This window comes from Triplophysa rosa, linkage group LG20 (genome assembly GCF_024868665.1).
Source record: "Triplophysa rosa linkage group LG20, Trosa_1v2, whole genome shotgun sequence".
In the NCBI taxonomy this organism is placed as follows: Eukaryota; Metazoa; Chordata; class Actinopteri; order Cypriniformes; family Nemacheilidae; genus Triplophysa; species Triplophysa rosa.
In genome coordinates, this window is record NC_079909.1 from 12,187,095 (window position 1) to 12,475,452 (window position 288,358).

Sequence of the window (288,358 nt, forward strand, 5' to 3'; positions counted from 1 at the left end):
TGGTACGGTGAACATCTCTCCTTTAAATTCATATCGCACAGTATCTTAAAGAAATATGGTGAAATAGATTTGCATTCCTAGGAGAGTTTTTTATCTGGGAGAAATTCTAAAGCCGAGTAGTGGAGCAGAAAACGAATTTAAAGTCTGTGTTTAAAAGGTTTTCACAAGCTTTTGTGGATTCATTATTTGTAAAAACGAGTGAGACGTGCTTTCTGCTTTGATTGCTCATATATTATACCTTACCTGAATGAAGCCGCATCGCATCATGTCAATTATTTATTTATTTTGCACTTTTCATTTTGGATTGATTTGACATTTAAGCCCTGTTAGCAGCTGATCAATCTGGGAACAATTCTTCTTCCTCTCAAATACTATGAATGCATATGTTAAATGCATCGAGTACCTCTGAGTGCTTGATTGATTAAATAATCTGAAGGGCTTTGAAAGGCATTTTAAACTTCCAATATGCACTCATATAACTTACTGCATTCCTCACAGCAGCTAGATAATGTGTAGTGTGTTCTAAAGCAAGTCCCAAAACGTGCTTTGCGATCTCAGCTGCTCTTTTTATTTCTAAAGGGGGCTTCATTCTATTCCATTTTAGATTAGGAGGACCTGCACATTTTGTTCCGCGGTTCCACTTCAAGGCACCGGTTAAGCCTGCGGGAGCCCGACACATGCTGGATTTCCCTGTCTCTGACTGCTGTAAATTTATAATGAGGATGGGATCACACCTCACATTCACCAAACTCAAGGGTTGTACGCACATTACATCCACACTTAACAATGCCAATCATTAAAATCCCTTTTTATTCAATATGCAATTATGTGCTTAAGCATTGCACGGTGAACTGCTAGTAATTAAAATGCTGACATGCATTGGGTCCACGTTCACAGAAAAATGAAGCAATTTACTTAATCTAACCTGCAGGCTCGAAGCTTTTATCACAGTATGAGGACAGAAATGTTTGTTACAGAGTTACTGTGGATTATCGAACATTGTCATTGTGTTTCTTTTCTATATAAAAGCTCAGTGGTAAGAGCATGGCGCTAACAACACCAAGGTTGTGGGTTCGATCCCAGGGGATTGCACATACTTAGAAACAAATGTATAGGATAATGCATAAATAATGCATAATGCATAAATGTAAATGTAATGTACACATTCACAGTCTGTACAGCTTGCCTCAGTGATATTCCAGATAAGATGACATGCAGCGGAGTTGTTGTAAACGCTTCAGAAAATATATTAGCTTGATCCGTAAGATTGTACAGTTTGTGAATATACTCACAAAACCATAGAGCAATCCAGAAAATGCCTTGTGGTGGGAATACAACTCATCAACCACTCAAAACGTACATTAAAAACCACGAAAACACCCTTAATGAGTCATTTATTCCACATTAGGCTTTGAGAGATAAGACACTCACAGGAGCGGTTTGGCAACAATTGCTCCAAACAACACAATGCGGTAATATGAACCTCTTTGATAAAAAAAAACCTTTTAAACTTGGAAAAAAACAATTTTAACTTTTTGAGGTAAAAGCTTCGCTGACCTCTGCTTAACACCTATCTAAGAGGGGGCACCGGCAGCAGTTTTAGGTCATTCCAGCCAAGACATAACATGACGAAAGGTTTCTTGTGCAATCAGACCCAGCTTCAAATCTTGACCTAATGTACATGTGTAATTTTAAAAAAATGGTAAGCATGACTCATCGTAAACTTGACAGCCAAGGCTCACCATGTACATTAATTATAATAAAAAGCAGTTTTGCTTATTATTCTTAAAGGTACACTTCACCAAAAACTGAAAAGTCATCATTTACTCACCCTCAAGTTGGTATAAATTTCTTTGTTCTGATGGAAGAATGCTTGTAACCAAAGAGTGATCTTGGCCACCATTGACTACCATAGGAAAAATTGCTTTATACATTTCTTTGCTCTGTTGAACACACAAAAATATATATTTTGAAGAATGTCGGAAAGCAAACCATTCTGGGGCACTTGTTTTGACTACCATTCTCATTTTCCCTACTATGGTAGTTAATGGTGGCCAAGAACTGTTTGATAACCAGCATTCCTCAAAATATTTTTCTTTGTGTTCATCAGAACAAAGAAATTTATACAGATTTAGAATAACTGAAGGGTGAGTAAATTATGACAGAATTTTTATTTTTGGGTGAACTGTCCCTTTAAAACCTCAAAATTCCAAAAAACTCAAATTTAAGGTGGCTAAGAAGGTGGTGGTGGTAAGTATTCATTGCCTTTCCTTAACCTATTACCAGCTAAAGAGCAAAGCACTCCCCGGCTTACCGTTCGACTCAATTACAGTATAAAAGGTGAAAGGTGAGCATGTGTGGTTTGTGCTGCTATATCACTCATTTATCATTCTCTATCTATTTTTTTCCTCTATACCAGTGGCAGCCCATTGGAAATCCATGTAGTATAGTTCTCTCCCTGGCATTCGCTCCATTGATTATGTGTCCAGATAGCTGGCGAGCAGGTCTGTGTGAAGTGGTGCAGAAGGAGAGAGAGGAGAGAGGAATGAGAATGAAAAGGAAGGAGCAGAGAGATGGAAGGAAGAGATGAAACAAGCTTTGACATGAGGATTCTGAAGGGATGGATAGAATCCTAAATGTGACCCTGGACAACAAAACCAGTCTTAAGTAGCACGGGAACATTTTTAGTAATCGGCAAAAATACATGGTATGGGTAAAAATTAACGATTTTTCTTTTTGCCAAAAATCATTAGGATATTAAGTAAAGATCATGTTCCATGAAGATATTTTATAAATTTCCTACTGTATATGTATAAAAACTTTATTTTTGTGAGTGGATGGCCTGCTACAGTGCCTCAGATTAACAACTTCAAAGGCGATTTTCTCAGTATTTTGATTTTTTTGCACCCTCAGATTCCAGCTTTGTAAATAGTTGTTGTTCCGCCAGATAGTGTCCTATCCTAACAAACCATATATCAATAGAAAGCTTATTTCTTCAGCTTTCAGATGATGTAAAAATCTCAATTTCTAAAAATTGACCCTTAAGACTGGTTTTGTCGTCCAGGGTCACAAATATGCTACTATTTTAACTTATGTACTGTTGCTGTCTGATCTAGTTTTCCTTGAAAAACCCTGTTCAGTCAATCAATCAGAGTTCATCATCACTAGTTCTTTGAAGTATAAGGATGCATTTATAATAATTTTTTTCCAGAAAGACAGCATTTTTACACTTCCACATTGCAACAAAATAAATAACGGATGCACATTTGGTGAGTAACTGATGTGCTGAAACATAGAATGATGGGAAATATAACTCACCCTAACCTGTTACCAAGTAAACACTTTAAAATATGTACAGTATACTAGTGTAAACTGTGTATCATCAACATCCACAAAAGAATCTCACTTGTTTTTGTCTTAAAGGGATAGTTCACCCAAAAACTACAAGTACAATTCTGTCATCATTTACATAATTTACATTTACCTTCAAGTTCTGTACAAATCTGCATAAATTTCTTTGTTCCAATGAACACAGAAAATATGTTTGGAAGAATGCTTGTATCCAAACAGTTCTTGGCCACCATTGAATACCATAGTAAGAAAATTTGCTTTATAATTTTTTTTGTTCTGTTGAACAGTTCTGGGGCACCTTTGACTGCCATTGTAATTTTTCCTACTAGTCCAAGAATTGTTTGGTTACAAGCATTCTTCCAAATATCTTTCTCTGTGTTCAACCAAACAAAAAAATATACAAGTTTGGAACAACTAGAGGGAGTGAACTATCTCTAACTCTATCTAACTTTTTGGGTGAACTATCCCTTTATTTATTAAATTAATACCCAGAAAGGTTAGTAATGTGTGATGTGACATGATCATTTTTAAAAAGTTTACACGTCAATGACATTTTTATCAATATGCATCATCCAGAGTTATTGTAATTTACTAAATAAAAATGATTAAAACATTTCTGCTCATTGAAATCCAACAAAATATCAGCCTAAATATTATTTGAAAACTTTAACTAAATGCAAATTAAAAATGACGCCTCAGCAATAAACTGAAATAAGTTGAGGCACTAAAATTATTAACTGCTAAAAAACTAAAACTGATTAAACTTACACTGAAAAAATAATTATGTGCCCTAGTAGATTTCATGAGAAGAAATTATTAAAATATACTTAATGGTGGTGCAATGGTGTGTCATTCTGACTTCTTTACAATGTTAAACGTGCTGTCTTCTCATGCTTAACATGGTCAACTTGTCAAAAAGTTGGGTTGGGCATATTACGTAGTATTTCTGTGCTCGATACACTCCCCCAGCGATCGTACAGGTTTCGGAACGTTTTTTTCGAACATATAAAACTGTTTCGTAACTATTTTTCTTAGTCCCTTATTGGACAATTCTCCCGGAAAAGCACGCGGCACGCCCACGCGGCAGCCAGGAGAGCAGGAGAAGGAGCATGCGCAGACGTCACTTTCCCTTGTGTGCAGGAGAGCGAGAGAGAGAGAGCATACGTTCGCAAAGTTCAGGTGTTTGTTTGTTCACGGCATTTGGGTGATGAATGTTATATAAATGGTGGATATAACGCTGGATTTGAAGATCGTTTGAAACTGATATATCACCGCATGCGGTGAGTGAAACTGATGTCTGTGTTTTGTTGGTGCACATGCTTTAGTTCAGCCTACCCCTCCCCCCCACACGCGTCGTATGGTTTCGGAAATAATCGTACAGCTGTATCTATCTTTTATAAATGTGATCAAACTAAATACTCTTCGAAGATACGAAGTATGCAATACTACTCTATAGGTACTTAAGATTAATATTAGATTGGCAGAAACCACGTGTGTTAGGTCCGCTTTAAAATAACGTAAAAATCTTGGGAATAAAATCTACTAATTTTGGTTGTTAAGATTTTAATTATTTTGTTTGAGTAATTTTAATTGAACAAATTATTTAGTAAATCCAACTCAATTTTATTATGTTAAACCCGTTTAAATTGGTCAAATTAAGTTTACTTATTTATTTTGTGTTGAGACTACATACAAATTTTTGTAGATTAATTACCTTGGCAGTTGATCTGTAGTTCCCAGCATGCTTTGTATCTGACTGCATTAGGAGATTAATTTTCAAGATTAATTTTAAGTGTTTTTCAGTAAAAAGAAAGACTTGTTCATATTTTTTGTTGATTTATCTTTGAGATTTAGGAGAGTTTTGGGATTATTTTTAAATTTAGGTTTTTTAAATTGTTACCGTTATTCAGAAGAGCGGTGCTTGCCTAGTTTGAGCGAGGTACGATATTATTCATGAAGTGTGTTTTTTCACTTATTGAGCAGTAACTGTGCTGATGCCAGTACAAAGACCATCAGTCTCTTCTTACTTGACCATCTATGTTTTAATAATATAGTATATTTCAATATGAAAGTAAGTGATCCGTGAAGTTTGATGTTTTTGTTCAGCATAATTTTTTTTGTTTATTTTAAGTAACATTTATTTGATATTTTAACAAAAACTAAATGTATTTAATAAGTAGACGTTACTTTATTCTGGTAAATTGTGAATTATAGCAGCAAATTGTACTTAAAAATATTTCTTGCAAATTGTTACGAGGATTTTATTAAGTAAATTATACAAGTTATTTTTTTCAGTGTATATTATTAAAACAAATTAAACTTATAGCAACATAATAAATAAATAATAAAATGATAAAAGAAAATTTAAACTAAATATATCATGAACACTTAACATTACATATTAATGGAAATATTTGAAAAATATTAATAAAAGGACAACTGAAAACAAATTACATCTGGCATGTTTCTAGGAATCAAACCCCCAAGCTGTGCCATCACAATGCACTTGAGCTACAGGAACACGTGTGCAACAGGAGGTCACCGAGTACTGTTGGCATGTGTGATTTAGTCCATGAGAGCAATAAAACAACATTTGCCTTCATTGATTACTGAGAAGAAAACATACTCTGAAGATGTGTTTATTGGTTTTAATATAATTAACAAGGAAAAGAATTGGGGGAAGAGGAAAGAACTAGAGGGAAAACAGTCAAGGAAAAAGCATAATATCAGTAATGACATTTGTGAAAATGCCAGAGCAGATGATGGATGAAGGTTCTCACCGGCAGGCGAAAAGATTTAGAAAGGCAGGTACAAAACAACACTAAAGAAGACAGTCAAAGAGAATCGGCAACCGTGTTGATTATCAGCGCAACTGAATATCATTAGACCTTCTGTAGGAATGTTTATCCATAATTAACTCACTACATATTAATAATGAATGTACTTTGATCAATTTTTAACTGCTACATACTCAACTCAACTTCATTTATATAGCGCTTTTTACAGTTTTCATTGTTACAAAGCAGCTGTAAGACATTATTGACTATAAGCAAACCAATTAAAGTTGTACCTGCAAAAACAAGAAAAAGGTGAAAACAAAGAAGACAGACATACCCACATACAAAACCCTCCACACACACAATATGCACACGTACTAACACACAGACACACACACACGGACGCGCACGCACACACACACACACACACATACACAGACAAGTACGCGCACACACAAAGACACGCACGCACGCACACACACGCACACACACATTTAAGATAAAGGAGAGAGAAGCACAGGTCAAATATAACAGACTATAAATTTCTATATGCAATATTAATTTAGTAAAACTTTAAAATTCTAAAGCAGCCCCCCTGGCCAGGCAGATGCAAAACAGTATGCACACGGTGGCGTGGAACCCAAAACTCTAATCAAGAAAAAAAACCTCAGGAGAACCCAGGCCCAACCAGGGGATTCCAGTTCCCCTCTGGCAAAAGCTGCTGCCTCTGCACAAGCTCCAAAGAGCTTGCACAAGGCTAAATTAAATAAATAAACTTACTAATAAGGTAAATTATAGTTTAAGATTATCATTAATAATCTAATAGCATTTGCAATTTTGTGGTGAGGACGTGTCAGGTGACCGCGTCCTTTCTTTATCCAGCTCTATCATCTCAGCTCTTGTCAGGTCGCCGCTTCCCATTCTCCGCTCTACCATCAGGTCAGGCCATGAAGACGTGTCAGGTGACCGCGTCCTTCTTTATCCAGCTCTATCATCTCAGCTCTTGTCAGGTCGCCGCTTCCCATTCTCCGCTCTACCATCAGGTCTGGCCATGAACTGCATCCTGCTCGCTGTGGTAACCTTGGAACAATGAGACAAGACTGGCTGAGAGTAGAGTACTGTTCATGCTGTACATACTGCTGGAACTTTGCCAGACAAATATATAGTGAGCCAGACAAAATGGTGGATCTCACGCGGTGAATGTAAATGGAACAGCCTGAATAGATACGAATTTAATTCATTCCATTTCTTAAATAATCTACCTTTTATGAAACCAAACGAAACTTGTTTCAAACACAATAGTACATTGTTCAAGATGCACTAAAATTTTGCTGAACAGATGAAACGGGCTCTTTCTTCATTAGGAGCAATGGTATGTGAAAAGGGAAGATGTAGAGAGAAGAGTCCATAATTCTGCTCCATCATTACTATTTCCTCCATTTTCTGCTTGATTGCTTAACATGCTTCTCTCCCTGACTCGCTTTCTCTCTCCTATCTAATCCTTAATTCGTTTTTTATGCACCTTAACCTCGTTTTATTTTTACCGCTTCTCTCTCAGGATGAATGCAGGGGTTCACATGGTTTGCAGATCTTCACAATCATTACTTTATTATTACTTTATATTGGATTTTGAAGGCAAAGCTCAAACCCAATGTGCAGATGGTAGTTTCTGTTGGGGGTAACACAAATTCTGCCCTATCAAATCATTAACACTAATGAAAAGTGTTTGTATTATTAATTACAGTTTGGAATTCTATATTTATCCTGTTGCGTTCAGAATTATGTCAGATTATGAAAACTTTCTTTCTTTTGCAGAACACAACAGAAGATATTTTGAAGAATGTTGTTAACCGGCACCCATTCACTTGCATTGTGTCCATACAATTGAAGTGAATGGGTGCCGACGCTGCTCGGTTACTAACTTTCTTCAAAATATCTTCTTTTGTGTTCTACAGAAGAGAGTAAGTCATACAGGTTTGAAATGACATCAACTATACCTTTAAATGAATGAATATAAATAACCATCTGTGATTTATTGCAGTGTTTTTGAGAAATGATTTACCAAGAAAGTTCTAGGATTCAGCTATTAAAGCAATGCAATGTCAAAATAACAAACAACAGTGTTGCACACCAAATTAAAGCAAAAGGAGCCGATAAGGGCAGAATAGAAACACGTAGAGACAATAGAGATGGGGTGATCAACCTTCCTTTTATATCTAAATTGGATCTATTCCACAGCTATCTAAAAGGCACCACACTGAGTCTTTAAAGAAAGCTTGTGGGGAGTTTGTTTACTGTGGAAAAGAACAGTGAGGTTCAGTATTTGATGTTGAATTTGATATTTTATAACCTCCCTCCACAACTCCACACATTCATAAAGTCAACAAATACCAGGCGGGAATGCTGCAAGTTTACAGTGGCACTATATTTGAACACTTTTAAGTACTGATATTCTTTAAAATGTATGGAATATTTCATTGCCTTAGAATGAATTTGATTAATAAATAAATTAATGATGAATTAATGATACTTGCTCAAACTGTCTGAATAGCGTCATGTAAACGAATTTTTCCTGTCCGTTAAACTTAAATCAAACCCCCAAACATCATCATTGCAAATTATATCCAATATACAATTTCATAATGATAGTAAATTCCGTGTGCCCTACACGTCGAAAAATTATGCCAAAGGGTACCCTGCGCGTTAAAAAGTGACGCAGAGGGGCGCTGACCGAGCGTGACGAGTCGGGAGTGAGAATGTGTTGCAACCAAAAACAGATATTTCTGTTTTAGTCCACAAGAGGAACTGCATATACATACAAGGATTGTCAAATTATGAAACAGCATTGCCAAACAGCAAGTATATGAAATGGGGTAATTTCTCAGCATTCCTGATAGAGGTCTGAGTTTAGGATGAAGGAAATCAAAAGTCCCCCCATAAGCTCCTTCAATACCACAGAAGATATAAATCCTCTTTGGATGAGATGCTTCTGCTGGCGAGGGGTTAAATCTGATAGACATCCAAGCCTGTTCTCATCGATGACATACCCAGATTAATGGCCCATGTGCTGCCATTACTTCAGGCTATAGGATCACTTAATGTTTCATCCTGTCAACCAACACACCCGCACATCAAAATATTTTTCCCTCATGAACCACAACATTAACATTGCTGATCTTAAACCGTATATCACCGACCTGCAGTAATATGAATAAACTTAGCTTGCATAATATCTTGTCCTGACCATGACCCCAACCTTACCACACCTTAATGTTGAATACAAAGAAATCTAGTGCAATTTAGTTAATACATAAGAAACTAAAATGAACAATTATAGGCCTATTGGCATTAACTAACATTAACAAAAATGCTGAAAAACAACATTGTTCGTTGTCAGCTAATGCATTTACTAATGTTAAAGGTCCAGTGTATGAGATTTAGCGGCATCTAGCGGTGAGGATGTGAATTGGAAACAACCACTCACTCCACACCTCCCTTTCCAAGCACTATAGTGGCTGACACAGAACTAAGATCACGTCACGTTTTTTTTCTGTCCCGAAAAAGATGTATTTACGAAACGCGCTCTGTGCAGTTTGACCGTTTAGGGCTACTGGAGAAACAACATGGCGAATTCCATGTAAGGAGACATATTAACATACCGCGGTGTATGTAGATAGAATAGCTCATTCTAAGGTAATAAAAACATAACGCTTCATTATGTAAGGTCTTTATACACCTCTGAAGACATAGTTTTGTATATTATATTGCATTTCTGTTAATAGATCTTCTAAAAAATGACACACAACAGCACCTTTCACAAATACAACCTTGTTGTAAAATGTGCTTTTAACACACATCTACTTTAACCAAAAAAAATAAAAATGGCAATGATGCTATTTGCAAACCCAATGGTGTCTTTCAGGTCTCCATCAGCGAGAGCTTAGTGAAAACCAGCCAAACCCTGACCAACATGGTTTAACAACATGAAGCCCATTTAAAACACAAAGTCCTGCGGTGTCAACAAAAGTTTGAAGTTGACGCCTGCAGTCCTCTGCAGATTTCACACAGTCATTGGTCTGACACCTGATTCTACCCTCAGAACAAACCGATAGGACCAAAACAATGAAAAGTGCTCATTCCGGCATTTTGTCCATTTTCTCTAGGATTCCCCCCGGCTTCTGTTTTGTTGCCTTTAGTCATCAGGCAACAGCACAAATGTGAAGTCCATTCCCATAATGTTCCTAAGATGAAGCACATATTTGCTCTGCTTGTTTTCAATTAAGTATTATTCACCTATTCCCTGACCCCACCCCCCGCCCATCACCATCAGGTTGTTGTTGAAAGAATGAATTATTATGCAATTCATTGGTGTAGTTTGTAATTTGTATGACTGAAATTATATCACATTTCTCACACAGACACAAGCCTGCACGCAAATCACATAAATAGAACGTCGGTGTGAAAGGGAGGGGTTGCGACCAAGACTGAGATACTGTATGTGCTAACAGTGACTACAGCAGCAATAGACAGGGAAAGACAGAAGGAGAGAGAGAGAGATAAAGGAGAGTGAGAACGATGTGAGATATACTGTAGGTTCTCTTTTAAACATGTGCAAGAGCTAAGGGAAAAATGTTTTGATTTAAAGGGATAGCTCACCCAAAAATGAATTGAATATCATGGCCTCACATTGACTTAGACATTTCTCAAAATATCTTCTTTTGGATTCCACAGGGGAAAGAGTGTTTAAGGTTTTGAACTTCATGAGCATGAGTAAACAATGACAACATTTTTATTTTTGGATGAACTATCCCTTTAAGCCGTCTTTCTGCTCGCAAGGCTAATGAGGACTGGTCTCACATAGGCTCCATAAGCATGTGTACGTTTTTCATCAGTTCTCCGTGGCACGGAGGTGCGCAGCAGGGACTAACACAATTATCCTATCTGACCTTTCAGCAACTCCCCCGGCACCGTGTGCCTATCCTGAGAGACTCCGTCCAGCCCTGAGAGAGTACGTATGCGTGTGCACACGCATTCATATGTGTGCATGCGGCTCCAGAAGGACAGCAGAACTGGCAAGGACATTTCGGTCCCGCCCTGTGATTATTTTGTGCTAGTGAGCACACCAGGCAAACCGGGAATCGCTCCAATCAATATGCAGCTTTTTGCACTTTGTAACAGGTGGAACGTCTGTGGGAATAAAAATGAAAAGTTGAACGCTTCACATATTCTTTGTTTTAATGTAACTGAGTCACTGCATCTGCGTTTGTTAAAGGTGCTGTGTGTAATTTTTTGGATGATCTATCAACAGAAATGCAGTATAATTTACATAACTATGTCTTCAGAGGTGTATAAAGACCTTACATTACTGAAGCATTATGTTTTTATTACCTTACAATGAGCTATTTCTATCTACGTACACCACGGGTCCCCTTACATGGAATTCACCATGTTGTTTCTACAGTAGCCCTAAATGGACAAACTGCTCTACAGAGCACGTACATACGCTATGTGCTTCGGTAAAGAAGTGAAAACGTGCCGACATCTCAGTTCTGTGTCAGTAGTGCTTCGAAAGGGAAGGGGGAGGGGTGGAGTGAGCCGTTGGTTGCAAATTTGCAACCTCACCGCTAGGTGCCGCTAAATTTCATACACTGGACCTTTAAAGAATGGAGAAAAAATTATTATATTTTACTATGACAGTTTCTGACTGTTATGTATTTTCTGACTATACAACTAATGTGTGTCAAAGAAAAAAAATTATAACGCTGCTTTTAAAAACTAAATGCAAAGTTACACCTTCCTTTTAATGATAATGTGTGTTAGGGGAGGGCTTCCATATTTTTTTTTTCTGATAATCACACATTTTTTTTAAGATTCATGTGAATCGTAAAAAATGTGTGATTATCAGAAACATTTTTTTTTAAATTAGCCACCTTGTAAAATAGTCATGAATTCCTGTGAGATCAGGTCGGTGCATTAGAGTGAGGTTGAAACTCCATAAGCAGGACTGCGCACCCCTGGTGTATAGGCTAATGCTTTGCATAATTACATTCTTGTGATTAAACTGGATAATTAACATTAATGACTCTGTTTGTATATGTACTCTTATTCTAATAGAAAGAGTGATTCATTCTGCAAGTTGCAGAGCAAATAACATATTAATGTACTTATGGTATCATAAATACTGAGTTTCTGGAGTTAAAACAAAAATCCTAAGAGACTTCCACCCCAACCATCCTCAATCCAGATGACATAAGACCCCCGCAGCAGCAGCATTACAAATTCAGCCAATGCAATTTCTATGTAAATGCACAACAGAGCCAAGCAAGTGACTAGAATAGAAACACTACGTATAGACAGACAGCAGCCACAAATCAGCCCGGGCTAAAGAAATCTACTGATCTACAGCCTGTTAGGCTACTCTTTGGCCTTCCGAGCAAAGCAGTGATTTAGTACGGATATTTGCCATTTACCCTGTTACAACGGTGACCTATTCAAACATAAAAATGTGCACGCACATAAGCAAACACATACATTGAAAACAGAGACGCATTGCTCCCGCATTCCATTGATGCTATTGAATGTAGTTCTGTAGAGCTGCTTTAGCAAACTGCAGACAGGCTGTAAATGTGTAATTGGTGGCTCATGAACAAGTTTTTTTCTCTTTTTTAAGAGTAGCTAGGAAAAATTAAAGCACATGAAAGGGCCTGTTTCAATTCATGGCAACGTGGATGTCCTTCTTACTCCGCATCTCTTTCAAAGTGGAGAACAAGGTCTCCATGGGAACCAAAGAGTCTTGCAGCTTCATGTTTTGTCCAGTAGATCTGTATGCCCTAATGATACCATACACTATAATGCTTGAATTAAGTAAAATAATAATATTACATAAAAATACAAAGTAACAGGGAAAATGGTGATTGCTTTTCTTTCAAGGGCTGGATGGCCGCCATATAGATATTGAAAAACTCTTATTGAGAAAGCTGAGGTCACATGACAGAAATTTGTTTTAGGATTTATTGTTATAAACATTTGTGTGATGTGCACTGAATGTTAAATGATCCTGGAGGACTAAAGAAATTGTTACTCAGTGTACTTTGATGTCCTTTATAAAACAGAGAATGACATTATTTGGAAAATGTAATCCCACCATTACTTCCACAAATGTTATAGTCTATAGTGAGCTGTAATTTCATTCCTCTAGATATCATTTTAAGGCAGGTTCTGCATGACAAACAGTGAAAAAATATATTTAATGGGCTTGCCCAGATGCTTACTTTAGATTGCAGAATCAATCCGTCAAACGTCCTAGTTCAGTTACCTCAAGGCAGTGCAAGGGCATAACAAAAAATTGTCCTTAAATTTGAATAGCCCAAACAGACACCCTAAATTTATACCGACAGAATCTTTGGACCCGCCACCCAGTTACCATTACAAGCTGTAACTCTTTGCATCATTTACTGCCTCTGTGTTACTGCCAAGCAGGTCAATTATACCTGCAGAAAGCTATCGGTTAGCATTTCCATTTATCTAAATGGCAGTTGCTCGGCTGGTGCTTGAAGCGATTGAAAAACACGATTTGAAATGTGCCATTTTTGCTCCACCAGCTCAACCAATGGGGTAATTTAAGAGCGTTACTGTATCTGTTTGTCTACGCAATGGCAGACGAGAGTGTGTTTAAGAAAACCCATTTAAAGTAGCCTAATTAACCATTATTTTTGTAAATCTCTTTGGTGACACTATATAGTGGGGCAAAAACTGCACACTTCACACAGAGACGAACCTTCTCAGTTTTTTTCAAAAGCTGAGAAACAAGAACACATGTCCGAGAAGAACCTGTCCATCCAACCTCCAATATGACCTTTACACAACCAGCACACGGAGCAGATCAATGCCTGAGAACTGACACTATAATGAGATCAAGAAGGAACCAAAGTACCAGAGAAGAGGCCTGAGTGGAGAAGACACTTATGATGTGCCTGAAATAAATAAGGGCTGTGAAACAGGAGGAGGGGGAAAATGTAGGTATCCAGTGGTTTTAATCAACACACCCAGAATGCATCATCACCACCACATATCACATGCTTTGTCGGGCATGGGCCCAGCGCCACACACATACAATATTAGCGCCATAGGGAACCATGGGCCTCATTTATAGAATGTTGCGTAGAAACCGTCCAAATTTTACAATCATTTCTCAAAGTGCGTACGTGTGATTCATAGAATGAACGTACGCACATAAAACGCGTGTGCGCCTCTCTATCTGATGTGAAGTCTATAAATAGCAAATGATCGTGATGTGGCGAACCACAAGTAATATGAGAGGAGACATTCACCAAGGTACTGTACCTTTAAGGGAGGGAGGAGTTAGTTGTGTTGTTCTTGTTTTGTGATGGGTGGGCTGTGGTTTTACTGGACTCGCTGTTCGGTGTGAGAGTTATATTAAAGTGGAGAATAAGCGGACCCGACACATCTTCGTTTTTGTCTCCTCGTTTATTGCACTCCACAAGTGGTGACCCTGACGCGAGTTGGATACGGCTGAATTATGTCACACCACGATGGCGATGAAAATGCTGCTGCTAGCGGCGCGGCTAATGTCGGTGCTACCTGCTCCGCCACCGTCAAATTACCGGACTTTTGGCAGCACAACCCACGGCCGTGGTTTCAACACATCGAGGCCCAGTTCCAGCTGAGAGGAATAACACAGGACTTGACAAAATATTTCCACGTGGTAGCGGCTTTAGATGCCTCGACGACAGCCAGGGCTATGGCGCTGTTAGAGGCTCCTCCGGTTGACGGCAAATACGACGCACTCAAAACATTCCTGTTGCAGCTCTTTGAACTTTCGGAGCTGGAGAAAGCAGACCGCCTTTTGTCTCTGAACGGCCTTTGCGACAGCAAGCCGTCCGAGTTAATGGAGAGGATGCTAGCTGTGCTGGGCGCAGCGGATCCCTCGTTCCTTTTCGCCCACATTTTTCTGCGGCAGCTTCCAGTACCCGTGCGCACCGCGCTGGCCAGTTCCCCCGTCCCTTCCTCCTTGCTTCGTACCCCTGCACGCTTGGAGGGGTGGGGGCGCTTTGTCTGTCGAATACGCTTGCCACCGGGGACCTGTATCAACGCCTGCTGGCTGAGTTCCCTGACATAACCACGCCCACGTTTTCATCGGCAGTGGCTCAGCATGGCGTGGAGCACTACATCACCACGGTTGGCCCCCCGGTCTATGCACGAGCCCGGCGCCTCGACTCTGCCAAGCTCGTGATCGCCAGGGAGGAGTTCGCTACCATGGAGCACCTCGGCATAGTGCGCCGCTCTAACAGCCCGTGGGCCTCCCCCCTACACATGGTGACCAAGGCTGATGGTGGTTGGCGGCCCTGTGGTGATTTCCGACGCCTGAACAACGCCACCACCCCCGACCGGTACCCGGTGCCGCACATACTGGATTTCTCCGCCCACCTAGCCGGCGCCACCATCTTTTCGAAGGTGGACCTGGTGCGCGGTTACCACCAGGTGCCTGTCCACCCGCAGGATGTCCCCAAGACAGCGGTCATCACACCCTTTGGCCTTTTTGAATTCCTGCGGATGCCTTTCGGCCTCAAGGGTGCAGCGCAGACATTTCAGCGCCTCATGGACTCTGTGCTGAGGGACATGCCTTTCCTATTTGTTTACTTGGATTACATTCTCGTGGCCAGCGCGTCCGCAGACGACCACCTGACGCATCTCTGGCAGCTATTCGGCCGGCTCAACGAGCATGGTCTCATCCTTAACCCGGCTAAGTGTGTGTTTGGCCGGTCGTCCATCACTTTCCTCGGCCACCACGTCACCCCACAGGGGGCCGTGCCCCTCCCGGCAAAGGTGGACACCATCGCCAGTTTCCCACGCCCACGCACTGTGAAGTCCCTGCAGGAGTTCTTGGGTATGGTGAACTTCTATAACCGTTTCCTCCCCCATGCGGCCCACCTCATGCGACCCTTATACGACGCCTTGCGGGGTGGGAGGCCGGCGGATGTGTTGGATTGGGCCCCAGCGATGACGGAGGCTTTTGATGCTGCCAAAACCGCGCTGGCCAACGCTGCTCTGCTGGCGCACCCGTCTCCGACCGCCCCAGTTGCTCTTACTTCGGACGCCTCTGATTACGCCGTGGGGGCGGTGTGTGAACAGTGGGTGGGCGGAGCCTGGCAGCCGCTGGCCTTTTTCTGCAGGAAGCTCCGTGACAACGAGAGGAAATACAGCGCCTTCGACAGGGAGCTCCTGGGTCTTTTCCTTGCCACCCGTCATTTCCGGTTCCTGTTGGAGGGCCGGCGTTTCACGGCTTTCGTGGACCACAAACCGCTGACGTTTGCTATGGCCAAGTCTTCGGAACCATGGTCTGGTTGACAGCAGCGTCAGCTCTCTGCCATCTCCGAGTTTACTACTGACATTCAGCATGTGGCCGGTAAAGACAATTTCGTAGCCGACTGCCTCTCCCGGGCTGTTGCTGGGTCCATCCACTTGGGCCTCGACTACGCTACTATGGCGGTGGATCAGAACGCGGACGCTGAGGTGCAAGCCTACAGGACAGCCCCCACGGCGTTGCTCATGGAGGATGTGATTTTTGACACGGCCAACGCTACGCTCCTCTGTGATGTCTCCACTGGCCAACCGCGCCCTATGGTACCTGCTGGCTGGAGGCGTAAGGTTTTTGACGCCATCCACGGCCTTTCCCACCCGGGGGTGAAGGCCTCTACCAAGCTGGTGGGGGCCAAGTTCGTCTGGCCAGGCCTGCGGAGGGACATCAGGGCCTGGGCTGCTGCCTGTGTGGCGTGCCAGCGCGCAAAGGTGACTCGTCATACCAAAGCCCCCTTGGCACCCTTCAAAGTGCCAGAGAGACGTTTTGATCATGTGAATGTGGACCTGGTGGGCCCCTTACCCCCCTCCCGTGGTTACACCTACCTCCTCACCATGGTGGACAGGACCACCAGGTGGCCAGAAGTGGTTACCCTGTCCTCCACTACATCAGCTGAAGTGGCCCGGGCGTTCATTATGGCTTGGGTGGCCCGTTTCGGTACACCGTCTGACCTCTCCTCGGACCGAGGTCCGCAGTTCACATCGGAGCTTTGGACTGCGGTCGCCGAGGTCTTGGGGGTGAAGGTCCACCGTACCACAGCCTATAACCCACAGAGCAATGGACTTTGCGAGCGGTTTCATCGTGACATGAAGGCCGCGCTACGAGCCAGCCTTACGAACTGCGACTGGGCTGACCGCCTCCCATGGGTCATGCTTGGCCTTCGCTCCGCCCCCAAAGAAGATCTGCAAGCCTCATCGGCCGAGTTGGTGTACGGCCAGCCTCTGCGCGTTCCGGGGGAGTTTCTTCCGGATGCCACGGCCCAGTGGTCTGTGGCCTCTCATCGGGCTGTGTCCCGGGACATTGCCGATGCTTTTGTTCCTATTCCCATGACTCACCATGGCCTCCCCCAATCCTACGTGCCCAAGGATTTACTGTCGGCCAAGTATGTTTTCATCCGCCACGATGGCCATCGTACCCCGCTGCGGCCCCCCTACGATGGACTCTTCCGTGTCCTGGTGGTAGGGTCTAAGAACTTTGTTGTGGATATGGGGGGCAGGCCTGAGCGGGTGGCGATAGACCGTCTCAAGTCTGCTCATGTGGATATTGGTAAGCCGTTTCAGCTGGCCCAGCCTCCTCGGCGAGGGCGCCCCCCTGCGGTGGCCTCGGCCCCTGCCCTGCCCCTGGCCCTTCGCCCCTCTCCTGCTAAGCGAAGCCTTTATGGCCGCTTGATCCGCCCCCCTCTCCGTTGACTTTTATATACACTGTAAACGCTGTTCTGTTTTGCAAGTATGCATGGAGACCTATGTTTTATTTGGGGTATATGTTTGGTCTGGCCTGTTTTTAGGGGTGAATTCTGGGGGGGCCTGTGTAAAAAATCTGCAGCAGAAGTGCGTACGTCTGCTCAGACCCTGACGTGCCGCTAAGCACGTTTCCACGTCAAAGACCGTTTTTATAAAAATGAACGTTGCTATGGATTTTTGCGTACGCACGCTTCATAAATGAGGCCACTGGTGTGGACACACTCCTCAAAAACAGCGATGTTGTTCATTTTTGTTCTACTCTCCTATTCACTTCTAGGGTTACCTCAGTCAGACAGAAGTGCTGTCGATGGCTCACACACACAGAGTGTGCATGATGGAGAGTATGAGACTGAGAAAAAAGATTGAAGTGTTATTTGGGTGAACTAGTTTCCCCCGAGAAGCTTAGGTGAATTTGTGTTGTTATAAACTGTGCTGTGGTCGCTCAGATGGGACACAAGAAATATTACCTAAACTCAAACATAGATCAAAAGAGGTGTCAAGGCCCCACAACACCCACTGAAGAGTCAAACAAAGAGGAAGAGACAATGACAGAGTGCTAAAATTTATTATCAAATTACAGCTGAAAATTGCACAGGAGATTTGTGACTAAAACAAACGCAGCACAGCCTACCACAATAAACAGCACCAACCATCTACTCCACCTCAACTCACTAACAGCACATCAGCCCAGCGGCTGACAAAGATTACAGGATCAATCTGATTGGTGTCTGAAATCCACCCCACACCCTTATTCACTTTTCTCTGCATTACTTCACTAATATAGTCCATTTGAAAGATTGAATGAAAGCAAGTGAGTGAATTCGGACACTGAGTGTGCCGCAGGGCCAGAGGCACCATCTTCTGCACTGCGAAAAATATTTTTTAAATAGGAAAATATAGCTATAATATATATAATAGTCAAAATGATCTGAGATATTAAAAACATATCTAAATTAAAGGAGCAATGTGGAGATTTTAGCGGCATCTAGTGGTGAGGTTGCGAATGACAAACAATGTCTAACTCCACCCCTCCCTTTCGAAGAACTACGGCAACTGACACAGGACAAACATGTTGTCAAGTTATCACTTCTTTGCCGAAGGAGATAACTTATTTACGAAACATGCTCTGTAGAGCACTTTGTCCATTTAGGGCTACTGTATGGGGAATTCCATGTAAGGAGACCCGCAGTGTATATACATAGAAATAGCTCATTCTAAGGCAATTAAAACATAATGCTTCATTATGTAAGGTCTTTACACACCTCTGAAGACATGTACATTAGGTATGTACATTATACTGCCTTTATGTCAATAGATCCTCCAAAAAATGACACACTGGACCTGAGTTGCTTTAAACAAGAGAAAGAAATCCCCCCCCACCCCCGATGGGGTAAGAAGAAGAAACTTGAATTGTTACCTTTTTTTAGTTTTAGTTTTCATTGAAGATTATTTTTCTTAAACTCACTGGCAGATATGTTTTTCTTATGGGGGAATTTCACTCTAAGTAAATGTATCCTGATTTAATCATTTTTAGAGATTTGTAATGGAAAACAAGATAAAAAAATTAAGTAAAATAGATTTTTGTTAACTTATCTTAAATTAATTTATCTTATCTTACAATGGATAAGTAGCGGCTAGAATATGAACATGCATACAGTACCTCTAAATTGTACATCAATAGCACCACCATATTGGGTCTACAAATAAACAGGGAAATAGAATAGAATTAGAATAGAATAGACAACAACGTTTAAATCTCTAATCTGATTTGAACAGTTTATGATCTATGTGGAGTACAAAAACATTTAGTCTCTAGGAATTTATAATCTCAATACTTGAAAAATTATTCATTGTCTGTCGAACTGGGAAAACTCACACCTTTCAAGCTTTGATTTGTTTTTTTAGATTTGTTTATTTATTTACTGATTAATAATTGTAAAGATGTCTCTAATGATTTGTGAGCACAAGAGAAGCTAAAATTGTGACAGGAAATTCAACACATGATTAATTTTGGTGTGCAAATTTTGTTTTATAAAGAAAATTTCCCTCAAAATGTAGGCATGTGGCTCTCAACCAGGGAGGCGCAAAGTTACTGCAGGTGGGGCGTGACGGTTCCCCGAAACCCCAACCTTTGAAACTCGATCGCGAATACACGGAGGAACGCGATTGCAAATTGACGGAGGGAAGTGTTCCGTCTGAAGCTGCAGTGCGATTTTAGGCTGCGCACAAGAGCTTAATATCTACAAAGTAGGCAAACGTCCACTCAGGAAGCAGTAGCAATTACTTCTACATCATCTTAAGAAACAGGTAGATCATATAGGCTAAGTATGTTTGTCTTTCAGACTGTAATTTCAGAATAAGCGCAAGTCTCTCTCTCTCTCCCGATGAGCTCCGACTGCGCGTGAAGGGAGTAGCGTATAAATAAAGTGCCTTTTCATATATTTCTGAACTTGGACGGCTGTTTAAAGCTGTTGACGGTTATTGAAGCTGTAAAGCGCTTTTTTCGACCGGCAAATGTATTATAAACTATATTATAAAAATTTATTTTTTCGACCGCGTTCTTCAGTTCTTTAAATGGGTTTACAGGGGCGCGTGACCATGAAAAGGTTGAGAACAACATTAGCTCAATAATTCATTATATGTAAATTTGTAAATATAAAGGTTTATTACTTCAGTGTAGTGTATGTCATGTGTGTTTTCATCAGATGTAACTGCTGTAGTATGACGAGAGCAGACTGCAGAACCTTACTTTGTATCTTATTGTCTCACTCAGCAGTCAAGAGTCACATCTGTAGGAAGGGCCTCATGTGTGACAGCTTTCCAGACACCATGTTACTTTAACTCCAGGGGGACGAGGCCAGACAGCCCTGACAGCCAGTCCTCTGCTCTCAGCGGGTTACTTATTTACAAAACACCCTAACTGAATGCTGATGAACACATTCCTCTACCACACTGCTGCTCTGCTGCTTGCTCATTACTGACCCCTGTTGATCAGTGCTGGATTGAACGTCAGTGGTGTGGGCTTTATGTACACTTGCAAAGATTTCATCCTTAAAACGTGCAGAAGCACAGTCAAGAGCATCCAGGGTGTGCACATATTTATTTTTATGCATGTCCATGGAAAACTGTGCATGTTCTTTTACATTATACTGTATGTCATGCCATTACCAGAGTACACAACTGCTTATAGCAAGACAGACATTGCATAAGATAGATGGCTGGACTCCCTAAAAGGAGCCAAGGCAATTTTTATCTCTTCCTAAGAACACAGGACCAGAGACTCTAAAATGACTAAATTTGGGGCAGGACAGCATGCACTTCCCCTGCATCCTATGACCTTATTCCATTTGAGTCATCTTAGCAGGATGTGTTTTGTTGTTTCCACACAACCATGCGCCTGCAAAACCAATGGAAGATAGAAGGAGTGTTCAGGAAGCCTATTTAGTTTTTGCGATTACTTTTGGTTATGCCAGTGGTGTGTAAATTACACACTTACCCTAATCCACAATTTCAAATAGGTGCATTTAAACATATTAACCAATTTATACAAGTGACTAAGCTACAAAAAAGTGTGCACTAAAATACACTTTATTTAAAGGTCCAGTCAGTGAAATCTAGCGGCACAACCGCTCACTCCACCCCTCCCGTTCGAAACACTACGACGGCTGACAGAACATGGCGAATTATATGGAAGGGGACCTGCGGTGTGTGTAGATAGAAATAGCTCATTCTAAGGTAATCAAAACATAACGCTTCATTGTGTAAGCTCTTTATTCACCTATGAAGACATGGTTATGTATATTATATTGCATTTCTGTCAATAGATCCTCCAAAAAATGACACACTGGACCTTTAATTACACTTAGTACATTTCCATAAGTGTACTTAAAGTACTCTATTTTCACACATTAAGTTTATATTTAATATCCTATAAAATTCATGTCTCAAAATGGAGACATGCAGTGCGTCCCAATTTGCATACGTTCCGTTCTAAACAGCACTCTAAATAGAATTAGTATGTCCCAAATCATAGCATGCTAAAATGAGAAATAGCACTCAAAATAGAATTAGTACAAAATCATAGTATTCTGAAATTAGTTTTCTCAAAGTACCCGGTTGGTCTACTGTTTCCTGTGAAAATTCGAAGTGGACACTCAAACTGCTGATATTACCCACAACGCACCGTGAGAGGGTTTAGTGAGCTTCACTGCATTAATCAAATTAAATAATTAATAAATGTAAGTAGACAGTAAACATTACATAAGAAATAATGAATGAATAAATACTTGCAAATGCAAAAGCTGAAAAAGAGCTGTAGTTTGATGTTCATGACTGTTTAACGATCCCAATGTTGTCTAGGCAACAATGACGGCTTCCGTTTCGTGTTATTATGTTCCAGCGTGTGTATACTGTTTTGGAACGAGCTAAAATGTATATACTTTTCCATAACAAAAAAGTATGTACTTTTAGTGCATAGTATAAGTAAGTGAATTGGGACGCAGCAATGGTGTCAAATAGCACAGAGTACACTTCTTAAGTTTGTCTTAAAAATACAAATTTTTGTATATTAAGTACAACATTAGTGTGTGAAAATAGAGCACTTAATGCATTTAAGTGTACTTTAGTGCACTTTTTTTCACCTGCGGGATATTTTGTGGGGGTCACTTTACACTAAAACCTGCCTTGCAACCGCCTCTATTCTTCTTGATTCAGCTTCACATCCTGATGTTTAACAGGAATCTTACATCATTTAACAATGACATTTCCATTAGCATCCTAGATATTTTTACTGTCCAGAAGCTCAATAGACCTCAAACTCACCCAATCCTTTAACATGACTTGGTGGACCATTAAGCAATTTCCTCTCGCCTGAAGCCCCAAGGTTGACAATAATTGGGTGGAGAATCTCATCCTCTCACGTGGCTAGCCCCAGGGGACTGCACACTGGAAGCAGGGGATGGAGAATGTAAGGGTCAGATATGTTAACAGGCTGAGCAATGATCTTGTCAGGTGCTTTGATTGTAATTATTGGATTACAGTGCATCCGCAGCCTTGCTAATAAATCAATGGCACCGTCCCAGTAATGATTGTGGTTTAAAAAGGCCATAAAATCTCTTCATCTTGTGAACTCTGATGACTGGATGAGACACTCACAGGGGACGTTTATTTTATTGCTTATGCAAAAAACAGCAGAAAGTGTAAAATGTACATTTTTATCGGATCTATTGAGAGAAATGCAATATAATATACATAACTCTTCAGAGGTACATAAAGACCTTACATAGTGAAATGTTATGTTTTTATTACCTTAGAATGAGCTATTTACATACACCATGGGTCCCCATGTAATTCGCCATGTTATTTTTACAGCAGCCCTAAATGGACAAACTCCTCTTCAGAGTGCGTTTCCTAAATACTTTATCTCCTTTGGCAAAGACGCGAAACCGTGATGACATCTTAGTTTTGTGCAGCCACCGTAATGCTTCAAAGGGGAGAGGGGAGGGGCGGAGCCACTAAATGACGCTACATTTCATACACCAGACCTGTCAAATGTGTGAAACCTATGGTGATTACCTACTTTTTATCTAGTTTTCTTTGTTGAAGGAAAATTATTGGTGGCTTCACTCAGCATTGCGCTTCATTCTCTCTGTGCACTGCAACATATCTCCTAGGCAGCAATCCAGAAGAATGGACTTTTCTGGCACCACAATGGCAAGCCGCTGCTAGCAGTCTGCAACCCTCCATCTGTAGTGTGACCAGCCCCTCATCTCCTCAGTGGCCATGCTGAAAGATAGATGAATTCAATTAAATGCATCTTAAAGTCTGTGGCTCAGTGTTAAAAAAAATCAAAGCCTGCAGCATGGGGACGACTCGTAATGAATTCCATAATATCCTGCAAAGAGAAAATTGTGATGCGTGTATTTAATGTTTGACTACTCCCGATGAAAGAAAGTGATTTAAGACTTTTTTCAGTCTTAACAGACTGTGCACTTCATGTTCGCACTAAAGAAAAAGTTAATAATTGAGCATTTTGCCTTTTTTACTGTTCAATGTAATTATTGCATTATCTCTATAAGGATTGGTGTCTCTACCCACATGTCTTGTTCGCTGTTGAGCAGCAGGTGAAAGTTCATGAGCAGCCGTTATAATAGATGCTAAAGATATCAGAGTCTCTTACCTGCTCAGTGATTCACCTGCTGAAAAGCATTCTTACAAAAGACAGTCAATGGTACTTTTCGCACAGACACTTTAAAGGGAAAAATGTGTATTTTCTGTGCCAGTTGTTTGACAAAATTGTTTAAAAAAAGAATGTTCTTTCTCTTTGCTCCTTTCTTCACACTTCATCTTTAGCTCTTCAGTAGCACTGCGACATCTGTAAGCTCCTGGCATTCACAAACCAGCTGGAAAGAGAAGGGTATATTCATTAGTGATGCAGAAAACATTCCTCTAATCTTGTAGCTTGTGAAGGCCTCATTTAAACACCCATGTTAGTCTGAATCAACCAGTTTGAATAAATTATCTCCCAAAGCCGAGTGATTGATGAATCACGCATCCCTGAGATTTATTAACGTGAGTGTGACCAAAGCTGAACATGTCTGATGTTCTTTTGATTTGAAAACTCATTAATAATGTCAGATTACAAAAATTCCTTTTGTTGTTCTTTAGAACTCATTAAGTTGAGAAAGAGAGGGAGGAAAAAGAGCTGCTTTTCAATAGCGTCTCATTGATCTTTTCCGTTTCAACCATGGACTGGATACCATCTCCGGCTGGAGTCGATGAGATGATAAACCTTTTCTTTCTGAAGGCAAGACAGTTTAAAGAGGATCATGTCATTCCCTGTGAAGCTCGCATTAAATGAGGAGAAAGAGAGGTGGTGTCAGACTTTTAGCAGCTTGCAGTGAAGCTTTCTATCATCATGGCGTCTGTTGGTGATACCGAGAGAAAAATAAAACACTGTGCTTTCAAAGAAATCTTGCACATTTATTTCCTGTTTGATTGGATATTGATTTTAGCCCATGTTTTTGTTGACTATATATGTCTCATATGAAACACAGAGCCACTACATTGTTTAACAAATATAATGGATGTGCATATCGTCCCACAGCCCATGGTTAAATTGTTGCTTTGTTTGTACCTCTGAAAACAATAAATGATATGAATTACTGTTTCTAAAAGTCATGCATGTTATATTTTGACTGTCAGAAAAAACGCTCAAAAAATGTACCGAAGCTGTCACCGGGGTGGTATCCTTTAAAGGTCCATATGTATAATTTACCTACAGATACGTTTGGTACCATGTACATCTGAGGTACTTATGAATGTTTTAGGAGAAAATGTGTACTTTTTGAAAGGGTACACCCCAGTGACAGCTTGGGTACCTTTTTTGAGCATTTCTTTATGACAGTATTTACATTTTGTACAAATGGCTACCTTATAATAGAAAGTACCAGAGGTGGACTGAAAGTATTTTACACTCAACTACATTTTCAAGTATCTGTACTTTATCAGAGTGTCTTTACTTTGGAAAACAAAATACTTCACTACATTATAAAGCATGGTATCATACTTTTATCTCCAATACATTTCATAAATACATGTATTTAAATATTATAAAGCACACTAAAAATCTAAATTTTTTATAATATTTTTTATAAATTTTATACTACTATATGTTACATTTACATTTTAAAACGTTTTATTTTTGGCCCTGTGTATGGAATTAGTGGCATCTAGTGGTGATGTTACGAATTGCAACCAACGGCTCAAAACATAACGATGTTTGAATTTTTATATGTAAATGTATGATGTATGCAAATGTATGCAAAATGAATTATGCTTTATAATGTAGTGAAGTACATTTTTTAGGTAAAACTAGATATGTGTATAGGTAAATACGTCACTACTGTTCACCTCTGTGAAGTAGGCTAATTTAATGTCAAGAAAATGACACACTTCACCTTTAAAAACTACTGAACATAATGAAGATGTAGCCCTTAACAGAATCCCTTCCACTATGAGTGCAATGAAGTCTAATTTAGTATTAAGGAATTTAATTAATAGAAAGTTATTTTCACCTTTCACACTGTTATGTTTTATGGTTTCAGTCAATGCGCCAGATTTTTGTTTCCCCATCATTGAAATATACATAGAATTACCAACAGTCATATTCATACGAAGTATAACCGATGAAAGCAATTACTCATTCATCATCCATCTAAGAAAAGTCATAACACCAAGGTGCTCTGCCCTCCAGCCATTTGCTGGATGAAACCTTCCCTTAAATGGCAAAGCAACATGCTTACTCCACAAAACTATCACCGTGCCTTTGAAAACAGATGTCTCCTTTGAGAGGGAGGAGAATGGCCAGATGCCATACTTGGCTATGATGGGGTGAGGGGGCAGCATGTTTTTGGATTCGGCTCACTCTTCCCCCCTCCGTTTCTCTAATCTTCTCATCCTGTAACTCTCAGGGGGAGTAAATATCTTCAAGGCTGACCTCCGTTCACTGCATACCTCTACCACAAAAGGAAGAACGAGTTTAGGTTCAAGCATTTGTTAATACATTTGCCTGGTTCTGAGATCTGCATTGTGTCCCCACGTGAATGGAGGAGGCCACTTGTCAGAGAAATTGTATTTTGAGTTTGAAGTACAGTAAGTGGGGGTGTGAATTTTTTACACAGTTTAAATTTATGCAAATAAGATCAGAAGCAGATTCAATCATAATGGATATATACCTGTAGCGGTCACAGGTACAAATGATGAGTGTTTTCATTTACTGCAGCCCTCTGATAAAATGCAGCAGGGTGTAAATAAAATGGCCTCGGAATGTATTTCCTCCTCCATTTTCTATACCACATGTACAGTAAGTGAACTCCATAGTATGATTTAATTCAGGGAATTATTTTTTATCTCTCTCTCGCTCTCTCACTTTGTCCACAGAACACTCATTTATTGATCGCATGCCCACACCAGCCCCCAGTGTTCCTGACTGCAGTACAGCCATCGCTCTGTTCAACATTCTCTCTCTCTATCTCTCTTCATAATTCTTACTTTTACTTTTAATCTGTTTCTCTCTCCCTCCCCCTTTCCCTGCCGAGGCACAATTGTCACTCTACCCTGCAGTAGAAACCACTGTGCTTTGAAGTTTAAATGGATTCTTCTTTCTTTTGTCTTTACGCTGATGAGAGCTTATAGAATAGACACAGTTATCTATTATTAAGACATTTTGACTTTGGGGTGACGTGAATTTATTTAAAGGGCTAGTTCAGCGAAAAAGAAATATTCTGTTTTTATTTTTGAATGTCTGAGCTGCTCTTTTACAATACCGTTGAAGTGAATATAGGCCTTCAAAAAAATCACCATGTAAGTAGTCCAAAATGACTCATTTACTGTCATTTTTACTGTACTATTTGTCCTCATGTCAGCAAGTCCAAGCATCAAACAACACCAGTTCCCACCTAACAATTTGATAACAATTGAGTCAGTTTCCATGTGGGAAGCTGAAGAGAACCTTTGTATGTCTGTTATTTGCTTTTTGATGGCTCGTTCAAAAGATGCGTTTAAAACATTTCGCTTTCCTTAGCCCCTCTCCTCACCTGCTACCTACACACACATGCACATAAACACAGCTGAAACACACCCACACAGCATATGCACCTATCTAAAGCCCCTCCCTCCCCTGAATCATGTGGGAGGGAAGCCCGTAGGTTCTTTCGGTGATGAGATCAATGGATGAGCTCAGGCAGAATGCAAGGTCACCTTCATGGACCCGGCAGAGAGAGCGAGGGAGAGAATACAGACGAGAACTGGAATCCGTGGCATTGAAGCAGGTGCACTCCTAACCCTCGTACCAGGCATCCTGCATGTTGGTTACAAAACCTTTTTATTTTGTTGCATCCTCATCGCAAACACGTCTCCTTTTCATGTACCAATTAACTGGCGGCTTCAAACAGCTCAGTAGTCGTAAAGGCTGTGTATCATTGCACCTCGCCACTGGGTTGTCTGTCGTCTTTATTCATCAAGTGAGTCACCGGCTCCCTGTAAAATGTTAAAAAAGGAGGCAGATGCGACAGAAAAGGGGCGGAGGATGATATGAGCCCTTGTGCAAATAACATTAGGCAAATGACGACGGGAGGAACGTTGGGTGAGGAGAATGGGGTCGGAATAAAAGGAAGGGGAGAGATTAGTAGTGCTTATATTTACCTTTCTCACTGTTTGTCTCAATAATGCACTGCGGACCTCAGCAATAAATGTTGTGATTTATTCGGACAGAAATCTGGGCTTTATGCAAAGCATCGGTGTGGGATGTCTGAAATGAAGAACCATGCAACACTTTGTCCAATCAGACTGAAAGCCTGTTCATTCTTTTGGGATTATACTTGTTGTGACTTTACAGGTGCTTAACTTCCAGTGCAAATCATCTAGGGGTATCACATCGCGCGCAAGGGTAAATGTCAAACTATAAATATTTGACAGTTGCTAAGTAACCTGAAGAAATTGATTTAAAAATAGATGTAACTGCATACTTCCTGACAAACTTCTGAATGAAAAACAGCGACTGAGAGAATCAAGCAAATGTTCGATTTCATTAATAAAGAGCTGGATGTTCTCAAAGAGTGAGAATCACTCTGAGATTAAATGACACCTGTAACAGATGTAGAAGGGCTTTAGAAATGCACAAATCATTGCCCCAAACAGCACAACGTGGAAAAGGGCGCCACTTTGTGGTGAAAAAGGGCACACGCGTTTCACTTTATATTCTTGCTCTGACTTCCTGTGTCATGGCTCATCGTGTCTAGTGAGATTTTTAGGCATGTACCAAAAATAATCCAAAATATTCTGTTCAAAGATGACAGGATAACACACACACACAAACTAGGAAAAATGATTTTCTGCTAAACTGGAGTGCCAACAGGTAGACGTGGTAAGCAAACAAAAGTTTGGGCGTAGAGATTGATGTCCACAGGGTTTCCATCTAGCCGGATATCTTCCAGGGATTTCCGTATGTAGCTCATATCATGACTGTTACAGAAAGTGTCTTGGTTTATGCTCTGGATATTGTTGTTCTGAAAGAAATCAATTAGATGGTATTTATTTTTTCAGTAGTGACATATGGAGAGTAGAAAGAGTTGTTTTCTACCTGCAGGTGAAGTACTCTTAGGGTTTCAGGCAGTGGTACAGGAACGTAGTCTAACTTGTTATTGGAGAGATACAGAAACTGCAGTTCCTTCATTTCCTGTTCAGCAGAGGAAGTTAAGATGAACAAGATAATGCCTGTTTTACATTATATGCTGTACATACTGTACAAATCAAATGTCGTGAGCAAGCAAATATACAGCACCTTAAAGGCCTCAGCATGCATGCCGGCACTCCTCAGCTGGTTATTCCGGACATCGATGTGTTTCAGGCTGGCTGGGAGTTCTGGCAGGGCCTGGATATTATTGTCAGCCCAAAAGAGATCCTGGAGTTGAGACAGTGAACGGAAAGCATCCTCATCCACTCTACTAATCTGGTTTCCACTCAGGTCAATCCTCTGCAGCTGATCTGAGAACAGAAGCCAAAGAATCTGAGTACAGGTGATCATCCTTTTCTCAAGTTATTCAAGGGTATTTGAAAAAAAATGCCTTTGGATAAAATGCTTAAGTCTTACAGATGATAGATCTTTTCAGTTTTGGCATCAATTTGTTGGATGACCCAGAAGGCTAATTCACCATGGGTTGCCTGAGAAATTTCTTATTGGATTTTAGAATGGCTGTTTTGTATTGATATAAGATCTGTGGTTATTGAAAAGACTCATGCTTTGTGTTTTCATCAGCAACATAATTTGCAAACAGGAAAACCCTTCCAATGTGAATTTTAAGAAAGTTGTCTTCTTCACAACTACGAAAGTCTGCCAAAAGAATGTGACTTAACAGGCCTGATGAATCTGACAACATTCGATCAATGTAACAACTTGTTATTAAAGTGATAGTTCAACCAAAAATAAAAATTCTGTCATCATTTACTCACCCTCTCGTCATTTCAAACCTGTATGACTTTCTTTGCTCCGCAGAACACAATAGAAGATATTTTGAAGAATGCTGTTAACTGGCCCCCATTCACTTGCATTGGTTTTGTGTTCATTCATACAATAGAAGTGAATAGAGGCCAGTGCTGTTCGGTTACCAACTTTCTTCAAAATATCTCTTTTTGTGTTCTGCAGAAGAAAGAAGGTCCTAAAGGTTTGAAATGACAAGAGAGTAAATGATGACAGAATTTTCATTTTTGGGTGAACTGTTACTTTAATGAATGTACATTCTTAAAGAAAGAGTGTAGAAATTTGACCTACTAACAGCTTACTTGTATTTGTCTCATTGTTATAAATTTAATCTTAACGTTATAGTTATGATTTTCTACATTTATATTTATTTATCTTACTGAGATTGATGAAATCTTTAGCCTTGACTTCAGTGATCTTGTTGAAGCGAGCATAGAAGTGTGTGGTGTCTTTAGGAAGAGGAGGAATCTGAGTCAGCTCTGAGTCATCGCAGTACACGCTGCCACTGACACACACACATAGCAGGCAAGTGGGCAGTCCTGTACACAAACAGATGACTGTGTTATGAACGTTTCAACCACTAGATGGCGCCAAACACACTGATCTGTTAAAACTCATCTCTTCATCTGTCAAACAGTTATGTATTTACCTAAGCCTGTGTCAGGACCAAACAGACCCGGTGCACGGAAGTGCAGAGTGGAAGGGGAAGGTGATTTTGTTGGGCGGGGTAGCAGAGTCACTTCCTCCACATAGTCCGGGGGAAGAACTATAGCAGGTGGTTGAGTGACAGGAGGAGGAGGAGCCAGCGTCCCAACCACAATCTGAGAGGTCAGACAAAATGATTTTTAGCGTGAATGATAAACAAGACCGTAATGACAAAATGTAAACATCTTATCAAATTAAAAAGGGATATTTGTGAAGTTTTTAGATTTGTTAGGTCATTCATGCTGGCATCTATTAAAAAAAAGAAAAAAAAGAAGCAAATAACAATAGTCCAATCAAATGATCTTTAGAATGACAAAAAGGGACAGGTGCTATATTTAGTGGTCTTTCCCTAATTCATCCGCCCACCTCCTCATCCAGATCATCATAATCATATGTCTCTCCATATGTATTCAGGTCCCACGTATCCGAGTCCACATCATAATTCTCCAGGTCATATGCTGCAGAATCCACCGGAAGGGCACTTACACTGAAGCCCACCAGGGTCAATACCAGAAATGTGTGAAACAGCGCCATCTATAGGAGAAAATGTAATTGCCATATAGATATTGTGAATTTAGATATTATGTAACAGGGACTTGGAGAGAGATTTCTAATTTAACTAGAGTGATAAGACTACTATTTTCAAAAATGTCTAGAGCTTGTATTTAGTAACAGTTTTCTATTTAACAAATATGTTTCATTTTGTGTCTGTTGGCAATGTGCTCCTTTATTCCCCATGGAATTGTCTACAGGGGTTCTTTATCTTAAATCCAGAGTGTCTGTCACATCAGACTTTATTTAACCTTTAAGAGCATTTCTTTCCAGCAGCTTAGACAAGTAAACATGTAAAACTAGTACACATAACAATGACAGTCTGAAGGTTCATAGACTTTACACAGAGACTTGAACCCACCATAAATGTTAAGACAAATAAAGTTATTATGTGTAGTAACAGTATTCTGTCATCTGGTTTAAGGTGGATATGGAGCATTTACAGATCTCAATAAGGAATGCACATAAACACTGTTCAATTTAATGGCTGACATTAGTGTGTGAGAACAGGCATGTTTTCCATACAGCACATACAGTATATATAATCCATCTAGAGTCATTCTGAAAACAAGAATATTCCCTAAATAACCGATTAACCAACCAAATATAACATACATTTGAAGCCTTTGACACAGAAATGACAAATTAACCACATATCTTTCTCAAAGCAGATGAGGTCAATAGTACACAACCTACATTCTAGCATGCTTCCCACAATTGTACTGTAAATCCATTACAGCAATCAGACAACTTGACCGAGGTTTCACACACCAGCCCTGTACGGAAGTCCTGACACCATCATCCTGACACGTCGGTATTCGGGGCTCTCTTGGGTCTATTCAATCGCATGCAATCCAGTTCCAAAAGCATTCAGAATAAGACTAATTACCAGGGATCCTTTGCACAGCAGTAGAAGAAAAGACATACCTTTGATGTTTGTGTGGACCGAGTGTAGATTCTTGGGCTTGGAAGGTGGAACTGTGGGCTCCAGAGGTTAAAGCAATGAATAACTGACCCGGGATCGAGGACACTACCAAGCTGGATTAGGGGGAGAGGTGGGAACTCAGCTGGGGGAACGGCCAGGACAGTTTGCTCAGCTGTCACTAATTGCATAGCCATGTCAATGCTGTAGTCGCAGACGTGGTCTGGTTTGGTAATTTACAGCCTCCTATCGGCCGCTTGTTATCTTTGTGTTTTTTTACACACGTATCCTAGCAAGATGCAAGTGTTTCTTCAAAACTTTCTATTTTGTTGCCGCATTTTATGATGTTTTGGTTCTCCCTGATTTTGTGTTAGAATTTCAGGTCAAATGAGAGGCATTTCGGCCGTGTGGATTTTAGGGAGTGGTATGTTCACCCTTACCAAGCAGAAGCTTGGTAATCCTTTGATCTCATAATATAATATAGTGAGAACAAAATTCACTTTGTTGACTTAATTTGCTGAAGCTTTAAGAAGTTACGTTCTCTGAACTCCTTTTAAAATCTGATTTTACTAATGAGCTAAATGTTATTTCATGGTATATTCAGCAGGCAGTAAACTAAGCCTGCTGTGATTTCACTCAGACTGACATCCAACAACAAACTTAGTGGATGACCTTTGACATCCTCAGATTTTTAACTGGCGTCTGCCTGACCAGACACAAACAGACACAGGCAAGGTCCAGCTTTATTCTTTTCTTTCATAGGTTGTGCGTCAGTCCCCAATTACTCTGTGTTTCAAATATCAAGCATTCCATTGCTAAACACTTTATGAAGATGACCAGTAGCTCGAGAGGCAGCACTAGGGGAACTTCTTTATGTCCTGTTTGAAATTGTTTGTTTGTGATAAAAAGTAAGTAAATACAAACTTCCTCTTTACTAACACTTTCCCATTACATCAGACTTTACACAAAAATTCAATTGAGCGACAGTCAGCTTTATGTTGATGTACTGGAATGTCAGTGGCTAGCATATTTCAACATCAAAGAAAATCCCTCTCCAAAACAAAACACACATTAAATACAGTTTCTGCCTAAGATTATAGATTCTAATGAAAAAGATCCTCTGTGTATTTGCCCTTAAAGGGACGTTTCACCCAAAAATAAAAATTTACTATGGTAGTCAATGGTGGCCAAAACTGTTTGGTTACAAGCATTCTTCAAAATAACTTTCTCTGTGTTCATCAGAACAAAGAAATGTATACAGATTGGAACAACTTGACGGTGAGTAAATGATGATAGAATTTTATCACTTACTTTTTATTAAGTGAACTGTTCCTTTAACAGCCATAATAGACTTGGTCGGCATAGCTGGGAACGCCCACAAATACTTCATATCCATTTGTGCTGTGGGGGAAATCAATGCATTACAATCAATGGGTGTAGACTTCATTAGGCGCTTGATCTTAGCTCTCTGTAATGATTACGACTGACTTTTACTTGGTGCAGTGTCGAAAACTTGCTATGTGGTGTTCTGAATCTCTAATAAGTAAAAAAAACCTGATCTGAAGTTTTATATAGGCCTACTGTGGAAAAACCAGACCGGTGTAGTCCCGTCTCTCTGCACCTCAACCCAGGGACTTTCTAAAACGTTTAACGTGAAAAACACTTATTCATTCAGTGATTCTGTTTTTTTATTGTACCCCGAGTTTGGGATAGTTTGTAAGACTGATTATTATCTTACACTCTTTCATAGAGTTAGTTTTGTAGTTATAACCACAAGAACGCTAAATCATAAATACTTTAAAGTGGCTAATGTTAAATATGAATGCTTATATGGCTCTTAATTGCAATACTGAACTGTTATTTGATTAAAATAACCATTATACACACTTTTGTCCTCCCTGTAGACGTCCATTATAAGGAAGCAGCTTTGTGGCTTATACCAAAACAACAATAGGTTACTCTCGTAACCCCGGTTCTTTAAATAATCGAATAGAGAGATCCACCTATGGGAAGGGCATCCGTACCTGACCTCTGCAGAAGCATCCAATTGCACCAAGTCTGGCTAGACAGACAGAAGCACGCAGCCAATGCCAGGTAAGGCCCCACCCCTTTACCTGAGAGCATATAAGGTCTGCCTGCACTGCTGTTCTCCAGTAAGTATATTCGCTTCTCGTGCAGCAAGCGGGGCAAAGCTGGTGGATCTCTACACTCTATGTTTCAGAGAACTGGGGTTACGAGAGAAACCTATTGTTCTCTTCATCATCTCGTGTTCGAGATTCACCTATGGGAGAGACATGGACAGCTCCCCGACTGCCCAATACACTCACAGTGAGGTTCTGAAAGCCAGAAAAGGACGGTCATCCCCAAGGGGGCGGTGCTTGACATGTCCCATAATCATGCACCTGGCAACCCTGACGCACACACAGCTGCCGTGCGCTCGCAGGACAGGAAATGTATGAGGCACACACATGTAATTAACCCAGCAACACATATACAGTATAACACCCAGGCAGGAATGTGAATGCATGCTTGGTGACATGAATGTGCATGGCCCGCCGGCCCATTCAACCTTTGTTACAATTACAATGTGTAAACGGAGGGAATATAACAAGGAGGGGCTATGAAGACCCCACTCCTAAAACAGAATGTGCTACTGAGGTTTTGGTGACATCCAATCAGAAGTAACACACAAAAGTATGGGGAGAAGCCCAGATGGCAGCAGAGCAGATGTCCTGCAGTGATACTCTCCTGAACAAAGCCCAAGAGGCAGCTAAGCCCCTCGTGGAATGGATCTGATGTTTCCTGGGGGCTGCACTTCCTTTGATTCATATGCCAAGGCTATAGTGTTCACAAGTCAATGTAGTGCTGCTTAGATATGGGACTCTGCTTGGGAGGGGCACCCAAAAATAAAGAGCTGGTCGCTCTTCCGGAAAACACTGGTCATTGTCACATATGTCTGTAATGCACAGACAAGAAACAGAGCATTCAGCCTCTGATCCTCCGCAGAGTAAAAAGGCGGAGGGTGAAAAGCGGACAGCTCCAACACCTCCGATGTGAACGCAGGGAAGCATAAAAGTCGGGTTAGGCTTAAGAAAAACCTTATCTCCACTCAGAGAGAATTTAGTGCACGAAGGATGTACTGAGAGTGCATGTAGCTCACTGACACGTTTATCTGATGCCAAGGACAACAGCTTCAAGGAAATACCTCCCAGTGGCTCAAAAGGATACTGAGACAGGGCCTCCAGCACCATGGAGAGGTCCCATTCAGGGACGGTTCTCCTGATGACTGGTAAGGAGCGACGGGCATCCTTCATAAATCTGTGGATTAAAGGATGCTGCCTGACTGTTGAGCCCTCAAAGCCCACATGGCAGGCAGAAATAGCTGCCAGGTAGACCTTAATTGTGAGACCTGTGATGGGGGATTAGGAAAATGCGCAGTGGGCAACTGGCACGGAGCCATTTTCCTGGGGAGGCACAACTTGAAAGCCTCTTTCTTTTTGTTGTCGCACCGTTGCTGCATCAAAGCCATGGTGGGACCGAAGAGAGCCTGGCTAGGGATGCGCTTCCTCTCACTGTCAGGGAGTCCCAACAGGTTCAGCCAGAGAGCACGCTCCCCCACTACAGAAAGCGCCATGGAGCGCCCGCAAGCTTGGACAGCCTGACGAGCATTTCGGAGGAAGAGGTCGTTTACCGTAAGGATCTCCTTCCAAAAGGTTTGTGAGGGGGATCCTTTGTCCAGCTGCTGCCCCAGGTTGTCCAAAATTTCCGCCTGGTAAGCAGAGAGCAAGGACGAAACATTAAGAGCCCTGACAGCCAAGGCCGAGGACTTGTAAGCGGCCTGATGAACGGAGGAAGATAAACGGTCCATTTTGCCTGGCAAGACCGGCTTCAGGGGAGCGAGCAGCCCGCCCTGGGTTAAGATGCCTTGCGATCGATGGTTCGACAGTGGGGGGATCACCCATGCTGAGAGCCGCCTTGTCTTTAACCTCAAGAACTGCGAGACCGTGCTTCAGATCGAGCGGGTTGCCCAGTTGTGCCTCATGTGCTTCACGCACGCTGGCAGAACGGGGAAGAGTTGTTTCCTCGGGGCCAGGAGGGGGTCCCAGCACTTTCCCATCATACACATCCCTCTCCTGGTCGGTGGCGCTCTGCGGAGCTGGCCACTCAATGTTGAGGCGAGCGGCTGCTCGTTCGCACACGTCCAGGAGGATGGACTGGGGTAAGGCAGTGGGGTATTTACCTTGGGGAACACCAGCGAGCGGGATGCACTCCTCGTCCTCTGAGAACCCAAGAAGGCCTGTGTCATCCTCATCGCCGGAACCGGCAGGTTCGTCGACAAACAGGAGGTTGCCCGCGAAGATACAGTATCCTCTTCCCACCCAATACAGCTCAGCTCTGCTGAACAGAAAAAGTGATTTTTTTGAAGACCATACTGGCTAACACCATGCATTTCCAATGAGAGGTCAAAGAATGTTTCCCCCCAGCTATGGCACGACACCGACCAAGTCTGTATTGGGAATTTCTGTATATATTTTTCATTTCCACCTGTTGGGGGAGCAAGAATGCTGATCGTCATATTGTAAAGCATTTCAAGTAATGGTTTCCATTAGCCACCTGAATAACATTAGTCAAGCCACGAATATGTATTACATTTCAGAAAGCTCGATAAGATTCTTCCTAAGACTGAAATGGCCATATAACATGGAATATTAGTGTTTCATCCCAATAACAAGTGCTTAATTATTACGTATTGGTTTAGCTACAATAAACAAACAAGACCAACCAAAAGGACTATTTATACTGACTAGGACTAAAGAGAAAATGACATTAATTAACCACACCTTGGAACAAAAAAAAACAGCAAAATAAGACTGCGAACAATATAATATCCACTAGTATGGTTTAGAATCTTCTGGGCACAGGTGTCACATAACTTTATAGGTCTAGACAGAGTAGAATTTTTTGGGGTTGCAGGTAACAGAATGCAAAGGAAACACCACAGTGCATGTGTGCGTGTCATTGTTTTTAGGTGTTCTCAGACTACTGAGAGCCACAGCAAGCTTGCTGACAACTGTGTTTGTTTTGAACTAACTCCAAAGCACACTGCTCCTGAGAGACGGCGCTATGGTGGATACAGTTACCTCAGCTTATCAAATATATATTATTGTTTTTTCTTATTCTATGAATTTGCAAAATGGTTTCTCTTCCCATCTAAGAAAATTTTAGTATGTGGTTAGACATCCATTGTGCATTGTTTTTTTCTTCATTTTTACCAAATAAGGGATGAATCAAACGTATTCTTTTGGATAACAGATAACAGACAACAGTAACAGACAATGTCTGTAATAAAAATCCCATATTACTGTACATTACTGTATCTATGAATTATTCGACTGATCGCCCACAGTCCGTTCATTAACCAGGCACATAACCAACCCATTCCACGACCAACCCCTGAGACTCTAAGATAAAACTGCTATTATGCTTAGCTGATGGTCTAAGCTTGTAGTCCCAACTAGTCGATATTTTAAAGCCACATATAATCAAACGCTCTCTTAAATTCTTGTACATTCAATTTAACCCAATCCATTTTTCTGTTTTGATTTTAAAAATGACAGGTGTTTAGAAGATCAGAGTAATCCTTTGAAAATGTGATTATAATACTTGTATGTAATCTCTGAGTGCAAAACTATGAACCTCATGAAAAACATTATTTTTATTTATCTCCCTACGTCTAGGTAAATCAACCATCAAAATTCCGATCCTGTAATCTCACACTGAGGGACGTTATAAAACAGACCATTCTCAGATGATTTTATTTCAGCGTTTCGTTCTCGCACAGTGGGAAGGAAACCTGGATCATCTGAAACCTAATGCTGTTTCAATGATATTCTGTTCACCACTACTGATGCACTGCAGTCAGTGCATAATCAGTTATGCAAGGACAGTCCTCTGCTTATTTCATCATTTCTACGTGACTTTGAACCTTTTTTACTGGCGCTTTTAATCATCCATTTTATAGCACACTTTCCTTTTATTCCATTCCAATAGTGAAAAATAAAATACATATTTATACAGCATGTCAGCCATGAGCGTTTACATCTGGGAAAAGTACCTCTACAGACTTTGTCGACAGGCAGATGGGAAGTCTGTGATCATATTTTTGTTTTGAAGGACACAAACTAGGATGTTCCACAGGGAAAGACAGGGAAAAGGGAAGACTGCCAGGTTGTGCAGGCCATGCCTTTAATTCACAGGGCCCAAGACAAGATATTGATGATGGGTGTGTAGCAGGGGCGTAGCCAGAACTTTTATTTAGAGGTGGCCAGGTAAGACCCAGTGATTTTATTAAGGTGACCAAAAAATCAGAAACAGAAATTCTTCATTACACATAGTTTTCTGGTCAAAAACATACACAACGAACGTAAAGTAAACAATTTATTTGCAATGCTTTCATGTGCTAACATTATTTTAAAATAATTTGCTAGCTATCTATTGCAGTAAGTTAGCATTTTTTTATAAAAAATAAACATTGCAGTACCCCAACTTAAACTTTCGGGAAATGTAATTAATGAATGAAATCCAGTTAAACAAGACTGATTTTACTGACCTGATCCTTCTGCTCGCGATGAACTTCCATGGTACACAGACAGTACACTGTCGAAGCGGTTAGCAGCTGTTCAGCTATAGCGCTCAGACTGTTTGCGTCAGTGCGTCAGCATACGACATCATATTAATGCGAGAGTAATGTTCTCACGTTACTTTCAGTGCATATGCTAAATGATCTGCGCAGAACTCTGTAAATTCCGACACACATCTTACAACAGAGGTGGCCAGATAGGTGGCCATCCATCCTTCAGGGGTAGCCGTGGCCACCCATGGCCACCATATAGCTACGCCCCTGGTGTTTAGGCCCTGACAGCAGACATTTGGGTGTGCGGAGCAGAGATGGGAATCAAAGAAAATGTAATAGGTTTGGTTCCTGTTCCAATTGCACGTAACATGGTTGCTTTACAATACCTTAGATACCTGTAACTCTTCAGTAACTTGATTGAATAATATCCAGAAAAAAGTTTTGTATTATACTGTCCTCAACAGCCTGCTGCTAAATAGTTAGATCATTTCAAAAATGATTGAAATCTGGCAGAACAGCATATTAACCTGTATTAACATATTAAACATGTTTCCATTTAGTATTCTATACACATCTCTGACATTTTTCTAATGAAAGAAGTTATGTTTTCACAGTTATTTTTTCACAATGATAATTTCTTTAGATCAAATTATTTTAAAGATCAAAAATACATTTCAGTAATGTGATCCTAAACTTTTGAACAGTATGTCCCGATTCTAAGCACTCTCAAATGAACGAAAAAGCACCATAAGAGTCAGACAAAAATATTTCACTTACATGTATAACTTAAGACATGTATAAAACAGTATAAATCTCTAAATTTATAGGGGCGGTTTCCCGGACAGGGATTAGGCTAAAACCCGTCCGGGAAACCAGCCCATAGTTGCACAAGGCAAAACAAAAAGACAAAATTAACAATTGCTTTTATTCACTAACACTACCGTTAATTTTCATAGCTTTATACTTTGTTATATCAGGTTTGCACCCTGTGTAATATTTTTTTAATGTTTTTGCATATTTTCTTCAAATTATTATTTTTGCTGAATATCAGGTGATACAGAATGTTTCTGCTGGTAAAAAATACATTTCCAGTTAGATGATACCATGTATGGTGGTACTATTTTAAGACGGGTGAAGATTATGAGGCATTGTTTATAAATGTAAACATATTTTTGAGCACCCTCACTAATATTCAGAAGCACCTTCAGAGATTTGGAACCGGGCCTGTATATGGTATTATTTATTTATTTATATTGATTATCAGAGGGGCACTTTTACATTCTGGGACAACATGTAACCTCTTTGCACAACAATGGCAAGGACTGGAACCTCCACAGACACTGAGCCCAAATTCTCCTAAGCTGCATGTGTTAAAATTTACGAGTAAACCAGAGTGCCTGGAGGAAATTCCACTTAACACGGGGAAGGTCAAAGGTTAGCCGGTTCTCAAACCAGCGACCTTTTTGATCAATGGTAAAATGGCTACCCACTCCCCAGGTCTTTTTTGCCTCAAATTTCTTAAACATGGTGAAAATGAACCTTCAAACTGGGACTAGCATGAAGATTTTTACTATTGCTTAAACCTTTTATCCGTGAATTTCTCTGGATTGCATTTCCTAATGAAAAAATGCTGGAAATTCATATTATAGCTGTCTCTCCATGGGCTCGACTTCATTAATATGCCTGCCAGACAGTATAGCTAACATGCAGTCTGTGCTACATACATTGTGGGGAAAATAGGGAGAACATCTTCTTGGATCAATAGTCCCAAAAGCCCAGTGCTGCTGTGCAGGGTTGTAAAAAACATCCAAACGTTAAACCGCTCTGTTACCGCAAGTGCCACACTATGAGCACATATTGGTTAACAGCCTAATAAGGTTGGGTAGATGTCCAAGAGCAATAGAGCACTTGTTAAAAAAATTATAAAGCTAAAACAAAATGTATTCTATTCCAAGGGGCATATTAGCCACAGTGTATTTTCAGAGGATCCGGATCCATGTGGTTCCACCAATATTGGGAAGTCATGTGACACAATGTGCCTCTGCTTTAGAAATTTAATAAACCAAAAGAATATCAGATGGCATTTAATGTTGGAGGGCCAAAGTGTGTATGCGAGAGAGCGAGACCAAGAAAACCCAAGAGAGAAAAATTCAAAAAAAAGTTTGTCAAGATGTTATTTTGCTTCATTCCACTTAACTTTTGGTAATATAACTTTTAGACTTTTAGATCATTCTAATTAACTGTTTTAGTTTCCAAGTAATTTTTTTTTTTAAGATTGATAAAAGTGAATGGCAGTGCCTGGAAGAATGACTTGCCAAATACATTCCATGACCATGTTCAAAGCAAGAGAGAGATTGAGGAATTTATAAGATTTAGATTCTAATTCCGTAAACAAATCAAATAAAATCTGCATTCTGTTTGGTTTAAACAGTACAAGGTTTTTATGCAACATGTAATGCAAAATCATAATTAAGATATTTGGCTTTTGATCCCTTGAACTGAACTGCAGAAGAAATATTGGTAAATATGTCCCTTATTTCATTGATGTACATTTTAAAGGCGTCTTTGTACACTTTGAATATTTACTCCTGAATAACAAGAACATAGCTGAATATTCACTCTCGGTTCCCCAAAGTGAAAGCAGAACAGTGATCTACAGTCAACACACATACTTTGGTCCTATAATGAATTCACCCTCTTTCTTAGAAAAGGTGGCCCATGTGTAAACCATGTGTTTACTGGGGTGTAAAGATGTTCGTGTGGAATATGTGCAACAAATTTGATTCCTTCACAGAATGCGATTCATCATTTGCCTTTAAAAGTTTTAAAGAATGTTTTGAATGAAATACCCTTTGAACTGGATAAAGTTGTCCTAAAAATAGGTGTTGATCTAAAATAAAATAAAGATTGTGTTGTCAAAGTAACATAACCCCTACCCCAATGGATGTAATCATTTCCAGAAAAAAATCAATGATACATTTACATCCACACAATTCCCTATGTGCCCCACAGACCTATGAATAAAGCTCAAGCACCCCATCATCAACATAACTGGACATGTGTTTCTTTTTCACAAATACTGGAAATCATTCAGCACACATATATGGGTGGAAAACAGAGTCACCAAGTAGCACATACAGTATAGTTTGTCACACATGTTAGTAATGCAAACATATAAAAGCTGACACATTGTTTCATAAGATTTAATTAGCTGTTGTTGGCTTACAAAAGGGTCCAGAATGTGTGCTCTAAATCTAGGTTTAGATTTTACATACTGTATATAATGTTTAGCATCACTCTTCCTATGAAGAGTTTCGTATAAAAACAAATTAAAATATATTGATGAGTTTTTTTGATTCCACTTAAAACGGTCAGTTCTGGTCCTTATTCTGATTGGTTGAGCCGGGTTCTAAGACCTTATAAAATACCCCCATTTATAAATAGCCAAAATATCACTTTATTTACTTTATTTTATGAAACCTTGCTTCGCATATGGAATAACCGTTTTATAAAAGCAATAAGCCCTGCGAAGCAATGGGTTACAAGTGCATTTCATAACAGCTAAGGGGGTTTTAGGCACTCCGCCCTAGGCTGTTATAAAATGCACTGTAACCCACTGCTTCTTGGGGCTTATTGCTTCATTAGGTCAATGGCAGACAGAGCAGGTATTTAAAAGGAAACATAAAAAAATACATTCAGCATCTTTGTGGACATCGTCTCCTTGCCTTCATTCATTCAAGAGTCCTTTAGACAATCAGTCTCCTCTAAACAAGGTGTCATTGATCATCTATTTAATATACTTTAATTGGCATGAATCAGCTGGTTTCAAGAGAATAATTACGCTAACTTCCAACAGACACAGAATTTATATTTACAAGCAGTTTAATTAAATAAGACCGAAAGTAAAGACGTCTGGAATCTGGAGGAAATCTGTCTAGATAATCATTGTTACGACCCCAGATGGAATCTTAGGGGTTGAGGTGGCAACATTTAAATTGAAAGAATTCTGAGGGTGTGTGTGTATGCGGTGGTGACACAAATGATACCACTGAATAACATTTAAACAATTTATTAAACAAAATGTGTAAATAGTAAAGTATAGTGAATATAATGTTAATAAGGAATAACAAAATGTCCTTAATAAAGAAGAAACAATATATATACAAGACCAAGGAGAGAAAACAGAACGAGAGTGGTGCCAAATCAAAGAAATCAACAAAACAGAAAAACTAACTAGTGAAAATGCCCTCTAACCTAAACTCATAATAAAGAAACATAAAAAAAACACAGCGGGTCTTCAGCGTATAAACGCCCTAAATAATCTGTTCTTACTAGCCCGTACAAAACATACAAAGGGGTGGCACTCACTCCTAACTAGTGCGACTAATACAAAAATTGGTATAAACCTACGTGTGCACAATGTATGTCGCGCGACGTCTCTCTCTCTTCAGTTTCTCTCTCTCTTCAGTTTCTCTCTCTCTTCAGTTTCTCTCCCCAAAGTTACATAACAGTAACGATAAATCGTAAGTCAAAAACAATAGCGGTTTCGTCTCCAGAAACCAGTCTGTTGTCTCCAAAAACCACCCTTCCAAGCGTTCATTCCGGCGTCCTTTTAAAACCGGAACTCGACCGACGATTGGCGGAGATCCATGACGTCATTATTACAGCCAGGAGATTGACTTGGAACAATAGGCGGGACCTGCGAATTGACAACAGAGATGGAGAGAAAAAGAAACAGAGACAAACAAACACCAATACTTCCACAGGGACGTAACAATCATCTTTAAACAATAGTCGTCCTGTCTCATTTAAATATGGCTATATTACTGACTTCAAGACTTTTTTGGTTGGTAATTCAATGTCTAAACATCAACTTAATGTTCTATATAACATTTTTTTAAATAAAATTTTAATAACTGGAACAATATGACAATGAGCAGTCATAACAGCTTTAACATTAGGTATATGGTAATAATTCTTGAACAACGTAGGTGTGGACATTTCAAGGGTAAGTTCACTAAAAGATCAAACATCTGTCAACATTTACTTACCCTCATGTCTCTCCAAACCCTTGTTTTTCTTTCTTCGCTGAAATACAATATAAAATAAGAGAATGTGTTTTATTGCCTTTCTACGTACAATGAAAGTGACAAATAACAAAAGTTTGAAAAAGAACAAAAAACTATTTAAAGAGAGCAACACAAAAGTTGTCAATAGAAGTTGTGAAGTACTTTGTATTCCAAGATCTGTCACAATAGGATAATTTATTAAAAGTATACACACACAAAACACATTTAGAGAATGCACAAATGTATGCCAAGTAAGCTTATAATTTATATGTGGACTATGTGTTTAGTTTATTCGGTTATTTTGTGGAGAAAATGAGTGGTTGTGGCTGGAACAGCATGAGGGTGAATAAATAATGAGAGAATTGGGTCCTATACATCTCTCAAGAAACTGTTTGGCTGTATCCTAAGATGTATTCTTCAGCCCATATTTCCACATATTTGAAAATCATAAATTCCTGCATAAATCACATCTTGTAGAAAGAATCAATGTTACTACAATTCACAAGTGTAACTTTTCTCTATTCTGTTGATCAGTTGGTTGAAGTGGGGAGGAAAGGTTGTTTTATTTAAACCAAGGAGAGGGCAGAGAAGGAGGTCTTTAACGCAACTCCCCCTATTGGTTCACTATAGACCCCAGGCACCTCAAGTCATGGTTTCACTCTTCAGTTCCCCAGTAAGTTACATTCAACAAGCAGATAGAAATACGTCTTAAGTTTAAAAATACGCCCTAACTTTTTCAGATGGGCTTACAGTATCTTTATCAGGATCAAAACGCAAAACAAAAAGGTTTCCAATGAGTCTTCATGAGGACTTCGTTCCTTTCTACGTGCTCAGGTCAGCCAGATGAACACACACATAACAGCCCACAAAGCCGAGGTAAGAGAGTTACTTTCATCTGCATCTATTGATTAAACTAAAAATGTATCATGTTATTTTTCCTGTGCAAACCATGTTTTACATCGGCATGATATATGGTCTGTGGTGGATATCATGTTTATGCCCGCTGCAAGTCGATTGCTTGTTGAAAGTGATTTGTACTGTAATAACTGTAAATCTTAATATTTGCACAAAATCACAGAATATTCTTTTTTAAGGACATTTGCGTGACTTTGGTCAAGAATTGAACGGACATCACAAAGAAGCGTTTACCTGTGAATCACTCCGCTTCAGGATAAAATTTCACAAGAACATTGATTAGATCTCTTGCGTAACCTCAGAATGTTTTTCTTACATCGAATACTATCGTTGAACTTTTTCCAAAGACTTTTACTTCTTGATTTATGGTCATCAAGTTATTTGACGCGAGAAAGCCAAACCATTAACCAACCGGGGGCACATTACTTGAGCCATGCATGGTATGTAAAAGAAACCTGTGGCCCGGGAAATTTCATTGCTTCAGTTGGCTGTACTTTTGAGGTTTGCCGAGTAAAAACGTGCTGCCAGTTTTTCGAGCTAGTGTAGATTATTGGTCATTAGGTTTGCTATGGGACAACTATATGCCTAGAATTTTATTTCTTTTCATTGGCTGTTTTTGTAGATACAGTACAGATACAGTAGCGGGGACATGCAATTTATGGTATTCATCTTTTTAGATCTGTTATCACCGCATGTTTTATTGTATAAATACCTCAGCTCTTCACAGAGCATAGCAGGGAACTCTGTCTGAGGAATTTAAATACAACTTTTATTACGGTTAAGTTATTGCTGAAGGAAAAACGTGTTTTTAAATGTTTAACCGCATGCTTAACTTTCATCATTATTATGAGACAAGAGGTTCTGCATATTCTGAGGACTTTTTTCTTTCAACCCCCTCAAGGATCTATACTATTTAGTTTAAATATATTTTAAATATTATTTCAATCTATTGTATGACTTTTGTGTTGCCTTTTTGTAAATCTCAAAGCAGCTCACCGGTAAATCCACCTCATAAGAGGTGTGTGTATGATAACGACAAAGGAAGCAGCAAAATGATCATGTCACTACAGGACATGTCAGCTTATTAATAGCATTTCAGCTACTTAGTGTACAAGCAGAGGACCTGGAGGTTTATAAATGTGTGTGAGCACTGGAGTTACTGAAGTAATGGCAGCGGTGACGCAGCTGGAACCTGCTTGTTCTTATCCTCTTTCTTATTTTTTATGTATATGTATGGCGTATGGTGCCAATTCCTAAGCACAACTTTGGTGTTTTGAAATAAAATGCTAAAAAGTCATTTTGATTCTAAAAAAATGTGTTGTCTTAACACAGATAAGGCATCAGTGGTTCTTCCTTATCCTGTGCTTTCATTTGGTCTATGCTGGTGTGCCAGGCCCATGTAAGCACTCTGTCACCCAAGGCCATCTCCTGAATTTGAGACGCCTGGTAAGACAATATATTTTTTTATTTTTGATCAGCTGTGAGATAAATATTACTGAACATTTTGAATCGTTACCAGCTGCTTAAGGGTGAAAAGCCACTGTACAATGATCTCAGTCAAATCTTTTCTTTCTAAACTGATTTTTCCCTCTACTTTTTAGATTAAAAACCAGCTGCAAAATGGTTGTTTAATCACATACAGTTTCACTGAACGTCAAAACCTGGTAAGTACAGTATGTTTTCAACTCTTGATATGGATGATGAGTTTTATATAATGGACGGATTAAGGATTACTGAGCTTTATATAAAAGCAGATATGAATTACTCAGTTTCCTGTTTTCAAAAGATATTTCTATGAACTTGATATCCAGGACACGCCTAATATGATCGGTGACATTCTGGTATCATCGATCTTCAAATTATGCTGCAAAGTCGGAGACGTTGATCTGAAACACATGTTCCATGAGATCATGTTTAAAGCTGAAAAACTGCTAAAACCAATGGACTAAAAACAATATTTGTGTTTTTCACTGTGAGCCTCTGCAAGAAAGCCAGGAATTGTAGTGTAATAAATTGTCTCAGACCTTGTAATTTAGCTTTATAAAGTGAACAAGAATTTGTTTAGGCTCGTCAGCACTTTGTTATAAAGGAGCTAGCAGACTTCAACCATATCAAATCATTTTGTCCTGGCTTTAAATCTCACGTTTCAACTCTCAGGAGGTTTGAAAAAACATGCAACACCATGACCTGTTCAGGTTTCGGTAGCTTAGCACGGACATTAAAACCGAATGTGTAGTTTAAATGATTGATATGGAATGTTTACAATTCACAGTGGGGTTAAATTGATTGACATAAAGATTGCTGAGCCATTCCTATCGGATCCAATATTGACGGCACAGCACTGTCTGTCACTGTCACAGCACTGTTTAATTCATGCCTCCATCAAGATTTACTCGAACAAAAATGTATAGTAAATTCATAATACCGGCACATTAACTATTGACAACCAATTGTTATAAAAGGTTTGCCTTTGGAACTTTCAAAATATGAAGTTCCCTCTAAATCACACACATTACATATTCCTGTCAATAATAATCTGTGTATTTGTGTATACTGCCAGTGCCTTCACATGATAAGTGATGATTTTTTTTACCACATGACATTAAATGTAATCAAATTACTCATTAAACTATTAAAGCGGCCAGTTGAGCTCAAAGAGATCTTGTTTTTAACCTTTCAAAAATCTCAGCATGTAGGCTACAGTATGAAGAAGAAACATTTACTGTAGTGAAAAGCTCTTGTTTAAACAAACTGCTGAACCCATCAGTCATGAGTTTAGAAGATCACAGCAATGCCCTTTTGAGATTCCTGCAATATCAATGGCTAGTTATATTTAAACCATGACAATTTAAATTAGGCATTTAGAAATACTTCTTAAATGACCAAAAGAAGGAACACTGGTATCCTAGTTGGGAGATATTCCAAACAGGGTGACCAAATTTTGTGCCTGAGCATTACACACCTGGGAACTTCCCCTGTAACAGAGTTACTTTCATTTTATTTGGATAAAAAGCTTCCACTAAAATACAAATAAATCTTGTGAAGATGACGACGACGTCAAGGGTACCCATACACAGAATAAAGTTATTACAGGTCTACACTGACACTGAATGAAGCGCCAAGGAAAACACTGTTCAGTAAATTACTAACAAACCAAGTATGATTTATTAATATGGTAAATTCACATAATAAAAATGAATTAATTAATTGAAATATCAGTTTGTTAAAGGTGCAATGTGTGAGATTAAGGAGGATCTATTGACAGAAATGCAATATAATATACATAACTATGTCTTCAGAGGTGTATAAATGTCATGGAGCGTTACGGACCACAGACGAGGTAATGCTGAACAATAATTACACTCTTTAATGTTGCACACGCGAGAGAAATTGGATTACAGATGGGTTACTGTCAGGATTTTGGCGGCAAGAACCCAAATGCAGGCAGGCAATGGCAATGAAGGGGTTAAACAAGATATTTATTAAACAACACAAAACAAGGACCCACGATGGGGTAAAACAGCAACAAGAAATAATAAACAAGCACAGAACGAAGACTGACTAAACACAAGACTGAATAAACACTTGACAAACTAAACAAACACTTACTACAACAAATGATAACAGGAACAAGAGACACGGGAGGAAACGAGGAACATCAGCAAACACAGTAGCACAGGAACAAGGACCGTAGGACACGAGAACAACCACATACATACAATGCACGAGCACAAGACAAAGAAACAAGAGGGTATTTATAGGAAACACAAACGAGGGATAACGACATGGGGCAGGTGTGAGACATTAAACACTCAGGGAAAGATTACGAGGAAACAAGAGGAATGGGGCCAATGACAAGACACTGGAGAGAACGTATATTATTGTCAAACGGACAATAATATGTTTCTCTCCACACATAACCAAAGACTTTGTCATGACTCTGCTACAGGACCAAGAAAAACATGACTAAGGAAGCAGAGCCATGACAGGTAACAAATGATGAGACAGGACAATGCACAAAGGAACTCAATGGGAATATATACAGTCCGGTGATGAGGCTGATGACAGTCAGGTGCAGGTGATGTGAAACATGGGACAGGTGAGGGAGCGTGGAGAATGCTGGGAGGTGTAGTCCGGGGGGAAAACTCGGAGGAACAGGCATGGGGACAGACGTGACTGTGACAATAAAGACCTTACATAATGAAGCGTTATGTTTTTATTACCTTAGAATGAGCTATTTCTTTCTACATACACCACCGGTCCCCTTACATGGAATTCACCATGAAAAAACATGGACAAACCGCTTGTAAATAAGTTATTTCCTTCGACAAAGAAGCTAAAATGTGATGACATCTTAATCCTGTGTCAGCCACCGTATAGCGCTACGAAAGGGAGGGGTGGAGTGAGCCGTTGGTTGCAATTTGCAACCTAACCGCTAGATTTCACACATTTGACCTTTAATATGTGTAAAATAATAATCATTTCATTTTTTTTCTCTGTTTCAGAGTGTTGTTTGTTACATTAAAGCAGCCTTCCCTCACATACTGGATCTACTCAACACACAGTTCATATATGACAAAGACTCTGACAATTATCGTTACACGAATTCACTGATGAACGTCATCTACAACATATACTCACAGGGATGCATACCTTCAATCAATGAAGAGATCGAGGTAACAAAGTCAATCTTCGCATTTTACTACAAATGTGTTGCCCGAGAAATCAGCAACGAGCAAGACTTTACAAACTAACCTACTAATACATTTCACAGAACAGCCCTGCAAAGTTTGTAAGAATCCACATGACCTTGGCCAGGGCAGCTTTGGTAAAAGCTGAGGAGGTGATTCGCATGTACATGGATCTGATGACTAAGAGTGATGATCCTGTAAACTGGAACTGTGAGGAGGAGTACACAGAAGATTACCCAGAATCCACTACTGAACCGCTTGACCAATCCCCAGGTGATAGAACACTACAATATCACTGTATGTGCGTGTGTGTGTTTTTTTTTGTTGTTGTTGTTGTTGTCATAATTGACATTAAATGTGTCTGTATTGGTCCTTCAGGGGTCTCAGAATGTCCGTGCACATGCCCAGCAGCGATCAGTTCACCATCTAAGATGCCCTTTTCCACAAGCCAATGGAACGTTAACCTAAAATCTACACCATTACCACAAAGATCGTCCGGGAGAACTAAACAGCTTCACAAGACTGAAGTAAAACACAGAGGAGCAAAATCAAATCCAGTTCCTACACTTTCTTCACGGACACCTGCTACATTAAAACCAACAGTGGGAGATTTACACAGCTTCCTCTTGGGCAGCGTTCCGATTTCAATGGATAAAACCTCAAATTCTGTTTCAAAGATGGAGCATACATTGTCATTGGGTGTTTCCCCTTCTTTCACAAAGTCAAAGGAATTACCTGATTTCTCTCCTGGAGGAACTGATTTTAGTCTTCAGTCAACCGTGCCTGGCCCCTATAGAAGAGACACGGGAGATAGCATTCAGAACAGTGTGGAGAGAAGCACTGCCATTTTACTTGCCAAGAGGTCTTTAGATTCCAAAAGCCAAAAAGGATCATTTTATTCCCATAACTTGCTCCAGACTTGGGTTACCACAACATCTCACCCAAAAGTTGATTTAAAAACTGCAGCGATAGGAATGGCTCCTGTTGCAAAAGAGAAACTTTTTCAAAATCTCCAAATGAGCAAACACATGGTACCAGTCACAAGCACAGTTTTGAAAACAGCTGTGCATTTATCAAAACATCTGACCACCACGGTTGAACAACTGAGTCATCTAAACAGTCCTCCTGAAAACTCCCAAACACACACCCAAACATTGGCGAGGGAGCCAAGACATTTGATAAAAACTCCAGAGACAAAATGTACGTTCACGAGCTGATATAAAACTCTCTCATGATTTAATAAAAAGTTTATTAACCCACATAATTAACAACAGATTATTTCTACAGACAGCAGATCTCAGGAGGACAAGCAGGAGATCCACACTCCAGAAGATCGTCAAGATAAAGGAACACAGAGGAACTCCACCATGACAGAAACCAGCAGTACAATCCTCTTTTTTGCCTCTGCACTCATAATAACATTAGCGTGTGGTGGAGTTTTGCTTATAACTGTGCTATTTTACAGACAGCAAAAAGTAAGTGACCAAATATGCCTCTTTGTACTAAACAAAACAACGTCCCAAGTGTTGTCAATCAAACAGCAAGTGCTAGAATAGAAACATAAGTTGTGAAGAAATGAGTTAAACTATTTATTCAAGACAGAATGTATGAAACTATACTGCATACAGGACCTCAATGCTCAAAATATGTCTAAAATCAAGATTAAGTACTTGAACACAGAGGATTAAAGATGTCATAAGTGGTCCTTTGCCATGATTTAATATGTATTAATATATGGACATATTTTAAGCATCCTTGCACAATTGTTTCATTTATATTCTCATAAAATCTTGGAGAATCTTGAAAACATCAAAGATTATATAAAAAAAGAGAAAGACAGGAGATATCTTAATTTTCTTCCATGAAAAATTGAGTGTTTTGTCTTAATATTCAAAAACAAATATATAGAGAGAATATATATAGATAAATACATATACTGTTCGTATTGAAAGCCATGTTATAAGCTCCGTCTTTACATCATAAGCAAATAATTTACGTAATGATTTGCTTGGCAAATATTAATTAAACGCCTCTAACAACACTACATTTTGCTCAGTCCCAAAACAACGAATTGTAAAAGGAACCAAAGTCTGTGTTTTTTAGAATGCTTAGCAAAGTCAACATTAACAATGTGTTTGTAATTAACACAATAAAATGATCTAATGTTTGTTTGTTTGTTCCTATCTCAGACTGCTTTCAAGAGTTACATATTGCTTATTCACATATGACTATAATAAAATAACATTGTCAGGCCAGAAATATGTGCAGTGGTCGTACCTTACAAAACTTTTTGGCATCAAGACAGACATTTCAAGGATGTGTCATCTGTTTGTGTCAGATGCTGGGAAAGAAAATTGAAAAGGAATGACACGTCTGCTCAGACCCTGACGTGGCGCTAAGCACTATTCCACATCAAAGACTTTTTTTTATGCTTATGAACGTTGCCGTGGATTTTTGCGTAGGCGCTACGATCAAATCTGTAAGTACACACGTTTTACAAATGAGGCCCCAAATGTTCAACGAAACCATAATACATTTCACATTTATTGTTTTTATTCATATAGGTTTGTATTGTTAAAAAGCAAATTAATTAAAAACATGTAAAAAAACAATAGTAATGAAAAAAACTGTAGCATACATAAATTTCAAACAATTGATGCGGCTTTATGAGTTAGTGTAAATGAATGACTTTTGTAAAATTACAACAAAACAGATGAATTTGTGGTAGTATTATTAGCTCATTGACAGACGTTAAATGCTCTTGCATTTTTAAGTCGCTTCTGATAAAAGCATCTGCTAAATAAACACATTTAAAAGTAAATGCAGATTAACTGCACTATATAAGTATATGGCATTGAATCCACAGGGTTAAATGCTTTTAGATGTCATTTTTGTGATTTTATGACTTTAATCTGTCACGGAAGGTCTGGATTAGTGTGGCAGGAAGACTGGAGAAGTTTATTGATGGAGTTTGTGGTATGTTGGTGGTCAAACTTTTAGTGCACAAAAGCAATCAAAACATTCCAGAAAGCTTTATTTAATTTGGTCACGAAGCCATTGACTTTAAACTTGAAAAAGTAATTAAAAAAGCATTAAATACATTGCCAATGACTGAAAATAACGTCATGTTTTTTTGTGTTTCCTAATGCACTATTGGTAATGTATGGACAACCACAATAACTTCACACAAATAAGCTTACATGTAGTGCGAAGAACTGTATTGTTTTGGTCACACCAAGTCAATAAGGATCTCAGCAAGGCTGTATTATCCAATTTTGACAGAGAATGTGATCTCGCATGTGCTGTGGAGATTTCTGAGCGTGCTGGTGTTTCACCAAACCACATTTCACACGCCAAACCTCTTTGACATGCCAAAACACTGATTCCTGGAATCCTTGTATAACTGTTGACTCATATTGTTTAAGAGTTAATCTCTTCTTACAGCCTGTGAAAAAATACTTTTGTATGTAATTAAATGTTTGATATAATGACAATATATATATTAATAAAAAGTTACATTTTATTACGAATTTATTAGGAACAATCTTTCATGCGCTGACTGTCATGCCTAAAGCAGAGGAAGGAGAGAGATCAAAGATATCCATTATTCCATTATTGGTTGAATGTGAGCAATACAAAGAAGTTCTTTTGTTGCTTTGCCACCAAATAAGTCTCACCCCCGTGAAAATTAACTTCAGCATCTGTTATGAACTGAACCTTATTTCAACTTCTAAACCAAACCACATGCAAGCAGTGTGTGTATAAATCATGTCGATAAATAGCATGTGTAAAGCTTTTATCACACAAAGGGTGAAGAAGAATACTTGAAGTGAATGAATGAATTATGTTTACCACACTTATACATTCCACAGTATCAGTATCGCAATATCCAAACAAATTCTGAAATTCATTACATTCACTTAAATTCACCGTGAACCGGAACTTGCGATCGTTTTTACTTCAGTATTCTGACACATTTCTGAGTGAAAAGGAATTCAAAGGAGAACATTAGTGGGTGTGGCTTGCGTTATTTACTGCGAATTGATTGGATGTGTAAAAACAGCTGTTGTATTGATTTTGAAATGAAACTGACAGCAGTTGAATGGGAGGAGTTAACAGATGCTCCGGCCCAGCCGTCTAATTTACGTCATTTGAGATGCATAGTCATTTCAGTGCAAGTGCATTTTCAGATTTTAACTGAAAATGATGAGGGTACATGAATTTTAAAAAGAAAATGACCCATATTGATAAGCCATTTACTATAAATGCTGCAATATTTCATGAAAAAATAATTAATTGTGATTTTTAACTTCACCGAGACTTTAAAGAAGCATTTCTTGGAACCTGGTTGTCTCTCCACTAACATCTGTGTTTAATGAGAATACAGAGGCAAAAAGTCCTGTTCGGTTATTTGGAGTAAATCTGATATTAAGTAACTCCATTCGTATGTGATTTGACCTGTTGTATAGCTTCAAGGCTTTGGTTAATTTCTGCTCGCTCAGATAACTTCAGCTAGCATTACAGAGCTGCTTTTATCTACCATTAGGGCTGCATAATTTATTTAAATATTGCAAATTTGCATATCGCAATGGTAAGTAACAATCTGCACGATTTAATACTTCAAAAGATACCTATAGCCTATTCAGTTGTATCTCGATGCAAATGTTAGTGCTTGCATGCGTGTGTGGATGAGACCATGCGCGTGCTCTCACGTGCGGATGATGATCAGAAACATGACGTAAAGATGTGAACAGTGTTGGGTAAGTTACTCTGAATAAGTAATTAATTACTAGTTACTAATTACATATTCAATAGTGTAATGAGATTACTGTACAAATTACTCTCTCCAAAAAGCATTTAATTACTTATTATTAATTACTTTCTATATCTTATATCAACCTTGATTAGAATTGATTTAAGGATAGACATGAAACGGCTTATTTAATTCATTCAAATGAATAATAAATAACTACATAAATTATTCTTATTAACTGACCAAAGTATACAAATGTGAGAAGAATACATTAAAGCATATACATTTTAAAGTTAGACTTATAATTTTGATGTCATTTCCACTATTGAATACACCGTGTTTAGTTCAATTACATCAGAAGTAACTGTAATTAAATTACATAAAAAAATAAGAGTAATCCCTTACTTTACTTTTTCAAGGGAAAGTAATTAAATTACAGTAACTAATTACTTAGTAACTAGTTACACCCAACACTGGATGTGAATCTATGTTGTTTATTTAATATTCATTTTTGAATGATATTTTAATTTTAAATTGATTTTACGTATCACATATTGCATTTTTCTTCCATGATGTGCAGCAAAAAATCCACTATGTATTGATTAATAGCTAAAATATAACAATATTAGCAAACATTTCCTCTTAAATAAATGCAGGAGTACAGTATATAAAATACCACGTGTTACTTCTGCTCGTACCCTGCGTTAGCTTTTTGTGTGTTTGTAGTACCGTATACGATATACAAACCCGATTCCAAAAAAGTTGGGACACTGTACAAATTGTGAATAAAAACAGAATGCAATGATGTGGAAGTTTCAAATTTCAATATTTTATTCAGAATACAACATAGATGACATATCAAATGTTTAAACTGAGAGAATGTATCATTTTAAGGGAAAAATAAGTTGATTTTAAATTTCATGGCATCAACACATCTCAAAAAAGTTGGGACAAGGCCATGTTTACCACTGTGTGGCATCCCCTCTTCTTTTTATAACAGTCTGCAAACGTCTGGGGACTGAGGAGACAAGTTGCTCAAGTTTAGGAATAGGAATGTTGTCCCATTCTTGTCTAATACAGGCTTCTAGTTGCTCGACTGTCTTAGGTCTTCTTTGTCGCATCTTCCTCTTTATGATGCGCCGAATGTTTTCTATGGGTGAAAGATCTGGACTGCAGGCTGGCCATTTCAGTACCCGGATCCTTCTTCTACGCAGCCATGATGTTGTAATTGATGCAGTATGTGGTCTGGCATTGTCATGTTGGAAAATGCAAGGTCTTCCCTGAAAGAGACGACGTCTGGATGGGAGCATATGTTGTTCTAGAACTTGGATATACCTTTCAGCATTGATGGTGCCTTTCCAGATGTGTAAGCTGCCCATTTGAGTTTTAGCCGGCAACGGCGAATGGCACGGTGGATTGTGTTCACCGACAATGTTTTCTGGAAGTATTCCTGAGCCCATGTTGTGATTTCCATTACAGTAGCATTCCTGTATGTGATGCAGTGCCGTCTAAGGGCCCGAAGTTCACGGGCATCCAGTATGGTTTTCCGGCCTTGACCCTTACGCACAGAGATTGTTCCAGATTCTCTGAATCTTTGGATGATATTATGCACTGTAGATGATGATAACTTCAAACTCTTTGCAATTTTTCTCTGAGAAACTCCTTTCTGATATTGCTCCACTATTTTTCGCCGCAGCATTGGGGGAATTGGTGATCCTCTGCCCATCTTGACTTCTGAGAGACACTGCCACTCTGAGAGGCTCTTTTTATACCCAATCATGTTGCCAATTGACCTAATAAGTTGCAAATTGGTCCTCCAGCTGTTCCTTATATGTACATTTAACTTTTCCGGCCTCTTATTGCTACCTGTCCCAACTTTTTTGGAATGTGTAGCTCTCATGAAATCCAAAATGAGCCAATATTTGGCATGACATTTCAAAATGTCTCACTTTCAACATTTGATATGTTATCTATATTCTATTGTGAATAAAATATAAGTTTATGAGATTCGTAAATTATTGCATTCCTTTTTTATTCACAATTTGTACAGTGTCCCAACTTTTTTGGAATCGGGTTTGTATATATTTTAGTCCACGTTTTACCGTGTTGTTTACCTTTAATGTAGGTAATGTTGAATTTTGTTCAGTGTTGCCTCATTTTAAACAGTAGCTACTGAAAAAACAACGTTTAATCTCTCAGGCTTTCACAGCACGCTTCTTAGTACACTACAAAGTCAAACGCATTTGTATGAAAGATCATGCAAGCAGAACTGCACCACCATGTGGCGGGACGTTGTCACTTCAAGGCATTGCGATCTATTTTGCAATCAACTCTTTATGTACAATATAAAACATAGAATCTAATTTATAGCGGTGCTTAAACATGGTATGGCGAAATATCAATATTCTAAATGTCATTATTTTAATGAATGATTCTTTCTTCACTCTTTGTTTATTGCACGATTGGTTTTCGGTGTCTCCCTCTAAATGACAAACGATGATGGGTAGCAGAAACATAATGTACACATATATGAAGAGGCAAGATGCATGTTTATTATTAGAGTGCAGTAAATGATAACTGCACATGTACAGTAAAGCTGTTATTTATTACTGTTGGCCTTTCACAGATGTATGTCTGGTTGTTCCTTCCTGACAGGATGTGGTGTTTTCTGAACATATTTTGAAATGTGCACCTGAAAAAGCACTGGAATAGATGCCCCCCATCCATTTTGTTAACATAACAAAGCAAAAACACAAAAAGCAAAGGGGTTTTGCTTAAAAAAATAAAGTCTTATTAATGTTTTCCCTCAAGCAACATTTTAAAACATTTTTTTATTGGTATAAGAAGAAAAATATTAGGGCCTATAAAATTCTACACATGCATGATTTTATAACAAATTGCTGAACAAAACCAAATGAGATGCTGTGGGACCATAATCTCCGCATGACTTCTGTACTTACATCCTTCATTTATCTGCTTTAGGAAAAACAACCTTGGTGTAATGGACTGCAGATTCAACGCTTGTGTCACTGCTATCGCTTGCATTGCCATCATCGCTGTTTTTCTGATCTTTCTCTGTGATCTTTTTCTGGGGTTCAGTGACATTCTCGTAGTCTATGTCGCATGATTTTTTATTGTTTAAGTCCAATGTTCCCTCTGAAATATTGATGTAATCCATATCCTTGCAACGGTAGTGGAGACTAGTATACCGTTGAGAGCTACTGGAAATGTCTGCCAGCTGACATCCAAACAAAACAAAATCCAGTTAACAATACACGTGAAGAAACATATAACACTTGTGAAATGATGTATGAAACACTTCGAGTATGTAATGGATGCTATTAGATAAGGGGGAAGTCAATGGTTTTTTAAATGACTTACAGAGCCTTCAGGACTTTCAGAACTGGTTGAGGATGAGTCATATGCACCTAATTGTTGGCAAGGCAAAAGTTTAGTGTGAAAGCCTCAACGGATTAATAGTAAGACAGGGCTATTATTTTAAAAATGGTCTGTACCGTTGACTGAAGGAGGGCGAACGTTTAATGCACAGTTTTGACTCAAAGGGGTTGATTCCCTGTTCTCAGTAACTCTCATGTCTGAATTTGAAACACAAATGCACAAAAAAGACCGTCATGACAAGCATTACAAAAAAGTATAATCACATTTAAAGTGATATTTAAATATAAACATTATGCACGTACCATGTCTTGCACTCAATTCTCTATACAGTAATATTAGGAGAAAGATAACCATGGCAGCCAGAAAAAAGATTATTCCAATCACCAAAGGATTAATAATATCACTACGAACAATAAAGCAAAGGTAGAACCATGATCATGAAATCAAATGATTAAGGTAGCCAGATGAAAATTCCATAATGCTATATGCTAGTTCTTCATTGTATTGTTAATCCTTTCAGGTTTTGCATCTTTCTATAGTCTTATGTTTCCATGCACATTATTCTATAATCAAAATGCAGTGTTCATGCATTGACAGTTTCAAAATTATTCATACCAAGAGGTATTTTGTCCACATGAAGCCTCTGTTGGGGAACCTGCAAAATTCAATACAATGATTTTGAATTAAAATAAATGAATATACAGACAATCCTCTAGTAAAAACGTTATTTTAACCCGTGCTGAGTCAAAAAGGCGCAAACCCAACCATTTGGTTAAATTATCTCAAAAAATGTATCTGACCCAATAATGGGTTAAACAACCCCACATTTCGGATTAAAACAATAAAGTATAGGATAATTTGGTTTGTCTCTGTTTAACTGTTATTTTGAAATCATGTTAAGATGATGCAATGTCACAGAAGGTTCTCATCATCAATCCTGTATCTGTCACATTACGGCAGAATGTATGAATAGTGTTACTATGTTTACACGTTTTGATGTAATAGTAATAGATCAATCGATGATGACATTTACACTGGCTTTCTAAGTTAGATCTCAGGCACTTTGATCTGAAGTTGTCTCCCCATTTTTATTGGATCTCCTTCATGTGTTATTATAGCTGTGGATGCCACTGGAAAATGTGACCCAGTCTGTGAAAGCCCAGTTAAAATCATTTTTTGTTGATTTACATAAAATCATTTAACATGAAGTAAAGAACATTCAGTGACAATATACATTTGATATCTGTAATACTTATTAAGGTTATGTCAAAAATCTAAATTATAGTGAGATTAAATCAAATATTAAATCAAACTTTGATGCTTGTTATCTCAGAGTTAGATTATGGGACTTTAGCCTGGTTTTCATAGGTCACAAATAGCAAAAACTGTTTTACAGAAATATTATTATTTTCCGAAGCAGATTTGTAAATATGGATTATTTACAGCAGATCAATGTCACATACAGTATGTCTTTATACTGTGCACTCTAAAAATTATGGGTTGTTTCAACATGTGCTTTGGTGTATAATAGACAAAACCAACCCTTGGGTTAAATTACAATAAATAATTTAGGAATTGGCCATATTTGACCAAACCATGGACTGAAATAAACCAGATTATATATATTTTTTGAGTTAAAAGAGTTCCTGCATTGTAAACAAGGTGCTTCATTTAAAAAAAACCAAATGTACCAAATATTTAATTAATGTGACCACATTACCAAGAAAAGTCATTTTAGAGGCAAAATAAAACAGAAGTAGATCTTTAAATTAACAGTTTTCATGTGTTTATTTGTAATATTATGATTAAATAAATAATCGTATTCATTTTGTATTTTAATTTTTTACTAGTTTATTTTAATTTTAATAATTTTATTTTAATGATTTAAGATTCCAGGAATAATCTTCACACAATTAATCATAATTTTGTTTTAACGCTGAAATTTTACAGCATATACCTAAAAATATTGATGTATCTGTATGATTTTTTTATAAATGTCTATGCAATGTGTGTAATGTGTCTTACCTTCCAGCATGTGTAAGACTGTAAGACTGAAGACAGGCTGTTTAATCCACATGATGATTTTAGAAGCACTCATCTTCTCAGGTTTTCAAATCTCTTATTAAAGTGATGTTAAATATATTTTACTTATCTTGTGCTAATTAAACCTCCCTTAAAGCACAACCACGGAAACGCTCAATGATTACCATCTAGAGTGAGTGGAAACTTGTGGTGTATCGTCAGTCATCCCTTTTAAACGCAGCAAGGCTACACATCTACAGCAGAGGATCCTACTGATTGGCAGGAATACTTATAAGGATGTTCAAATGTGTGACTAAACATCATTTTCTTTTATGAAATGCTTAAGCTATGTCATGGAAATTCTCCCGGATGTTTTTAGTCTTGTAGTCTATTAACCATTTTAGTGTAGTGTAGTGTATTAAGAGAACAACATGGGTACATTTTATGACCATTTAGAACAAACAGAGGAGATCATGTTTGTGTCATTTTAAAGCCACCATTTTAGGAATTATTATCAGTTTCACCTTTAGTGATAGTGACTTGCTATATTTGACTGGTTTAATGTGCAGCATTTAAAACAAAACAAAACACATATAAATCCGGAAAGAATCAGAGCATGTGCTTTGGCCTTAAAGTCACATACAAGATTGAAAAAAGTCTCTTTTTTTCAGATTTTGTTCACCATGCCAACAAGAAACATTTTCAATATATTCTGACAAGTCAAGTGATACTTTTCCTTAAATTATACTTCGTGTCATTATCATAGTAGGCAAACAGAAAGCAGATCTTTCTGAGATCAGCGTGGTTTATTCAGCATCAGCAAAATGTGTCCTCAACAGGATCATTACCAAAGAACTGTTTCATAGGTGTTCTGTCCACAGATCAATTCTACTTTAAAATACTTTATATCAGTCATTTAAATAGATTAAGTTATGTAAATCTCTAAGGAATCAACATAATATCGATATACATATTACTTTACAGGTATCTGCTTAAATTCTGCAAGCATGTTCTGTTCTCTCTTCCCATAGCGAAGGCCGAAGGAGTTGAGATTGTAGTACGCCAGATTCTGTCTCCTCTTCATGTAAGGACTTTCTGGAGACCACCACCATGTGCTCTTCTGAGGACCTGAACCTAAGATTGGATTGGTTACACCCATGGAAATGTGTGCTGAGGGTTTAGAAGACTGAACATCATTTCCTCTGAGAACTCGCAGAGCTGTTTCTGCTGGAGATTCATCTGGAGATACATAACAACGTGTCACTAATACAGTATATATTTAATAACTTAATGATCTTATGTCCAATAAAGAAGTTTGACATTCTGTATGTATTGTAATGTAGAGTATCACTATAGACATTGACATTTTAGTCACAACATTTTGGAATTATTTATAAAGAAATAATGTTATAATATAAACAAGTAATGTTAAATTAACAATACATGGTAAAACATGGTTCCTTAATCTGTTCAGGTAGACCCATTAAATCAGAAATTAGTCATTAAATGATTTTGTATGCACTGTGACACAACTAAAAATAACTTTAAAAGAATATACCTTCTGGGTAGTATTGAAAATGGCCTGAAGGGTACATATTTCCAATTCCGAACGACAACATCAAAATGATGGTAACTAGCATCATTTTTAATGTTTTTGAATTTCTGCAAGAAAGAGATACGCTACGTGTGATTATTTTCACACAGGATCCATTTAAAAGATGATGAGTTACAGACTTGATCGGTATCTGTGCAAGTGTTTCCTGTGCACAGGCTCACACACACACATGCAGTATCCTATCAAATGCAATATTTACACACAGACACACACCTTCACGCTTCAAAGGGACCATCAAAAGAATCAGATACTAGTCTTTCACCTAACACCCTTTAGTCTGTTCCAAGAAAAAGCATCACAAACTAATAAAATTAATCATTTAAAAAAGGCAGTTTATACTTGTTTAAGGCGAGAATTCTGCGATCACTGAATGTAAATTCAATCCAAAATGAAAAAAACAACAACTGTGTAATTCTATTAATTTTATTGGTTTCTCGCCTGATTTGGAGTTAAACGCAAAGAGCATGCCACAAAACAACAGAACTATGCAAGTAAAGTGCTTACCTGCACTTGCTGGTGTGGATGTTGTGTTTGGAGAAGGATACTGAGTGGTTAATCCAAACTTCAGGCACAGTTCATGTATTTTATACAATGATATTATCTGCGTCATAGGTCCCTCAGCGGGCCATGGACCTCCAACATTCCCTCTGATCTTCTCTTTTTAGTCCGGGGTGCATGCAGCACACATCCATTTCACAAGAACATTCCAGAAACACAAAGTCTTCATATATATTAACTGGAGTATATGTATTAATTTGAGTTTCTGTTTTTGGATACTTCATGAAGTTGTGAGGAAGCGGTCAAATGGAATTGAAATGAGATGATCAGAAAATAAAAATACGCATTCATTACTCAGCTGAGAGCTGGTCAACAATCTGTACACAGGATTTTTTACCTGCGTTGATCTTGAGAAGAAAATGCGCTAAAAACAGACAGGAAGTGCAGACTTACGTATGTCTCACACCCAGTGAAAACAATATACTGATTTTGTAGCGTATTTATTGTTTCATGTGGACCAAAAAAGCATTTTTAATAAATTAAATTGTAAACTATATAAAAATGCAAAACATATTGACTGAAACATTGGACCTTATTGTTTATTCAACAAGCACTCTTAAAAATAAAGGTTCGAAAAAGGGTTCTTCGCAGCGATGCCATGAAAGAATTATGTTCAGTTTCTCAATGAACTTTTTGTAAAAGATACATCTCTTACTTACATTTATATAGACCTTTTTTGGTTGTAAACAACCCTGGTCCAGAAGCACTTCCTTTTTTACACTACACGATAGAAATAAAAAATTTAACCAACGGAACATGTAAAACTGAATTGAAATGTTAAACAAACATCTTTAAAACTTAATTATACATGTACAATTGGAAAGATAAAAATAATTGAAACAGAAAGTGAGGCTGGACCAGTGTTGCTTATGTCTTGCAAAATGGTATTTTTTCCACTGTATAAAGAAGCTATTGTGCAATAAAAAGGTTCTGTGGATGTTAAAGAGGACACATGCAGTGTAATAACCAGGAACCGTTATCCTTGTGTAAGGTTTAAATATAAACACAAATATTAAAATAAACCTTATAAAACAATGTATAAAATACCACAGTTCATTCAAAATAACAGTGTTTAACAGTGCATTGCAATGGCACATGCAGTCGTTGTAAGACTTTTTTATTTTCCTCACTGACTGCTCCAGAATATCTTGATGGCCGCTTTTATACCATTGAGGACCTGCTTCCTGATAACTTGTTATACATCTAAGAGAAAGAACAGAAACTTGGTAATTGTTTGAAATAACCACTTCTCACCAGAATGTGGAAGACGGCCATTACGGTGTTTGCCATGTTTTGAAACGTGTTTCATTATAGAGTTGTAAAAAGAATTACTTTGGTTGTGGTTGTGTTAATAGCTAGATTTCAGAAAATCATTTCTTTATTTTAACGGTTTGTCTTCCATACCGTAGTTAAAAAGGGTATGTTCAAGGCTGTTCCAAAAAACCCAAAGGCCATTGGGAAGAATGATCTGCAATGACACAGAATTATGCAAAGAACTTTCAAAGCATTGCCACGTACTGTATGCACAGTATTTAGGCTAAAGTGGTTTTGTTGTAAATTAATCTGAGACTAGATGTATTCCAGTAAATTTGAGGCTGGATAATATTCATGACTATCTGTGGACACTTTTATTTGGATTAACTTGTGCTGATGTGATTCAAAGGTTTTACTCACTTAAATAGAAGCACAAAGCCATAGCTCTCTACCAGCATGCCAATACGAGGCCATTTTAGCAACACTAAAGCCACACCCCCTAGAAAAAAGGTGGTGCCTCTGAGCTTCTGTTTCTGGAAGAAAAAGTGGGCCGTCCTCCTCAAGCCAATGATAAAAGCCAGGCCTGACAGGAACAGAATCTGATTTAACAGTGAAATAAGAAAGAATGACCTTCTAGAATTTCTGTTCAAGATATGCACATTTTAAAACCATTCAGACCCATTTATTGGTTCATTCAGGTTCATTAACTGTTGCATAAAAGCCCTACATGCCCAAACATTGACAACGAATGAATGAAATGGTTAAAGCCAACTTCTCTTTATTCAAGGTGCTGTGTGTAATTTGTTGGAGGAATATATTGACAGAAATGCAATATAATATACATAATTATATCTTCAGAGGAGCATAAAGTCCATACATAATGAAGCGTTCGGTTTTCATTACCTTAGAATGAGCTATTACTATCTACATATACCGCGGGTCCCCTTACATGGAATTCGCCATGTTGTTTCTACAGTAGCCCTAAATGGACAAATTGCTCTACAGAGTAAATACGATTTCTCCTTCGGCAAAGAAGTGAAAACCCAACGACATCTTTGTCCTGTGAGTGCCACCATAGTGCTTAGAAAGGGAGGGGGAGTGAGTCATTGGTTGCAATTCACAATCTCACCACTAGATGCCACTAAATTTCATACATATTCTAATCTGGGTTTGCTTGAACATTTATATTCAGACTAGTAATTTTACAAGAAATATCTAAAGCAAATTAATGAAGGGATTGTGAAGAGAACAGCATGCAACTGAATTTCAAAATAAAACTGATTGCAAAGCAACGCATGAGTACAATAATACCAAAAGGTCCAAAAAACAAAAAAGGTTTATCTTTGACCTATTTTACAGTGTCAAAACACACTGGTATGAATGTAATGTATTGTATGTTACAGTGTTTTGCTTGCTTGTTAATGTAAGGTAGTACAGTTAAATTCTGGAACATTTTACTGTGTCCACTTCACTATACATTTCTAGAAGTTTACTTAATCTATTTTAGTTGGGACAACATGAATCTTTCTTGTTGGCATTAACTGAAACTGGGAAAGGAATTTATAGTTTCAAGCATCCATGGGACTGGATGAAGAGAGCAAATGTATGATGTTATTTTGTGTTTTTAAGCAAGATAAAAAAACAAAAGACTTGTTGTGTAAGTGTTTAACATTTCCTTGTGCTGTGTTTGTTACACATGAATAGAGACTGTATTCAGTTAAGGATACAAAGATCAAGGATATAAGGATCAGGTACATTTAAAAGTCAATTCAAAAGCAACTAATACTGTGTGTATGAATGTTATCATTTTTGGGGTCTCTTTTCATGTTAAATATGGTTCAAGTGAATTTCTTGTGTCATGTTTAGACAATTCAAAGGAAGTTAAGTTGCAACATAAGACTGTACTTACATTCCCAAATGCCAGCAAGACAGAGTCAAAGTACAGAAGCACTCCAAACAGCACAAAGAACACACCAAATCCAGACAAACCCACACCGATTTCTAGAACCCAGTCAGGACAGAGAAACCTGCATTATACTTTAATGAACTGTATTTTTATATTTTTTTCAAATCAAGTTAAGCCACAATAAGTGGAAAAGTTACTGTGGTAATTTTAAGGTGCCCTGTTTAGAGACCCAAAAGTTACTAGTTAATATTGAGCTGGATAAAGAAACTTACTCTGAAACTCAGTGATTGTGATCATGTTTCCTCGCTTGGCTTAAATCATCTGTAGCTCTTTGGTTCTTGCCGGTCTAGCTATTTCACATGAATACTTGACTTTTGAACCCAGCTGCATAGTGAACATTAACCAAGCAGAGAGAGGGAGAGAGAGAGTACTCTGTCTGCTTACATAATGCATCTTGCATCTTTATCTTAACCCCACTTCTCTTAGCCCACAATCCTGACTCCATTTTAAGTCTGACAGCCGATGTTGCTACATCCACCCCAAACACCATCCTTTCAAAACCAATGATCTTTAACCTCAATGGCATTGTTTTATTTGCACAAAAATAATTGTGCTTTACCATCTAAAAATGTATAGCATACCGTGCGTCTATAAGAAAACAAAACAACTTATACACAAATAAACAAACCAAACTTGTATTATCTGACCCACTTGGCAGATCAAGCAGTTTACTGCAATCAAGCTACATTTTTTGTAGTGCATTTCTAAACTTTAGTGAATACCCACGTTGTGTAGTCAGTCAAAAATCATTTCAACCACAACACGTCTCTCTCCTAATTTCTAAATGTGAAAAAATAAAATGTTTAATAATAAACACCAGGGAACAATTGTGGTCATTTTTGGGTGCTTAGGATTTCTGTAAAAATATTTTATAATGTTGAATTGACCAAATTTTGACTTAACAGTCTGTTTCATTATAGGGGATTTCTTTGCCAACTAGTGACTAAGACTTCAACTCCTTCAACAATAAAAAAATTGATTAATTCATGAAAAAAATATTTCAGTTATGAACTATTACTATAAGTGCAATACATTATAAAATATTATATATATATATATANNNNTTATATATATATATATATATAATTATCGTTCAGGTTGCTTTTATGATTTTTGTAATTTGCATAAGATTGTTTGTTGAAAATAAGGGTCCTTGACCTTGACCTGTGGATGTACAAACGATTCTGAAGAATGGACATATAAACAAATTCAGATGTTTTTTTTTTAAATACATTCACTTTATTGCATGAGGGTACTTCTAAAGCAAGCACATTAAGTATTGTTTATCTTGACTGATTTGCATAGCTCAAGCAGTTTGTTTCTTTTTTCTTTAAAAGAGCATTAGTTACTGTCAATATGAAGACATACAGTATTAGATTTTAAAAATATTTACACAGACCAATGTGCTTATTCTGTATTTGTTAATCCCACTTTATATGCTACATATTTTATAAAATATTAGACATTTCTGCTTCGACTATCCAACTGCAACTTTAACCCAATCCAATTACTGTATGTAAAAAATAACACTTACAAACAACTTTTAAACAAGGCCTGCAAAAAGATGCTTTGAAGTTCAGATCAATAAATTAAAAATATATCAGCCTCAATCAGTATTCCCCTATACCGTGAAAATTCAAAACACTCTTAATCATTTTACAAATGTAACCAACCGAACCTCATTTTATACATCAGATGTCCGGGCTAATAGAAAAATATGATTCGTTTTGACAATCAGATTCTCTTTCTCAAAAACAATAAAAATAAATCTTTGTCTGTCTCTTCAGGGCTGTTTTTGCTTGGCGATGATAAGTAACCTGTTCCTTTAGAAACTCTTTTACAGATAACGTACCGTGTTTTTACCTCGATTTAGGGTTTTGGATATAGGAATAACACAATCACAATATCAGTGATAGCGTTGATGAGAAAGAAAAAAGAGACACAGTTCTGTCAAACAAATTCTCAATTAAGAGTTAAACCAAAGACTTTTACATCTTTCAAAAAGACAAGCACAGTTTACGGGCTAACAACTTGCATGGCATTTCCGAGGTTTCAATACGAGGAAAGATGCGCTCTCCAATCAGGACCTCAAAGTACAAAACAGAAGATTTTTTTATTTGGCAAATCGTACTTTACGTTTCGTTACATTAGAATCAAGCTGCTTGATGGATAAAATGTTTTACCAGTGCTAGAAAAATAATCCAAAATATTGTTCCATTTAATATCATGTGAAGTCTATATTTACACGTAAAAGTGTGCCGTGGCAGAAACATAGCCAAATGAATCTCCAAATGGCACAATGATCCACAAATAAGGGCTTTGTATATTCTGTCGGGGCGACAGGTTTGATATAATTTAATGAAAGTATATACAGGCTGTAATGCAAGTTGCTGGCCCCACATCAACACGCATTGTGTATCAACAAGCAGACTTACACCTCTAAGGACACTTCCAAATGTTTAGCTTTCTCTATAATCTACTATTCAAGAGCGCTCACAAGTATTTACCGTTTTTTGGTAACTACTGTTCTTGCAGTAAAGCACTATGATGCGTCCACATGGCTTTGATGCAAAGATTAGAGTAATAGTCATATCAATATATAAGCTTTCTTTATAGACGTACACTGTAAGTAAAGACCTGACAATGGTTTAAAAGACTGCAATTCTGACAGGTTGTACTCGGCTGGCAAGGAAGAGGGTTTGTGAGCCCTATGTTCAGTATGGAAAAAGAGGCCAGGAAAAGTCACAGTGAGTCTGGCCTTGAACTCCTTTACTGGAGAAATGAAGGTGATGGAGGGAATTCGCTCCTTCGTCTAAAGCCCAACATTAACGGTCTGTCTATTTGGGCATCCCAACATGAATCCACAGTGTTCAATTGTGGCTAGTGTTCGGAACAAATCATTTTCATATCTCATCTGATGACTTCCAGATAAACTGAGCTCGACAACTTTGCCGTAGTCCTTACTTTACAGTGGCTATTCTCCTCCGGTCAAATCTCGGACTTCCCGTCTGTACTGGTCTCCGTCACACGATCCTTCCTGTCAACGTACTTGTGTCTGCAGAATCCACCCTGAGCGGCTAAACTGTACCCATGAATTTGCTGTAGGCCTATATGCTCCAGTCACTGTAATGCGACCAAGAGCAAATATGAACATGTAAACATATTTCACATCCTGGCTAGTTTTGTAGCTTTTGTAATGTGACTGTCGTCCTCCAAACAATTGTTGTTAATTGAATTATGTAGTTCTGTCATGGTTTCCACTGAGTTCTTAAACAAGAAGTGCATGGAGATAGAGGCAGTGGAACCTTGCAGTATGCACAGACCTCCGCAAACATCCAAACACTTTGAAATATGTCTCAGCGTGGTGTAGGTAATCAAAAGAAATTCAATGTTTGGCAGAGGCGAAACATATTTCGGTGGTTTTCATCTTGATCCGCTGGACACTCAGAAAGGTTCACCATCAAACTTGACAGCTGCAAGTGCTTGAGCTGGGAACATTCGAGAGGATGAGGGACAACAAGGAGAAGAACAAAAAGACATTGTCAGAGAGTGATGCATTTTCTTTTAAACAAGGAACGACAGCCTTTGTTTTTTTCAAAGCATGCACACAAAAAGGTCTGTCATACCATCACACTCTATGCATACGCATCTAGCTACTAAGCAAGACGTCATGTGCTATCTCCAGTGTGGTTTATATAGCAAGACACGGTTTCCATTAGCATTCCCTTTCATCTGACTGCCACTGGCAGTTGTTCAGCTGGGCATGCTGACCTGATGGTACGTGACCTGGATGCGGGGTGTGGACACACCCGACAAACATTAGTTTTGAGCCAGTTATTGCGATTAACCCCTCTATATATTGTATTTGAGGTTTTTGTAGCAGCAGCAGTTATGAAAAAAAATATTTTCTGTGCTCCTCAAAGCTTTTTCAAAAATGGATATTGGTTAAACATCTACTACATACAGTATTAAAGAAATATCTTGCTGTTGTCCTTCTGAAACCTCGTATCTCCATATTTTGTGATTTTTATTTTTTACCATAAATCATTAGTCACCCTTTTTGTTTGTCATTGGGTTTTGCAAATATCTAACCAATAAAAAGCATTAAAAAGTGCTTGTCAACTTAGACAACACAGTATTTAACCATTTTTAAAGTACAGTGTTCTTTCCATTTCAAGAAAAACAGTGAATTTGGACATTCAAGGTTTCGGAAGGACAGCAACGATACATACAGCAAAAATGAGTGAAAAAATACAAAAACATGTTTTAGTCCCTATAATGGTGTAGTTATATTATCTACCAGCAGGGGCAAACTGTCAAAGCTAATCCTGACTAAAATGGTTGTTTCCAAATGTTTCTTGACTACAATTTATAACATAACGAGAGGATGTTGCAAAGACACTATGGCCGACATGATCATATCATTTTTTGGCATAGTCAATGCATAATCAAATAATGAAACTATATTAAATCTGAGGAGGTTCATGAAAATTGACTGCATGATAATTTTGTCACGTTATTAAAAAAGTGTGCAATTAAAAACGTGTAAAAATCGTTTAAATTATTCCACACATCAAACACATCTTTTAAAAATACTTGTGTATGTTATAAGGTGCATGATTGTATTTTCGGACCTGAAAAGAAATATTTAATTTATACCTAATTTGAACCGTTTTAATGGTGTATCATATTGCTGCTGGCCTTCTGAAACCTTGTATCTCCATATTTTGTGATTTTTATTTTTTATAAATCATTATTATTAGTCACCCTTTATGTTTGTCACAGTGTTTTTCAAATATCTAACCAATAAAAAGCATTAAAAAGTGCAACTTTGACAACACAGTATGTAATCATTTAAAAAGTAAAGTGTTTTTTCTATTTTCTGATAAACAGTGAATTTGGACATACGAGGTTTCAGAAGGACACAAACGATATGAGAAACTGCTGAAACCATCGATTAAATTGACATTTTTGGCCAGTGATTATTACTTTTCTGAATAAATAAAAGCTTAATGATTTCAGATGTCTATGTTGGATTTAAGGTTGTTTAGTCTTTGAAACACTTTCACATTGAAAATATTCAAAACTAAATTCTGGACAGTAAAAGCCAGCTGCAGGAGCCTGTTTGTGTGAGAAACAGCTTGCGTAAGAGTTTGTGTGAGAAACTGCTAAAGTTATAGCATTATGCCAAAACACTGTGTAAAAACGCTTTAACTCTTGCCTAAACACAGAGTCAGGCTGCACCTAAAACAAGTTCACACTTAATTCCATTATAAAAGCCCTTGGGTATATAAAGTATTGCACCGGGTTTACAAAACACTGGCTTAATATAATATTGCATGCTGATGCAATAATAGAATTTAAAGATGTTCCCCTCAAAAGGAATTCAGCAATATGTTTACATCTGAAAAGCCAGCTTTACTAAAGGAAAACGAAAGCAAGGGCTATAATGAGCAGGACAGTTCAGGGTGGGTGGGTGGGGATTGTCGTGTGGTGGGCAGAACTCACCTTCACACCTTCATGATGTGGGAGGAGTCAGAGTAGTCAGCAGAAGGGGGAGGGGCCAGGCTGGTTGGGGAGGCAGGGGGACTGGGAATGCACTGGGCTGCAATGCAGTGGTGTCATGGGGAAACAAATATATGAAGCAAAGGAAAATGAGTTGTGGATCAGAGAGGTGATTAAACACTCTTCTCACAGAGCCACAAGCCAATGGGTAAAATGAAGAGGAAGGATCATGCTAACTGCATTTTTGACATACAAATTATGAAATGACATGAAAGAACACTTTGAAGGATCAATTCGCTATAATGCATAAAGATTTTTTGTTTTAATAAACAGGCTAGATCCTTTATGAAATGCTGATAGCCAAGGCATTTTAAATTAAATATCAGCTCCAAATTGCACATTAATTGAAAGATGTAACGTAAGGCAAAATGATGAAGATGGTTCTATTTATTCTCAGTTTTTATCAAGTCGTTCTTTACATGCCCTTGTATGCGTATCACTTTAAAACCTGAATAGATTCATAGTCATTCCTTCGTCTTAATGTATCTCACTCTTCCTCTGTGAATCTAGATGAAACTAGACAGCGTTCTTCATTGCAGAGGTTGCACATTAGAGACTATCTAAGAGCTTCTATGTTTTGAACGCTAAAACAGATTGCAGTAAACATCAGAAATATAAAAAATACATTGAGTAATAATTATAACCAAAGTGCAACCTCAGCACTGAAGTTTAGGACATTTGAGGAATATGTGACAGCATGTGACAGTGACAGCGGGGTTAAAGGTCAGACAGTGGGGGTCACAGCGCGCCCAGACTCCTCAGGGCGGCAGGTGTCCTCACCGGAGAGCAGCCGGCTGCGACGGGAGGCCTCGGCGGCCAACGCGCAGGAGATCTCGATCCGCTTCTCCTGCTCTTGAAGTTGATGCTCTGAATTACTGGGTCCCTCCACCGGCCCGTCCAACACCGGCACCACATTCTGCATGCTGGAGGACACAGATCGACCATTGACGACCGTTTACGTACGTGTATAGCAATTCATTTGACCAAGGTTGGTACTTAAGGTTACTCTGTGTGCAGTAGATGATATGATGTGCATTCATACCTAGATTTGGCAATGAGCGTTTTGATTCGCTCTACTTTCTTTTGCTTTTCTTGAAGCTCCTCAGGGCTAAGAGGTGTGCTGGGCTCCATTTCTAAGTATCGCTCAGGAATAAGGACCTTCTCTGGAGCAGACAGCTGTAGACAAGAGGAAAGATCAAAGTCACATGCACATAAGAACTCTGTATTGGAACTGATACTAACTGAAAGAATAACTAAAAATCATCACATCGCCAGCATTATTTACTCCAGTTTTTCTGTCCACCTCATATAGATGTTCATATGCGAGTGTTGTTCACTGTGCAGTATGACTTCTAACCTCTATGCCGATATCGAGGTCGTAGTGTTCAGGCTCCATCTGTCGTCGCAGACGTGCAATTTCCTGTCTGGGTGACTCCACACCTCCACCCCTCACAGCTGCCTCCAAACCCTTAATATCCACCTCATCTGAAGTCACTCTCCTCCGCACCTGTATGACAGGAAGACATATGATATATGTCACTGAACTAAAGAAATTTGAGTAATAAAAGACTAGGATGAATGTTTAAGAGTATTCTAACCACTCTGTAGTTGGTGGTGGGTTTGAATCCATCGACGTGCTGGCCGCTGGACAGGTTGAGGCTCCGTCTCTTGTCTCTGACAGAACTGCTCTGGTTTCTTCGTATTCTTTCGTTCTGCTCCTCCACGGTCATCTTCGACTTCACCTCGGCAGGAAACACTGCACTCTTTGGCCGTTCCTGTGACACACATGTACCCATTACCATTACAGCCTGCGTTTATACAACACATGCGACATGAACACAACATCTGGACTCTGGACAGCGTATTACAAACACTTCTGTATACAATCCACATCAGTAAGGCTTGGATACTCCTCAAACAAAACCAAATCAAAAATGTGTTCCTTTGTGTTCCTAAATATCATACTGGATATTATTTAGCATCAGCATTATTATTATTAGAAAGGCCATCATCCAATATGATTCACAAAAAAAATATCTTTGTTACACATGGAAGGTTGAGATAAATGTGCCTATACTTTTTTGAATTATTCAGTTTGTTCCCATGCATTTTCATCCAAAAACAGAGACATCTGAGCCTTTTAGAAGCCTTAACATCATGAGTATTAAGCAAACAAACAAATTGACAAAACTTAGAATAAACACATTATTCTGTTGTCTTGAACATTGCAAAGGAAGCACTTGTAAGGAACAAGTTCTTTAACAAACCTCTAATTCAGATCCTTTATACAGACAATATTAATGGGGCCGTATTTTATTACAGACGTACAGTTAATGTATTATTTCAGATTCATTACTACTGCAGTATTACTGATAGATTTACTAGTACATCTTTAACCTACCCTGGAAATGTGACCATTGGGCACCTTCCCATTTCTCCGTTGTACACCATTAGAAGTACCCTTGTGTTCTGAAGGTAACTTGGCCCTGGGTGGAACAACTCCAACTGTACAAGGGAAATCTTTATTAAAATGCATTTTTTGTAAAAGAATCCCTTCAAAGTGGCATCCTAAACACTGCGTGAGTGTGATACTGTAGGTGTATTAAAATAGGTACAAAAAGATACAAGATTTTTACTTTGTTTCTTCATTTATATTGGCTGATTAATGCAGCATGCATTGACATTATTGTAAAGCAATAAAAGCTGTAGACCGTTTCATCGGACGCACACGCCTGCCCCAAACTTAACTTCCAGTCTGTGTTTGGTTATCGGTCTGGCTAGTGGCTAGTAATATAACATATTCTTTTATATTTATTTATTATTAATATTCATTCATTTATATTCATATTATATTGTATATGAATTGTATTCAATTGTATGAAAACAGTTATTGATTTTTTGGGGAGGTCTGCCGGAAGTTAAGTTTGGGCCACATAACGTTTGTTTATGTTATTGCTGCTGAAACCGTCTGTATGACTCGTCCCAGAAAACAAGTGCTAAAGAGAAGTCTGAATCTCAAGCATCATGTGAAAAAACATACCTTTATTCACGTTGGACTGTCTGTCTTGCTCTGAATGGAAGTCGCTGGTCTTTTCTCCCTGTGAGTTGTAGTTGTGCTGAAACAGAGCATAAGAAACGTAAACACGAATACTCTCAACTGCTGTTCATAACTAGAATGCAGAACAATCTTTAAGAATCCTAATGGGGTCTAATAAGGATCTCCCAAGAATAAAAGGAGACCCAAACGGATGATCTGTTTATTTTACATTCATGTTTGACTGAATTTCATTGTATCCAGTAGAACTACATTTGATTTTTACTATTTGTTCCCATTTAAATTAGACAGAAATTTCAATATCAATCCTGCCCAAAGATTATCCACACTTTCTACGAACCCACATTCTAGGGTCAGTGGGTATTTGGTGTTTACTAAATGATGAAAAGTCACCTATAAGCGCATGAGGCTTCTAAGCCGAACGGGGTGATATGTCAAAGCAATAAAAGCAGTTTAATACAGCACTGACACAAACTGGTAACACTCAACACTAGCACAAACACAACAGGCACAAATAAAACAGTTGCTAAGCATGGAAATGACGTTCTACTGTAGTAGTGTCGACAAATCTGTGTATGAGGGATCTGTCTATACTACCACACACAAATGCTGAAGGCAAAAACAGGAGCTTTAATGGAAAGCGAGTTACTTTGATTTATTACAGTGCCAAAGAAGTTGTAAGTTTAATGCAACAGTGTTTGGTTTGTTTTTAGAAAAGCAAACAGAACAAGATATAGATTCTGATTAAAAGTGAAAAGTGAAGTGGAATGAAAATGAAATGAAAGACTGTGGCCATGATCTGTAATGATTATGGACACGGGTGTGAACATGGACACAGGACATGGTGGCGTTCTGATGGGAGTTAAAGGTTTGTCCACGTTCTGTGCAGTCCCGTCTTTGCGGTACCTTTCTGCTGTGGTATTCTTCCTCGTCCTTGTAGCTTTCCTGGTGGAGGCCGGCATGAGGGCCCTTGCTGTGCAGCCAGGCATTGCTGTTTAAGGGCAGGGGAGGTACGGAGGGGGGAAAGGTCTGGGAGGTCTCCAGGGGCTGGTAAGATTTAGGAAGCGGAGGTCGTGGAGGGCCAACCTCCTGTCGTGGGGAGGAGAAAAACAGAGGGAGAAGGAGAGAGAGGGATAGAATCACACAGAAGGGTAAGGAGAAAAAGGAGGGGAAGGAGAAGTGGAGAGAGAGCTGTGCATCAGGTGTGACTAAGCCAGGTGGAGGACGCAGAGAATTATGGGAAGCATATAGGCATGAGGCCCTCATCACATTCACTTTTAAACACTGACCTGCACACAGCTACAGTATGGCATATGGCATTGACTAGGTAAACAATTCACCGTAGCAATCTTTGTGATCTTAAATTAGAAAATGTGCAGTTCAGTTGGTGCAAATTTCTCTGAATAAACAAGTCAGAGAACTTAGGGTAACACTTTGGTAGTGTAGCACTGCAGGAATGGGTCACCTATGAGAACTATCAATTACAAACGGCCAAGCACTCAAGAGCATCTAAAGCTAAAGGATCACACAGCCATTGAGAAAAAGGTATTAGAGACAGAACGTTTATCATTCTCTATTCTAAAACCTAGTAAGATCCCTACATCCGCTTGTAAAGTCATGACGTAATGAACATCATTTCCGGGTCCTACTAGTTAAACAGCCGTTTATGAGCACTGTTTATTCATGTCACAATAAATCAAAACTATTATAAACTCATGGTATACACTACAGTACAGTCTCCAGGCTCACTATATTAGCATTTCTTGTCTTTGGCATCTAATAGAGCAGTGGTTCACAAACTGGGGGCTGTGCCCCCCCGGGGGACCCAAGATGAATCCAGGGGGGCCACAGTTTTTGTGGCATTTTATGAAATATAGAAATTTATTGTACATTTTGTGCAATCAAACATCAGAAAAATAAGACCACCAAACAAAGAATTGATGTTCCAGCATTGTATAATTGTATATGTTTCAATTTATTAATTTGATATAATTGTAAATATGATTAATTAAAATTTTAAGTTTAAGAATATAAGTCGGGGGGGCCACAAAGCGATGCACCCTACACCAAGGGGGCTTTACAATGAAAAAGTTAAGGAACTACTCTGATAGAACGTTTGGACCCGAAAGTGGTAGTGCATGACTTCAGACTTAAGAGGCAGATAGGAGCACTCCTTGTGGGCGCACTTAGCTTTGCAGCATATTAATGTCAAACCATATTAAAGTCAACTGCAACTCGAGTCTCTTGTGTGTTTTAGAGCTCCTGCCTATGTAGTGTCCAAAATTGGTTTCCATGACAGTTAGAATGCAGTAGGTTTTGAAATAGAGCTTGTCCCAGATTTATAAATAAAAACCCTAATTATGTTATTAGATCTATTTTCTTACATTTTCCGGTTAATGACATTGTTTAAACATAATTGTGAAATTATAATCAGAGCCACACGGCTGTGCTTTCTTTAAATATGCCTTGTGGATTATACATGGCATCATGAGGCAAGTCCTCCAAAACAATTACTAAACCTGAGATCAGCTGATTTAATTGAAACACAGCTTGCTATTACAGTTTTGTATTGCATTTCTTACACTGCAACGTGTAAAACTGACTGTGTGTGTTGAGTAGTGTTGTGTGTAACACTGTACCTCTGTGGCCAGCTGTTTAGGGGGTGAGGCGTGAGACCCAGGTACAGGTGAGAAGGGGCTGAGAGGACTGGTGAGACTCACTGAACTCAATGGACTCGCTGGACTGTTTGTGCTGAAGGAGCCTGATGCTCTACTGGCTACTGCAATAGACAATAAAAGAATGATCAGATATTTTAATTACGATGGATTGTCAAAAGCATTTTTTTTAAAATATTTCCTCATTTAAAAATGTTATATTCTAAAAAAAGAAATTAAGTCAAACCATAATGATACAATTAACAATACTATCCCTAATGCAGTATGAGGGGAGTAAATTCACTTCTCTGACCCCTGTGCTTGGCCGTGTCTGTGCCACGGGACGGGTTGTTTTTGTGCAGCACTTCCAAAACATCCTGAACCCTCCAAAACTCCTTCTGAATGTGCCTGTGAACCAGCTCGCCCTGAGGAGACGGGTGGATGGGAGAGGAAAGAGTTTTCTGTTAGACGAGCCATTTAATGAAACATAAAAGCCATGCATTATTGAAGAGAGCTTTCAGAATCATTAGAAAAATGAATATCGGTGCTTATAAATAATGAATGATTTGATTCAATTATTGATTGCATATTCCACTCATATTAATATGAGAAGTCCTCATAAAAATACTAACAAATGAATACATAATTGCTATAAGAATTTGTTTCCAATTAAAAAAAAAAAATTCTGCATCACAAAGGTCAGTAGTATGGGGGTCCTAAAACAAAGACCATCCTCCAAAATGTTGTTTTCTTGGATTTACATGAAGGCTTTTATGAAAGGTAAATCAATCATGTAAAGATATGTTGAATGCAATTCATTTTGGTGGAGGTCATAACTGCACATGCTCATGAATTAATGATCGGTCTGAATTCAAGAATAGCAGAAGGCACTAGAGGGGTTTTCTGGTAACTAATGATGATTATGATGATGACAGCATAAACACTCTGATGTATTTGACGTACATGCCCTCCAGCGTTCAGCTGCTCCCACAAATCACCATGGATAGCGTTCACTTCTTCCTCCAGAGCGTCAAACTCTACACGAGTGGTGGTCAGAGCCTGCGAAGATTCAGTAACATCTAAGATCACCTTTCCAACCAATTCCTTCACTTCACAATCTTCATTATTCCTTTGTATCACCATAACCCATGTATTGTATGATTAGTTGTCTTACGCTTGAAGCCTGAGAAAGTTCTCCTCTGATGTTAATCAGTTTGTTTTGTAGACTCTCTTTTTTCAGCTGAAGTTTCTCCATGGCCAGTGGCTGATTCCTGTACAGCTCCATCTCCTGATGTGTGGCCACCAGCACCCCCTCTAGGCTGTCCTGAAAATTGCAGACAACATATAGTGAGTGTGCAGAATACATTAGGTAGGCTTATCTATTATTAAATTAGACTGTTTTTGTGCACGTCAACATTCTCAATTGTAGAGTGCGAGGTGATGTGTTAGCATAGTGGCTAAACTTTCATATTTTGCAACTGTTTTATGATAGAGCACATCAAACATCCGATAGTAACATCCCGTGAGGCAAACATTTATGTGATTTATGTAAGTGTAATGCTTTATTGTTTCTGATGATGAGAAACAATAATATGGAGTTGTTTTAAGCACATCAGGCATAAGATTGTATGTGCGTGGTTAAGGCCTTGGTTGTAAGTACCTTTTCCATTCTCAACCGATGGACTACAGCCTCCTGCTCTTTTACTAGTCGATTCTGTTCACACAGACGGCCGAGCAATTTCTGTACACAGACAAAAATAAAGAGTAAAATCACTCATTTGACTAAAGACTATTTGCCCAATTTATAAATGATGCTTTTGAAATAAATTCAGATATAAATGACTTACACTGGTCTCAATTTCATTAAGCTTCAGTGTGGGATGTAGCTCACTGTACATATCATGGTATGGAGGCACCTACAATCCCAGAGGGAAAATACATAAACAAAGCATTTTTAAATAAGCATTTTGCTTTACAGACCACCTATGTATGTTTATTTTCCACATTGATTGTTGAACAATCCAACAAAAGGAAATAATAACAACAGAAATTCGAAATTTTCTGGAAGACCCAATGAAATCAGTTGACAGGGGCAGGTATTTTCTCTGTTAATGTACATTAGCAAGGTCGTCCTATTACTATTACTATTACTACTGACTATTACTTACCACCAGCTATGGCAGTGGTATTAGGTATTCTCGTTTTAAGAGCATTCTACTGGATAAAACATTTATGAATGGTGCAAGGGTGAGTCACCAATCATTTTGGTCTATGTTTCCAGAAGATGGAGACTAACGTTTAATGTGATTTTTGTATATACTAATGCAAAATCGAATGTTGATTTCATTGAGTCTGAAACATCATTGCATGAAAATGTGCTGTTTGCATTATTCAGCAAAAAAAAACATTCCCAAATTCGGAAAATGATTAGCTCCTTGCGTGAAGGGTATAGACTGAAAATGGCGTTCTTGCTCTACGGTATGAGATGAGTGAACAAGACACATACACAGACAACAACAGACGACTACACAATGATCACAATATGAAAGATGTGATACTGGGAAAACAAGCTCTCAGGGATGGAGAAATTTTGACACACACAACTTGAAAAACAATAAATAATTTCTTCAACCAACCAAAAACCGCACAGAAACTAAATTAAGATTGTGGTTGTAATATCTCAATTTAAAGGTTACGGGTTTTAAAACTAGAGTATAACTAAAGCACTACTAAAACATCCAACATGCCACATTCACTAAGAAGCACAGAGAGAGGCAGGCGCTGTTATAACCTCAGAAAGCCGTGTTTAAGCCAAGCCATGAGGCTGAACTGAGGTCAGTTGTTGAACAACAAAACAGCAGCCTGCCTTTCCAGAAGACTTGCGTCTTTCTTACTTGAGAATATATCTTTGATCGAGGAGAAGAACGTTCAACCATTCTGGTTACCATGCCGATAAGGTGACCACTCTCTGTCATCTGAGGCAGAACACACCATCATTCACCTGAATCTAAACATGGCTTTGACATAACATCATCTCCTAATGGCCTTATTTGACCTGTTTCAACATGCTTCATGAAATAACTTAACACAGAGAGGAGACAGCGAGGAGAGAGAGACAGTGAATGTAGGAGGAGTGAGTGCTTTATAAAATGTGTGAGAGGACCATGACTACATTTAGGATGTGGTTGTTTGTTATGTCTTGATGTGGCCTTCCAAACATCAGTCAGTTTGTTCTGCATTACGTCACGTTCTTTAGGGTTATCAAAAGCTCTGTTTAAAAACCTACAGTAATGAGCTACAGTGCTTTTACTTAAATGCATTTTGAAGATACTTTAATCCAAAGCATCTTATATTGCATGTAAGGTACATTTTTGTCCGTATGTGTTTGTGTTGTATGTGTATGTGTCATTTTGACGTACTGTACAAAGGTACTACTTTGTCAATTCATATTTTTTTGTACTATATAAACTCACCACAATTAATTTTAGGATTGTTTTATGTAGCAAAAAAAATGTTTTCGATTTTTGCCAAAATTAGGTGTTTTATAAACATTTATTATTCCAAAAGGCAATATATACAAGAGAGGTTTTTAATATTTTATCTAACATGGATTACATTTCAATAACATCTATCTTTTATAAACACGATGTTTGTAATAAAAATCTACATAATAAATCATAAATTAAGTTTAACATTATTATGCATTATTTTCTTCTGTTGTAATTAACTGATAAATGCAAAACTGAAGTAAAATTAAGTTAATAAAAAAATAAGTAAAATGTATTTAATAAATTTAATAATAAACAAATGTAATAAATTTAATAGATTAATCATTATGTTTTGTTATTTTAATCAGATTTTTTATTTTAATCTAACTCATTTATTTGCAACAGTCTTATTCATTAAGGCCATTAATCTCTTCTCTACACTTTTCAGTCGACCCCCTGTCACTCCTTTACTCTAAAAATATAACTGTGATTTTACATGAAACAATTTACACACCTTTTTTTGTAAATTTTAAAGCTGTGAAATTGTTTAAATTAGGTAATATGAATAGTAAAATTATATGATATTTCTGTAAGACAAATATTTCTAGTGTATATTAAAAATATGATTAGCTAATTAAATACTTATTTTTTCATTAAATCAACTTACATATGTAATATATGTACATTTTAGAGAAATTAACTTTTGGATTTTTATTTAAAAAAACGAAGATGTCCCACTAAAAAATCAGTTAAATTATTTCAAAAGATTTTATTAAGTTAATATAGCCGTTTATTTTTGTGACATTTACTAAGCCTATTTATTTTTTAGAGTGTTTGTGACCCCCTGGGTGTCCTCGGACCCCAGTTTGAAACTCCTAATTTAGAGTCTCTACATCTAGAGCGTAACCTGAAATATCACCTCACCAGGTTTTGAAACAGAGCTAACGTGCCGTCAGCATAGAAATGCATTAGTGCTTGTTAGATTAAGCCTCCTACCTGGTGATCTATGTACTCCAAGTTCCTCTGAAGTTGCATGTCTAAAATGTCCTCCTGATGTGTGCAGTCAAGCAACAGCAAAGCCCAGCAGGTCAAAATCGGCAGCATACAGCACAAACACACCCGCAAAGCACCAGACGGCGAGACAGAGAGCAAAACACATGAGAGGACGCACACACATGCTGATCATGACATCGATTATCACAGTGAAGTGTAGTGTGTTACGCTCATACACGTGTACAAGCATAGACAGACCAAATGCCATCATTCATTCAATGGCTACAAATTAGAAGTGTCACATGATTTGCTGATTCTCAGTTGACACGGCTGTTATTTAGCGGTTTATGCTAAACACATGCACAAAAGTTGAAAAGCTTTAATTTACCATTTTACCATGGAGAGAGGGGGATGCTGGGTAATTATAGTGGTGCGTTCCTTGACTGTATGAGCGACGATCTCCAGGAAATTCATACTGAAACAAGAAACCATTATCAATTAGTCACCGCCCACATTTTCTAAAATTGTAAATAATTATAAAATAAGTCCGTGCTTTACCCTGGGTGAGCTGAGTGACCTGCGCAAGCCGTAAACCGAGGGATCAGCGTATATACCATCATCTCTCATTCGGCTGGGCACTCGATCGAACCTGGTGCTGGGCGATCGGGCGGGTGAGGCAAAGCTGTGCGGAGAGTACGGTCCTCCAGAAGAAGTAGAAGGCGAGCGGGGAACGGACCGCGAACGTGGCTGAATGGAGAGGCGTCGCATGGAGTTCTGTGCTGAATCCACTTGGGAGTAATAGCCAGGATGGGGTCCCATCATCCACTGAGGGTCTCGAGGTTGTCCGTATAGGGGTCCGTCTCGTAAAGATCGCCTTCTCTCCTCCATATTCCAGTGAGGTGGCGGTCGATCGTACTCAGCCGACATGGAGCAGATGCTCTCAGGGCGGACACCGGGTGGGTAGAGGGGATATTCATCCACATACGGAGGTCCGCCATATACACTGTAGTAATCCGGTGACATACCGCGGTTTACTGTGTAATACCCTGATGGACTAAGTAAGAGGAAAAAAATACATTATGATGTGATGTCACTGCATACGTTCCGCAACCATATCTGCTTTTCTCACCTGTGCCCGTCATCCATAGGCCCCAAGGCCCTGCGCTGGTTCACCCACTGCTGCAGCTGAGTCATAGAGCTCTTTCTCTGAGCGAGTCTCTCCGGTGCCGTCCTAGGCACAAAGCCTCTCCGCATCACCACGTTCTCCTCGTGATGCTCTCGTATGTCCCTCATGTTCTCCTGGGACTGATATCTTGAACCGTTTGGAGGACCGTAGTTACCCCATCCGTTGGGTTGATGGGGCGGCAAGCCTCCTTTCTCCACTATCCTGCCCTCTGTATTAAGGGTAGCCGGGGTGGTGGGTGTGTTGTCTCTGGTCTCTAGTCCATTGAGCTCGTGATTGACAGGTTCACGGGGGTGTGGCCTTTGGCCGTTGTTCTCGGCATGAGAATTGGATTCCAGTTTTTTGGCTACCATGTCGCTTTGGTCTGCTGCAGGATTGGGCTCGGACTTATTTCTGCAGGACAGGAGGAAAGAGAAAGAAAGCTGAAATATCTGTGAGACGTTTTTACAGAACACAGCAATGCTTTTAGAGCAAATAAATAGATTTTGCACCTTGAGTGCATCTCTGTGTATTTCAGAGATTATCTGCCATTATCACCATTACCACACCAGTGTTAATTTCCCCATGAAATCAACATTGAAGCTTTTTGGCTTTTAGTATAAATATGTTACCCTTAAGAATATCTATAAACTAGAGTGATCCAAAACATTAATAAAATTGTAGGGCTGTCGCGATAAACCGATGATAAATATCACGTGATTTATGCACAGCTTTTGAGTGAATTACGGGAAAATGCTGCTGCATCCGAAAGCCAGAGGGCGCTCTCGTGCGGAAACTCCAAATACACACTGCAGAAGAAGACCATAACACGTTCTAGGAAATGCCTATGGACATCTTTTTATCACTGTTACTCAAGCCTCATCAGTTATTTTTATGATAATAAAGTATATTTATAATGATCATGTTTGACGGGTTTTGCTTTTTCAAATGCACATTATAAGCGACTCAAACTCGCACTGCTTTTAGATCGAGCAGCATTTCTTATTGATCCCAGAGACGTGCTTCACACGGAAGAGCTACGCATTAAAAAATATCGACACCTTGCATATCGCAGCCAGCTTGATTTCAATAGGATTTAGTGGTATCGCGATGAATTATCGTGCAGCCCTATTTCACTTCCACCAAAATGAATTTTTATGACATCATTCTGCACTTCAGCTTCTTTGTCCATTTTTTCTGACCAATCAAAAGCTCTTCCATTTTTTCTGACCAATCAAAAGCTCTCTAGAAACAGTTTGTTTCAATATGTCCCACCCTATTTTACCTCAATGCATCAAACAAAGTTGCACATTTTAGGGTACTTCAGTAGATCTTTAATGCATAACAGGGTGCAGAGTGTGTGTGTGTTCACCTGGTTGTGGTCTCGGCCCTGACTCTGGCAGCATCACTCATGGCTTGGATCCACTCCTCTTGCTCCTTATGGCTGTCTGCACTGAAGTAATACGTTCGCGTTCCTGCGTGCTCTACCTGCAAACAGAATGCAATACTGCCTTTTAAATCCTCAGTCTCCTCTTCCTCCTCTTCCTCTGTTTCACACCACACCTGCAACAGAAACAGAGAGAGAAATATCACTGAAGTGTTCTACAGTCACACGCATAAGGCAAGAACATACTGTAACTGTGAACCTGCAACCCCAGGAAAAACAAATCATGCAAAACAGGCCCAATACAGCACATGCAAAAATACATTCACGGTGCAGCTGTATAAAAAAATGAGAATTTGCAGTTAAATAACAATTTGTCTGTGGAAGACAAGCATGAATGCAAAAATGTAAACTGTGTGAGACATTTTAAGCTTTTCTGAGACATGAAGAGATGTGTGGGGTGCAAGCGTGAACATGCATTAACATGTGATGACATCATCTGTATCTAATATCATATTCATTATCGATTACAATCTTGGTCAGGTGTCTTCAGTTTCAGATGCTGTCTAGTAAGACTTGGTGTTTCATAAAATCTTTTAAGATTTATCATGCTGAACTGAAGAAAGTTTGGATAGGACATGCAAAACCAAGTTACCTTCTTCTAATGAAGAAACTAACAGGTAAGATCCTCTATATACTGTAGAAGACTATTATATCTAATATAAAACTTGACATTCAATTGAGACTAATATACAGATTTACTCATTCTTGGTCTTTTGATTCTGTTTTTTTAATGTTAGGGACAAAACCATGTGAGTCTGATCTATTTACCTGGATTCATGCAGTTATAGAAGGAAACAGAGGTGCTCTGAATTACCTACTAAAAGGGTTCGTCTGCACATTGGAGGTCAACTCACTCATGGATCCTCAGAGATGGGTGGGGGGCGGTGGGGTTATTGGGAACAGAGGAGAAAAGACTACATGAAGGTGACTGGGTCAGATATGATGGTCAGCTTTAGGATAACCTAACCAGTCAGATGTGAACTAGATGCAGTTAACATCAGATTTAGTGAGTGCTCAACATTGTGCATTGATATTCCGGAAAGACAGCAGTTAGTAGAAATGTGGCTTTGCTCTGTTATGGAGCATTTCAATTACAAAACATCAGACATTATATGATGCGCACAGATATCTAAGTATACCTGTGGGACACTAAAATGGATGGACTGTTTATACAAACTTGGACACTGCAGTTCCACATTAGTACACATGGGGGCGACACAGAATAATTTGGAGTTTACATCCACACAAAATAAACATATCAAAAAAGTATAAAAGCTTAAAATATCATAGACAATAAAAACATTGCTATGCCAGAATTTACTGTTTTAAGTTAAAAGTATCTGAAAAATCTCAGGTAAGCTTAATCACCCAGCAAGTCTTTACCTTAAAGGAGTAGTTCACTTCAAAATTGACCCCCATTGACTTTCCATATAGTAGGAATAAAAAATTCCCATGGAAAGTCAATGGGGGCGAATTTTGTAAACTACTCCTTTAATGTTACGTTAAAAGACTTGACCTCTGATTCTAAATCAGCCTAACAATGCAAAAAGCTCCCACACACACAAATTCACAAACAATGAGTTTCACAGGCAGGTGGGGAAACACGTCCCATGCACAGCAGGTTCTTCTGAATGGAGAGGGTGTGTTATTATGCATTATGACATCGGACGATCACTGAAACCTGTAGTAATGGTAAGTATAAAAACAACATTTGCTTATCTTCGCAAATGACCATGAATAATGATCTGAGGGTGTGCCAACATTAGTTTCATACAATCAAATATTTAATAGACAGACCTTCCTTACAGACCATCAAGAAACAAAATGATTCTGAATAAAGACAAAAATGCAACATATGCAACTTGAAAAACAGGATTTGTTTAAATCTGCACTCATATGCAGATATGAATCTGTTATGTAAAATGTCAAGTCCACTTGCTCAGTCCTCTGAGCTTCATTATGCAAACACATCTAATGAGACTTAATCAAAATGACTCCAATTTACCAGCATAACAAGACCGCATAGACTAAAATTACCTCATTAAAACCGTAAGTGTTCATATTCATTCCCAAATTGAATCGTCCTCAGTTCCTGGTCTTTCACTAAATAGAGCTTGCAATTCCAAACAAACCGAAACAGGCATTTGATGTCACAGGAAACAGAAGATCAAAACAAACCGGTCGTTCGCATTGCGGAGCTTTCTCGACTTACAGATGTCTGGCACAGAAAAACCTGCCATGCTATCACAAGTCTTACCTTTGTACCTGCCAAAAGAAATGCTTTCTTGCTTTAATAAAACCTCTGCCCTAGGAAACGGTCAAACACTCCCTTACTATTGATTCATTTGAGGGCTTGGCAAAATCTGTACTTTCTATCTGCACTTGATTTTACAGAGGACACTTTGTTTCTCTGTGGATTATTAAATAGATCTCAGCTGGCACTTGAAATGTTTGTTTAGCTTAAAAGTAGCATGCACATTATTGTGTAACCACCCCTCTAGCATATTTGTATGCAAGGAAATGGTGGTCAGGTGTAGCAGCATGTTAGTTTGGAAGTTTGGAGGTACGTGAGAAGTATCGCTGTGTATTGTGGCATGAGCATGACAAATGATACATTTCACACTGAAGCGAGATCAATTTGTCACTAGTTTAATGATTCGTCGTCTTAGTTATGCAATCTTACAAGAACTAAACAGTGTAGAGTCATTCTAGATGTAAAAACTAGACAATCTTACAGTGTAAGAAAACTTAATTTTACAGAATTTGACTGTTAATTTTTACAGGTTTTCACATATAATGTCCAAAAACCTGTAGTTTTACAAAATTTTACTGTTTTATTATCAGATTTTTCACATAGTTTTGAAATACGGTCAAAAAACGTCAAATTACTGCATATTTCAGGAAAAACCTAATTTTACGGTATATTTCTGTTTTTTGCAGGACTTTTTTACAGTCTATTATTATTTACAGTCAACAACTGTCAAATTGCAGAAAGAAGACCGCACATTTACAAGAAAAACCGAGAAAACCATGTAATTTACAGGAATATTTTACTGAATATTTGTGGCGCCCCAGCTGCCAACAAATGTCCGTTTTTTACTGGATTTTTTGACAGTGTAGAAACTACAACTGTGCCCAGAAGACTTTCCTTAAATCAACCAGGAGCACTAGTAAACACAACAGGTTTTTGTGAGATTTTAATGCTTTGTAAATCACCTTTACAAAAGTGGGCTGAAATAGTATCCTGAACTCAAGTGTATCTTGGAGACGCGGTCACGGTCTAGATCAGACATTTGAGTTTACAGTGGCGTCACATGTTAGAGTCTGATATCTTTAAAGCACCTCCTCTAACTACCTGTTTTATCCAAACAAACAAAGGCACATTCTTCTATTCTTTACAAACCAGAGCCGAAAATACCAAGAGCCACGGGGACGTCACAAGCTCCCATCACATAGTGTGTCAGTGCTATATTTAGACACGGCTTAATTATGACCTAATTGAAAACATCTGTTATCATCGGTCTGCGAAGAGGAATTTCATATAGTTCTCTCAGGACGGTGGAATTTCTCACATATAGCTCACTCATAGACTTTCAGAAGACCATTAACCCAAGAACATCACCACAGTGAAGCTACTGTAAATAGCCGAGATGAACTAGCCTAAGGGAACAATCTTAGGAGAAATAGAAGGATGCTTTGGTGCACCTGCTAACTGGCAACTCACCAGACTGGCATATGATCTGATAAGCCTGACGTTCAATTGGCCTTTTATTTTATTGCACATGAAAGAAGGTCAAGCTGCACAGAGCTCACTGTAATCTGAGTTTGTTGTGTTGTCTAACACGGTGCCAAGAGCTCTCCGTCTCCCATGGCACTGAAACAGAGGTGCGGCCCGGGTACCATTAGCTATAGTAAATGATCATATAGTGAGGGAAGATAGCAATGTTTATGCTATATTAATAATCAATAAGTCCTCCATTTGTTGTTGATGTGACTGCTTGATGGGTCTGTTTCAGTTACGGCAGCATTTATTCTAACAGGCCACAATTACTGTGCAGATAATTTCCTTTGAGTATACATTGAGTTACATTCCATTTACGCATTTGGCAGACGCTTTTATCCAAAGCGACTTACATTGTATTATACTACACATTTGTTTCTAAGTATGTAAAATCCCTGGGCTCGAACCCACGACCTTGGCGTTGCTAGTGCCATGCTCTAACCACTGAGCCACAGGAAAGTATAATATTCTATTATATACTGTCTCAGATCTACTCGCTGACCCATTTTTACACCAAAACGCAATTTGTTGCAACGTGTTAGATGGGATTTGTTTAGTATTTTGTTCTGGTAAATGGCCTTAGATACAAAACTTCAAATATACACTGCAAAAATGTCTTTTTATCCATGCAGTAAATGTAAATTCACAAAACAAATTTTCACATAAAGCTAAATTCTAAAAGGTTTTTTGGGTGAACTATCCCTTTAAGAAATACAAACCCAATAACAAGATCAATTCTCTGTTAAAAAGTCATATCTTTGCAAAGTCCTCTGCAAACAGTTTAAAGAGATAGTCCCCCTAAAAATAAAAATTCTGTCATGAATTACTCATCCTCAAGTTGTTCCAAACCTGGATAAATTTCTTTTTTTTGCTGTTGAACACAAAGAATTATATTTGGATGAATGTTAGCAACTGACATTTCTGGGGCACCATAGTAGAAAAATTGTATATTGTATAGATTATAGATTGTATATTTTTTGTTCTGTTAAAGACAAAAGAAGATTTTAAATAATTTAGGAAAACCATTTTTTGACTACCCCAGAAATCTTACTTGACAACATTTTTTCTAAATATCTTGCTTTGTATTCAACAGAATTTTCATTTTTAGGTAGAGTATCCCTTTAAAGGATGTTAGTGACATGAAATTTTCATTATAGTTAAACAGTTATGTGGACACAATAACTGTATCTTTTCCTTTATAATGCTCCAGTGTAAGGAAAAATAATCATTTTGAGTTTATCTGGATGAAAAAGCTCAAAGGGTGAGCAGTCCAGCTGTCTCCACCTGTTAAATCAAACAGTAGCCCATCTGAAAGACAGACATTGTGTGGGACATGTTAGGCTGGACAGCAGGTGCCAACGCCCACAGCAGTTCAATGTAAACAGAGAGAAACAAGGCAATTCCCTGCCTTTAGTCTGTGAGGAGGAAGTAGACAGTCAGGCTTCAGCAGGTATGGAAATGACACCCCTCTGCTATCCCGTCTCACTGCCTCTGTCATTCTGTCTGTCTCTCTCTTTTAGAGTACATGACACAGGTAGTTGTTCGGCCACGCACAGCCTATTTTTTAGATTTTCATGCTTCCTGATCATGTCAGGATGGTGTGGTTGTATATACAGTATAAACTTAGAGGCCTATACTAAGTATGCTTTTTGATACCAGATTGGGCCGTTACAGCATCTACTAGCTAGTGGACAACTCAACCGTGGTAACCAGCACATCCATGTCCTCGTGGCAAAGTATCACAAAGGTCACAATGTTCATTTCACCAACTTGAACTTTAGGTAAACTCACAAAACTCCCATCCCATGGCTACAGGCAAACAGCTGGGAGACATGCATGCGATATAACAGAGAGGTTGCGGCCGCAGCTGCAGTCTGATGTTCTCTTGACATGTTGACAAGCAGTTAACAGCACGAGCCAAACAACAGCAAAAATATGGTGGAGAACGGCCAAATGAATGATTGCAGCAACTTTTAATGACCAGGTGTCAGAAATCATCTGGTTCTACCCTTGTATTTTGCACACACGCCGTGCTCTCTTTCTGGATGGCGTCTATCTGTTCTGAGTTTCCACATGTCTATAATAGAGATGCCTCGCTCCCTCATGTGTGGATAAAGGAATCGGTACATAAAACTGCAGAATTCAATGGAAGCCGCTTGTCTAACAAGGTTTTGTTCAAAACAGACAACAATTTAGCAAGATACACAGAAATAAAAGCTATCCTTTTAAGATAGTGGAAATACTAGCTGGTTGTAAAAGTAAAATAGATAAATTGTTAATAAATAAATAACGTGCAAATTTAACACTTCAATTTAACAAAAAATAAATGTAAAAATAGATAAAGTATGAACGCATACATTCAAATAATAAAAATGAATCCTTGCTGAACGGAAAATCAATTGCCATACCCTACCAAGGACCAGGACTATTGAGGTGAAATAAGTTTTGGAGCGAACTCAGGACAGCCCGAAGGGACTAGAGACGGTTGAGACCAGGTGGTTTGAGGTTTGGTCCAAAAATCCATCAACAGCTCTTTCTTATTGGCTGCAAAGCCCCTTATTTCATATTTCATTCCATTCTACCACAAGGAAAAGTATCTTTGTGAATTAATTACAGACGGATCTGAAAGCCGCCTAACTTTATCTGAACATCCCAGAAGATTTAAAAACAGGCCTTGTTCAGCTGCTATTTCAGACACTCTATAATGGGACATATGAATAAGTGAGAGGGCGTGAAAGAAAAGATTTTGCATGTTCTTTATTCTACATTTGGGAGGGATTTAGATACCGTTACACATACAGGTACAGTATAAAGCCTAACAATGTAGAGCTAGAAAATATAAGACTCCCCTCTGTGAAACAGTAGAATTATCCTGCACCCTGAGGCCAAACACCAGTTCTGATCTTGGCACAACTGAGGAGGATTTCATAAAAGAAGTGGCAGTACATCAAGGTGAAGCACCTGAATACAGAGACCCTGGGCAAGATGCACTGCGTCACAGCAGTTTCTGTCTCTTTTGTGAAAGGAACATGATACATGTAACATTTCAGTGTCACAGAGCAGGTTAGAGAACGGCTGACTAAACACACCCCTCTCTCTCTCCCGCTCTCTTGTGCATGTGCACACACAACAAACATGCCTCAGTGTTTCCCGCTTAATTATTAACACCCAGTCATGTACTAAATGAGTTTATTTTTAGAGATATATTATATTAGAGACACACATGATGCTTTCACGACTTATCACACTTGTCATAAAAAACGCAGTGTTTCGACGAGACTTTGCACCGTAACTGTGGCACGGGGGCTGTGATATTTAAAGGATACACAGTACACCTTCTGCCTCTGGGTGAAGATTCAAGAGACTGCAGGTTTACAGTGACAGAGTTCTTTTTGTTGTGCAAGTATATCATGAGAGTATTTAATAGCCTTTCTTTTGTAGAAGAGACCATTGAACAAGTTTGGATATGTTTTCAAGAACACTTGGATGAGCGTTAAGGGGTTTTATTGATGGTATAAGTCTTTCTCTCTAGAAATGTCCAAGGGGAATGAAATTTAGAAGCAGACGTGTGAAACCAAAACCATTCTTTAGATTCAAAAGTCAGGTTTTAAAATAAACAGAGCAAAACACTTCTTTATTGAATAAAATTAACATATATGAATATAATAATTAATATAATAATAATAATAGAAATAATAATAATATTAAAAGAACTTAATTCAATGAATTTAATCATAAAATGTATTTATTTTTTATTTTAACTATATATAATTATAAACAAATACATAAAATAATTCTTATGTAACATGATATTTAAATATTTTAAATGATCAGATATCATTAAACGGCTCAAATGAAGGCAAAACTTAATCTACCTGATCGTTTTTAACTATAGTGTCAAAGTTCATCAACGTCTCCTATACTGCATACCTCTATTAAATTTGTAATTTTAAAAAGGCAGGTGTTAAAAAAGCCGTTTCGCTGGAAACCTAAGAAGGCCTGCATAGACACGACAGAGATTCTTGACTGTCTTCAGCCCAGCCCTCAGGACCTCCACGGGGCCAAAGGCAAAAGATGTAAACATATAACGGGTCTCACATTCCCACACATGGAGAAAGCACACCTACTGTATGTTATAGTTATAAACACACTTCAAAACACCTCTCCTGTGCGCAGTTTAAGTACTACCCAGAATACACCCTGTCTAATCTAATGCAGCCTCACAAGCAGGCCAAGCGAAAACGTAATCTTATTTTCTAAGTCATCACAACAACGACCTTTCAGAGTTCAACAGCAACGTGGTGCTCAGTGGGAACATCTTTCTAGGGATGTGGATTATTCAAAGTCATGTTGGAAAATAAACGTACAGTAGCACAGATACTTCATTTGCATACAATGCACTGTATAGTATGCTTTGAATGATGATCACTAGAGTGGGGTCTCTTAATCTTAGACCACGTTGAAAATATAGACTTTTTTAAAAGGTAACGATTTCGTACATTTTAAAACAAGAAAAGGTTATAATGTAAAATAAAAACACATTTGTGACATAATTTTACTTCTTTGTATAAAATCTTAGATTTCCATATTTCCAATTGGGAATGCATGCTGAAATAAACTGGATCATCGGGTTATGGAGATCATGCCAGTTCACGTGCATACTGTCAAAAGGGAAATAAACTAAATACAGAGAAACATTTTCTCAATGAAATATCCATTAAGCTCAGTTTGTTATCCTGATGTTATAATTTGTTATGCAACATTTGCTCTTAAATTAGAAAACGACATTTGAACCCTGACATTTGTATACCCACAGATTAAAGATCTGTGTGCTCGAACCCAGCCACCTGGAATCGCGATTCAAATATAATCTGGCATTTTGTTTACCCTTCTGGCACATAGTGTATAAACAAACATACTCGGGAACACATGCAAAGATGCAAAGTCCACTTTGTGTGCGTGCGTTTGTGCAATCGTTCGGTTTTGACTGAGAAACAGCTACTGTTATTTAATCTTTACCAATACAAACCTCAAACTGTCCTCACTTTACAGAATCACAAGACGGCCGAGAGCATATACCCAACCCAAACCCCTGTTTACCTGTTGTTACCCCTTCCCTCTACTGTCACAACAGCACGTACCCAAACAACTCTGAGATCACCAACCTTAAAGGCAAATTTGCGGTTGATGTTGTCCGATGACTGGAGGGGTCCAATCTTGAAGCTGAGCAGAGGGAGGCTGCCTAAGACCCCTTCTTCTTTCTCGTCTGGAACAAACAAACACAGAAACATTCTTGACAATGTCAAAAAATAAGCAGAGAACAACATTCAAAACGATAAGAAACACATCACTCCAACCTAGGTTTTACAAACGCGATCTTTGATGAGAAAAGTCCAACAGTGTTCTGCTATGCAGGTGATGATGGGCAGTGGTAGTGAAAAAGCAAACTCCAGCTAAACTGCAGGTAAATCACACAATAGAAATCCATTTTTTTCCAGCGTAAAGAACAGTCGTGTACTCTGAGATCAGCCGTGTGCGGTCGAGAGAGAAAGGCTCGGGCTGATTAAATAATAAAGCACGTCATTAAATTTTTAGCGCGAATAGAAGCAAGCAGATCCAGTGTTCTCATCTGTCAAACCGGGGAAATGCACTGAACTCGCCCGCGTACTGTATGCTGTATTTGCTCTGACAGCGTTGTGTGTGTGAATGAGAGAGAGCGAGAGAGAAATGGGAGGGGTAGTGCAGGTTATGTTTGTGCTGTATAGAAATGGGCAGAGCGGAGATAGAGAGACAGAGAGCGTGCGAGAGAGAGAGAGAGAGAGAGAGAGAGAGAGAGAGAGAGAGAGAGGGAGAGAGAGAGAGAGAGAGAGAGAGAGAAAGAGAGATAGCTATCAACCCTTCATGACTCAGTGCTGCAAGAATTCTGGCTCTCAGCCAGCTCTACCTGCAATGAACAACCAATCAGAATCTATTATTCTGTAAACATAAAAGGTTGCTGGTAGACAAAAAGAATCCTGAATAAGACACGTACAGTATTCCTGTCATTGCCACAGCTGACAAAATATACCACATATTTTCACAAACTAAATCTAAAGACTGCATAAACTCAATGATAAAAATACTATACACCAGCCTGAAGGTGTAAGCACTAATGGATTATGTTTCTTCCAAAATTCAGATGACCAATATTCAATTGACCACTTGTCAATGGCAATTTTATCATATTTGGTTTTCTCAATCTTAAATATGTGATTCGAGCTGTTGGTGTGTGTACAAAATCAACCATATTATGTCCATCTAACCTCTAAAACTATGCGTCAGTCAGTTTAAAGATCATATCACTTATCACAGAGAGCTCCGCCCAACATATTTTCCTTGATGGATCATTTTTCAAGTCACTGTTACATGCAGTAAAACTCACAACTGCGGTTACATGTCAATATAAAAGCAAAGGTAATATTTACATGTTACTGTATGTGCTGAGTAAGAAATGTTCCTTGGTCAACATGAGTTGGCATTTCTTTAGTAAAACCCCATCTCCTACCCGAACCCAACCATAGCTTATCCCTATCATCAGAGTGAAATAACAGGTGTGAATAACAATCCTATCAACAGAATCCGTCACATACTGTACCAGTAGACACATTAGTTTCCATTAAAAGAAAATACAATTCCCATTATAACCATTAGATTTTCTATTGTGTTTTGGGCATGGTTTTATTGGGGTTTTTCAGCAGGGCTGAATATGACTATTGTGAAGAATTTTCATTTTTGGATGTACTATCCCTTTAACTGTAAGTGTATCCCTCAAATCTGATTGGGTAATTGAAATGTTGTCACAGGAACATCTCTTAGCAAAATAAGGAAGGCCGGCATTTTAAACACATTTTAAAACATTTCCAACCATGAGGTTTAACCCTTTATTTGAGATGACATGTGTTACTAAGGAACAAGCAATACATTTAACTAAATGATGCAAACATACACTGCTAATCATTACCAAGAATCAAGATTTATAATCATTTCATCCAAGTTTCATGATCTGCCTCTTCCCCTCTCTTCCTCATTCTTGGCATATGGCTCCGATATCTGCAGGGACAACAACAGCGGGCCATTTTTCATCATCTCCCTGCGTTTAGAATATCAATTGAGGCATTAAATTGCTCTGTCACACATTTTCCAGCTCTTTTGCACGGCACAGCTGGGTAGATGGAAGCCGGGTGATAAGAGGACAAGGGGTGTTGTGCCACCAAACAAAATGCCGTAAGACATTAAGGGCAGCCGTGGAGACGTACGGGATACAGTCAGTCATAGAGTAACAAATGATCTCCTCAACCCAGTGAGCCATAGAGGGAAAAAAACTTCCCGGAGCAGGTTTGTTGCACGGCTGACTGGGACTCTTCAAGTCACTCGTCAATATTGTAAAGCATAACTTAAGATGTGTGCCATTGTCGAATTTTTAGTTATCGGTTATTTTAACAGACACTTAAGTGAACTGCCTAGTGAGCTGCCTTGCTACCTTCTAAAGAATCATCCTTAAAGTCACCATGCAATCAAACAGGAACATTCTATGTGTTTTACACAGTGTTGCAGGGATTATTGTAAATGATTTATCCATGCAGACCGTTATTTTTTTTATTCATTTGCACTTGTAATCTTTAATCAAAAACGTTATGCTCCTCTCCCCCTCTCAACAACAACTCTTCACCACATGACGTCGGCAACAAAAAAGAGGTAGGACAATACTGTCCAATGACCAGGCATTTTGAGCCCTCCCCTCCAGGCCCAATTTACAACAAACCAATCAAATGGAAGGGCAAAATAAAGCCCCGCCCTACATTTTTTTCTCATTTCAGAAGCCGTTTCACTCGGATACACGTCACGATATGGAAAAGAAGTCAATCGCAACTTCCGTTTCATGGTGACTTTAAAGGGACAATGCACCAAAAAATGATCCTTTTTATGTTCTGTTGAACATTAAGGAATATATTTGCAAGAATGCTTGTAACCAAACAGTTCTGGGGCACTATTGACTACCATAGTAGGAAAAGGAAAATTTTTAATGATGCCCCAACTGTTTGGTTTTCTACATTTTTCATAATATCTTCTTTTGTGTTTAACAGAACAAAAAAAATGTAGACAGGTTTGGAACAACTTGACGGTGAGTAAATAACGACAGCATTTTCATTTTTGGGTGAACTGTCCCCCTCTAGTTCACTAGTTTTTTTAAACAGAGGACATGTTCTTATGCTACCTGACATATACTGTATATGTGTGTGTAAAGTAATTAGAGAGAGAAATGTGGACAAATTCAACAGGGTTGAATCACGCGGCCCCACGGGCTTTGCTGCACCCACCGATGTAATTAAAACTACTTTGCTGCACGTAGAAAGCTTCTACAAAGCCAAAACACATTACCGTCTCCCGCTTCCTCAGGGTAGACATATGCACAGATGTTCCCAAAGTTTATGATTAAATGACAGGCCTGGTTGTGAAGCTTTATGATTTAATGTGATAGGCTAATAGAGTTCTAATGAGTCAGAAATCGACAGGTTATTCTGCATTACGAGTAAAACTTAAGGAAAAAGCTTTAAAATGACCAAGAAAGGTGTGGGTGATACTCACATGATACAGGTTATCTTAACAAGACCAAACCAATCGTAAACACTATAATGTAAACACACATCTCACGCATATACATACTAGCCACATGCAAAGCTCAGGGGTTTTTGCAAGCTGTCATGTTTACATCAAAGCATGCAACCAAAGGTTCACGGTTATGAAGGACAAATCTGTCTGTTCACTTTCTGAGAACAAATAACAAAAAACAGCCTACCCACACAAACCCCCTTGTCATGCATATCCAAGCAGGTCTGGGACGTCATCTCTTCTCCCTCATATCAGAAGCATACGATTTCTGCCTTAGGGAGAAGCACTCATAAACTCAAGCACGGTAGCAAGGTAAAAGTTCAAAGGAGGAAGTGCTTACAGTTATTAACTCAGATGGGAAACCTGAGAGGATGAGGAGGTCTTCAGGGGACAGACGTGATCTTAAGGCCATTTTTATTTTATTTTTCTACAACTGCAGTTTTATTTTTGTATCTTAGTCATGAGGTTCTTCAGCAGAACAAACACTTCATCTGACTAACACAAACACTAAGTGAACCTAACTGTTTTTACATGGAAGACTGGCAGCTACAGACTCACACAACACGTTTGTGTCTGATCGTATACTGTACAGAAACTGAAACCAGAAGCCAGTGTCTGAGACCACACTGAGAATATCTTTGACAGCAAATGATGTTACAGAAATTCATTCTTGGAGAGGCTGGGAGAGTTTGGTCACACTGTTTCTTATGTTCACATTACCTCACAAGGTATCGTTGAGTACACACACTTAATACACAGTCACTGAATCCGAAACCACAACTGTAAGCCCAAAGAAAACAGAGTTACATCATAAATGTTGTTTGCTTTTTTAACAACGCACAAAGAAAGTCTATAGCATAGGATTAAATAATACTAAGTGAACAGAGGCATTGTGATTATCGAATTTAAGAGACTGTGGCAAATTGTCACACTTTTTACTCCAATAATTTTTTGATTATTTAGTACAGACCGATTCAGTTTTTTTAAATAACATTGTATTTACATATATTCCACTAGAGAAAATTAATATTAAGGAAATTATACTGTTCAGAGTTGACATGCCCTTACGTGCCTGGCTACCCACTATTCCTAACACAAATCCCCCAGATACTCCACAGTGACTTTACAGGAAACTTTGACAAAAACAATCTAAATTCAGTCATTATTTATTCGCCCTCGTGTTGTCTTAAACATGTATATGACTTTTTCTTCAGTGGAAAACAAATGAAGATATTCTGAGAAATGTCTCAGCGGTCTGCTCCCAAAGTGAAACCCGATGACGTCAAGTTTTGTTTGGTTACCAACATTTTTTTATATATATATTTTGTGTTCTGCAGAGGAAAGAGTCATATTTTAAATTACATGATGTATATAAATAATAGAATCTTAAGTTTTAAAGTCCAAGTGAAATAAAACATTACAATGCCTATTTTTTCATGAAGTATTGCAGCGTTTATGGTCAATGTGGGTCATTCTCGTTTTAAAAATCTTGTGCCCTCATAATCTTTACTCAGTTAAAATCTTAAAATGCACTTCCTTTCTGTAATGACTATCCATCTTAAATGACCTATGTCAGACGGCTTGGGCGGAGCATCCGTTAACTCCTCCCCTTCAACAAAATATATAATTATCGCAACTTCCGGTTCACGGGGACTTCTGAAATCAGGCTTTCTACTAAAGACTTCATTTAACTCTGAGAATATTCTTGGCTTGGGGGATAAAGAAGTATTTCAGTATCTCTCTAAAGGAACAGTTCACTCAGAAATTAAATGTATGCCGTAATTTACCCACCGTCATGTTCCTGTTCAAAGTCTAACGTGTCCTATATTGGCTAAATAACCTCAAAATATCATTTTACCTCAAATAATCATTTACTATTACTCAAATTGTGTTCGGCTGAAGTCATGTACACCTAGGATGCCATGAGGGTGAGTAAATGATGTCATACATTTAATTTTTAGGTAAACTATTCTCTCTGAAGTTACTACTAGAGTGTTTTTTCCACAATAACTTTAAGAACCACATTCATTTTGTAATATGTTGCAAAGAGCATCTGTCCCACCACCAACACCGCCACATGCTGCCTCTATCCCACAATGCTGTTGATTCTGTGTGTGTAAGCTGTGACTGACCTTCACGGCTGATCTTAAGGAGACGCCAAGCGATCATACATTCTTGTCACATGGATCGAAGATGTCTCTATGAGTGTGATGGATGTGCAAGCACACAGTGTGAATGATTCACTTCACACATACAGCACCAAGCATAAAAATAATTATTTTCGTACACGTTTTCAAGACATTCCCTCTGTTTGACATGGGTTGGAAAATAGATCATCCTGAACATACTGGTTATAAAAATGAATCCACCTTTTACACCGACTTCTCTATTGAGCTCTACTCTCAAACATGCACATACACCAAATGTTTTCATGTTAACATTAAAAATCATTTAGGGCTTGTTATAATTTTGTTTCTGGGATCTCCAACATAATTTTTTAGGAATTCCTCTAAGCTTCATTAATTTCGTCTAAATATAGGCAACTAGCTGAATACATATGCAAATTGAAAAGTAATGCAATATTGTATAATTACCCTAAACCAAATCAAACATAATTTCTAATCTCTTATATATGCCTCAACTGGAAGGCAGACCGCAAACTGGATGCTTTGGGTTTATGTCAAACTCTGAAGGCTACCATGACAACCTGAGCTTGTGCGGCTGTCAAGACAACATCACAGAGATCATGAGAAATAACACACTAGACACAACAAATATATGTCTAAACATTACATTTTCTGGCAATGAATAAACAACTGCATTCTACTAGAACACTGCTGGTGGGCAATAAAACCACTGAATGCTGATGGGTAGTACCACAGTATTTATTTGTAAGGGTTTTGTTGTCAGATGACAATTCTGTGGTACTTTTATAATACCACAATACTCAATGATTACCATATTCATATACAATAGACTTTATATGGAACCAATTTGAAAATAGCTTATTTCCTTCAAACAAAGTGATAGTTCACCCAAAAATAATGATGTAATCATTTACTCACCTTCTTGTCATTTCTTCCATAGAACACAAAAGAAGATATTTTAAAGAAAGTTGGTAACCTAACAGTGGCGGTACGCATTCACTTCTACTGTATAGACACAAAACCAATACAAGTGAATGGGTGCCGTTATTGCTGTTCGGTTACCAACGTTCTTCAAAACATCTTCTTTTGTGTTCTGTAGAAGTTTTGATGTTTTTGAATGTAAAAACAACGCGAACGTCATAAGTTGACCTCATACAACAGTACAAAACAATAAAAAAAGCCAGTTCATGACACCTTCAAAAAGAAAATAACTGAAAAGTGCATTCCTAAGGTGGTGTTTACAGTAGCCCGTTGTCGTACGAAAACAGCGTTTTAAAATGAAAACGATTCTCTTTTATACTGCCGTTACCACGTGCGTTTTAGAAAAAAATTGCATTTACACTACACTACCGAAAACGCATGTCAAATAGTGATGGGAAGTTCGAGTCATTTTTGCGATTCGGATGTTTGAATCTCGTTCAGCAAAATGAACGAATCTTTTTTCGAGTCATTTCGTTCATCTGAGCAGAGTTAAATTAATGTTGCATGTTAATAGCCAAATTACCCCATAACGTTTATTTATTTATGCTAGTTTTGATCAGATATATAATAAGAAATAGCTTATATTGTAGTTAGGGACAAGTTATGAGAAACAGTTATTTAATTATTTCCTGACAGCATTTCTGTAAAGTTATGTATTTATAATTCATTAACAATTTTGGGTCACTCAGGTATGCAATAAGGTTTACAGGTTGTTGTTTTTTACTAAAAAGTCTCATGCAGTTTGCAAAGTATATAATAATAGGCTATTGAAATCATTTAAATGTGCAATTATTTAATAAGAGATCACTTGTGTAATATATGCATTAGACATAAGCACTGACTTTACTAGTGTTGCTTATGTTTATATTTTGCCAGCACAGTTCTTATGCAAAATAGTTAGTTATTAAGATAAATTAAAAACACATGCAGAAATCCACAAGAAACATTTATGAATATACTGACAGAAAAAAAGAACAGAACGGTACGTTTTAGAGAAGATGTTTATCGCACATATCTTTTGATCATTTTATAATATTTCTTCCTATAATACAACATATAACACGTACATCATGCATTTGACTGATGATCCGGGAAGTGGTCACGTAACGTTAAAGACTCGGACTCGAAGACTCCGGTACAGGCTGCAGGTTTGCCTGCGGAGCTACCATTTGACAAAAGAACAAAAGGGCTCGGACCCGATGACTCGAGAGACGAACTAATCATTTCTCTTTCCGGTATAAGGACTCGGACCCGATGACTCGAGAGACGAACTTCATTACTGTTTCTGGTACAATGTTGCACATGCGCGGTCAACACAAAATGAACGAATCACTCGCTGAGACACTCGTTACTCCCGAGTCATTTTAAAGATTCGTTCAAAAAGATCGAATCGTTCATGAACGAACCATCACTAATGTCAAATGATCATTCAGACACGCCGGGCATGCGCACACAAATGTAAGCCGTTGTATGGGCATACTTGGTTGTGGATGACAGTTGGTTACTAGTCACTGACCGACCAGTACAAAATGAACATGATGGCGAGGAGAAGCAACGACGTCTTCGTGTGGATAACGTTAGATGAGGTAATCCATGTTATTAGGCTTGTTTGATTTCATTCTGCGCAACGCAGACCGATGTCATCGCAGTACTGAGTGAGCTATTTAAAAGCATACGGCTCTCGATTCTCTCTCGCGCTGCTATAATGTCACCGTGTCGATTCGTGTACGCAGCGCCGCTTGAAGTTAAGCCGAGCTGACACTACGGGACTGTGAGACAACTTGAATTGCTATGGCGCTTACACTACACAACTAGGTTTCTTGTCATCCATCATCTTCTTGTTGTAGCAACACGCGCACTACACGACACAACGCAGACAAAGTGTGCTAACTACAAGACTTTGGTCAAGTCAAAAATATTTTTACCTGAATTGAGTGTTGAGTTGTGTTTAAAAAAAACGGGTTACCTTTTTCTTCTCTGACGCGCACATGACGCAGGTGACATAACCCACACTTTTAATAAACGAAAATCAATCCTATCCAATGATAAAGTGGTTTCCGTGTTAACTTCTTTCTTTTGCGATGTCTGTCATAAACACACAGACACAACGTGTACTTAACGTCTGCTAATGTTCGATTCATGACATAATGACTCATTTGAACTGATTCGTTTAAATGAACGGATATGTCAAACAATGAACTCAGAAGACTCACTATCCGAATCCATCAAATCTGCAGAGGTGGGTAGAGTAGCCAAAATCTTTACTCAAGTAAAAGTACAAGTAACTAGAGAAATTGTTACTCAAGTAAAAGTAAAAGTCACTATTTTAAAATTTACTTGAGTAAAAGTAAAAAAGTATGCAATGAAAAAACTACTCAAGTAGCTAGTTACTTAGTTACTTTGTATCTGATTATATAGGCCTACTACATAAAATTAATATCAACGCCAATATTTTAATATTACATTTTAATCAATATTTTTAATTATCGTAAGCAGATATCTTTGCAATATACTAGAGAGACTAGACAAACACAGAAGAGACAAGCATTTCTGTAAACTTCATCTAGTCCTGATGTCAATGTAGTTTACACAACTTATTTAGAATAATAGACCATGTCAAACTAAAGCATGAACTAAACTCAGAGCATTTCCTAAGATGATCTAGAACATCTGCAGTGCTCTCTTAAATGAAATACACATTTTTGAACAAAGCTCTGTTTTCTCGTGTTGTGTCACGTGTGTATTGTGAAACGCTCTTACTTGTAAACAAACAGTAAACAGTGAACCACACGCCCATCAACAAGTTTTCTTCCTTCTGTTCTTCAAATGTATATTTCTGAAAGCCCACGTCTCTGTGTCTGACAGGTAACGCGCATGTTGCTGTGTCTGACGAACAGGTCGCGCGGGTGCGCGCATATGGCGGGCATTTATCATTTGCTGGCAAACAATATGACACATTTGCAGTTTTGATTGTATAGATATATATTAATATCCACTTCATCCAACGCTCTTTGTGTTCTGCGTGTTCTTAAGTTTCGCATTACGAGGAGTGAGTAATCCTGCTTCAGATGATTCAGATCGTGCTGCGAACTGAACAAATCATTTGAACTGATTCATTAGCCTATTCAAATGGTTTTGCCCATTGTTCAATTAATGCTTTCAAAAGAATCGACTCAAAAGAATCGATCACTCGGGAATGCCCGTAAAAAGAGACGACAACCTTGAAATAAACAACGCGTTTTAAAAAGCATATTTTAAAATGAAGGAACGAAGGAACGTCACGCAATGTAAGTTATGTAAGGAAGTAAAAGTACAGATTTTCTATTAGAAATTTACTCAAGTAAGAGTAAAAGTACACACTTTTAATTTTACTTAAAAAGTACATATTTTCCAAAATGTTACTCAAGTAAATGTAACGAAGTAAATGTAGCGCGTTACTACCCACCTCTGCAAATCTGTCTTTAAATTATTCTCTCTGCAAATTATTTATATGACAATGTGTAGTAAATTACCTATAAAATCATTAGACAGAAGAGAGTTGCTGTTAGTAATTTAATTTAAGTATGGTCAAAATAAGAACTGCAATATTTAAAAAGGGATGGTTTTAAAAGGGGAAGTTTACTTTTAATTGCCCTTATATGATTTTATTAAAATATTTATCAAATTACATCTTATTTTGCAAACAGTGACTAGAAAGCTTATATCAGTTATATAAAGCTTAAAGCATCGAAATCGGGATCGGTATAGGCCGATCATGATGACAGAAAATCGGTACTCGGTATCGGCTGCAAAAATCCTGATCGGAGCATCCCAGCTTGTCTATATTGGCTGGTTGGTTCTTGTCACATGACCTGCGGTGCGCTTGCGGCTCTCTGAAAAGTTGAGATTTTTTCATCTCGATGCGGCGCCGACGCACCTGAAAAAAAGAGCGCATCGTACCGCGTCGCCCCCTATTTCCGCGCGCCTGCTGCGCGTCTACATTTAAAATAACGAATATGCGCGTGGAAAAATCGCGAAATGTGAATCGGGTCTAAAACACGAGGCGCGGCAGAAACGCAGCGCGCCCGGCACACATAAGCAGCGCGCAAAATGCTCTCTGCCAACTGAAAACAATTCAAAAGTGGCTCACAGCAAAAGACGCGTTCTGTCTGATCAGGCCCTTATGCGTTTTTAAAGGAAAACGCACTTGTATACATGCCTTCTAAATAAACTCACTGTCATTTGGTCTCTTTTTTCTTCATCATTGGCAACACACAGCTTGTGTGTCTACCGCAGTATTTTTGGTGAAACAATGCCAAGGGTTAAATTCAAATGCCGTTTTATGCTGGTTTTTAAAAAATACATTCAAATCTTACAACATATGAGTCCTGGATAACTCAAGGGAGTGTTTAAGCAAATCCCCAAGTGCTGCACTTAAAGTCTGCATAACCGTCAATCTTACCTTTATAGTAGAAGAGACATCTATCGGTTAGCACAAACCAGCGCTTGTTCCACTGTTTCACTCCACTGCTCGCCTGCATCACAAAAGAGGCGTTGCAACTACATTAATATGCCCAGACGTTATTAAACCAGTCAAACAAATGATATAAGTGCAGATTACAGAGTTATGTCTTCAGGCTGTGTGAAGGTGTGAGTTTGTTTGTGTGTGGTGATGATGGCTATATAGTTTACATGTGAGTAACAGTACCTGTTTGTGCAGCCAGCCCTGCCGGGTCACCTCAGCGTTGGGGTTGCGGCGCATGGAATTGGAGCGCTTCCCAAATGTGGCGGCTCTTTTGGGTGTACGCGTGCCCTGCTGGGGAGAGAAGTGTTAGCATGATAACATCAAAAGTGTGCACATACTCTGTATAACCGAACATGAAAGTGGAATTGAAACACAGAAAGCTAAAAAAAATAGAGGATGCCAGTATTGCAACAAAATGATTTATCTCAAGATAAAAGTGTTTACTGTCTCTTATTCGTTCTTGGTGGATCTATTACTAGCACATTCTATATACTGACCCGTGTGTGGCTCTGGGAGTCCGAGGTCATCTCAGAAACCATGCTGACGTTGTTGGCATTACTGTTGGTTTCGCTGGCTTTGTTCGAGGGCCCCCTTCCACCCGCCTTGCCGTTCATTTCCGAATCTGAGTTCCTGCGAGCACACAGACAAAGCCAATAAGCCATAGCTGCTTCTGACATCACCTTACGGAGGATACACAACGCACGTTTCTCATCATCTGCCCTTTCAATGCGTGGACGCATGAAAATCACTGTCAAACAAATATATTGAGCAACAGCACTGGGGAAAAAACTGAGGGTTTATGGGATGGAAGCACACAGACACAGAGGGACCAGCTATTTTTATTCCCAACTGGCACAAGCGCAAGGCCGCACCCCTGAGGTTGCAGTTTAAAAACAGTCGACGGTCCGCAAAGAATGCGATTGGAGGCCGAGCGGAGAATGAGAAAAAGAGAGACAGCTGTGTTGTGGATGAGGGCTGCAGACGTGGGCCAATCATATTGATCTCCTTAGTGGGCAGCCAAGGCCTCTCCAACAGCCTTCGATCCACGAGAAGACAGAAAATTTACAACTAATTCCCTAAAGTCTCCATCTTTGCATGCATGCTACCCTCACGCGGTCATGGTTTATAGCCATACGCAAGCCATTACCAGTGTCTGAAAAAAATCACGCATATGGGAACACATGGAATACTGTATGCGCACACAGATCGGACAGAGACACCAAAAACAAACATTGAGTCATTAGTGGGAACACACACATGGCAGTAACAATTGCTACATTAGGGCATGATACCCATGCAAGAAACATATTTGCGGTAATTATCTAAGCTTTGTTTAACCCAGACTACAAACAACAGCCTTGTTCCAGTAGCTTGTAGCAGGAAATTAATAACATTAACAATGTTATTAACAATTAACAATAACATTAAGCACTGCGAGAGTTTTTGCTATAATGCAACGGCCCTTTATTAATGCGCTATGGACTGTCTACTCAACACGGCATTGACCCTGCAGAAAGCTGAATCCTGAGAGAGGAACAGTAAGTGCATTCACTTTGTCTGGGGGGAACGTCTCATTAAAATGTATAGAGGAAATCAAGGAAAAGCTGACATGTTTATCTTCTACCTTAGATATGTGATTCAATCCAAGTCTGTTTAATGAAACACTCGTATTGTAATTTGCCCTGACAGTTTGTGTATGCACGTTTTAGCAAGTGTACAATAATAATGGCTATTAGACGAAAAGGCTCATAAATCAAGGTTTGTCTGAGACATAACTAATTATTTTATTCAGTGCCAGTGGATTCTTAAAGGGATAGTTCACCCAAAAATGACAATTCTGTTATTATTTACTCACCCTCTTGTCATTTCAAACCTGTACAACACAAAGAAGATATTTTGAAGAAATTGTGTAACCGAACAGCACCGGCACCCATTCACTTCTATTGTATGGACACAAGACCAATGCAAGTGAATGGGTGCCGGTCAGCAACATTTTCAAAATATCTTCTTTTGTGTTCTGCGGAAAAAAAGAAAGTCAAGAGGGTGAGTAAATGATAACAGAATAACAGAACTTTCATTTTTGGGTGAACTGTCACTTTAAGCACAGGGTATGTAAAATAACATACTGGTTACTTTATGGTATCCAGTATTTCTAGACTGACAGTGACAGTGTATGCAAAATTGAACAATTCAAGGATTTATTCATTGCTCACTGTTCACCCATTTGAAGTAGTTAAAAAATGTTAATGGCGTCAATTTTGCGTCTCTGAGTAGCACGGATCACATTTTGTCTTATGAACTAAAACAATTAAACTTAAAACAGTCAACCCCATCCACCCAAAAAAATCGCATACTCAGACAAATACTGTTGCAGTATATGAACTCATTCTGAATTACAGACATAATTGCGGTATCTTTTGAAAAAAGACACCAAAAAACAACTAAACAGGTTCAGGGCTTTTGGAATGCGTGTCATAATAGTTTAACCAGCTCTTATTCAACATGTTACAGATTCAGCACTGGCTTTTAAAACACCAGTATATTTACATATTAATAAACCAAAAAAACACTCACAGCAAGAGTTTCTGGATCTGTCCGTTTTCTTCCAGATGGGTCTGGATCACTTGCTGGTGTCCAGCCGGTCCATTTGGGTCATTTTGACTGAAAAGACAAAGAAAGTACTTGAGTTTTCAGGCTCATTAACAAACACATTTCGAACCAGCCATAACAATCGTTGAATCCTTCAAAAACTATGTCTGGTAGAAAATAAGATCAAAAGCAGCTGAGCGACTGTCCTGAGCAGCTTCAAACCACCAGCACAGCAGGCACAGCCCTCCTTTATTAATAATTCAGCATTACAACATCATGTCCGATCAATACATGACCACTTTCTTTGTAAGCCCATGTGAGACAACTACTGTGTAAATGAATGGCTGTCAACACTTGTGGAAGATTGTATATTAAGTGTGACAGAGTTTGGGCTCACATCACAATATCTAAAATAAACAAGACCGATTAAAGGCGAATATTGTGCCAGAGGTTATATCAATACTTTATAATCACTCCGTGTTGAGGAAAGACAGTCTTTTGTTGATCTGAAAAGCAGTGTATATGACAGAGGCCTGAGGTGAACTTCCTGTTATCTGCTCTTAGCATGTATGTGCTCTCTGTGGATGGCTTTTGTGTCAAATCTTACAAGTGGTTTCATGTGTACCTGTGTCAGTTTTTAGGCTACTGATTTTTTTAACTGCTGAAGATGGAGGAAGCAAGTATACTTCCTAGCTTTCTGCATGGATTTGGTTAACCCAGCCTTGATTTTTCAGTACAGAGAATAAAACATGCTCTTCAACTTCAATTGCCATCAGTTTTGAAAACAACAACACAGCCGTTGAAAATAACCGGAGATGATCATTAAATGTTTTCATTATGAATACGGTTATTATTAAACACTGTAAATTGTCAACACTGCAAGATTTTCTGTCTGTGGTGACAATTTAATAGATCTACATGAATAATCAATTTGAAACCATCCTCCAGCTTCAATTCATTGGATTTTTCAATATGTTTAATATGACTTTGACCCAAACTTAAAGAAAAAAGAATGTTTTAATGGAGGCATGAGATTGCACCCACAACATAGGTGAGTACTGTACCTCTCTACACACAGATTCATCCTAATATAAAACCTTCATACAAACATTTGTTTTAGCTTTGTAGTCCGTTGTGTCCTAGTATTCCAGGAGAATCAAATACAATTTTGATTAGGATGACATCCATAAGATGCCATTTTCGTGATGGTACAGTTTCTATGTAATATTAAAATACTTTATTAATTAATATGCAGAAACAAGTACTCTACTTAAGTTATTCAAATGGGTTACCAATTATTATCAAAATATATTCTTTTGTGTTCTGCAGAAGAAAGAAAGTTTTGAAATGATGAGAGGATCCCTATAATAGGTTGATTTCCCTGAAAACGGTGCCTTCGTATGGCTTTCAAATACAACAGTCCATTCATACAGAATATATTTTATACAGACAGTATCGCTAATGTGCTGTTATACATTGTTTTTCCTGTACAGCTACTTTCAACAATGCAAAAAGCACTAGTGAAATAAACTTGAATAGAAAACTGATTTGAAGTCATCTCTCTGTTTGAGAATCCCGACAAGCCCGACACAACAACATTGGCTCAAACAATGACACAATTTTGGGGGAAACATCTGTTTGACAGATGAGGGGAAACATTCTTAAACATAAATACTTTACCAACTATAAACATAATATTGCTTGCCTTATTAAATATGTATGTGTTTTTACAGCCACAAAAACTTGATGCACTTTTACAAAATAAATTCCACAGGTGTCACATGCTGTACTTCAATATCGAATATTATTAATTTAAAAAAGTTTACAAAAAAAAAAACATGTTAAATGTGAAGTATTAACCAATGCTAAAGTGTAAACAGTGTTAAACAACTGCATGGAACAAGATTAACCAGAATCACAATAACCCAGGGCTAGAAAACATTTCAAATGAAAAAAGTCTATTTCTTAGGTTTGCCTTAAAACACTCCATTTGATTATGGGTAACTCCAGCGTTATGGATGTGACATTTTGCGGCATGGATGTGACAAAAAAACACAGAGAATGTATTATTTCCAATATACTGAACCATCTGTTTATATTTTACTAAACCCTTGTTGATAGAGTTTAAACATCAGAAAAATATCAGTCAATGCACAAGTTTTCTATTTTAAAAAAGAGAAATGAACATGCGTTATGGATGTGACAAAATAAGGACACGGTTTTAGGGAAACAACAAACTTTTTTCTGTGAATTAAAATGCACAAACCTGAAGCAATTAAACCCAACAAAGGGAGAAGGGATGCCTCTTCATAGAACATAAAATAATTGTTTTATTTTAATTTCCATATATGTACCGTTATTGATGTGACAATCCTGAAAATGGCACTTATCTGACTATGAAAAATCATGCACTAAAAATAAAACAAATGCTTTAAAAACTTGAAGAGAGACCTCACATGGATATTTAAACCACCAAATGTTAATATCTGTGCTGTTAGTATAGTAAAAACCTCTGATAAAAACTTTTTTCATGGTAAGGTTGACATTTTCGCGGAATTGCCCATATAATAAATAAGATGTCCTCTTATTGTTTTGTGTGGATGTAGATAGTCATTATCAGCTGAATACATAGAGCTCTTCAACACAATCACAAAAGTTCAGCCAAGCAACATGCCACATTCTTGGCATCACCCACTTAACCATAACACAAGCAAAACTTCTGCTCAGAAGAGTCTGTGTGGATATACACAGACCCACAACACACAGAGAGTCTGATAGGCTGAGGACAAGCAACCTGGGCCAAGAACACACTCATGCTGAAGGCATCTACCTCTTGACACCGAAGGTACAAACACCAGACGTCAGTGCTCTACTAAGCACCAGAAGACAAACGTTAAGACAAAACTAGAACAACAAGCCACAGAAATCAGGTTGAAATACGTGTGCCCACATCGAACGTGGTCTCAAAGAGTCCTGCGACTGAGTGCGCACTCGCTCGTCCGTAACCTATAAACCTATATAGAGGCAGAAGACGTCTCATAAACGCAGCTATGACTGTTAATCAATGGGTGAGTCATTAGCACACATACAAATGATTTCTAAACAGCCACACAACACAGATATTTAGCAGTGTCAGAACACGTGGGATTCCAACTAGATCTCTCCACCACTAACATCAGGAATGACATTCAAAGCACAACAGAGGTGCCGACGTACGCACAAGCAGCAAGACGCGCGAACGGCACCTAAGAGAGACATTCTCTCGTAAAACTGGTCTGTGATGGTAGCACTGCATTGCAGTCCTGCCTGACCTCCAGCGCCCAATTTCTTTTCACTGCAGCTTCTCTCCCTGGCTGATGCCGTAAACTTCCCTCACTCCCATCATCGCACCTCACGTACCTCACTCGCCGGTCCGCGCGGAACTTCAGCATTTTCTCCCGGATCAACCATATACGTGTGTGAGATGAGGCCAGGTAAAGAAAAGAGAGGTGGACAACAGCAGGTTTGTGATGCCAGAGACCGGAGAGCCTCTATGGCAGGAGCTTTAGGGTGTTGGATACAATAATTGCTGTCCTCCTTTTTCTCCTTGAGCATGTGTGCCGTTGCCAGCCAGCTTTACACTCTCTCTCTCTCTCTCTCTCTCTCTCGCTCATTCGCTCTCTCTCTGTTTTACCGTCCCTTGCTCAACCTCTATATCTCATTCTGGCTCTCCTGCCTTCCAGATCTGCTCGGCTCAGCTTATTTGGTTATCGTCCGAACCTCTCTCTCTTTCTCCTCACACACGTGAGGTCTCCTATCAGAGATCAGATTGAGATGTAGATGCTACCCCCTCGCCTAACCGAGGAGGAGTCATGACCGAAAGCCCCCGGGACGGCCGTGAGACACTTGGCTATGGTGATGGAAAAGGAGGAGTGGCCGAATGGAGGCAAAAACAAAAGACATTACTCAGGTGGACGGCTTCATCTGTGCTACCAGCTTTTCAAACCTTACCCAGGGCACACACGCATCACTCACACACACACTGATATAATTGGATCCGTATCTCATATTGAGACCAGCTCAGCATTAAAACAACTAAGCCAGGCATCCGCCATAGACAAGCGTATTAAAATGTCACACAGCCTCATGTCATATCGACTTTAATCGTGTCGGCAGATATATAATCATCAGCCATTTCTCGCACTCTAATAGCTATTATCTATTTTTTGTGCGTGTAAATCTGTATTTTCGACCGTTTCAGGTGGAAATAACAGAATGTAGCTGATAAAAAGAGATTTAAAGGGACTCATTTACTCACACTCTTGTCATTTCAAATCTGTATAACTTTCTTCTGCAGAACTTAAAGATATTATGAAGAATGTTGGTAACAAAGATATTATGAATGTTGGTAACCAAACAACGGCGGTACCCATTGACTTTTTTGTGTTGGTTTTGTGTCCATACAATACAAGTCAATGGTTACCGCCATTGTTCAGTTACCAACATTCTTCAAAACATCTTCTTCTGTGTTCTGCAGAAGAAATTAAGTCATACAGGTTTGAAATGACGAGAGTGTGAGTAAATGAGTCCCTTTAAATCTCTTTTTATTAGCTACATTCTGTAATCTTAAATTAGCAAGATGCTCCCAGTGGGATTCGAATTTAAAACAGACAAAGAGTTCTGATTGGGAAGCAGGCGCTTTAACCACAAGGCCACAATCTAACAGAAGTAATATGGACACTTCTTGAACTGGCCGAGTGAAGTTTACCCTGCAAAGACCACACTAGCTGGTCTCCGTTACGCATGCATAATTAATGCATTAAGATTATCATAGTTAATAGTTAATCATAGTCGCGTCATGATGCAAGAAGCTGTTCACATGTCGCGTTTTTGCGCTCTCGTCTGGCGCCCCTCTGGTCATTTTGCACCCTTGGCAACTGCCTATGTCGCCTATGCCACGGGCCGGCCCTGCAACCACCCACAACACTTTAACCACGATGATGAAGACCTTAGAGCTCACATTTTCCTTGGAAAGCACAAGAATCTATTATCTAGTTTTCAAGGTAACTACATATGTTCTGAGGATGTTTAACTGACACCTCTAGACTATTACTCACCCCACAGTGGAGATGAAATGTAAAGTGGTTCTCAATAACTAATAAACTGCATTCACACAGGCCTGTGGCATCTACTGAGGTCAGTTCATACTTTGCATCTCAGAGGGGTGTCAGAGCTGTTAAATCCACTAAAACACACAGCGGTCATCCTTCTATTCCTGGACTTCCAATATTGAACTGGTCCCACCAGATGGTCTCACTCCTGCCGTCCCCACTGTGGCCGGAAATGACAGGTACACACATAAACAACACACAATCTTAACATGCCCCTCTAAGAAGATTATCTCCACCCCACACCCCACGCATGCCACTGTATTTCAAACCCACATATCCATCTAGTAGCCATTACAAATATTAAATCATATTATATTTACATTTTCCTTCAAGTGGCAGTATGTGACGCTAGCGACACCAAGGTAAGAGGTTCGATTTCCTGGGAAAACTCACAGATAAAATAAATGACTGTGTCTTGAATGCACTGGAAGTTGGTTTGCATAAAAGCATCTGCCAAATGCATCAATCTAAAAACATAAACACGTCAGTGTTTGCATTTGTACAGATTGTGCTAATCCATGTGGTGTTGAAAGAGCGATTTATTTATTAGCCCTGATCCCTCCTTAAACCTTGGAAATCAAAAGTAAGCATTCATTTAATGCTAATATACAGAGCTCGCGTGGAATGTACCACCGTAATGTGTCTGGTTTTTGCTCTACAAGTCAACACGTGGCATGCTGTTAGCTGGCGAGTCTTAACAGCATATCCATTTGCAAACAATTTACCTGCTGTGTTTGTGCTGTTAATACCGTCCTTCAGCGATACGCTTGGTACTGAGGGCGCACACTCAAATTAAAATCGTCCTTGTGGTGATAGGTCAGCCAGAGAGTCGCTTTGTCATATGCGTTTGCAGGATCGAAGCGATTCGTATAATGTATGTATTGTCTCCGACAACTGCGCCCACTCAAAGATCATCTGGGAACATCATAAACTATTTTTTTGGTGATTTATGTAATTGTGTGGAGGTGGAATTATTATCGTGGATATGAATAATGATCTTCTCATAGATTGAACATAGAAATCGGTGTTGTTTTGAAAATAGTGAGTCACGATATAATCTTCACTGTCGATTTCGGAATGCAAAACAGAAAAATGTTGAATGTCTAATTTCAAACGCATAAAACCAAATCCAATGCACGAAAACAAAAATCACTGGCAACCTTTCTGACTCAAATGCATCTGACTAGGAAACTGTATGTCAGCTTTGAGTTTTTTTATATTTCTTCATACTTTTGAGACACGTACCACCCACTCGACAAGGCTTGCCAAGTGAACCCTGAACATCACAGTTGATGTTTCATGATGTCATGATGTGCTTCTGCAACAGGAACCGTCATGTTCTAGCTGCTAGTGTTCAGCACCTGGCAGGCGTTCAGGTTTCAGCTGCGAGCAAATCCAACATCATAACTGACAGCCTCTCACAGCTGTCACACACGGAGGAATGAGATGTTTGGCACGTCTTTCTTAAGCTTCTCATCTCTGTCATAGCATCAAATAATAGATATCCACATCCAACAGGAATGATGGGAATTTCCTTTACTAATCTGCTGGCTCCTCATTCAATATTCAGGAGGAGGAGCCATTACGCTGACAAACTCTCTGCGATGTCATTCTCCAGCGCTCTATTAAAACAATGCTGGTAGGACTATGATGAATGGACCATGTGTACGCGCCTTGTGCGTATGCATGCACGTTTTCATTCCTCCTCTCCTGGCTGAGATGATGTCATCACAAGCCCCTCCTCTGACCTTGGCATCACCAAGATGGTGGCGGTGTGTTGCCACATCACAACGGCCACATCCTCACTGCCATCAGCCAGGCTGCCAAAGGATGAGTGGGATGAGAGAGGAAAGAGGGGGTGGAGAGAGATGAAAAGAGGGAGAGGGTGGGGGATGTATAATTAGACAGGAGCGCTGCTGCCAATGAGCTTGCAGCAGCAGTATCTCGCAGAAAACCACAAAAGCGATCCGCTGAAACTTGATCATTCACTGTTTTCAAAAGCTCAAACAGCAAGATTTCCGCTGAGACTATTTCAACTGGAGAGATGGAGCGGGTGGCTACCTGACATTTGTCAATACCAATAAAACGCACGCACACACACACACACACACGCACACACACACACACACACACACACACGCACACACGCACACACACACACACACACACACACACACACACACACTATTGTAATGCATGCAATATGGCTTCATAAACACTGTACACAAGAAAATAAATGTCAACACTGTCGATCATTTCTCGTGGTCAATTTGAACTGTATTTGTTTTTGGTACATAGAAAAGAAAGAACGGTGTTTAGCTGTGCAACTGCAATTCTGAGAATGCAAACGCATGTTCACCTGCACATGCAATGACTCATTCCACACTGAGGACATCAGAGAGCCATTAATGGTGGTACCACATACACCACACAGACACACACATTGTCCATTTGTGTTCTGTAATGTTGTCACCTGTAATATTGTCCTCTGTAATGTTTCCTTCTTCCTATATTTCCTTTTAATGTGGTATTTTTGTTGTGTTTTCCAAAGAAAAGTATCTAACATCCTTGCTTAACAGTGTCCACACCAGACGTGCTACATTAAAAAACAACCGTTACTAACATAGAAACCATTGTAGCTCACGGCGTATCGACGTTGCAAGGGGTGTGGACAAAAATACAAAATAACATGGTAAAGAATGTGTTGTGATGTCATGTCTGGTGTGGACATGTTGTTAGATGTAAAGGCATGTGTTCAGAGAACATATCGTGAAGTTCTTTTCATACCGTACTATCATTTTTTTGGGGGGGAGGGGGGCTTCAGGGGTAATTGTAAATGTATCTGGGTTCATGTTTAAAACATGAAAAGTTGCAAATGACAAAAATGGTCAGCTTCGTTCAAAGTATTCTGCACTTGTCTTGAAACAATGAGATTAAAGGAAATCATGATAAAAAGCCATCCAAATAATGTTGTGTTGAAGGGACAGTTCACCCCAAAATAAAAATTCTGTCATCATTTACTCACCCTCGAGTTCCAAATCTGTATAAATTTCTTTGTTTGGATGAACACAGAAAGATATTTGGAAGAATGCCTGTAACCAAACAGTTCTTGATCACCATTGACTACCATCGTAGGAGAAACTACAGTGACCCAGAATTGTTGGCTTTCCTACATTCTTCAAAATATCTTCTTTTGTGTTCAATAGAACAAAGAAATTGACAAAGAAATAGTCAATGGTGGCCACGAATTGTTTGGTTACAAGCATTCTTTCAAATATCTTTCTCTGTGTTCATCAGAACAAAGAAATGTATACTGATGTGGAACAACTCGAGGGTGAGTAAATAAGGACAGAATTTTTATTTTTGGGTGAACTGTTCATTTATGAATGTTAAAGTATATTTAACATAGATATGTACTGTAATGGATATTTTTACCGGAAAGCAAAACAAATCTGAAAATTCAGTAACAGAAGTGTGGGGGATCCCAGAGCGACTTATAAATTTGCTTTTGGCTGGCTGTCCACTGGAGGAGGCATCATGGGAACCGACACAAGGAGTTTCCACAACTTCCCCCTCATGTTCTTCAAAGCTATAGTTACAATATGAACTGCCAAGAGCTGCCCAGGGCTCCCTGCCTTCAAACCACTGCTATCTCATAGCAGAGAGAGAGAGATCAAGAGAGATAGAGAGAGAGAGGCTGCAGCAATAAAATAAAAGAGCAGAGGTGGGATTTTACCTGTGTCTGTTTAATGATGGGAGTTGTGGTTTGTATTGATTGTCAAGGCTCACCCAAATGGATCAATGCACTCTGGTGGAAGAGGGATGCTGACACGGCTTCTCTCAAGGCTATCCCATTAAGTATTGTGCTCAGTTTGGCACGACGTCCATTTAACTGCTTTCATTTAACTCAGCAGCATTTAATACACAACTTTAAAGGAACAGTTCACACACAAATTAAAAACGCATTCGTCATTTACCCACCCCGCATGGCATTGCTAACCAGTTTGCCATTTATTTTTCCAAGGAACAAAAAATGATTAAGAATCTAAACCATTCAACTACAATTTATAGTGACCACATATATCAAACTCAAAAAAGGACTTGTGATATGGTTTGTAAATCACATGAGCTACTTATGATTTATTATTACCTGTCAGATGTGGTCACTATGCATTGTTTCTATATATCCATTTGAAGGATTTCCACTTTGGGGTTCTATGAAAAAAAAACATACCGGTTCGAAATGAGATGCGGGTAAATACATATTTACATTTTTAGGTTCCTTTTAAGATCAGATAACCCAGTTCCAATGAACAGCCTAAATGTTATAGGACTGTAGGGAACCTACACACTTCACTACCGACTCAACGAATCATGAAATATTAAACACGTACCCACAAAACAGATAAAGCTCCAAGCTTTTTTGTAAAATTATTCAAAGACACCCAAGATTTCAAATACAATAGTCGAGCAGGACGGCATAAAACTCTCCCACCAGATTGCAGACTAAATCTGTCAGACACGCCCTGATGACATCACGACTGTGGAGAGTGATTAGTGCCCACTGTCAAATAGTGCTGGTCAAAGCTCGAATTCATCTCACCCCCCTTCCTTTGCTCTCTCTCTTTCTGTCCTTATTAGAGATATCTACACAGATGGGCTCTGTGCGTTCCCTGCCCAAGTCAAACAATACACCGTCCAGAACATTGCTGACCGATGCTTTCTTTCCTAACTCCAGGATTCATTACTCAACAGCGCTCACGGTATTTGCACAATTTAAGGTGGAACTGTGCATGTTTATCTAAGGAAAGACTTGTCAAATGTCCAGATTTCCTCAAATTACGTGTGCTGATAAATGTGCATTTATGATTCCAATCAAACATCTGATGGTAATAAAACACACAGCCTTTTGATATCACTCATCCTTGAGTCATTTATGATTTTAGCCAAATAATGACATCATATCCGGGTGCATTAATAAAACAAACAAGCGCAACCTGAACAAAAGGTGTCAGATACACTTGCAGGCTTAAATACACACACGGGCCTGTGATTACAGTTACACTTGTCAAAATGAATAAAACTGACCTTAGACGCCCTTAGACGTGTTGATGTAGGTGCAGGTGCTACATTTAACTCAGATCAGGTTAGATATCGGTAATCTAATCCCACAGTTGGCAATAATTCAATTCTACTTTGGCAAGCAAAAGTGTTGTGAGATCACATAAGCCTTTATAACTGCACTATAAGAGCATGGGCACACTTTCATCTTCTCTACACACTTTTATCATCTCCACAAATCTTCATGTCCATTGACAGGAAAAATCTCTCAGACCGCCCGTCATTCTTCTTAACAGCAGAATGAGAGATAATGAATGGACAGGCTGTTAGTTATGCAACAAGACGACAGCCCCAACACAACAGTGAGTTCTGTAATATTTGGACATTTTAAAGCATGCTATAATGACATACTGAGAATCTAAAGTATATCAAATATACTGTAGATGTACAGAAATATCAAGTGAGATCAAGTGTTTGTCTGCTCACATATGCAAAGTATGGTATATGCAAAGTTTGACATGGTTGAATATGCGATCATTTTAACAATAGAAACAGGTAGTCGTAAACTTTTTTTTTCTGAAGAAACCGCAGGTTTAAGCATTTAAAGTGACATATGCATTGGAATAACAAAATTACATTTAACGTTTGGAAGGTGCATTTATTCACAGCAATTTGCAGTGCATTTAATCTATAGGCTACTTTATTTATTTGTGTGTTTCCTGGAAGAGATACAATAATTAAGTGTGTTATCATACCTATGTGTAATACACTAGTGGAACATAATAGATTAAAAATTCCAGACATGAAAGATTTCGCAAAAACAAACACAGGTTTAGAGGAAATGATTAATGAGGGCCATAAAGGATCAGGTTAATGCAATAGATTTGTTTTGGTAGACTGTCGTAGGTCTCTTTGTAACCTCTCGTGGCTGTATTTCTGGTTCCATCAACTTAACCAGGGTCCATCAAGGACGTTTATACTCTTGAGACAAGAGATTAAGTGTGAGGCAAGATCCTTTTAGGAACACAAGGGAGTGAACAAATCCCCATCCACAAGACATGGCTTAAGACTGGCGTTAAAGCAAAAGAATGTAAGTACACATCTTATGAAGAATGTGGCCTACGACCTGCCTTTTCGCTCGACAGACACCATGACGGCTTCGGACGAATACTGATTTCTTAATCACACGTCTTCTAACTGCTGCAGACTGTTAAAACGGTGGCACATTTTGTGAGCTCAACAGGTTAGTTAATACTGGGATTAAAGGGATAGTTCACCCAAAAATGAAAATTCGGTCATGAATTACTCACTTTAGTTGTTCCAAACCTGTAGAAAGATCTTTGTTTGGTTGAACACAGAGAAAGATATTTGGACGAATGCTTGTAACCAAACAGTTCCTAGACCTCACTGACTATCATAGTAGGAAAAATAACAACAGTAGTCAAAGGTGACCCAGAACTGCTTGCTGTCCTACATTCTTCAAAATATCTTCTTTTGTGTTCAACAGAACAAAAAAATACATAAAGTCATTTTTCCTACCATTGTAGACAATGGGGTCCAAGAACTGTTTGGTTATAAGCATTCTTCCAAATAGATTTCTCTCTGTTCATCAGAACAAAGAAATTTATACAGATTTAGAACAACTCAAAGGTGAGTAAATGATTGTCATGAATAGGCAGGTGAGAAGAACCCAATTGCAGGCAGCAGTGAAGGGGTTAACAAAAACAAGACTTTATTACATAAAGCACAAAACAAAACCCACGATGGGGAAAAACTGATAAACAGGAACACAGGATAACCGGGACGAAGACTAACTGAGACTAAACTGAACTAAAACAACACTTGACATAAACTAAACTCAAACACTTACTGAGAATAGACAGGACAATCCACACAGGAAATCGAACTTGGGAAAGACAGCCAGGGTACATCAACACAGAACGCAGCAAGACACACCAAACACAATGACCGAACACAGGACAAAGAAACATGAGGGTTTAAATAGGGAAGACAAACGAGGGATAACGAGCAAGGGCAGGTGTAGAACATAAGACACAAGAGGGAGACAATACAGGAAACGAGAGGGGCGGGGCCAATGACAGGACACTGGAGAGAACGCATATTATTGTCAAAAGGACAATAATATGTTTCTCTCCACACATAACCAAAGACTTTGCCATGGCTCTGCTACAGGACCAAGAAAAACATGACTAAGGAAGCAGAGCCATGACAGAAGCCCCCCCCTTTAATGAGCACCTCCAGGTGCTCATCAAGGGGTAGACGGACAAGACAAGGAAGACTGAGACAAAGACAAGACCAGACAAAACATGGAGAACAGAATAAGAGGCAGACAAGACAAAATTACAAAGGGACTAGGGTGAGACAATAAAAACAACAAACATGGGAGGGGGGGAGGGGCCAAACCAGAGCCCATAGGGGGCAGTCCATGGGGGTGGGGAGAAGTCGCCAGTCCCCGGCTGCACCTGAGGATGCGTAGTCCAAAGGGACTTGGGGAGGAAGTCCTTGCCCTGGGGGTCTCCCGGGGCCGGCTGGAGCCGGCTGGCCGGCTGGAAGGCCGGCTGGACAGGGCTTGACGCCGGCTGGAAGGCCGGCTGGACAGGGCTTGACGCCGGCTGGATCACGGGCTGGTGAACGCCGGCTGGAACACCGGACTGGACGCCGGCTGGACACCGGACTGGACGCCGGCTGGATCACCGGACTGGACGCCGGCTGGATCACCGGACTGGACGCCGGCTGGATCACCGGACTGGACACGGACTGACACGACTAGACCGGACTGGACACCGGACTGGACGCCGGCTGCACCGGACTGGACCGGACGACCGGCAGCACCCCGGACTGGACGCCGGCTGCACAGGACTGGACGCCGGCTGCACCGGACTGGACGCCGGCTGGACCACCGGACTGGAGCCGGCTGGACCACCGGACTGGACGCCGGCTGCACCGGACTGGAGCCGGCTGCACCGGACTGGACAGCCGCTGCACCGGACTGGACGCCGGCTGCACCGGACTGGACGCCGGCTGCACCGGACTGGAGCCGGCTGCACCGGACTGGACGCCGGCTGGACACCGGACTGGACGCCGGCTGGACACCGGACTGGAGCCGGCTGACACCGGACTGGACTGCCGGCTGCACCGGACTGGACGCCGGCTGGACCACCGGACTGGACGCCGGCTGAACCACCGGACTGGACGCCGGCTGAACCACCGGACTGGACGCCGGCTGAACCACCGGACTGGACGCCGGCTGCACCGGACTGGATGCCGGCTGCACCGGACTGGACACCGGACTGGATGCCGGCTGAACCGCCGGACTGGACACATGACTGGACACACGACTGAACGCCGGCTGCACCGGACTGGACGCCGGCTTCACCGGACTGGATGCCGGCTGCACCGGACTGGACACTGGACAGGACATCGGCAGCACCACCGGACTGGACGCCGGCAGCACCGCCGGCTGCACCGGCGTGGACGCTCCTCCGCTGCGCCTCTCCCTCCTTCTCCGCACCACCGGATCCATAGCCGACCTTGGCGAATCCGTGGGGACCGGAGGGAGTTCCGCAGTGGAGGAATCAGCCGACGTCATCCCCGGATCCCCTCCCTCCCGCTCGCTACCGGCGCCACCAGAGTGAACGGGGACCGTGGAGCTCAAGCCGGAGGGTACCGAGTCCCCCCGGGCAGCGGCAGTCAGGTCGAGGCCCTCCGGCGTGATCGACCGCGAAGTGGAAGTCCCACGTGGAACCCCATCCCCGGGATCGTCCCGGTTGGCCACGAACCTGACCATTGCCGCGAACCCTAGGGGACCCAGCAGCCTCTTCTCAGACGGGGTGAGGCGCTGAGTGAGGCAGCAGTTGAAGATCGTCTTCAACTCTGCCTCGTTGAACTCAGCCCTCTCAGCCACCGCCGAGAATGCCCCGGCGAACTCCCGATTCCCATAGTTCCCCTGGAGGAAACCTAGCAGCAAGCGGGCTTGAGCGGACCGTGAGGACGACGCCGTGCCGTCCATCTTGCTGCCCGCTGGGTTCTGAATGGGTTCGGTCATTCTGTCATGAATAGGCAGGTGAGAAGAACCCAATTGCAGGCAGCAGTGAAGGGGTTAACAAAAACAAGACTTTATTACATAAAGCACAAAACAAAACCCACGATGGGGAAAAACTGATAAACAGGAACACAGGATAACCGGGACGAAGACTAACTGAGACTAAACTGAACTAAAACAACACTTGACATAAACTAAACTCAAACACTTACTGAGAATAGACAGGACAATCCACACAGGAAATCGAACTTGGGAAAGACAGCCAGGGTACATCAACATAGAACGCAGCAAGACACACCAAACACAATGACCGAACACAGGACAATGAAACATGAGGGTTTAAATAGGGAAGACAAACGAGGGATAACGAGCAAGGGCAGGTGTAGAACATAAGACACAAGAGGGAGACAATACAGGAAACGAGAGGGGCTGGGCCAATGTCAGGACACTGGAGATAACGCATATTATTGTCAAAAGGACAATAATATGTTTCTCTCCACACATAACCAAAGACTTTGCCATGGCTCTGCTACAGGACCAAGAAAAACATGACTAAGGAAGCAGAGCCATGACAATGATGACTTTTTATTTTTGGGTGAACTATCCGCTTAAATTAGGTTTGTAGACCTGAAACGTTTTGGCACAAAAGGTAACAAATCAATAAAAACAATTCCGTTTGATCAAACTTTGCTTTATGCATCCATGGTTTATGTTTGTTGACAGGTGTGTGCAGTTTTTAAAATGCTTTTGGGGACAGAATGCAGTAAAACAGTTTATTGGGTTTATAATTCACCTTTTCCTTCAAACCCTGACAAACCCTACAAAGCACTGTGAGGAGGGAAAGTAAAGGCAAATTTCTGTCCAATAAACTGCAATTTTGTGAAAATATAAACAGGGTGAAAATATTTGCCTATTTACTTGCAGTATATGTTTATTTTATTTGTTTATTTGGGGTCCAAACAAGTATAAAATACAAAACTACATCAAACAACAACAATAAACATCAAGTCAATAAAAGAAACAAAACAAAATTAAATTAAAACTAACCATTTGCTACATTGTGCCATTAAATATTCCTTTAAAGATTTTTTAAACCTCATTTTTTTAGTGTAGTTAGTCTGTTTATTGTATTTTGTCAAGCTCCCTGTTATTTAACCTCCTTGGGGGTTTTGTTTTCCCCTGTTTTGTGTCAATAAAATTTGTCAACTCGCTTTTAACTCGCGGGTTCTGTCTACCTTCAGATTTTACCATACTGAGTTCTTTAAGCTACAGTGGCTTTAATGTAAACACATCTATAATAACTCGCAGATAAGGGTAGCAAATGTGGCATGGGCTTCAGTATAAAGGGATTGAAATCCACCCACAGCTTCTATAATTAGTTCATGTAATTTCCTCCTTGAGCTAACACAAACTATTCTCACTGTAGAGTCAAGGCCAAATCTGCTGATAACATATGGAAAATAAATCTAATTGTAAGAAACCGAAATAAGGTGGATTAAACATGTTTTGGAAAAGCCAACAGAACTCAATTAATCATGTGAAAACAACAAGACATCCTTTAAAATTAGTTATGAATCCATCATGTCTGCAAAAAATCTAATGGAAACTACAATTACTTGTACAACCCTGCAGAAAAACCTGCTTCTACCATGTTTTTACCTGGTCCATCTATAAAAATAAATAAAGCTCATACAGCAAACAAGTGCAAATCTAAATATACACTCCCCAGAGTACAACTAAATTAACACATAAAGATCTATTTTGAGAGCCCTTCTCATTCAATTACTTGCAGTAATGAGATTAAACACATTTTGGACACAGTGTTATGCTCCCAGTGCGCAGCACATATAAAATGTTGACAAAACACGAATCAGCTATCAATAGAAGTCTGACGTGCCTTTAGTGTGAAATAAAAGATGACTTGTTATGAGAGCTTCTCAAAGGACAATGCATTAAGAACCTGATGTGGGATTTTGCATTTATTGTAGATTTGAGATCAGTGTCATTTACTAAACAGTAGAAAGAGTCTGAATGAGAAAGGCTGAAAAAGGACAAACTACTTTTGGAGAGCACACAGCTATGTGACATGGCAGCCCTGATCTCTCGCAGGCCAATCAGATTGGTCTCGGGCAATACAGCAGCCCAATTTTGTCCTATTTGTACATCTGTTCCTGCGTCAGGTCAGAGAAGAACTAGGCCAAGCTAAAGCAGAGACAACAGATGCCACTTCTTAAAAACCCGTTACTGTAAGATTTCAAAGGGAATGTGAGAGATGATGCCAACAGACTTCTGGAGGACTTTCTCAAGATGATTTAAAAAAAACCTTAACCTTCCAAACGAGTGCCTGCTTTTTGCACATTGAAATCCTTATTGAAGGATGATTGGTAGTCAACCCACCAGCACGCTCCCAACAGCTGGCGAGGGAACATTCCAACAATACCATCTCCAATGGGCAACGCATGTTTCTTTTCTCACATGCCTATTCTTTGGTGAGAACTGAAGACGGAATAAGGCCTGGCAGCCATCGTTCATCACATGGGAAGTTAGTTACTCACAGCGGAGAACTTTAAATCAAGACAAAATCTTGACAACAGATTTCACCTCAGAGCTCATGATAGTTGGCACCACGCAGTGAGTCTCAAGGAACGGCAGTGTTGCCAACCTCTGTACTTTTGCAGGCATTGTCAGCGCACTTTTATTTAGGTGTACGACAGCTGTAGTCACCAGCACAGGTGTGAAAGGATTGGTTCCTCTCATGGCATGATAGGACAAAAAAATACAGGTGCCTCAGGTTAGCTTGGCCAATAACCGTACTGAAAAGATGAGTTGAGTCTAAGCTAGTCTTTGTGATCTCAGTCTAGTCAGGGCTTGGTCTGGTTTTCAAAGGGTTTTGAGCAATAAGCCAACTGAACACCAGCCGATTTCAGCGATAAAATTTTGAATAAAATAAAATCTTTTAATCATTTACTCACCCTTATGTCATTTCAAACCTGTATAACTTTCTTGCTTTTGCAGAACACAAAAGAAGATATATTGAAGAACGTTGGTAACCAAACAACACCGGGCCCCATAAACTTCCATTGTATGGACACATCTTCTTTTGTGTTCAACAGAGGAAAGAGACAGGTTTTAAACCACATGATGCTGAATAAAAGAGGACAGAATCTTCATTTTTGAGTAAACTACAGTTTAGACTGATGCTTAAAGGGACAGTTCACCCTAAAATAAAAATTCTGTTCTCATTTACTCACCTTTGAGTTGTTCCAATTCCAAATCTGTATTTCTTTGTCCTGATGAACACAGAGAAAGATATTTGGAAGAATGCTTGTAACCAAACAGTTCTTGTGCACCATTGACTGCCATAGTAGGAAAAAATACAATGGTATAGTGCCAAAGAACGGTTTGCTTCCCTATATTCTTCAAAATATCTTCTTTTGTGTTCAGCAGAACAAAGAAATTTATCAACCAATTTTTCCTACTATGGTAGTCAATGGTGTCCAAGAACTGTTTGGTTACAAGCATTCTTCTAAATAACTTTCTCTGTGTTCATCAGAACAAAGACATTTATACAGATTTGGAACAATTTGAGGGTGAGTAAATGAAGACAGAATTTTCATTTTGGGGTGAACTGGCAGTGCTGTCAGGAGATGGTAATTCTTTACACTCGGCTTTATTTACAGACTGCTAGCATTACTTTACTACACCGCACACTGTTGTTCTTGCCTGACAGCGATTTCAAGCTTTGAACTTTACTGCCAGTGAACTGTGTTTAAGGGTTACGTTTAAATTCTTTCAGTCAGAATTCTCTTGCCTGCCATATTTCCCAAAAGCAATCAAGACTTGCACCTCTCCTGCACCTCCGCAAGTAAACTCCACCTTTATTGCCTTTATTCTGCAGAAAATAATGAACATTAACCTTTCAAACCTATCAACATTTTTTATTCACATCATGACATTTGTAAACAAACTAAACAAGGTCATTCTAATTGATCAAGTTTAACAAGCAGGTAAAGGGTTAGGGGTCTTAAATCTGATACCCTTTTCTTGTTGTGCCACACAAGTAACTCATTGTCAGTGTGATGTGGCAACTGGAAACTCGAAATTGCTGAAGGCGGTGCGCTTGCAACCAAAATGATCTCAGGTGGTCTTCACTTCAAAGACAAACAAGTGGACATGTCTGTTTTACCTTTTTTTAAACCCGCACAGAAAGGCAATACAAGGCCTAGGAAAGCACACAAATGCACAATATGCAAACAAACAATGATGATAAGAGGCACATTTAGAATTCAAATGGTTACCCATTAACATCAAAAGTAAGCAATGCAATGAAAGGTCTCCGAAGCAAAGCAAACACATTCCAAACCTCTCATGAGTCAATGGTGAAAGCATTTAACTCAGGAAATGCCACGTACCCTCACCAGATATTGCTGTAATATCTCAAATTGACTATATTCCAAACTGCTGGATTCTGCAGAAGACCCACGCCCCCGTCCATTTGTCTTGCACACACCGACACACACACACACACACACGCACACACGCCGTCTCCTCTAGCTTCCTATCCAGACATAATCCAAACATCTCAGCACAAAAGTTCCACCTCAGCATCCAAGCCGGCATAAACTATAAAACAAAGATGACCCACCTCAGTACGCCTTCCTCTGTTTTGTCTTCTGTCTCTACCATTCTTCAATCTGATTTTTATCCGTTATACTGTTGTCCACAGTTCCTTTAGACTTTGCCTACGATCTCCAACTTTCACTTTGTCTTTCTTCTTCACCTCTCTTTCTGCATCGGCCGTTGAAACGGGGCCAGAGGCCAGTATGAGTGGAATTTGAACAAGAAAAGCAGAAACAATCGCTTCTTTGCGGGTAATATCTTTTCTTTCTCCTGCAGCTGAACCCGCCCGCACATATGGATTACATTCCCGGCGAGGCAGCCAGCTGGATTTAAGCACAGTGGCTTTTCTCTCTCTCTCTCTCTCTCTCTCCCTCACTCTCTCTCCCCCACGCACACCCACAGCGCAGCCCCTGCCCGCCGCCTAACTTCTGCAGTTCTGTTTCTTCTCTAATCATTAACTCCGATTGGCTCAGAAGACCATCCTTTAATTCTTTCCGTGGCCTTTCGCCTCTCGTACCTCACGGGTTAACAAAACAAAGCGTTGCTTGCATTTGTTCGTACCATGGAGAGGGGTGGTGAACGTGGGGGCCACTGATTCAGTGCTAATGGGCTGCAGAACATTACATAACATGGTGAAGTAGGGCAATTCATATGAGGTTTGGATGAACGTTGAGCTACGGCTTCCCAGCCATCCGTCGTCGAGATAAAAAAATGCCCTGTCAAAACTTTTCATGCTCGGATTTTCCGTTGCAGGGACTTGTGATTACACATGTTTTTGTCAGTTTTGATTTTGGAGTTAAAACATTGAGGGTACATTTACTGAATATCTAAGATAGGTTTGCATGAGGTATTTCACAGTATGCTGTAAATTATGACATCATTTTGAATGCAAGCCCTCTTCCTTCTTATGCAAATTTGGCTTTTTATAGAAGGCCTTAATAAACACCTCTCTAGAAAGATACCCAAGGGTTTAATACATATGTTAGGCCAGACACTTACAGGGATAGTTCACCCAAAAATAAAAATGAAACACAAAAGAAGATATTTTGAGGAATGTCTCAGTGGTTTTGCATCCCTATAATGCAAGTAAATGCAGTGTTGTTTGGTTACCAACGTTCTTCAAAATATCTTTTGTGTTCTGCAGAAGAAAGAAAGCCATCCAGGTTTGAAATGACATGAGGGTGAGTAAATGATGACAGAATTTTCATTTTTTGGTGAACTATCTCTTTAATAATAATGCTAGTTACTTGTATTCTGTTTTTAATATGCAAACCAAAGCATTGCATAGGCCACTATTTGTTAATAATTACATCAGAATGTGGATGACCTGTAAGAGGACATAATGTTTCTGACTACTGCTCCTTAACTACAACAACTCATTGCCAGAAACGGTTCATCACAACCACAAACAAGCTAATGAGTCTGTGTAGACTTTGCCAACAAGTGTACTGCACTTTAGTTCAAGATTTCCAAGGTCAGCTGTTTGTTCACAAACACGCAGAGTGCTACATGATGTCGCCATTGTACAAATCCTCCACAGATTTATCAGCTCGGTACAAAACATTTAGAACCATTATGATTTTTATAAATGGATACAGTTTACACATACAATGTCCCAGCTCTTCATTCCCAAAACAAACTTCTAATAAACAATGTCCACATAACTCATCCTGGCATCTGATGGCCACGCATGTCCCATTATGGTTTGAATTGCAGCCACTTGTTTTCCAAAATGCTCAGATACCCGGACAAGAGCCCTCACAGGGCCTCTTATATCACTGCACATTCCTCATGACTCTCTGTCCGTCTTATCAGTCACTCTGGCTGCTTTCTTACAAACATTAGAAGTTCAAGACGAACAAGGAAGGCAAAACATATCTGGACATCCCAAAACTCGGGCAAAGATGAGGATGAGAATAAATATGGAATTTGTCTTCAAGTGGATTCTTGTTGTAATGTCACAAAGTTTACTGTACATTGACAAACAAACAAAGAATTGTTGTACAAGTTAACATTTGTTTGTCTTTCAGTATTTGATCATTTGTCAGCATTTATTTATCATTTATATGCAGTCTAACAAGTTATTTAAACACATACATTATAGTTTATGTGTCAAATTTAAAATAAAATCATATAATTCTTAAGGCTGTTCCTAGGCTTGATCTACATGCCCGTGGGGTCTGTGTGACAGCTTCTCAGTGAGATCATTCAATCCAATCCGCTTTGAAATCTCAGTAATATGTCAAGTGGTGACATGTGGCATTACCAAGAAAGGTCATCCATTTCCTATTCAATTACCACCTTGTTCACACCTCATCATACACCAGATCCGTGATACACAAATGGGTAAAAAGGGCATCTGGCACAAACATGCACAATGTATAACGGTGAGGCATTAAGCTTACATTGTGCCAAAAACATTAATGCCCAAACGGGACCACAGTGACACACACAGGCCGAAAATAACCTCATTTTGTACAACTGTGAGACCTAATGAGAACCTAATGAGAACAGACGCTGAAAATGTGTACATGTGAGAGGCCATACAGACTGGCCTTAAAGCTTGTGCTCTGGGCTTTTAGACAGGTGGCTCATTTATGCTTCTCTGGTCACCATGGAGTTAGTGCCAGCTCTCTAGTCTTGCATAAACACACATATATATTTGAAACGGTATGGTGTGTGTGTACCAGCAGAGGGACACTGCAACTGTGTGAGGACACTGTGTGTGTGTGTGGGGGGGGGGCATTTGCATGTGGTTATTCTTATGTAACCAGAACAAACACACACTCACACGGAGTCAACATGCAATCTGTTCATTAGGGACGAAACTAGCTGGACAGGAACAAAAACAAAAGACGTGACATGAAATGTTCCCTAGAGGACATTTTTTACATTTATGCATTTTGGCAGACGCTTTTATAAAAAGTGACTTACATTGCATTGTACTATACATTTTGTTTCTAAGTATGTGCAATCCCTGGGATCGTACCCATGACCTTGGCGTTGTTAGCGACTACCACTGAGCTACAGGAAAGAAGTGAACAAATAATATACATTACTGTTAATTTTCTGTATTTTGTAAATAAATGACATGTATAACAAGACGGAAAAATGTAAATGCTGTGAATAGCCAACTGTATTCTTCTTTAGACAGGGAATGTGAGCAACTTTTTTGATGTACATTTTTTTTCTGGTGCACAAATACATCCCAGTGGAACATCCTATCTACAGTACAATATTTGAGTACAGCAGAACACTGGCGATGAGGTTATCAGAAGTGATGTGGTCTGGTAATGTCTCTCAACATAAGGAATTTGTTTCACCTCTAATTCTGCCCTGAGCTCTAACCAAGGTCAGACATCAACCTGTCATGGCTCTAAAATTCAGTGACTTTATCAAGAATGAGTCAACACAGATGGCCAGTCGCTCTGGATCCACTCACACACAAACAGTCACACATACGTTGACTCCTTTCAACACAGCAAGATAATCTGAGGCACACGCATGCTCGGGCGAGGCACGCTGGGGAATGTTATTTAGCTCCGTTTGTTCGACCACACAGCAGCTTGATTCATTGCCTGGGGTCCAACGTCTCGTAAGAGCTACAAATCTCCTCCTTCTCGGGCCAATTAAAACATTCCAGCACCACAATCCTTTGTTTTTATTCAAGACCATTAACTTGTAATTTAGCACACTAATCTGTAAACCAACATGACCACAAGTGTCTCTTCTCAAAACTATGAGGGGCACCTGCTCATTCCCAGTTACTGGTTTCAGGTCTACAGCAAACTAGAACACTCGACTAGCTTTCATGGAGGGTTGAAAGATCATCTTAAAGGGATTGTTCACCCAAAAATGAAATTTCTTTTATTATTTATTTCTTCTGTGGAACACAAAAGAAGATATTTGGAAGAACATTGGTATTCAAACAACATTGGACATCAATTGTCTTCCACTGTATGGACACCAAACCACATTTGTCAAAATATCCTTCATGTTCCACAGAAGAAAGAGTCATATACTGATTTTGAACTACATGAGAGTGAATAATGAGAAAATTATTTTTGGGAGAACTATCCTTTTAAGTAAGACTAAAACAGAACAGGTACTGGCAGGTTCTGCGAACAAGAGGAATTTAGGCTATTTGCGGCTGTATGCCACTTACTCTGAGTGGACTAACCCACTGGGCAGAGAGCACTAAACCTTTTCTCTTATCCACGGTTGCGCTAATTCTGGAATCTCTAGAGAGGTGCGAGTTTGCACCGATAACAGCTAGCGACCAAATGCACTGCACTGGACCAGCACCAAAACTTTACCACAGAAATGATCAAACAAGCAATAGTTTGTCTTATTTTATTTATGCAACCAATCACACTTTTCTTTTATGTTTCTTTCACTTTTCTTTGATGTTTCTCATATCTTGTAATTCACTACAAAATAAGGATTGATTTCAAAGGAGCAATGTAGCGGCATCTAGCGGCGAGATTTCGAATTGCAACCATTTGCTCACTCCACCCCTCCCTTTCGAAGCACTACGGTGACTGACGCAGGACATGTCGGAACGTTTTCGCTTCTTTACCGAAGGGGATAACGTTTTTACGAAACGCGCTCTGTAGAGCAGCTTGTGTATTTATACATTACAATAAAAGTATATGAAATGTATACATTACAGTTAAGTTCCTATTTCATGAAATAAATAGTTGAACTGTCATTGCATAAACTGTTGAAAATTTTGTTGAAAATAATGGATTGTGTAAATATTTACATTACAGAATGATGGCAGATAGACTGTATACGATTTATATTTCTTGAAACTAATTGAGAAAACAGTGTGATACACACTTCCTCAAAATGCATAACATTGACACCATGTGGCCATATTGCAAGTATAATCCAGCTGTCTCTCTTGACAAATAAAAACCACATTAATCACACTATGTGTTCATGAGGAAATCTATTTCTTGGCAACTATTCAGAAACAACATGCACAGCACATTCATAGAGCTCATTATTTTGTTTTATCCAGAACTCCTTATAGTGACCGGCTCAGGTTAGTAGCAGTTCATAGAAAATGATGAAAAGCTTTTCTCCATGGACTGAAAAATGTTTACAAACAGTTACATCCAGATGGATTGGGCTCTGTAGGAGCATCGCCGGGCAGAGATTTGTTTTGGAGAGCGTACTGTACAGTACGTCTGTGTGTAAATGCAGCATGCGCTAGTCCCGTACACAATTTAAAACATGTCAACACCCCTTCCGATGACACCCGGCCATGTTTATACAAAGGTGCATTCTATCTCACTGACGTCTCATCGGACAGGTATTCAACTCCGGTTCTGTTCCTCCTCTTTACCTGAGGCAATATACTGGAGGTGTTATTAGCAGGTTTCTACAAGCATAAAAGTATATACCTCCAGACGGATGTTATTTTTCTGATTTAGGGCCAAGCTGCTCCTCTCAACCGTACTGTACCCTTTTTAAAATGAATAAACAAGTTGATTTTGGATCCAGCGGATTGTTTGAAACCATAAAGACGTACTTAGAGAACCTGACTTCCAGTCATGAGTTTAGCCATGATTTTCTAAAGAAAAAGAGGCTAGTGTACTAGTAGATAAGGTCAACTACAGCTATACTAAATTATACAAACAGATGATATTTAAAAGGATAGTTCACCAAAAAAAAAATCTGACATAATTTACTCACCCTCTTGTCATTTTAAACCTGTATGATTTTCTTTTGTCTGTAGAACACAGAAGATATTTTGAAAAATGTTGTGAAACCAAAAAGCGACTGTACCCATTGACTTGCACTGGTTTTGAGTCCATACAATAGAAGTGAATGGGTACCACCGTTATGCGGTTAGCAACATTCTTCGAAATATCTTCTTTTGTGTTCTGCAGACAAAAGATAGTCATACAGGTTTGAAATTACAAGACGGTGAATAAATGATGACAACATTTTTTGGGGGGTGAACTATCCCTTTAATTCTACTATCAAAACACTATTTAGTTACTGCTACGTTATTAAAAATGTAAAGTTTTGTTACTTCTAGTAAGTTATTCCTTAATACTGCAGTATTTAAATACCACGAAGCGTTCTTTTACAGCAAAGTTTCAGTCATAACAGCAGCCCAGCTGGACATCTTCCAAAAACATCTCCATGCCAAGAGAGCAGCCCAGCAGAACGAGTGAGGATCGCTCAAAGAGCAATTAAAATGGCCAAAGCATTTCACTGAACAAAAGAAGCATGTCACTAAACTGCCATAAGTCAAACTGCTCTCCTGATCCCCGTCTGATATGACTTCCTGTGCACCACCTCATTTATTCTGCTCTCTCATATATTAGGCATCCAAATGATGCTCCGGGGACTGAGATGTGGGAGTCAGTGACTTGTGCAGACAGTGTACAGACAAACTGAAGGCTCTAATTTTCACTGTGTGTATGTGTGTGTGGAGGGACACGCCTGTGGAAACTGTCTATAGTTAATAACACTGGTGCTAATTAGGACCCCAGATGGCCCTGCAGAGTAAATCAAGAACAAACAATACAAGGTGCAGTTTCATCTCACTGCTTCAGCTCTTTGAGGTTGTATCCTCTTCTAAACAACAGTCTTTTGACTTTTTATTGAGCTCTGGCTTCATTTTAAGGATCTCTGTCTAGAATCCTAATGATTTTAGAGCTTACAAGCCTTAGAAAAAAGTATAGTAGCGCTACCATGGTACAGTCACGATATGTTATGTAATGCCATTGTACTTTGACATTAGGGTACTACTTGTCCAAACATTTTTAAAAAGGTAATCTGCGCACTTAAAACTAAAATCCTTGTCCCCTAAGTATGAGAATTGTTAAACGATTGAATTTTTCAATAATAATATTTATTCATGTAATATTTCACCCCATTAAAAAACTCTAATCTTTAGTAATAGAAATCATTCTGTCTGTAATTTATTAACATTTTAGTAAAAATGTCCTTTTCCTTTGCCCATTGTCATGAATTAATTGTGTTTTTGACTTGTTTTCCAGTACATATGTCTACAAATTAAATCAAGATACATTTACTTGATAAGCAAAATGACAAAAGATATTAAGGAATAAGATAATATTTACTTAAAGAAAAAACTCAAAATTAAGTGAATTTATGCCAAAAACAAGCAAAATGCCATGGGGTAAAAAAAATGATTAAAATTGAAACTAGAATTATGTTGATTTGTCTTACCCCATGGCAGATATTTTGGCTAGTTTTAAGCATAAACTGACTTAATTTTGATATTTGTTTGAGAAAACAAGACTAAACATCAAGTCATTTTGCTTCTATGTATCTTGATTGAAACATTTTCAGACATTTTTAGTGAAAACAAGAAAAAAACCCTAATAAATCATTTTTTAAGCTGGTTAAAACTATCATTGGAAACCGTCTTCAAAGAGGCTTGCTATATTGCGGTCTCTTGCAAGAGTATTTTAGAAAGAGGTGTGTTTAAACCAGCCTTTATCTACACAAATTCCAGATAAACATCAAACTCCCACCCTGAGATGCTAAAAAGCTCCTCAGACATAGGACACAAGCGGGGCATTGTGGGTATTCTTCTCCTCTCCTGTCTGTCATCCTCAAGCTTTTTGTTCACCTCTCTCGATCCGTCAGGCAGTGCCGAGTCTGACCATCCAGACACCGAGGCGACTATTCACCCTGTGCTAGTCACGTCAAGGGACGGCAGCCCACTCCAGAGAGCAGCCATGTGACGACTGCCAAACCGGCTTAACGCCAACTGACTTTACCCTTTCATGCCATAGTAACAGTGACAAAAGGATCATATATAAACTTGCTATGTTGTACACATGTTTGAAAAGTTGGTCATTACAACCAAACGTATGCTAGCAATGCATTGTGGGTAGGTGGTTTGAATGTGATGTCATATAAAGTTTGCCTGAATGATGGCATCTTTCCCATCACAAATTAGCATCTCTGCCTTTCCCCCTAAAATCCAAATACACAGTAGAATAAAAATGAGCACGTCTTAAATTCGCAGCAGAACCACAACTCCACCACTAAGCTCCTCCGTCAGCTCACTAAAATTAAGCTAGGGAGTTTATGGCCTCCCATTTAAATGCTTTAGCTGCCTCGTGGCTTATGCTAATCAAAGGTTTAAACCCAGAATGGAAGGATGTATATCGACAGCCTACAACAACACAACACAAAATGTATATTTTCAAGATTTTGACAGATACCAGACTCACAAACCAGGTGCTCTGTCATCATTAGAAAAACGTAAATTATACGTAGAAGACGACTGTGAAGCAACGACCAGAAATGCCACGCAACCTCGGCTCCATGTGTATAATTATTGTTTTTTCTCAGTTTAAGGATGTAAAGACACATTCCTGTTAAACACTGACTGTACACCTGGCCATCGCTATGACGTAGCACAACATCTGTCCCAGCCTGTTCTAAAGTGAGCCTATATTTTTCCTACACATGATCTGTTTTTGCTGCCTTTAAGCTCACCTGAAGATGAATCACCATTTATGAGTCAGTAAATCTAGCTTTCTATGTTCTTTTAGATCAGTCGTAGAACCAGCATCAAAGTGATAGTTCACCCAAAAATTCAAATTCGGTCACCGTTTACTCACCCTCTTGTCATTTCATACCTGTATGATTTTCTTTCTTCTGCAGAACACAAAAGAAGATATTTCTTTTTATTATTTCTTCTCAAAAGAGTGTGACTAAACAATGACAGAATTTTCATTTTTGGGTGCACTATCGCTTTAATGCCAGAAGACGTCTTTGCCTTTGATCAGCAAGATCAAGAATTGTTGCCTAATAACTCCATTCCTTTCATATTTACCCTAGATTTGTAAACTATATCTTTAAAATAGCTTCTGATCTCCAAACAATGCATCAAAACAACCCCAAGCATGCACCTCTGTCTAGACGCCTTGTATTGCATATCCTCTTTATATCAAACACGCACAGGCACACTCGCAAGCACGCTTGCATCCATTGATTACCTCACATCTGTGTCGTAGCTAACAACCGAGGAACACCACAACAGACATCAATGGCTTAGATGTACATCAGATGCAAAAAATAACACTTTCCATTCTCTCTTTTCCCAACTGGAGTTCCCCGACAAGAAAGAGGATCTCCTACCTTCAGGGAGTTTTGGTTTCTGTGAATCTCCTCTTCTCGGTCGTCGCGATGCGTTTCCTTCTCTGCTTCCCTCTCCTCTTCTCCTAACTGAGCTCCTGAAGCGTGGTGTGGTTGGAAGGGGGGTGGCTGGCAGAGGGGGAGAGAAAGGAAGCAAGAGAGAGAGAGTGAGTGAGTGAGTGAGCGAAGCTCAAAAGCTCCTGGGTAAAAGAAGGTGAAACTTGAAACCACCGGTGGCCCTTAGACGATCATTTCCCCCTCGTTCCTCCACTCATGAACCTCCGGGTAAATCCCTTCCTGGTTCTGAAGGAGGGTGGAACGTAATAAAAGCATTTTCCCACTCCAATCCAGATTCAATAGAGAAAATAAATAGGAGAGTACATCCACAGGGATGTGGATCGGTAAAATCGGTAATCTTCCTTTTTTAAACATCAAGATGCTGTTCATTTTCTTCATGGCAAAACCATGGCTCCTTTAAAGAAAGGAAGCCATGGAAACATATTTTTAATAAAAGGAAAGGACTGAGGTCAGGTGCACCGTGGCCAGCCATAAGAGAGAGCTTGACTGAGCATTTGGGCAGGGCTAATAGTCGTAGTAAAGACAGTGGTCCCCAGAGAGCCATGAAAGATGTGAGATATGAGTAGCGATAAATCTGTCCTCCTTTCTTTGTTTGGTCATCGTCTCTCACGTGCATGCCCGTGCAGGCACACAAAGATGTGCTGGGTATACAAACATATTTTGATGACATTAATGCACCATACCAGACAATCCAAATCTCTATATGCAAAACTAAAAATGGGAAGCTATTTAAAATAGAAAAGGCTTAGCATTTAAAATTGTTATTCTTATAACCAATAATATTATACCTTACCGGTCCAGTGTATGAAATTTAGCGGTATCTAGTGGTGAGGTTGTAAATTGCAACCAACGGCACCCGCTCACCCCTCCCATTCGAAGCACAACGGTGTCTGACACAGGACTGAGATGTCACATCCAAGGAGATAACGTATTTACGAAACACGCTCTGCAGAGCAGTTTGTCCGTTTTGGGCTACTGTAGAACAACATGGTGAATTCCATGCAAGGGGACCCGCGGTGTATGTAAATATAGAATAGCTCATGCTAATGTAATAAAAACATAACGTTTCATTATGTAAGGTCTTTATACACCTCTGAAGACAAAGTTATGTATATTACATTGCATTTATGTCAATAGATCCTCCAAAAAATTAGCACATACATCTGTGAGTAATTATGGGAGCACTCCAAAGCCTCCGAGCTGTTATATTTCCTTCTAAATACACACACCCACAGGCTAAACCAAGACTTCCAGGACGTTTCCACACTTACACTTGTGTTTAGAGCTACGCTTTTTCTCAAGGTTAGAGGTTAAGTGTTTTCAGACCCACTACCGTAGAATCGTGTTTGCAGTAGGATGACAGCCGTTCTAATGGTCGGACATCCATGCAGAGCCACAGCAGGCCTGTTGGGACTGTGAAAACACTTTTAATATGTAATCCCGTCTCTTCCAGTAAAAGTGTAAAAAATGGTCCGACTATCGGTTAAAACAAACCAGGTTTTCACCTATGCAGCACAACCGCGTAGGGTATAATCTGCTTTGTAACTAAACCGGTGTGTTCTGCTCCAGAGAGAATGAGGGGAAAATACCATGACAACTTCTTTGTTCATGTGAACCAAGTCTATTGTTACTGGATCTTCACAGATCTGCGGAGGTTGTGTGTTTCCCCAGTTGCTTATCCTAGCTCTTTCTTTCTCCTTCTCAGTTTCTTTCAAACTGGTCTTACCTGGTTTTAGCAGACCACAAAAAGACCATTTTCTCTAAAATCATGTGACCAGGTCAACCATACCACAGAGTGTTGACGTATAGCACCTTTTCAACGGTGCAGAACATAAACAAAACCACTTCTTTTTTAGAGGGAGAGAGCGAGAGTCTTATGTTTGACAGTATATAAAGTGGGCAGACAGGCACTGATCCAGAGACGTGTTGAGCAAACTGACCCTTTGGATTGCCCACACAAATCATTAACAAGGTCATGCAGGGGACATGCTGTACATGTCTATGATCAACATTGCAACATGGCAATATTCTAAAGTTATCGATCAAGCTTTCCGTCTTGACCTGAGAAAGACACATAGTCGACAAACCTCACACTATGACAGAAAACAAAGAATTCTAAGATCTGTCTCCTTCTCAAAGATTCTAAAGATTCCAGTAAATCTACTAAGACAGAGATCTACTATTTACTCAACTCAAAATCAACATGTCACAGTGTGACATCTCCATGATAACAAAACCATTGCATCAGGAAACAGGGCTCCACTGTAACACTCGACAAGAAACAAAGAAACAACTCTAAATTCTGTTGAAGTAAACACTATTACTTTTGTCTGCAAAAAAGAGAAATCTTTCTCCTTTAACCATTAAATGTCAGAGATGGTGGTTTTGTCAGAAAAATATGGAAGCGGTGCCATTATACTGGAAATATGTCCATATAAGGAATCCATTGACTCTAATGGCTCTGAGTACATGCTCTGTTCCCATGGCCTTAGAGTAAAGCTGTGGTAAATCAGGACAGATGAGCAGAGACCATTCAGGGCCTGACAAACATGATTTTATATGGGAGAAGGACATGGGCTGCACGTTGTGTGCTAACTGCATGCTAATAATGTTGACCATCAGTAGCCCAGTTACAGACTGCAGTGACATGCCTTCTGCTGGGAGCTAAAACAAGGGCCAAGTCAAGGACAAGTGAGTGGAAAATACTGACATTAAAAGGATTGAAAGAATACATGTTTTGGGCAACATGACCAGTAGTCAGTACAGATATATCACTGCTGACTTTCAGCTTATAGTGGAAGACATTTGGGTGGCAGATATTTTAGAATTGAAATCCTTGATAGTTCATTGTGCATTAAAGGGATAGTTTACCCAAAAATAGATCTCATCCCCCATTGACTCCCATAGTGTTTATTTCCCCTACTATGGCAGTAAATGGGGGATGAAATCTATTTGGTTACTGACATTCTTTCAAATATCTTCCTTTGTGTTCTGCAGAACAAAGAAATTTATACAGGTTTGGAACAACATGAGGGTGAGTAAATGATGACAGGATTTTCATTCTTTGGTGAACCTTTAACTAATGTTAAAAGATACAACTTGAGGTTTTAAAATACGCTAGTAAATGATCAAATTAGCACAAAACATAGAATAATAAATACAGTATTGTTCATTGTTAATTTATGTTAGCCAATGCTTTAATGTAACAAATGCAAACTTATTGTAAAGTGTGCTCTTAAATCAAATATATAGCCTACAGCCCAAAAAAACGAGACCATTTCAAAATTATATTCGGTTTTTCTGAATTTACTTCATTCTGTATAATACTAACAATATTTCTCCCAAATTTCAAATAAAAATATTTTTCTATTTGCATTATTTGCAGAAAATGAAAACTGGATACAGACCTCAAATTAGGGCTGCTCGATTATGACAAAAAACATAATCACGATTATTTTGGCCAATATTGAGATCCCGATTATTTAACATACTCATTAACTTTTAAAACAACATAGAAAATAAATAACTTTGCTTGTAAACTGTGAATTCAATTGAAAAATAAATGTAAAGAAATAGCACAGCTGAACCATTGTAAAAGAAGGGGGTGCGCTGTGGATTTATACCACGAGAAAAGAGAGGATCCTTGCAAAATGGAATGTGGCACAATAATCGTTTTACCTCGATTATTTTGTTTTTGTAATTGTTGAAGCCAAAATTGACGATTACAATTAATTTTCGATTAATTGCACAGCCCTACCTCAAATGCTGCAAAGAAAACGGGTGCATATTCACTTTTATGCAATACAACAGTAATATTTGTGTACGTGTTTTTAGGAAAAGTTCAAAATATTTTTTTATGTGATAACCTTGATTTTTAACAGTTTTCTGTCTTGCTGTTGGATGACCTTTTGTCACTCCTGAGGTTTGATTTTGTTGAAATTCAACAGACACTGGACTGGAATGGCCACAATACATCTAGAAATGCTGATTAAATGAAAATTTTGAAATGGTCTTTTAATTTTTTTTTTTTTTGCCATGCCAAGAGCTACGTATTTTCACTGAGTCATACATACCATGGATGAAGTAAACATTTGTCCAAATGAGGGCAGTAACATCTAGAGGGCAGACCAAAGAACAAGATCTAGTGATTCGTGTATTAAGCAAATTAGCTCTTGAAACAGTTCTGCTGTTTACATCCAACTTGCATATTCACATAGTCGAGCTTAAATCGAGTTATAGAGATTTGACTGAGCCCATGACCCGTTCTGTCCCCACAGGCCACTTGCACCCAATGGGATGAAGCTCCAGCGGTTCCCGTTCTATACTTAGCAAACACTTGCCGTTTCCCTCTCAGCCGAGAGCGGAAGAAGAAAGGATGACTCGTGTTTTGCATCCTCTCCCACACTGTGTGCTGGCATTCCTCCCTGAGGAGTGAACGTGCCCTCATTCCCCAAGAACTCCATTGTCCAGAATCCTCTCAATATAAATACTGTACACCTCCCATGCAACGCAACATATAGATACACGTACCCGTGAAACTAGGCTTGAACAGCTGAATGGCACTTGACTGTGAGGGCAGATTTTTCTGAAGCGATTAAAGAGCTAAAACACACATCAAATTAGGACAGCAGTAATGCAAAAATACACATCACAGTTTAAGTTTATCTAACATTTTAGTAATTCCTCATTAGTCTGCGGACTGCTGAAAGTTGCTGATTGAAAAAGACTTAATCTCTAAGCCTGACTCATAATAAAGGAAAGTCAAAGAAACATCACGTCACGTGTCACTTCGTTTAGATTTGCTTTAATCCAAAGCCATTTACAAATGCTATGTTTTATGAAACCCGTGACGACTTCAGTGGTTTTAGTTGAGCTGCAGGAATCAAGTTTGTGGCAGAATTCCCATTTTTAGCTTTTGGTAATTTTCCACTAAACAGTTTCATTGGCCTGGCCCAAAGTTAACTTCTGGTCTGTGTTTGGTTATAATATAACAATTTATTTATATTGAACTAATATTCATTTATATTAATATTTTATTGAATATTAACTGTATTGCATTTAATAAAAACTACTCAACCCTACTCAACCCTGATTCTTTGCAGAGGTCTACCGGAAGTAAAGTTTGGGCCACATAACGTTGTTTTTATTTTGTTGCCACTGAAACAGTCTATATACTAAAAAGATATTTGAAAAATATTTTGCACTAAAAAGGGAAGGTCAGATCAAGCATAAGATACATTCCATCATAGGATACATCTGCATGTAGGGTTGCACGGTGTACTGGTGCTACGGCAGCATCGCGATGCTAATGCTTCAAAATTCCCGCGATGCCTCTCTGTTTTTTAAACGATAGTATCTTAGTGCCGTAAAAATGTACGCCACCCACTGGCCGTTTTAGTCACATTTAAAGTAAGCCTTACATTTTCCTTTGTAAGCATTGCTATAAATGCAATTTGTCGCACATTTATTGAATTATTTCCAATGCTAAAAAATTTTTCTTTAGTATTACTACAGTAAACGTTGCAAAAATTACTAGACACTAGTGTTTTTAAATCTTATCACAGTAAATATTATAGTATAGTATATACTACAGAATTGGCTAAAACGTATCCAATTACTACAGTTTATACTACAAATATTGTGGTGTGCAGTATAATACAGTTCACTAAATACAACATGTTTCATTTAGATCTGTGTTTTAAGGAATTTTGGTCTGTTTTTTAATTATGAACATGACACAGCATCGCAATACTACTTGGTACCGTGATATTTGATAAGGTATATTATCGTTATATTATCTCTTTCTTGTCGGGGAACTCCAGTTGGGAAAAGAGAGAATGGAAAGTGTTATATTTTGCATCTGATGTACATCTAAGCCATTGATGTCTGTTGTGGTGTTCCTCGGTTGTTAGCTACGACACAGATGTGAGGTAATCAATGGATGCAAGCGTGCTTGCGAGTGTGCCTGTGCGTGTTTGATATAAAGAGGATATGCAATACAAGGCGTCTAGACAGAGGTGCATGCCTGGGGTTGTTTTGATGCATTGTTTGGAGATCATATCGTAAGACATGTTTATGGTATCGAGACAACCCTTGTAGTGGGTCATACAGACCACTTTTCAAGATGCAAACACTGTTCCAGAAGCACTCCAGTTTTCAGTTTTAATTCATTTTTTTTAATCTTACATATTTAAATAACTATTAAAGATATTTGTTTAACATTTAAATTGCTATAAATATTCAGTTCCTTGCATTTTGTTCAAACTTTTTGGGGTATTTTTGGTGTAGTGATAAAGAACTAAAACAGGAAGTTCTTCTTGACCACCGTTGAAGCAGCGTTGGTTACATCATCCAAAGAAGTCTGTAGATAAATTGTGAATACAGAACACTGTGTCCAGTACACACATACTGCAGAAACAGTACAAGCAATATTGCAGTATATGCTTTAGAAACCAATCCTTAGTCTATGCTTTGGATATCAACTAGCAAAAACCCTCTGGGAAAGATAACCAGAGGGCGACCTGCAAAACAGCAACAAACTCAAAGAGCAAAAAACATGTGCAGCGCTAGAAATCACATTCACAACAACCATTGGTTCGGCAGCCACTGTTATATAACAGTCCCACTGTGAGGATGAACAGAGAAGGACGGTGTCAAACAGCACAGATAGGAGGCTGGGAACAAGAACACAGTTTTGCAACCCTAAGCACACAAATCTGATACCAACCAATGGGTCATCCTTCTCTATGACCGCAATTCAGCGTTAACCCAGCAGGTCTTTCAGCGTGCACCAGAAAACCTCTCTTAAAACCGCAAGGTGGGAAGTACAAGATCATCCGAGCCTTTTCTTGCCTTCATTCACAGTTTCATCAGTTTGGACGGACAACTTTTGTGCAGAGGATGAAGAAAGCTCGCACATTTTAAGTTGGGATTTCATCTGATCTAATTAGTTAGTGTGTTGTTTGGGCTCTTTGAAGATTAAACCCCACACTGACCCTTATCAAAAAGTGTTTCTAAATCAATTAGTACGGACCGTAGCGAACACACATTGACTGTGTCGTTGCTGCGAGCGCCAAAAGATCCGTTTGAAGATTTGTCCTCTGCCTGTCCCTTTTTAATTAACCTAACTTTTTCATTCACGTCATTAGCTCAATCAATAGTCTTTATTTTCTAATTAAATTAAGCAAATACATCGTCTGCTATTACTGGCGTGTGCGTTCTTCATCCAGACCTCATTGAAACCAGGTTTCATGCATGCTTTATGCTAGTCACGACAAGGAAGCACAGTGGAGATTAGAGCAGATTGTGTCAGACATCTGCCATGACGAAAACACTTGGCACGTGGCAAGGAGGACGCCACGAGAGGAGAAAGCTTAACAAAAGGAGGCGATCTCAGCGTGGGGCTTTGTGTGTGGAGTGGAGGAAGGGCGGGAGCTCCAATTCAAGACAATTATGTATCTGCTGTCATGCTGCCCACTAATGATGGCCCCTCCCTCTGCCCCACCCATTTTTATCATCTGTGCACGTGAGGGGACAAAGAAAGAATGCTTTGTTTGCATTACATCTCAAATCATTTCCACAACACATTTCCTCTTCTACCAATGACTCATTGATGACTCCATATTGTGCCTATCAATAAGACATTACTGCAACCTAATCAAATTAAATATAATAATCGTGACAGGAAGTCACAAACCACAGCATCTGTGCCATCTACAGTAACCAGATTGTACAGTAAACCTGCTGTGATGTGCCGCGTTCTGACACTCACAAACTCTTACTTTTCAGTCAACATTATGAAAGTTCATCCAGTTACATCAAAGCCTGTCTCTTCATTTATTGTGGAAGGTGGATTAACGGCTCCAGCTCGACTAGTAGGACATCATAAACCCACATCATTCTCACAGACTGCCTGTCATATTTCACACCCCTAAAATACTACACAGGCTGTTAAGTTAGCAGTGCTGTTTTTCAAATGAGACTGCTTGGGGACATGACTATAATTTGCAAAGGATGTAAATGAGACACGTGGCAGGATAAACCAATGTTACAGCTTTCAGATTAAAACTGCTTTGGAAGAAACAATGTTGCTTGTATTTTCATGGTGAATAATCTGATTATCAAATCCCCATGTATTGATGATTAATACTGAAGTACTAAATAAAGCTGGTTAAGCCTACAGTGCTGTATCGAGATGCTAAAATAAACAGAGCAATATTTGGTAGCACCACAGAAGCTTAAAGGTGTCATGAATTAAAACCACAATTTTAACCCGAGCTTTGTTATATAAGAGGTAATCGTATTCAAGCAAACCTACTGTAAGTGTCAGAACTGAAAACGCCCTTGTTACTGAAATTACACCTGTTATTGACACCAGGCCCAGTGAAGGCCAGGCCTATCTATGTCATAGATAGGTTGAACACCGCCTCTACAGAATAATAACAACGACTACTTCTCTAGTCCCGCCCACTGATAGAGCGAGCAAGCAATAAATATGCTGTTAAAGATCGCAAAATATTGTGCAGTGCCTGGTTGTGGAATAACACAGTCTCTGCATAACCTTCCTTCGGATTCCGACAGCAGGAATGCGTGGTTGAAGTTTATTTTTAAAGACGTTCCAGCTCACGTGGGTTAAACATTGAGCGTTTGTTCGCTTCCTTTCACCGTGGATTCCTTTGTGAACAAGGCCCAGGTCGACGCTGGATTTGCGGAGAGACTAAAATTAATAAGCAGTGCTGTGATCCGACAGGAATGGCGCAGCAATCTTATGTGAGTAAAACATATTTGTACTATGCGTCACTATTGCTTTTTTAGAGATCGCTTGATATGTCCTGATAATGTGTAACCTAACGTTACGTGTCTAACCAAATTCACAGAAGGCTCCAACTAAGTTTACTACGCAAACTGCTATCCAATCATAGCAGTGGGCGTTTACTTTATGCCCATTAAAACCGAGCGTTTGTCTAGCCGGCCTCAAAACCCAGGTAGAAAATAGCCTATTGCTTATTGATTTTGATGTTTTTGAATGTAAAACCACGCAAACGTCATAAGTAGACCTCATACAACAGTATAAAACAATAAAAAAGGCCAGTTCATGACACCTTTAAAGTCACCATGAAACGGAAGTTGCGATTGACTTCTTTTCCGTTTCGTGACGTATATCCGAGTGAAACAGCTTCTGAAATTAGAAAAATGTAGGGCGGGGCTTTATTTTGCCCTTCCTTTTTGATTGGTTTGTTGTAAATTGGGCATGGAGGGGAGGGCTAAAAATGCCCGGCCATTGGACAGTCAGTACAGTCCTACCTCTTTTTTGTTGCTTACCTCATGTGGTGAAGAGTTGTTGTTGAGAGGGAGAGAGGAGCTTACTGTTTTTGATTAAAGATTACAAGTGCAAATTAATTTGAAAACAAAATGGTGAGCACAGATAAATATTATAATCACTGCAACACCGTGTAAAACACACGTTTTTTTTCAATTTTCCTGTTTGATTTCATGATGACTTTAAGGAAATGTGTAAACAAATTTACTACAGCAGTATATTACATTGCACTATGTATAATAAAAGTACTTTTGTAACATTAAACTGGCACACCCCAACTGTACGAATGAATATTACTTTTACTAAAAATGACATAATTAAATGAAACCCCACCCCAGTAACAGGACGTTACATACCTTGCCTTCATAAAGTCCATTATTAAAAGGTATTGTTGTTACGAGTCAGAATATCCAGTATGAGGAAGCCAGTGGTTAAATATCCTACAGTTTAAAGAATCAGTGGGCCATACTTAAGACACGATGCTTGTTATCAGCAGAGCCAGTGTGATGAGTCAATACATTATCAGTTAACTGATGTCCTGTCAGATTAAAGATCCTCAAAGCACGGAAAGTTATGGTGCAGATATGTCATCTCTTATTTCCTATTTCGTCCATGTTCTCAGAATTGTTTTTTTCTGTTCTACATGCTAAACACTCAAACACCAGTAATGCCTTGCTTGCGAATGGAAAAAGGAGCTCTGTGGAGCAAAACATTTGCTTCTGAATATTATCGCTCGATTGTGTTTGAGTCTTGAGGCATGGCTTAAGTTTTTGAAAAGGAGAAGGCCACACCTTTACATGTTAAAAATGTTGTGGTAGAATTTACAAAACATAGTTGACAAAAAGCAAATAATAGCAAGTAACAATTAAAGCAAAATGCATATACCAGCATAAAATATTTCTTCCAACTACATTGGGATTTGGCTCATACATTTTCACATAATGCACTCTTGTGTGGATGAATTTCTCAATAAACTGAACCTTCAGTGAGATCCGACTATTATAAGCAGAGCCTTATGACTCTCTTCTTATTCAATAGAAATCCCTCCGTCCATGAGAGTGTGGGCTGACTGGAATGAATGAAAAAATAACACCACCACTTACTCAAGGGTAAAAGACAATGAAAATTTTGAAGAAAAATGAGATTTACTACAGCCTAAATTTGAGTGTTAGTGAAAAATGGGTGTTGACACAACAGGTGTAATGTTCACGCAATCCACAAAACCAGCTGGTCAGGTTTTATAGCCTAGAGACGTTATCTTAGTGAACTCTGGGGGCGCTATAGAAGCTTTGAGCTGCAAGTCTTTTCTTGGTGTCCTAATTTTTTTCAGACTTTATGTCTGTGTAGATTTTAGGGATTAGGATTAAATGATGTGAAAAAGCATTGGGAGGTTTTGTGTTCTATGGTTGCAGGGCTTCGCAAATACGTTTGGGGAAAGATCCTGCTGTGCAGTTTCATCCGCAAAAAGATTTCATTTTTATAGTGTGAGCTAAAGTGCACACCTGTGACCAGTTGAGTGTTCAAACACTCGTCTACATGCTTTTGCTATTGAAGACACTATAAAATTAAAGCATTTCTGCATTTCCTATACAAACTTTGTTTAAAGATGGGATAACACACGCGGTTTCTGCCAATCTCATATTATCTTGAGTACCTATACAGTAGTATTGCACACGTCGTATCTTCGAAGAGTATTTAGTTTGATCACATTTATAAAAGAGAGATACAGCTGTGCGATTATTTCTGGAAAAAGACGAACTGCTGGAGGCAGGCAGGGGGGACGGAACTACAGCACGAGCACAAAATACATGATCCCTTCGTGTTGTTTACATTATGCACGTACGCACCGATTGCCAACAAAACACAGACATATGATTTATGATTTACAGCGTGCAGTTCATGTTTTAGCACTGGGACCGCGGCATCTAGCAGTTTCAATCTCCAAAAACAAAAACTCTAAACTCTACGTTTGATTTCATGGCGTATTTAAATCATTTGAACATCGCTGTTCACTTAATCTTCACTACAGACCAAAGCTGAATTAAGGGGGAAATTTCCAAGGAAAGATTAAACTGTGAGAATAGACTCCCTCTACACACATTTCAATGGTAGAAGCTTACTTCTATAAATCAGAACACTAAAATATGACCTGACAAAAGAGGTGGAACAATAAAAGAACAGTGCTTTTGTTCTGCATTGTGATATGATGATATGACTGAAGATAAAGCAAACCACACAGGCTTGCTTCAATCTCTGAATCAGAGATAATCTAGTCTCAAACAGTTACACCAGGTCAGTACATATCTCGCTAGGCACCCCCGGTCTGGATTTTGGGATATCCTGGATCTCAGATTAGAACATTCAGAACATTAGCCAATAGTAAGCCTCAGCAACAATAGGTGGTGGGATAACATATGACAGAGACTGATGTAGATCAAACCACAAATGAACAATGCAGTAAATAACAATGCTTGCACGACGCTGTATATCTGAGAAGCATGAAAACACAGACAAGATCAGCATTTCATCTTCATTCAGTCATTCTGAAAGCACCAGAGGTTTCTAAGACTCTTCAAGGGTGACCCGATTTTCCCTAAACACATCACTGTACTTGCAAATGTCAGTCTGTCCAATTAAGTTTGCGTTAATGCTTCGAGGTCACTACACAAGGAAGTACTGCATCACTTCCATCAAGAACTCAAGAGATTTCAAAATGGATAAGAGATTTTACGTTTACATTTAGTCATCTAGCAGACGCTTTTATCCAATGCGACGTACAAAGTAGGGGAAAATAATAGAAGCAATTTGTGCAACAAAAGAACAACAATGCATAGGTGCAGTAAAATCCGGTCACAGTATACGAAGCTAAGATTTTTTATTTTTATTATTATTGTTATTTTTTTTGGAGGCGGGTAGGAAAGTAGAAAAGAAGTAGAAGACTGTACTAATGGGTGAGATGTTGACGGAAGAGATGTGTTTTTAGCCGATTCTTAAAGACAGTTACAGAATCCGCTGGTCTTATGGCAAGATGGGGGATCGTTCTAGAGTCGTGGAACACATCCAGAGAAAGTGCGTATAAAGCTACAACATGTTGTGGATGTGCAGCGAACTAAATTGTGGGTAAATAATGTATTGTGTCACTCATCATCTAGGACGGAATCAAGAGTTAAAAAGCTTTTTAATCGGTCCTTGGAGAGAATGGGGGAGGGCATCTTAGAGTCTGGTTTAGTCCTACGCTGCTCATTGGAATAAGGATTTGTAAAGCCATTCAAATCCTAATGGGTCTATTTCCTGTGTGGCTCTTTTGCTCTGTATTACAACTCTGGAGGAGATAATACTGTCTGCAGGGCTTGGATTCACATCCAATAGATACTGCAGCTTGGCGAGAGGCTGAAAATGACCACGGGTCCTATAAAGATTGGCATTACATTACCGTCAATTTATGATAATAGGCCTTATTATATCTGAGCTTTTCTTTACCACCTGCTTATTTAACTCTTTTACAGTTACAGTATATCTATGTTAATTTAATACCCTTTGGTCCAATTTATCATATAAAAGCTGAGATTTGAGGAAACCTTACTTAAATATCACAACTGCACGTAAACACCATGATTGTAAGAATAGATGTGGCTGCTAAGACTTCTTATTCTTACTCTAAAGTTCTATGAACTTTATGTACACATTTCCTGCATTGTACAATATCTTAAAGTGACAGTTTCCCCAAAAAGGACAATTCTGTCATCATTTACTCACCATCTTGTTACTTTCTTTCTTTTTTTTTATATTATTTTTTTTTTTTTTATGTTTTTTTTTTTCTGGCACCCATTCTCTTGTGTGCACAAAGTAGAAGTGAATGTGTGCCGGTTACCAAGTTTCTTCAAAATATCTTCTTTTGTGTTCTGCGGAAGAAATAAAGTCATACAGGTCATTAAAACAAAGATGGTGGTGGCATAAGACTAAGAATTAAAAGAATTCAGACAACACTATGTTATATACAGAATATTTTGTACAGACAGAGTACAATGGCATGGTAAGATCTCCCAGGCTGTTGGTAGACTGACGTACTCTTTATCTGCTTGTCCCAAACCATTTGTGCTGAACAGTTTAATTCCAGTTGAACAATTCAATCATTCCAGCAGAATAGCTTGTCACAGCAGGTGAACATCAGGACATTTGTGTCAATGTGCTATCATTGTCAGGCAACTATACACAGAACCACTGTGAACCTCACTGCTACCATTGGAGGTCATTTAGAGAAGATGAATACGCTGAAACTGACCGATTGGTTGAGGTTAGTCAGATGATTAACCAAACAATCCAGGACACCAAAACAGACAAGGCAAGGCAAGTGAAAAAACCACCCCATGATCCAAACAGGGATTAACACCCACCGATGGGGCAGTACCGTCCTATTGGTGTGGAGTAGACAGCGACGGGAGTTAAAAGGGTTAAGATCCAGTCGAGCACGACGTGTGGCGAGTTTGGCACGTCTTTTGGCAGGCCACCTGCTCCCTCCCCCCCACCTGCTAAACGGGCAAAATACAGAGGCAATCTGTCTCTCTGTGTGCAGCGGCTCTCGGATATCCATTTTATTTATAAAATATGTATAAGTGCCTATTTCTATGCAAGGCAGCCATAAACAAGTAAATAGGCCGGTGTCGAGTAAACAGGTTCCGGGGTACTGAAAGAACATCATGGAGCCCCAGTGGAAAACAATGCACCTGAAACCTAACAATCTCCACCTGTCATCTCTCAATCTTCCACTTCATACCTCGTTTAAACCCCCCCGCCCCGACTCTGTTCCTTTGTCCTTCCTATCTCTGACAGTGGCCACGGCTTTCTATCAGACATAATGCCGGCCCCAAAAATAAACATAAATAGATTTTTTTTGCATTGATGATAAAATTTTAAACATGTAAATTGTCATCTGCACAGTAAAACAAATTACATAAATCCTTTCTTAATATAATAAAACTAATATAATATAATATTAAAAAATCCTACAAATATTTGTATTTTCTTACATTGGCGAAGCAATATGACAAAAGATATTAACATTTGATTCAGTAAAATCTTTAGCAAGCTTAAAAGCAATCATTTTTTATTATTAAAAATGATCATTTAAAAAATGAAAATATTTTTTTTAAATTGTAATTTTATTAATCAGAGATCTTAAAAATAAAATATTATTAAATAATGATGTGTTGTTTTCTATTATTAAAAAAACCTTTTTGGGCTAAAAACCATCTTACGCTTCCTTTTCTTTTCTATAAATGTGACTTGGTGTCATTTTTTAAGCGTCCAAATTTTGCACTGACTGTATATTTAGTGGGTTACCTATACCAAACCCTTTGGGAGAGGATAACCCACAAAAAAAGGTGATGAGCGAGCAGATTAACTCTTTAATCTCTGTCTTTTTTCAGCACACGGGCCAACCTCCTACACCCCCTCTTTCTCTGTCTGGCTCACATTAATCCACACTGAAGTACACTGATAGAGGATGTCTAGCTGAGCGCTGTGCATTTTTCCACGCTTAATTACATTCTCTTAAGCATGTGCTGAAAGGTAACACCTCTATAAAGATTGAATCAACATAAATGCATTCAAGTCTGCAGGGAGGGACATGGTACTAGTTGGTCTTGTTACAATACTTGTGATATGTTTGTATATTGTAGGTCAGTGTTTTGCACGTGACAAGCCTGCGATTTGTCACAGTGATGCAACTGTAAAACAACATAGCTAACAATCTCTTTTCTGTAAGATCCATCTGACGCACCCATTGTTGTTCTTAAGTTGAAAAAGTAGTAGCCGTGGACCAATTTAGAGAGTGAGCTGAATATGTGCCATGACCACTCCTCCAACAGTCTAGCTTTTGCAATTCACAAGATTAATTCTGATCATTACAATGACTCATGGACAGGCCCACACAGAATCTGTGCCCGCAGAACTCAACAGACTTCTGCGGAAATTGAAAGTCTATCATCCGCGATTCTACACATTCACCGCCCCCTTGTTTTCATTTATTAAACATTTTGACTGATTTGAGAGTATTTTCAGCTACAGATCAGAGGAAAGTACACGCAGTTCTGTTTAACACATTTACCTAAATTTGAATTTTTACCCCCAAACTAGCTCAGATAAGGTAAAAAGCAGGGTGTGCATCACTATTTTGTGGGATGTAATAGAGCAGTTAAAGGGACAGTTCACCCAAAAAAAGAAAATTCTGTCATCATTTACTCATCCTCGAGTTGTTCCAAATCCGTATAAATTTCTTTGTTCTGATGAACACAGAGAAAGATATTTGGAAGAATGCTTGTAACCAAACAGTTCTTGGCCCCCATTGACTACATAATAAAATGTATTAGTAAATGCTAAAACCAACATGAACTAAGATTAATAAATACTGTAGAACTATATGTTAGCTAATGCATTGACTAATGTTAACAAACACAACCCTACTGTAAAGTGTTACCAACATCTTATTTTCTGCATTCGTCATTTTGGAATGGAATGAGATGAGGGTACATAAATGATTTTCGTTTTTGGCTGAACTATTCCTTTAAAATGACTGTTTTATAATTAATATGCAGTACTTGGATGTACAGAGGAATCCTCAGCCTGCTATAGAAGCACTGCATTCCATCACTACTCAGTATTCGCCTTGGGTGCTCACAGTATCAGCGCTTCATCAGAGAGCAAGGCCGTTGCAAGAAATTGAGATTGTGAAGTGAGAGAGAGAAGCAAATGTGCCAAGGCAACCACTTTCTCACAATTTGTCATTTTGTCTCTGAATCCAGAAACTGTCTTCCCTGATAAACATGCAAACTTGCCATTAACTTTCCACTTTTTTTACCTTTCAAGCTTTGCAAACTACAAACTACATCCAGTGTTATTATTTAACAGCCATCGAATGAATTCTGCACGCTCGGGCCAATGAGAAACAAAGAACGAAATTGCATTTCCTTTGCACAAACCAATCACGTGGCAGATAAACAGAAGAGAGGGAGAGAGAGTGGCAACACAAACATATCTCTGCAGCATGTGGTGTCAGGGACAGAGAGTTAGTGTGCTTCCAAAACAGATGCGTCTCTTTTTTTGGGGGGGAAAGCACTGCATTCATGGCTTTTGCACACATCATAACCCAACTAACCCAACAACTTATTCTGACTAAACCAGAATGAACATCCCCAACATAACATTGCATTAAGTGACACAGCTTTATATTTTAATACCTCACAAGACATCTGAAGTCAAGATCACACACCTGCATCAGGATAATCTTTTACACAACCAAAGCTAATCAGGATGCCTGCTGATGTCAACTGCATCTTTTAAATCTAAGTGTGGTCCATCCAAATAGTTCTGGCTTGGCAAAGCTGACATGTTCAGATTTGCTCAATGCTGCCTTGGGTTACTCTGCATGCTGGACAGCACAACACAGCTCTGCTCGATTCAAACAAACCCAGCATTCAGAGAAGAGTAGAGACACACACACACACACACACACACACACACACACACACACACACACACACACACACACACACACACACACACACACACAGAGATGTACAGACAGAGGATAAAAGATAGACAGGTGGCAGCACTCTGGGGGGACAGAGAGAAACGAAGCCCATCTGCTGAGACCCCAGCATCTGTAACCACGGGCAACACCCAAGAAATGATGCAGGTCCAATGGGGACCAACCAGATCAAAACATTCAGCACGCTGGACAGGATGTACTATCTAAGCCTGTGTGCCCAAAATAAATGGTTCTGCTACAGTTATAATATACTAACTTAAAACTTACCCAGCTTCTATGAATTAAACATAAATGTGCGAACATGCGAAACGTGTGACGTTTGGTAAACAAGCATTACACCGACAGCCAAATAACACAAAAACGACCATATAAACAAAAAATAATCAACACTTACCTGCTACAAGCTCCTTGCTTCTTGAGAGCTGACGATTTGGATATGCTTGATATGTCCACAAAACAATAACATTGATAAAATAATAATATCACCTATACAAAATAATAATAATATCACCTATACAAAATAATGACCCAACTGATGGTTGCAAAACAAAGAAAAGTAATAGATTTCCTTTTAGAGACAACCCTACTGATAACAGCAACAACACTAGCTGGTGCAGACAACCACAGTAAGATGCTGTACAATAACAGCATCCCCTTTTCTGTAAAGGATGGATAAAGGAGGGAGTGACAACGATCTGGAGAAACAGAGACGGGAGGGGAGGAGGGACACTACTGAGCATGCTCGCTGAAAATCCCTGGGCATTTCAATGTCACATGACCCGCTCTGCGCTGTCAATCATTACGGGTTAGAAAATGAAAGCAGGGAGAGAGAAGGATGTAGAGATGGATGGGGGTCGATTATGCTGATGGGTACAGCAGAACTGCGGGTGGCTGCATCACAGCTGTCGTTTTTTACGATTAATTAAAGAACGAGGGAGAAACAAACCTGTAATCTCTCATAGCCCACCCCCAGGCAGACAGCCCACCAATGGCACTCATTTTCCCAGTTTAGATCGACAACACCAAGCAATACCTGATAAAAAAAGCACAATATATTATAAAGTTAAATGTTTTATTTATGTTATAATAACGTTGAATTATTTTAAAGTGATTCAGGTTGTGATTAAAGAAGTTATACGGTGTACAATACATGTAAAAAATCCATTTTAAGAAACATTTTAAAAAGGTCAAAACGCAGGTAGTCAACGACAGAAAGTGCACAAGTTTAGGTGCTGTAACTAGTTACAATTTGTCATGAAGTGTTAAGCGTAAATAAATAAAAAATATTTTTATTGTTTAAAAAAATATTGACCTAAGAAATAGAGAGAAAGATTGCCCCCAGTACAGTAAGCGTGGAGTCAGTGGCTCGTGATCATGCTCATATTTCAGCTGCTGAATGTACAGCTGGATTTCATCTGCTCTAATACCTCACATTCCACACGCTTACAACTGTAGCACACTCGGCCAGAGCCGAGGCCCCTGATAAACACACATCACTTCACGCTCACAATGTTGACATGCCTGAGATTTAACTATGAATACAAAAGATTACTGCAATGACATTGTGTTTTGTTTCTAGAGGGGCCACTGATTCTAAAACAGTTAAACACAGAGGGATTCTGGAGCTGTCATCATTTGTCTTATTCAATAAAGAATTCAGGCCCAAAAACATATTTTTCTCTCTCATGTGAAAGCAGGTCATTTACAGAACAGTCTACCGAAATACAAAAGCATTTATTCTTTTTGAAGACGTTTTCATCATCAGATGGTATACAGCTCCCTCTAGTGCCTGAACAGAATTAATGGAACGTAAGCACACGTCTTTAAACCTGTTTTACATACAGGCTTTTAAAATATCTAATTCTTTCTAAAATAATAATATAATACAATACTAAATGTACCTAAAGATGATCTGAGTGCCTGTAGAATACATTTTCACAATACAACTTAAGTTTGTAGATTTTTGTGTATTGTTGGAAGCATAAAACGCCGGAAAACTTGTAATTCCCACTTCAACCCGGAAATCATTTATGGAACGGTGCTCTTTTAATGTCAGCAGATGCTTGTAATGTTTTAATGCTACTAAATGTTTTAATGTTATTAAATACTTTTAATAAATCCAGACGTTACTTTCGGGTTAAAGTGAGAGAGGGTATGCACGTGTCGTCACTTTCCCACGTGAACACGCCGGAACGGTCCTGCTTGAGTGGTAAAACTCAAAATGAACGGTTACAATGTAAGGAAACGCAATTCCCCGCAACATTTGAGTGTCTAAGAACACCTGATTCCTTTGTAAGTCCTAAGGTAGTCGTATGGATCACCGTCGAGTAAAGCTGCTTGTAGTTTCAGCAAATAATTGCGTGTTTTAGTCCCGGTTTTTGTTCCTCCTATTGAATGCAGCCATTTTGCGTTAGTTTTACCATTACCACTCAAGGAGAGGGGGCCCCGGCGTGTTCACGTGGGAAAGTGACGTCAATGCATACCCTCTAATATCGAATTTTTGAGAGCACGTGAAGGCAGCATTACATGAGCAGTTCATTTAAACAATGTGCGACCAAATTACACATCCCATCATCCAAAGTGGCAGTACGACAGTTATAAAAACACAAATAAAGCGCAAACTCCACACCTAAATGTACGTCCTTATTTCATTTGATCTCCATTTTTGTCGAGTCGCTGGCTCAGCTGGCACTGTGCTCGGCCTCTCAGACGGCACGCCCAATGACAGCCCACACACGGTCAAATTTGAAGGTCTGCTTGCGGGAAGTCTGTTATGCGTTTCATAGAAGATAGATAGGAAAATTGATAAAAGCAGGAACTTATTATGAAGGATTAAGTGCTACATTGTGCGCTTAAAATATTTATATCAGGGTTTTTGCCCCATCTTGCAAAAAGAAAGCTGTGTGCTACATTGCCACAGCGATTCGGTGTATGACCTCAACGCACTTCCTGGGCTAATCCATTGACCAATGAGAATGTTCGAGAGGCGGGATCATTTGTGCTGTTGGAAATCATGTTCGCTGGATACTTCCTACAACTCACAGATATTAAACAGCGCGTTCGACGTTAAACGCAATACGAACATCTATATAATACAGAACCTTAGCTCCGTCTTGTGTCTAAAAATCGTTATTCTTCTTTAAACTTCTACATATGATTTATATGTACATAAACTAACAGACTATTTTTAACATGATAAGATGGTTTGTTCATCTTATATTGTATAAAGTCTGTTAGGCCTGTAGACCTTCGTGTATAATGTATAAGTGTACATGGAGTGTTGTAGTTTATAGTTATTGTGAATTTATAATGCAGGGGTGGAAATAAGTATGGAATTGGTGATTCAAATATGGGACACTACAAATATTTGATACTTTTCACTTGCCACTGTTTTTTTTTTGTAGAATAATAAAATAAAAATGATCTTCAAATAAATAACTGTTGCTCTGAACAAAGCTACTGAGCCACGTGCTAAGCTTTAACAAACAGTTTGGGGCGTATGATCGGATGCAGTTTAGTGTACAATTGCAATATAAATATGACAAGAGTAAACAACAGTCAAATTTCTTGCATTACTTTTTAATTTACGTTAATTAGGACTAATATTTCTGTCACAAACCCAAGATGCTTAACTGTTAAAATGTATTACAAAAATAAAATGCCTTTGTTGATTATAGTGATTAACAAATTACCTTTATGCTTCAACATCAAGCATGTTATGTAGTTCAGATCAAAAACATGCATTTTGTCCCTGCATTTCACCCTTAGAGTCAAGATTTTACTGTATGTCACAGCTGCCACAGTTCAAAGCACAGAGAAAATACCCCGTTACACAACAGTGATTCCCACATATTAAGTAAAATGGTTGTCCGATATCTAGTCATAGAGAAAAGACAGTCTTTCCATTTAGGATCATGCAAATATATTGCACTAAGGCCCACATCCATATATCTTCACTCTAACACAGGAACAGTTACTGAAGCATTGCTCAGCTCTGGCAAAATACCACTAGATTCAGTGTGGGTAATGAGTGTCACTCTGGGGGATCGACACGCCCCTGTAGCGTCAAATACTGAGGCCTGGCTTAATCATCTTCTTCAGAGCAGACATATGTTATCTTTGGCTTTGAGGTTACAACACAAGGGGTTTGTAAAGAGACCTGCTAGATGAAAACAACAGAAAATGCAAGTTAACACTTAACATGGGTTATTTTAGCTTTTCTTTTCCCCAAAAAATATTCTTCCACTAACACAATTCTAAAATTAAATTAACATAAATGTAGCTTCCCACATACAGGTGAGGTTGTGTGCATTTCTGTAAAATATCTGTACACCATCAAATAATTATCTAATAAGTCAAACAGTTATTTAAAACTTGGTTTTCTTTTGCACTTAATGGGAATCCTTCAGTTTCTTTTTTTCCTTAAAATGAAATTACTGTAGTTAGGGGTTGAAAGGACAGTGTGACTTGTGAGAAAGTAAAAAAATAAAACAAAATGCATAATTCCAAAATCCACTCAACAGTTCAGCACAAAACACGTGGACCTTTAGCTAAGTAAGGAACCTCAGAGTTTCTTGTATTTGTGACGTGTGAGCCCTTGAAACATTTAAGGGCTTTCCTGACGCCCTGAATTAAATTATTAATATATTCTTCCTTATTCATTGTTTACATTTATTGTCAAACAACAAACAAGGCTTTTAATTAACTAGCATTGAATAGTCTCTGAAAAACGACCAAGCGAAATGTTGGAGAAAGGCAATAGCTGATAGTCTCTTCAACTTCCTGCACACGGCGCTGAAAACGACACCGGTCCCGGGCAATTTCCTCCCAGGGGCCATGGCGGTCCTCATCACTGCTGGCATAGAATTCCTCCACCTCTTCAACAAATTGAACCTGTGAAAGAACAAAAATTCTTTATATTGCTGACCGAGAAAGAGTTTTAAAGACATTGCAAAGAACTGCAACTCATTTAGCATACTGTTCCTTTGCACAAAGTTATTAGAGTTATATAACACTGCATACTGTGTCATTAAAACTTTGCGACCCATATGCTGCCATTTTCTCCTTAAAAAGCTATCTTTGTGCCACCACTTTATGACAGTGACAGATAAACCACAGGCTATGGAAATCATTAAACCTGCCAACATATGGGAATCAAAATATACATGAAAGCTCATCTCTTCTTTGCTTTACAGTGGATTCTCTTGGGAGAACATGGGTAAAGGTTAGAGAAAAACAGACAGCTGCACATTTTATTTTTTTATGCTCTTTCCAGACTCACAGTCTCACTGTTGCTAAGTAACTTGTAATTGCACACTTAATTGTTAAAATAATGAGCAAGTACATGATGGATAACTCCCTCAATCTAAGTGGTTGGGAGTGCTATCCCCAGACCAAAGCTAATGACTGTGACTAGTGTGATGCCAGAGTCATGAAATCCACCACACCATCAAGTGATAATGAGTAATGGGCAGAGTACTAACTCCTGTCTCCTTGGAGATGGCAAAATGGAACCATTGCATCATATTAGAACAGGCAGAGGGAAAAAATAAAAATGATATTGCATGGCTTTACATCATTTTCACAGACTAGCTTTTACAGCCATGTTGCCAACGAATATAGCAAAGATATAAAGCCAAATACAATGAAAACAATGTGTTGCAAGCATTCATTTTACAGAAGAGAGGATTAAAGGAGTTTATAAATACTCTACTTGTTATAAAGACAAAGGCTGGATTTAAGATGAGGACAATATAGTCTTATAACTGTTATTCACCATTTTCAAGGCTCACTTTATTCTTTATTCTGTTTTACATTGTTTTGTATCTTGCTCAGTTGATCCTTTTTGCTTTTTTTCTAATCTACATCTCTTAGGCCACTGTCCCTGTGTTTAATGCCTCAATTTCCTCCAGAGGGGCAATTAAGTCTTCATAGCTTATCCATCTTTAATAATATCGAACAGATTGTGCCTGTTGACAATTTAAATTGAACTTGCCTCAGAAAATTACTTTCTCAACTCTAACACTGACTTTATTACCAGAGTTTTACAGTACACATCATAATATTAAACCTTTTGGTAATTTGAAATGACAAAGTGGAGGCACTTTGTTATCTCTGTAGCAACTAAACACTACAACATGTATATGAGTCAAAGTCAAGAAAGGAGTAATTTTATCCATCTGATTCATTCGTCCATTCCAAACACATTAGTAAAGTGCTCTTAAGCTCCAACACCACCCTTTAATACTTTACACCTTTTAAGCAAACACAACATTACATGACTACATTACACAAGCAGTTTCAGTTCAGAACATGCATGTAATAAGTGTAAACTGATCAAAAGTACAAACCTTTTTCAGCTGAACACCCATGACACCACTCGAGCATGGCCCAGAGGAAATCTCGGAAAATCCACTGTCCAACCTCTCTTCAGCCTCCTCTCTTTTGTAGTTTGGCGTTCCAGGCGGTGTCTTCTTTTGACAAGATTTACGACGCTTCCGAGTCTTTATTGGGGCCTGAAAGTTGAGGAGACTGTAGGGGTCTGCTGGGCAACTAAAGGAGTTCCACAGTTTTAGATTCTCTTCCTCATCCACCTCACAAGCCTCTTCGCTCGACTCATTCTCAGAAAGCGAGGGTGACAAAGGAGAAGGTGAAAGATGGGAGGACATATGCGCCGGTGGGGACTTGGAGACCGGGGATTCTGTAGCAGGGTTTGGCTTGGAGGCTGTCCTCATCGAAGCTGTAAAATTTCTAGGGTTGTAAGGGTCCTCATTTTGGCACAGAGAATTCCACAGTCTCTCCGTCTCAGAGTCTGCATCCTCTTCATCCGTATCCGATTCATCGTCACTATTGACTTCAGACTCTGAAAGGTGGGATGAACCTTCACTGTCAAACCCATCATCATCATCATCATCATTACTGTCCCAATCGCTATCATCCTCAGATTCGTCACTGCAAGGGCTGCCCATGATATAGGCGATGCTCTTGTTTTGACACTGAGGATTGGGCAAAACGGGCAGGTCTTCAGGTGCTGGAGATATAGGAGGTGGCCCCTCGGACAAGGTCTTGTCAGTCTCAGACTCTGAATCTTTCTCCTGTTGCTGAATTTCATCCTGGCAGTCGCCAGACTCAGTATGAGATTGTTCCACAGATTCATTCCCTGTAGTGTTACTGTGTGAAGAGCTGTCCCCGGAGGCAACATGTCCATCTGCTTCTGACACCTCCTGCTCCTCAGAAAGCAGCCTCATACTACGAAGCTTACTATTTGAGTGTTCTTCTTCCAAGCTAGAATAGCCATTATCCTGATCTGGGGTCAGAACTGCCACCTCACTGTAGGTTCTATTACAAACTAGAGGTTGAAAAACATTTCGCTGCTCATCATCTACTAAGGTAAGCTGGTATGAGTTTGTAAGGGATTCCGTGTGTAGGCCTGCATTGTGGACCAGCTCTTTGGAGCACGAGGGTCCAGCGCTGTCGTTGTGCATTGATGCTCCATCATCCCTACATACACAAAGTTCAGTCGTCATGGCGATGGCAGCCTGCGAGTGACTCTGACAATAGGCAACACTGTGGTGTTCTCCACAATGCTGCCTGTTTGTACCAGTCTCGTTTGTATTTTGCGGTACATTTAGCAGCCCGTTCTGAGGGCTGTCCTCAGCTCCCAAAGGTCCATCCCACCACCAGCTGTTGGCAGAGCGAGCGGTCGCAGTATCGGCGCAACAAACGACTTCCGGTTTGCATCGCTCGGCCCCCTTCAGTCTTTTTTCTTGCGTGGTGGACGCGTTCATCAACACCTGGCTGAGAAAATTTCTCGCCGTTCCAAGGTATCCGACTGATACCTTCCTTTGCATGTTGAAATCCTTCTGTACCGTGTCCTGGATTCCCAGTTGGCTCAGTGAATCATGAGTCAACCAGGCTGGAGTCTCCGGGTCTCCGGGAGACGCGCACACCGCGTTTTCATGTTGGCAGTGGAGGTATGCAACTTTCAGTGAGGGGTCGCCCAGACCCCCAACTAGCGAGTTTCTCATATCCAAATTTGACTTCATATCAAATGCAGCCTGGGTTCTTCCTGGTAAGTATTTCTGCAGGAGAGACCATGCGGGCCTGGAGACCAGAGAAAACACGCTGATCCACGAGCTGTCATGGCTCCTGTCACGCACGGACCGCGTGTCCTCTTTAGAAAAGTGTCCATGTGTGCTCATACTTCCGAACATGCGTTTTCCTTAGAATGACTACGACTAGACTAACATTAACAAGCTGACTACTCCTTTTAGCAACTGCTCATTTGCATAAAAGTGCTGGGATTTACAGAGAACTCTTTCATTGTTAATATGAACGTTTACTAAAGAGCAGTCTGTCAAACACAAATTAGATATGGACTGAGATATAAGACTGAGCTGGCTAACGCAGCTAGTCGCAAACTAGGCTTAAATATTAAAACACAAATTTGCGTTTGGCTAAATGTTAGCTACGAGAAAAGTAAAACGGTTCATTTTTCATTGCTTTCAGCCCTTGGCAGCCTCCATGAGTAATTGGTTAATACTCTTCTGGATACATGAAACGGTAAATGCCGTTTATTGCGCGTTGAGTCCGACCCGGCGCCAGCGAGTAACATTACCATCAGCGTCCATATTGACCGCAGTATTAACGGCAACTGTGTTGTCCTGAGGAAAATAACACAACTTATTTCGGCTTGAGGGAATTGTAGAGACGACAGAAGGTCAGGAAAGGTGTTTTGAAGCTGTATGAGAGCAATGTAGACCAGTATATTCCAGGGTAAAGCTCGAAACAAAAGCCATTTTGTCGTCCGAGAGAAGAAAGTGTATGTTCCTCAACTGCCAGTCTTGTCACCGCATTCGGCTTTTTTTCAAAAAATACTATAAAAACGTCTATAACACCAAAAACGAGCCTAGGCGATCCCCATACGATGGGAAAAAAGGTTTCACCTTAAATTAGCTTTAAATAGAAATACTTTTGCGTTCAGGCTCGTTGGTATTCCCGTTTCGTTCGCTCTTCGGAGCTAGCCGCGGAGCTAAAGCGGAGAGATTTCATCAGAAAAGGTTGTAAGGGAGCGTCTGTAAAGTACAGGAAGTCCAGAACGGTTAGGGACCGTGTTAAAATATTAATCTCCCGTAGCGCTTGACGTGTTATACAAGATATTTAGTGCATGATTTGCAATGAATACAGAAAGTACATTTTTAATGCGACACTGTTTGTCCAGTCACATCTTATTACTTTACATTCTGTGAGAACAGAAAACATTTTTACTAATGCAGTCAAGCGTGACTTTGAGCATGCGTCTGACAGATCTATTTGTGGATTGATTCGGAAAAGACATTTTTAGAGAACGTAACTGCATACAATCTCTGGAACTGGGTTAATGTTTCCCTCCTAACTGTGCATAGTAACAGCATAATGTCCTCTTTCTGTTATGCAGAACAGACAGACATCAGGACCCGTATTCACAAAATGTTTAAAGGTACCGTGACAACCCTAGTGCATACTAAAAACAGCATAATGTCCTCTTTCTGTTATGCAGAACAGACAGACATCAGGGCCCGTATTCACAAAACATCTTAAGGCTAAAAGTAGCTCCTAACTTGCTGATTTAGGAGAAACTCTTAAAAATAATGGTCGTGTCTGTCCTAATTTAGGACTCCTAATTTTTTGTGCTAAGAGTATTTCACAAAGCTTTTTAGCACTAAAACTAGCTCCTAAAACTGTGAGACGTTAGGAGTAGTGAAGAGGACTCCTAAGTCACTAAGACCAACTCACAACAATCCTAAAATGGCTGTAACACCGGCAGTCTACCTTGAAACTTAAACATTTTAGAAAGATTTCATGACAATGAGTTCAACCATAAAGACTACTAATATCTGCTAACTGTTAATGAGACAGGCAAAATGCTTACAATTAGCTGAACATTTACTTTATATGAACATATAGTTTATTTGCACAAGATAACTCTTTTTTTAAAATAATTCAAAAATCATGTTGTTTATTGTGTTTTGTTGTATTTGTTAGCTGTATTTTTTAAAGTTATTGTTACTTAATAAAAAACAATAAAAAAACAAACAATTTGATTCATATTAATTGGAATGCACAATTAAAACTTGAATTTTGAAAAAAATCGAGTTATCAGTTCTTGTAAATGAACTCTTCACTTGTTGAATTAGTAATTTAGTGTATATTTTATAATCTTAATTTGAATACGGCAATAAATATTAAAACATTTTATTTGAATATGACTACATTTTTGTTTTAAGATCTTAATTTAAATATGTCAGCATGAGACCCCTATACTATAATATTTCTATGATTAAATGACTGACAGAGACCCATCCTCTATCAGCCAATCACTGTGGTCATAGTCAGTAAACTTGCTGACATCATCCATAGCAATGAGGTCAACCCCGCCCTTTTACTTAGCTTAACATTTATTTCTGTTCCTTAGTAAAAGTTGCTCTCAGCAGCATTGTGAATAGCTTTTAAGTGGAAAGCTCTTAGTATTAAGATAAAATGTTTTGTGAGAATACGGGCCCAGATACACAGTTATGAACCAAAGTCTGCATTAAAGCGCTTTAAACATTTCAGTGCATTTTATGTGAGTGTATAAAGTGTCAGCTTTTTATTTACATGCTATACAGATGAAAGCTTTAAGTTTAATTTTATTCCCAGGTTGTCTTAATTTACTGTACTCTCAGTGGGATGTATTAATATATATTAACACTGATGGATGAGTCATGATTCTCTAGAGATTTGTCTGAACAATAATGAGTAATGTGGAAGAACAAGGTCTACGTTCAGACAAGCAATTAAGTCTTGATGAACTCAAGCCTGATGTAATTCTTACCTCAGGGTGAACCAAAACAGCATATGGGATAAAGCAGATTGTTGTGGTCAATGGCACATGTTTGAAAGAGGGGAACTGGTGTGAATACACCAGACAAACAGACATTTCGTGTTACTTTCATCATTCAACTGTGTTAATTGCACCACATTTGTAGAAATTTAATAAGCAGTGGTTGAAAAATAAAGGCAAAATGGTAGCCAAAGCCAAAACATTCAAATGTAGTCAAATAAGTTTTCCTGTGCATTTATTAAGTGCAAATAAAGTAAAAAAAAAAAAACATTTTAAAATTAGACAGAACGCTTTACATTTTTTCTTAAAATGAAAGTGGGATAAACGCTCATTTATATCCATAACTCACATCAAAATTATATTCTTGGCATACTGGGTTTACTCTTACATTCTCTTTCAATATTTAAATTAGGGTCACAGATGTTATAAAAGTTCCCACACTCTTCTGCACATTGACAAAGATACTATTTCCAAAAATAATTTTCTATTATTGGACTGCATGGAATGGTACATGCATGAAAATGAGGAAACTGTCATATAACAAGTCATTTGAAAGTGTATTTTAGCATGCCTAACTGGAGCTGGTTTGTCTTGTTAGAAAAAGGTATAGAACACTCCTTTGACCTGGATGATACTACACCTTGCTTAAGGCTAATGGATTGTTAGAGCACCTTGACAAAGGGTTTCACCTTCAATTTGTAGGTTACTTAAAGAATTTAATAGGTTCCTGCCATGATGTACTTTTCAAAGGCAAAAGCTACACAAAACAATGCCACTTGGTTAAACTGGACAATTTTCTAATCTCTCTATTATTCCATTCAATATACCTTTAGCTATTTCTTTCTTCTCCAAATTAAACTAAGTGCAAAGTAAAGCAAATCAGAATTTAAAATCTTTACATTGGGTTCCCAGGGAAAGAGAAACTACTGCTGTATATTTAGCATTAAATTTACATGCCATTTGACATTAAAAGGAGGAATGGAAATACTGACAGACTATAGTCGAAGCTTTCATTTTACTCCCTTTTAATGCAACCAAGAAAAAAGTTAAATTAACCAATAAAACTTGGAAAAACGTGAAGTCAATGTACTTGACAAACAAATGCAAAAAAGCAATATTTATCCAGTAGTATTTCACAGCATGCAAATCAACCATTTTCAAAAAGAAAGTTTCTTGTCGATTATGCTTATATACCAGTAAGACAAAATCAATGACCCTAAGGTCAAGTCCTTCAACACCTTTTGTGACATAATCAAGAAATTAAAGACCTATGAAAAGAAAATAACAATCCTCATTCCTCAGGGTTTGTGTCTTTTGTTCAATACAGTGTACATGCACTTCATCATTGGGTTTGTTTTTATGTTATCTTATCACCCATTTTACACCAAGCCAAAAATCTGCATTCACTCAGTTTTGTTTTGAAATTTCCACTGCAACAGGTTAAAGCAAGTTGCCCAAATTAGACATTTGTTTTTCAAACCACCAACTAAGTGTTTTTTCCTTTTCATTTTATCAGGTAAGCGTCACAAGCAATGTCATTTAACAATATGAAAGCAGTCCCTCATTATTAATTACAATGTAAATCTGATACAAAAAGACATAACCAATGTCACAAGACACAGAATAGCTCAAAATTGAGCTGCAATAAAGAAACATCTTAAAAAGAAAATAACTTAAATTTTAACGTTTCCGGACAGCAAAGGATATGGACAGCAGACCTCAAACAGATCCCCACCCCTTGGTTTTTGTCTCATCGTGTTAGCAAGAACCTCTTTCTGTAATCTAAGGTCTGATTAACATGGTGCACAAAATCCCACTAGAACAGTATCAAGTGATGACGCTTCATCACAGAGTCTACACATCTCCTGGGTAGGAGAATCAAAAACCACACAAACACCCCCACTGGGGGAAACAGCCTTCTGAGCAACTGGGCATCTTCAACTTCCCGACCCATAAGCAAAGATGGACGCAAACACATGAACGCGATGGACATCAGTGAAACTCTTCACTTCCAATAGTTGTCCACACAAGTGCATGTCAGTTTTGAGTATTCTCTGTTAGCGGTTTATGTCAGAGCCCCTAGAGCTCAGCTGGTGCCAATCCACCCAGCGATGGCCTTGTATGATGTCTTTTAAGGGAATGATGGTTTCGCCCAGCAGGGTATTTTCCCAGAATGCTCCCTCACTCAGTACTCGCAGGTGAATGGTTCTCTGCTGCAAGTCCCCATGTGGTATCTTATCGTACACCAGCTACCAAAAAAGGACAGAGGAGATTATGTCAGAATCAGAATCAGAATCAGAAGAGCTTTATTGCCAAGTGTGCTTGCACACACAAGGAATTTTCTTTGGTGTTGGAAGCTTCTAGTACAGACATTTAACACAATGACAATACAATATAATACGATTTACAGTCTAAAAGATTCTAAATTGTGCATATATAAATGTCATTGCTAATCTGAAGATTCATGAAGGCAGATCAATCTCATGTGTTGATTTACCATCTCATTATAAGTGGGGTTGCATGTACGTCGGGCTGCCTTGGTCTTCCTCTTGCTAGTTTTCTGAGGGTCAGGGAGGAGGTACAATTTGACGTACGGATCTGGATCCGTTCCGTCCTGTAGAGTTTGCTGAAGAAAGGTGCATAACCCATTAGTTAGATTATAATACAGCAGGGGTTCTCAGTTTTGCATGGCTAAGATTTTACATGAAGGGGGCAGCCCCACACAGTACCAAAACCTTTGTTTTATAAAAAGTAAACCAAGGTATACTGTTTTGAGGATGAGGTCATGTTATGCAACCTGTCCTAATTTAAATATGAAAACTTCACCCATCTAATACTCACCAAGCCTCTAATGTGCATCACCATAATAAAAAGCTTTTCGCTCTTGTACAAAATCGAGAGCTTCACTTCACCTGCCACTTTGCCAGGTACAGTAGCCCAAGACACATCTGGAAAACAGAAACCGTTTTTAGTGTTGAACAGTTGCATGCATGTGTCTACAAGGCATAGTTAAAGTGGATTAAGTAAATAAAGTGATTGGATTTTCTGAGAACAGTTTTACAGCCCAGACTAACAAGACACTAATCTGAACATTAACCTTTACCACAGATCAGATTTTGCCAAGACAGGTACTGACATTGATCCTTAAATCACTTAAAATCGTATTATCTTTCCCAGAACAAGGATGTTGATCTAGGACCACGTCCTACTACATTGATATCAAATAAGCTTATAAGAAAGCATCAATATTTTAAAGTTATTCCAAGGTATCGACAGCAGGTTTTTACACACGAAGACTGTCAATTTTTAACTAGGTGTGATAAATTCCTAGGGAGTGAAGTACAGAAGCACTTACTCGAGTCGGGTTGACCCTGCATTCAGAGTACATGCTGTGTGATTGCAGGCATATTGCACTAGCGGTTAAAGATAAAACTCTGGCCAGTAACAGGGTGCGACACTTACTCATTGTCACAGTCATTTTAATCCAATCAGATGCACCGAAACGCTATTCCATGACTATTACACTAACTCATAACAATTTGACGTGATTGTGGACTAAAACGCATGAACTTTGAATTCATCATATGTGAAAGCATCCACAGTTAATATTCACATGGGTGTGTGCGAGAGTGTGGTAAAGAGACAAATAAGGAAATGAACCTGCTGGCTTATTGTGGAGAGCATTGACAATAGTTCCCGCGCTTCCCGCCCGCTCATCTCTTGGAAGAGGGTGGAAGAATGTGTAGATCAGATCACACTGAAGGTAAGAGGAGAGGGTTTACGTTACTGATGGACAACCACAACTAACTCCTAAGCAGGTACCAAAATAAACAAGCAAACAAATACCAAGACAGGGAGCAGCCTTAGATTTACAAGCGCTGCAATATGGACGCTATGCGAACTGGTTGCACAGGGTACAGGAATAAGAAAACTGAAAGTGTACAGAGTTTGGCAGCTGGTAATGACAGACGTGGCTCATGATACTGATAAGAGACCTGTGGGCAGGCTGTTTACAGACAACACGTTTATGTTTTCACAGAACGTGTGGCTGAATTCCAAGAAACATGCCAGTCAAACTGAAACCAATTCCTGACGGGTAGTATCTTCCTATTGACCAATACCGTCTGACTATTAAAAAAACAATAGTCAAAGTTGGTGTGGTTAATAATGATATTAAGATTATAATTCACATATCTTACATATGTTTACCTGAATAACATGAATAATGACAAAGGGTCCAGTGCTAAAAACCCAGTGTTGAAAGCAAGGTCAAAGCTTACCTGTGCCACCTCTTGAGCAGCATGGATCAGATGCCAAACATATCCATTGAGCGCCTCCTTCCTCCTGTCTGCCAGGGCCTCCCCTCGAGATCGACCAATCCCAAAGCGGCTGGGAAAGCTAAGGGGGTATTACAATACATATTATAGCTACTACGCTTCACGTATTTTTTATACATTATACTCTTTTGTGCTTGACTGCGAGAAGTTTGGCAATGCTGACAGCACTGTGAAGTTGTTTAAATATGGCAGCTTTCATTTAGTTTGAGAACTTATCTCTTCCAGACTAAATAGATCCATTGACAGCAGAATCCTGCATTATTTTCCACTACGGTAGAGTTTTTCTGAAGCTCAAGGCACTAAGGTCTTGTGATATAATTCACATTACCAAAAGGCGTATTATAATACCTGGGTAGTTTTGAGGATGGGAAGATGAGCTGAAGTTTACTGTGAAGCTCATGGAACTCTTCAAAGGTCCTCTGGACTAAAGTTGATCCCTGTTGACCTTCCCGTTCCACTTTCACAACATAAGACTGCAAAGAGAGGAAAAATGTCATGAATGGCATATCGATTATGATATAAAAACGAAATGCATTTGGGATACAATGCAGCGTAAATGCAGTCGACTTACATAACCCTTGCTTGGGGTACAGATTTTAATGTGTCTGCAAACAAACAGACTGCGGATCATGCCATCCGTTTTCACGGTGTAGACGCGTGGAGCAAATGAGAGAACAGGGCGTTCCTCGGAGGATGCAAACTTCATCTGTGCCAGGTTATGGATGAAGAAGTTCAGCTTTGTGGCTACACTGCCAAGACTGGACTCGATCAGCCTAGGACAGGAGAGATGATTGAGATAAGCCAGTAGATAAACGGACAACAGGGCAATCTTTTACAGAAACCGAACTCTAGAATCTCTTCCCACACGCCTCTGAGAACAAACTAATGATAAACTATAAATATATACACATTACATCGATGTAAGTCTCATTTTTCATTCAAATGTTTAAGGTGCTGGAAGATGTCCTCACCTGGTGAAGTGCATGGTAGCATCCGCTTCTGACTCATGCGGTCGCAGGGCATCATACACATATTTCAAATCATCCACATCAGATAACTCGGGTATCCCGCTGGACAACATCTGCAGTCAAACGAGAGGTTACTTGTAGTATTTTTATTTAAGGCACTTAACATGCAATGCAATTCTAGAAAAACTCACCACCACGAAAACACTGATAAAACCCTCATTTAAGCAATAACTGTTGTGGACTCACCAGGCCGAGAAGGTTAAGAAAGAGATGTGCATGTTTCCTGATGAGATTATAGGCCTCGCAACACAAATCCACAAATTCATGGAAACGGCTGGATGGCTTGTCGCCTCCATTGATGACATAGGCCATATCAGAGGTAAACACGAAAGGTGCCCGGTCCCTGCAGAGAACAATAATGATGTATTTACTATCAACACTCAGATCTGCTTTAGTTGAAAAACATTCCAGGTGTTGCAATGCAGAGCCGGTCTTGTAACTCTTAAATGTTCTACATTGTTCTGCCACAACAAATCCAAATCTGGGTCAAAGAGAACTCTTTCATCTTCCTTTTGTGTTCCTACCGTTTGATGCTGCCAAACATCTGCGCGTGCCCCAGGAACTTGCCAAAGTCAATGTGGAACATGTGTCCGCTAGTTTTCAGCATGATGTTGTCGTTGTGGCGGTCACAGATGCCCAGAATGTATGTAGCCACGCAACAACCAGCACAAGAGTAGATAAAGTTTTCAACAGCCTGTGAAGACACACAACAAATGACCGATGGGCGTTCATGAAACAATCAATACTTATTCAATTCTACTTTGTGATAGTGGTGGTGCAGAAATGACACTTTGGCTTCACCCAAATCTCGGAGCACATTAAATGTTTTTAGCACATGAGATATAATAACATGATGCAACTGAAGCAGCGGTGGAGCTTTTGAAATGTTTCACAAAACTGTTGCGTGCTAGTACGCATCAAGTTAGTCAAACAAGGCTTTGTAGTGTGAAGATACCACAAAGAACACAGTTCTACCTTATCATACTCCTCCTCAGTGGGGTTGTGTTTCTGTAACCAATCTGCCAACGGACGGTCTTTAAAGGAGCCAGTTACTCCGTGCTCAACCTGGATCTTTCTGAGGGTTTCTGCACTGGGAATCATCTCTACAATGCCTAAAAAGAAAAAGTACAGAAAAATGAAAATGGAACCTAAAACAATTCACATCATTAAATCGCAGATCAGCAATTGTCTGTCAAATAGGAACAACTGGTGCAACCGTTCAGATAGCATATTTTCATGTTCTGTTTATTATTTACTTTGTACTTACTATTAAGGATGTGCTTTATTGAAAATCGAGGCCTATACTTCCAACATGTCTTAAAGGATTATAAACCAAAGTCGGCACTTTTGAGTCCTTACCTCTGCCCCTTCCAGTAGAGAAGCAACGGAAGATGACCATCCTCATGTCCAGCCCCTCCTGTATCCAGATCTTATTCATGATCCGTATGATCTGCAGGGTCAGCATGTCCTGCCGCAGGTCATCGCCCGACTGAGAGAGAGAGCGAGATCGAGAGCGCTCGAGAGAGAGCGAGAGAACACGACCACAGGTGACAAAGAGGAACATCTAAAAGCATCAGAAAAACCGAGTTGTAACGAACACAGCAGGTACCTTAAAGATGACATTGATGTTGTCCCCCAGAGAATCCTGGTTCTGAAATGAGAGCTTCAGGGGAACCGCATTCGAGTTGAAGTAGGAGCAAGACTACAGAGAGAGGAAGTGTGAGAGACCTGTTGTGACCCTGAAAAGCTTCACAGAGATGTCTACGTGATAGGAAGATGTTGTATGTACCTGTATGTTGATGCCCTTGACAAGCAGGCCCGGGCTGAGGGGAAGTCGGCAGTTGCTGTTCACAGTGAAGAAGTGTTTGACCTCTTCAAGACCTTCACGGAGAATAGCCTGAACATCAGAGGAAAGACGAATGAAAATAAATGTGGTGACCAGATGGTGTCAAGAATACAATCCCCTTTAGGTTTTGGCACAGACTTTGTTCTTTTAAACTAAAAATAGCAAGAGCTTTGAAACAAAATTAGAAGAATGTTGTATTTGACAAATTACTTTTGAGTTACAAATCGATCACAGATATGAAAACGTATGGAGACTTGTTTACACCTGGTACATAAATGTGTGTGACGGGATATTAAAAAGAGAGGGAAGCATAGTGCAAAAAAGGTGTTTTCACGTTTCTATAAAATGTAAATATATCACTAATACAAGAATAATCATTGCTTGAGTTGTCAAGCATGATTGATGGGGAGGAGCAGATTTTGGAGTAGTTGGAGACACAATATAGAAAACATGTGGTTTGATCATCGGTGCTAAATTTGTTAGTGCTAGGTGTAAAAGAGTCTAACTGACATTAGGTAAAGTGAGGAAGGTTAAGGCTGACCTGTCTGGATGAAGGCGATGCATCTCTGACCCGCTGGGCCACTTTAGCCAGTATATTAACCAGCCAGCCTTGCCGATCAAAGTCCTCCCTTAATCCACGACCGGAGCAGCACAGCAACGCCGCCAGCAGATACTGATACCTCACACTGAACTGAGAGTCCTGTAGAGTATCTTTCAGTAGCCTAGACACACGGAGACACAATGAATAGATACCGTTTTTATTTTAAATGATAAAAAATATAATTACATCAACATCCCCTAGTTTACCAGTAAATGACAATAAACATCCTCTAGTTTTTGAGGAAAAGACAATAAACAAAGATTTTACTATGAGGTGTACTGACTGACCCAGGAGAAAATTACTCCAGCTGTACAGCAGATGGCGCTGTGAACCAATGTCACACTCATCTGAAACACTCTTTCATACATGCATAGAGGCTTTTGCATCTGAAGTCTTTATATATTTTAAGTGTCTGACGTTTTTCATCTTAACATAAGGATCAGAGTCTGATCAAAAAGTTATTTCACTTTATTGGCATATGGAACATATCCATTAAAGTGAAATCACTGAACCTAAAAATTGGACTAATTTTAGAAGAGCATTTCTAACTGCACTGTGAGGGCTTTTGCATCTCAAGTCTTCATATACTCGTTGTAATGAAGGTAAATCACATCAGCTATGGTCAAAATTCAATCACATCAATGTAGGTAGCAGTTTAACACTCACAAGTCAGAACAAATCTGTTTTTCTGATGAACACAGAAGGAGATATTTGGAAAAATGCTTGTAATCAAACAGTTCTTTGTTATTTTTCCTACTATGGTAGGCAATGGTAGTCCAAAGTGCCCCAGAACTGTTTGCTTTCGTAAATTCTTCAAAATATATTTTGTGTTCAACAGAACAAAGAAACGAATCTTTTCCTACTATGGTAGTCAATGGTGGCCAAGAACTGTTATATCTTTCTCTGTGTTCATCAGATTTGGAACAGCTTGAGGGTGAATAAATGACAGAATTTATAGTTTTGGGTGAACGGTTCCTTTAAGAGCGTGAGCCAGCATAACCTGGTTCTTAGGTTTCTCATATGCCTAATATATGTGAACTGTTTTTCTGTCCAGTGTAAATCAGAGAGAGATGACACACCAGAAGAGGTAGTGAGCCACTCGCATATCCCCTATGGCCCTCCTCAGCAGAAACCGTACCAGGTGACTGTCCAAATAACACTCATACTTCAGAGCCTGTTTAACACAAAAAGACAGAAAGAAGAGAAAGCGAAAGCATTTAAGAGCTGGTTATTAAATGGGTGGTGGGAACAAAGAAAAGGGGAGCAAAAGGTAAGGAATGTAAAACACAGACAGATAGATAAAACAGCTTAAAGTAAATGAAAGTACAATATGCATGGATAAAAGCAATACAGGAACAGGAAGAGAGCAAGAAAAAGGCCTGTTACCTGTACTAACTGAGGTAGAAAGTCTAAAAGCTCAGGATCAGAGATGGAACCCATCCACTGCACAGCCGTGTGCCGACACTCCTGATCTGGAAACCTGGTTTAAAAACATTGACATAACTCAAAAGGCTGATTCACAATGCAACAACACACAGCAACGTAAATGTTGGTTGTATCATTTATTTACATGGACCCAAAACAAGTCTATAGTTAAAAATCACAGCTCTTGAGCTGTGCTGAGGGTATATGTTAGATGCCGAAATAAAAACCAGCTGCTGACAGTAGACAGTTTTACATGATTTCAAGTCAGTCCAAGTTAGTTTATATCATTGATGATGAGCTGGACCACTTGGGCCACTTTAGTAAACACGATGATGAGCAGGACCACTTCAGTAAACATGGTTACAGCTAAAGGACCCATTTGGCTAAGCCCGTATGACCTGGTTAACCTTTTTTTAAACGATTTTAAGCTGGTATGACCTGTTTTTCTACCATGTAATTCTGCTTGCGTTAATATTTGTAATACCATTAAAGCTTATAAAATCATGTCAGTAATTACAGTGTTGGATGCGATTATCTATCCTGGCTTCTGCACATGTGTTCTGTTGGACAAAAGCAAAGGTCAATTCTTCATGGTCTACTCAAATCAACCCTGTCGCCAACTCGACGGTCAAGCTCCACTTAGCCTCCAGCTCAACAACAGAGTGGTTGACATGGTTACCGTAACACTCACGTGGCATTCAGCAGGCCCAGGGCATCCAGGTGGTTCATGCACCCCCACTGTCGAAGCAGGGCGTAGATGTCGGGGAGACACGCCCATTCCCAGCTGGGTGCGCTGGCCAGAACCAACGGCAGCCGGCTGGCTTCCGCGTGGCAGAAATAACGCTTTTCCCACAGCAGACGCCGGTCCTCTGGAGACAACCTGGATAAAGTAAGTCAGTAGATAAATTGTGATGAAGACATCAAAATGGATGTTCTTTAGGTCTTCATTTCCAACAGTCCCACATGACTAAACAGGACATGGAAAATAACCAAACTGTATCTCTGGCTGATTTATTCTGCAGTGTTTACCTCCCGAGTCAGACCTCAGGGTCTTGTACACCGATGGAGAAGAAAACAAAGACTCCAATAATAAAAAAAAAATGTCATGAAGGACTAACCAAAACGAACTAACCTGCACCTGAGGCTATAACCTGAACTCTGACTCTATCCCATGCTTAAAATGATGCAAAAACATTTTTTTGGGTATTGCCACATATGGTCATATTCTCATCAGTGGACACCAGTTCATTTGAATGACACGTCACGTCTTTAGCCAGGTCACCCGAACCAAACATATACGCTCTTCTACTTCGTGTTTCTCTGACAGCTTAAGCACTCATATTTGGGGCGTGGCTTCTCCTTCCAAGGAGGACAGCCGTAGGGCAGGACCCTCAGATCACATTACCGCCGAGCCTGCTGGGCCACAACCATACAGAGTCATTAGACCGCACCATATACTGGGGGAAGGGTTCAGAAAGCTTTATATGGTCACACCCATGTTCTTCACGGCAACAAGCATGACTGTCATTGGGGGACTACATATCCCACAATTCACAGGGGACTGGAGTATTATTGATTCCAGACTGCAGTTGCCCGAGGCAACCCTGCGATCCATCTGTTAATCAATGTATAAAATGAAAGTGCAATTTAATGGGCTTGAATATCTTTGTTCTTGCTGGAACAAAAGCAATGTATTATTACAATGAATATGAAGTGTACAACACAAAGACCAATTAGACACTAAATGGAGTTTCATTTGATCGCCTGGTGGCTGTTAAAAAAGCATGCACGTCTGCTTTGAAAAGTAGTAAACGTACCAGCAATAAGCTGCACAGTTTGAGGTGTCATTTATATCTGTAGCGTGCCTAAATGCTAAATGTGGCGTTTTTTTCTAAACCAGTCACAAGCAAGTATAATACAAGCATATGTTTTTTAACCTAAAGCAAATATGTCAACACCCACCGTGGTTCATATATTCACAACAAAGAAGCGATGAAACATTAACTTTCTTCTGACACAACCCTGATTCTAGAGTTCACACGTGTCATTCACTCAACCTTTGATCCGAGAGCTGGAGACAATTTATGACTGAATATTTCCAGGCTGGTGTGGCTCCAGATTTTACACTGCAGCAAATGTTTAAGAGCCCTGCTGAGTCTGAGCACTAGCAGCAGAGAGATGAAAAAAATGAGAGGCGGAACGGAGCAGCTGGAGATATCCACATCAGCTGCCTACAGTAACAAAGTGATTATTGTAAAGCACCAAGCCCTGCTGAACACCAACAACATATTTATATTGCAAACACGTGGAATTAAAGTGAGTTTTTGAAAGGGACTTGTAATAGTCCAAATTATGCAAAACAGAGATGCACTGATACACAATTATTCAGAGTGATATCGCCAGATACAGATTCTGAAGATTAAATGAATACTTCCTAACTTTCAAAGTGTTATTAATTAAAATAATGACTATTAATATGAAACTGGTGACGTTTCTTAACATTTTCCCATATACAGAGCACAAATTCATTGCCTATATATATCCTGTCAGTCAAAAGAAGACAGGAAAATGCAGTGACAATCGGCTGTTTTTAAACTATCGGCATTATCGACTGATGCCAATTATTGGCCGATATATCAGTGCATCTCTATATACAACATGTGTTCATTTACAAATGTTTGATTCCTTTAAGAATATCTCCATGTTCGTTCATTTACAGATTGAACATGTCAATGTTTGTAGATCACTATAGAGTCTTTATCGAGTCCGAGCTTCATATTCTTACGCACATCTGAGATCAGCTTCTCAACATCACCGTAAGTCCATCCTCTCCTCCCACACGGACACGCTCGTGTGAAAGCGGAATTTTATGCCGAGCAATGCCAAAATCTGAATGAGTAAAAACAGCTGACATTGTAGATCTGGAGTTCTGCAGCTCATGTCTTCATTGACCACCCTGTAGTTTAACCAGAGTTGAAAATGAAATTGTACTTTTGAATCGCTGATAAACATGACCACCAGACTAAACTCCGTAATGGAGAAACTGTCATCAGCTGTAGATAAACCTTACATATCCTTTATCAGCGTTAACCACCCAAACCTGTTCACAGCGAGACAATATCTACCTCTTATACCCTTGTTCATGGCCGAGCTAGAAAGATCGAATGACATGTAAATAATTGCTTTCAAAAGGTACAAAAGCTTAGCAAATACCCAATGAACCTCATCTAGGATACATTTAGAAGACAGGATTGCACAAGGAAGCAAAGTGCTCTCAGTCAGACAGCTGACTCACCAGAAAAGGGACTTCTTGTGCAAGACGTCGTGTAGGTGCCGCTGGCTGACTTGGTCTAGACGGGAGATGTCGTATTGTGGACTGAACTCGGCAGGAGGGGGGGTGCTGAAGTGCACTTCGAATGAAGAAGTGGGAAAGTCCACCTGAAAACACAAGAGTTTTGTTAAAAAAAAAATTGACCTCTAACAAGAACATTAAACATCCTTTGAATGGGTAAGAAGATAAAAGAAAACCAACAGCTATCACAGGTACATCGTCTCATCCTCACAGGTTTTAAATTTGAAGATTTATGACACGAAGCAATTGAAGTTCACCGTTACGGCTGGCAGCGGTTACCATATGTGCTATATTATGTCAGCTGAGAAGTACAGCGGAGGCTTTCGTTTTAAACATACCAAATGAAACACCACTAAACACTAATGCCAGAGATCACGCACGCACGCACGCACACACACACACACAGCTGAAACTGCAGCCACATGGACCCAAGAAACCATATTAGTGCAATGAAAAAGGTTTTCAATGATCAGACATCTGGGTGCGTTTTCACACTTGGGCATCTGTCAGTCCAGTTTGAAATCCATCCAATCTCTATTGCCAAAGGCCTCTCAGCATCACACTTCAGCTATTACCAGAGCAGAACACACCACAGCTGATCAACACTAAAGTCCCTCATCAGTTTCATGAGCTTCATACCAAATGTACCATCTGGAACTTATTACGCACTGCGCTGAATACAAGACCCATTGTGGAAAGTTCGTTCACGTGGCCATCTTCTTTATGGTCCAAGCAGCTTCATCTTTGTACAGACAATAGGCGAAGAGGTACAGCTCCTTTCTACTTAAATGAGAACTCAAATCAGGATGTTTTTAATACATTTTAAAGCAACAAAGTTTCATTTAAATATTTTTATAGGGCTTTTCGCATTTTTGCATTTTTGCGAAAAGTAGACAAAAAAGTGACAAAAGTAGAAAAAACAAATCTACAAAATGTCTAATACATCGTATTAGTTCCTAAGGTCTACACAAAATTGTATGACTTTTTTATGTATACGCAATAAAACGACAAGATAATGTCTGCAAGATTATAACAATTTTCTAAATAAAAAAGGTAACCAAATTGATTGAAACTTAAACCACATGAAGCAAAACGACAATGGAAACTGCAGCATAAATTTCTTCAACTGAAATCACACAAAAGTTTGCATTTTCAGCCTGATTCTGTGCATGACCAAACAAACAGGAAATGCATTTTTTTTAATAGACAATTTAAAAAAATGTGTATTTTTGCATGCAAAACCCGTAAGCGAGTTAGCATTTTACAACTCTATGGGGTTTTTGGTAAATCGACTGAAATAAGATCTGTGGTTTTTAATCTATGACATAAAACACACCCGCTCATGATTTTTAAAAGCTTTATTGTGTCTTAAAAACACGGGTTGCTAACAAGTTGCTAAAAGCATCTACATCCTTTGGCTGTGACATTAGACGTCACCTCACAAATAATGCAACATAGGTATGGATGGGGATACATTCACGGATTAGTTACTTACCAGCGAACACGTTTTTAATGAAGTTTGAAAAAGTTGTCGGAGGCTTAGTGGTGGTGCCGTTGATGTCGAGCAACCGTAGTGTAGTCTGTTTATAGCCTCATGTTTGCTTTCGCCGATTGTATTTAGGCTTCAAAAGTAACAAATGTTGTGTTACTTTGTAAAGATTATCTTGATAGACAAAACATGTAAACATCATAAACCTTTGTTAATCACAGATTTTTTTGCGATTTTCCAAAAGTCTATAGTATGGGAAAAATACGTCATGTCTGCACCACACCACTGGCTCTGTTACCTGAAAGCTGGGACTTCCTACAGTTGCCAATACGCGTTTACCGTTACATTCATTAATTTAGACACTTTTACCTGAAGCAACTCAAAAACTTGTGTGCTAATGTAAAAATTTGAATACTCCCGTTTTACCAGTTTCAGTATTTATTGGAATTGGTGTTTTAAACTCCATCAGCGGGAGGTAATGAACTACTTTATTACTCTCTAGTGATTTTGCTTCTTGGCTAGGTGTGAATTGTGAAAATCTTAAACAATCCCAAAGAACTGAATGAAAACTGAAGAGCAAAAACGAATGTGAATTAGGTCAGAGAAACAGAGCCAGAGGAACGCCGTAACGGTCAGGACAGGAAGAGAAGCTAAAGAGAGCGAGTAGTTACTCAGAAGTCTTAATGAGCCCCAGATGTGCCATTAGACCCAGATGCATCTTGGCAGTGGGGCAGCTGAACGGGCAGATTGCAGGTCGTGACTGAAGGGAAATCCACACACACACACACACACACACTCTCACAGAATAACCTGAATAACCCCAGCACCTTAATAAGCGCCAGAGCCTACTGAATAGGAACAGGACCAGGCTGAGCTCCCAGTTTATACTGCACAGCCCACTGCCCTCAGACAAAGCCGTGCCATTCGGGTACAAAAGAGGCCTGTTGGCACTGCTATGGGCTGGCTTGGCACACAGAGATAGCAGAAAGAGGGTCTGTATGGGGGGAGGCCAGAGCAGGGGGGTGGGAATTGTACGGAGGCCAGACCGGTTTTAAAGAAAACTATGTGTTTTACCGTGCAGATTCGGAACAATAGTTGTGGGGTGCTGTTTACGATGAAGAACTGGTTAAATGTCACGACTGAACGTATGAAGACACAGATGCGTGTAGAGGAAGTGGTGACTCGTGGTGCACATGTAGGTCTGCAGGGATAGAGCTCAGGTGCTTGCGGAGCGTGAGACTCATGCACGGTTTCTTGCACTGCTTCTGCAACTACAGTGATTTAGTCATAGTCTGATTGGAAATAAACTGAGAACTGTGATATTTCTCTGCGATGCTTAAAATTGTTGTGTTGTAAAGCTAAGGTTTAACAAACCTAAATTACCTACTGGTTGCTGACATGACAGTGCATCATAAAACTGGTCTAGCGGTTTCTGGCGTGTATTCTTTGCACTTTGTTTTGCCCAAGGCTATTTAGATGGGTTTGAAGTTGTGAGATTTTCGCTCTCTCTCTCACGCTCTCTGCAGATCTATCTGACCTACTTTTAAGACCTTTTGCAGGCAGAGGGACAATCCCTTCCTACATTTCCACTAACACACCAGCCCAACCTTATTACCATCAAAGTTATGAGTTAACCGTACAATATACCTTCGATATAGTCAGACACATCAGCCGAGACAATAGCACACATCTAGACATATACATGTACACAGGATTAACCTATAAAAACAAACTGCATAGTTAAATTAATCAAGAATACACACAGATTCTTGAGTTGTTTATACCAAGTTTTTTGCACAAAATCCATCTGGTTTGCATGTGCATATGAACAAATCGGAGTGGGACTATGAAATTTGGTATTTTAAACAGGAAGGCTTATCTGATAATGGTTTATTTGGCATGGCGCAGCCTCCTTGATAAAACACTAATCTGGCTAAATAAAAGCAGACAATGAAACAAATGACTGTGTGGGGAAAAAGGGTGTGTGTGTTTAAGTGCACCGTGGGTGAGTCAGAGCTAACTGTAATGGATTAAGCAGAAGACAGTTTACTGTATGATGTGCAAGAGAAAAAGGCCAACCTGGAGGATGACGCTATCTGGTTGGCTGAAGTTGGGCGTGCTGGATCGAGCGTTTCCACTGCCTGGGGTTGAAGGCCAAAGACCGAGCAGCTTCCTCCCACACGTCAGGACACTGAGAAAGAAGGACAACAGCCTTGCTTAAACACCTAACATCCGCTCATGGATGCGTGAAAACAAGCTGCAACAGGATACGGACAAGGCTGAAGTATAAATACATACTTGGCTCACAGAGTTCATTTTTAACATTTATCTTACAAGCAAAGATAAATATTTGCGAAACGTGATATGGATCCCACAGACAAACGGTTGAGCTAAAATGTCAACCGTACGAAGAACTGGAAAAATGATGTCGTGTCGAGTGCAAATCCTTGTCATTCTTAAAGGAGATAGCCTGTGTCCTAACCAGAACATTAAAAACCACTCGTATGTGATGTTCAGAATTTCTCAATATACTTTGTGTTCTGAGGAACTAACACATTATAAAAGATGTGCTGTTTTTAGTGTTTGTGGTGGTTGTAGGCCAATGAACGATTTGCAGAAGTTGGCCTGTTCTGACGACCACAACATGTTTACTGTAGGAGGTGAGTATCAACTTTTTGAACTTAAAATAATGTCTCTAAAATTAGTGGTAGGTCAAAAAGTAAAAAAGTGGTAGGTCAACTTTTAACTGGACGAATTTTACGGCCGTTGCTCCCTAAGCAGCCTCCTATCGGCTGAAACTGCACTTGTAACTTTAGTGTTCGGGTTGGTACAAGCCCCGCCTATCCCCTGCTTTACGGCATACGTCACGTTTCACTCGTAGCCTGGGAGAAGTTAGTGAACAGCAGAGCTAACACTAAGACGAAAAACCAAAACATCACCATGGCAGAGCCAGCCAAAAAAACCCAAAGAGGGTTTTGTCAGAGGAAGCAAAGAAAAGAAAGCGAGAGAGCGATGGGACACGAGGCAATATCGGACGGGCTTACACTCGGTGGCGCGAGCAGCAAGAGGCAACAGGTTGCAAAACGGATGGAGACCTAGCGGTCCTGCTACTGGATTTGTAAGTGTTATTTGTACCTTTTTTGTTACTGTCCTGTACTTTTGAACGTATTTGTTATTAGTCTGTGTCATTGGCGCAACACCGGTTCACACTAGCTGAGAGATAATATAGAGATAATAGCAGGGCAATGTCGGCTTGCTCACCGGGAGATTGCATTTATTCATTTAATTATTTATTACAATGATCTTGCTTGGTCTAAACACCATGCACTGTGCTGTGTTTTACCGTGTTTTTCTTATTTTCTCCTGTAAAGCTGCTTTGGAACAATACACATTGTGAAAAGCGCTATATAAATAAAATTGAATTGAAATGAAATATATGGTTGCCGGTGTCGATAGCTAGCATGTTGTTGTGTCTCGTCATGAATGTGTGTAGTGCTTGTAAATGAAGACTAAAAAAAAAACACAAACGTGTTGTGGTAAAAAGTAGCAGATTCTTTAGTTCAGACCAGTAAACCGCGTAAATGTTGAACAGTTCAGTCGTTGAGTAGGCTAATGTTGTCGTTATATATATATATATACACATTCTATGCGCGGTTTTCATAGCGTATCTGGGTCCGCCGGGTCCGTCGGCTGCCAGAGGGAATTCTTTGCGCCAGTTTTTACGACACTGTAAACAGACAATTCCGCTTATCAACCACGTGGGGCAACAGTGAGCAGAAGTTGTTCGCTGTCGCTTCTGTTTTCATGCCCTCCAGGAAGTGATACACTTTCCTTACACGCATTACAGAGAAAACAAGTTTTAGTATAATGAAAAAGACAGATCCGTGCTTACTGTCTAAAGTTAAATAAGGGCATAGTGACCCATCCCAGAGCTTCCATATTGCGTTTCTGCTTGCTCTTGTCCTCCGCCCCTCCAGGGGGCGGTAGAGGGGTGGCGTATAGAGTCACTGTCAGCAGCGACTCTCTGGGCAACTGGTTGATTTGGACAGGGAAGCAAACTCTGTATTTTAAAGGAAAAATATAAATAACAATTAGATATTACGCAATTCCAGTCCGAACAACGTCTGATATGCAAACACAAATTACTTTTTAAAACCCTTTATGTACAGAATAAATATATGCAATACAAACAGCAAGTCATGGTTTTATTTAAGACACCTACACATAGAGTTATAAAAGTACATATACACCTACATACCTGAACTTAAATACATTTACAAGGATGTAGAAAATAACCTTCAATTGTCTACCAAAATACTACGACAATACCAGAACTCTACAATAAGGCGTCTGACTATAAAAAAATAGCAACAGGAATCTGAATTGGATGAGCCATTTTAAAATTGTCGCCTGAAGTAATGGGTAAACAAACCAAGATCCAACATGAATTCAAACGTAAGCAATTGACCCGGTAATTATCAAGTACAACGCATTTATTTTAACAAACAACAAAGAGATTGTGCTCAGTTGGCGTAAGCTCACCTCTGGTCCCACACCACCAGGTGGAAAAGATATTTGCTGACTGACTGTTTACTGGTGTGCTGGGGGGCACAGAGCTCCACACTACCATGGGTGAGCGAACACGACAGGAAGAAATTTTCATAGCTGTTGATGTGTTTGGAAGAGGAAGAGAGAGAGACAGACAGACAGAGGGAGAGATCAGTAAATACATCTGAAAGATGACTTAAAGGAACAGTTCACCCCAAAATTCCATAATTGACCTTTTCTCCAGACATACTACAAAAAAATGTGCTGTTTTTAGTGTGTGTGTAGTGGTTGTAGGCCACAAACGTTTTTAAGAAGTTGGCCTGTTCTGACCACCACAACATGTTTACTGTAGGAGGTGAGTATCAACAGAACTCTAGTGCTTAAAGAGTCCGTTTTCATGCCCTCCACTTAAAATGTTCACTTTTATCATCTCTTAGGGTGTTTTTGTGTCCATTTTGAAACTAAGGCTCCAGTCATTCATTGTATTTGCACTTATGAGGAACCAGTACTGCACATTCTTCACATTTTCCACAGAAACAAGTTTGTTGTACAAGTTTAGAATGGTCTGAAGATGAGGATATGTCATTTTTATTTTGGTGAACTGTTCCGTTAAATTATAAATGAAAGTGCTGACTTTCCTATAAAATATGAGGTAACACAAGAGAAGGGTATAAAAATGATGTGCTCATTACTTCCAAAATAAATCGTACATTATGACTCCCAAGAAAACCCCTCACTATTATTACTTTGATCATGAGAAAACCCACAAAACCCACAATCCCTTTGTGATCTGCATGCCTGTTTGCCTTTGAGTTTAGTTAGGGCTTGATATAGCTAATCTTAACACGTTGTATTAGGGTTAGTTCATAGTTGTGGCCACCTTTGTACTCCTAATCCCAAAATGATCCAACATTATATCATTCATCCTCAAACTAAACTCTAAGAGACTCCAAAATGGGATCAACTCTCTAGAGACTGACGCAAATGGAACAAAACAAAAAACATTCCCAAAATAAATAAAATCCCAGATAGGAAAGAACAACAAGCCAGTGAATTGCTAACGTTACTAGTTTGGAATACAAATGCGAGGAAAACACAAGCAGCGAAACGCTCACGGCTCTTTAAGACCCTTTTAGGTTATGCTCAGTGGTCATCTGATGGACTCTAATTGCTTGAACCAGATGGAACGCAAGAGTCTCAGCCCTCCATTACCATCACACAGGTGCCTGGTACCCAGCCTGCCCTCTGCCTGGACCCCATGGGTCAAAGGTCGCACCAAGTTCCCATACACACGCCTTTGTAATGGCTCGTTTCCCAGTCAGCATCAGTTTCAGAGCGAGACAAAGAGCACCAGCCCAGGTCACTGGGTGGGAGAGACCATTCCCATGTTGTGCGGGGGAGGGAAGGGATGTATTTTATTACTGAACGGCCGGGTGAGGTGTGGTGAAATGTAGGGTTTGGTCTGCATCTGTCGCCAAGCTGGTGAGAGCAGTCGCCACAGTTTGGTTATTTTGCGCTGTTTTGGGTTAATAAAGGGGGTTGGAAAGGGAAAAGAGAAGGTATGGCATTCTCAAGAGATCTCATGCTATCCGCAATATAATGCTGAATAATCCCACTGGATTACTGAAGGGGATCAGCAGTGAACAGCTGTGTTTTTTTCACATTCCTTTACTTCAGTCTCCACTAGGGTCAACTTTTTCCTACAGTCTAATAATTTCCACAGCCTCCACAATTTAAACGAAGAATGCAACATTAGCGTGGCACCTTAAAGGAGCTGTTTGAACATTGACACCTAGCGGTTGAGCTTGCTCTCGCAGTCCAAATTCAAAGTATTGGCGAGGGTTTTTCCCCGCCCTCCTCATCAGACTCGACGCTCCCAGGAGTTGTCAGACACTTACAGGAGTGTAATGGAAAGCATAAACTCTTACACGAAGTCTGTCTGATAATTAATACGTTTGCAGTGGTTTTGTTGTTTTCAAATATAACTCAATCAGCAGCTCGTTTCAGAGGTTGCACCTCCGGTGGCATTTACGGGCCATATTGCGGTCTCGTTTAAATAACCGTACAAAAATTGTATATTACTCCTCGTAAATTGTAAAATAATATAGTAATTCTTTCCAAGTTTGCAACGTAATAGTACTGGGCAGGGTAGAATCTGCTATCTCTGACCCAGATCGTTTGTTTGCTGCAATATGCTGTTATTGTCGACAACTGACAAGCTGTCGAAATACACTAGTGGGTAAATCGTCAGTGGGCAGGACCAAAACAAAAACAGACATTACGGCACGGAACGCACATTTCAGAGTGGAATAACTGGCTAGAGCATTGTTTTTTGGACAAACCAATATATGAACTTAATATGTTCGTAGACATTTAGGAAACATGCTGAGGTAATGTTTTGATTTAATACAGTAAAATTATTACATACAGCTCCTTTAACATTTTAGTACTTGGCTTGCCAGTCCAGTACACAAAAAAAATAAGAGAAAATAAGGCAAGCAAGAAAGATATGACGAAAAGCCTTCTCAAAAAAACCTGTAATTCCAGATCTCTGTTTGCATTTGCAAAACAAACAAGACAACGTTTCTCCAACGTGAACTCACATGACCCTAACAATCAACTCTCATATTCATAGTCTACAATGACATAATATCACAATGTTTAAAGCGTTACATACGACACAAAAATCTTTATTTCCCAGAATGATGGAACCAGAGGAAGGAAGCGTTACCTGGCAGCCCATGTGATGGGAACGCGATGAGCCGCGTACACACTGAAGGACAGGACGTTGGTGACCATGCCAGCTTCCTGTATGGGGGCCGTTGCTCTGCTGCTCTGTGGCATGGTGTGGAAATTTGCATTGAAAGTGCTACAGTACAGCTCCACAAGATCCAAGATAGCTGCCGTCAATTTCTCTACTATTTTTGCTGTAATTGGAAAAAAAAACATATTAGGGGTCACAATACTTATTTGACCACAGAGCACCAATCAATCTTTACATTTGGCCGTTGTGACATCCATTGTGCTAGCGGTTGACTCTTGCAACACTATACAGCCCATTTCGTATCACATAATTCCAAACTGAATCAATATTTCAGGTCCAATTATTTGGCAAATAGCCATGTAATAAGCAGGGTAGTATACAGTTGGCTAGTCATTATCGCAAAATCACCCCCCTCAGGATGAAACAAGATCCCTCACTTACATTATTATTACTAAAAGGTATTAAATAATTGGTTCTTTGGGCATGTAAAGCTATAACGCCACCACCATCCATGTTTCCACTTATGAATACAAATATAGATTGTAAAACTCCTCAAATTCTGTTGCTATGCCTACAAAGCCCTGAATGCAGATTTAATATTCAACCATTACGGGGGCATTAAAACTTGCACACATCCAAAGCTGCAACATCCTTCCTGTTTATTCCCATCGGTGATCCCAGACTTCCTCATTGCTACATATGCACACACATTTCTCCCACCAACATGAGACAATAGCATCAATACATCCTCAACTCTGTGTGTGCAGAACTCTAATCTATGCAAGAAAATTCAATTCAACTCCACTATTGTTGGAATTTCTTCCAAAATTTGTCTCTCGTCCCACATCGCTTGCTACCTTACAATAAATGAATGTCCATACATTTATACACATCCACAACACCATAACATTGACAATACCCATAGACCCCCCATACATTTGCCATTCATTTAGAATCCCAAGATCTACTTTGATCCCCAACTCTTAAATTATTAATTTTATCGACTGATACACAAAGGATTTTCGTAGTCTATTCAGCCTAACGTATGGTACTCTCAATCTTCTAGTTGAAGAATTTGGGAAGGATCAGCCATGATTTTATCTGTCAGAGACAACATTTTTTTCTCATACAGCTTAGTAAAACTTGTCTCCAACATTTGACCCACAATTTTAGAACACACAGATATCAATCTGACCAGTCTAGTTTTAGTTTGAACAGAAAGACATCTATATCATGCACATATTCTATACTTTATGACACTTTGCATCACCGATTGAAAAAAACAAAAGTAGGATCCGTTTGCTTGCACCAAAGGATCTTAACCTCCCAAGACATTGTATATACGTTGTTGTAATTTACAGCATATATAGATGATTGTAAAACTGAAAGTGTGGAGTAAAAATAAAGCATAAGATTGAACCTTTACATTGTTTGTGTGTGTGGTGGTTGTAGGCCACAAAAACTTCTGTTCTGTTCTGACCTGTTCTGACTACCACAACATGTTTACTGTAGGAGGTGAGTATCAACAGAACTCTAGTGCTTAAAGAGTCCGTTTTCATGCCCTCCGGGAAGTGATGCACTTTTGTGGTCATTACATAATATATAGTTTAAATATTATCCAAGCTATTCCCTGAGAGTGACAAAGGACAAAAAGAACCGTATAACAAGCCGTACCTCTGTTTTCTTTCTTCGCCAAGACACTAACATCCTATGAAGGCAAACAGACACACACATAAGCAGGCATACTAGAAAGTGCTACACACAAACTGTCATTTCTCTAATAGAAACAAAACCTCTACAGACCAAAAAAGCATGCATGGGTGAAACATTTTTAGCAACATTACAAGTTTTAAGTGGTAACGGTTTAAGAAAAGCCGAAAATTGTCTATCCGGTCATTTGAGGAACTGGAAGAGGCAACAGCGACACATCGAGAAACAGCAGTTCTGAGGAACAGCCTGTTAATAAGTGCTTATCGGATGTCTGAAACTCTTCTCATGTTGCGTGTGACTGTAGGAGAAAGTATTCTAAGGCACCACCTTCTGCACTTTAGGTTGTAGTCTACAGGGGCAAGCCGGCAGCTGGTTTAGGGCAGCAGTGATGTCAGGTGTCTCGACAGCTGCTAGAGAGCTGCACAGGGCCTTTACTGACTGAACTAACCGCTCCACATGCAATGGCAACTCTGACTGTGAGAGACAGAAAAGCATAAGGAGGATGAGTCCAAATACAAAACTTGAAATGAATAACCCTTTTTTAGCTTTATATACAGAGCATTTAAAAATTAACAACAACAACCACTAACAATAACAAGGACAACAATATTGGCTTAACCAATCACGTAAGTTTAGGGGTGTGGCTATCTGCTTGTCCAATCAATTGAATATGAGGGAGTTTGAAAAACGTTTTTGAAAAGCGTGATATTTGCAATTGCATTTGGTAGGACAAAAACTACCCACTTTACCCTTATTATGAACAGTATCAGTTTGATTTAGTGTACCTCTGATAAAACGAAAGACTCTGCTTCATTATAAAAGGTATCCAGAAGTAACACCAGGGCCTCCCTGTGTCACACAAACAAAGAAGTATTATTGTGCATTAAATAGTAGATGTTAAAACTCAAAGATACAACACTCTCACCCTTACGTAATCTCCTCTCACCTGGTCACAGTCTGTTTCACTGGCCTTTCTTGCAGCAGGATGTTATGGTTCATTGTGGATGGAGTCTCATCATCTTCTGTCTTTTAGAGAAAATGCCATTGACACAACACAAATTAAAACATGCAAACATTCATCACACAACGTTAACATCTAGGTGCAACACTTTTACATTCCATCGGTCACAGAATCATTCCAGACATACTACATTTATTGCACTCTTAGAAACCTCTAATGACCTCAGCCAAGAAAAAAATTCTTTAGAGTGAAGACTATTAAAGTGAACTACATTTCTTCAATGTTAAAAGTTTTAGGCAGAAAACTCGATTCTGGAAGGACTTAAGTCACAAGTACACAACATGAAGATTTGTTGGGTTTAGAGGTCTAAAATGTTTCCTACAGGTGTTTCCTGTGGTTCCAACTGTTTGAACAGAAGAAAAACACGTTTTTGGGTCACTAATATACAGTATCTGCTGTCAACTCGGATCCTTACCGTTCGAGCGAGCTCCATGTTGATGGAACTTCTTTTGGTCAGAATAAGTCGAATGTCCCAGTCGAACTTCAGACACTGTTGGATGTACTCGAAGCTCACCAGAGTCTCATTGCTAAACAGAAAGAAAAAGGACAAAAGACCTTTAGACTGCAGCCTTGAGTCAATTTCTTGGTTATAAGTGAACTGAAAGCAAATCAGGACTTGTAACTGAAGAAAATGTATTGTCATTTGAGAATTCAAACAAAAAGCTTACCAAACATAGACATATATACATATACATTAATAGGTTAATCTTAACAACTCATATATATATATATATCATCTTGAGAGCCAAATACCCTTAACTACATTTAAATGCGAGTACCAGTTAGAGAAGTCAGCTCAAGTCATACCCGTCAACATTTGTGTACCAAAATCCGGGAGACCCACCGAGGGGGGGATTGGGGGTGGTATTTGGAGTTGGGGGGCTGGTTGGTTGTGAAGGGCAAATAGGGCACCCCTCTGTTATAAATAGTTTTAAATCTTTTAGTTACTTTATATCTAACATAACAATTTTCATGTCAAATTCTTAAATGTAAATCTAAGAGACTGTTTAATGCAGCTCACAGGGCCATGAATGGTATATCTGCAAGGTATCATCTTAATTTAACATTTAGATTTTGCCAGAGATCTCCACGTCAGACATGAAATAACTTGCATCTAAACGCGGTTTGAAAAAGCACAAGCAGTTTGCCCCTTCACACGTCCCGTAGTTCGGTTGTTTTAACTTTGTTAAATCCATCCATGTAAATAAAAAATAAAAACATTCTGCTAACTAATTAACAGTGTTTGCATATTATTTACACTAACCGCTTATGGTCACAGAACCTTAAATATTAGAAATAAACTATATTACTGGTTTTAATTCAGGGTTGTCTGCAGAACACAACACTTTTCATAACACGTTTTTTGTAAAAGCAAAGAAAGTGTAACAACAACAACAGCTAATAGACTCTACCGCATCTACGGTCGATGAAACGATCTGTCGTCTTCAGTGAGCGGACTGTGAGGAGCGAGCGTTAAATGGAAAACACGGAGTGGATTATGCTGACCTTCAGCGGTGTAATAAGAGAAAGTTTTTCGCAGGGATGTGAATCCTCTCTACGCCACTTCGGCTACCGTTCTATTTTGCCTACCAAAGGGCGCCTGCCTGTGATGGCAAATGGGCAGTGGCTCAAGCCACAGAGCCACCCCGTGAACTCGTTCCTGTTCCCGTCGGTCCGGGAGTTTCAAAGGAGAAATAACAAATATGGGAGTTTCACGGGAGAAACAACAAAACGGGAGGGTGGCAGAGATGGGCGTGAAAAACGGGAGACTCCCGTGAAAAATGGGAGTGTTGACAGGTATGGCTTAAGTTAAGATTTCTGGGTTAAGACAATACAAGTCTTGAATTTTATTCATACAAGTTTAATATTTAGTGCATCAATATGCTTTTCACACCACACCTAACCTTTTACATTTGGGAAAATTAAGACAATACGGTCTGAAAGAAAGCAATGCTAAAATATTACAATAAGTTTTTCAGCAACACAACCAATCCTAAAATCAACAATGCTTATCCATTACATATTCATGCATTCATAAAATTTTGAAAATACTTTGATCCTAGCTGTGTTGAGAATTAGTTACAGATTTATAAATTTAACATCCAACAATGAAGGCAAATATAATATAACATTTGTAAGGCAGTAGTTCATATGCCTCATATTTGCCTTTATTAATACTCAATATCAACCAATGGGTTAACTAATGAATAATGTGAAATATGAAAATATGACAACCAAGGTTTTTATTACACATCCAGCCAGGACATTCAATGAAAAGATACTCCAATATAACACTGTACAGAAACTAAATGAATGAACTAGTTTAGTACTGCTAAATTATTTCTGCTGCAACATTGCGTATTGTTTTTATTGTCAGACCCAGAAAAGTCCTTTATGACAAACAGTATGGTGTTCTGAAACTGAAGCACATTTTACTTTCAAAGTACAATCATACACCATGTACCTCCTTTTTCACAACCCGGTTATCAGGAAGGGACACACTTCCTACCACACAGCTGCAAAACCAACCAACTAAAACGCACACATACACACACCCAACTGAATAACACCTGCTTTCAGCAGAAAACACTGTTTTGTCCTTTAACATAAATCCTACAAATCATATCCTCAAAAAAGACAAGTGGCCTTTGAATAAGAACAGAAAAAGGATTTGTAGCTAAGGACGCCTCAGAATGGTGGTCGTGTAATGGGGAAACCCAATATGGTTAAAGCAGACCACAGACATAAGCACAGCTTGTTTTAATGCAACCACAATTGACGGTTCGCAGTTATATGACAAGGAAGTATTTAGACCACAAACTGCAAATCTTCAGCTCACCCCTTTTTCTGGATTCAGCCTATTTCCACGCGAACAGCCTAACAATGGAAGGGTTTGTATAAATGTAGTTCATTATGCTATTGGCTGGGAACTTTTCAGCAACACATTGCACATTGGCAGGCTGTAGTGGACAGTTTTTTGTCTGTGTTGCTTTGAGAGATCTTCCATCCGCTTGCTCATACTTGAGCCAATGCGAGGTGGGCATAAAGCCCCTAGGAAACAGACATCCAAAAACCAATCCACTGTCAACAAGCATTTATGAGAAGAAGCCTAGATTATGAACTACTGTGGCCAGCCCACAGAAAGCACCAGCATATGTTGCATAACAGTCACCAGCATTGGATAAGAGTAGACTGAGGCTTATTCCTCCTTATTCAACAAGCTTTATTAGAAAGACCATGCTGGACTCGCATAGCTATGCTGGTTCACCAGCCAGTGTGGCATCAAACCAGCATTGAAATTAATCCACATTAAAACATATTGAAAGATGGATTGCCGAGTTCTTACTTTTTGAAGAACTCAGCCTGGCCGCAGATTTTCATCAGGTAGTCGTCGACATCAATCAGATCCAGATCCTCGTGGGTATAGCAGAGAGTCTGATAGATCAGCAGGTCGATGGTTGAGGATCCTAAGGAACGAGAGAAACGTTTAATTTGGCTAAACCCACTGCTGAAACAAACCTATGTGCATGACAGATTCTTCCCGACACGGTTTGAATTTACTAGGCAAGAACAAAAAAGTGGTACTGAGTTCTAGCTTCAAAGCAGTGTTAATTTTACAGTTTTTACAACCAATAGCAATGATGTATAACACCACACTGCATTTAAGTCACTCACATATGCAGCGTTGGTAATCTGATTTATTTAAAGTGATCGTCCACCAAAAAATAAAAATGCTGTCATTTACTCACCCTCGTCATTTCAAACATGTATGACTTTCCTCCGCAGAACACAAAAGAAGATATTTTGAAAAGTGTTGTTATCCAGCACCCATTCACTTGCATTGGTTTTGTGTCCATACAATAGAAGTGAATGGGTGCCAGCTGTTCAGTTACCAACTTTCTTCAAAATATCTTTTGTGTTCTGCGGAAGAAAGAAAGTCATATAGGTTTGAAATGACAAGAGAGCGAGTATAAATGACAGAATTTTCATTTTTGGGTGAACTATCACTTTAAGAGTATTGGTCTGTAAATTAACTGATCCAAAATTACTTTTTGTAATCACAGACATCCTTTTTACATTTAAACATCTATATAAATTCTACTTTGTCATTTCACTTCCCAAAACAAGACTTTTTAATCACATGGTGACAAAAAGCAACAGATTTAAGCAGGGCAAACAAAGAAAAAAGGGAGTGCAGTGTCTCTAAAGTATCGGTTTATCTACAGTTAGATCAATAAGAGGTCATGAATTAGTGACATCACTGTGCTGACCTCCCTAGAAACACACACATCAACATATGACCCAGATACAGCTCATTAGCACCTACTGATTTGAATACAAACGGTGAATAACAGAGAAAACAGGTGGGAGTTTTAGTTTTACAGAAATGTTCGTCACTACACACAGCAGAGGTAGGTGTGAACCAGAAAAAAGTTAATCCACCCTTCCTTTTACACCCCAACAGGGCAAATGCACTGCAGTGCGGTCACAGTAGGAGGCTGAGTCTGAGCAAACGCCCCTCTCTCTCTCACCTCATGTCTCATCTACTCTCCTAGTAATGAATTGAGCATCTCTCTCAGAACACGTGGAAGGACTTATTTCTTTTTTTTTAGGTTAGGTCTGATGTGATAATAGTCACATAATATGATGGCCAAAATCTGAGACAGAGAGGGTAAAATGGAGTGTGCAGGAAAGAGAAATGTCAATTATGACTAAATGCCTAAATGTGTATCACTGACAAAATTAGCCATTTTTGGCTACATTTTGTTAAAATACCTCCAGCTATACCAGTGTAAAGTAAATATACAGCTAAAGCAAGCCCTTTGTAGACTGATTTTGATATTGCCTGACTGAAACGTTACCAAAGGTCTGAGTCGGAGGCGATGCACTCCACTTCTGATCCAGTAATCAAACATTTCGGAGAGATTCCCATTAGTGTATATACAAAGCTATTATACACATTTGATGATTGAGCAGTTAAAGTTAAAATGGCTCATCATATAGTGGCACGCTGCCACAATATGAGAGGGAAATCATTCCAAATGACAAAACAAAAAGAAAATCAAGTGCAGTGAATAAGTGATTGTGAAAACATGTTCAGTACTCTCGAATCTCTCCACATGAGGCCATATCTGTCCATGCGTGTTTGAGGGGGGACTGTGAGTGTTCCTCCAAGCAAGTGAATGAAAAGCTGCCTCTTTTAATAGAGTACACAAAACAGATGGCTGGCAGAACACCCATTCAGTGTAATGCTATTAAGAGAATTCAGGGGCCAAAGCCTCTCCAGTCTTTCAGATGAGATTCTCTGGTGCCTTCAACAAAGATTTAGGATGCGGCGAAAAAAAATCCACAGCGTCGACACAGCGGATATGGAATTTTTTTATATTTGAATATCTGAATCTACTAGTTTTGTATTGGACTAACTGAATTGTTAGGCTATAACAAATTTAACAGTTTAGTTCTTACCATCACAAGAGAAGGTGAGTGGTTCTCTGAAGTGATCACTGTTAACCGTGACCTTAATGCTGACCCCCAGTCCCTGCTGTAGTTCGTCCTGCGTGACGCACGGGCTCCAAACAAAGCCTGCATTTTTAGAGCTGTCGCTACACAGGTATGCCGATCGCAGCCTGTCAAAACAGTAAACAATGCTTTCAGCTATAACACAGGGTTTCACGGCTTTCTCACTGTACACATTTGTGACCCTGGACCACAAAAAAGTAGCATGGGTATATTTGTAGCAATAGCCAACAATACATTGTATGGTCAAAATTATTTTTCTTTTGTCAAAAATCATTAGGATATTAAGATCATGTTCAATTTATATATTTCGTAAATTTCCTACCTTAAATATATAAAAACGTTATTTCTGTGATAATAAAATGGCCTGAAACACGCCAACAAACTTTACTCGCTGTCGTCTGCTCTTTGAGAATTAACCACTCAAGTTTGGCATCTATGTAAAGCTTAGAATTCCTCATCATCATCATCTTCATCATCATCATCAACTCTCCACAACATCAGCCGTAAGCCAATAGAGGGAGTTAAAATAAACATGTTTTTTCTTTGCAACGACCTGCTACAGTGCCTCTGATGGACAACTTTAAAGGCGATTTTATTCAATATTTAGATTTTTTTGCACCCTCGGATTCCAGATTTTCAAAATGTTGTATATAATCTTGTCCAAATATAGTCTTATCCTAACAAACCAAACATCAATGAGAAGTTTATTTATTCAGCTTTGAGGTGGTGTATAACTCTAAATTTAAGACTGGTTTTGTGGTCCAGGGTCACAGTTTATACTCATTTATTGACACATTGATAGCACATTACTAAAAATATTGGTGAGAAAGAAACACTTAAGAGCAGTAACTCACAAGTCAAGTACGTGACAGAAAGCAGCCACTTCCTCATCTCTTTCTTCAGACACCTGAAAGAGCTCATAGCCAAAACAACTCGACCTGGTCCCCAAAGATACCTACAGGACATGCATTTGAATGTAAATTAAACATTTAAACCTTGTCTTTGTAAAGAACAATTGAGTTGACAGAAGCTTGGCCCTGAGAACGCTCACCGGATCAACGGATACTCTGCGCTGGCTTCTAGTGCTCTTCTGCCCTGGAACATAAGTGCGAGGGGGAACCTGAGGAGGAAGGGTGTTGCTTCGAGCCACCGCCTTTCCCAATTTCTCCCCATTTGCTCTTCTTCCTCGAGGTGACGGCCAATCCCCATTCAGCTTGCTTAGAGAGTCATTTAAATTATCATAATTCAGAGCATCTCCGAAAGAAAGCTTGGGCTTGTCCACCTCAGGAGTATACAAGTTCACATCCCGTGGAGCTGGGCTTCGACGGACAATGAATGAATCATTCTGCGGGATGGGATTTCTGGGTGGGACCGGTGGAGGCTCATCGGTTGGTGGAAGCCCTTTCGACAGCAACTGTGACGTTCCCTCAAAATCGTTCTCCCATTCATCCAAGATGTATCGAGGTTCCTTACTAAACTCTTCTCCCGATGTCGATAAGTTTGACACCTCGGGTTGAACGTGGTTGAGCGCAGGATCCGATCCGGACACGCCCTGCTGACAGTTATTCCAGGGAGGGCTGGGAAAACGTCTGGGCAAAGAGGGCTCGCTCCTCGATGGAGATGCCTTGCTGGTGTCAGGGGGTAGTGAACTCTCCGGGCCCTTGTCCTGTCGGTGGAGGGCGAGGGCATCATACTCCATCTGCAGTGCTTCTGCTAGGACCAGCTCCCTCTGGCTGAGACCCAGAGACTCCAGACAGCCCCATCGCTGCTCCTGATCGTTTTGCGTCTGTGCTGAGGACATATTCCTGTAGGGGACGCCGCGGTGCACTAGAGGAACGCAGAAAGGAGCCGGACCACACTAGGGGTTCCACAACCGGCTCATTAGGCTCTGTTAGGAGATAAGACAAAGAGACGAAGAACAGGAACAAGAAACACATGTTATTGCCATTTACCACTAATAGAGATTGTATCATCTGGACTATGTATAAAAATCATTTTTTTGGTTTACAGCTAATTCTGCAGTCACACTAGACTTTCAGAATGTGAATTATGATATTATCTATGCAGATCCCTGCGTGTATGGGCAGCAACCAAAAACGTTGATAAAAACCTTTGGGTCTATTTATATAATGGATTTGATGCATTTGCACCATCATTCTTGATATGATGTTTTAAAGCTGTATTGCACTGAAGAGGATTGTTCTATACGGTTATTTTTCTGAAAAGGTAACACTGCAATGTATCGCTCTCCAATTGGTCACAATCTTCACGTGACAAGTAATTGCAGGTCAGAGTTCACCAAACTTGACCTCTGGAATTCGAGTTTCAAGTTTGTAGCATTGAAGGGAAGTCAATGGAACAAAAGGTTACCACAGCATAACAGTATAAGTGCATTGGAAACAGTATAGGTGTTGCCATACAGGAATAAATGCATAATATTTAAATACACGTTCCGTCTAAAAAATGTATTAACTTCCAAGTGTACAACTAAGGGTTTAACTTCGTAACCCCAATATGAGCAACAATAATGATGCTTGACTTGACAAGAACTACTAACTACATTTGATTGGATGAAAAGTCCTGTTATGTAATTTCTCATTAACTAAAGACTTCTAAAAATCACATATGGATCAGACATTTAGTAACAGACTGCAGATCTGCATTTAGAGAAACCCACACGTGTAGCTCAGAATTTGATAGTCTTTGGCTCAGATCATCTGGTTCTTATTGTCTTTGCTTACTCCGCAAAACACAGAGCCAGGCTGATCTTCCCCATCGCTCTTTTAGCAGACTCATCAGTAAAGCATCAGTTCTCATACAGCAGAAGGCGATAAAGCCTGTTCCTGAGTAGCCACAGCTGGACTGAGGTTTAGCTTAAAATCCAAAATCGACCTGGCAACCTGCTGAGAAATGCGGCTCAACTGAGTTTCAAACCAGCATTTGATCAAACTAACGCCACATGTGGTGTGACGGCAGCCTCCCAAAACAGGCAAACAATCTATGGACTTGGTGGTCATCTAGTCTTACATAATGGAAAACGGCTACAGGTGAGGAGGTCTAAAGCCAAGCGGTTGTTTTTGTAATGTGAATACTGTACAGTGATCCTACACACCAGTGTGGTCAATGTTAGACCACTTTACCCCGTGTATAAAACTCTATGGGCTATGGCTCAGGCTCACCTAATATGCTTCAATTTAAACAAATAAAATGTGACCGAAGTTTAACAGTGGTTTTACACTACGGTTTGACTCCTTGTGACCTCTTTCCTTTGTAATCCGGCAAAAGTAGCGGGGGTCTTGAAACTCCGCCCACAAACACAACTGTAGGAAACTCTCACACCCTCCGCCAAAAGAATGGCACTAGAACAAAAGAGAGCGGGGACACGTGGGGAGAAGCATCTGTTTAATAGACATTCCCTTACGTTCCACATTTTGACTTCTTTCAAGTATCCCAAAAAACTGAATGCCTCTGGATATCACTGAAGAGTTTCATATAAAAAATGTTAAAGACATTGTTTATCAGGTCACTTTCAATTTCTGCATATTGTTTTTTAATATGCAGTTAAGTAGCGTAAAATGGATTCCATTGCAGGCCAAGCTCCCCTGGTGCCCAATTTTAGCCTTTGATTTTACCATCAGGTAAGTTAAGGTCTTCAACCATCTTAAGACTTGGTCAAAAACAAACCAGATGTTTGTTACCACCTTTCTCAGAGGGCAACATCATCTAGACAGCCTTTTGAGGTTCTCCTACATTCCCAAGAACACCGGCCTCCCATGGGCTTCATATGCAGAGTCTGATGATAGAGTTTGGCCGGAGGGGAGCAGTAAGACATAAGGGGTGGCAAGGAGGGTGGATCTGCATTGTTCCACAGGGACCCCGGGCCAGCCAGATACAGGCCCCCGGAATCAATCCCCTGTTGGGATATAATCCCATTCAACCAGGGGTGGCTCCCAGATTGGCCGAACAAAGGACAGGGAGGAGTGAGGGCAGCCACGTCACGCGAGGCAGGGCCGACTCAGACACGTTCACACGGGTCTGAGAGTCCAAGACAAAGAGGCCGCTGTCATCCATGTCCCTTAGTTACACCCCTCCCCCAACATAACCACCCACCCACCCACCAACAAATATCACACGGCTCCTTGCATGACCAAGGTTTTTGCTTATGCTACTGCCAGTTTATCAGGGCTTGCGTTGCGGCTTTTACCGTGTGGTGAGGTCTTCAATCATCATACATCTCTTCTTATGTGGGTTTCCCACCCTTACCATTGGTGCAAAGACCACAAGATCAACTGACACTAATCGGACAGGCAGATGGTTGGCCACATTCCGTCTAAAATTCTGCAAAAGTTTGACTGTGGCTTCTGAAGCAAATCAATGTTGATAGTCAAATTTGTGGGTCTTGGATTATTAAGTATGCAAAACAGACCAAGTAACTGTAAAACCCAGACCTCGTGCTAACATCCCAAAATAGGGAGTTGTGTACAGCAGACCACACAAACCACAAATCCCACAGGAAGGTGACTCAACCAAACGCGTGGCACCTCTGACCTGTTGCAAGTAACCAAGAAGCCGGGACAAGAATGTCTTTGAAGACACCAGAGCCCTATTGGGTTCTGCACAGTTGAAATGGTTTTTCCAGTTCCTGTTTCAATAGTGATGTTGGAGTCGATAAAAACATTAATTGTTGCTTTTGTTACTCCTGCCTGGCAGGTCTTGTCTTCCCCACATACTGCTTCAAGCGTACATGTGTGGGTGGTTTCAGAGATACAACGTGTGGTATTTTTCACAGGAGAAGACTTGAAACAGGTCAATGTCTTGAAGTAAAACCAAATAGTCCTGTTGAAATGAAGCATGCACACACACAAATGGAAAACATTTAATATCTAAGGTCATGTTATGTTGTTGTTGGATAGCACTAAGCTGTGGTATACATAAACACTGCATGGTAGTGTAATTTGTTACGCATTTAAGATGCATAAACCTCCAGTCATCTCAATTAGTAAACAAAAACGTCGTTTAGTAATTTGGTGAATAATTATAAACCCAAGTCATGCAATTCTTGAGCTGTGAAAGCTGTTAGTGAATACTGCGAGACATGTTTTGAGTTGACGCGTGCCTAGTGTACGCCACGAGTTTAACATACGCAATACATCAAATCATTGCGTAGCAACAGACGCAATCACGAACCTTTATGTTTACATCATCTCCATCCTTGACTTCACACAAATTTTATATGACGATAAGAAAAATAAGCTCTAGATAACGTTTCCTCTTGAAACCGTATTTTGATACATCCAAGATTCATCAAAGACAGTCAGACTAAACAATTCTCTCTGAATACAGCTTTACTAGAAGTCTGAAGCTCAAACGTGTCAAGTTGATATACAAAAGCACGTTGTTTTGGAAACGATGCACTCGACAATGTTAGCAAAATCGCGGCGGTACAGGTCTTAAAACGATTAAAGCTGCTATTAATGTCACATTCAGAGCAATGCCACAATGTTCCATTTCATGTTAGGAAAGCGAGATCCAGGTGAAAGATTTAAAACGGACAGTAAATGCAGTCAACACAGCGAATTGTATTAAATATGCCCTTGTAAACGCGTTCCGAGTGATAGTAAATGGGAGCGCTCATCACATACCGTGTGCACGGCCTCTCCAGCGTCTGTATCATAGTCCTCGTCTATTATCGGGGTGATCTGTGCGCTGAATTACTCTTATCAATTCCAATCAGGTGACGGTTTCCGGTGGCAAATTATCGTGTAAAGATCACAGGCGCGTCCCTGTTAATCCGTACGAGAGCCACGCTCCTTCACTCTCACTCTCGCGGTCGATTGACCGGGTTGTGTGATCGGCGCCTCGCTTGCTGTGGTTTTCTCTTTTTCGCAGTCAAAGCTCACGACACGTCGCTCTCATTGGAGAACGTGTAGAGAGAAGATATGAGGTTATAGAGAAACAATGGCGGTCTCTGTTGGACCATTCAGGTAACAGCATCCCATAACGCCTGACAGACACTGCAGTGGTGTGGTATAATGATGTTTCGTGTCTGCTAAATACATCTGAAAAAAAGATTAGCCAGTTAACTTGGTTTTGTTTATCGCTGCTGGTCGAGGTGAACTAGTCTCCGACCCAGTGGCCAGCTAAAAAGCGTTCTAAAACCAGCCACGAGATCAGAAACTAACATACATTTAGTAAAACACTTAAAATTATAATTAGAAAATTAGTTGTTAGGTAAAGCTAGACATACGCAATCAAATATTCCTGGAAAAATCTGAAGCCAAACAGTATGGACCAAACAGAATTCACCAGAGGTTAAACGAGTAAATATTTTTAGTCAGCGCCTTTCGCTCAAATTCCTACACGCAAGTGGGTTCATATTTGGGAAAAGTCAAAGAATCTCCACATTCTGGAGTAAAAGTTTGGTCAACTGGCACAGGCCATAAAGAATTTTACCTGTTAACGTTACTGTCCGAGTGAAAACACTCTTCACGTGTGGCGCTCCCATATTTATACACGGTACTGTCTCGTAAGAATTGCTCAGCAAATTCCAATGTGTTTCATTATCACACCTGGTTTAAAATAACTTTAATTTTATACGTTGAGCGACGCAAACATTGGTAATAATGTTCCCTTGTCTTTTAAATGAGACAACAGCGCCATCTCTCGGTAACAGCCATCTGTCAATCTCATACATCGCTGAAACCATTTATCAGGCTGATTAAAAGGTTTGCTAATTATAAAGCACACATCTAATTATCTAGATGGACAAATGAGTTATTGCGCATATTAACTTGTTAAATTGCCTGATGCTACAGTATATCTGAAATTATACTCCAGTTTTAATCCTCCTAGTAGCATGGTCTTGTAAACTAACGGTACTGTTTGGCGTGATGACAAAATGGCTCTCGTAAGTCGCTTTGGATAAAAAGAAGCGTCTGCCAAATGAATAAATGTAAATGTACTCGATATAATTGTCTCACACATATGAAGGTACAGAAATGTGGTGGGAACATCTTCCATTGGTAAAGTACTGCACTGTGTACAACCGTTTGTGTAGTTTTTATACTGGCATAGTAATGCTATTGTCATTTTTAGTGCATTTTTGTTTATTTAAGTAAAAAATAACGGTACTATAACTACTGTAATGCCCTTTATGGCCACATGAGGCATCATATCCCCACACAGTTTGACACCAAAGTGCACTTGTGTCGTGCACTCAACAGCAAACTCAAGTTTGTTTGACCAAGATAGTGTATGATCTTTGTACAAAAGACGTGCAAATATTGACAGCAAAGTACTGAGCAGTTACTTTGTATTCAATCCATCACAGCAAAGTTTGTCACTGTCTGGCATTTTTGTGTGTAATGTTGAAAGAGTAGTGCAGTCCTTTGTCTTCAAGGTTTAGTATGCAGGATTGACTTCTGCAAGGCTGAGGAGCCTGAAACCAAAACTGCACGCTGTCGCTGAATACAAGATTAGATTTCCCAGTCCCCAGTAGACTGTCATTAAGTGAACATGAAACTTCTGTATGCACATTTTTTCGATTCATATTTGTCTATACTTGTAATATACATGTACAGTGTATGTGGTACCAGGATAATTGCCCATATAAAATAACACTGTGAAATCAGTGTTTCTTTTATTTCTGTGTTCCTTTCTATCCTATTCTTTCTATTGTATTCTGTATTCTAAGTGAAAGACACGGTAGCCAAATGTTTCCCAAGGTTAATGGTTACTTTAAAGTATTTAGTAAATATTCTAAATCTAATCTGCTCATATTGATATAGGAAGCAAAGCACATCCAACCACTGCTCACACTTGAGATCTTAATTGAGTTTTACTAAAGAAAACTACAGGTCCCTTAAATTATCCTCTGAATAGATTTGGATATTGTTTTCCCAATTTATAAACTTCCAAAAATAATAATACTTCAACACTATTAACATGTTACAAATCATATTGTAGATTTAATTACTTTTAATGTCTTAATATTAAGATTAAGTATGAATTGTCAAGCAGATCGATGATTAAGGCCCTGTCCCATCAAAGTGTTTGTGTGCACTTAACGTCTACACAAAACTAGTTGTATAGGCTACGTTATCTGTTTGTCTATGCCTTTACACTATGTAAATGTAATGTTTATATAATCCCAAATATACACTAAGATTATGCTCTTGTTCTTATTGTGTTTTTCTTGTTCATAAATGCATTAATCGCGTGATTTACAACGACCGCTTCATTTCTGTGACGTTGTTCAAGTGCAGCATAAATGCAGATGATCGCGCGCTTCCAGAACACCTGTCCAGCTGTATTCGGAGGCGCTCCCTATCCCGAATCACACTTTCCTACAGACAGGAGCGAGCGTGGGAAACGTGTGCGCGCTCTGCTGAAACGGACTCACGGACAGCGCGAAGCAAGGGGAGGATATTACCAACCTTCTACCGCATTACCCGAGAGCCCCTGAATGCACTGCGCGTGTGGGAGAACCGGACCGCATCATATGTGGTTGAACCAGTAGCAACACAGGTAAGCGAGAAAACGCTATCACAACTCTGTCGGGTTTGATGCGATTCAGAAGCACAGGAGATAATAGCAGACCTGTGGCCGATAGAAAAGACTAGATTTGAGCTGTCTTTAATACTGCTGCTGCCTCAGTAAACACGAGTCGTGTAATCCTCGTGTGTTTCAGCCTCTCTGCGCATCTCCGAGTGATGCGGTCTTGTTTCTCCTGCTCTGCGCAAATGACGACAGCCTTTTTAAAAGAAAGATACTGACAGCATCTGACAAAATGGCAGATATATATATATATAAACCCATATTCACTCAGAGGCACTAGCTGTTAAATGTTGATATCTTATTAACTACGGCGATTAGGTTCAGTTATTTGGTTTCGAGGCCGACGCAGCTGCATGTTGGTCAAAGATGCTGTAAGGACTGAAACTATCATCGCCCCACCAATTTAGGTCTGTTTTTCAATGCACATCGTTTAAGATCGAGGATATAGTTTGAAGAGAATACTTATTTGGTGCCGTGTTTTGTTTTAACGGTAATATTCTTGTCACTTTTGGTCGGTAAATTTTGCGTTTTAGTGCATGATGAGGATGTGTGGGTTTGGCCTGTGTAAACTGACAAGTTTTATGATGATGGTGTTTAATATGATAATTTTGGCGTTCTATTATTCACAAATAAACAGTATGCATTATTATTTTATTGTATTTTATATTGGACATGATGTAACAGACAGGATGAAATGTTGTAGGCCTTAATCTCATCCAGTCAGAACTCTGCCCATCCTTATGTCCATCCGTCTATCTTTACCCATATGTCCTTGTGGATAAAGGGAAGTACAGCTCCGTTTAATAGTCTTAACTGATGAGTATTATTCTGACACTCTTATTTGGCTTAAAGAAATTTCCTTTTGACTTTAACTCTACATGTATGTGGGCCTGCAAAGGTTAGGTTTCCATTTATAATTCTCAAAGCAGCTGAATTAACCTACCTACCAAACTCATTTCTTTCCATCATGAATTAAAGATGCAAAGCTGCCCACATCAGATAATATCTGTGGCCATGTGACCTGGCCTGTGCCCATGTTCCCACCGAGCTGAACCATGATCGGAATGACCCAGAGATGTACATGTCATTCCTCTATTCAGCAGGCTTTGTCTTATTGTGTTCCAATCATTCATGCAAGTATTCCATAGAGCACTAACTCAGCAGTTTGTGAAATGTGATCTGCGTTGTCCAGTCTTTTGGCATCCAGGCAACCATAATTGATGGAATGCAGAGAGCACATTAATGAATTTTAAACGGAATGAAATTAAATGTTAGATTTCTCACTGTTATAAATAGCTTTCCTTTGCATTTTAACTGAGTGAAAGAAGTATGGTACTTCACAAAGTGAAGAAGAGATTGAATCAAAATATGATGTAATATCAGTGCATGTATTATGGCATCTCTGATGTAATTTTAATAAGGTAGGTTGTACCTTTTGGATCCAACCAAAGCACTTCTGCAGTAGTTCAAGATCTTTCCTAAATTGCAGTTACTTAAATTCACCACTAGATGCTGATATTCCACTTACTTTCCATTTCCCACTTTCTCGCTTTCCATTGCTTGCTAGGCTGGATAAGATTATATTCTTGTTATATTGTTGTAAGGTAATGATGCCAAATATTGGTAGCCAAGCAAGTTATATTATGACAATTAATAAGCAAGTGTTTTTAGAGAAACTAAACAAGAGGTTTGGCCATAAACACTCCACCCCCTTTACCTACAGAGGTATTTCTGCCATATGGCAAATTTTGAAGAAATCCTTTTATTTGGCAACATGTTGATGAAGCAACCCTGTGGATGCTCACACTGAGCGTGCAATTAAAATCGCATTAGAGAAACCTGCTATTCTCTTCTGGACCCTTCTGCCACTAAAGGAAACTTTAAATGAGAACAAACCCTCATTTTAGTCAAATGAATGTAAATACCTCCTCTTGGCTTGCATACCTGGAAGATTCATCTGGTTTATTTAGTTATTTAGAAAGACAGATTCACTTTCTACATAATAGGTGTCTCTAATGACTTTTTTTGCATTGAAATAAGGCCAAGACGTGACACAGATCAGTCTCGCATGTATCATTCCGTTCTTACAATAACATTCCCACTTTTCCCCACCTCCATAGCTCAAATTCACCATCTCTCAGGTTTCCCACACTACAGCGATAGGTTCACCTTTTAGTTCTCTGGCTATTGTTTCCAGATCGCTATTTATAGCTATTAAACAGCAGCTTTCTGTAAGGGGGGGGGGGGGTGAGGCAGTGAGAGAGCTGAGTCTGGAAGAGCGGACCATAAGAGTCTGGCCCAGTGCCCATTTGTGCTGTTGCATAGTGGTAGGACAAACTCTGATATGTGACTAACCATAGATGATGCAGGGAGGCAGGGCTTTATCAGGCACTGCCATATTTGTGTCTTTCATGTTTGAGGTTGGGTTTATTTGGGAGCCGTGTGTTTTGGGAGACAGCTCCAGGGCTGTATGTCTGTGCTTCGATGGATCTCTAATAGAAGATTGTTATAGCCCCTGAAGTGCTCTTCGTCTGGGTTCAGCTGAGTCAAGCCAATTGATAGTTACAGATTTCAGGCAGGAGTAGAACAGGAAGGGCAGATGACTAGCTGCATCTCAATTGATTTTTTCGCAGTACAAAAACAACTTGCTGGATACATTGGAGCCCTTATAAATGTGGACTTTGATAGTTAGATTAGGAAGTGCACAGAATTGCAACTGATAGATGTTCATGGTCTGCGTTATGTCACTGTCATGAGCCAGCAGAAATTGTTGATTAATTTCATTAGATCATGAAGTAACCCATGCATCTCGATTCCTGGCTCAATGTTGAATCCTTATTAAGCTCTTCCAGTCTGATGCACATACAGTATATTTAATTATAGCTCAGTAGTTAAATATCCGAAGACATCCTTAAATGTACAACATTGTCTATAATTATTTGCAAGCGTCACAGCCTCACCCAACGTGCTATATCAGAAATCCTATCATGTTCTGTTTGATCTGTGGTAGTGCTCGCCTCTGCCTTTCCAACAATGACTTTTTATGACTCTGTTTTTTGATGTATAACATCAAAGCTTTGCAGGTTGTAGTGCATCAAGTATTTTACTCCTCATTTTTAGCATGGTGGCCTATAATCTGTTGTTAGGATGGTCATCAGTATGATGTGTTTTGAGTTACACACGTGCATAAAATGTAATAATATGCATTCGAGGTCAGTTTTGGGTGCGTTCATAATCTATTAGTCATTGGCTTCCTTATATAGCTGCGCTGTCTCTGACGGTGACTTTGAGGAGGATGCACATGGTGCCTGTGAACCCATGTGTCTCATCTGCACCTGCAGAGGCTTCTGAAGCGCTGGGTCATTCGTATGCATCAGGGGCACAGTTCCCCCTAAGGAACTGCTGTAATAGATTAATTGCATAAATGAAGCATGGATAGCACTACAAATATTGTCTGTGACATGAATTGTGAGCACAGTGATGAGACTAATCAACTTATGTGACATAATCAGAATCGTGTGCGAGTTACATTTTTCATTCAATTTATGCATTTAATCTGAAAGCAATTGATGCTTTTATGATATACAGTGCCTTTAAACTGTTCAATGCTTTAAGCACTCCCTGGTTATCCTTTGATTGTCAATTTTTTTAGGCAGATAGATTTTTAGGCAGATAGAAGTCCCCCCGTAGTCTGCAACATCATTGTTTGCTGACCAACAAAAGATCATTCAGAGAAGTTCTTTAATCACACATGTTGACACAAGAGTAACATTGTACATAGCAAACATGATTCGAAAAAGGTTAGAAGATCTCTTTGATCTTGTTTTAGTGTTTCATTTACTGTATTGTTAATGGCTGAAAGCAGGAAATCTTTATATAAAGATTTCTTTTCTTTAAAGCTACAGTTCAGACCCCATGGCTCTATTGAAGTCTTGTTGGGAGCTGCTCTGTAGGCTGAAAACCATTAAAAGTCATTGAATGACAGATGTTTGAGGTCCCAACCTCACAAAAAGCTGGAGAATGCATGGTGCACACTAGATGAGATTGGTAACCATTAACTAGAATTTGTGAACCTTTGTTGCAGTTCACAGATTCCAAATGTATCCGATTTGGTGGGACATATTACATACTGTTAGGTTTGAATGAGAATTAGTGAGAAAAATGACAGAATTAAAATATTTGTTCTGCATCAAATAGCTATATTCAAAACCATCTGGTAAAATCGTTCTTTAACAGATTAAAGATGACATAAGTTAGCCTAATAGAAAATCAATAACCCTCTGTTCAAATTTAGTAATGGAGTCATCTTCTTATATGACACATTTTCACATCACAGCTTGTTCAAGGGTGGTGGTGGTGGTGGGGTCATCATTAGATACTTGTATCCCATGGGATCACAGACAGCCAGCAAGCCCTGGAATCTCCCTTCAAAAACTGGCTAGTTGAAAACACCTGTCGTCCCAAACAATGAAGAAAATGACAAACAAGCTAAGATTTTGCCACAGGGATGGATATCTTGAGCTATGTCATTTCCCCTGTGTGTTAGTTAGGTGTGGTCATGTGAAACTACGTCGGATTACGCAAGGAATGGGAAACAATCTGGCATAGTTTAATAGGACTGTCACATTCATCGCTGGGTTTTGAAACTATGGCACAATCTATAAAAAGCACAGAAAAAGTGTATTCAGGTTGTTGAGTGAGTAGCAAATAGTAGTTTTTTTAAATTGAAAAATTTTATTTTAAAAATTATGTATAGAATTAACCTCCAATAATAAGATATTTTTTTGTTGAACTTAATTATAAATAACAAGCCATCTTATAGACAGCGATTGGGGTCAGGGTATGAGAAGAGGTTTTGTCATAACTTACTTCCAGGTGCGCGTGATATGGTTAGGAACAAAAAACACTCATTTAACCTGCTTTAGAACTGTCTGACAGCTGAAATTGGCCACTGTGTTCTTATTAGTGTGGTTTCAGATGGAATGACGTTAAGTCGCTTGGGACATACAGCTCAAGGATATTAGACATATTATTCTTTATTTATGTCAACGGTATTGTACAGCCACCCTGCAATTACCAAGAGATTGTGCGTTCTGTATCTGTGTCGTTCAGTCAGCCACAGAACAAAATGATGTGAAAAAATGAAGACTCATTCCTTTTGGGAAACCCGAGCCTGAGGGCTTCAGGGGAGGGAGGTGTCGGAAAAAAAGAAAATACTTTGTCCTCATGTGTCGTGTGTTTGTATGTGTATCTGGGGAGGGAGGGATGGTGGTGTTTTGGGGGGTTGGAGTCACGCTGGACGAGTATCATTTGACAGCTGACGGCGAGGAGCACGACTGAGCTGTTTAAAACAATGAGAAATAGGCAGGAAAGGGACAAGAGACGAAAGTCTGCCTCTGCGTTGATGCAAACATGTCATTTCTCTCTCGCGCTCTCTCCATCTCCCCTAATTTCTCCCGTTACAAGCAGATGGACAGTGGGGGACAGGGGTGAGCAGCTTCTTGGATTCCATTGTGGGCTTTTGATATTTAAACTCAGCCTCCTGGGCCCTCAGGGGACGCCCGATTGTGTCTATTGTTAAGAAAAAAGTGGGCCAAGAAAGAGAGAAATAAAGAGTGGGGGATCAGATTGACATAAAAGGGAGGGAATGATTGGTAAGATAAAAAATGAAGAAAACGATCTGATGTTTCTTTTTGGTTTGGCCAGATTGGTACAGTAAAGTGTTTTGGGTAATGTGCTAAATATTGTGATGTGGTAGGCATGATGATTACATAGAGGTCATGGTTAGAGATGCATTTATTATTGTAGATGTTTTTTTTATGTCAGCAAGTAATACTATAAGAAAGATAAAAATAGAGAGTGCGTGTGTGCGTGCGTGCGTGTGTGCGTGCGTGTGTGCGTGCGTGCGTGTGTGCGTGCGTGCGTGCGTGCGTGCGTGTGCGCGTGCGTGCGTGTGTGTGTGTGGTCATGTGCTGACAATCTAAGGACCAAATCTACCCACAAAAATATTGTGAATACAGAACCTAAAAATCTGACTTACACTGCATACCAGGCAACAATCACCGCGAGCAAATCAGCTTAGTATTCATAATAAAGTAAACCAAAAGTATCATTACGTCAGTTTAATAGCCGTTGAACTTAATGGAAAGTCACATAGTATAACAGATAGTGTAACAAATGTGTATGTGTGTGGGTTATCAGGAGAGGTTTTGAAATAATAATCGACTAGACGATCTTCAACTGCTAGACAATAAGTAAATAAACTTTTTTTGCATTAGCCACAGCATTAAGACTGATTTGTTGTGGAATATTGTCTGCTGCTTTTACCGTCTCTAGGTTCCATATAGTCCGTTTATGTGCAAATCATTTCAAGTCTCAATTCACCTCAGTGATTACTGCTCAATGATCAGACAGCACAGCTTTCATGTGCCAGATGTATGCTGTGAGTTTTTTGGGGAAAACCAGCCAAATTGCACAAGGTCCCATCTCTACATCACGCTGCACAGAAAGTGGTTAGAGAGCGAGAACACAGGCAACACAAAGCACACTCAGTAGTGTGAACTGGAAAGTTTCCAGCCTCTGAGACGACAGCTCTCACTAATTTGGTTAAAGAAACCATCAAGTAACGGTTTTTATAAATCAATACAATTTATGATAAATGGTAAATCTTATAGTTATAATGAATCATCAGTTGGGAAATGTTTTTAGAATTCATGTATGGAAAAGGTTAAGGATGATTTCACGATGAATTTCAATTATTTATATGAGTAGCTTATGGCAAAAGTTTTAGTGGATTCCATGTTGTTTAATTTTTAATTAGCCTGATAAACCATAAGCATTTGTCTTTCCTTGACTCATTAGTCTACAAAGAGCAGCTCACTGACTTTGTTGTCATATTTATGCTATAATACCATACGTTACCCAGAGGCCACATAATGTGCTATACTTCATAAAGACACCACAATTTATTGTAAATATCTCATGTCTGTAAAAACGCCATGCTAAGATGTTTTACTTGCATATAGCAAATAAGCAACAATAAAAAACTAAATCATCCTCTTGTGGTAGCTTGTTTCATTGTTTGCTTGTCTGTGTCCAAGCTAATATTGACCTTAGGCCAAAAAAGGCCAGTTCAATCACGTCGGTTACATTGTTTAGCGGTGCAGCTCCGCTTTTATGATGTTTTAATTGGGTCACCATGGGCTAGCGGCTAATGTGTTTAGACAGTCCTATATCCTGAGCATTGCTAAATGGCTAATCTTTGCAAAGGTCAAGAAAGGAGGCTTTGATAATGTCGGGGTGTCCATCAAACCATCTCGGTTTCTTATTCATTTTATTTCTCATATCCCTTGTCCTGGCATTGCTTTTAATTAGTCTAGCGTCTCCTTTCAAGGCATGTCAGTAGATCCGTTTGTCACTGTGATTGCCGGTAGATGACAAAGATGGCTCTTTCTGTTTGCTAGGTTACGACACACACAGTTTATTTGTTTTTCTCCGGGGCCGTAACCTAAAGGTCAGTGTCACCACAGCTGTTCCGAAGGTCATAACAGCCAGTGCCTTTCAGTTTTTATGTGGGTGACTGTAGTTCCGGTGCTTATAACCTAATGCACCATTGGTTCAGATTGGAGGAGTGCATGGAACATTAAGTGAAAAATGGCTCAGCACGTTGCTCGCCGGGATGTAAGATGCACAAGATGAAGGGGTAGAGCTTACCTGGGGGAGGGGAACCCATAAAAGATTTATGTCACCACCAATACATGATATATATGGCACTGTATGTTTCTATGCGTTTCGAATGGAGCGTGATTACTCTATTGATGGGGCTTTTACAGCGCTGTATTCAATATCTGTTTCCTGAATGTCACCCTCCATCATGCTCAAGTTTAATGTGGCTCTGTAAGAGAAAATGGAAAAGTCTCCACCAGAGGAAAAGCACATTTAACACCAACGTTGAATGTATTAATCTAAGAGTAAACTTAAAGGGATACTCCACCCAAAAATGAAAATTCTGTCATCATTACACCCACCCTCGAGTTGTTCCAAATTTGTATCATTTTGTTGTTCCAAACAGTTCTTGTCCACCATTTACTACCATAGTAGGACAAATGACAATGGTAGTCAAAAGTGCCACAGAACTGTTTGCTTTTTATTCTTCAAAATAAACATTTTTTGGTGTGTGTTCAACAGAACAAAGACATTTTTCCTACTATGATAGTCAATGGTGGCCAAGAACTCTTTGGTTACAAGCATTCTTCCAAATATCTTTCTCTGTTTTTTCAGGACAAATACATTTTTACAGATTTGGAACAACTTGAGAAAAACACAAGTATAACACACAAGTAAATGATGACAGAATTACAATTTTGGGCTGAACTGTTCCTTTAAGTTTAAAATGACATGACAGAATGGATTAATGTCTAGGAATACTCCTCACACCCAAGTTTCTCTCTGCATGTTACATGTAGGTCAGATTCAGTGTCTGACCTCAAATCCACAGAAACACAGTAACCTGTATATTACAGTAGAGATGGAGTAACCCTTTCCTGTAATCACATTTAATCTAATAATTAACAAGTTAGCCGCTTCTTTAAATGAGCATTGAATGTACGTTTGAAGGTGTTGTATTGTATTTTGAGAATTTATGGGTATCTCAGCCTGTATTCGTTCCATCTAATTAGCAGAGATGTGATAACCTTGGTTTGGCACAAGTGTTTTGTTCCTAGAAATAATAACCATGCCTGCAGGTGTTTCACAGACGGGGGTGTCTGTAATTTGACGCATCTAATAACCTTATTGCAAACAGTGGCATCTCTAACCCTGTGTTTTCCCATGGCTCTGACGGGAATGACACTGCAACTGTGAAGACGTTGTTGTCTGTTGTTTGTCTTGTGCTTGAAATTTGTTTTGTTTATTTTCTATTGTTTAAGCTGCTAAAAGTGCGAGGTATCTGTTTTCACAAAGGTTTTTTTTGATGAGATTTGAGTTTTCAGTATTAATGTATGTATGTATTCAGTTAGTGTACTCCAAATTATTTATGCTGTGTCTGTTGTGTTTTTCCGTCCCAGAACGGTAATACGTTCATTTATCCTAATTAGTGTACGGAGAGAGACAACACTGTCCAGAGACATACAGTACAAATTGTAATGCGAAATCTTTCCATGCTTCATTGATGTCGACTGAGATAGTTCATTTATTCATTGCCATGTCCTGTTTATGATTCTTTCTTCTGTGGAAGCAAAAGAAGATATTTTGAGAAATGTCTCAGTGGTTTTGTGTCTATACAGTGGAAGTCAATGGAGTCCAATGTTTTTTTTTTTTTTTCAAAATATCCACTTTTGTGTTCTGCATAGAATAGAAAGTCATACAGCTTTGTGGTGACATGATGGTGAGTACATGATAGATTAAACCCATTTACATTTTAGCATAGAACATTTTTTATCACACCATTTTATAACGATTTGTAGCTTTGAACAGGTTTCAATGCTTTCCTCCATAACAGGTGTCCATAGAGCCCCTTGGGAGCTTACATCATTAACAATGACCACACGCAACAGATCTGTTTTAGGCCTAAACCGCACATTAAGTTATACTGTAGAAAGGAAGCTTTCAATGGATATCGAACATTTTCTGAAAATAAAACTGTCCTTATTTTTGCCTGTTATTGATCTAAAGCAGATGTTCTGATGGCTTATGGCACAGATGGCTTGTCTTGGTTGTGTTATTACGTATGCAGGACTGCCTTGTGGTTCTGCCGTCCAGCTGCTTTGCCCCATTGTATTCATAGACGTTGGTTGTGTTTGTGTGTGTGTGTTTGGGGGATATGTGTCCGCGCGCTGGCGGGAGACCAAAGCTTCCTCGTACAGACTTCTTGAGGGCAGATCAGGGCCCCGCCAGCAATTAACTGAAGAAACGAAATCATCCTCCTGTTGAAAGCAGCTCATGTAGTGTGGTGGGGTGGGGGGTCAAGGGGCGTGAAACGGTCCTGCGCGTGACAGCCGCCGTTTGACCGACAAGCATGGAAGGGCTTTTGTTAACACACACTCCGATTCAGCCCTTTGTTAGTGCAGATGTAAGTAGGTATGGGGGCTAAAATGAAGGACGACCCTAGGACTTAACACACTGGATGTCAAACCCAGAATTGATTCTTCAGCCAGCACTGTGTGCTCAGGGCCCTGATCTGTGGCTTATTCTAAATTGGTTTATATGTGGTTAGTTTTTTCACACAAACATTTGCTTGAGTTGTTTGTGTTACTTTTTCAAATTCTTTAATCATTGTTACAGACCTCAAATAACCTGCAATAAAAGTTTATACAATCTACTACGGCATAGTATATTTATAGAAGGAAGTTGTGCCTAACAGTACCCTTTAGTCATGGTCAGGCATGTAGCGGTATAAATGTTTGAATATCATGATCATTGCTGGAATGATTATTATCACAGCATACAGTATTGAATTGAAATAAAGATATTAGAAGATATAGCGGCAAAATATAATCAACATAAATGTCCCAATATTTTAATCTGCTTTTCAGGTGTTAGACGCGTGTCGGGGCTCCCCCCTAAGGTAACGGTAGGGGAAACACTGGCTCCATCTATCAGTTTCAAACGATCTCCAAATCCAGCGTTACATCCACAGTTTATCTAACATTCCTCACCGAAATGCAGTGAACAAACAAACACAGCTGAACTTCGCAAACGCAGTGCTCTCTCTCTCTTGCTCCAGCTGGTTGACGTGTGCACACACTCATTCTCCTGCTCTCCATGGTTGAAGCGTGCACATGCTCTTTCATCTGGCTCTGGCGGGTTGACGTGTGGACATGCTTTGCCGGGAGAATTGTCCAATAAGGGACTAAGAAAAGTTGTTACGAAACGGATTTTCATGTTTGAAAAAAACTTTCCGAAACCTATACAATTGCTAGGGGAGTGTATCGAGCACAGAAATATACGTCTTACGTCCAACTCATTTTTTGACAAGTTGACAATGTCAAGCATGAGAAGACAGCACGTTTAACATTGTAAAGAAGTCAGAATTTATGAAACACAGTTGCACATCCCACAAGTTTGACAATGTTTTTAAAAAACCAAAGAACCCTAGACTATTTAAAGATAAAAATGTTAAATGATTATAAATATAGTGAAATGGTAAAAATAAAAAAATAAAAAAGACTGATTTAATGGCAAAAGAAAGAAGACATTTTCAACCAATATTTTTTGGGCTGACATGTTGTTGTCCATATTCAAGTCTAATAATTTAAACTGTATCTACATGACTGTAGCATCATTTCAGTTTAGGTCATTTGTTCCTCCCCAGTTCATTCCTCTTTAAGTCTCTATAAGTCATCTCTTATATATTGTCTTTGCACGTTTTTCAAATAACCCTTCAGAGAAACGGCCTAATTCACCCAGAACATTTAGATCCAAACACGTTGACATTTTACACCTCTAACAGCCGTGCTGTTCTTGGCCTTTATTGAATTACAGATTCTATGTATGTTCCTGCTCGAGGGATGTGCCGGCGGCTTATTGGGAAAAGTCACAGAGCCAGGTACCCTGCTGTTGGAGTTATTGTGTTAATGTCCAAGGCTGTGGCCTACCTGACATCTGTTCTGTGGTTGGACTGGGCACATGAGCCTAACCTTTGACCCTTCAACTATTTAATGGTTTACATAAGTGATGATGTCATGACCCTGTTCATGAAACACTTGCAACTTATAAAGTCTATGAATTGAGTTTTTTAGCTGTATTTCTAATGTAAACTCTAAACTTTACAGTATTGTGTTATACAGATATTGTGGTTTTACACACAACAAATTCTAGGACGGAAGTTTTATTTGGAAGTGATTCTCTGCCCTGAGGAGCTTCAGGATATGTTGAAGCAAATCAATAGTATTGATCCGGATAAAATTTATGGCTATTCGGGTCATAGAAATTCTCTTTATTCTTGCTTTGATTTTCCAGCATTATGTGGCTGTTAAGTAAGAGAGTGAATTGAGTCGGAGAAGAAAGACACAGTTGTCTCAAGAGTGGCGAGATAAATGCCTTTGGCAGCAGCTGTTCTGAAGGACCACCATTAATCTGACCCTCTGACCAGCTCTGTACACAGCAGGATAAGTGGAGAGGGGTCTTCAGATCAATGGATGGTTGGACAGAATAAGACAGAATTTGTTTAGAAAGGCACAGACCTGGTAAACGAAGGAACAGCTGTTCCTAAGAGCTCCTCATTTACAGGATCAAGGAGAAGTTGGGACATACTTTACATCACATTTATATCAGAGGTCTGTTTGGCATCATCACTTGGTAGGGTTTAAAGAAACAGTTCAGCATAAATGATTAATGATTACACAACTTTTTGAACGATTGAAAACATTTGAATGGATGACATCCATTAAAAGGAAACACGCACTTTAATTTATAAGTGAGAAACATTTCTATTGTGTTGGTGTAACCGGCTCATTTAGGAAGTATAATGTTCTCACGGACTGAGGAAATAATATGTCACATTAAAAGATGGGAGATGCAGGAACTGTGGGGAATGTACACCTGAATATGGTTCTATAATGTGACTTTAACAATTTGTTGACCTGTCCACCCATTGAGAATGGGATCACAGCCAAGTTCCCCTCATCAAGCATGCTCGGTCACTATAGTGTAAAAAATGCTAAAGAATAACTAACAGTAAATCTATACTATGCCCATTATGTTGCTTAGGCTATACAAACAGTTTGATTGTTGATGGAAAAACAAGATGTTAGAAGCCGGTGGTTTACTCAATGCCAAACAGTACTGAACATGTCAGAGTGGGATTCACTCCAGTGGGACTATCATGGACCAGTTTCAGCTCATTACTGACAGCTTTTATACATGGCCTCTCTCAAATTCTTGGCAGGCGCCTGCCTCTCCAAATGTGCTCTTCAGACCTCTTGTTAGCTGCTAATGAGCCGCCCCGTTGATTGCTGGGAAAGAGAAACAAGAAAGCAGTTAGTCCCGTTGCATCTTTCCCAACAACAAAAGGATGCCTCACTTTGCTCACATACCCATGATGCACCACTATCGGTTGTCTTTGTCTAGCTCACGTTCTGTTCTGGAGATGCACAAACAACAACCTTTCTGTCTCTCTCAAATACAGCCATATTCAGCTGCCCTTTCTTTTCCTTTCATTTCTCTCTCTGTCTTCCACCCCCTCTCACTCAAACTCCTCCCGGTCTCTCTGCCTTTGTGCCTCTGTTTGGTCGAGCGCTGGCTTAAATATTTAAACAATGCAATTAGTGTTACACCTGATGCAATTGAAAGACGGGCCTTTGTGACCGTATGCCAAGGGAACGGTGACGGGGCAGGAATGCCTTTGCTCTGGGCCTTTCATGTTGACATCAAATGAATACAGGTTTCTTAACCTCAAAACCAGTTACTGAATTAAGCTGCACTCACTAACCTTAATCACATTAATCGTACATGGACAATACGTATTTGAACAATATGCCCACATTAGAAATCTTTGTATACATTCTTTTACAGGAAAAATATTCTTTTGAGCTTTATAAAAGGGTTTATTCAAAGTGGTTCGTTAAAGGGATAGTTTACCTAAAAATGAAAATTCTGTCATTATTTATTCACCCTCTTATTTTTTCAAACCTGTATGACCTTGTTTCTTCTGCAGAACACAAAAGAAGATATTTTGAAGAACGTTGGTAACCAAACAACATTTGCCCCCATTGACTTCCATTGTATGGACACTAGGGTGAATAAATGATGATATAATTTTTATTTTTGGGTGAACTATCCCTTTAAGGTTTATTCTCTTTGGGGGTTGCAGTGGATAAAACAGGAGAAGAACTAGACAAACCTACTTCTCACAACCACCAAAGTCAAATGTTTGTACGTTTAAAGCCTGGTTAGCCTGTCTAATGTAATAGATGATGGCATGTTTATGAGAGATTTGGAAAATTCTTTAAAATTATTCAAATACATCCTTTCAGTTTTTAAATGAAATTTCTTAGAATTTAATTTTAGTTTAAATTTACTTCTTTAAAGGGGTCATATGACACGGCTAAAACGAATATTATCGTTTGTTTTAGATGAAATGCAATGTGTATACACGATTTAAGGTTAAAAACGCTGTATTTTCCACAGACCCTGCATGTTTGTATCTCCTCTTTGCCCCGCCTCTCTGAAACTTGCAGATTTTTTACAAAGCTCATCGCTCTGAAAAGCGAGGTGTGCTATGATTGGCCAGTTAACCAGTGCATAGTGATTGGTCGAATACTGCAAGCGTGTGACGGAAATGTAACGCCTCTTACCATATTTGGAACATCGGGTTCCAAAGCAATTGTACTGACAGGTACGCCCACCTTACTAGCGTATACATTTGGGCGGACTTTGTCAAATCATACCACGAACTGACATAGATTTGTGGGGGTGTGGTTACACGAGGTGTTTCAGGCAGGTCTGAGTGAGCATTCGCTTTTAGATAGAATGCATCTTTTGTTCCGACACTTACATTTTTGCTATTTTAGGTGTCTAATACATGCATGGGCAACGTATAACACACCAAATGCACAGAAAAACATGTATTCGTGCCATATGACCCCTTTAAATAAATTCAAATTTGAGTTCTTCATTCTTTGCTGTGAAAATTAAATTTCTCCATCCATCCACTGATAATAAATCCTATAATGCATCTGTCTGACAGATCACGTGCATAAATCTGGCAGAGCTTGTTTATATTTGGTTCTGTCTCTTTTGTTCATCTCATTGTTTCCACTGAGCGATTAAAATCACGCATGACTGAAATAAATCTTTTATTTAGTCTTCCTCTGTTTTGCATCTGCCAACACATGAGCCCCCACAACAGACGTCACAAGAAAGGGAAAAAATGCTAAACATTCCTTACAATAAGAGAAACTCATTCTGCTCTTCGCTCTAAACGTGCTTTGAGGACACAGACAAAAACAGTTCAGCAACACACACAGTTTAATCTTGACATTATTTTATTTGTGTAGCAGACGAGAGAAGCTGACACGGTGTTTAATCGAGCTTTGCATAGAAATTAGCGGTTTAACTGTTATCTTTGTTCTTGACTCCCGCTGAAAGACAGGCACAAAGGAGACCTATTATCATAATTCAACACGACTAGTTGCTATAGAGATATAGATACCTGCAATTTGCAAACCAACATTGGAGACACAAGGTCAATGGTGCTGCTTTGAATTATGCTGTCATTCACTTGTTTTTTGCTGTTCTTGGTTTTTACGTTTGTGGCAAGATTTACTAACATCAGCTTTAATTTCTTTCTTCTGCAGAACACAAAAGAAGATATTTAGAAAAATCTTGGTAACTGGACAACGGCGATACCCATTGACTTGCATTGGTTTTGTGTCCATGCAATAGAAGTGAATGGGTACTGCCGTTGTTCGGTAACCAACATTCTTCAAAATATCTTATTTTGTGTTCTGTGTAAGACAGCTGGTAAATTATGACAGAATTTTCATTTTTTTAGATGGACTATCACTTTAAAAGTCTTTATCGTTTAACTTTTTCCCACACTCGTTGCCTGGCTGGCACTGGCATTTATTGATCTCTGTCTACATTAGGCTTCCCTAAGCACATACGGCTACCAATTTCATGCTGATGACATTGTATTGATATGTCAGTGGCAGGAGGGCGGACGGGGGCGAGAGAAGTGTGTCCAGTCATACACGAGGGTGAGACGTGGGTCAGATTGGAGGGGTCAAGCTCAGAGAGAAAGCTAAGAGGAGGAGAGAGTCTTCTAGCTCTGCCTGAGAAATACTAAATCCCTTCCAGCCGGCCAGAGCGGGGGAGGCCCGGTCGCCCCGGTTACATGTATATATATGTCATGTGCGCATATTTGTATCGTCCTCTGTGTGTGAACACGTTTTGTTATGGAGTAGTGTGAGAGCACGTGTGTGTGTGTGGATTTTGTTTCAAAGGGGGGAGGGGTTTGCACACAGTGCTATTTATTATTCATGCAGTGGGCGGAGAGAAGCAGGAGTGGGAGGCGGCAGACGGCGGGATCCAGTGTTTGTAGTGTGTGAGTAAGTCAGAGAGACAGAGAGAGAGAGGGAATATCAGAGATAGTAAGAGCGTGTGGATGCACCAAGAGATAACCGACCCCAGAAGGCACATCATTAAGGAGCTACACACATGCTTTACATCTTGATGACACAGAGAGTCTAAGGATTTTATACCAGGTGGCACATATGAGAGAGAGGAATCTACTCCAATAGGAATGACAGGTCAGCTCACTCTTATTAGAACCGGAGACCTTGCCTGAGAGGTAAATTGGATTTGTTTTCTTATGCTTTTTTGGTGGGTTGTAAAGGGGTCTTTCCTGTCACTGCTTGTTTTCAGGCCAACAGACTGCTGCTGGATATTAATTGTCTTTTTTTGTGTCTGGAAAGAGAACATGGATCTTTTCTCATTGTCATATGAGTGATGTTTTATCCCACATGCTTAACAGTTTATGCTGGGCTTTGTTGCTCTGCTATGTTTAGATGCATTTATTCTATCAGCTATGTTACGCTGCTAGTATAAATGGACAAAATGACACATTTAAATGAATCAATCATCCATCATTATGTGTATCATCTATTATTAAAAAACAGCGTTAGTTTCACCTTAAACTTCTGTAGAATGATAGATGATGTTGACATTTGGATGGTATAAGAAAACATCAATAACAGATGGTCAGAATGTGTGTGAATTTACCCTTGATTGAATGAAATTATTGGCAAACTTAGAAATTGTGAACCATATGTCAAAATGCATTTTGTTCGATCAGTTCAGTAAACTGGCATTGTGCAGTTTTGTGTCTTAGTAGTTTGATTTTGGATTACCACGGTGCACATTAATAATAGCGCTTCTTCAGACTTTTCTATTATTTATTTATGTTTTGGTTGTCCAGTCGTAGACAATACTTTGATTAATGCATTATTTGCCAGAATATGAAAAGTTACATTTGATTTGATGTGTCTAAACCATTACAGTCAGACATTTATCGATAAGTTCCCGCATCAGGACGCATTGATCGATCTGGCGCTGAACTACATGTTGCATGTTCTGCGTCTCGTAAACTACTGTGTCTGTTTTCTTACGTTGACCTTTGCCCTTTCACTCTCTCTCTCGCTTTCAAGTCCTCTGTCTGTGTGTGTCTCCCGGCTACCGTCAACGTCCGTGTTTACACTGAACATCATTTCAGCTCATGTCAGATTCTAGAGGAGTCTTTGTGTTATCCTGAACACTAGAAGAAGAGCAGAGCTGTCAGTCAGATGTTTAGCTGGGGGTGTACAAGCAGCCACACACCCAGCACAAGTGAAGTGTGAAGCACTCAGAAGCTCGCACAAGCTCCCAGAGAGAGACTACCACAGAGACACGTCTTGTTATAGATACAGGTATTTGGGTATTTAGCGTGTAGCGTTGCATTCTGTTTGTGCCTCTTTGTGATATTGTAATCACTTCAACATGAAGTATCATTATTTATTTTCATTAGTCGCTTCTTGTGTTATTCTTACTGCCCCACACTGTTTTAAGTGTAATGAACTAATACTTTAACTTGTATTGCAAAAAGAGCATTATTTGTTGTTACATTTACTGATAAATTACAGATAATTCTCTCCTCTTGTACACATTTTTTGTTCAATTCAATGCAGCATTATACATGAGAATAATATTGCAAACAATTTACACAGAAATTTGTATTGAGATAAAAAAACCAAAGCTTTTTTAAAGAACCAGTGAGGCACAGTATTTGCACATTTCGAAACCTTTCTCTACAGATGGCTTATTTACAGTTGCCTTTGCACGCTAATCTGGAATAGTAGAAAGTGTTTTACCATTGATGTGGTGAAAGCCATTCTTTAAAATAAATAATAGCAGTCATGTGCCATCAATGTGAAAGGGACTTTGGGCTGTCTGGACTTTGATGTTTTTCAGGAAACCCGGCTTTCACTGAGCTGATGCGCAGTATTCACATGTGGCTTACGGAGACATGTCGGGATTTGTTCTGCTGCGTGTGATTCTGTTGCACACACATGGGAGTAAATGAACCAGTGTAATTTTACCAAAGCTGTCGCGCCTTTTTGTAAATATTGCTTTGTGGTTTAGACGATCTTTCAAAACCACCCGATACACGGATGAGTGAATTCTAAATGAATGCACCTGAAAAGGGCCAAAATCTTCTTGACATTTGACAGCATTCAGTAATATCATCAGTGCTGTTGAATAAGCCGTACAGCCGGACGTGGAATACAAGGGGCTGATTGTGTAATAATCTGTGTATATGTGCATGTATGCATGTCTGTGTATGAGGGGCATGAAGGCCCATTCTTTTGTGCGGGCTGAAGAGGACGAGGTTAATGCACTTACAGATAATGCACAGAAACCGTCTTTCACTGTAAATATTTAGACTGATAACCAAAGGCCTCTCAAATCCGCCCCTTTGGAAATTTTCTCACAATGCTACATTCAGACCCATTCTTACCCAAACGCACACCTGCGCTAGACATGTTTACAGTGGAATACTAGTGTACTGCTTACTACAGAGTATACACTGAGTAGTGTCTAATATTTATTTCAAATATCATGTGAAACAAGACATATTTAGAATAAACATTTTGTGGTTGATATCACTTTTGGTTTATTTGTCATATTGGAATTGGTAGGTCAAGACAAGCACATTGCTTTATGAATTACAATATCAAACACCGTGGGGATTTGTGTAGAAGGTCAAATATTATACATCATTTCTGTATTCTGTGCAATGTGTGTGCATATTGTTTGTATGTAAATTGCAAATTGCGGTTTGAACATAGCCCTTACCAAATTGCAATAATTTCTTTTTTATTTTCTACAATTAAAATGTGTTTGGATTGCACAAAGGATCAATATCAACATGAAATCTGCAGTCTATATTTATTCATAAGAATTTCTATAAAATGTCCACTACCTTTTAAGTGTGCCCTGTTATAAAGTAGTTTGGTATAGCTCATTTACATCATGAGATTCAGCCCGAAGATAAAATCATTTTATAAAGTGTAACCGGAAGTGCTTCTTGTGGACAAGTGTTTACATCTTTCGAAGTGGTCTATAGGCCGTCTTCAATTAGTTCAGGTCTGTCTCCTTTAACAACCTCATGCTTTCTATAATAAGAGATTTAGCTCTTGTGACACTGGCGATGCTGTTCTGGAGTATTAATAATTTCCCCCGTGTTTGTGTCAATAGTTCCTAAGCACTTTTGCCGCCCATGTGGTGCTCAGTGAATCCACCCATGAGAATCCCACATAGGGCTATCCACCATAGTCCTTTGTGGAATTCTCATCATACAGTTTGCATCATTAAACATATGCACACAACATTGTTTATCTGTTAGTCAGCAGACTTGTGCTTCTGACGGTTAAGTTACAGGAAGAACATGAACTCTAAACCATGAGCCAGATGTTTGGATCACAGATGGCCTTGCAGTTGTTGGACCCTTGAGCATTGCATTTAAACTGCGTGACATTGCAGCTGTAAGTGTGGGGCGGATGACTAACACAATGTGATGTTATTTAATGTTATGTATGTGTATTACCCTGATGGTCATTCAGAAATACACGTATAAATACCGACAACCAATATCACCAGAAGAAAAGTATTAACTGAGCTCCTCTGCTTGGTTTGGGGGTTAGAATGAAAAGTCTACAGTATTAGCACACCATCAAAGGCTTGAGTATATTTCTCATTTCCTCAGTTTTTGATCCGCTCTTAACCATTATTGTAGGCTTAATGCCGTCAAAGTGTGTTTTATGGCTATTGGCTGACACAGGCGGATAAAACTGCTGCAGAAACACATTGCTAAAATGAAGAAATAATCCACACATATCTCTTGTAACTGAATGGGTTAGACTGTTTTACATTTCAGTCTCATGCCTGCCTATAAAGACACCAAAGTCTCAAATATATTCATAGATACAATTTATGTGTTTCAAAAAGTGCTGACCTGAACTATGACCTTGTGGTTCCTCACATACACAGGCACCATGCCGAAGGGCAGTGGTAAGAAGTAAAACACACATGAAGTTCAACAGAGGCTGGCATGGAATATACATGAGTCTGATTCATCATCCACTATGATTTTAGATTAGCCAGAGCTCCATACTGGGAGAATCTTGCGGCTTTATATTTTCGCCTAAATGAAATTATTAAAAAAGCATAGTGATTATAATGCGCATATATTATACTGCATTGACCCGGTGGCATTTGGAACAGGTTCAATCAGAATGGTTAGGACAGGGATGGTCTCCTACCAAGATCCTATTCCCTCGGCATCATCCGTGCTTCAGGGGGCTGGAAAATAGCTTGTGAACCTATTGGCTCCTCTGAGGTGAAAATCGGAGTAATTAGCAGCGTTTCTTAGGCATTGTCTCTTTGTTTGGGCTGGGGTTACAAAACGTGTTTTTGTGAATATGGGTTCTTCAAACAAAGCAGCACACCATCACTTTTCATAATCTTAATCTAGATTTCTAGTACAAAAAGATCAATATTCGTAAACAAGTTAAATTTACTTGATATTTTATTGATTATCATTAACGCTTTTATTATGAATCACAGAGGTTAAAACATCTCTTCTTTGTCTTCATATGAAGGGACTTGTTCTCCATATCCACCTCATTCATTGGCTGGTTTTCTCTATTACGAGAGCTTTAATGGCAGTGTGTGTCCAGAATAATCACCAAAGGAAGAATAGCGTATCCTCCCGAATTAGCTTCAGCGGCGTTTCTTGTACTTGTTTTTGTGCACTGGATAGATTTCAGAGCTTTAATTAATGGATTTGTCAGCAGCTCATCTCCCAGAACCCCCTCTCTGTCACACACACACACATGCAAATTCAATCAAACACACATATGCATACACACACACACACACATACTAACACCCCGGTTCTTATCATTCGACAGAGAGCGGTGGTCCCCGGATACTGAATTCACACCCTTCACACTATCCACCAATGCCTCCTTATGATAAGTGTGAACGAATAGGACCCCCAAAAAAGGCAGATACAGGGAGGGGTGGGGTCACGTGTCCCTGGAGGTGGGATGGCACAGCTAGGACCATTAAGAGATCCAGAATGTATTTAATCACCACGGTAACCCCAGGCAGATGGACCCATCCAGGAAATGAGTCCCAGCAGCTATTTTTGTAAAGCGTCATTCCAGTTAACTGCTGTGCATCTTACGGGTTTTTTTAAGGGAAAGGAAATGAGCGATTCTTGGGATATGGTGAAATTGCTTGGTTTTTTAACCCTTGTGTAGTGTTTGGATCTGTTGAATCTGTTATCAGTGTTTACTAAAAAATGATGTGATTTATTGTTGTTGTTTTTTAACTCGGACATTAAAACATTCAAAAAAAATTTCACCCATTTTTTTTTCACAAAAAAAGCACTTTTTAGCAAGAATTATCATTTTTATAAATGTAATTTAACAGATGTAAATGTCAAATATTAACCATATATGCTGTCTTTGTTGCTTGTAATTGGGATAAAGTAAAAATGTAGCGTTTTTCGTACAATTTGTTGGTCTTTAAATACATTTTTACAGTATATGGATGCACTAAACCTGCAAACATCAGCTGGGTAATAAAAACATGAACAGTTTTCAAGGGTTAAAAGCTGTTTATGTGGATATGTTTTGAACCCGGGACAAAGAATCACACCACTGTCATATTTTATCTAGGGCACCATCACCAAAGGGTTTCGGAGGGTTTCCCCACCTCTAAAATCATTACTGAAATAGAATGAATTTCTATTCACTCAATCTTTAGGAAACCCTGTGTAACCTTGTCAAAAGCAGCGACTTTATCATCAGTATGACAGTTTAAACTGGAATAGCCTATATTGGGCATTAAATATTAACGTTTTACCTATTTTTGACCTCTCAATCCATATAGTAAACATATAGAGCATTTTCATCTGTAGTGCAGGGTGTGAGTCTATTTGCTTTTTAATTCACTTACAAAAAGAAATGATTTATAAATGGAACTGTCTGGGTTTTTTAGCGGAGTATTTTGTGGAATAACCAGTGTATTCCATGCAGTTCTTTTCTGTAACACACAGCTGTTCACCTCTAATGAACCCTTATTACTTAGTATCCCAGCAACAGCACACCACACAGGTGTGACTAACATGCTTTTATGACGTTTTGATTTTGATTTCACATTTTTTACACCTTTAAGCCGTCATTCAGTTTGTTTCAACACCAAAGTGCCTTATAATGCAGATAAAGTGTTGTACATTTAGTTATTTCCTTTCTTTTTTATTTGACTTGACAACATCAAACCCATCAGACACACACAAAGGCTTGATAATGGGCGTACTACACACCCCCTCTGGGACAAGCTTACCACTGAAAAACATACACATACACCTCGCCCGATGCTGTTGCTAAGGAGCCCTAGCGACCAGGTTGTCTACCATTGGTCGTAGCTGGGATTCAGGCAAGTGGAGCTCACAGGAATTGAGATGCAGTTTGGATAATGAGCCATTGGGTTGATTTTGGTTATTCAAAACGAGGGCAAGAATTTTTTTATTTTTTATTTAATAAAATTAATGTACTTGATTTTATAAATTGGTTTTGTTAGAGGGCTGGGTTTTGGTGTGTGCACGGTGGCTGTGTTTCTTGCCCACCTATCACAGTCTACAAGCACAAATTCATCTCGTCTTATCGAGTTACAGGACAGCCACACGGCAAAACAGATTTTTATAATCCACTAAAAGAGAATGAATGAGTTAAATCAATACAAAGAAAATCTAAACCCATCAAAAATGATTTTCATATGCTCTATCTGACCTTTCTGGATTGGAGAAATAATGAGTTAAACAGTTGAGGGCAAGGAAATGAGTGGGAATAGAATGTGTTGGTGGAGATTAGACACAATTCAGTTTCATTGTTGAAGCAAAGAGACTGATTTTATGAGTGATTATGCGGGTGGTCTTCTTTAAGGCTAACGGAGAGGAAGGGGGTCTTAATTATTTCAGTCATGGCACAGCGTGTTTTGGACATGAACTAACAAGATAAAAACAGGCTCTCTTGTATCTCATTTGTGTCCACGGAGGAAATCCTGCATCAAAAAACTAGGTTGTGATGAGCTAATGAGCATCTTTCTTTAGATGTCTGTTTCATGTAATGATACAGGAAGTATGTAATTGACTTTCATGCAGTTACATCTTCTGAAGACCTTGTCTGCATTGTCAATAATTAGTTTAAATCAGTTTATTTGTCTCCACAAGCTCATCAGAGTATCATGACCCAGATCTTCTCCTTGCCGTAAGGATTCCTCTTGCTCTACCTTAGTGGAGTAGGTCAGCTTCTGGCAACTTCTAGTGAAATGTCCAGACAGTGCTCACCTCTCCTACACAAGAGGTTGTAAAACAAATATGCCGCATGGCACTATATAGAGTTGCATGCACCTGTCTGCGTTGTTTTAGTGTTGAGTTCCCTAAAGGACGTATGCAAATTAGGGACAACGCTAATGCGGTCACAAAATCTGTACTGCACGCAATTTGCACAGCACAATTCCCAAACTTTTGTGAGTGGATTTGAGTGCTAGTTCGTGAAGGACGCGGCAGGCCACCATTATCTAGCGTACCTTTGTGGGTCTGTAGTGTCACTCCAATACATACTATGATCCAGGAATCTGATTGGCTATTTAAACACAAAAGCAAATCTAGATTTTGAACATTAATTATCATTTGATGAAATAATGCTTCAATCCATAGAAAAGAAACACAAACATCTGTGAATCTAATTTGTATATTTGCCATTAAACGAATGATAGTAATTCCATATTATTGTGTTGCTATTTTAGTGCCTGCACTGAACTGCGTGTTGTTTGTTAGTGAGAATAAAAACGAATTTTTGGCCGGCGTAAATTATTCTTGGATATCCGTCAGCTAATAATTGACAGCAGTAAGTGAGAAGAGGAGGAGAAAGACTTTTGCAGTAAATCAGGAAAAGGTGTGATTGATTTATCGCTTCCTGTTGTTTCCCTCAGGGCTGCACATATAGCCTACCTCCACTCCCTTTTCAGCATCTTCATGTCTCCCTCCTCTCGCTTTCCTCCAAACTACTTTTCATTCTCCTCTTCTGCGTTCAGTTTTTTTCCTCTGTTCCCCTTTTCTCTCGCTGTGCCGCTCACATCGGTTCTCTGCATCCTCTTTTCTGGTATAACTAGGTCATTCTGCAACGTTGAGCCATCGCTCCTGCCAACCATGAGATCCACACGACTCTGCACACTCTTCTGCTTCTCCAGCTTACTTTCCCTGGGGTCTGATTATTCGTCCTAGGTGTTTTTCACCTGTAGGTGTGATTTAATCAGGCTAATTTAATTTGATTATTAGTTTTTTTAATAGGTGGACTACATTTCATTCATAACATAGAGATAAATAGGGATCAGGGTCCGTATTTACATCTGAAAACCCAATGACCGTCCTGCCCGGGAAGTTATTACCGGGGCCTTTTGACCTGTCAAGCCTAATAAGATCTCGTAATGGACAGAGTCAGAGGTCAGACAGGAAGTGCTTTCCTATGGGAGCAGGTGCAACTGGACAGTGAGACAAACAAGCAATAGATGTAAATGATCCAGCAGATTGAGAGGCTGGAAAATCTTCTGTGAACTCTCGAGAGAGGTGTAACAAAGTGAAAGGAAGAGGGTGTGTGTGAGCCAAACCCGCCCTTTGGGGATGTCCAAATTTGTAAAAATACAAAAAATATTACAAATGAAGCTTTTTCACAATTGTCACAACAGTCCACAGTCATTTATTGCACAATTTATTGACCGTGTGATATTAAAACACATTTTAAATGAGGTTTCTCTCTTCTGCAAATTGTAAAATGTAAAATATTTTACAATATTTTGTACATTTGAGAAACTCAGCATCTGTGTCCAAAGAGATCAGTCTGTTCAGGAAACCATTAAAACAAGACGTCGGCAAGACGAGTGCACATCTAACAACATTTCATCCATCGCTATGTATTAGCCACATATCTCGCTCACTTTCCTTAACTCGATTCTGCTCAAGTTAATTTTTTCTCTCTCTATGCATAGTCGGGAATGGATTTAAGTACCTCTGTTTGACAGAGGTCAAGCCCCTGGGTTACAGAGTTCAAGATTACACAGTCTCATGTCCACTACGCTGTAATTTCACTGGACCACAGATGCTGGACTGAATGCTAATGGTGGTACCTTAGTGAAATCCAATGCCTTCCTTTACAGTAAAACATCTCAGAAAGCTGTATAACAAGGTCAATAAAGTGTTTGCTTACTAATAGCAAAGAGTACCAAGAGGCGAAACTCAATAGAACGTTCCATTGCAACACCAGCGCCCTGCGATTTCCGCCATTTTGGGGTGAAAGCGACTCGGCTTTTTGCTGTCGCGATGGCAATATCAGCTGCTTTGTTAAACAAAAAACATTAAAGCTGAAATTCAACCTGAATGATGATAATACATGATGACAAAAGCCTTGGCTTGCTAGAAACCATGTCAGTTATAAAGCATTTTCACCCCTAAATGGCGGCCGCGCTGTTTCCCAAAAAGCACCAGAGTTTCACCTCTTGGTATCTATACTCTTTGCTAATAGGGAGTGATATGAAGGTATAAAAAGAAATTAGAGAAATATTAATACAAAATTTCATTCTAAAGCTTTGCAGAAGAATCAATAAATAAATGGCATGTTTGGAAAAGACACTAATAATAAATTCTTCTTTTTCAGGTATTAGAAGTCTCTGCCAACCTCCATCCTAAAAGTGGCCACATTATCCTACGCTTTTGTGTAAGTGTCTGTTTATTATCTTGATCATTTATAGCTTTTCGAAAAAGAAATGTCACAGAAGCTTGAAGATGGGGCGTTTTTCTAAAAGCATGCCCCCAGGTTAGACGATTGTAACGCTTTTCCAATCTATTGAAAATGGAGTGTTAAAACATGCATATGGTGTGTGTAAGTGACAGCTGTAGGGCCATCTCGTCCAGCATCCTCAGAGTGTGTCTCAGTATCAAAGGGGTACTAGAGGAAGAGAGGAGCGTCTGAGGCACAGCTCCACTGAGAGTAATTGGCTGTGATGGGCATGCGAGTATTTATAGAGCGGGAGTATGGGTAATGTGTGTGCGTGAGGTTTTTGGATGAGAAGATTGCCTGGGGCTCTACTACCCTCAGCACACTAGGGACACGGCAAGAGCGATGAGACCCAGTCAGCTAGACCTTCAGCCTCCAGTGACATCAAGGACATTTGACCTTACAGTGGCTTTTAATTTTTTAGAGATATGCATCATTAAGTTGCTTTAACGCTCTTTGATGCTGCATTTAATGGACAGTTTAGATCTTTTGATGCATATCTGATGCATTTTGATGCACAGCTCATGTGTACAATCAATTAAGATTGCTGTATTTATAGTAGTGACTGCCAAGATGTATACTGTATACTAGAACACAATAAAGTGTGGTTAAAGCTTTTAGTATTAGTGTTCTAAAATGAAATTAGAAATAGAAAATGTTAACAAAGATTACAAGATTGCAGTAAATTTGTTAAAAAATAATTTGGTTTATCTCAGATTAAAATGCTTACTCTCTTTAAACCTTTTCTGTATAAAAAATCATATGTTTTATATGGTGTATTAGAGCTATTCAGAACATTCCTGTATATTGTAAACATGGACATCTTCTCTTGTGTAAGTATGGGAGACGCTCATATCATTTATTGCACAGCATTCAGCTCTTTCTGGACAGTTATTAAACATAATTAATTGTCATTCATGTCCTTAACATTATGTTAAAATACTTGTGCACAAAATTCGCCTTGAGTGCATCGAGATAATGGTGCCTTCATCTGTTTGTATATTGGTTTACTGCTCATCAAAAAATGTCTCCTCATGGCAAAATGCATGCTTGACATCTTAGACATGCGCAGATAAACAAATATTCTGTTACAGTGGATATTATTAGCATGAAATTGTGAAATACGAGAAGAATCGGATGTGTGTTAAGTAAAATCTGATGACCAAATAATAGATATGTATCAATTTCAAAACCACATATGAAGGTGACCCAAATTGATTGTAAATCATCTGGTTTGATACGTGTTAAATCGTATCTGTGCCAATTGATGACAGTGAATAGTAAAGTTTGTACAAGAAGTATCTTTTTTGTCCTTAGAATGCCTATTTAATGTTGCAGGTGGTTAGGGGCGGAGTCAAATGAATGTCTAAAGCTGTGTCTCATTTTGATGGCTGCCTCCTCTGGAGGTCGCATTTGTCGACCAGATATGCCATCGAGGCTGTCTCGTTTCAGAAAAGCATGTAGGACACTCAGAATGCACCCTTCGAATGCAACCTTGTTTGACAGGAACTCGAAGGATGCATGAGGTGTATCTTTCGTTGCTAGAGATAACCCACAATTCTTTGCGTCACCACAAACCAACATCTTTTATTTGAAGAAACGGCAGCAGCTGCACATTAAATCAAATATGTGATGTTTAAATATAAACAGTTTACAATTTTGGTGAACATGTTGGTGACAAAGTCTGTTTTACGGTTGTCACTGAATTGTCACCATCATGCATTAATAAGCTGTGATAACCATAAACATTACAGACTACAGAGTGAAGTATTTGACATTACGCTCGCCCACCCGCTCTGATAGAGCTGAAGTGGGTTTCAGGACTATTATATTGTTAATCATTTTTCGGTCCCACGTTTAAGCCTCGCTGTCTTGATCCTGCTTCTTTATATTTATATATAATAAAATTATAATTGTTTCTTTGATCTGACTGTTGACAAAAGGAAGCCAACTTGAAACATGAATGCGTCTAGACATCCATGCAAAAGAGAGCAGAAAGGCAGTTTAATTATATGGAATTAATGAGTCCCAGAATGCATCTGATGAGCTACTGTTGACATAATTAATTGTGAGCTTTTTTATTTGAAAGAATGTAACAAGGGACTCTAGGTGACTAGGATTAAGCTGTTTCAAGGGATAGTTCACCTTCATAATTAAAAGGTCATTATTAACACGCCCTCTTGTCATTTCAAACCTGTATGACTTTCCTTTTATCTGCAGAACATAAAAGGGGATATTTTGAAAAATGTTGGTAACAGAAAACCCTTGGTCCCCAGTGACTTGCATTGATTGCATGCCGAGGACATAACTAACATTTAGTATACTTATTGTGTAGTTGCTTATGAATCAAGAAAAATGTTGACTGTGATATACTCACAACTTACAATGAATTAAATACTTATATAAGTGCTAACCACTGGCAGAAAACAGGTCTTCTTAACACTGAGGTCAGAGAAGAAAACATCGAAGTGAGCCAGAAAACGCTAGCAGGTTTCCTCTGGTCTTTTTACTGTATGTGGGTTACATTATTACTGTACTGACATTCAGCATATTGTGAGTTTCAAAGACAGATCAGCCTGCCAACAAATTCCTGCCAGTTTTATGCTCGGGGCGTGAACGCTATATAAATGTGTGTTTGTGTGCGTATGTGTGCGTATCAGGCTTTATACCTTGACATCAAGGTGCCAAAATGTTGACAGTATAACATTCAGCAGCTTCCTGTATTGTGCTTATGGGAATCCTGAAAGTCTAAGTCATTTAGGCTGTTTGATAGAGAGTGAATGTGAAATAAAAGGATGCTGGGATCCCTAGGCTGAGCGTGACCTCTCTAGCAGTATGGTACTGGCACCATTCTCATCTTCTCTCCAGGCTCAGACTGTCTCACTCTCTAACCACCTGGACTCTGTTATGACGGGAATGAATGGCGCTTTTGAAGCAGATTTACAGCATCTTGATTCTCTATCAATCTTTTAAAAACATATCCATCCATGTAGCTTCAATGTCGTGTAGTTAACTACATTTTCAGAAGGGTGGCTTGACTGTTGTAGAAGTGGCTTCTCCAAAATCGCTACACATGCTCATATAGTCCAGCACATTACAGTCTGTTTTCAGCCCTTCTGGAATGAGTGACATGCAGAGGAGGAAAGTGTTCACCTCCTGTGGGGCGGATTAGCTGCTTTGGACTCATGCAGCAGATGGTGTGCGTGTGCATATTTGATAATTATCATATTGGTTTGATGAACGATTCTGCCCATGGTCCAGCTCTCATTTTTCCATCTGTTTCCATTGCATTTCACATGTTAAATCTTTTTTATTTATACAAAAGTGACAACATACATTTCACAAATCTGTCATCATTTACTCTTCCTCACGTGGTTCAAAACCTGTATGACTTTCTTTTGAAGAACACAAAATATTTTGAAGAATGCTGGTAACCAAACAACGTTGCCCCCATTGACTTCCACTGTATGGACACAAATCACTGGACCATTTCTCAAAATATCTTCTTTTGTGTGCCACAGCAGAGTCATCTATGTTTTAAATCACATGAGAGTGAATAAATGTTTTTTTTTTCATTTTGGATGAACTATACCTTTAATCAAACAACAAACCAGAAGAGCACAGGAGTGTTGAATATTTGCTCACATTATTCCACACAATACTATTGGGTTTGGTAGGGTGCGGAGAGAAAGGAGGCGGTGTAATTGGTTGAGGTATTCACCACGCTCCAATCACATCCATGAAATTGCCTTTTTTTGAACGTAATACAGGCTCTTGCTTACCCGGACCACCCGAGGCGTGTCATTTTTAGGGGCACGACTCTATTTGCATAATGAAGGTATGAACAACTATTCCAGTTGAGTAGTATCAGCAAGGAAGGGTGTGTGTGATGTTATTGAAGGCAGAGAGAGCACAGTGGAAGGTCTGATACACCGTCAGTTCTTTAAAGGCAGGATCTGACAGAGAACTGGTGAAGCATAGAGCTTAAGCCAGAGCGCAATGAATTTCGTATTTATGCATTCTGTTGCATTTACATTTTTTGCAGTTTGTTCATTTCCATGGGACTGCACCCATGACTTTGGTGTTGAGTGCCCACTTCAAGAGAAGATACTAAAACACAACCTGCCCTCTTGTGTTTTTATCGTGCTGGTTTGGAGGTTTTGTTGTCTTTGTGTGTTGGTTTGTAGTTTCATGCAGTGCAGCAGTGATGCCATATTCAGAAACTGTGAGAGGGCCAATGGCTCCAGGGAACGCTAGTGTCAACTGTAAATGTAGGCCAGCTCAAAACCTCCACACACAGCCCACGCCTGCAGTAGTGAATACAGCTGCCACAGACACACACACTCACAAAATCTGAAGACAGTGCAGGCCATTTGATGCACTAAATAAGTGTGCTTTTAGTACTTGTAAGACGCTGCACAATAATATTTAAAGGGGTACTTCACCCAAAAATTAAAATTCTGTCATCATTTACTCACCTTCGAGTTATTCCAAATCTGTATAGATTTCTTTGTTCTGATGAACACAGAGAAAGATATTTGGAAGAATGGTTATAACCAGACAGATTTTGCCCCCCATTGACCACCATAGTAGGAAAAATACAATGGGCGTCAAAAGTGCCCCAGAACTGTTTGCTGTACTACATTCTTCAAAATGTCTTCTTTTGTGTAAAACAGAACAAAAAAAATTCCTACTACTGGAGTCAATGGGGGCAAAATCTGCCTGGTTATAAGCATTCTTCCAAATATCTTTCTCTGTGTTCATCAGAATAAAGACATTTATACAGATTTGGAACAAATGAAGTGATAAAAAATCAGAGGTTAAAAATGTATTTTGAACTTATCCTAAATATCCTAAATATTTATCCTAAATACTAAATATTACTGTTGTACAAATGAAGAGTTTGGTTCCAAAATGAGAACTCAATTTAAAAAAATTTTCAAACATCATGTTTTTTATTGTGCATTCCAATTAATATCAATCAAACTGCAGTTGGTTTGTTTTGATTTAAGCCATAATAACTAAAGAAATACAGCTAACTAACACAAGAAAACATGGTAACATAATAAAAAACATGATTTTTGAAAAATTTTGAAATAGGAGTTATCTCATTTTGGAACCAAAGTCTTCAAATATTACTGTTGTATTGCTTAAGAGTGATTATTTTCTTTGCAGTATTTGAGGTCTGATAAAATGCAGAGCATCTTTTCTGTTATTTTGACATGTTTCTCCAGTTTTCATTTTCTGCAAATACATGCAAATATTCGAATTTGGTAGAAATATTGTTAGCAGTTCACAGAATGAAACAAAAAGGATAATTTTACCTAAACGCATACCTATAAATAGTAAATTCAGAAAAAAACGAAAATGGTCTTGGAAATAGTCTCTTAATTTTTTCTGCAGTTGTAAAATTGTAAATATGAATCAGATACAGTTAGATCAATTTAAATTTAAGGTATTTTTCTTGTCCCATTGGCTAAATGTTGTTTTCTTGTAAGCTTGTATCTAATAAAGTCATAAATGTCAGATTCTAAATGTAAAAGAAAAAAGGATTATGCACTAATGGTATTTAATAAGCAATTCTTTTTCTTTTTACAGGTCATACAGGGTGACTCAAAGCGTGCAGCTAAATCAGTAGGGAGTTGGGACGGGAGGGGTCAGCCAATCGAAGGTGAGAGATGCGGACGCAGGGGCGGTGGGCGGCACTGGCAGTGTTGTCAATAATCTTGCTGCTGTCAAAGGAGGCGGTTCCAATTGAAGTCCCACTAGACCGTAAGTCATCATTACAACCCGAATAACCATAGCTGATTTGACAAATATTGACAAGTTCAAGTATACTTTATATTAGTCAGTATCTGTATTATACACACTGCTTTTCATACAAAATAACAGCGTATGAATGTAACTAATGCGGAGAAATAAAACAACAATGACAGACAAAATGTTTTTTACAAGATACACAGGGGACAGAGAATCGCATACAACACCATCCCCACACATATCAACACACACCTTTGCAACCCTTTAGAAAGAGAGCTGGTCACTTCACCATGCAACATTAATGACATACTCTGCATGTATGTGATGAGGTTTTTAAGCCACTCATGCACTAATGGAGTTCTTGTTTTCCTATTATGCAATCCATTTACAGCGGTGCCATATTTTCGTATGAGAGTCAACATGTCAAATAAGCTTTTATAAACAGACTACACCAATATTATTTGAGATCTTAATAGAGATCTTAAAGTGATAGTTCACCCAAAAATGAAAATTCTGTCATCATTTACTCTCCCTCTTGTCATTTTAAACCTTTATGACTTTCTTCCGCATAACACAAAAGAAGATATTTAGGGTCCAGTTAACAACATTTTTCAAAATATCTTCTTTTGTGTTCTGCGAATGAAAAAAAGTCATACTGGTTTGAAATGACAAGAGGGGGGAGTAAATGATGACAGAATATTTATTTTTGGGTGAACTATCACTTTAATAGAGCACCACCATTAATTATAATATATTATTTAGCTGGTGTTGCATTAGGACCCAGTCTTTATATTGGAAATAATGGTAGTGGTACCAAAATTGTTTATATTATCTGAGTAAACATATATTCAGGATTGCTTCAAAGCAAATAGACAAACTCAAAGCCACTCAAACTCCATTTGGGGAGCTTTAATTATGTACAATAAATTAGTTAGTTGCATTTTATTGTTTGCATTTTAGCATTGTTTCTTTCATGCTGACCCATCAGTGAAACATTTCTCTATATAGCAGTTCATACTTGAATAGTTGTTAATGTAATTTTTTTTAAATTGGAAAATCCAGTGTCACTCTAAACAAAGAAACCAATAAATCCGCTCTGCCTTCTGTTGTCTGCATCTGTTTTATCCATCGTTTTTTTTTTTTAAGTTCTAATATTAGCTGTCCATGTTCGGTCCTAACATTTATGAAAAATGATTTGAGAGAACCATACAGAGGGAGAGAGAGACAGACCCAGAGGCGCTCTGTTCAACAATAGAGGGAGATTCAGTCTGACCAGGAGCTGTCAGCACCTCTCCACCTCCCCTGCTCCTGCTGTATTCCCAAAGCCCCATCAATCGCTTTTCCTCTTTTTCCCACATTCCGTCTTTCCTACTTTTTTCTCTCGCTTCCTTTGTTTCTCTCTTCTCTTTCTTCCTCTCTTCCTCATTCCCTGGCTTTTACTACTGATCCGGGTGCCATGTGAATCTCTTATTGATTTGTGTAGATAGAGAAGACTTCAGTGTTGATCCTGCCTCCGAGCTCTTCATAACACCCCTCTGACCTCTTGACCTCTCTGAATGTATTCTGCAGCATGGGATGCTGGGAAGTGACAAGCATCTGATTGCACTATTAGCGATTTGGTTCCGCCTCATTTTCTACACTTATTTTCTGTTTTTTTTTCCAAACCACAATAGCACTGTCTAAAACAGAGAAATGGATTTTAACTTGATTTTAAAACGAACTTTCTGTTTTATTAATAGATTATTACATCAATCTAGTTTATATATTGCCATATAGTGTGTGTTTTGTCTTTCAACCCCTCTAAAATGTTTCCATTATATCTATATTAATTTTTTATTCCCAATATCCCCCAAATTTCTATTGACAAAGGTTGTCATCGGTCCCCAGGCGACCTGTGACCCCATCACACACGCGCTCACACACACTAACACATATGTTGCTGATGATGCCCCATCCCCCGTGACTTTGCTCATGTGCAGTGATTGATGTCACATGATGAATAACACAAAGCCAGAGATGCACCTGTGGATGCTTCTTGTTAGATGGTGCTATAACCTGGGGATGAAGGTCATATTCCTTTAATTTGCAGAGCATAATAGCTACCTTTGGTCTTAAGGAACATACATCACAATGATCGTGGTTATTATCGCATGTGAGAAAACCCCCCACAGGGTCTGTCATTTTAACAGTGGGACAAAGAAACCCAGTCAGAGATTAAATATGTTGCCACATGGGGGAATATAAATGCGCAGAATATGATTCGCTAATGCAACAATGAAGTAAATTATCTTTGGAGTGATGTCATACCGTTTTTTTTTTAACTCATTTAGCTTTTTCGGTACAGAACTAAAATTAATCACTTCTTTCTTTTTTCATTTGCAAATTTCTCTACGCTTCACTTGCCCATGACCTATCAACAGGTAAGTTTATTTGTTTATTTTGTTGTTGCCAATACTGTAACTGTAGAAAATATATTTTTGCACTCTAGTATCCACTAATACACATTAGATTGTCTTGTCTTATATCAGCACTTGAGTAGCCATTTTAATAAATTAATATAAATGTTTTACTGTCATTAGTTAGTTTTATAACCAATCATGATTGAACTCCTAACTCTTTCTGTTCCCTTCTCCACTTTAATCTTCTCTCCATCCACTCCTATCTGGAACTAACAGCAAAGATCCAACAAGAGAGTAAGTGCCTCATTAACACAGATTAACTCGTTCATAAAAACACTTCTTGGTTTTAATGCAGTTTACAACCAAAAGTAGCGGATCAGAAATAAGTCATTACCACGTTGATGTTGGAAAATCCCGAATTTTAGGAGAACCATTGAAAGAACTTCAAACTCAATCATCAACAGAGATCACATGAGGTCACTGTGCTAAAGAATGATAAAGTCCATCATTTATTAAACCTTATTAATATTCTATAACGTAAGCCCAAAGAGATTTTTGCAGGCCGTGTCTTGAGAGGGGGGATTACTTTAGGGGGTTGTAAATCATGCCAGAATACCCACAGTTCTCAGCCAGAGAGAAGTAGAACAGAGCAGTCAGGAATCATGTGGTGAATCATGTAACCAATTCAGAATTTATTACATCGAGGCCATACGTTACAATTATGTAGGTTTTTATAATACATGATCCAAATTCCTATTATAAAATGGATAGATACAGTTATGGATGCTGATTGGTCAATACAGTGTTCATGCCATACTAAAAGAAACAAATAAAAATGCTAAACACTATTTCCTTCAGCAAAAAGAATGTTTTTTGAATGAATTGTATATAACATGGGTCTTCAACCGGGGGTCCGCGGTGGGACTGCAGGGGGTCAGCTTTTTGTTAAAAGTTTAAAACATTGGTACAAAGATATCACAACCAATGTTCCCTTCACACATTTAGTATCAGGGGGCCCTGCTCCATGCATCTCTCATCTAAGGGGTCCTTTCCCCAAAAAACGTCGAAGACCCCTGGTATATAATTATTAAAGCAGAATTCACAATATAGCAAAAAAAAAAATGTTTGCTTAAATTGGAAATTGGTGATATAGTCAGGATGATTTGTGTTTTCCATCTTTTACAATTCTGTCATTAAGTGTATGTTTGGCTTGTAAATGAACACTGATGTGAGTGTTCTGCCTCAGTGCTGGTTAGATAAGTCTCTCTCTCTTTCTCTCTCTCTCCACCCCAGTGAAACAACCCCCCACCATTGTGAAGCAATCACTAAAGAACTACATTGTGGACCCCAGAGATAACATCATCATTGAATGCGAGGCCAAGGGGAACCCGGTGCCAACGTGAGGATGAGCGAAACCTTTTTTCTGTTTGCTGTTGAGGCATCTCGTTCTCGCTTTCTCTTCTGCTCCTCTTTGTTTGCTTCCATCTCTCACCACTTTTACATCTCCTGTTTGTCAGCGGCACATTGCTGTATGTCTCAACCTGGAAGATAATGTAGCGTTATGTGTCGACTTGGACTTAGGGAGAAACAAGAATTGCCAGATTTGATCAGATAATATGATTTTGGAAGAATTGGATAAACATTGAGTTTATGTTAAAATCTCTGGACTTTCTAAGCAAATTGGCAACATCTTATCTAAAAATGTGTTGTCCATCCAATCCAAGAAACTACCGAAATATTTTAAAGATCTCATTTGAGAACTGTCTTTCTTATGGGAAAATGCATCTGAAACTTTTACGTCAACTTCCATCCTTTCTCCTCTCTTGTCACCCCTCTTTGTCTCACTCTGCCGCTCCATCTCCCTCTCTGTCCCTCATTCTTTCTCTTCTGTGGCTCTCTACTGAAACCAGACGACCATTAGCGTAATCATGACAAAGACCAGCGCATTTTTCTAAGAGTGACACCCAATGCCCCAACCTGACAGTGGCACTGCCAGCTTTGTCCACCCTCCCTTTTCACTCTTCTCATGCCATCAGATATGCCGGGGCACTTTGTTTGGCTCTGGTCCCTTGTGCTTGTTTGTGTAAAGCAGGCCTGACCAGCTCAACACAGTGTGGCCATTCAGAAAGCCTGTTTTTGTTTGGTGATCTGCTGGACTTTACAAAACCTTCCACTCAGACTGGCCCAGTAAAGCCATTGTGTTTTAATAATACACTCAGTTTACTGTTCACGCTCACAGAATATTCAGTAGGTTAGTAATTGGCACTCAGTCAGCTCCAAGCACGCAATCTACCGGTTTTACATCACTGTCGAGTCGACTGATGTAAAAGCATGTTGTCAAGGCCTAATATACAAGGTTAAAGGAATAGTTCACCTTCTAAATGAAAATCCTGTCTTTATTTACACGCCCTCTTGTCATTTCGAACCTGTATGACTTACTTTCTTGAATGAATGTCATGATTTAAAAGGTCTATGTACATTTCGAACATAAAAGGCATCAGGTTGGCTCATGTCCTACTCTCTGCAGGTTTCAGTGGAGGCGAAATGGCAAGTTCTTCAACGTGGGGAAGGACCCGCGGGTTACCATGCGGAAACGGTCGGGAACGCTGGAGATCGGAAGCAGCGGGAAACCGGAAGATTACGAGGGAGAGTACCAGTGTTTCGCTTCCAACGACTTTGGCACGGCAATTTCCAACAAAATCCTGCTACGAGTGTCAAGTGAGGGCCAGTTTACTCTATTCTTAAACACACATACACATGCTGTCTGTATTTCTCATAGTTTATGTGATGTCACACAAAATCCATACTTCGTCTTCTGTGCAAAACAAAAGGAAAAGATTGTATAGACAAAATATTTGTTATAGGTGTGTCATAATGTACCGGTATTGACAATATTGATTTTGTGTTAAATCCTGAGGTATGATGATTTTGTAAATAATTCAGCACCAGTCTAAAGTTTTGCTCTAAGAGCCACAATGGTTATAAACTCTCGTTTCCTTCCCTTCACTCATATTTTGAGTGCATTTCTTTGGCAAAAATAAAAATAAATAAAACTAAACAAAATAAAGATAAAGATAAAATAAACAAAAGTAAAAGATTAATTTGATTTCTAGAATCATTTAAAAATGATCAATTGAATTTATGTCGCTGCTGTCCTTCTGAAACGTCGATGAAATATCTCATATTTTCTCATTTTTATTTTTGGCCATAAATCATTATTACTAGTCGCTTTTTATGTTTGTCAGTGGGTTTTGCAAAAAACTAACCAATAAAAAGTATTTAAAAAGAGCTTGTTAACTTTGGAAAACACAATATTTCACCATTTATTAAGTACAGTGTTTTTTCCATTTCCTGAAAAGCAGTGAATTTGGACATCCAAGGTTTCCGAAGGTCAGCGACGACATTATAAATTCACTAGATACAGTATCACGGTACTATCATTGTCATGAATTGTTTTGTCCACGATAACCAAGTAGTGAAAGTCGCATATCGTGACAGCCCTAGTTTGTAACATATACTGTAGTAGACAATATTTTCCAAACATGTTCCAAAAATGCATTATCTCTCATAGACAAATGTGTGAGTGTGATTGTTATTCTCAAACACTCTTCTCTATTGTTCAGAGTCTCCTCTGTGGCCAAAGGAAGTTCTGGAGCCAGTGGTTGTGCGTGAAGGGGCGTCACTCGTCCTCCCCTGCAACCCACCTCCTGGACTCCCCCCTCCTGAAACCTTCTGGATGGACAGTTGTGAGTTTTACTCTTATCTTCCTGTGATTGGTTGTGTCTCATGACATTAACCCTCCTTAGCTACACTATCATTCAGACTTCACCTTCACACACACTTGTATCTTCCTCAATCCCTTTCTATCCCTCGCTTGCTGTGTGTCCTCTGCACAGCAGTGTCCGTTACTGCATTAGTGCTGAGCTAGTGCATGCATGCGAATCGGCACTACCTGACAAAAAGCTGAGAGAGCAGAAACGGGTCATTTGAAGAATTCCAGAGTCACGCAGAATTGACATTCACGCTAGTGTAGTTACCACACACAGTACTCTATGTGGTTGTAAACTTTAATGTGTCATTTTGCAACATTAGCATCACCAAAAAGCATCACAAAACTATGCTGTCTGCTATCCATCAATGTTTAGCCAATGTCGCTGTGTCAGGTTTTAATGTAAAAATGTTTAATGTAACTTACAAATGGCTTACTTATAATCGCCGTTGATATTTAGCATTGATAAGAGCAGAAAATCTTGTCTTCTTCTGTTGTTTCAGGCCAGCAAAAGTTGATCATACTTGTGGGATTCTTATGCTCATTTTGAGCATATTTTTTTGGGATGCCATTCAGCTATTGGACATCCATTAAGATCATCTTATGTTTTCTCTCAACAGCCATTATGCCTATATCGCAGGACAAGCGAGTATCAATGGGTTTGAATGGTGACCTGTTCTTCTCCAATGTTTTGGCTAAAGATGCCATCACTGATTACAGCTGTAACGCTCGCTTCGATTTCACACACACCATTCAACAGAAGAACCCGTACAACCTCAAAGTCCAAACCAGTAAGTGCAGAGTTGGATGTCATATGAATTATGGCTGATTTCTGTGCTGTCCTCCAAGGTGCATGTGACTATTGCCATCTAGTGGGTAGGAGGCAGTGTTACAGTATGTCAGTTGTTCTTGATGTTTGTCTTTTATACATTTTATTTACAGACTGTTTTAAGAGTGTTTTATGAAACTTTCAATCAGCTTTATTTTTTCCATTATGGTTTGATGGATCATCCCCCAACTGATTGCCATTTTAGGTCTTTGTCACAGGGTGCCCATGGAGCAGACCAAGACCATGCTGGTAAAAATATGTATAAATAAACTTTTTTCTTTCACAGGGTTTGCAGAGCAAAATGACGTTAACTCCAAATTTTGTTTTTGCAATTGCAATTTAATGTACAGTATTTCATTTTTGTTTGATAAGATGATGATTTTTTTACAGATGAGCCTTATAATGACACCTTAGTCAACTCCACTGATGTGTACGGTGGTGAGTAACACACGCAGTTAGTGTGTTATCTGTATGCTTTAATTTAACTCACTCTAACCGAGTTATTGCTGCTGTTTCTAACACACATGCACAAGAGGAAATCCATAGATCGATCATCTGGTACTGTATATAAAACACAGATGCCCTCAAGTAGTGTTTACAATATTATACAGTAGTCGGTCATTGACATTAGTGCTTAAAGGAGTAGTTCACATTCAAAGATGAAAATTCTGTCATCGTTTACGCACCCTTTTGTCATTTCAAACCTGTGTGACTTTCTTTCTTCTGCAGAACACAAAAGAAGATATTTTGAGAAATGCTGGTTACAGAACAGCACAGCCCTCCATTCACTTCTATTGTAACCAATGTAAACATGTTCTTTTGTGTTCTGTGGAATTAAGTCATACAGGTTTGAAATGACAAGAGGGTGAGTAAATGATGACAGAATTTTCATTTTGAAATTGAACTCCTCCTTTTAAGTTTTTCAGTCTATGCAATTTTCAGGTCAGCTAAAATGTCTGCGTGTTATTTTTTATCTTAATGTATTTTTGTAGTTCATTTGGCTCTGGTTGTTCCGAAGGACTAATAATTCAGATTCTAGTATTCCTGTAATTGAGTTAATTATTCTAACCATCTTGCTCATTAGAGAGATGGAAAGAAAAAAGATGAGGTGTTCATAAATATTTTAGCAACTTTAATCCAATGATAACCATATGCAAATGTATTCAGAGCTGTTGCCTGAGGGTCATAGTGAATGTACAGAAAGAAGAAATTTATGTAATGTCTTGATCGTATTTTACAGTAAAATTATATTATTTAATATAAAAATAATATAATTGCATTAAATTTGAACCTATTATATTATATTTAAAAACCTATTTTTGTGCCATTAGGATTGGTTTTGTGACATTATTTTCCTGAGTAACATAAATAAAGAGATTTTTCTTGTATTATTTTAGGGGAAAATGTTTAAAGATTTACCCAGATAACCTCATGATGTAATATTATTATCGGATTTCACAGCCTGACAATCGTTCAGGGCTATAATGGTTCCTGACTGAGTTCTTCACCAGGTGGAGTCCCGCTGACTGGAAACTGGCACGGCTGTCACCACAGACACACGTGACCCTGTTCGTGAAACACATGTTCCGGGCAGCCTCGTAGTCTGATCTCACGGGCGTAATCCTCCCACTTCATGTAACCAACAAAGCCAGTTGTCACTCCACCTCCAAGAGCACAGCTCGCAATGCTAATAGCTGCAGGCAGTGCTAATCTCGCCTTCAGATATACATCACAATAGAACTAATACTGCTCTTGAAGTCTTCCTCGGGGAGAAGATCGTCTGTGTCTTCACATAACAGGAGTTTTAACTAACCATCTGTCTGTTGTCACACTTATATGGGTCTGCTTTTTGTGCTTATGTACTGTATAAAGGGTTCAAATGATCTTTGTTTGACCCTAACACTCTATTAACTCATAATACAGAAATAACTCTAGTATTAAAAATGTACAGTGTCCTAGCTTTGCTGGAAATGTAAGATTTGGATTCATTTTAAGTCAAATATAGAGAGAAGCAATTTTCTCTTATTGTTTGTAAGACGTCCATCTGGGTGCATCTAACCAAATCTCTTCTTCTTTTTTACAGCACGTAATGTGGCAGAAACCCATCCCAACTTTCTGTCTCCAAAGGGCTTGTCCAGCTCTAAAATGGTGCTGCGGGGGGAACAGCTTCTGCTGGAGTGTATAGCTGCTGGAGTGTGAGTAAACAGTACATGCAATACTCGCTAAAATAAACACAAAATACTAGATGTTAAGGTTGGGAAACACCATCAAAGAATGTTTATAGAGATGATGAGTTTGTGAGATGCGAACATGCAGTTTTCTCTTCATCCAGCCCAACTCCTACCATCAACTGGTTCAAAAGAGGAGGAGATCTTCCCTTACAAAAGGTCAAGTTTGGGAACTTTAATAAAACGTTACATATCCTCAACGTGTCTGAGGAAGACTCTGGAAGCTACATCTGCATGGCCAGCAACAAGATGGGCAGCATTCGACATTCCGTTGACGTCCAGGTCAAATGTAAGCCGGTGAGAAACGTTTTATTGAGAATTCTGCTATTTTTTGGTCTTATTTCTATGTTTTGTTTATTGCCCTGTTTAGCCGCTCCCTATTGGCTGGATAAGCCCACCAATCTTGTGCTTGCCCCTGATGAGAATGGACGATTGGTGTGTCGTGCAAATGGGAACCCAAAGCCCACTATCCAATGGCAAATGAATGGGGGACCTATAGATAGTAAGTCGCTTTACATATTTGTACTTGTGTCGTATTCATAGTCCATAAAGCAGTAATCTCACTTCTTCTTTAGGTTCACTGCCTAACCAGCAAGTGCTGGGTGATACCATCATGTTCCATTCGGTGCAGATCGGTGGCAGTGCGGTGTACCAATGCAATGCTTCTAATGAGCATGGATACCTACTGGCCAACGCTTTCGTCAACATCTTGGGTAAGATATGAGGTTGACCATTAAAACGTTTGGTCTGGTCACATGACACAGAGTTTGTAAAATGTTACCGGTGTCGTCTTTGTAGACATGGTTCCACGGATGCTAGGCCCGAAGAACCAACTGATAAAAGTCATTGAGAACAACAGGACTTTCCTTGACTGCCCTTACTTTGGCTCACCGTTCCCTGTGCTGCGCTGGTGAGCTCGGGTTAAAATCATTTTGTTTGACAGAATGATGGGTAAACAGAATCAAGCTAAGGAATGTACTGTGTGTGTGTGTATGTAGGTTCAAGAATGGCCATGGTAGTGGTCTTGATGGTGGTCAGTATAAGGTGTATCACAATGGTACATTGGAGATCAAACAGGCGCGACCTGAAGATCAGGGCACGTACACCTGCGTCGCCAGTAACATTCTGGGCAAGAGTGAGAATAAGGTGATCCTGGAGGTCAAAGGTATGAATCAGACTGACCAATAATAACAATAATGCCACTTTACCATTAAATATCTCTCTATATTTGATTCATTTTGTGTTTTGTGCTTTATTTCAGAGCCCACAAGAATAGTACGGGCCCCAGAGCACGTGACAGGACCCAGAGGAAGCACAGCTCGCTTTGACTGTCGAGTTAAACACGATCCGTCCCTTCCCATTACCATCACATGGCTAAAAGATGACAAGCCTTTGAGCTTCGGCTGGCTGTAATACACAAACACATTACGATTTATTGAAATGATCTTAATTATATTATACAATATCATTCTTTACCTCTGTAGACTTTACGAGCATCTATGTTCACATTCAGCAGGTGTTTTTTGCAAGATAATTGCACATTCTGCATGTAACATATCGGACATGTTTATGTTTTAGGGGCCGGTTAAGAAAGGATGATGAATCCATGACCATTCACAATATCAATCCAGAGGATTCAGGGACGTACACATGCACTGCCAAAACTGAGATAGATGAAGACTCTGCCTCTGCTCGCCTTACAGTTATAAGTAAACATGTTTAATATTTTCGTTCTTCAATCATTCACAAATGAGGACTTACAGAACATGCCAAAAAAAATCATATTTAAGCTAAAGTTTGGCCATAATCCTAAAAGATTGCTACAATCCTAGGCTTAAATTTGTAAGTATGTAATCGCTACTTTGACATGTTTGCCGACAGCAACAATTGTAAAGGACTACACACTGTATACACAGCTTCATGCTAACTTCATAGGGGAAATTTGTTTAAAAGTATACATGGATAATCGACGAATAAAGATGTGAATATGTCCCCCTAAAACTTTTGATAAAACTAACAATGAAGATAAATCTCTCCTATGCTATTTTATATGTTGCTAATATCTAGTAACTTGCATAGTAATTAATACGAAATGGATATAGACGCGTGGCACAGAAGCATGTCACATATCCAGAGTACAGTATATGAAACATAAACATAGTGCTCTACATATTTTTTGTGTCTTATAAATCTGTCCCTTTCACTCTTTCAACTTTCTTTCAACTTACTCTTGACTTCCCGTTACGAAACTGAAGTAAAGATAGTTTTCTAAATAGATTGCTACAGTTGCCTAGAAGCACATCTATTCGTTTAGCTGTAACGTTCTTCTGGTATTATATTTATTCACTAATAGCTTCACTAACCCTTGACCTCTGACCTTTACCTCTTAGTGGATGACAACTCGTCTGCCTCAAATCGTAGTGCCTCTGCAGGTAACATATCTAGGACAGTTATTTCTAATATTGAATTAATGCATCTAACAAGCTCTATAAATGTTATTTACCCCGAAATGAAGAAAAGCTTAAGCAAACAGGGCTGATTAACATGCCGTTCTCTCTGCAGGTCGACCCGACCCCCCTCAGGATCTTGAACTGTCGGATCCTTCAGCTCGCATTGTCAGACTCACCTGGGTGCCTGGAAATGAAAACAACAGCCCTGTTACACGTAAGACTGACTGCTGTATAAAACCGCTTTGTCTTTTTAACCACGATTTGACAAATCTCTAATTGGCTGTAGCTCTGCAGCTGATGTCTTAGCTCTGAAGCCTGAAGCGAGCTGATTGTAACTATTAAAACACAACCAGTGTAATATAATTATAAATAATTTGGTTTAATTCAAATTCACCCATGTTATCACCAACCAAGAGCAAAGACGAACTGCTTGTTACTTTAATGCATCGTATCTCTTTTCTCTATGACAGCAGCTCTTTTCATAATACCATGTACTGTATTGTATTCTACCTCTTTTTGTGTTTTTTTCTCTTTTTCCTGTATAGCTGCTTAAAACAATGCAACATTGTTAAAAGCGCTCTATATATAAAATAAAATAAAATTGAATTGATTCTGCAGATTTCCTCGTCCAGTTTGAAGAGGACAGATGGGAGCCGGGGAAGTGGCAGAACCTGTCAATACATGATGGCAACCTGAACTCAGTTAACCTGCAGCTGTCACCCTTTGTCAACTACCAGTTCAGAGTCATAGCCATCAATGCAGTGGGTCAGAGTCAACCCAGCCACCCCTCTGCACGCTATCAGACCAGCGGCGCTCGTAAGTTAGCCCTTATATTAACTGCACACAAATTTCAGATGGGAAGACAGTAATAGTAGTTCATGTATTTCAATTGGTACAGCATTACATTAGCATTGTAAATGCCTTGGGTTTGATTCCTAGAGAACACGCTTAGTCATCAAATTTATACCTTAAGGGATCTTAAAGAGTACATTCCTCGAGATCATAAAAAATACATTTCATGAAGTGTTTAATTTTGCCGTGTTTGAATGTAAGCAATCTGCCAAGTTGTAAATCCGAAGGTGAACGAATAACAAAGTTATTAGCTTATAAAAAAGGTAATCGACTCTGAATCACGCGAACAAGCCATGACCTGTCCGAATCTTTAACCACAATGTACCTACGTCACTAGAAAAATCCCCGCCTACTGACTGCGAAAACTTAACTCTCTCCTCCCCAAACACTGTACTAGCTCGTTCGTGACGTGTGCATCATGTCTAAGAGAAGCTGTGTTCTATGTAGTGAAACTAAGTCAGTCTTATTTTCACTACCAAAGGAAGAACTTCTGAGGAAAAAATGGTTACTATTTATTTTTCAAACGACACCAAAGGAGTATAAACCGAACGTTTTACTTTGCGCGCGTCATTTTACCGAAGATTGCTTCATCAATCTTGGCGCCTTTACTGCAGGATACATTAAACGTCTTTCCTTAAAAGATGTTGCAATACCAACTTTATTTGGACCTGTAAGCTCCACCGAATCACAACCTGTAAGTGTGACTCTTTATTTTTGTCTTTACTTAAAATTAAATTTGTGTGACGTTATCTCATGTCTGTGTTTAGCTAACGTTACCGTTATTTTTGGGGTTGTTACTGTTTGTTTACCTAACGTTAGCTATAAACTCGTTGCGCTAATGTAAGTGTTCAACCATATTAACTCGCAAAGTCTTTATTTCAAGAACTGCGTGGTGTACTATAGTTATAATAACATCTGAAGATACGAACACCGTACACTGTATGCCGTGATAACTAACTGTTACAAGAGAAGTGTCTAAAACAGTCCTTTTTCTTACTGGCATCTGTATAAGGATTAAAGAATGATTCGTCAGACTCGGGCTCGAACTGGTAAGGTAAAATCGACGCCATCTCTCTCTATACACTGTTAATATCCAACCACCTGCAAACCGTAATACAGCAGTAATGATAGGCGGTCCATTTGCGACACATGCTGAACGCGTTTGACCAATCACAGCAGACTAGACCATTTGACCAATCACAGCAGACTAGACCATCTGACCAATCACAGCAGACTACACTATCTGACCAATCAGATCAGACTACGCTGGCGGAAAGGCGGAGATTACACAGATGAATCGCGGAACGAATCATTTGAGAGTCAGTCAAGAAGTAAGGTAATAAAAACTGCTTATTATTACGAAATAATAGTATTTTTACATCATGTATGTACATAAACTTGTTGTCGGACACTCCATAAACCAAAATAAGCCCTTAAAAATATTGAGGAATGTACTCTTTAAGTTGATTTTGAAAAAATGATCCATCAAATGCAAAAATGTAAATAGTTTTAGTCAAATAGTTTTAGCTGATCAGTATTAAGTCAGGAATTAGGAATTGGGGGGAAGTGGAAGTCGACGCATTTACTGACCTGTAATGCTGCATTCAAGCTCCTGATGTGGTTCCAAGTGGTCTAAAAGGATGGGGAAGCAAGAAGAACAACATGGAGATCACTTGGCAGGTAAATGAAAAGAGAATGCGCATATGCTGTTCATCCAGCTACAGTACATCGCCAAAGCAAAGTCACATCTGATACTGTGTGAATGCAGCACCTTATGAATCTGTACATTTCACAGCCCCTGCTGAACACAGAGAGAAACGGTCCGAACATGCGATATGTTCTCTGGTGGAGATTGGAAAACACAGATGAAGAATGGAACAACATTAACACCACTAAAACAAAGCACACTATCCATAATATAGACACCTACGTTCCATATGAAATCAAAATACAAGCCGCCAATGACTTCGGGCTTAGTCCGGTGTCTAATGTTGTCATTGGTTATTCTGGGGAAGACAGTAAGTACTAACTTCTCATATCTAATGACACATCTGTTACGGTATCTGTACCGTTTGGAGGTGCACTCAATCTTTTTGTGTCCTCAGAACCATCAGCTGCACCTACAAACCTCAGGGTGTCAAAGATCAACAGCACCAAAGTAAATGTTCACTGGACCCCCGTGGACCTCAGCAATGTGAACGGCGAGTTTAAGGAATACAAGGTGAGCAGACAGTCATTAATACTTTTTGTTTCTGATCCGATGACCGAACTAACTAGCATCTTTCCTCTTTTCCGCAGTTGTACTACTGGAGGGAGGCCAGTCTGATTAAGGGCCTGAAAGTGAACAGGACAAAGCTGCACAAAGGGTTCTACACAACGGCCGAACATCCCTCTGGCATCCTCACTGAACTCTATCCTTACAGCAAATACAAGATGTACATGGTCGTGGCTAACAGAGAGTTTGAGGGTCCACAGAGCAACTCTGTGGAGTTTGAAACAAAGGAGGGAGGTATGAGTCACTGTAATCTGTTTTCTCCACATTGCTCAACATTTCATCATCAATATCAGATAGCAAATATGTGATGTTTGTATTGAAAACATAATATGAATAGTCCTAATCTTTTGATAGAGCCGGGCGCCCCAAAGTATTTCAAGATTCAGAAGCACACAGATGTGGTTCACCTGAAGTGGGATAAGCCCCTGGAGCCAAATGGTGTTCTGATTGGATACACGATTCAGTATCACACAGGTGAGCACTCCTTACACATCAAAAGAATCAAAAAAATACAATGAACACTAAAAGCACTTAAAGGTCCAGTTTGTTCAATTTAGCTGTGAGGTTGCGAATTGCAACCAACGGCTCACTCCACCGCTCACCCCTTCCATTCAAAGCACTACACTGCAAAAAATGACTTTCTTTTTTTGGAAAGGGACAAAGATGTGGTCACATTTTTGCTTTTTTGCCGAAGGAGATAACGTATTTACGAAACACGCTCTGTAGAGCAGTTTGTCCGTTTAGGGCTACTGTAGAAACAACATGGTGAATTCCATTTAAGGGGACCCGCGGTGTATGTAGATAGAATAGCTCATTCTAAGGTAATAGAAACATAACGCATCATTATGTACGGTCTTTATACACCTCTGAAGACATAGTTATGTATATTTTATTGCATATTTATCAATAGATCCTCCAAAAATTACACACTGGTCCTTTAAACCACACTTAAAATATGATTATATAAAAATAAAATTGGTTTATTTTAATGGACAGAAATTATAGACGTTGCTCTTTAAAATTAAATTAAATAAATTCAGACATATTTCAAATTTGACAAGCAAATAATGTCCATACTGAATGTGATAAACTACACATGTGGTCACTTTAGAAGGACATCTGTTTGAACATTGCACAAAAGGGCTCAGAAAAGTAAAGTTGGATAATGTCTTTAATATGATAATATAATTATTACTGACATTATTAGTTACAAAATTGTGTACTGACATTACTCTGCATGTGCTTCTTCAGTAAATGGGACACAAGAGGGAGAGAGGAAGGTCCAGAGTTTCCCTCCCAACGTTACGGAGTACATCATGAACCTGCCTCACCGTTTCACAAGATACAAGTTCTACCTAGCGGCTCGTACACAGGTCGGCGCTGGAGAGGTGTACGCCGTAGAGTCGCCACATTTCACAAATGAAGGTCAGCAAACTGAAGTGTCACTGTTCTGTGTTGTGCTTCTGTTAGTGAATCTGAGAGCAGAATCATTGGTCGGTCTTCTCTGTGTTGTCTGTGCTATCCCTGTTGTTCTCTTCCTAATACCTCCTGTCTCATTCGACACTGTTGTTTCCTGATTCTTTGTGGTGTCCTTAACTCTGTTTCTCTCTTAACGGCGTGATCTCTTCTGTTTCTTCTCTGACCTTCTCTCCTCTCTTCTTCATCTGTCTTTCTTGTGGTGTTGACTGAAGGCACCCCAGATACTGACTCTACAGTTGTAGGTAATGGTGGAATGGATGACCTGCCTGACTGTCTCTCACTTGCACTGTTTCTGCTTCAGTCTCTGTGTACCTCACATTCTTTCTCTGTCTTCCTTCAATATGCAACAGTGCAGTTGAGTGCTTAAGTACTTGATAATTCTGAATAATCACTAGCACTCCCACTAGCAAATGTATATTTTGAAGATTTGTAAATGAAGAGTTTGTTTCCAAAATGAGATAACTCCGTTTTTATTTTTTTTCAAAAGTCAGGTTTTTTATTATGTTATCATGTTTTTATTGTGTTTTATTGTGTGAAGGCTAAACACACTACAAGACTTTTGCTCAGATTTTGAGCAGATTTTCAGTCTGGACTGGTCTTTCAAAAAGTCTGCAAGTGTATGATGTCTAGTTTAAAAAATCAGATTTTAAAAGTCTTGTTGTGTTTCCAGCCATTAGTAAGCTGTATTGTTATGACTTAAATCAAAACAAACCAACTGCAGTTTGATTGATATTAATTGGAACGCACATTAAAAAAAATCATGATTTAAAAAAATTTGATAAACGGAGTTGTCTCATTTTGGAAACAAACTCTTCAAATATAAAGATAAAGCATGGTAATATATTATAGTATTAAATAATACATAAGGAATTCCTGCTCTTCATAAGCACTTGTTTCCAATATATGGAAATAAATTATTCAATAGATTGCATTATATTTTGCAGTATATTCCCATATATTTTTGTTTCGTAAAGGCAATTCTGTTTGGTGTTAGTGCTTCAAAAACACTCTTCACCTGTCACACATAAAATTTCCACTCATGCAAAACACTGAAATATGCTGAACTGCACTGTCTACTGATGCCTGTCCCTAAGTGTTTCTCCGTCTGTCTGCTTGTCGGTCTGCCCTCATTAATCACTGTGTGCTTTCAGGGATGGGCTTCACCTTCTGCACTTTTGTGAAGTCACTGAATCTGCTCTCAGTGTAGATGATTATAGTTTTGTGATGTTGGTTAAATGTTGCTATTGTGCCTTTAGAGACGCACAAATAAGGTTAAGGTAATGTCTAACTCTGCTTTAAGAAAAATATGATGTACATGTGACCCAATTGACCCCTAATCCCTGATGGCTACAGTGGCCCTGACATCACTTCCTGGCACATGCCTTGCTTGGCATATCTCAGCATGCTCGTCGCATCATTGATTTGAAAATATATTATGTTGAAACAATATAATTCAATATGATGAATCAAAGTGTTGTTTTTTTCTGGTAGTAAAAATAGTTGACTTATTAAATATTTTAAAAATGACATCTATTTTTTCGCTATTAGAGCATAAATGAATAAATGCAAATTAGTGTAAAATTAAATGCAAAACAAAGATAAAAAGACTCAAAATTATAAAAAGTTAGGAGAAATTGTGTGATCTGCGGAACATTGATTTTGTATGATTCGAAACTTGTGTTAGTTAAAAAATTATGAGTATCCAGGTTAAAATATAATGCTCTGTGTAGCACGTGAGGTCAAATGTCAAGTGAAGAGTCCTAAAACTAAATGAGCTAAATCAGGCACAGCTGCATAAAGAAACTTCTGTACTCTTTGAGAATGAACAAGAATAAATGTTAAATCAGCTTGCCACAAATCACAAATAATTGCTTTGGCAATGCACGTCACTGCTTCTGCCTGTGTCACCTTCATGTCCGCTCGCTTGAGGATTTTCATTTGTTGTCAATCAAACGGACACAAACGGTACAGGTAAGAGCGCACCGTGCCATTGGCTGTGTTGACTGGAAACCACACCCCTGCGCATAGATTCACATCTGTTGGCATGGCCCTGTCTTGGTCTGGCAAACCGTATTGTCACCAAGCCTTATGGGGCTCTTTGACATGGGCTGGCTGGATTAACTTTGGCTGCGGTTTTAATTGCTTTCATTTTTGCGTGTCTGTCTTGGAAAAACATGTTGTGGACACTGGTTATACACTGATTGTGTGAACTGGATGTTTGTGGAGTTGGTTGCTGGTGCTCTAGGAATGTTTCAAAGGTAAAAAAAAAAACAAATGTGCAATATTACCAGCATCTCTTCTTGAATCTTTCTCTTCTTCTTTCTATTAACTTAATCCACTGTGTGTTCTAATGGATTTCCCACATTCTCTGTTTTTCTGATTTCTTTTAAATCATAAAAAAGTAATCATTAAGTTAATGAAGACATGGTGGATTTGATGTAAATGTTCTAGTTTTCTAGAGTTCTAGGAGTTTAGTTTTCTTAAGCAGATGCCTCATGGAGATATAACGCTGTAGCACAGTGGCCTGTAGAGGCACTGTTGTTCCTCAAGGTGGCGCACAACATCCAACTTTAAAATGACCATATGGAAGCCTGTGCAGGATCCTTGAACTGCATGACATCTGTGTTTACCACACTTTCCGAAAGGATGTGTTAAAAAAACACTTCTTGTGTTATGGAATTTTAACACATTTTGTGTTGATTTTGTGTTAAATAAATAATGCTAGATCTTTAACTAGACACAGAGATGTGTTCAGTTAAGGATAGATTGTGTTGTTTTTAACACAACAGTTTTTATAGTACAATTATTGCTTGCAATATCCTGTTGCCCTAACAGAAAAGACACACGAAATTCACATCTCATGGGTTTTTACATGTTGTCCTATGTGATTCACAATTGGAATTCATATGATCACATGTGGAAAAACATGTGAAATGCATGTGTCTTTTCTGTAAGGGGTTTATTTAAACATTAAACATAATAAGAGTTAATGTCACGAAACTATTTGAATTATTTGTTTCACATTAGGGATGTCACAATATAATGACAATTATTGGCAATAACCGTAATATTAAAAACGATGATGGTACTGAGTTAATATACTTTACATGATAATATTGTCAATTATTCAGCACTCGTTTAACATTTTTCATTAAGAGCAACAGTAGTTACAACCTCTTTCTTCACTCATATTTTAAGTGTAATTGTAAGAGAAAACACAAAATTACAAGATGGATTTGACGGATAGCATTATCTGTTTATTGAATTAAGTATTACAATATATTTTGCGATAATATAATTATCAAGAATTCTTTTGGTTACGATAATACTGTGGTGAACATCTGGTATCATGACAGCCATATTTCACACACAACTTCATGCAGTATGCTGTAGATACTGTGCAGTATACAGTATACAAGTATTCCATTCTGAATCCAACTTAATTTTTGGCTGAAAATGGAATTGTGGGATTTCCATTAAACATCTGAATCTCATTCTCTCAGATGGTTTGTCTCTCTGGTGTCTTACCCTAGAACCTCCACCTAAACTTCTCTGTGTGTTCTCTTCCTCTCTCAGCGGTTAACTTTACAGATGCCTTGATGTTCGAAACCCCTCCCCCTCCCCTATCCACTGTCCCAGTCCCAGAAATACTTACCCCAGAACCAGCCACACCTGCCCCTACAACTGCTGCTCCACCTAAACCTACAACAACTACCACCACTACTACCACAACTACAACAACCACAACTACAACTGCAGCTTCCACTACAGTTGCTCCAGTTCGGCCGGTTTCTCCTAAAACTGTGGACTGGAAACTGCTGGGTATCTGATATCGACACAGTGTGCATTGAAACAGCTTAGTAGATGAAATCAGCAGAGGAGCGTTCAGATCAGATTGTTCACACGACATGCATTATGTATGTTTCACTCACTTAGCCGTCCAGTTAGGACAGGGGCGTGATTGATGTTCACATTGCGCCCTGAAAAGCACACAACACTCAGATCACACAGAATTAGTATTGACATTTACTTTACGAATAGCTTGATGTCTTGCATGATGAAGGCAAAAGAAATACGTTAGAAAGCATATGTAACCTAACCGTTCTGTGCATCGCAAAATGTTAAAGTGTACTCCTCTCCCACCTGTTCTGCATAGCCCCGAATGTAAAGATCTGGAATGTGACCGTGGATGTTAACAGTGACCATGCTAATGTCAGCTGGAAGCACAACTTCTCCGTTGACAGCAGCGTGTTTGTGATAGAGTACACGCCGGAGAATAAGAGCCAGACGCATCTACCGAGAGCTGGTAAAGGGGACAACATCGATTTTACTGCACCTGCTTGGAGACCCAAATCATTCGCTCGTACTGCGTTTCTTTGGGCCTTCACTTGTCTCACAAACATTACAGGGAGCTGTTTATTTGAGTGGGAGATATTGTAAATGTTATTTTCAATTGGTTTACGTTTATGATATTTCCCTGCTTTGATTCCCTGTAATGTTTAAAGCATTTTTATATTCTGGAAGCATAAAGTAGCGAGGCAGTCAGCCTGTTACTCACTGATGGATAATAATGTGGAGATGCGTTTGCTTTGTGTCATCAGCGGTCATGCATGTTCCCTTTAGGAAGCTCTGTTTTTCACTGGTGGCTTGGAACAGGGAGAGGTTCGACTAAATCTATGAGGGGGAGAGAGGACTCGGGCTGAATTAGTCAACAACCAAGATCTCCACATTTGACTCTAATTGGGCCTCTGAGAATTTTGCTCAGTAAAGTAAAAACTGCGTCCAGCAGTCCGGTCGTATGACTCATAGAGTGCTGTTCTCACTACAAAAACCATTAGCGCAGTGCCTTTGTTTCGTTTTCCAGTAAAAACCCTTCAAACAAAGAACATTTATCTGAGAAGCAAGACCTAAGGCTTAAAAAAGATTAAAAAAGAAGATTTTCAGATTTTCCGGTAACACCTTCGAATAAGGTTGGATTTGTTTAGATGAGTTAATAGATTAGCTAACACGAACTAACAATAACCAATACTTCTACAGCATTTATTAATCTTAGCTTATGTTCGTTTCAGCATTTACTAATACTTTTTTATTCAAATGAAACGCTGGAGCACTTTTTGGAGCATCAAAATCTCATCCTCCATTCACTCCCATTCTAAAGCATACGTGTTATTACAACTCTGACTGCATTATTCTGAAAAAAGAAAGAAATATACAAATAGGATGCCTTGAGGGCAAACATTGAGTAAAACATGGGGAAATTAGATTTTCTGGGGTGAAACATCCCTTTAACGTTAGTTTATGCACCATGAACTATTGACATTGAAGGGAGAGTTCACCCAAAAATGACAATTCTGTCATCATTTACTCACCTCTTGTCATTTCAAACCTGTATGACTTTCTTGTTTTTTGCAAACACAAAAGAAGATATTCTGAAGAAAACTGGTAACCAAACAGCGCCGTCACCCATTTACTGTACTTCTACTGTATTGTATGGACACAAAACCAATGCAAGTGAATAGGTGCCGATTGACAACATTCTTCAAAATATCTTCTTTTGTGTTCTTTGGAAGAAAGAATGCTAAACAGGTTTGAAATGACACGAGTGTAAGTAATAATGACAGAACTTTCACTTTACCTAACGTTATTATTAATAAATGCTGAAAAACTATATGGCTTACTTTTACTTCATGTTAACAAATACAACCTTGATGTAAAGTATTACCGATTTTCCTTTATTTAAATGTGTTTCATTCATCCTTAAAACAGAATAAACAATAGGCTCAAATTCAGTTCAACTTCTCAATCTTGTTTTTCATATAGCTAGACATTGTTACTGGAAAACAAGACAAAAATAATAATCAAGAAAATGATTTTGTGAAAACATCGTGCACTTGTTTAGCCGTAGTATGACGGTAGGTTTTAATCATACGTTTCTTTATTTGTCAGGTACTGTCCTTCAGTACAAACCAATGTTTGTTGTGCCTGTGCATGTACATGTATGAGCTAGTACCAGCATGGAAATCTATTTATGTCGTTAATACACAACTGGCGTTCTACTACAGTGTACATACCCACACAAAACTCTCTCTCTCTCATATACCATCTTGCTCGATCTCTCTCGCTTGCTCTTTTGTCCTTGAGCTATCTGTTTAGCTTATCAGATGTGATTGCCCACTCTACCCCTCAACCCTTGCCATCGGCTTCCCAGCAACACGCTTTGTCTGGCTGCCCACTGCTGCTTGGCTCATAGTTCATATTGGCCACCATTGTTGCATCCCATATGCTGGCAGCCCTGGCATATCTGATTGACGCCCCTTGGGCTTTTGTTTCTTTTTATCTGGGGTGGAAATGTTTTAGAGAGAGCGAGGATAATAGCGGGGTTAATGTTACATGCTCAAGGTCTCCTCCAGCGGAGAGTCAAAGTAACCTTGAAACATGGTGCACAGTATATGCTGATGTAATACCCCACCAGGGCTGTGTAACTGTATCAGCAGGGATCTGGTTTTAATTCAAGATGCGCATATGGGCTGTGAACCCATTTGTTTAACACTAAGAAGCACTGTGCGATATCGAGGATAGCCCTGGGTGAGAGGTTAAGCTCACCAAATGTGGAAATGGAGTTGCTTGTATCATTTCCTCCCTCGTCTTGCTGTTCCCTATTCTCTCATCGTGTTGTGTCGAATTTGTGGCGGTTGCATGCAGTGTGTGTGTGGCATGGTGATCTCTGCCTAAATGAGATGGGGGTGATCTATTAGATCCATTAGAATTTAATGACATTCAAGAGTCATCAACTACAGCTATAATTAGCAGTAATTCATGCCATATATGTAATGTGTGAATTAATGTATTAATGTAGTTTTAATGCACATGCTAATAGCTCCTGCACTGCACAAAATGAAAAATCCAAATTATTTAAATTTATGTTTAAAACTAGGAAAACTAATGGGGTAGGAAATATACTTTATTTAATATTGGCAGATATCTTTTGTTTTGGACATAATACTAATTTAATTATAATAATTGTATGTATGCAGTCATTTTTTTAATTATTATATTATAGTTTATTTAATTAGGAAACAAGACTTGTTGACTTAGGCCACTTTGCTTCTCTAAATGCATATTTTTGTTCCTTTTATTTTTTAGGATTTTTTAGCGTAAACTTATTTAATTTAGTTTTTTAGACTTTTCTGACAAAAACCTTGATTTAGCAGTTTTTAGATACAGTGCCAGGATATATTACAGTACATGCCATATTCACCTGTAGATTTCAGTTCATTTAAGCAGAGTTGCACCTTCAATGCGACACTTTCGACTCTTCACTGCATATTTTATTGTTGAATGGCTAAGGCTGCATATGGTCACATTTTGCATATGTTGAGTATTCAGTCATTTCTTTTCCTTAATCTCATGCCAACCAATGAGTTGCATGATGCATGATGTCTTAGGAACATCATGGAACCTCATTGGAACATCACGTCTTGGGTTTGTCTCTCTGCTTTTGAGCTTCCTCCGAGATAAAATGAGGTCTATGGATAACTGAGACAAGGTGCACCTCCCTCCACTCTAATCTTGGCCTCATTATAGCAAATGGTGTGAAACGTTAGGGAGCAACTTAACATCAAAGCTTTTAACAGGCGTCATGAGGCATGTGATGCCCCTTATACACCGCTGCAAGACTTTGATGTGTGCTGAGCAAAGCCTTTCTAGTATTTTGGCCCCAGCACCATTTTCTCCTCAAAATATTCTTTCCACAAATTGCCTCTTGAGAATTTTTCAACATCGCCTGTGGATGTCTATCACCTAGATTTCACCTAGATTTGGAGTTGGAGGGATGCAGCAAATGAACTCGGTTAACAAACATGACCCGCTATCTTATGGAAGAGGCCTGTAGCTGTTCTGTGGGTCAGTCTCTCACTTTGATGGACACCTCTCTTGTGTCTCTCCTGAAGGTAATGGTATAATGAAAAGCTTTCAAGTAAACCGCGGGCCTCCCATTAAGCTGTCCGGGCTGTTGGACGGGGTCAAGTATCGGTTGCGGGTGTATTCCCACGAGCACCACTCCATCAGCAGTGACTATGTCACGTTCGAGACAGGTGAGGGGTGGCCAAGACACAAGGAAGGACTAAGAAAAAAGGCTCAACGTGACCTCCAGCATTTGAATTAGAAAAAACGACGACAACGTGTATGCAACTGCATTTTGTTATGTTTTTATTTATTGATTTATGGGTTTCTGTAACTGTTGCCAGCAATGCCAGGGTCATGGGTTTGATTGAGGGAATGTGCAGATACACTGAATGCATTCCCTGCTGAAAAGACCAGCTTTTTCAGACCAGGTCTGATAAATTTCCAGGATCATTTCTGCTGTTTTTTTGTCCTGGTCTGGTTGGTGACCCCGGAAGGATGGCATGGTCTTTTTAATGATGTTGCTTAACCAAATATGTTTTTCTGGTTATCTTAGTTAAGAGAATTCCAGGTCTTTTCAGCAGGGTTGTAAATCACAGTGTAATAAATGGAAGTGTTGTGGAGATTGTGATGCTTGTAAAATCGTTTTTCCAGCCTCATCTATTGCATATATTGTAGATCCATGAGCAGACAGCTATTTTTCTAGCAGCACCTGTCTTTACACGATGTGTGCCTCAGGAGTGGTGAGCAAGATGAAATCTCACAGCGTTTCTGTAAGAAGATATTAATCCTCAACACGATAAGGACCCTTCATACTTATAAATGGCATTTTGGGGTTTTCTCATATGGAAGAGCTCAAAATAATCCAAACCATCACCTTTATGGTTTGCTCCTATCACTGATAGATTTACCTTTCAGGTTTTCAATAAACCTGAAAAATACAGCTACTGTTACTAGACAACAGTGTCTAAACTTCCTAAATGGCTACCAGACATATCTATTAGTGTAGAGTGTGGTATTAAAAAGTATTTGTGGTTAAACCAAGCTGCTGGCTTTGCTTGGTCTTATTTTTCATCAGATTACTCTGAACATAGACTGTCCTGTGCTTTGATGCTGTTATCAGAGAGTAAGGATGGGTAATTCAAATCCAGATCCAATGTTCTCACCACTAATGTGTTTTTGATAAAGGATGGTTGTCTGATTACTTCTACCGTGCCGTCTGCTGAAAGTCAGTGAGATTTATTGGGGTCTCATTTGGTGTTACATTTGTTCAGCTTTTGTTCTTCTAATGCATTGGATCAAACAGAAAGAGAAAATACTTCAATGTGTGAGATAATAGTGGTGTAATGATACATCGATATGGATTGATACATCGATCAAATGTCTGACGGTGTGGTGTATCGATTCTACACTCCAAATATTAAAACCATTTTTGCTCCAAATATTTCACATTTTTGCCCCGAAACCTGAAAGACCTTATTGACTTTTGTCAACATAAACTGTCATTAGACTATTGATTTCAAGTGTGACTTGATTTTTAACTCATTGTTTTTTTCTATTATTTGTTTTTAATGTGTTCAAATTGTGATACAGAATTAAATGTTTAATTAAATGTACATATTTCGAGTGTAACAGGTTGCGCAAAATAGGCACATAATATCTTAATATGAAGAAATCGATCAACATACCCCTGTATCGAATCATAATCGAATCACAATTTTTTAAGGAGTCATTTCGCTGGCTATGAGAATCGATATCGGATCGTACCGTAGACAACACGTCTGATGTACATCTATATGAGATAACCTGTAGGAGTTGATTTCTGCTACTGTTGTTTATGGACGTATCATCAACATCATCAAACATTTTATTTTGTACCTCTCTTTTTCTCCCGCTGTGTTTGTTTGCTGGTTCATAGCCTACAAGGAGTCTGAAGACATCGCTACTCAGGGCTGGTTTATTGGGCTCATGTGTGCCGTCGCTCTGTTGGTTCTCATCTTGCTCATTGTCTGTTTCATCAAGAGGAGTCGTGGAGGAAAATACAAAGGTAAAATCCAGTCGTTGACAGTAGAATATATTCTGTCTGCTGTATGCAAAGATTTTTTGTGTTGCATGTGAGTAGCACCTCAGGTGCACGATTGACTGTTGGTGTTTGTTTTTCTCTAGTGAGCGAAAAGAAAGACCTCCCATTAGATGCTGTTGACCATAAAGACCAAGATGGATCATTTGACTATCAGTAAGTTTGCAGTATTGATCACTTTTTACCGAAATTATGATAGACAGCTAAAGTTATTCAGGGAAAAGAATTTATTGATATTAAGTCTTGCTCTAGATGATGCTGTACCGATGCTTATTTTGTTTACCTGTTACAGGTCCCGAAAGTAGCTCTTACCCTGCGGAGGGGAATGGGTCTTTCTCATTCTAAAGAAACATAAAAACTAACCAAACAAATGCTAAATAACGATCTAAAACAACCCCGTGTCTGAATGAAATTTGAAACAAAAATGTTTATCGTCTTGCTGTTAGTTTCCTTAAGCTCAGAATGACGCATCACAGTCTCAGGTCATTTTGGTTGCCATGGAGTTAAAAATTCTCCAGTGTGCACAATTGTAAAACTACCCTGGCCTTTCCAACACCAGCTACTGTACTGTACCGTAAATATGGCCTCTCTGTACAATTCTACCTCAACTACCCAAACCAGAGTCACAAAGTCTTGTAAGAATAAACCTCATCCTGTTTCTAAACAGAAAAACAAGACTTCACCCTCAAGTCATTCCAAAAAAACTGTATATGACTACAGTACTTGGAACTTATTTTGTGGAACACAAAAGAAGATATTTTGAGAAATGCCTCAGTGGTTTTGTGTCCATACAATGGAAGTTAATGGGGCCCGGTGTTGTTTGGTTACCAACATTCTTCAAAACATCATCTTTCGTGTTCTGCAGAAGGATGAAAGTCATACAGGTTTCGAATGACATGAGGGTGAATAAATGATGACAGAATTTTTATTTTTGGATGTGCTATCCCTTGATGTTGGTGAAGTGACAGATCTTTCGTTTGCATTAGGTCCCTTTTTAAGTTTTAATGCATAAACCCATCTTTCGTGAATATTATAGAATCAAAGAAAGTGTCTGGGTGGACTACAGTCATTAAATTACATTTAAGTGTGAAGAGAGGTAGTGACACTTCTAACAAAATGTTTTTCAACTCAGATGTCTGAAAAATACAGCAGTTTTTAATTAGGCCTAAAACTTTAAACCTTTCTTTAACAAGTATCTGTGTACCACAAAAAAGCCAGATAAATAATATTTAATCTGACCCAAATTAAACAAGAAGAATTAAAAAAGAAGTTCACCTAAATAGCAGTCAACTACTTTTTGGTGCTAACTAATAGTGTAGCAAACTACTTAGCCAGTTACTTTCACAGTCAGCTACAATGGTAGCGTGACTGTATTTTACTACTTTAGCTTAGAAAGTTACAGTTTCGACAATTCTTTCTCGGTTTCTTTAAGATTGTACGTGAGCTAATACTTGACATGTCTGTAACTCATGCTTTTGATTGACCCTAATACTGTGTAAGTCTAACATGGCCGTTAATTGGAAACTATACATCACACGTCGTGTCACTCAGCAATTTCGTGTTTAACAGCTGTGTGATTATATTTAATGGTGTGTTTTGAGTCCTAATACAGTATTTCATCAAACACTTTGGCTTAGCAATGCTAACGCCTAAGTTATGCTAAGCCCTCCCTTTCCACTTACACCGCTTTAGCACTAATGTCTATCTCCATTAACATGTGAAGGATGTGATCAACATCTTCCTGTACGTTTCTGTTCCCCCCTCTTTCAAATTGGCGGCTGGGTTGATAAGGAACGAGAACAGGTATTTGGTTTTAGCACATCATCTGAGCCTGAGCATGTCATTGGTTACATTGTGGATGACAAGGCAGGAAGTAAAGATGAGTGATCAAGCTCTTCAAAGGTGTTAAACATTTTGGTCCCTCAAACTCAGCAATTTTATTGAACACATCGTGTCCTGACCAGACACAATGGATATTAAAAAAGAAGTGATTGATCATTAAACACAGCATTTTAAAATGTACTCTCTATTATTTGTACTTCCGCTGGAAACTTGGCACTGTTTAGTATACAATGTAATGATGTCATGCCAAGATGCAGCTTAGACAAAACACTTTTATAAGGTTAATAAAAAAGACATCTCTGAGAGTGAATTGGAAACAACAAAGGCTTTCACCTAAAATAAGATGTCAAGTACTTAACCGTTTTATTCCCTCTTAAAACAATATTGTCTCCCTGTAAAACAGGGTTTCTAATGGTGAACATTTTTTAAACACAGTATTGTGGTGTTACTGTTGAAAAGTTGTAGGGGGGCGAAGGTTCTTTCTATTAAGGTTTAACACCCTTGAAATGCTGTTTAATGAAAATCGCGGTACGCAGTATTTAAAGATGGCGAACCATTCTCAAATGCACAAATATGTTGCATGAAACGTGGAAATGACTTGACTTTGGTGAAAGAAACGAAGTTGAAATACAAGTTTGCATGCAAGAACGTGGTTAGCAATGTCTTTTTGTTCGGATGTTCAGTGATTCTAACATGAGGTTTGATATTCTAAAATGCATTTCTTACAATCTGAGACAAGAGGATTCTTCCGCAGATAAAAACCCTTGGGTTTGTCAGTAATCTATATTCAATCATTTTCAATCGGATTTTTCATCTAGAAAATAAACAATATGCTAATAACAGATTACACGCTCAGGGCTGTTTAACATCTGTTTTTAGTTTAAAGTGCCACTTTGATGAGACAATGTTTTGTTTTGATCTTTTTTCTTACTTTTTCTCCTTTCACCATTGTTATTCTTGGGTGTTTTCCATTCCTGTTGGTCCAATGAAGGTCTGTTGACAGGGAGAGGGAAAGGTATGGAGGAGAGGCACTCATTTCATCTGGCTTTGGAAATCTTAATAATCAACTAAAGCATTTGCATTTCCTTTTTGATCTTAATCGATTAATATACGTCCTTCTCTTTTATTAATGATCAATATGTACAGTATTAATGAATGATTGACATGATCAAAAGGTCCTAGTCTCATTTTCATTCCCTCTCATTCAAAAATGATTCATAATTCCATTTGATTTTTGCATAATATGGTATTCACTAACTTAACCATTTATTTATATTTTATTTTCTCATCATTTTACACTAAACATAACTATGAAGAATTCTTGCCAAACAATAAAATAGATCATCAAATATACCATCAAAAGTTATATGAAGGTAAATATGTTTGATCGATTAAATCAAAAATGATTCTCATTGTCACTTGGCCTACTTGGAAATCAGCGGTGTGTGCGTGCCAATAAGGAAATGAGATTCATTGAATGTTCCTTATTGACCCTAAAGATAAATAAACTGATGTAATATTCCAGTTGCCATGGTGCATGCAGACGACCGTGCCACCTGGTGCTATAATGCTATTTATGTTTCATCGACACGATTTTATTGCGCAGAAGTGCTTTGTTTATATTTATAAAGAGGATATATGAGGTTGATAAAAGCATTTTTATGATCCCAGAAATGGATAATAGCATGTTGCCCGGGTGTAAACCATATTTTGTGAGGGGCTAAAGTTGTTTATTTACAATATACTGTAACTTAAAACAAAGATGGGTCTCCATTTGGTAATAAAGATTTTTAAGATCTGTTACATTCTTTTTTTGTTTCTGCTTTGCCTGGTGCCCCTTAGTTGTTATAGGACCCTACGTTCCTCATGCATGATTGTTTTACCCTCCAACAGAGGTCTGTTTGAAAGCCAGAAGCATGTTTTTGATATGCAAAGCACAGGAGCTGAAATATGTACCTGTTATTTCTTCAGCCTAACTGTTTATTTGTAGACACAACAAAATGTATAGAATATTAAGAGTGTAAGGAGAGTTTGTTGGGTTTTTTGTCATAGAGTTGTTGTGACTTCTTTTCTCAGAAGTGTGTGTATGATGTTTTCCACAGTATGGTTGAGATAGGATTTTTGATGCACAAAACTGGAAATCTTCTCATTAAAGTTAGATGCAGTATGTCTGAAAAACAAGAATTTGACGCTTGATATTTTTTGCCGGGTTTCTTCTTCATTTTGACGCCCCAAAATCACAGATGACCTTGAGGGAGACAAGAGAATTTCAACCTTTCAAATTTGAAGTCCTCTCAGTTCACGGCCCCTATTATTTTCCAACAACGTTCAAAGTGTAACTCTCGTTTTCTTTTCCGTCCAACAGCAGTGATGAGGACAACAAGCCTCTGCAGGGCAGCCAGACCTCTCTGGATGGGAACGTGAAGGAGAGCGATGATAGTCTGGTCGATTATGGTGAAGGGGGTGACGGTCAGTTCAATGAGGACGGCTCCTTCATTGGCCAATACACAGTTAAGAAGGACAAAGAGGAAACGGAGGGAAACGAAAGCTCAGAGGCCACGTCACCTGTTAATGCCATCTACTCTCTGGCGTAGCACCTTGAGCCGGAGACGGCTCCACCAGCAGGCCGGAGGGTGCCACTACGCACTAAAATAATATATATACAGAGAGAGTTATGAAAAAGTATTCATATACAAAGCACTGGAGTGCATGATCCTTAACAAGGTATGGGGAAGTGAAGAAGAGAAACACAGGTGAGACAGCTGGTCTTTGGAAACCATATGAGGAACTGTGAGCATCACCTGTGTCCCCGTGCCAACACACACACAAACTTTACGTGTGCCTTTAGGGCAACGGGGTTGAAACGTGGAACTTACAAGCATTTCGTGTGGCTTATGCTCAACTTTTTTATTTTCAAAGTTTCAAATCTGCCCCTCCCTTCTATTTACTGTAGCTAGCATCAAAGAAATGGAAACACAAGCACCGGTTCTGTCACATATCAAGTGTGGTTCGATCCAACTGCAGAAGAAAATACGTTTATCATATTGATATTTCTGCAGTGAATGTTTTTTTCACAGCTGATAGATGCGTCCAAACACATGAATTGTCTATACAGTGCTGGCACAGGTTGCTGTGCTATACAAAGCTATGCACTATGTATTATCACATCTTGCTTTTGGGTTGAAATCGGACGTCTCATGTTTCCTTTTTTATGTTGTCTTTGCTAAAAAAAGCTATATCCCTGCGTATGCGACTGGATTGATATCATGCTTTCAATTGCCATTGAAGCGTTGTTTATATATTTTCACTGGCTGCAACTATAAAAGGCCACCAATATTTATAGGCTGAGGTTTAGATGGCACCACTTGTAAATGACGATAAAAAGACATTATTTTCAAGCATGGTAGTATTTTAGCGCAAAGGACAATGGAGAGTTTGTAATAAGAGTCAAATCTCTTAATAAATACGCAATGATATATTCTTTTTTTATATAAAACTTGCTTTATATAGTCCTCAAAGGAGAATTAGGATGATGATGAAAATGGGTCACATTTGTTTTTTTTCTTGTTTTTTTCCACTATCTTGGTGAAGATCTTGGTTCCAGAATAAGTTTGTCCAAGGAGTCGAAAACCATTTGGGGTGCATCAATACATTGGTGGGGTGAGAGGCTTTCAGAGGCAGACATAACTGAACAGTCATCAACCGGATTGAGCATTTGACCTGAAAAAAGAGGTGATAGTCCATCAGTTCCTTTCTCAGAATCTTCACAGAAGAAAGAAAGTGTAGCCGCAGTCTACAGTACAAAGTTCTTCATCCAGTATTGCGTTGTCTTTGTTTAGAGAGTGATGGAGAAGTTTAGTGCCACTCGCAGTTTGTTCTCAGTTATTTCGTGGTCTCAAAGTACTATCATTAATTTTTCTTCTGCACTGCTGAATTTTTCAGTTCCTTTCTTTCAGAGGCCTTCACAGTGGGATCCAAAAGTCAGAGAAAACTAAAATAAGCAAACTTTTAGTGCGTAAAGCAAAGAAATAACGTTGAGAGATGTTTAAAACTGTGCCCTGTTTCTGCATCACTGTCAAGTGGTGAAATGCACTCAGTATCATTTCTGGGATAACATGGATTACACCGGACGGTGTAGTGCGACGTGACACGCGGCTTGTTCTAATGGGATTGTCACGCTGCGCCACATCCAGTGTGGACAAAATGTTTAATTATGATGAGTTCTAATGCATTCTATTGTCTCATCGCGTCGCGTCCGGTGAAGACACGGTGTTATCATAAAATACAATATATAATACGATTCTAAAAATGTGTATATTTTGCATTTAACCTTTTCTCTCATATTCTCTGAAATCAATTTAAAATATATTCAAATTGGAAATGAATCCCAATGGAAGTGTTTTCAGTAGTCGTCCCAATTTTTTGGATCCCACTTTATATTTATTTTATTTATGGAAATATAGGGACTAATATATTAATAATTTATTGATGACTGTTCATTCAGTTGTAATAACTAATGTGACTGGATGACCCATCTGTGATTTGAGCACATTGTGATAGCGTCTCTGTGTACAGTAGGAATACTTCAGAGATCATGTAAAATAATGAAATGTAATGTCACCATTAAAGGGGCTATGTCTTATTTGTTATTTGTGCTGCTCTTTTTAGTATTACTATTGTTGTATCACTGTTGTGTTCATATATTAGAATTGATTTAATGTAACTTACTTAACAACAATGAAGATATTGTGTATTTATTTTTCTCACATAGGGCATCAGTCTTGTAATCATCTATGTAAATATTCATTGGTTTGGTTTTTACAGTTTTACTGTACTACAGTAAGTATCTGAATCTATAATAATGATTAATAATAAAAAAATGCTTTTGGTGCATCCCAAAATGAAAGACTCCATGCACAGGTTTGAATTCGGGTTTAGCCAAATGGATTTGGGGTCTTTAAATGATATTTTAATGATTTTTGTGTCATGTCATTTTTGTTGGGTCATGTAGGCGACATAATGAACCTCTTTAAAACGATCCAGGTTTGTCACTAAACTCCTGATTTCAGGTACCTGGCAGGCACCTAGTGATGATGTAAATAGCAAATGCTGTAGAATTGTACCATTGTAGCATTCCACCTACCGAGGATAAAACAAGCTTTTTGTATTTTTGAACTGTGTTACACAGAAGAAATGGTTTGTCATTTCCTGTTCATGTATTAATGCACCAGTCTCCCATAATGCCTTTCGCCTCTGACACATCTAGGCCCAGCAGATCACGTGACTGCTCTTTGAAAAGGACTGAGCATCAGGTCCTAACATCCTGATAGAGGTGTGATGTCCAGTACAATGCCTTCAGATTAAAGACAAATGTGTTTATGAAATTCCTTGGACCACACTGTGGACCGCTTCATTCATTTTGGTTTTTCCAATACCTCAAAGCAATACTCTCCTTATTTGCCTTTTGATGTTCTGTTTCCTGCACAATAGGTACCAACTTATGCAGTTCAAGTAACTTAATGTACATGTACAGATGACAGACTTTGGTAATTTTGATGCTGGTGTGAACCTAAAGGCTTAAACGCCTACAGCTACTTTTATCATCATCACAAACTGTTGAACTGCTAAAGTATCAAATATTCTGTTTTTCTTCTGATGTTATATTATTTGCGAGCTCAATAACTGGCAACATGCATTATCAACAGTAGTCACAATACAACAAGAATGACAATACAATAACTGTCACATTTCACTTTTCAAAAAACTACAGAACAGTACATATACTGTACACGAATGACGGTTGTTATTATTATATATAGTCATTTTTAACCAGCTGTCCAGCAGGTTTTTAAATGGCATCATGCAGCTTAACAGTGTTCTTCTGTAAATCTGGCTAGAGAGAAATGGCCAGTCATTTTGTTCACCATGTATGCATTTATGACAAGATGCTGCATCTTATCTGCTCGAGACGTCTTTCTTTAAAGTAATGCTGTGTCAGTTTCTCAACCTTCTGATCTGTCATTGCCTCTGATTATTCCTCTTGTGCTCCAATAAATAAGTTCTCCCATTTCAACAGGCAAGAATTGCTGAATTTGGTTTGCAAACTTTCACACTTAACATTAATGTCTTCTAAGGATAGTGCACCCAAAAAAATTAAAAATCTGTCATCATTTACTATCCCCTCTTGTCATTTCAAACCTGTTTCTTTTTCCCACAGAACAGAAAATAAGACATTTTGAAGAATGTTGTTAACCGGTCCCCATTGACTTGCATTGGTTTTGTGTTTATACAATATAAGTGAATGGGGGCCAGGGCTGTTCGGTTACCAACTGTCTTCAAAATATCTTTTTTTGTGTTCTGCAGAACACAAAATGTGTGTTTGCCCAAAGATTTAAAATTGTGTTATCATTTATTCACCCTCATATCTTCTGTGAAATACAAAAGAAGATATTTTGAGAAAATCCTCAGTGGTTCTGTGTCCATACAATGGCCGTCAATGTGGGCCAATATTGTTTGCTTACCAACATTCTTCAAAAGATCTTAATTTGTGTTCTGCAGAAGAAAGTCATACAGGTTTGCAATAACATGAGGATGAGTGAAGTACTTGTCAAATTTGTTAATTATAATCGAGCAGGCTTAACACTTTATAAAAGACATCAATATATACATTTCAAATTCGATCTCTTTTTATCACTTTGACAGATAGTAAAGTGCTTGACCCTTGATGCACAGGTTGGATCAACATTCACACTACAAATTTAGTTCTTCCCATTGATTTTCCCACATCCGGATGTTCATAATGACCTGCACAGCTTAATGTGGCCGATAAGACTTCACTCCTTAACTCACATGGCAGGATGCACAAAAAAGCGTGTGGTGAAATTAATAACGACCCTCTGACGATAAATCCGTTTTGGACCCGGGAAAGAGTGCACAACAGCCATAATTTATTTAGTAGAATTGAATACATTTTGCCTTGACCCCTCTGGGACTGGTAAATATTAATGCACTCTGCCTTCCGCCGTCTGAGGCCTTTTCAACACCTGTCACATATATCTCCCACAGACACCATTAGATAAAATATCCATAGCCTGTGCTAAAAACCAGCCCGGTGTCTTCAGTACTAGTTAGGGTTCTGTAATTACTTTCATAAATAAATGGAGTTAGGGTGGTCTCTTAATGTAGGTGCAATTGACAAAGTACATTCTCCAATGATTAATGAGAAAGTGTTGCACAACATTAAAGCCAAATTGGGTTTAATTAAGTCTGTTGTTAGGTAACGGGAACAGCTTTGTTAGTTTATGCGGTGTTTAAGCTGACAGCAGCATAGGCATATACAGTATGTCAATCACAGGAGCTTCAATTTAAAGGTCCAGTGTGTCATTTTTTTGGAGGATCTATGGACAGAAATGCAATATAATATACAGTATCTCACAGAAGTGAGTACACCCCTCACATTTTTGTAAATATTTTATTATATCTTTTCATGCGACAACACTGAAGAAATGACACTTTGCTACAATGTAAAGTAGTGAGTGTACAGCTTGTATAACAGTGTACATTTGCTGTCCCCTCAAAATAACTCAACTCAACACACAGCCATTAATGTCTAAACGGCTGGCAACAAAAGTGAGTACACCCCTAAATGAAAATGTCCAAATTGGGCCCAAAGTGTCAATATTTTGTGTGGCCACCATTATTTTCCAGCATTGCCTTAACGGGCATGGAGTTCACCAGAGCTTCACAGGTTGCCACTGGAGTCCTCTTCCACTCCTCCATGATGACATCACGGAGCTGGTGGATGTTAGAGACCTTGCGCTCCTCCACCTTCCCTTTGAGGATGCCCCACAGATGCTCAATAGGGTTTAGGTCTAGAGACATGCTTGGCCAGTCCATCACCTTTACCCTCAGCTTCTTTAGGGGTCGTTATCATGTTGGAATACTTCCCTGCGACCCAGTCTCTGAAGGGAAGGGATCATGCTCTGCTTCAGTATGTCACTGTACTTGTTGGCATACATGGTTCCCTCAATGAACTGTAGCTCCCCAGTGCCGGCAGCACTCAGGCAGCCCCAGACCACGACACTCCCACCACCATGCTTGACTGTAGGCAAGACACACTTGTCTTTGTACTCCTCACCTGGTTGCCGCCACACACGCTTGACACCATCTGGACCAAATAAGTTTATCTTGGTCTCATCAGACCACAGGACATGGTTCCAGTAATCCATGTCCTTAGTCTGCTTGTCTTCAGTAAACTGTTTGCGGGCTTTCTTGTGCATCATCTTTAGGAGAGGCTTCTCCTTCTGGGACGACAGCCATGCAGACCAATTTGATGCAGTGTGCGGCGTATGGTCTGAGCACTGACAGGCTGACCCCCCATCCCGTCAACCTCTGCAGCAATGCTGGCAGCACTCATACGTCTATTTCCCCAAAGACAACCTCTGGATGTGACGCTGAGCACGTGCACTCAACTTCTTTGGTCGACCATGGCGAGGCCTGTTCTGAGTGGAATCTATCCTGTTAAACTGCTATATGGTCTTGACCACCGTGCTGCAGCTCAGTTTCAGGGTCTTGGCAATCTTCTTATAGCCTAGGCCATCTTTATGTAGAGCAACAATTCTTTTTTTCAGATCCTCAGAGAGTTCTTTGCCATGAGGTGCCATGTTGAACTTTCAGTGAGAGCGATAACACCAAATTTAACACATCTGCTCCCCATTCACACCTGAGACCTTGTAACACTAAAGAATCACATGACACCGGGGAGGGAAAATGGCTAATTGGGCCCAATTTGGAGATTTTCACTTAGGGGTGTACTCATTTTTGTTGCCAGCCGTTTAGACATTAATGGCTGTGTGTTGAGTTATTTTGAGGGGACAGCAAATGTACACTGTTATACAAGCTGTACACTCACTACTTTACATTGTAGCAAAGTTTCATTTCTTCAGTGTTGTCACAGATATAATAAAATGTTTACAAAAATGAATTGTAAAAACTTTATGTTTTTATTACCTTAGAATGAGCTATTTCTATCTACATACACCGCGGGTCCCCTTACATGGAATTCGCCATGTTGTTTCTACAGTAGCCCTAAACGGACAAACTGCTCTACAGAGCTTGTTTCGTAAATTCGTTATATCCATGGGAAAGAAGCGAAAACGTGACGACATCTTAGTTCTGTGTCAGCCACCGTAGTGCTTCGAATGGGAGGGGTGGAGTGAGCCGTCGGTCGCAATTCGCAGCCTCACCACTAGATCCTAGTTTCAGTAAACAAACAAAATACTCAGATCTACAATCGCTGAATCTAAGGGAGTTATCGAAGAATTGTACATGCCTTCTGTATGTCTCCATTAAGGGGAAAATCAGGATAAACACAGACAGATGTTCCTGTGACATCAACTAATGCCAGGTGTCACATTGCAACCTGTCCCGAATCTCCAACCACATTTAATCTTCCAGAGTGCTTCTACACAGCCACTCCCTAATTTATTTTTCACTCCATTATGGGTCTGGACCTCATAGCCAATTTCATAGCCAAAAACCTGATTGATGGTCCTCCGTGTCCATTTTTACTCATTTTGCCAGCGCAAATGGTATTGCTGTGGCATAGCATGCAAAGCTCTAGAGAGATTTACAACGGACCTTAATTGAAACACAAAACAATGGAATTGAATTAAAAAGCTTGAATCAGAATGAAAACCTCTCATTGTGTCAGACTGAATGAATATTCATGACTATTGTTGCATAAAGGAAAACCTAATATTCAGTGCAGGGCATTAAATGTAATAGAACCAAGAATAAAAAAAAAGCGATATTGTTTGACCACGAATATCCAACTAAATGAAGTTCACAGCCCTGCATGAAAGATACAAATATATTATGAATTATGTGAATTGAACTTGACATGTCATTGTGATCTCCATATAGAAGACGTGCAACACTAAGCTTAACACTTACTTCATTGCACTTATCTACTTTAATGGTCACTAAACCCATTTGTGTATATTGATTATTACCTGTCAGAGAACCATAATTCACATTGGACATGAGTCATGACTGTCCTCTCTATAAACTGCAAACATTAGCTCTCTGCTTTATAAGAGCAATAAAATCACATATTGCACAGTAGACCTTCTTGAAGACAGTCTGAAAATCTGCTCCTACTGTAAATGCATGAGTGAATATCATGTTGTAGGTTTTTGTTGGACTTCAGATTTCAGGTTCAGATTTTCTGTAATTGTGTTTTTCTAACTCCTAAGCTGCTTGACTGAGCTTCTGTCATGGTGAAAAGTATTTAGGACAGGAAGATGTTATGCTTGCTACCAGTGTTCCACTATGTCTCACAGCAACCTTCAAAGCTGAGAACAGCAATGCTGTCTGGTCTCATGTGCAGGTCTGGCATTTATTTCTCAGCTCTTTGCTCACTGGCAGAAAGCCAGAGGAGGTACTGAGACCACCTGCAAAGCTTTGCTGACAGCTAAACCAGCCCACGTCCCTCAAGTTAGCAAATTACGAGGTCAGTGCATCAGACGTGATGGAGGAAAATATAACACAATTATTGAGCTCTGAATAAAACTGTAAGAATTTGTATTAACTGTGGCTGGCTATAGCTCAGCTGGTGTAGTATGGTATATATACTGGGGCACATACAAACTGGTTGCTACAATAATTCACGGCACTTTGAGGCAGCCAAATAAATTAAAATATTGTTGCTGTTGGACTGAAACCTAGTTTGTCAAAAACTGCCACTTGAAATGAAAAAAAATCAATAATTAAATACGGTGTTGTCAAAGTTGACAAGCTCGTTTGAATACTTTTTTTGTTAAATATTTGCAAAAACCCATAGACAAACATGAAGGGTGACCAATAGTAATGACATAATAAAAATTATGAAACATGCTCGGGAAGTTGATGAATAAATCGTACATGTGTCCTATGGTGTGTTAGCAAAATCTAGGAAACAAACTGTTAATGTTAAATTGTTTTATATTGTTATACTTATCATATAAAATAGCATAAGAGAAATTGATCTTCATTATTAGTTTTTTTTTCTAAATTTTGGCCGTCACACCATAGGACAAATTTGCATATTGGTCTATTAGCTACCCAGATACAAGGTTTCAGTGTGACCGTGACAATATTTCAAATAATATATTTTAAATTGTTTATAGACTACTGTAATACATTTAATAAATAATGCAAATAGTACTTTAAAATTTTTATTTTATTGTCGAAGCTTCACACATATATGAGAAAGAATTGAATGAATTAAATAAAAAGTTTTAATAATAATAAATAATGTTTTATTTAATGGTCGTTTTTTACTTGCTAATAATTAACCCAAAATCTTTTGCTTTCTTGAAATAATTTAAGTCTTTACAAAGATTTAAATAACTAAATCTTTCAATTTCACTTTTGGTTCATGATTGTTGTCGAACTAATATGGTTGAAAAAATATCAACTGCATCAAAAGTAATAACATTTTTGGTGAATAAAAACTGCATTTTAAAAATGATCTCCGGTCACGATTGACAGTAAGTCTATACATATCAATGAAAACAAGTCTGGAGATGATTATACTGTGATTATATGTTTATGCTGTACATTCCAAACAAGCTATGAACATCAGAAATCAGTCCTCTAACAACTCCAATGACAGCACAATATACAGCATGATGCTTTCTTTTTAACTGTCCAGGTGGCTGACTCCTCAAATGCATGAGGAAATGTTATGTCAGCCTTTCTAACAAGAATGTTATATCAAAGAAATGAAGTAAGGGTCATGTAGGCACTGTGGAGTTATCTCAGAAACACTTTTCTACAGAGACCTAAAGCTGATAACCAGGGAGCACAGGGAGGAAAAAGTAATCCCATAAGAAGACGTGTGTGTCATCTGTATTAGAAAGGGGTATAAATATGACTTGCTCACCAACCTTTCCTTCTGTTCCTCTCAAATACATGGCCAATATTGATCCTCACTGATGGACATGCAGTTGTCAGAGAACATCTGCTTCAGTCTCTATGACCTGTCACATGTCCAATCTCTATGAAAGCCCTGCGAGCAATCGCTCATTCTCCTGTCCACTAAATTAAATCTCTGCTTTTGTGTGCTTGTTTGTTTTGTATGTATGTCACTTCAAATATATCCACTATATATACAGTATGATGTGATAGTTTTATATCTAAAACATTTCAGAAATACAATAATACAATTGATACTGGCATGAATGCACAATGCAAGATTAGTTTAGATCACATTGAACAGCTTCATGTATGATTCACAAATTCATAGAAAAAATATTTTTTACACCGTATAAAAACTTAACATATCGTCGCTGTTCTTTTGGAAACAATGGATGTCCAAATTTGCTGTTTTTCAGGAAATGAAAAAAAGCTGTAATTTTAACATAATTTTAACAATTTTTTAAATACTTTTTCATGGTTATATTTGCAAAACCCAGTTAAAAACATAAAGGGTGACTTATAATAATGATACAGTATATGGCGGATCAAAAAATACTATAAGGACAGCAGCGATATGTACACTTAAGAATATTTAAAGTATAAAGAATATATTGTATTATTTTCTTCGTAATGTACGCACCACATAATTTTGTTTGGTTAAAAAGGCTACAAACTTTTTTTTGAATACATGAATACACAAATTAAATTTCTAAGAATGTGGCAGTTGCATTGTGAATCGTTTGTGTGTGGCACACCACAAAACCATTAGATGTTTGTTTTTTTATTTTTACCTACATAAACCAAACATTTGAGTAAAAATAAAAAATAAAAAAATAAGGAATTTTCTGAGTGCCAGACATGCCAGGAATACTGTGTTGTGATAAATGCATCTTTTTACCTTTCGACAATGAATCAAGATCATGTGACATTTGTCACCCATTGAACATTAATCAGGAAGGAAAAACAAAAAGCGTCGGTGAGTAATCTTATTACTGTTCATTTATCAAATGGGTCAGGCCAAAACGCCAGGCTGCCTTTTGCGCTTAAAAGCTACAGCTTCCATCACTCAGCAAGCTCTCAATAATTCATGTCACTTAAGGCAACTGACCAGACTGCAGTAGACCAATATACTCCTCACACTAATGTCCTGCATGGCACAAAACATGCAAACATCCAAACTCTTCTTTTGCCCATTTTGTATTCTTCAGTCTGTCTTTCCATCTATCCATCCATGAATCTTCTGTGCAGGAAGGTGGAGGAGGGGGTTTCTGTTCCCTGAGGCCACATGAATGCAGATAAGAATAAAGTACCCCAGCTGGCATAATGAGTGAATGCCAGTGGAAGTCAATTAGCTCACATGTCAAGGACCCTAAACCCAACCCCAACCCCCCCCCCCAATCCATAGTGCCATCACCACTGAGCGTATAGTAGTAACTAATCACACCATTCAGCAGGGAGGGGTGTAAAATAAATACTTATATGATTAATAATTAATGAAGGGTCCTGATAGTATATTAATCTTTCACATACGCATTTCATTGCATTTGATGTCTGGAGAGATAATTGAATCATCTGATCTGAACCATATTTATGTATTTTATGTCTTAACTTCAGTTTAAATCCTTTTAAGTATTATCATTGGAAATTCATTTTCCAGATTTTACAAAATGTGATGATAAACATGTAACAAAAATGAACCCTCTTGTAAAACTCTGGAAAGGCAGAAAATCAATACCTCACTGTCTGCTGTAAATATCTAAGGAAAAACATAATTTTAAGGAAAAAGCAAAAATTTTTTATGATATTGTTTTATATAAATATTAAGGGTGGATATTTTTATATAGGCTATACCTACCAGGCACTGGAATTTAAAGTGACTGTAAATGATGATGATTATGATTATTATTATTATTGGTTATTTATTATTATTAATATCATTGGTTATTAATTATTATTTGTATAATTCTACAGCTTTCCCTCCCCCCTCCCCCACTTAATGTCCCTCTCTCCAAAATATTACAGGAAATAATTTCTCAAAGTTGTCTGACTTAACTCTAATTTACAATGTTTAACATGAGTAATATAAACTGGAAACGTAATGTACTGTCACAGCGTGACCTATAGAAAGTATTTCTGGTGAACTGAGAACTACCTGATGCATCTAAAACTGTTTCAGCACTCACAGCATCAGTTCCATCAGATTTGATAAAACCCTTTTTCTGAGACGCAAGCAAGAGACCAAAAGTAGTGAAGACAAGTATGAGTAACTAATCCCCCTTCACTTTTTTCTACTTTTTGGCTGCCATGTAAAAAAACAAGTGCATTCTGCAGTTTTGTCAATCTCGCTCATCATTATGCATATAGATTCTTTTATCTCTGTATCAGAGACACTGTCAGATCTCCTCCACATACTCGGTTCACAGAGAGTACACATCACTTTCATCTGGAGAGCTTCTCGCGTGGTACGTGGCTAAAGGGAAGCTCATCTCATTCCACAATTAAAAGTCTTCTCTTCAGTGGTTGAGACCTGAAAAGTGAGTCTGGCTCGGCCAAAGTCGATGTTTGTTTGGAAAATGGATATCAGCTGGACACAAAGCAGCTCATACGACAAAGGAAATTCACCTCTATGCTTCTGAGGACCTCCAAAAATGTCATCCTCCCCAGGAAGATCTGCCAGCAGATAAGAGATGATAGCTATCTCTCCTCCCTACCCTTTGACAAATCAATGGTTCTGCTCTCTCATATTCTCTATATCTAGATAATGGGGTTTAATGGGTCATGCCACATGGGATTCATCCACTGTGATAAGAGCTGAGGGGTGTGGCTTATTTGAAACTTTGGTGGCTCACTCCACCTGTGGCCATCACTGATCCGTCCCTGTTTTCATGTCAGAATATTATTACATCTTCAATACGCATGTCAAGATAGAAGAATTAATCAGATTCAAATTACATATGCAACCATCTGTACGCGCTGCTTCAGATGACAGAGATTCATTGAGTTTGCATGGCTAATTTTGCAATCCATCCAGAACTCTCTACAGAAGATTTGGATGAGAAAGTCTTCTAAATCTTCTGGTTTTTAAAGAAATTTAAGTGTGTGTTTGGTTATTAAAGTATATTGTGCTTCTACGGTCTTAACTCTGAATTTTATATTTGAATATGTAAATGGACATTTTTACAAATTATTTGTATGTTTGTAAATTATTTTAAAGTCATTTTTAGCCATTATTATTATTATTATTATAAAGGTAGCATTTTTCCATAAGAAAAACCAGTCATGTCATAATAAAGTGGATGGGCAAGTGGCTGCAAAAACAAATTCTTGTTTTCCAGTACAAATAACTAAAAATTCTTTAATCAAGAAACTTTTACATTTTTAAGATACAGTTGACCTAAGATTAAGTTTATATACATATATATACTGTATATATATATATATATATATATATATATATACATACATATATGTGTGTGTGTGTGTGTGTGTGTGTGTGCGTGCGTGCGTGCGCGCGCGTGCGTGCGTGCGTGCGTGCGTGTGTGTGTGATTATATATATATATATATACTGTATATATATAAACAACTTGAAAATGTTTATATATATTTCAGTCGAAAAATTTCAGTCAGGCTTTAGATCGCATCATAGCACTGAAACTGCGCTCGTTAAAATTACAAACGACCTGCTTGCAGCATCAGATAAAGGTAACATCTCACTCCTAGTCCTGCTTGACCTTAGTGCTGCATTCGATACTGTAGACCATAAAATACTTCTAGATCGCTTACACACTTATACCGGTATTCAGGGACAGGCACTACAATGGTTCAGATCTTACTTATCAGACAGACATCAATTTGTCCATTTAAATGGGGAATCAACAAATCTAACGCAAGAAAATTATGGATTACCTCAGGGATCGGTTTTAGGACCCTTTCTATTTTCCATATACATGCTGCCCCTTGGCAACATTATTGGAAAATATGGAATTAACTTCCACTGTGTGCAGATGATACTCAGCTATACTGTATATCTCCTCAGGACCAGATGATTCCTTACAGCTATCCAAATTGGTAGAGTGCATCGAAGATATAAAACATTGGATGACTAGTAATTTCCTTCTTTTAAATTCTCATAAAACAGAAATATTACTTATCGGACCAAAGGCACGTAAACAGAATATTTCGGATTAAAACCTGCAATTTGAAGGCTGCACTGTTACTCCAACAAATACAGGTAAAGACCTAGGCATTATATTAGACAGACCTGTCATTTGGAAATCACATCTCAAATGTCACAAAAACAGCCTTCTTCCACCTTAGAAATGTTAACAAATTATGAAATATTCTTTGTGTTGCTGACGCAGAGAAGCTTATTCATGCATTTGTGACCTCAAGACTTGACTACTGTATTGCACTTCTTAGTGGTTGTCCTGCATCATCAATAAACAAACTACAGTTAGTTCAGAATGCAGCTGCCAGAGTTCTAACCAGGTCCAGAAAATACGATCACATAACCCCAATGTTATCAACCCTTCACTGGTTACCCATTAAGTCGTCGCGTCCGGTGAAGACACGGTGTTATCATAAAATACAATATATAATACGATTCTAAAAATGTGTATATTTTGCATTTAACCTTTTCTCTCATATTCTCTGAAATCAATTTAAAATATATTCAAATTGGAAATGAATCCCAATGGAAGTGTTTTCAGTAGTCGTCCCAATTTTTTGGATCCCACTTTATATTTATTTTATTTATGGAAATATAGGGACTAATATATTAATAATTTATTGATGACTGTTCATTCAGTTGTAATAACTAATGTGACTGGATGACCCATCTGTGATTTGAGCACATTGTGATAGCGTCTCTGTGTACAGTAGGAATACTTCAGAGATCATGTAAAATAATGAAATGTAATGTCACCATTAAAGGGGCTATGTCTTATTTGTTATTTGTGCTGCTCTTTTTAGTATTACTATTGTTGTATCACTGTTGTGTTCATATATTAGAATTGATTTAATGTAACTTACTTAACAACAATGAAGATATTGTGTATTTATTTTTCTCACATAGGGCATCAGTCTTGTAATCATCTATGTAAATATTCATTGGTTTGGTTTTTACAGTTTTACTGTACTACAGTAAGTATCTGAATCTATAATAATGATTAATAATAAAAAAATGCTTTTGGTGCATCCCAAAATGAAAGACTCCATGCACAGGTTTGAATTCGGGTTTAGCCAAATGGATTTGGGGTCTTTAAATGATATTTTAATGATTTTTGTGTCATGTCATTTTTGTTGGGTCATGTAGGCGACATAATGAACCTCTTTAAAACGATCCAGGTTTGTCACTAAACTCCTGATTTCAGGTACCTGGCAGGCACCTAGTGATGATGTAAATAGCAAATGCTGTAGAATTGTACCATTGTAGCATTCCACCTACCGAGGATAAAACAAGCTTTTTGTATTTTTGAACTGTGTTACACAGAAGAAATGGTTTGTCATTTCCTGTTCATGTATTAATGCACCAGTCTCCCATAATGCCTTTCGCCTCTGACACATCTAGGCCCAGCAGATCACGTGACTGCTCTTTGAAAAGGACTGAGCATCAGGTCCTAACATCCTGATAGAGGTGTGATGTCCAGTACAATGCCTTCAGATTAAAGACAAATGTGTTTATGAAATTCCTTGGACCACACTGTGGACCGCTTCATTCATTTTGGTTTTTCCAATACCTCAAAGCAATACTCTCCTTATTTGCCTTTTGATGTTCTGTTTCCTGCACAATAGGTACCAACTTATGCAGTTCAAGTAACTTAATGTACATGTACAGATGACAGACTTTGGTAATTTTGATGCTGGTGTGAACCTAAAGGCTTAAACGCCTACAGCTACTTTTATCATCATCACAAACTGTTGAACTGCTAAAGTATCAAATATTCTGTTTTTCTTCTGATGTTATATTATTTGCGAGCTCAATAACTGGCAACATGCATTATCAACAGTAGTCACAATACAACAAGAATGACAATACAATAACTGTCACATTTCACTTTTCAAAAAACTACAGAACAGTACATATACTGTACACGAATGACGGTTGTTATTATTATATATAGTCATTTTTAACCAGCTGTCCAGCAGGTTTTTAAATGGCATCATGCAGCTTAACAGTGTTCTTCTGTAAATCTGGCTAGAGAGAAATGGCCAGTCATTTTGTTCACCATGTATGCATTTATGACAAGATGCTGCATCTTATCTGCTCGAGACGTCTTTCTTTAAAGTAATGCTGTGTCAGTTTCTCAACCTTCTGATCTGTCATTGCCTCTGATTATTCCTCTTGTGCTCCAATAAATAAGTTCTCCCATTTCAACAGGCAAGAATTGCTGAATTTGGTTTGCAAACTTTCACACTTAACATTAATGTCTTCTAAGGATAGTGCACCCAAAAAATTTAAAAATCTGTCATCATTTACTATCCCCTCTTGTCATTTCAAACCTGTTTCTTTTTCCCACAGAACAGAAAATAAGACATTTTGAAGAATGTTGTTAACCGGTCCCCATTGACTTGCATTGGTTTTGTGTTTATACAATATAAGTGAATGGGGGCCAGGGCTGTTCGGTTACCAACTGTCTTCAAAATATCTTTTTTTGTGTTCTGCAGAACACAAAATGTGTGTTTGCCCAAAGATTTAAAATTGTGTTATCATTTATTCACCCTCATATCTTCTGTGAAATACAAAAGAAGATATTTTGAGAAAATCCTCAGTGGTTCTGTGTCCATACAATGGCCGTCAATGGGGGCCAATATTGTTTGCTTACCAACATTCTTCAAAAGATCTTAATTTGTGTTCTGCAGAAGAAAGTCATACAGGTTTGCAATAACATGAGGATGAGTGAAGTACTTGTCAAATTTGTTAATTATAATCGAGCAGGCTTAACACTTTATAAAAGACATCAATATATACATTTCAAATTCGATCTCTTTTTATCACTTTGACAGATAGTAAAGTGCTTGACCCTTGATGCACAGGTTGGATCAACATTCACACTACAAATTTAGTTCTTCCCATTGATTTTCCCACATCCGGATGTTCATAATGACCTGCACAGCTTAATGTGGCCGATAAGACTTCACTCCTTAACTCACATGGCAGGATGCACAAAAAAGCGTGTGGTGAAATTAATAACGACCCTCTGACGATAAATCCGTTTTGGACCCGGGAAAGAGTGCACAACAGCCATAATTTATTTAGTAGAATTGAATACATTTTGCCTTGACCCCTCTGGGACTGGTAAATATTAATGCACTCTGCCTTCCGCCGTCTGAGGCCTTTTCAACACCTGTCACATATATCTCCCACAGACACCATTAGATAAAATATCCATAGCCTGTGCTAAAAACCAGCCCGGTGTCTTCAGTACTAGATAGGGTTCTGTAATTACTTTCATAAATAAATGGAGTTAGGGTGGTCTCTTAATGTAGGTGCAATTGACAAAGTACATTCTCCAATGATTAATGAGAAAGTGTTGCACAACATTAAAGCCAAATTGGGTTTAATTAAGTCTGTTGTTAGGTAACGGGAACAGCTTTGTTAGTTTATGCGGTGTTTAAGCTGACAGCAGCATAGGCATATACAGTATGTCAATCACAGGAGCTTCAATTTAAAGGTCCAGTGTGTCATTTTTTTGGAGGATCTATGGACAGAAATGCAATATAATATACAGTATCTCACAGAAGTGAGTACACCCCTCACATTTTTGTAAATATTTTATTATATCTTTTCATGCGACAACACTGAAGAAATGACACTTTGCTACAATGTAAAGTAGTGAGTGTACAGCTTGTATAACAGTGTACATTTGCTGTCCCCTCAAAATAACTCAACTCAACACACAGCCATTAATGTCTAAACGGCTGGCAACAAAAGTGAGTACACCCCTAAATGAAAATGTCCAAATTGGGCCCAAAGTGTCAATATTTTGTGTGGCCACCATTATTTTCCAGCATTGCCTTAACGGGCATGGAGTTCACCAGAGCTTCACAGGTTGCCACTGGAGTCCTCTTCCACTCCTCCATGATGACATCACGGAGCTGGTGGATGTTAGAGACCTTGCGCTCCTCCACCTTCCCTTTGAGGATGCCCCACAGATGCTCAATAGGGTTTAGGTCTAGAGACATGCTTGGCCAGTCCATCACCTTTACCCTCAGCTTCTTTAGGGGTCGTTATCATGTTGGAATACTTCCCTGCGACCCAGTCTCTGAAGGGAAGGGATCATGCTCTGCTTCAGTATGTCACTGTACTTGTTGGCATACATGGTTCCCTCAATGAACTGTAGCTCCCCAGTGCCGGCAGCACTCAGGCAGCCCCAGACCACGACACTCCCACCACCATGCTTGACTGTAGGCAAGACACACTTGTCTTTGTACTCCTCACCTGGTTGCCGCCACACACGCTTGACACATCTGGACCAAATAAGTTTATCTTGGTCTCATCAGACCACAGGACATGGTTCCAGTAATCCATGTCCTTAGTCTGCTTGTCTTCAGTAAACTGTTTGCGGGCTTTCTTGTGCATCATCTTTAGGAGAGGCTTCTCCTTCTGGGACGACAGCCATGCAGACCAATTTGATGCAGTGTGCGGCGTATGGTCTGAGCACTGACAGGCTGACCCCCCATCCCGTCAACCTCTGCAGCAATGCTGGCAGCACTCATACGTCTATTTCCCCAAAGACAACCTCTGGATGTGACGCTGAGCACGTGCACTCAACTTCTTTGGTCGACCATGGCGAGGCCTGTTCTGAGTGGAATCTATCCTGTTAAACTGCTATATGGTCTTGACCACCGTGCTGCAGCTCAGTTTCAGGGTCTTGGCAATCTTCTTATAGCCTAGGCCATCTTTATGTAGAGCAACAATTCTTTTTTTCAGATCCTCAGAGAGTTCTTTGCCATGAGGTGCCATGTTGAACTTTCAGTGAGAGCGATAACACCAAATTTAACACATCTGCTCCCCATTCACACCTGAGACCTTGTAACACTAAAGAATCACATGACACCGGGGAGGGAAAATGGCTAATTGGGCCCAATTTGGAGATTTTCACTTAGGGGTGTACTCATTTTTGTTGCCAGCCGTTTAGACATTAATGGCTGTGTGTTGAGTTATTTTGAGGGGACAGCAAATGTACACTGTTATACAAGCTGTACACTCACTACTTTACATTGTAGCAAAGTTTCATTTCTTCAGTGTTGTCACAGATATAATAAAATGTTTACAAAAATGAATTGTAAAAACTTTATGTTTTTATTACCTTAGAATGAGCTATTTCTATCTACATACACCGCGGGTCCCCTTACATGGAATTCGCCATGTTGTTTCTACAGTAGCCCTAAACGGACAAACTGCTCTACAGAGCTTGTTTCGTAAATTCGTTATATCCATGGGAAAGAAGCGAAAACGTGACGACATCTTAGTTCTGTGTCAGCCACCGTAGTGCTTCGAATGGGAGGGGTGGAGTGAGCCGTCGGTCGCAATTCGCAGCCTCACCACTAGATCCTAGTTTCAGTAAACAAACAAAATACTCAGATCTACAATCGCTGAATCTAAGGGAGTTATCGAAGAATTGTACATGCCTTCTGTATGTCTCCATTAAGGGGAAAATCAGGATAAACACAGACAGATGTTCCTGTGACATCAACTAATGCCAGGTGTCACATTGCAACCTGTCCCGAATCTCCAACCACATTTAATCTTCCAGAGTGCTTCTACACAGCCACTCCCTAATTTATTTTTCACTCCATTATGGGTCTGGACCTCATAGCCAATTTCATAGCCAAAAACCTGATTGATGGTCCTCCGTGTCCATTTTTACTCATTTTGCCAGCGCAAATGGTATTGCTGTGGCATAGCATGCAAAGCTCTAGAGAGATTTACAACGGACCTTAATTGAAACACAAAACAATGGAATTGAATTAAAAAGCTTGAATCAGAATGAAAACCTCTCATTGTGTCAGACTGAATGAATATTCATGACTATTGTTGCATAAAGGAAAACCTAATATTCAGTGCAGGGCATTAAATGTAATAGAACCAAGAATAAAAAAAAAGCGATATTGTTTGACCACGAATATCCAACTAAATGAAGTTCACAGCCCTGCATGAAAGATACAAATATATTATGAATTATGTGAATTGAACTTGACATGTCATTGTGATCTCCATATAGAAGACGTGCAACACTAAGCTTAACACTTACTTCATTGCACTTATCTACTTTAATGGTCACTAAACCCATTTGTGTATATTGATTATTACCTGTCAGAGAACCATAATTCACATTGGACATGAGTCATGACTGTCCTCTCTATAAACTGCAAACATTAGCTCTCTGCTTTATAAGAGCAATAAAATCACATATTGCACAGTAGACCTTCTTGAAGACAGTCTGAAAATCTGCTCCTACTGTAAATGCATGAGTGAATATCATGTTGTAGGTTTTTGTTGGACTTCAGATTTCAGGTTCAGATTTTCTGTAATTGTGTTTTTCTAACTCCTAAGCTGCTTGACTGAGCTTCTGTCATGGTGAAAAGTATTTAGGACAGGAAGATGTTATGCTTGCTACCAGTGTTCCACTATGTCTCACAGCAACCTTCAAAGCTGAGAACAGCAATGCTGTCTGGTCTCATGTGCAGGTCTGGCATTTATTTCTCAGCTCTTTGCTCACTGGCAGAAAGCCAGAGGAGGTACTGAGACCACCTGCAAAGCTTTGCTGACAGCTAAACCAGCCCACGTCCCTCAAGTTAGCAAATTACGAGGTCAGTGCATCAGACGTGATGGAGGAAAATATAACACAATTATTGAGCTCTGAATAAAACTGTAAGAATTTGTATTAACTGTGGCTGGCTATAGCTCAGCTGGTGTAGTATGGTATATATACTGGGGCACATACAAACTGGTTGCTACAATAATTCACGGCACTTTGAGGCAGCCAAATAAATTAAAATATTGTTGCTGTTGGACTGAAACCTAGTTTGTCAAAAACTGCCACTTGAAATGAAAAAAAATCAATAATTAAATACGGTGTTGTCAAAGTTGACAAGCTCGTTTGAATACTTTTTTTGTTAAATATTTGCAAAAACCCATAGACAAACATGAAGGGTGACCAATAGTAATGACATAATAAAAATTATGAAACATGCTCGGGAAGTTGATGAATAAATCGTACATGTGTCCTATGGTGTGTTAGCAAAATCTAGGAAACAAACTGTTAATGTTAAATTGTTTTATATTGTTATACTTATCATATAAAATAGCATAAGAGAAATTTATCTTCATTATTAGTTTTTTTTTCTAAATTTTGGCCGTCACACCATAGGACAAATTTGCATATTGGTCTATTAGCTACCCAGATACAAGGTTTCAGTGTGACCGTGACAATATTTCAAATAATATATTTTTAATTGTTTATAGACTACTGTAATACATTTAATAAATAATGCAAATAGTACTTTAAAATTTTTATTTTATTGTCGAAGCTTCACACATATATGAGAAAGAATTGAATGAATTAAATAAAAAGTTTTAATAATAATAAATAATGTTTTATTTAATGGTCGTTTTTTACTTGCTAATAATTAACCCAAAATCTTTTGCTTTCTTGAAATAATTTAAGTCTTTACAAAGATTTAAATAACTAAATCTTTCAATTTCACTTTTGGTTCATGATTGTTGTCGAACTAATATGGTTGAAAAAATATCAACTGCATCAAAAGTAATAACATTTTTGGTGAATAAAAACTGCATTTTAAAAATGATCTCCGGTCACGATTGACAGTAAGTCTATACATATCAATGAAAACAAGTCTGGAGATGATTATACTGTGATTATATGTTTATGCTGTACATTCCAAACAAGCTATGAACATCAGAAATCAGTCCTCTAACAACTCCAATGACAGCACAATATACAGCATGATGCTTTCTTTTTAACTGTCCAGGTGGCTGACTCCTCAAATGCATGAGGAAATGTTATGTCAGCCTTTCTAACAAGAATGTTATATCAAAGAAATGAAGTAAGGGTCATGTAGGCACTGTGGAGTTATCTCAGAAACACTTTTCTACAGAGACCTAAAGCTGATAACCAGGGAGCACAGGGAGGAAAAAGTAATCCCATAAGAAGACGTGTGTGTCATCTGTATTAGAAAGGGGTATAAATATGACTTGCTCACCAACCTTTCCTTCTGTTCCTCTCAAATACATGGCCAATATTGATCCTCACTGATGGACATGCAGTTGTCAGAGAACATCTGCTTCAGTCTCTATGACCTGTCACATGTCCAATCTCTATGAAAGCCCTGCGAGCAATCGCTCATTCTCCTGTCCACTAAATTAAATCTCTGCTTTTGTGTGCTTGTTTGTTTTGTATGTATGTCACTTCAAATATATCCACTATATATACAGTATGATGTGATAGTTTTATATCTAAAACATTTCAGAAATACAATAATACAATTGATACTGGCATGAATGCACAATGCAAGATTAGTTTAGATCACATTGAACAGCTTCATGTATGATTCACAAATTCATAGAAAAAATATTTTTTACACCGTATAAAAACTTAACATATCGTCGTTGTTCTTTTGGAAACCATGGATGTCCAAATTTGCTGTTTTTCAGGAAATGAAAAAAAGCTGTAATTTTAACATAATTTTAACAATTTTTTAAATACTTTTTCATGGTTATATTTGCAAAACCCAGTTAAAAACATAAAGGGTGACTTATAATAATGATACAGTATATGGCGGATCAAAAAATACTATAAGGACAGCAGCGATATGTACACTTAAGAATATTTAAAGTATAAAGAATATATTGTATTATTTTCTTCGTAATGTACGCACCACATAATTTTGTTTGGTTAAAAAGGCTACAAACTTTTTTTTGAATACATGAATACACAAATTAAATTTCTAAGAATGTGGCAGTTGCATTGTGAATCGTTTGTGTGTGGCACACCACAAAACCATTAGATGTTTGTTTTTTTATTTTTACCTACATAAACCAAACATTTGAGTAAAAATAAAAAATAAAAAAATAAGGAATTTTCTGAGTGCCAGACATGCCAGGAATACTGTGTTGTGATAAATGCATCTTTTTACCTTTCGACAATGAATCAAGATCATGTGACATTTGTCACCCATTGAACATTAATCAGGAAGGAAAAACAAAAAGCGTCGGTGAGTAATCTTATTACTGTTCATTTATCAAATGGGTCAGGCCAAAACGCCAGGCTGCCTTTTGCGCTTAAAAGCTACAGCTTCCATCACTCAGCAAGCTCTCAATAATTCATGTCACTTAAGGCAACTGACCAGACTGCAGTAGACCAATATACTCCTCACACTAATGTCCTGCATGGCACAAAACATGCAAACATCCAAACTCTTCTTTTGCCCATTTTGTATTCTTCAGTCTGTCTTTCCATCTATCCATCCATGAATCTTCTGTGCAGGAAGGTGGAGGAGGGGGTTTCTGTTCCCTGAGGCCACATGAATGCAGATAAGAATAAAGTACCCCAGCTGGCATAATGAGTGAATGCCAGTGGAAGTCAATTAGCTCACATGTCAAGGACCCTAAACCCAACCCCAACCCCCCCCCCCAATCCATAGTGCCATCACCACTGAGCGTATAGTAGTAACTAATCACACCATTCAGCAGGGAGGGGTGTAAAATAAATACTTATATGATTAATAATTAATGAAGGGTCCTGATAGTATATTAATCTTTCACATACGCATTTCATTGCATTTGATGTCTGGAGAGATAATTGAATCATCTGATCTGAACCATATTTATGTATTTTATGTCTTAACTTCAGTTTAAATCCTTTTAAGTATTATCATTGGAAATTCATTTTCCAGATTTTACAAAATGTGATGATAAACATGTAACAAAAATGAACCCTCTTGTAAAACTCTGGAAAGGCAGAAAATCAATACCTCACTGTCTGCTGTAAATATCTAAGGAAAAACATAATTTTAAGGAAAAAGCAAAAATTTTTTATGATATTGTTTTATATAAATATTAAGGGTGGATATTTTTATATAGGCTATACCTACCAGGCACTGGAATTTAAAGTGACTGTAAATGATGATGATTATGATTATTATTATTATTGGTTATTTATTATTATTAATATCATTGGTTATTAATTATTATTTGTATAATTCTACAGCTTTCCCTCCCCCCTCCCCCACTTAATGTCCCTCTCTCCAAAATATTACAGGAAATAATTTCTCAAAGTTGTCTGACTTAACTCTAATTTACAATGTTTAACATGAGTAATATAAACTGGAAACGTAATGTACTGTCACAGCGTGACCTATAGAAAGTATTTCTGGTGAACTGAGAACTACCTGATGCATCTAAAACTGTTTCAGCACTCACAGCATCAGTTCCATCAGATTTGATAAAACCCTTTTTCTGAGACGCAAGCAAGAGACCAAAAGTAGTGAAGACAAGTATGAGTAACTAATCCCCCTTCACTTTTTTCTACTTTTTGGCTGCCATGTAAAAAAACAAGTGCATTCTGCAGTTTTGTCAATCTCGCTCATCATTATGCATATAGATTCTTTTATCTCTGTATCAGAGACACTGTCAGATCTCCTCCACATACTCGGTTCACAGAGAGTACACATCACTTTCATCTGGAGAGCTTCTCGCGTGGTACGTGGCTAAAGGGAAGCTCATCTCATTCCACAATTAAAAGTCTTCTCTTCAGTGGTTGAGACCTGAAAAGTGAGTCTTGCTCGGCCAAAGTCGATGTTTGTTTGGAAAATGGATATCAGCTGGACACAAAGCAGCTCATACGACAAAGGAAATTCACCTCTATGCTTCTGAGGACCTCCAAAAATGTCATCCTCCCCAGGAAGATCTGCCAGCAGATAAGAGATGATAGCTATCTCTCCTCCCTACCCTTTGACAAATCAATGGTTCTGCTCTCTCATATTCTCTATATCTAGATAATGGGGTTTAATGGGTCATGCCACATGGGATTCATCCACTGTGATAAGAGCTGAGGGGTGTGGCTTATTTGAAACTTTGGTGGCTCACTCCACCTGTGGCCATCACTGATCCGTCCCTGTTTTCATGTCAGAATATTATTACATCTTCAATACGCATGTCAAGATAGAAGAATTAATCAGATTCAAATTACATATGCAACCATCTGTACGCGCTGCTTCAGATGACAGAGATTCATTGAGTTTGCATGGCTAATTTTGCAATCCATCCAGAACTCTCTACAGAAGATTTGGATGAGAAAGTCTTCTAAATCTTCTGGTTTTTAAAGAAATTTAAGTGTGTGTTTGGTTATTAAAGTATATTGTGCTTCTACGGTCTTAACTCTGAATTTTATATTTGAATATGTAAATGGACATTTTTACAAATTATTTGTATGTTTGTAAATTATTTTAAAGTCATTTTTAGCCATTATTATTATTATTATTATAAAGGTAGCATTTTTCCATAAGAAAAACCAGTCATGTCATAATAAAGTGGATGGGCAAGTGGCTGCAAAAACAAATTCTTGTTTTCCAGTACAAATAACTAAAAATTCTTTAATCAAGAAACTTTTACATTTTTAAGATACAGTTGACCTAAGATTAAGTTTATATACATATATATACTGTATATATATATATATATATATATATATATATACATACATATATGTGTGTGTGTGTGTGTGTGTGTGTGTGCGTGCGTGCGTGCGCGCGCGTGCGTGCGTGCGTGCGTGCGTGTGTGTGTGATTATATATATATATATATACTGTATATATATAAACAACTTGAAAATGTTTATATATATTTCAGTCGAAAAATTTCAGTCAGGCTTTAGATCGCATCATAGCACTGAAACTGCGCTCGTTAAAATTACAAACGACCTGCTTGCAGCATCAGATAAAGGTAACATCTCACTCCTAGTCCTGCTTGACCTTAGTGCTGCATTCGATACTGTAGACCATAAAATACTTCTAGATCGCTTACACATTTATACCGGTATTCAGGGACAGGCACTACAATGGTTCAGATCTTACTTATCAGACAGACATCAATTTGTCCATTTAAATGGGGAATCATCAAATCTAACGCAAGAAAATTATGGATTACCTCAGGGATCGGTTTTAGGACCCTTTCTATTTTCCATATACATGCTGCCCCTTGGCAACATTATTGGAAAATATGGAATTAACTTCCACTGTGTGCAGATGATACTCAGCTATACTGTATATCTCCTCAGGACCAGATGATTCCTTACAGCTATCCAAATTGGTAGAGTGCATCGAAGATATAAAACATTGGATGACTAGTAATTTCCTTCTTTTAAATTCTCATAAAACAGAAATATTACTTATCGGACCAAAGGCACGTAAACAGAATATTTCGGATTAAAACCTGCAATTTGAAGGCTGCACTGTTACTCCAACAAATACAGGTAAAGACCTAGGCATTATATTAGACAGACCTGTCATTTGGAAATCACAT

At 39.0% G+C, this 288,358-nt stretch overlaps 9 protein-coding genes across 47 annotated transcripts; 2 read left to right on the forward strand and 7 right to left on the reverse strand.

Moving 5' to 3' along the window:
* Positions 1 to 28,127: 28,127 nt before the first annotated feature.
* Positions 28,128 to 32,280, reverse strand: optc (opticin). 2 transcript variants are annotated; one of them, XM_057362319.1, is made up of 7 exons: positions 32,188 to 32,280; positions 31,075 to 31,242; positions 30,653 to 30,824; positions 30,384 to 30,542; positions 29,308 to 29,510; positions 29,107 to 29,202; positions 28,128 to 29,032 (listed from the first exon to the last, which is right to left on the reverse strand). In XM_057362319.1, the coding sequence occupies exons 2-7, from the start codon at positions 31,240 to 31,242 to the stop codon at positions 28,862 to 28,864; spliced, it is 969 nt and encodes a 322-aa protein (XP_057218302.1). In that variant the 5' UTR covers positions 32,188 to 32,280; the 3' UTR covers positions 28,128 to 28,861. The 2 variants fall into 2 exon arrangements, with proteins under 2 accessions (XP_057218302.1, XP_057218303.1); XM_057362320.1 differs by lacking the exon at positions 32,188 to 32,280 and adding an exon at positions 31,957 to 32,068.
* A 12,177-nt stretch (positions 32,281 to 44,457) lies between these two features.
* Positions 44,458 to 51,748, forward strand: csf1a (colony stimulating factor 1a (macrophage)). Of its 2 annotated transcripts, XM_057362892.1 has the most exons (8): positions 44,458 to 44,558; positions 44,638 to 44,761; positions 46,133 to 46,246; positions 46,402 to 46,464; positions 49,306 to 49,476; positions 49,575 to 49,764; positions 49,870 to 50,691; positions 50,779 to 51,748. In XM_057362892.1, exons 2-8 carry the CDS (start codon positions 44,729 to 44,731, stop codon positions 51,045 to 51,047), a joined length of 1,662 nt encoding a protein of 553 aa, XP_057218875.1. In that variant the 5' UTR covers positions 44,458 to 44,558; positions 44,638 to 44,728; the 3' UTR covers positions 51,048 to 51,748. The 2 variants fall into 2 exon arrangements, with proteins under 2 accessions (XP_057218875.1, XP_057218874.1); XM_057362891.1 differs by having other exon boundaries at positions 44,498 to 44,761.
* Positions 51,749 to 56,786: 5,038 nt separating this feature from the next.
* Positions 56,787 to 59,858, reverse strand: LOC130571734 (uncharacterized). 2 transcript variants are annotated; one of them, XM_057362895.1, is made up of 7 exons: positions 59,669 to 59,858; positions 58,259 to 58,298; positions 57,946 to 58,046; positions 57,760 to 57,840; positions 57,626 to 57,672; positions 57,205 to 57,482; positions 56,787 to 56,947 (listed from the first exon to the last, which is right to left on the reverse strand). In XM_057362895.1, exons 1-6 carry the CDS (start codon positions 59,739 to 59,741, stop codon positions 57,210 to 57,212), a joined length of 615 nt encoding a protein of 204 aa, XP_057218878.1. In that variant the 5' UTR covers positions 59,742 to 59,858; the 3' UTR covers positions 56,787 to 56,947; positions 57,205 to 57,209. The 2 variants fall into 2 exon arrangements, with proteins under 2 accessions (XP_057218878.1, XP_057218876.1); XM_057362893.1 differs by having other exon boundaries at positions 56,787 to 57,482.
* Positions 59,859 to 60,224: 366 nt separating this feature from the next.
* On the reverse strand, positions 60,225 to 61,658 carry kiss1 (KiSS-1 metastasis suppressor). Its single transcript, XM_057362154.1, has 3 exons — positions 61,494 to 61,658; positions 61,224 to 61,327; positions 60,225 to 60,904 (listed from the first exon to the last, which is right to left on the reverse strand). Exons 2-3 carry the CDS (start codon positions 61,306 to 61,308, stop codon positions 60,639 to 60,641), a joined length of 351 nt encoding a protein of 116 aa, XP_057218137.1. The 5' UTR covers positions 61,309 to 61,327; positions 61,494 to 61,658; the 3' UTR covers positions 60,225 to 60,638.
* Positions 61,659 to 61,953: 295 nt separating this feature from the next.
* Positions 61,954 to 65,695, reverse strand: golt1a (golgi transport 1A). The gene is made up of 5 exons (XM_057362152.1): positions 65,271 to 65,695; positions 65,002 to 65,093; positions 63,513 to 63,691; positions 63,243 to 63,306; positions 61,954 to 63,041 (listed from the first exon to the last, which is right to left on the reverse strand). Exons 1-5 carry the CDS (start codon positions 65,293 to 65,295, stop codon positions 63,000 to 63,002), a joined length of 402 nt encoding a protein of 133 aa, XP_057218135.1. The 5' UTR covers positions 65,296 to 65,695; the 3' UTR covers positions 61,954 to 62,999.
* Positions 65,696 to 66,280: 585 nt separating this feature from the next.
* On the reverse strand, positions 66,281 to 151,701 carry plekha6 (pleckstrin homology domain containing, family A member 6). 17 transcript variants are annotated; one of them, XM_057361395.1, is made up of 28 exons: positions 151,446 to 151,701; positions 134,112 to 134,237; positions 106,059 to 106,145; positions 103,982 to 104,114; positions 103,668 to 103,775; positions 103,422 to 103,494; positions 92,369 to 92,469; positions 83,348 to 83,538; positions 81,943 to 82,389; positions 81,372 to 81,867; positions 81,202 to 81,288; positions 80,817 to 80,870; positions 79,227 to 79,307; positions 78,180 to 78,248; positions 77,993 to 78,073; positions 77,507 to 77,656; positions 77,296 to 77,391; positions 76,646 to 76,757; positions 76,318 to 76,457; positions 74,585 to 74,767; positions 73,664 to 73,739; positions 73,025 to 73,128; positions 72,222 to 72,398; positions 71,981 to 72,130; positions 71,666 to 71,799; positions 71,404 to 71,546; positions 70,567 to 70,663; positions 66,281 to 68,546 (listed from the first exon to the last, which is right to left on the reverse strand). In XM_057361395.1, the coding sequence occupies exons 4-27, from the start codon at positions 104,096 to 104,098 to the stop codon at positions 70,569 to 70,571; spliced, it is 3,465 nt and encodes a 1,154-aa protein (XP_057217378.1). In that variant the 5' UTR covers positions 104,099 to 104,114; positions 106,059 to 106,145; positions 134,112 to 134,237; positions 151,446 to 151,701; the 3' UTR covers positions 66,281 to 68,546; positions 70,567 to 70,568. The 17 variants fall into 17 exon arrangements, with proteins under 17 accessions (XP_057217378.1, XP_057217379.1, XP_057217369.1 ...); XM_057361396.1 differs by lacking the exon at positions 134,112 to 134,237; XM_057361386.1 differs by lacking the exons at positions 134,112 to 134,237; positions 151,446 to 151,701 and adding an exon at positions 124,993 to 125,354 and having other exon boundaries at positions 72,225 to 72,398.
* Positions 151,702 to 154,621: 2,920 nt separating this feature from the next.
* Positions 154,622 to 160,113, reverse strand: LOC130571566 (protein phosphatase 1 regulatory subunit 15B). The gene is made up of 2 exons (XM_057362644.1): positions 157,402 to 160,113; positions 154,622 to 155,944 (listed from the first exon to the last, which is right to left on the reverse strand). The coding sequence occupies exons 1-2, from the start codon at positions 159,262 to 159,264 to the stop codon at positions 155,753 to 155,755; spliced, it is 2,055 nt and encodes a 684-aa protein (XP_057218627.1). The 5' UTR covers positions 159,265 to 160,113; the 3' UTR covers positions 154,622 to 155,752.
* A 2,649-nt stretch (positions 160,114 to 162,762) lies between these two features.
* pik3c2b (phosphatidylinositol-4-phosphate 3-kinase, catalytic subunit type 2 beta) lies at positions 162,763 to 197,456 on the reverse strand. Its single transcript, XM_057361925.1, has 33 exons — positions 197,196 to 197,456; positions 192,605 to 193,441; positions 192,408 to 192,508; positions 191,500 to 191,660; positions 189,380 to 189,500; positions 186,449 to 186,560; positions 185,959 to 186,038; positions 185,798 to 185,861; positions 185,340 to 185,486; positions 184,977 to 185,010; positions 183,270 to 183,465; positions 180,533 to 180,655; positions 179,883 to 180,050; positions 178,070 to 178,181; positions 174,445 to 174,587; positions 171,841 to 172,029; positions 171,111 to 171,204; positions 170,804 to 170,898; positions 169,665 to 169,845; positions 169,067 to 169,174; positions 168,887 to 168,979; positions 168,637 to 168,766; positions 168,253 to 168,389; positions 167,802 to 167,971; positions 167,464 to 167,620; positions 167,221 to 167,330; positions 166,821 to 167,022; positions 166,598 to 166,722; positions 166,193 to 166,310; positions 165,573 to 165,669; positions 164,754 to 164,860; positions 164,410 to 164,538; positions 162,763 to 164,161 (listed from the first exon to the last, which is right to left on the reverse strand). Exons 2-33 carry the CDS (start codon positions 193,352 to 193,354, stop codon positions 163,970 to 163,972), a joined length of 4,746 nt encoding a protein of 1,581 aa, XP_057217908.1. The 5' UTR covers positions 193,355 to 193,441; positions 197,196 to 197,456; the 3' UTR covers positions 162,763 to 163,969.
* A 2,390-nt stretch (positions 197,457 to 199,846) lies between these two features.
* nfasca (neurofascin homolog (chicken) a) lies at positions 199,847 to 265,946 on the forward strand. Of its 20 annotated transcripts, none has more exons than XR_008965030.1 (35): positions 199,848 to 200,079; positions 225,867 to 225,926; positions 231,585 to 231,758; positions 234,422 to 234,439; positions 235,439 to 235,544; positions 236,673 to 236,863; positions 237,769 to 237,891; positions 238,535 to 238,705; positions 239,134 to 239,181; positions 240,827 to 240,938; positions 241,076 to 241,260; positions 241,342 to 241,473; positions 241,547 to 241,684; positions 241,770 to 241,881; positions 241,970 to 242,136; positions 242,233 to 242,380; positions 242,550 to 242,680; positions 243,362 to 243,403; positions 243,534 to 243,635; positions 244,040 to 244,237; positions 245,883 to 245,953; positions 246,069 to 246,291; positions 246,379 to 246,494; positions 246,572 to 246,782; positions 246,903 to 247,022; positions 247,800 to 247,973; positions 248,240 to 248,269; positions 251,604 to 251,849; positions 252,184 to 252,333; positions 255,977 to 256,120; positions 257,848 to 257,976; positions 258,096 to 258,165; positions 258,302 to 259,812; positions 260,843 to 260,866; positions 262,217 to 262,304. XR_008965030.1 is itself a non-coding variant. In XM_057361427.1 (35 exons), exons 3-35 carry the CDS (start codon positions 231,665 to 231,667, stop codon positions 262,443 to 262,445), a joined length of 4,167 nt encoding a protein of 1,388 aa, XP_057217410.1. In that variant the 5' UTR covers positions 199,849 to 200,079; positions 225,867 to 225,926; positions 231,585 to 231,664; the 3' UTR covers positions 262,446 to 265,946. The 20 variants fall into 20 exon arrangements, 19 of the variants coding, with proteins under 19 accessions (XP_057217422.1, XP_057217421.1, XP_057217410.1 ...); XM_057361427.1 differs by having other exon boundaries at positions 199,849 to 200,079; positions 259,801 to 259,812; positions 262,217 to 265,946; XM_057361428.1 differs by lacking the exon at positions 199,848 to 200,079 and adding an exon at positions 216,163 to 216,400 and having other exon boundaries at positions 259,801 to 259,812; positions 262,217 to 265,946.
* Positions 265,947 to 288,358: the final 22,412 nt, after the last annotated feature.

What these genes read in the sequence shown, in the direction of transcription:
- pik3c2b (XM_057361925.1), bottom strand. Translation starts at nt 193,354, where the DNA reads ATGTCCTCAGCACAGACGCAAAACGATCAGGAGCAGCGATGGGGCTGT. An exon ending in TTCTTAACCTTCTCGGCCTG is followed by an intron (nt 167,331 to 167,463) that starts GTGAGTCCACAA and finishes GTTTGACTGCAG; the next exon opens with ATGTTGTCCAGCGGGATACC. An exon ending in ACCCCACTTATAATGAGATG is followed by an intron (nt 164,162 to 164,409) that starts GTAAATCAACAC and finishes CTTTTTTGGTAG; the next exon opens with CTGGTGTACGATAAGATACC.
- kiss1 (XM_057362154.1), bottom strand. Translation starts at nt 61,308, where the DNA reads ATGATGCTAGTTACCATCATTTTGATGTTGTCGTTCGGAATTGGAAAT. An exon ending in TTTTCAATACTACCCAGAAG is followed by an intron (nt 60,905 to 61,223) that starts GTATATTCTTTT and finishes ATGTATCTCCAG; the next exon opens with ATGAATCTCCAGCAGAAACA.
- golt1a (XM_057362152.1), bottom strand. Translation starts at nt 65,295, where the DNA reads ATGATCACAATCACTGAGTTTCAGA. An exon ending in CACAATCACTGAGTTTCAGA is followed by an intron (nt 65,094 to 65,270) that starts GTAAGTTTCTTT and finishes ACTGGGTTCTAG; the next exon opens with AAATCGGTGTGGGTTTGTCT. An exon ending in GGCTTTGTGCTTCTATTTAA is followed by an intron (nt 63,307 to 63,512) that starts GTGAGTAAAACC and finishes GTGTCATTGCAG; the next exon opens with ATCATTCTTCCCAATGGCCT.
- plekha6 (XM_057361384.1), bottom strand. Translation starts at nt 125,033, where the DNA reads ATGGTAGAGACAGAAGACAAAACAGAGGAAGGCGTACTGAG. An exon ending in TGGAGTACATAGATCACCAG is followed by an intron (nt 79,308 to 80,816) that starts GTAGGAGGCTTA and finishes GTTCTGCCTCAG; the next exon opens with ATGACAGAGAGTGGTCACCT. An exon ending in ACGCTCATTGCCAAATCTAG is followed by an intron (nt 71,547 to 71,665) that starts GTATGAATGCAC and finishes TGTGTCCTCCAG; the next exon opens with CATGCAGAATGTGGTGCCGG.
- csf1a (XM_057362892.1), top strand. Translation starts at nt 44,729, where the DNA reads ATGAACACACACATAACAGCCCACAAAGCCGAG. An exon ending in TCACTGAACGTCAAAACCTG is followed by an intron (nt 46,465 to 49,305) that starts GTAAGTACAGTA and finishes TCTCTGTTTCAG; the next exon opens with AGTGTTGTTTGTTACATTAA. An exon ending in ACCGCTTGACCAATCCCCAG is followed by an intron (nt 49,765 to 49,869) that starts GTGATAGAACAC and finishes TTGGTCCTTCAG; the next exon opens with GGGTCTCAGAATGTCCGTGC.
- LOC130571566 (XM_057362644.1), bottom strand. Translation starts at nt 159,264, where the DNA reads ATGTTCGGAAGTATGAGCACACATGGACACTTTTCTAAAGAGGACACG. An exon ending in TGGGTGTTCAGCTGAAAAAG is followed by an intron (nt 155,945 to 157,401) that starts GTTTGTACTTTT and finishes GTTCTTTCACAG; the next exon opens with GTTCAATTTGTTGAAGAGGT.
- optc (XM_057362319.1), bottom strand. Translation starts at nt 31,242, where the DNA reads ATGGCGCTGTTTCACACATTTCTGGTATTGACCCTGGTGGGCTTCAGT. An exon ending in TAAAGATTTCATCAATCTCA is followed by an intron (nt 29,511 to 30,383) that starts GTAAGATAAATA and finishes TTCTGTTCTCAG; the next exon opens with ATCAGCTGCAGAGGATTGAC. An exon ending in TGCATGCTGAGGCCTTTAAG is followed by an intron (nt 29,203 to 29,307) that starts GTGCTGTATATT and finishes TCTGCTGAACAG; the next exon opens with GAAATGAAGGAACTGCAGTT.
- nfasca (XM_057361427.1), top strand. Translation starts at nt 231,665, where the DNA reads ATGCGGACGCAGGGGCGGTGGGCGGCACTGGCAGTGTTGTCAATAATC. An exon ending in ACATGGAGATCACTTGGCAG is followed by an intron (nt 245,954 to 246,068) that starts GTAAATGAAAAG and finishes TACATTTCACAG; the next exon opens with CCCCTGCTGAACACAGAGAG. An exon ending in CTATGTCACGTTCGAGACAG is followed by an intron (nt 256,121 to 257,847) that starts GTGAGGGGTGGC and finishes GCTGGTTCATAG; the next exon opens with CCTACAAGGAGTCTGAAGAC.
- LOC130571734 (XM_057362895.1), bottom strand. Translation starts at nt 59,741, where the DNA reads ATGAGTGCTTCTAAAATCATCATGTGGATTAAACAGCCTGTCTTCAGT. An exon ending in AGTCTTACACATGCTGGAAG is followed by an intron (nt 58,299 to 59,668) that starts GTAAGACACATT and finishes TGAATTTTGCAG; the next exon opens with GTTCCCCAACAGAGGCTTCA. An exon ending in TGTGGACAAAATACCTCTTG is followed by an intron (nt 58,047 to 58,258) that starts GTATGAATAATT and finishes TATTGTTCGTAG; the next exon opens with TGATATTATTAATCCTTTGG.